This window comes from Lonchura striata, chromosome 26, assembly GCF_046129695.1.
Source record: "Lonchura striata isolate bLonStr1 chromosome 26, bLonStr1.mat, whole genome shotgun sequence".
NCBI lineage: Eukaryota > Metazoa > Chordata > Aves > Passeriformes > Estrildidae > Lonchura > Lonchura striata.
Genome location: NC_134628.1, coordinates 4,337,886 through 4,626,243, shown reverse-complemented (window position 1 = coordinate 4,626,243; position 288,358 = coordinate 4,337,886). Strand labels below are relative to the sequence as shown.

At 48.2% G+C, this 288,358-nt stretch overlaps 1 protein-coding gene across 3 annotated transcripts; it reads left to right on the top strand.

Moving 5' to 3' along the window:
• Nucleotides 1-75,908: 75,908 nt before the first annotated feature.
• GRIK3 (glutamate ionotropic receptor kainate type subunit 3) lies at nt 75,909-197,601 on the top strand. 3 transcript variants are annotated; one of them, XM_021554851.3, is made up of 16 exons: nt 75,909-76,146; nt 146,917-147,093; nt 147,905-148,162; nt 149,440-149,621; nt 153,813-153,866; nt 158,041-158,214; nt 159,958-160,101; nt 162,037-162,144; nt 165,765-165,878; nt 169,852-170,055; nt 179,550-179,773; nt 185,561-185,679; nt 187,894-188,111; nt 195,288-195,510; nt 195,716-195,966; nt 197,313-197,601. In XM_021554851.3, the coding sequence occupies exons 1-16, from the start codon at nt 76,032-76,034 to the stop codon at nt 197,505-197,507; spliced, it is 2,760 nt and encodes a 919-aa protein (XP_021410526.1). In that variant the 5' UTR covers nt 75,909-76,031; the 3' UTR covers nt 197,508-197,601. The 3 variants fall into 3 exon arrangements, with proteins under 3 accessions (XP_021410526.1, XP_021410528.1, XP_021410527.1); XM_021554853.3 differs by lacking the exons at nt 195,288-195,510; nt 195,716-195,966; nt 197,313-197,601 and adding an exon at nt 195,005-195,214 and having other exon boundaries at nt 75,911-76,146; XM_021554852.2 differs by lacking the exons at nt 75,909-76,146; nt 146,917-147,093 and having other exon boundaries at nt 148,022-148,162; nt 159,962-160,101.
• The last annotated feature ends 90,757 nt before the right edge of the window (nt 197,602-288,358 follow it).

Here is a 288,358-nt window from a genome sequence, read left to right as displayed (position 1 = left end):
GGGGGTAATTGTTATGCACACACTGTCAGATGTTAATGCAATTCTGTGATTGACAGGTAATCAGCGCATCAGCTGTACAAAAAGAGTGAATAAGTCTGTAATTTTATTTCCCCTGATTCCACCGTGTGGGATGGCAGGAAAAAAATCTAAATTAGTAATCAGGGAAGGCAACCCTGCTGCAGCGTGGGCTGCTGCAGCCCGGGGATGGCTGGGGCCGGGACTGCGAGGGCTGCCCTGGCTCCGAGGGGCTCAGCTGCGAGCACCTGCGGTGCCGAGCCTCTGCGGCTGCTCCCACGGGCTCCTGTGCACTCGGCTCCGGCCTGCGTTAGGAATTGTGTGACCAGCAGGAGTTGGAGGTTATTCCTCCCCTATACTCGGTGCTGGTGAGGCCACATCTTGAGTGCTGTGTCCAGTTCTGGGCCCCTCAGTCAGGAAGGACATTGAGATGCTTGAGCGCCTCCAGAGGAGGGCAACTGATGTTTCTCCCCACTCAGTCCCTAAATTATCAGGCTAGCCCAGAGATCCGAGGCTTTGAGGGGAGGAATATCAGGAGATGGCAAAGATTTCCAAAAGAGGCTCCTACCCAGATATACATTGGTGCAGCTCTCTTTATTCTGTGATGTCCAAGGGAAGAGCGGGGCAAAGAGGACAAACAGGAAATGTCAGGGGTTTATCCAGGCTCTGGACAGGGAGGGCTCCCTGCCTCTCCACCAACCCTGCAGGACAGGAAGGAGGGGTCCAGGGTTCTCTGCTCAGAGCCACAGGGGTCCCTGGGATGGGGAAAAGGCATGTCCTGAGTGCAATGTAACAGGCAACGAGGCTGGTGAGGGGCTTGGCACACAAGCCCTACAAGGAAAGTTTGAGGGAGTTGGGGCTGTTCAGCCTGGAGAAGAGGAGGCTCAGAGGTGACCTCATTGCTCTCTACAGCTCCTGAAGGGAGGTTGCACAGGTGGGGTCGATCTCTTCCACTGGGCAGCAACTGGCAGAACAAGAGGACACAGCCTCAGCTAAGTCAGGGAAGGTTTAGGTTGGATATTAGGAAAAAAATTTTCACTGAAAGAATAATAAAATAGTGGAATTGTCTTCCTAGGGAGGTGGTGGAATCACCATCTCTGGATATGTTTAAAAAAGACTGGACTTGGCACTTGGTCCTATGGTCTGGTTGTGGTGTTAGGGCATAAATTGGACTTGATGATCTTAGAGGTCTCTTCCAACCTCATTATTCTGGGATTCTGGGGTTCTGTGATTCTGGGATTCTGTGGTTCTGTGATTCTGTAATTCTGGGATTCTGTGATTCTGGGATTCTGGGATTCTGGGATTCTTTGATTCTGTGATTCTGGGATTCTGTGACCAGCTCCCGGAGCAGTGTTTGCACGGAGCGGGAAGGCGCTTCCTACAGAGGGAGGCAGAAATTCCTCAGAACCCTCAGCGCTCGGTAGCCCCGTGTTCCTCCGAGGAACCCGGGAGCCTTGCAGGGTCCCTGCGCTTTGCTGGGGGCGAATCTCACGAGGCTGCGGCTCTGGGGCAAAGCTCGCCCTGCCTGCAGAGAGAGCGGGGCAGAGGAAATAATTGCTGTCCATGTGCTCCCCTGGGCTCCAGGGGAGGGGAGGGCAGGCAGCAGCTCCGGAATTGTCGCTCTGCAGCTTCCGTGGGGCTGGCAGAGCTGAGTGACACGGGAGAAGGAGCCCAGGGCTGCTGACAGCGGTGCCCGATCCATTTACGGCTCGTCAGATGCTGACGAGCCCCAGACAGGCAGGAGGGAGCAACGCCAAGAAATCCCTCCAGAACACTTTCAGAAGCCTTCTTACATTCCTTCTTTCCTTTCCTTAGCAAGACCCCGGTGTAATTTGTTGCTCGTTTCGTATCCCAGGATCTCAGCGCACAGCAGCTCCGAGCACACACGTGTGCACGCAGGGATTCGCTCTCGCTGAGCCCTGGGAGTGCCCGCACACACACCCCGGTGTGCCCCCGGTGTGCCCCGGTGTGCCCAGGTGTGCCCCAGTGTGTTCCGGTGTGCCAGCGCCCGACACAGCTGGGGGAGAGAAAAGCCGTGTAAGAAAACCACTCCCAAAGGAGCTGGCGTTGGTCCCCGGTGGGTGGCACAAATCCTGTGCCCCTGCAGTGGGTGCTGCTGGTACCCCCTGCCCTGGGCTGGCACTCAGCACCCCCGCAGCTCCCGGGGGAAAAGGAGAAGGGATCGCTGGGCATGGCTGTGGCAGACAGCAGGAAAAGGGAGAGGCAGCGGGACTCGAGCAGCATCCGCGGAGCGCCGGCATTCATGTAAAAAAGGGTCAAATCCCTCGTATGAAGAGCTGGGAGTGAATAGCTACATTTACCATTAGTAAGATTTATCTGAAATGCTTAAAATCCCTTTTGGAAGGATTTTAGTCTTTAGGAGGCTGGTTCTCTCCCCCAGAGCGTGCATAAACCAGGCTATTCAAGGGAAAAAAAATAAAAAAATCCGTGCTGATTGGGATGCGGAGCGCTGCCCTGCACTTCAATGGGATTGAGCAGGGGATGAGCCAGCGAGGAGCTCTGCCCATCACAGAGATGATACGGGAGACTCAAGGAGCTTAGCGGTTCTTAGGGAAAGAAACAGGGTGTGAGAGGAGAAGATTAGAGCAGGACCTCTCTGTAGTCAATAAACCCCAAGGAAAAGCAGAGACAGAGCTGGCAGAGCTCCCCGTGTACTGTGGAACATATAAAGCACCATCTCCAGCTAAAAGGATGTTTGACATCGGAGAAAATTAGGCAGATTTTTTTTTTTTTATCCAGCGTAAGTCACATGCAAAATAAATTGCAAAGGGCGGCAGCAGGAGCAGCTGGTAAAGACAGATTAAAAATCAGATTCAGACAAGCATCTCCAGGCAAAAAAGATATTTAGGATTAGGCTGCTAATTTGTAAGCACAGATGGGGACGGGGCTGCGCTGTCAGGCAGTGCATAGAAGCTGGAGGAGGAGCACAGGCACCGCGTACGGAGCCAGGAGCGGGGGATTGCTCCGGGAGGAGAATGCCCGCAGCCAGGAGGAAAATTCCCATGCCCGAGGGAAGGAAAATTCCCATGCCCGAGGGAAGGAAAATTCCCGTGCCCGAGGGAAGGAAAATTCCCGTGCCCGGGGGAAGGACAATTCCCACCCCCGGGGGAAGAAAAATTCCCATGTCCGGGGGAAGGACAATTCCCACCCCCGGGGGAAGAAAATATCCCATGTCCGGGGGAAGGACAATTCCCACCCCCGGGGGAAGAAAATATCCCATGTCCGGGGGAAGGACAATTCCCACCCCTGGGGGAAGGACAATTCCCACCCCCGGGAGAAGAAAAATTCCCATGCCCGGGGGATGGACAATTCCCACCCCCGGGGGAAGGAAAATTCCCGTGCCCGGGAGAAGAAAAATTCCCATGCCCGGGAGAAGAAAAATTCCCATGCCCGGGAGAAGGAAAATTCCCATGCCCGGGAGAAGGACAATTCCCACGCCCGGGAGAAGGAAAATTCCCACCCCCGGGAGAAGGACAATTCTCACCCCCGGGAGAAGGACAATTCCCACCCCCGGGAGAAGGACAATTCTCACCCCCGGGAGAAGGACAATTCCCACCCCCGGGAGAAGGACAATTCTCACCCCCGGGGGAAGGACAATTCCCACCCCCGGGAGAAGGACAAGTCCCATGCCCGGGGGAAGGACAATTCCCACCCCCGGGGGAAGGACAATTCTCACCCCCGGGGGAAGGACAATTCCCACCCCCGCGGGAAGGGGGTTCTATTGGGAGGAGCCGAGGCGCTGCACTGAGCAGGGTGCCCGTGCCAGCAGAACTGTAGGTGGCAATCGCAGCTTGCGATGGGGGGAGGCGACAGCTCCGTCCGCAGCTCTGCCCGAGGACTGCGAGCTGGGGAAGGGGCTGCACAGCCGGGGAGCCCCCGGAGCCCCCGTTCCCTTGCCCACTCCTGATACCCTGGCATGCAAGCTGGAGAGGGTCTCCTATCGTTACACGCTCGCTGCGCTCAGACAGCCGAGGTTTCTGAGCAGGGCATGATTTCTGGACAGCAGAGCCTTTCCGTCCGGCTGCTGGGCCCTTGCAGATTCCATTTTCCGGCGGCAGCCGGGTCCCGGACAGGAGATTCCCCCTGCGTGCCGTGCACACACGAGTCACACACACCGGGGACACCGGAGAGGTGACAGATGGCTCAGCAGCTCTCTGTCACCAGCGCTGCTGGAAGCATCTCTCGCTGCCACCTCCCAGCAGCTGCTGGGGACAGCCAGGACACCTCTGGGTGGGGCAGTCCCTAACACGGGGTCCAGCACAGCCTTGGTGCCACCAGCTCTGCCCCTGCCCTGCTCGCTCGTGTCCGTGGCTTCTCCTGTGGCCGTGCCCTGATGTCCCAGGGTGCCCTCACCGTGACAGCCTTGGTGGTGCTGAGAGCCAGCAGGCTGGTGACAGGTTTTTAGTGACACCTTCCTCTGAGCCTGCGTGCCCCAGGACTGCCACGGCTCTGTGCCCCCAGCACCATCCCCTTCCCCTCCCGGCAGCCACGAACTTGGCTGGGCCAGGAGAGCCGCTGGTGCTGATTCAGTCTGCTCTGCTGTCAGAGTCCAGCACATCCCTCTGGCTGCCCTGGCTGCCTCCAAACCCTGGCAGGGGCTCAGAGACCCGGGCATGAAGTCAGAAACAGCTGTGGCTTTGATTTTAGCCCGTGAAAAAAGCTGCCAACTTTGTATGAAGAATTACAAGCCACAGGGGTTTGAGTAGTGTGATATTTGAACTAACACAGGGTGGAAAAGTAGAATTTTGAGATTTTTAGAGTATAATTCAAGGGGGTACAAGATGGAGGAATTGGGACATGTCCTGGACATCTTCTTTGTCTTGTCCTCCATGTCTTGGTGTGGTGGTGGCACTTTGGTGTTGGTTTAAGGTAGAGATTCACAGTCTAACATGGGTGATGAGAATTGGTAAAGAAATTGTAAACATAGACATGTGTATATACACCACATTGAGTATAAAATGTGGGAACTGCCCAGGACTCGAGGGCAGATGGCCATGGTGGACTTGCTAGGCAGAGCTCTGCAGGTCAGAGAAAGAATGTTTGGATAAGAAGAAATAAACAACCTTGAAAGCACAATCAGAGCATTCCAGCCTCCTTCTTTGGCTGCGTTTGGGCTAGGGGAGCAAAGACTCTTTATGATCTCTCCTGGGGTCACCCTGACCTAGGAACCCCGAGAGGAACCCACACTCTCACACCTCTGTGCTTTCTCTCCAGCACACACGTGGCATCGTGCTGGTCTGCTCTGGCACAGTGTGCTGCTCTTGATGGGCACTGTGGGGAACCCTCAGTGTTTGACACCTTTCCCTCCCCTTCAATCTCCTCTTCCTGCCCCTCACCGCCCAGTTCATCAGCTGCATCTTTAATTTAACGAAGAAAACCCCAGATGTTTGTGAGCATGGCTTACACTGAATCATCCACAGTGCCCCGGGCAGTGATAAAGCAGCCCCAGGAGCTATAAATCACTCCTGTTTGTCAGGCTACCCAAGCATGAAATAGCTTCTCAGCTGCTCCAAGGGCTGCCAGCCTCAGCTGGGGCATGTGGCTCAGCCCACACCTGGGCAGGCTGGGTTAGCCTCAGGTGAGCAGCCACTGGTCCCATTCCCGTGCCTGCCAGAGCAATCCGGAGTTCAGGGTGGCTCCAAGTGGTGGAAATTCCCTCCTCCAACCCGAGCTTCCAAAGAAAGGCTCAGCAGTTTCTGTTGTTTGGTCTCAAGGCAGTTTATTGCAAGTTATCTAAAAGATTTTCTTCTGGGGCTGCTGTGGTTTGCTCACAGCTCAGGCAGAGGCACACACACACCCTGACATCCTCTCTGAACCCGACTGCTTCTTCTCTCCTGCCCAGGGCTGCTGCTCTCTTTTATATGGTACATTACGTGTTACATGGTTACAGTTTTTCCCCAGTTTCAATTACCTATATTAAATGGTGCTTTTCTATCTTTTATATGGTACATTACGTGTTACATGGTTACAGTTTTTCCACAATGCCTATTACCTATATTAAATGGTGCTTTTTTACTCTAAACCAACCTGTGAGTGCCAACATCACCAAGAACATGGAGGTGAGGGAGAAGAAAGAGGGAGGACAGGACAGGCCCAAATCCCAAATCCATCTTAAACCCTCTGACCCCATGTAAAAAACCAAAACCCCCCTGTACAGCACTCAAAAATTCTTCCCTCTACTTTGTGACTACTTCTACTATAATATCTAAACTTTTGTGACTCCTTGTTCTCCCTGCAAGGTTGGTAAATCATTCCATGGCTCAAACCCAAAATCACAGCTGTTTCCAGCTGCCTGCCAGGGTCTCAAATGCTTCTGACCTGGGCCTGGAACCTCCAAAAATGTCTGAGGGACATTTTGAGTTCTGACAGGTGCCTAATGGGAGAAAGGATTTCCTGCAAAATTATTTGGAGTGGGTGGCCAAAGACTGAATTTTTCATCCCCCTTCCCTTATCCTGAAGGACACCTGACAACAATCCCGAGCGAAAAGCAAACACTCAAGCCTGGCTCTCTGATATGAGGAAGCTGCAAAGGAAAATATCAGCATTTTCCAGGGGAAAATGTGAGCAGCAGGCACTCAGGTGATCAGGAGAGAAGAGACAGGAGTGCTGGAAGGAGCAGAGTGACCCCAAACTGCAGAGGCCTTTGGGCACTAAAAACCTGTCCTGGGGCTCTTCATTCCCTGGAGAGCACCTGAGGAGCTGAAATCCCAGGGATTTCCTTGCAGGTCGTGACATCTCCTGTCAGGGCTGCAGCACCCTTTGGGCTGTGTGACACCCACACCCCTCCTGGGGCTGTGTGACACTCTCACCCATCCCTGGGGTCAGTGTGACACTCTCACCCATCCCTGGGGTCAGTGTGACACCCACACCCCTCCTGGGGCTGTGTGTGCCGGGGGCAGCCTGGCCTTGCTGGGTTCCACGAGGTCCCAGCGCCATCCCGATGCTCTCTGTGCCCTGCAGTGCCCCATGTCCTCTCCCTGCCTGCCCCCAGCCCTCTCCGAGCTGACTGCCTGGGCTAAAGCTTTCCCTGCGGCTGCTGCTCTCTGCTTTCCATCCCACAGCAGGAATTTTGAGCAGGAATTTTGCCTCCTTTGCCTCCCCCACACCTCTCCTCTCCTCCCGCCCGGGAGCGAGGGGCTGGCGTGGCTGATGCTGGGCACAGCTCTGAGCATCCTTCAATAAAAAAACAGGAAAAGAAGCAGGTCTGAAGGCACTCTCTCTCCTCTCCAATTCCCCACCTGTGAAACATAAATTTTAAGGAATTTAGGGATTTTAGAGGAGCTAAGATTTTAGTTAGAGATAAACCTTACTAGAGTTAATTAAAATAAATGAGTAGGCCTCAATGAAGTTGAGTTAGTAGTTAACTAATAATTAATTGCTTGTCAGCACAATGTTTAGTTAGCTGGGTTTATAATGAAGAATACACAAACTGACAAAGAGCTTTTAGGAACATAAGACAATTGTGGGGCTCCTCTGTTCTGAAACCAACTGAAGACAAGGAATGGGAGTTCTACCAAGAGTTCATTTGTCAGATTGGCATTGAAAAGGTAGAAGGGTCAGAACAAGGAAGATTTTGTTTATTTCCTCATTTTGGGACCCCTCCCCATGAAAAGGACACCGACCCATTCCAAAGGACAAACTACCCATGCTGAATGGCTTTTGGAGTGATTAGCATACAAAGCAAGGAATGGGATGTACCAAAATTATGAATATGGATTTGTATTTTGGGTATTCAATACTTGGATGGATAAAAGGGCTCTGTAATCACCTGGAAGCTGTGGTGTGGATTTGGGAGCTATTCCCATACACAATAAACACACACTTTCTAACTTTAAACTGTTAGAGAGATTTTGTCCGTCACAGTTGGATATCGGTACTAGATCAATATCCGTATTTTTTTTAATAAATCACCTGACCTCTCCCTTCCTGGGGCAGCAAGGACCCACCAGCATTGAAACCATCCTCTTCTCCCCATGGTTTCTGTGGGTCAGTGCTGGAGCAGGCACCAGTGTGGCTCCCATTGGGAATTCTGAGTCAGAACCTACAGAACAAGGAGCTGCAGAAAACAGAAATTCCTGGAAGCTGCCCCTTTCTTCAAAATATTTAGAATTTTTTTGTCAAAAAAAGGCTGACAACACTCAAACTGACTCTTTTGGACTGGCTTCTCATGCTCTGCAGTTTTCAGCCAACATTTTTCAGTGGGTTTTGGCAGAAAATCCTTGGGTTTTGACAGTTGTTCTTTTCTCAATGACAAGCTGACATCTTCCACTACATTTTTTTTTTTTTAAGAATATCTGAGTTTTGGTGGTTGGAATTTGACTCGAGAAAAAAAAAAAAAGAAACTGATTTTCACAAACTGCCCAGTAATAAAAGTGAAATTATCAGTGGTCAGGATGATTTGATGCATTGGGAGCTGCTGGGAGAGCTCGGGCAGGGGAAGGGGAGTGGGGGACAGAGTGTGACCTTCCCATTCTTCACAGCCTGCAGCACCAGATTTACTCGTGGCATTTCAAACACTTGTGTCACCATTGCTTTCTGCCTCCAGGGCTGCAAATTCACTGACTCCTGCCAAGGCCTGGAAAGAAGTGAGCAGCTCACTTGATGTTCCCCCCCTCGCACAGCCCCTGAATATCAGCTGGCCCAGAGGTCCGAGGCTGTGAGGGGAGGAATATCAGGAGATGGCAAAGATTTCCAAAAGAGGCTCTTACCCCAGATATGTTGGTTCAGCTCTCTTTATTGTGGTGTCCAAGGGGAGAGCGGGGCACAAGAGCACAAACAGGAAATGTCAGGGGTCTGTAGAGACTTTGGGCAGGGTGGGCTTCCCTGGCTCTCCCCGGGGCAGGAAGGAGGGTCCAGGGATATCTGATCAGTCACACGGTCCCGGGGAAGGGGGCACAGAGTGCCCATGAGCACGATATCACACTCAGAGCTCAGTTTCTGCCCCAGCTTTGGCGTCTCCTCTGGTCCAGACTAAGCATCACTGAGCTTCTCACGCTGGCCATAAATCAATAAGATTTATGAAGACATCTCCACCTGATAAAAACAGACTTGTTCCCCCAGAGAACCCCTGGAAAAAGCCCTAAATGCTCTTCTCTGGACATCACATCCAGTTTGTCCCTGTCACCTGCCAGGACCTCACCCTCCCTGAGCTCCAGCTCCTGCCTGGCCTCCCATCCTCAGCAGAGGGAGGAAGATGAGCCCAGCTGGGAGGGACTTGACTGTCACCCTGAGAATCATCAGCATTAATGTGGCCCTGACATGGCTTTTTACAATTTACTGCGTGTGATGGACTCAGGGAGCGCCGCAGTTTTAATTACAGCGAGACGCCAGGCGAGATTGGTTATGCAAGTCAATAAATCACTTGGCTGCACTGATTAAACAGGAGTAATATTTTGAATAAGTGACTGTCTCAGGAACGATCATTACAGTATTACATTATCATTCTCCCCTGCATGTATATTACAAACAAAATTAAATGGAGATGTCAAGTTGCACAGAGACTAGACACTAATTAAGGAAAATGCTGTGAGGCCTTTTCCCCCTTTCTCCAAAGGTGAGACTCTGGAGCAATGACCACTATGAGCACCTGCACTCAGTGGCTTTGTCCACCTGTTCTCTGGGTTTAGCACTCACCTGCTGATGAGGCCAGTGGCTCCTGGGCAGCACCTGCAAAACAAGTGGACAGAGGGAGGGAGGATTAGAGGAAATGTTCCCATCAGACAGAAAGGAGAGATGTCCTTACAGCAGATGAATGTTTTGCCAGGGAAGGGCTGCGATCTCCATGGCTGGGAGAGGAGCCCAACCCAACCCAGCCCAACCCAACCCCACTTGGCTTCAGTCCACCAGGCAAGGGCCACATCCTCACAGACACACTGTGTGTGATGGCCCACGCTCTAAACGAGGTGAGAGCCACGATCCAGTGATCCTCCCCAGTCCTAAGCTCTGAAATGATGAATTGCATCAGACATTCCAGGTGAACATTATTTATTTGATCTGATTTTTACAGAGAATTAATTTTTCTGAAAGTACCTACTGGTACCTTGAAGAAACATTGGCATGTTCATTAGATTTATAGCTTCTTCCTGGGTGATGACTAATGCATGAAGAGTCTGAGCCTGGTCCCTGCGAGGCAGGCAGAGTCTCGTGGGAGGGATACACCAAGTGAGAGAAAAGCCTGTGTTAGACTGACTTCTCAAAATAACCATCATGGTGTGTCTTAGCTGGTTGCCAGAAGACAGACAAGAGAATATCATCAAGGTGAAATACTTTCTGATGAGCATCTTTCAGGCTGCAGAGCCTCAGCCAGGTGCAGGAAAGCTTCCAGCTGACCCGAGGTTAAATCTCACATCAGACAGCCAGTCTGGTTCCAGAGCTCATCAGCTCCTGCTCCTCCAGAGAGCTGGAACAAGCTGTGGGGCTGGCCTGACTCCTGCAGCCTGGCAGCTCTGACCTGCCCCCTTGGCTGCCCTCCGTGCCCCCAGGGCTGGCAGTGCCGTGCCCTCCTGGACCCTGGTGTCCTGGCAGGGCTGAGCCACCCGTGGCGGCTCCTCCAGACTCACGTCCCGTCACCACCTACACGAAATTGATTTTTTTAGCACCAAGCAGATGGGTGTTAAAAGTCAGGAGTGCAATTTAGGGGGTTTGCAGAAGCCTGGAATGGTTCCTTTATCTATTTTTTATTGCTCCAGCTTTTCCAGTCCCAGCTGACACATGCAGTAGTCAGGGCTGTTATCAGTTACTGCTGCCTGCTCCTGGCTGCTGCTGATTCCCATACTCCAAACCTTCATGGGGGATCCAGGAACGTGAGTGGGTCTGCTCTGCCTTGCCTCAGCTCTGTTATCCTCAGTGTCACCAACATCCACAGCCACAAATTTCCCAGCATCTCCCTCAGCAACGCAGGGATCTCCCTCCTGTCCCCATCTCTTCTGGCAGAGCCAGACCCCAGACCCTGCACATCCCTCATGCCCATGCTGCAAGAATGGGCTTTGGTTTGCATTGAGGGAGCCCTGGCCCAGCTGGAGCAGACCCCTTCTGCTTGGCATCAAATGGCATTATCAATGAAAAGAGAATTTTGACTAATAATTTGCTCAGAAATTGCTCTCTGGAATGACTGATGCCCCATGGACTACAAGCAACAGAGTCGAGCTGCTCCCATAGAGTAGGGCAGCAGTGTTAAACTGCAGGTGAAAAACACTTCTCCTGCATCACAGTGATTTAAATATGGTGAATTTTTAAGGTAATTCCAGTGTCATTCATGCTGACTTCAGACCATGTCTCATTTTCCTTGCAGCAGTATTCAGACAGATCTCCAGTGTGCTACACACTGAGATTTTAACATTCATTTCCATCTATTTATCTTTCTTTTCTTTTGCCATGTGGGGCTTAGAAAGGGTCAGGAATGTCTGTTCTGTGTCACAGGCTGCATTGCACACCACCACAGCTGCTCCATCAGTGCAAACACTTGGATTCCAGCCCTGGGAAATGTGTATACATGGGTCAGGCTGCTGCAGCATCCAGACTCTTGCACCATAATCTGCCCCCAAATTCAGTCCCTGCCTGTGTGGTACTGCCACAGGGTCACCCCAGTGAGGGACATTCTCAGTGAGGAGCCTGACATGCTCTGCTGATGTGGGGGAACAGGTTAAACCTCTGGTGTTGGTCAGATCCATCGGGGAGCTGGAGGACAAGGGGGGCAAGGGGAGGGTTAAACCAGCCTGACAGCCAGCCCTGGCTCTGCAGAGGCATTTCTTCCTGGGAGAGCCTCATTTAAGCTTAGCTCATGCAGGATGCAGCAGCTTTAAAAACCTAAGTGGGACATTAAATAATTCACAGAGCACCCAGCAGTGCAGTGAGACCCCTTGGGAGGACATAGGAAACGAGGCCGTTCATAAAAGCACTTCCAGCCCTCACCAGCCAGGCAGGGATCCAGGCACAGCCAAGGGAATGCAGGGACAGTGTCCCCACATCTCTGGAGCTGGACACAGCACTGAACCTGATGCCTCAGGATTTCAGCTTTTCTATTTTCCATCTATTTGTAATCCTGCAGTTCTTTAGTGCAGAACTCCAAACTCCATGTGCAGTGTGAGCTGCTGCTTTCCCATTTGGGGCAGACACAACAATTCCTCTCCAGGCCTGGCAATCAAGGACACCTCACTGCCTCAGGCCAGAGAGATGGAAACAAAAGTGAGTTGGGGGAGCAAACTTGGGGTAAATGACTTCATTAGCTGAAGCTGTAATTGGAAGATGAACCCACAATATGCAAATGGCCCAAACTTATAAAAGTGTGAAAACCTGTGACCATGGGGGGCTTCATCTACTCTAAATGTACCTAGAGGCCCTTCAATAAATAGAACTGCTTTTTATTCACAGAATCACAGAATAACGAGGTTGGAAGAGACCTCTAAGACCATCAAGTCCAATCTATGCCCTAACACCACAACCAGACTATAGCACCAAGTGCCAAGTCCAGTCTTTTTTTAAACACATCCAGAGATGGTGATTTTACCACCTCCCTAGGAAGGCAATTCCAGTCTGGTCTGTTTTTAGGTAGCCCAAAAAGGCATCAAACCTGCTAAAGATTTGCCCTGCCCAGTGCCCTTGGGGCAGAGACCACCCCAGGAATTTCTGCCTCCATTCCTTTCGTCCTGCCCCATCTCTGGCCCTTGTCCTCACCTTAATTGGCTTTTGGGGCTTATTCCTGATTATGGGAGGGAGATCAGGCCTGTGTACCCCCCTTCCTCCTTCCCCTCCTTTCTCTCCATCTCCAGCCTCAGCTCTGCAAGGGTTAAAACACAGATATTGCCTTTCTGCTCAGTGAACCAAGTGATAGGATTGCAGTTAATGGTAATTTGAACATGTTTGGTCAACTAGAAATACATAACTAGATTGAAACATGAAAATGCCCTACAAATTTATACAACTGATGCATTTGAATGCACTCAGCTGTTAACTTCATTGCAAGAAGGATGGGAGAAATAATTTGCAACAGCCTACACATTTTTTATTGAACCTTTGCAAATAGGAATAACATATCAAACATATCTCTGTGTCTGCCTCACACCTACAGGCAGCAGCAGTGCTCAGGTATGAGTCAGCCGCAGCGTTGGGGATCTGATGGCAGAGGTTTTCAGATACAAAAGATTTCTCTCTCATCTGACCTTGTTCCTTTGATAGCCAGAGCTCTCCCAGCAGTTGTGGGCACACAGACAGTGTCTGCTTCCCCTCCCTCCCACCTAAGCCCTGCACCTCACTCCTGAGTTTAACTTTGAGCTGCACAATGACCACCAGGCCTCCCTGCTCAGCCATTCTGTCGCTTACAGAAGGCTCCACCAGTGTCACGACCACCTGAAGAACAAAGGCTCCCAAACCTCCTCCCCACTTGTACCTGCCAGCAATCCCAGCTGGATACACTCCTTTTTTTTTTCTAAGAAATGCATCAAAGAAATGTAAGCCATGGATGCCTATTCCCCAGCCTCCAAGGAAGGAGGTGGGAGTAGCTCTAGCTGGGATCCCACATGGAAATTCATCCCTGTGCACAGCTAGAGGCACTGGCTGGAATGTTTATGCCAGGAGCTGCTCCTGGTACGGTTTTTCAGACCTCCCATCCCATCAGGTGTCTCTTGTTCCCTGCTGGGTCTTTTCCCTGCCTGTTGTCACTGGGAGGGAGATGGAGCTCTTGGATGGTCCATCAGAACAGCCCTCACCAGTGGGCCAAAAAAGGAAAGAGAGAGGATGGAGCTGGGGCATGTGGTGGGGCTGGGGCTCAGCAACCCCCTTGCTTGAGAGGCTGCAAGTCAATGAGCTGACAGTAAATCCCTCAGCTTTCTGTATTTCAACTTCACCATTTTTCTCCTCTCATCTTGTTAGAGGGTGTAATTTATGTTGTGTGTGTCCATTAACCAGCCATTATATCTTAAATGAAAGAAGAGATGAAACATATTCTCTATTTAAAGCTTCCAAAATAGGCCTGATTAATATGTCCAATTGATTGTTCAGCTGTTATACTTGCTAATCTGCAAAAACTAATTAGACAAGTGGGAAACCAAAATACTGGGTAGTTTCCATTGTGTGCTAATGAATGTTCTTCGGTTTAGCAAATGTTTTGTTTCTACCATGGCAAAAGGATAACACTGGAGAAGGATCTGGCTGCCATAGTGGGAAAGCTGCACCACCAGTCAGATCCATAATTGATACATCTGAGTAGACTGACCTACAAAAAATTAGATATTGCCTCTCTAGGAAGGCTGTGTTTGGGGCCAGACTGCAAACAAGATTTCTGGGTTAAATCTATTAAAAAAACATGGCACTAATCAGATTGCCAGGCTCAGAGCCCTTCTTGCCCTCTCACATCCTCACCCCAGCTAACAAGCCCTTCTTGCCCCAAAGATTCCTTTCTGAAAGAGTCCTAGAGGGACTTCAGGTATTCTGGAAAGATCCTCTCCTTTCCTCTAGAATTCTCTCAAAGATTGCTGCTTTCAATTCCCTGTTTGCAATTTGCTGCTGAAGAAGTGAATTTGCTCTTGGTGTTGCAATTTGGAGAGTCTGCACATCACATCTTTAATTGTTCCAATTACTAACGAGGCTGCTGGGAGCCATGTGAGCTCAGGCCTTTGCTACTTTAAAATGGGCACCTAAAAACAGGAACACTAAAAATGGATAATTCAGGTCAGAATGAGAAGCAGAGAAAGCCGTGCAGGATGTGGGGAGGAATTTGTCTGCAGCTCAGCAGCCAGGAGAAGCCAAGAGCTCATCTCCAAGTTTCAGTAAGCCGAGGAGAGGTAGTTGAGATGCAAATGTATGCACTTTGTAAATAACCCTTTTACTGCAGGTTAAAAGCCAGTTTCTGGAATTACATACGGAGGAGAGACAATTAGAGCAACTCCCAGTCTGTGACTCGCCTCAGATCAGCACGTGTGGCTCAGCTCGGCAGAGTAAAGAGCCCTGATCAGCTTGATCCTCTCCTGTTTGATCTGGAACTTACACAATGAATATCTAATGCCTGTCTGCTCAGTATCCAGCACTCCTTAAACTGAATAACTGATTCCATTAAGAGGGCATTAGCTCTGTATGCTCATAATTAATCTCCTCGAGAGAACTAATAGTTCAAAAGACTCGCATGGAGCAAGGACATTTTACATTGCACAGCTCGTTTTTCCCTAATTGATTAATTTAAAGCGATCTCTAGAGCCACGTTCTGTGGCACAGAACCTCTTCACTCCACACATGGGGAAAAATAAATAGTACACCACATTCCTTAGATCCTGGCAAAGCAGAGCAGGAGCACAGCTGTGTGGAATCAAGGAGAGATGTTCAGGAGCCTGAGCCTGCAGTGCTCAGGAACAGCTGGGAGCAGCAGCCCCTCCCAAAGCTCTGCTCCATCCCCTGGTGCTCTCCTGCAGAATTTCAAAACCAAGAGAGCGCTGCCGACCTCTGCCCTTTGCCAGGCACCTTCTGGAGAGGAAGGAATCAGCTTCAGGCACAAGGAGAAGGCAAAGATGACAGCTCTCGCCTGTGTCAGCTCTGCAGCACCTGTTGCAATGTTTTCTCCTTCATATCCGTGATGTTCTCAATGAACATCTTGTTCTTCCCAGGCCAGGGAAGGCCCTGGCACACCTGACAGCCTGCAGGTCCCTGGGATCCCGTCTCCCTGGGGCTGGGTATTGCCAGGGACACTGCAGGGATGCTGGATGCTGCTGGGATACTGCAGGGATTCAGGCTGCCCAGGGAGGTGCTGTGTTGTATTGCACTAAATTATTTATTTAGTTGTTGTTGTTTTGCACTGGGTGTTTGGTATCTCTTCCCACTAAACCTCAGGTGTGGTGGTCTCTCCCCAGTCTGCCCCTCCCCTCTCCTCACCTGGATGTGGCCTCTCAGCTCTGCCCCCACCCTTTTTCCTGGGCTCAAACCCCCCTGGACGACACCTTTGGGCTCTTTTCTCTTCTGGACACCACCAGACACCTTGGCCTCTGTTCCCCCCTGAGGCATTGCCTAGATCCAAGGTGGCTCCTGAATAAACAGGATTTAGACCCGAGGAGAAGAGCGCCTTTCGTCTGTGACTTTGGTCCTGTGTAAGATCGTCCCCACGTTCAGGGGTTGGATTTTACAGCTGGCGCCCAATGTGGGGCTTGAACCACGACACTGAGGTTGTCTCATGCTCGCTGCCCTCACGTTCTGCTCTGTTTGGTGCCAGGGAACCCAGCACTGCCTCAGTTTGGTCAATGCCAGCTGCGTGAGGAGCGGAGCCCATCAGTCACTGGCTCCTCCAGAGCATCCCAGCACTGCGGATGCCAGCAGAGGGTGACAACCCCAGACAGCAGCTGCTGTCCCACGCTGTCCCTGAGCATTTGGCAGGAACCTCTTCCTGTGGGCAGACCACTCCTCTGCCCCCACAGGCTGTGCAGGGCTGGCAGAGCTGCTGCTGTGCCAAGGCACATGGGATTTGTGTCCACACCACGGGGGCTGGGGGCAGGGGAGGGAAGCAGGGAGAAGAGGCTGCATGCCAGTGCCCCAGGATTTGGCATACAACTTAATTTCAACTTCCCAGCTCAAATGTCTGTGTTTATCCCTGGCAGTAAGCACTACTTGTAGTTTCCATACAATGCAGCTCATAATTTTTTCACACCTCTCAGCACAGGTGACAGCTTGCATCACAGCCCAATTCATTCTCACACTGAGCACTAAGTTGCAGTTTTTAATGCATCACAAACAGCACATCAAAACAACCCCACAGACAGATCGTTCCCAATCCCAAATCACCCTCTCTGTGCCCAGTGAGGCCACAACCAGCCCAGCACTGTGAGGCTTCACTCAGTGATTTCCTCTTGGACCAGGCTCCTTTTTAATGAGTCCTGGGAGGCAAAGCAGACCCCAAGGGGCTGTTCCTTCACAGGAGGGGATGATTTCCTTCATCACTCTAACAGGCTGGAGGGCACTGATGTCACCTGGAGGTGCCAGAGGAAAAATCATCCATGGGACAAGGCAGTGGGGAGGGAATTCCTCCCAACAGGCCCCTGCTCTGGGATAAAATCTCATTCACTGAACACTGTCCTGCTGCACCCGTCACAAACACAAACCTCTAGGGAGCTGATTACATCAATTACTTCTCAGAACACGGTTTTGATCCCAATATGCTTCACTGGATCAGTAAATAGAAAGTGTGCTCAGAGAAAAATGGCCTTTTAGAACTGGCAAAACACTGTGGCTGCTGCTGAGAAAATGCCAAGTGCGTGTGGTGCAGCAGACACGACACAACTAACCACAAGGACCGTCAGCTAAACTGAAAAACAGAGGGTTTGCTGCTGGAACCAAATATTCCTGCCATGGCTGACCCCAGGAGGGCTCACAACACTGAGTGTTGCCATCATACCCAAGTTATTTGATTAACTTCTTATAATCTGAATGAAGCAATGAGTTGTTTTTCTAAATAGTGAAGCCACAGAAAAGATAAAAAACAACAAACCCAGGCCTTGAAACAAGTCTTTGCTGCTCAGGAGATGCTGACAAAATGTTGTAGCAGGATCTGCTGGATCCTGAGGGGATCAGACACTGCAAAACAGTCCCAAAACAGGCTGGCTAAAAGCACCAACTGCACTGGCTCTTGGATCAAGTGTGAATTGTGATGGACTGGCCTTCACAAGACCCTGTGGACTTGCAGGGTGGCAAAACTCCTGCTGCACCTGCCCAACCTCCACAGCACCTGCCACAATTCCTGCCACCTCTACCAAGGTTTTACATACAGGTTTACCAAGGTTTTACACACAGGGCATTTGAAGAAATGTTTGAGCATAGTGGAAAAGAGGGATTTGCCTTGGGAGCCACGGTGGCTTCTTGGCTGCAGCGCTGGTGCTCTTTATGCCTTGTTGGCTGCTGCATTTTTGGCAGAGCTCCATGTGCTGGTCTCAGACCTGGGGTTTAGCTCCAAGCTGAAGCTGTTTTCACTCTGTGCCCTGCAATCTCCACTGGGGCTGTTCCCACCCCAGGGCAGGACTGGCATTGATATTGCCATCATCCCTGTAGGAAAATCTCCATCGCACCTGAAATGGTCCCACAGGGACAGGAGCCCCCTGGCACCAACCTCACAGAGAGGCAAAGGTACAGGAAAACACCTTTCTCATAAATAAGAAGTGTTTCAGTTGAAACCAAATCATTCATCCTGCTCAGAACCAGGTACCAGCTGACCACCCCAAATTCCCAGTAGTACCCAAAAAAAGGACAGTCTTCAGTAGCTGCTGCAAATGCTACATAATGATTTCCTGTTATTTAATTCTCTGAGAGGTTTGATAGCTTTCCATAAGTCAAGGTTTATTTGCCTTCCCTTGAATGTCACGCATAATTCTTGTGGAAATGTTTATTTGCCTAATGCAACTTTTAGTGTCCAGGTTATTTATTCCTTCCATTTGTCAGCTAAAAGAAAGCCCCCCTTAGCCTCCAGCCTGATTACTTACAGTAATGTGGTGGCTCAGGCTCTTTCATCTTCTCACTGTGACTGAAATGCATTTACAGCTGAATGGATTATCACCAAAAAAAATCTAATTTTAAGAAGTATACTACATTTTAATACACTTTGCATTGCACATAAGTAATCTGGCAGCTAAAAGCTAATCAGAAACTTCTATTTTGTTAACTGCGAGGATTAACCAATAAAGGAGGTGTGTATGGGGAGTTTCAGAATGAGGAAACTACGGGGTTCTCATCTCTGTTATTTATGTGACAAGTCCCACGAGGCCTCGCTCATCACACCTCACTGTGGATGTGCAGGTGCACCAACCCAAGTTCACCCAGAGCTGAAAGCTGCTCCACAGCCCAACGTCTTTCCCACCATCCCAGTATCCCAGCATCCCAAAATCCCAACATCTCAAAATCCCAATATCCCAGTATCCCAATATCCTAACATTCCAAAATCCCAACATCTCAACATCCCAATATCCCAGCATCCCAATATCCTAACATTCCAAAATCCCAATATCTCAATATCCCAACATCCGAGCATCCCAACATCCCAACTTCCCAACATTCCAACACCCCAACATCCCAGTATCCCAGCATCCCAACATCCCAATATCCCAACATTCCAACATCCCAACATCCCAAAATCCCAATATCCTACCATTCCAACATTCCAACATCTCATCTTTCCCAACATCTTTCCCCAAATCCCAACATTCCAATATCCTAACGTTCCAACATCCCAATATCCCAATATCCCAACATCCCAATATCCCAACATTCCAACATCCCAATATCCCAACATTGCAACATCCCAAAATCCCAACATCCCAATATCATAATATTCCAACATTCCAACATCTCAACATCTTTCCCAAAATCCCAACATTCCAACATCCTAAAATCCCAATATTCCAATGTCCTGACATCCCAGTATCCCAACATCCCAACATTCCAACATTCCAACAGCCCAAAGTCCCAGCATCCTGACCCAGCTGCCATTCCCAGGGTTGCTCCTGCCACTTCCTGGAGCTTTCCACCAAATGTGCAAAGGTCCTTTCCAGGTGGGAGCAGCTTGTCCCTCTCTCCTCCTCCCCACAGCCCCAGACTGGCGGCTCCATCCCACCCCGTGTTCTGCAGGGTTTCCCCATTCACAGAATCCCAGAACCTCTGAGGCTGGAAAAGATCTCCAAGACCATCGAGTCCAAGCTTTGACCAAACACCACCTTGTCACCCAGCCCAGAGCACCGAGTGCCATGTCCAGCTGTTCCTTGGACACCTCCAAGGATACAGACCCCAAACCTCCCTGAGCAGCTCCTTCCAGTGCCTGATCAACATTTCCATGAAAAAATTCCTCCTAATGTCCAACCTGGAGCAGCTTGAGGCTGTTTCCTCACATCCTCTTGCTGGTTCCCTGGGAGGACAGTGACCCCCACCTGGCTACAACCTCTTTTCTAGATCTGGAGGGTTAAAGCCCCTCACCAGAGATGCCCTTGGGGCCCCACGGGCACTCCCTGTCCCACAGGAACACACAGCCCACCCTGCCCAGGAACCCACTCACACATCGGCCTCCAGAACACAGAGCTGGTAAGAAAAAAATGAAAAATAATCCTGCTAGAAGAAATTACTGTATGTCAAAAATAATACTTTGCCCCCGGACTTTCTGCTCCCACTGAAAATGAATCATCTTTTGGCATTAAGCAGCCACAGCTTTGTTATTAACAATCAATACCATTACAATACACCTAAAACTTGACTAAATGCAATTATGGCACATCAAAGAATGTTACAGCTTAAGGGGCTTCAAAGACTTCTCAGCAAGGATCCTGAATTCCTGGCCTTGGCTGCCTGCACCCAGATGAAGGGAGAAGGCACCTTCATCAGTGGTGATGCTCCCTGACAGCATCCAGGGACACCAAGGGGATGGGTGGGGTCACAGGAGCCAAAGAACCATCCCATGGTGTTTCATGGCCTGGGGAAATTAATTTAGAGTCCAACACCGTGAAATTAACTCAGTGCAAGACAACAATTAGCACAACAAAACCTCCTGGGACTCATTAAAAAGGAGCCTGGTCCAAGAGGAAATCACTGAGTGAAGCCTCACAGTGCTGGGCTGGTTGTGGCCTCACTGGGCACAGAGAGGGTGATTTGGGATTGGGAACGATCTGTCTGTGGGGTTGTTTTGATGTGCTGTTTGTGATGCATTAAAAACTGCAACTTAGTGCTCAGTGTGAGAATGAATTGGACTGTGATGCAAGCTGTCACCTGTGCTGAGCGGTGTGAAAAAATTATGAGCTGCATTGTATGGAAACTACAAGTAGTTCTTACTGCCTGGGATAAACACAGACATTTGAGCTGGGAAGTTGAAATTAAGTTGTATACCAAACACAGATTTATTTGGTGGGTTTGCAGGAATTGGCAGCTTGTACAGTTTCACCCATGGAAATCAAGGCTCCTGCCCATCATTCATAAAAATAATCACATCTATTACCTGCCTTGCCTGAAGCTCCAGGTATTTGTACATCCAACCCCATCTGCCCCTTCCTGAGCTGGATTTAAAAGCCCAGAGGGCAGGGCCAGCACAGTGGCTCCAGTGGCCACTGTGCCCTTCATTCATGAGCCCTCGGGGCTGCTGCCTCGAGGTGATGCCCCTGGAACATTTTCAGGCTGGCAGATGCATCCTCCTGGGCACCCTCAGCATCCTGAGCACCCTCAGCATCCTGCTCTGCCTCAGTCCCTTCCTCTGGGCTCCTTCCTCTTCCTCCTCCTCCTGCTGCCCCATCACCTGCAGCCACAAACAGAGCAGCTCATGTCCTGATTGCTGTCTGTCTCTTAATGCAACAGCGCAGAGGGAGAGATGTTTCCTATTTTTAGCCTTCTGTGGAGTGTTTTCTTCTGGATGAGCTGTCACAACACCGACTGCTGCCTGTGCCAGGCCTGCTCACACCAGGGACACCTGGGCACACACTGAGGGACACGAGGGCTTCAGCTGGGCCAGCAAAGCCTCTGGCAGTGAAGGGCCAGCTCACACCAGCTGCAGCGTCTGTCTGTGGTGCCATTCCCACTGTGGGAAGAGCTATTTCTGCAGGGAAAGGAAAGAAAGAAGCAACATCTGAAACCTCTGAAGGCTGGCTGGTCTTTCTGCAGAAGCCTGCAATTCTTCCTTCCAGCTGCCTGCTTTTCCCCAGCAAGAACAGGAGCATTTTTCACCTGAACATTGATTTTGCCACATCCAGGCTCAGCCTCAGGCTGACTCTGAGAGTCTGTCACCCTCACCTGTGCCTGCAGCACCAGGACACCTGTGTGCTGCCCCTGGGTGCTGCTGCACTTGTACATCCTGGTGCTCTGCATGGGGTGACCAAACTGGTACCACACCCCAGCGTGGCACTGTCCCTGTCACCCCGGGTGGGTACAGAACAACCCACAGCAGCCTGGGGAAATGCAGAGGGGCCCGTGGGCACCTCCCCTCTCCTCTGCACCCCAGGTGGGCTCCTCAAGGCTCTGTTCTGGCCATGCTGTGTTACCCACTCGCTCTGGGGTGCTCAGCAGGGGCCTTGGGTGATGGCCATTGCAGCTTCTGGGAGCCCTGGGGGCTGCCTGGGCTTATGGAGCTGATCCCTTGGAACCTGGCAAAAAATTCAGATTTTTCCAGTCAGCTTCAGACCTGAGAGCAATTATCTGGTGTGACTCAGCAGCACTGGCAGGGCTCTCCTTCCCTCCCTCCCTTCCCAAAGACTGTTATTATGACCAGTGAGATGGACCTGCCACTTCTGACTGATTTTTAATTGCTCTTGCAGCTGCAGGAGGAAGGTCACAGAAACAAGGGTTTCCAGGATCTGTTCTTTCTATGAATGCATTACAGTAGGTAGAGTCAGGAAAATTCATCCACAAACACCAGAGGTTTGTGTCCAAAAAGGAGACAGAGGAGTCCTGGAACTTCATTCCAATAAAGGGAGAGGCCATGGGGCATTCCCCTGGGGTCTCTCAAATTTTTTGGAGGACACAGCCTCCTTTTTATCCCAGTTTCCCAGCCACATTTCCCCTCTTTTTCTGCATTGCCTGAGGTACAGACTTCCTGAAACGCCTGATACCAAAGATTTCCTTCTAATGTACAGCTCTCCCTTTCAATTTTTAATTCCTATGGAATTTAGAGTTTCCCCCATTTTTTCTTTCATCTTTCAATATCCAGTTTAATTTATCAGCAAACCTGAAGTTTATTTGTAAAAGCAAATATCCTTTTCCATTCACCAATCAGTGGAATCCTCCCCATTGTTTCTTTTATCTCTCAGTGCTGGTTTTATCTACCAGCAGACCCACAGCTGGTTTGGGAAGACAAATCCCTCATTCCTCTCAGCAGGAGGAATTTCAGAAAATCCCACTCAGGTCCCTGCACCAGCCGTGGCCCCCAGAGCTGCCCATGCCCGAGGGGAACCTGCTGGTAACTCACTTGACATTTGCATTCCCTGAAATTCTGGGAGTGAATCCAGCAAGAATGGCACCCGGGAGCTTCTGGGGCAGAGCAGCATGAACATCTCTGCAGTTTCTCACTGAAAGCACAGGGAGGAGAACCCACTTGTCGAAATCTCATTAATTTGATTGAAAATATTCCATTGCAGCTGGTCGGTCATAAAGGAATGCGTAGAATAGTTTTGAAAATCAGAGTTGCTTTTTCCATGCCACAAACATGCAGGGAACACAACGTGAACGTCCTGGGCTTACTGTAATAGGGAAATTGCTGAAATCAATCAACCAGTGGGAAACACTAGATCCAGGAGGGATCTGCAGGTTGTCTAATGGAAAGCATTAGTATTTTAAAAATAACTGGTAAAAAATGCACCGACTTCAGCATTAAAATTGCTTCTATTAACACACATCATGCTGGTGCGTTTTAACGTGGATTTTTTGCCTTGTGAAACCCTCTTGAGCCCAGAGCTTGCAGTGCTGGGGGATTTGTTGTGCACTGGGATCAGGGAAGAGCCAGGGAGGGAAGTTTTTGGCATCCAGACACTTTGAAAACTGTTGCCTTTTTGGGGCTTACCTAAAAGCAGAGGTCAGACAGAATTAAAAGAATAAAAGAGGATGTATTTATGTACCCTTCAAGTACATTAAGGGCAGATGAAGCCTCCCCAAGGGGCTACACCCAAAATAGAAGATAGTTGCAAGTTTTTCAGACAGATACAAATTTGATTAATTTACATATTAGGGGTTAAACCTCCAGTTACAGCTTCAGGTAATGAAGTCACATAGCCCCAGTTTGCTCCCCCCAGTTCATTTTTGTTTATAATTTCTGGGGCCTGAGGCTGTAGGGTGTCCTTGGATCTCAGACCTGGAGGAATTGTTTTGTCTGACCAACATGTGAAGACAGCAGCTAACACTCTACATGGAGTTTAGAGTCACACTCTAATGCAGTAGAGGATTTGAAAAATAGAAAAGCTAAAATCCTAAGGCATCAAAACCACAAGACAGAGCAGGGTTCTGGGAGCCAGCTGCCCAAAGAAGAACCTGGCCAGAAACTGTCCCCTGCTGTCCCCAGGTCACCCAGGTGGGACAGCAGCAGTGGCTGGGGGGACGAGCCAGCTCACCCCCGCCTCAGCTATTTTAAAGCATGGACCTGCAAACGAAGGGAAGGAGGATTTGCAGAGGGGCTAGTGTGTAATTAAACTTTAAACATTCAAAACTAAAATTATATCTTCCTCTATTGAAAACAGGCATTTAAGAGCTCCCAGTCCTGGAAGCATTGCAAGGGTAATGGCAGCCACTCATTAGAGCAGACAAAGGAAGCGCGGGCTCTAATTTGTCTTTAGTCAACTGTCTTGGGCTTGAAGGCCGTGGGGCTGGGGAGGAATGCTTCTGAAGTAATGAAAAAATTAAGGGGCTTCTAAAATTAAGCTAAATTATTTTACTTCTGATGCAGGAGGTTGATCTAAATATAAGCAAAAAGAAAGAAAACTCTCTGCTACTTATATAAAGCTTTAGAAAAAAAAAACATAAGAACTGGTCTTTGCACTATTTTCTGATTTTCATTAAATAATTCTATCAAATTACTAAATTAATCATTATTCATTTTCTTTCTTGTTTTTTATTAATTTGTCAGAGGTATTTTGTTTCAAACCTGTATTCCTGACCATTCACTTCTTACCTAAACAACCCAGTGAAATGCCATTGCTTGGCAGTACCTTTTAATAACTCACCCTTCCTAAGAACATTCAGGTTGTGGTTTTCCATTGATTCTAAAGGTAAGACAGAAGCCCACATCCTCATCCCATCCCATCCCATCCCATCCCATCCCATCCCATCCCATCCCAACCCATCCCATCCCATCCCATCCCATCCCATCCCATCCCAGTTACCATATCAAAGCATTCACTTTTTAACACTTAATGCTGAGCCTCAAGAGAGGCCACTGAAACCTAAGGATCACTTCAAAGGATTTTGGATTATTAACACCCAACACGTTCAGAGTCTGAGAAATGCTTTGTGGGAGGAGACCCCATCAGGTGCTCCAAGAGCATCTCACTGCCCAGAGGGAGAGCAGATCTTTTCAACACCTCCCCTGCTTGCTCCAGCACTGAGTGGCAGTGCTCTTCTCCTCCCAAGCCTTCTCCTCCCTGAGCATCCCCCTCCCCGAGCATCCTCCTCGAGCTGCGGGACCCCTGTCTGTCACAGAATTTACTCTGCACCCGCTGGGGAATGAAGCAATCTACAGGGCTGGAGTGGCCTTTATGGATTTTTCCCTTTCCTTTGGCGAAGATTACCAGGAGCTGCACACAAAAGCCTTAACAACGCCTATTGTTGGGGAGAAAAACATCCCCCATCCGGCTCCCCTCGGCTTCATCCCAGCCCTTTGAAACCGTGATTGTGCTCCCGTACAAAGGGAGAACATGATGATGTGAGACTCCAGGGAGGAATCGAGGTGAGCCTTGCATTAGGATGGAAATAAAGGATTATTTGCCTGACAAAGCAGCAAGCTGCTCTCGCTCTGCGGGCACTTTCCAGGGTGCAAATATCCCGGTCCAGAAGCAATTTCTCCTCCAGCCAGTTCCCTTTCACTTGAGGTAGGATTCGGGCCAGGACAAAGAGAGCCTATACAGGAATGTGTCTAAAATCACCAAACCTTGGCTTCTGGGGCTCTGGGAAACACCTTTGCTGGAATTTCTCTCAGTGGCTCGGAAGGATTTCCCTCTTTCAAATGCATCGATATCAGCTGCTTCATTCAGTACAGCCTCTACACCCATCTCTCATTCTTTATTTAGTGACTTACTTCTTCTCTACCCGCGGTAATAGCACGTTGCATTCCCATTAATGCCGAGTTAATTCCTCACTATTGGTATCCAGACATTTAATGATTGGTTACTTGCTTTAAAATAATTATTTTTATTGTCAATCACGCAAATGGATAACGAGAGAGTCAATGAAATTATTTCTGTAGTTCACAGGCTGCCTGTGAGATGATCACCCCTCCAGATCATCACCCCCCTGTGAACTCAGCTGTGCCGAGCTGGGCAGAACCCACACCTGCCTCCTCTGCCTCAAAAAGTTTGTGGTTTCTTTAAAAAATATCCGTGGTCTTGGTAAATGACCAGACAACATTTATTGTGTTTTTTTGTGCACAACAAAAATGTGCCCACAAAAGCATGATAGTTGAGTAATGCAATTTTGACTCTTCACAATTAAAAGGCAAATATTATGTGTATATGCTAATAGAAGTTTTATAGATTTATAGTTAAGTTTTAGCCTCCTTGTGTTGTTAGCAGGGGTGCCCTGGGTTTGGACATTTGGAAGGGTTGGCTCATTACTATGGCAGTACCTGACCTCAAATCAAGATTTTAAAAAGTGATCTCCACTGGACAGCGAAGGAGGAGTCGATGGACAGAACTTTGGGAGGGTCCAAAGGGTTAAAAGGTGAAACCTCCCACTTTGGTGGGAAAATCCTCTGCTCCTGACACTGTAATATTTTGTCTATTCAGTCTCCTGTTGTATTTTTGATAAGGTTTTAATGAACCTTTTAAATTTTTCTGGAAATGAGTAGCATTTCTCACAAAAGCAAAGCAGCTGCAGGTCCCTGCGTTCCCAAATAACCACTCCAGTCCCTCTGGGTGCTGGGCCTCCGAGGCCAAAGTTTTCTGCAGTCAGAACACGGCAAGAACAAAGCAGCTGAGGCTGGAGCTTAATGAACACCCGGGCTCTGCGTTAGGATCACTGACGGAGTGCTCAGCTCAACCTGCGCTCTGGGAAATTAGCCACAGATTTCATTTTCTCAGGGAATGTCAATTCAAATCGTGTGCCTGTTTCTGAGAAACAGTTTCATCTCCCACAATGCCACTTAGAAGAAGCAAGAGAACATTATTCCTTGAAAGCAGATGACAGGTCTCTCTGTGTGGCTCATGTTAACAGCACGGGAGAGAAAATGCCCGGGGGATCCATCCCAGCCCTGTGGGGAGCTGCTAAACACCTGCTGCCTCGGATCTGCATGTCCTATCCTGCCTCCCTTGCACCCCTCAGCATGGCCAGGCATCCCTCTGTGCCCTTCAGCCTCTGTGCCCCTCACCCTCTGTGCCCTTCACCCCACCATGATCATCATTCCTCTGTGCCCTTCACCCTCTGTGCCCTTCATCCCTCTGTACCCTTCATCCCTCCATGCTCTTCATCCCTCTGTGTCCTTCATTCCTCCATGCTCTTCATCCCTCTGTACCCTTCATCCCTGTGTCCTTCACCCCAGCATGCTCTTCATCCCTCTATGCCCTTCATCCTTGTGCCCTTCACCTCACCATGCCCTTCATCCCTCTGTGTCCTTCACCTCACCATGCCCTTCATCCCTCCATGCTCTTCATCCCTCTGTGCCCTTCATCCCTGTGTCCTTCACCCCTCCATGCCCTTCACCCCTCTGTGCCCTTCACCCCACCATGATCTTCATCCCTCTGTGCCCTTCACCTGACCATGCCCTTCATCCCTCCATACTCTTCATCCCTCCATGCCCTTCATCCCTCTGTGCCCTTCACCCCTCTGTGCCCTTCACCCTGAAAGCAATGAGGGATTTGTCTTTACAAACCGTGGGTAGATAAAACCAGTGCTGAGAGATAAAAGAAACAACGGGAAGGATTCCACTTGTTGGTGAATGGAATGAGAGAGGTTTGTCTTTACAAACTGTGGGTCTGCTGATAAATAAAACTGGATAGTGAGAGATGAAGGAAACAATGGGAAGAACCATAAATTCCATAGGAATTCCACTGATAGGCACAAGGAAAAGAAAAAGGGGGGTATACATTACAAGGGGGTCTGTATTAGGGGTTTTGGGAAGTTTGTACCTCTGAAGTACCTCAGGCAGTCAGGAAAGAGAGGGAAATGTGGCTGAGAAATTGGGATAAAAAGGAGGCTTCATCCTCTAACAACTTGAGAGACTCGATGGGAAATGCCCCATGGCCTCTCCCTTTATTGGAATAAAGTTCCAGGACTCCTCTGTCTCCTTTTTGGACACAACCCTCAGGTGTTTGTGGGTGAATTTTCCTGACAACCCCTCTGTGCCCTGCAGCACGGTCCTGCACATCCCCAGTTCCTCACTGCTAAACTCTTCCAACCTGTTCAACCCCAACACCCTTCAACCCCCCTCTTTAACAAGAGATTTCTCTGCAGGAAGCCTGACGGCCCCTTCATCCCAGCCCAAAAGGGTGAAGAATCACTGACCCTGAGAGAAAAATGCTTGAAATCATTAGTGACTGCTCTGGTGGCAGACGATTACATGCAAATTTCTGCTCGGTGATTAATTTAATCTCGGTAAATGCTTCCACTGTTCACTTTGGGGGAGCTGGTTCTTTTCTGAGTTACATTCTTGAAAAGCAAATTTTTGGCTCAAAATAGAAGTTTAATTTAATTACAAGATTAAACTCTCTTGTACTGGAAGATGCAGGGCTTCCTTTAAAGTGTCAGGAGAGCAGCCATGGCAGAGAAGCAGCCCCGTGGCTCCTGGGCTGCCAGTCCCAGAAACTAGCCCAGAATGGCAGGTACCAAATAAAATGAAAACCCTGCAGTCTGCTCCTGCTCTTTACTCATCAGCTTAATGTGACTGAACAAAGGAGTAAATTACCCATTCCTTCATAGAAATCTCTGTGGAGGAAAACTTTAATTTGCTGGATAAATTACACCTTACATAGTGCTGATCTTTTAAATACTGGTTTGGATGTTCCTGTGGTATTTCTGGGTGGAGAGCACACCTCAAGACAGGCAGAAACAAGGTGAGGACACCAGAATCAGCAGGTCGTGGGGCCCAGCCTTTGCCTGTGGCTCCTGTCACTCCTGTCCTCTGTGGCTGGTTAGAGATTTGATTTTCTTTAAGGCACCCAGGCTCCTCCTTTTCACATGAACCAGTCAGATAATGTGATGGATTTCACTGCTCCACAGGCTGAGAAAGCTGAGCTCCTTCCCAAAATGCCTCAGAGCTACATAAAACCATCATCAGAAAAGGTAAAAAAAAAGTCACAAACAATTATTTATTGACTTATAGTTTAAGAAAATGTTGTTTCCTCTCACTACCAGAATAGTATGAGATCCAGGCTCTAATGCTATTGCTCCCACTCTTCAATCAATAACTTCCACAATAACTCAGCCTCACTCACCCCAGCCCACATTTCCAGCCTCATTTCTCAGTGCTTTTGACGAGCCCTGGAGAATAAAAGGATGTGGAATTACACCGACCATATTCCACACAAGTGATGTGAAAAATGCCTCAGCCCCTGGCACCCAGCTGCTCCCGCGGTCGATAAATTCAGCAGTGGTTTCTGCTTCTTGCCAGGGCCACAGCACACCTGAGAGCACCAGGGCAGGTGTGTGCTGGGGGGTGATGGCCAGGGGTGCCAGGAGAGCCTGCGTGGTTGGCTGGTGATCACAGAATCACAGAATAATGAGGTTGGAAGAGACCTCCAAGTTCATCAAGTCCAACCCGTGCCCTAACACGTCAACTAGACTATAGCACCAAGTGCCAAGTCCAGTCTTTTTTTAAACATATCCAGAGATGGTGATTCCACCACCTCCCTAGGAAGACACTTCCAGTATTTTATTATTCTTTCAGTGAAAATTTTTTTCCTAATATCCAACCTAAACCTTCCCTGACTTAGCTGAGGCTGTGTCCTCTTGTTCTGCCAGTTGCTGCCTGGTGGAAGAGATCGACCCCACCTGTGCAACCTGGTGATGAGGGTCATCATCTCTGAATGCCAACTGTGCTCCTGATCTCCTTCTCTGTTTTGTTTTCAAGCTCTTCACATTAAGCAGGTCCTTGGCTCATGGTGACATTTACAGTTCCACAGTGTCCCATCCCATCCCAGCTTCATTTAATTTGGTGTTCTGAGGTGATCAGTGCTGGAATTCACTAACTCCTCTGATAACAAGAGGCTGGCAGGGAGAAAATCCCCTCCTGCCTCACTGCTCATTTTTGGAGTTCTGTCACCAGGGGAAATGTGAAAGCCTGTGATTAATAAGTTATTCCAATAATTTAGACTTCCCAAAACATTTAACTCTGATTCTGGAAGGTCTCAACCATCTCTCAGGCTCAGGGTCAGGCCTCATTGTACCCTCTGATCAAAGTCCATCATGACCTGAGCATCACCGCCCTGAATATGGCTTAACAAAAGCTACATCCTCTCCTCTGTGAATGTCATTAATAATTACAGAAAAAATGCACCTCAGCTTGGGATAAAATAAATATGTGAATAAAAGACAGATCTAATAAACCTGGACAGAATTTATGATTTTTTCAGCCATCGCTTTGCCAGAGATAATGTTGCACAGTAAAGCTGATTTGCTGGATGAGAACCATATAATTTATCCTGTCAGGGAACATAAGAAATCTTGTCTATGAAGGGGATGACTGATGGGCTCATGGAAACTGGCAGGGAAGCAAATAAAATAATTTTGTCTGTTAAAAATATCTAATTATCATGTCCTTGTTTATGACAACGCACGCGGGTGAGGACTGTGTCAATACCTATAACAGAGATTTCTGCTTTATGCTGAAACTTTCTTTTCATTTCAAAGTTTGAGACTTTCTAAAGCTAATAATTACAGCTGTTAGCTCTTTGTGCTGATGTAAGAGCTTATCCCCAAGGAAAAACTCTGGTACCTGAGCTGACACCAGAGCTTCCCTCTGCCAGGTCTGCTGGGAATTTTCTGTGTGAAAAAAAAGCACAAGTTCAGGTCAGCTGAAACCAATCAAACCCCACTAAACAACCTGGGGCTATGCTGGGTGCTTCGGTGATTCTGAATTGTATTGCCATCCCACATCAAAAGGCTTGGCCATTTTGGCTGCTTGTTTTGGCACATCTGTCTGCTTGTTCTGCTCCCCTGGAGGGAGCCACAGCACTGCCAGGAGTCCAAACTCCCTCGGGAAGGTGAGGATGTGACCTCTCCCAAGGACACAGTGTCCCTGAGCTCCAGGGTGTCTGTTCTCCCTGCTCACACAGTCCCCAGGCTGGTGCCAGAAGAGCTGTGAGCAAGAGGGGGAGGAGAAGGCAGCTGAAACAGAGAAGTGGGGAAATGATGACCTGATGAGAAGAGCTGTAAAAACCAGTTTTTTGGAATTCTGTGAAGAGAAATAAAAAATTTAAAAGCCACCGCAGCTGAGAGCTGGAAAGGTCAGTGGTTTGCCTTTCCCTGTGCTGGAAGCTCTGCTAATCCCTGTTTAACAGGGTTCACTGGTGAGGAATGCTTTCAGTGGCAGGGCTGGCTCCTCACTGGGAAGGGCAAACCTGGGTTAATAACACCTTATTCTGCAAAAAATTCCACCTCACTGGAGCATGTGTGGAAGGGGCTTCGGTTTGCATGAGGATTGGTACCAGTGCTGCAAAGCAGGGCACCTAACCAGCCACAAACCCAGGTGTTTGTACCCAAACTCTCCCCAGCTGCATGCTAACAGCAGTGTCTCACCAGACTGATTATCCTGCAATAATCTGAGGGAAAGGGCTGAGAAAAAAAAGGTCATAAAGCCTGCCTGAAGCTGGAGCCTGGTGTGGGGGCTAATTGGTATAATAATGTCTGATCAACTGGGACAGCTCAGCAGGAGCCACCTCTGTGCTCCAGGGGGAGAATCCAGAGGATTCTCCTGCCTGGAGAAGGGGACGCTGGATGGGTCTCCAGTCTCTCTGAGGCCAGAGCCTCTGGCTGGCTGTCCTGGTTTGAAAAGCAAAACCAGTGAGAGGCTCTAAGTCAGAAATACAATTTATTAGCAAAAAGGGGACAAAGAACCAAATACATACAATAGCATAAAAGAAGAGCCACTGACAGAGTCAGAGATACAGCCTGACACTCGCTGGCTGGGGCAGTGGTGGCAGATATGGTTCTGTCCCAGCAGTGCTCCTGCAGACTGATGTGGTTTCCCTCTGGAGGTCCAGTGCAGAGAAGGTCTCAGCTGTTCCTCTTGGAAAATGGGATTTACTTGTTGTTTGTACAACCCCGTTATATCCTTGGTGGCATCGTTTGGCTCCTCCCTCTGGGCGGAACATCTCACAATAGAACTGCGATTTTATCAGCCATGTGGCTGAAAGAACAGCTCCTCCTGAAGGGGCTTATCTCTGAGTCACGAGATAAGGGAAAAAAAAAGGGATTGCAGCTCGAGGTGGTAATGGAATACACCCCAATATTATAACCTAGGACACTGGCCCAGCCTGGGGCTGCAGTGGGACACCCTGGGCAGCTCTTTACAGCCCCACTGCACTGTGCTGCTGGTGCTGGAGCAGGGTGGGACCACCCTGGGGCAAGCCAGGTCAGTCCAGGCAGGGCTGGGGGACAGATGTGATGCCTTGGAGTGGCTCCCTAGAACAGAGGTTAGACAGAGTTAAGAGAATAGAGTGGGTATTAATCAAAGACCTTCCATAGGTACACCTTGGGCAACCAAAGCCTCCCAGAGGCTGTGTGCAAGATGGACAATGGTCATGAGTTTTTCAGACAATTATAAATTTGTCTATTTACACATCAGGGGTTCACCTTTCAATTACAGCATCATGTTATAAAGTCAATTACCCCCAGTTTGTTCCTCTCCCCCAGTTCCCTTTTATTAGATTATTTGAAAAACATAAAAGCTAAAATCTTAAGCATCACAGCCCTGGCCTGGGACCATGGGCACACACGGGCAGTGAGAGGGAGCCCACACTGGCACCCACCCTGAGTTGGTGCTCTGCTGGGCAGGGCAGGGCTGGTGGCTGCCCCCAGAGCCCTCACTGCCAGCCCTGTCAGGAGCTGTGGCACTATTTTTGGAAGGTGCAGTTATTTTGGCACCTATTTTCTCTCTGTATTCCCTCTCTTACTTTCACATCCAAGCAGAGGAGGACACGGAGGAGCTGTGCTGCCCTCACCCAGATGTCCTGATGCAGGGTGAAACCCTGCAGGTGCTGAGAGGTAAAATGCCAGAAGAGAAACAGAAAATAATAAACAGGTACAACGCTGCAATAAATAAAGGGGATTAAATCCAAGCAAAATCAGGTGGCATTTATGTCGAGCATCTTTGCAGATTACTCATGTGGAAAATGTGTCCACATCAGCATAGACTGCAGTTTGGCTCCAAGACTGGATAATACTCAGGCAAACAACTCTCATAATTCTGTGTAATGTGCTCCAGAGTGAATCCTGTTGGCTTCCAGAGACACTTCTGCACACAGCTGCATGCAAGGACACAGAAATAACTGTGTCCCCCCAGGTGGAGTCTGGGGTGGGCAGGAACAGAGCAGGCACAGCACAGGCATGGACATGGCCCAGAGTCACCTCCCCAGCCCCAGGAGGGAAGGTGATCTCACCCCAGGTTATTTTGTTCTGGAGAACACTCATTAGGGTTCAGTTTGTGCTAATTAGTGGAGCATCACTTTCTGGATTGTTAATGACACCTCCCATGGCATCAGCACCCATCCAGTGAGAGCTGCCCACTAAAGTCCTGGGCTCAGAGCCAACCTGCTGAGCTCCAGGTCAGGGTATGGAGAGCAGGGTGTGTGCCCAGGACAACAGACTTTCATCATATGATTGCAGAGTTTAACAAGGTCAGAGCTTCATCCATGTCCTCTGATGCTTCTCCCTCTCTCAGCCCCTAAATTATCAGGCTAGCCCAGAGACACGAGGCCTTGAGGGGAGGAACATCAGGAGATGGGCAAAGATTCAAAAGAGGCTCTCACCCCGATGTGGCTGTCCAGCTCTTTATTCCATGAGGTCCAGGGGGACAGAGAGGGGGAAAGAGAGAACAGGAAGGGTCATGGCCTTTTCTAGGCTCTGGACAGGGAGGGCTTCTTGCCTCTCTGCCAACCCCATCAGGGCAGGAAGGAGGGGACCAGGCTAATCTGATCAGAGCCACAGGGCTCTGGGGAATGGGGTAAAGCACAGCCCAAGCACACTGTAACAGTCCTCAAGGACCACCAAGATGCTGAAAATCTGGACACTGTGAGCAGAAACATCCTCAGATCATCCCTGTCTGGCTTGCAGCAAGACAGTCCAGGCTATTCTTCTTGGGAATCTCTTTGGAAAGCGTACTTTGTGGTGATAAGGGCTAAAACTGCTTTATTTCCTCCTCTCCCTGCTGGTTTTGGCTCACGCCCTGTGTGGTTCTTTGTGTCATTTTTATAGTGACTTCTAACAGCCTTAGTGGAGGGAGTGTGATTTACTGCGAGAGACAGGCTGGCTTTTGTCAGAGCTGAAGTGGAAATGTTCCCATTGTTGAGACTCGATGGCACTTAGCTAAATAAAATCATGTGGGAAATGAGGAAAACACTGATATTCTCTTTGTATTAAACAATTATTTCCCCCTCAGAACACGGCTGCTACTCAGCATTTCCATCCTCCTGCTGTGTGAGGACTTCAAAGGCTGCTGTGTGTTCAGAGCCTCTGCTGAGGACACGCCACCGGTGCTGAAGCACAGACACACCCTGGCTGGACATCCCTGGGTGCTTCCAGACAAATTCTGGTGGCCTGCAGTGGGGGTCCCACCCTGCCTGCCCCCCAGGAGCTCAGCACTGCAGCAGGACCACGGCCAGGCTCCAGCCTGGCCCTTTGCCCCCACAGTGTCAGAGCAGGAGGAGCTCTGTGGGTGATCCTGTTGATGCCCTAAGATTTCAGCTTTTCTGTTTTCGATCAATTCCTAATCCTGCAGTTCTTTAGTGCACAGCTCCAAACTCCATGTGCAGTGTGAGCTGCTGCTTTCCCATTTGGGGCAGACACAATAATTCCTCTCCAGGCCTGGCAATCAAGGACACCTCACTGCCCCAGGCCAGAGAGATGGGAACAAAAGTGAGTTGGGGGGAGAAAACTTGGGGTAAATGACTTCATTAGCTGAAGCTGTAATTGGCAGATGAACCCCCAGTATGCAAATGGCCCATACTTATGAAAGTGTGAAAACCCCTGACCCATTGTCCATTTTGGGTGCAGCCCCTTGGGGGGCTTTGTCTGCCCTAAATGTATCTGGAGGCATTTCAATAAGCATGACCCCCCTTTTTTTTATATCTTTAAATTTCGTCTGTTTTTTTTCTCTTTTAATTTTGCCTCTGTTTTCAGACAGCCCCAAAAAGGCATCAGTGTCCTCCTTTCTGCACAGCCTAGGATGCTCCAGCTGAGCCAGGCACTTACCCAGGACCCACCAGCCCATCCCCTCTGGAACATGGCCCTGGCTGGAATCAGGGACAAGAAGAAAGAAAATCCAATTAAAAGACCCACTTGCAGATGGGCACTGACTCAGAGTTTCATAAATAAAACTCCATTTCCTCCTCCTGACCTGGCCACAGGCCCCAGCTTAGCCATGACCCCCCGAGGCAGAGGCAAAGGCGCTTCTTCCTTTTACCTGTGCTGGGCTGTCAATCTGCCCCTGATTAAAGCTGGAGCTGGATGTCAAAGGTGGCAGCTCCCTGCTACTAAATTCCACGCCTCGGAGCACACGTTCCCCACTCTGGTGCTCCGTGGTCGTTAAGGTTCATTTTCAAAGTGGCTGCAGCCCCTGCTCTCAGCGAGTGCAAATGCCAAACTTCGCAAGAGATGAGAGGAAGATGGGGAAGATACCACCATCATACCCTCTTTAAAAATTGATAAAAATAAGATTAACAGATGCCTCTGGCTGTGAGGCTCCATCGCTGGAGCATCCTGCCCGCGCTCAGCACATCTCCATGGCAACTCGCATATGTGGCCTGAATAGAAGCGCCAGGAAATTCGGGGTTCTCCTGGACTTTCAGCGTGGTTGGATTGGCTCAGACCTTGCCCCCACAGCTGAGGTGGTAGGGAAGGTGGGCAGGGGAGCAGTGTGGGGCCCGTGGGTTTTGAACGCCACTATTTCTGCTGGAATTACCCAAGTGAATCAGGTTTGCAGGCTGGGAAGCAGGGAGGTGTGTCAGGGAGAAAACACTTTGTGGGTGGGATGGGGCAGGGATAAGCAGCATCGTGTCAAATCCCAGACAGAGATCCAGTTCAGGGCTGGATAAATGGGAAGATGAAGGAGCCAGGGAGTCCCATCCCTCCAGGTTCCACGGCAGTGCCAGGGCTTTGCAGGGGTGTGGGTGCACTAAGGGCCCTCCTCTCTCCCACCTTCATCCCCCAACACACCCCACCACAGCCTGGCTGAGTGCTCCTCTCCACCTGCACGTAGCACAGCATGGACCCAGCTGGGTGGAAATATTCCATTTGATGCTCCACATCCCCTTTTCAACGTTTCATCTCCCTCCCTCCTGCTGCTCCCTGCAACTGGAGCAGTCCCCCACCCTTTCCAGCCCTCAGCCAGCCCCTTCCCTTGGCCTTGGCCCTGCACAGCCCTTGCTTTGAGGTGACTTTACCCCACAGCAGCAGCAGCACACGTGGTGTGCTCCCTGCCGTGAGCCCTCTGTCCCCAGCTCTGCCCACAGCTGGGATTGCTTTCCACCTCCTTTTCCTGGGCTGTAACTCTGCACCTATGGCACAAGTGCAACAGCTCCTCTTTGGAGAGACACTGAGGGTCCAGATACTGCAGCAGGAATGCTGGATCAGAGGAGCCATTTAACCCTCATGAAATTTCAGGTGCAAGACCAAAAAAACCCTAAGCTTCTAAAATTACCCTCCCAGCTCAAACCAAGAATATTTACTTCATCCCAGCTTTGGCCAGCACTATTTCCATGTGCTGGAAACACATTAACACTCATGTCCATCCAAACTGCCCTTTTCTCTGGTGGCTTTACCTTCCTCCTGAGGATGAATCTAGCTCAGCACGTGCTGTGGAGCTCAGACCCCTCCTTTCACCCCTGAGAGCTCAGACACTGACAGAGACCCAAGCTGAGCAAGTCAAGGTAATTCTGTTACAGAGAACAGCATTGATTTGTTGTCACAAAACATTTGTTACCTGAACAGCATTTCCAGCTGAAAGGGGAGGAGGGAAAAACCCTGCTGAAGTTTAAAGTTTTTGCAAATTAGCCAAACTTTGGTTTACAGCTGAGAACACGCTCTCCAGCAGGGAGAGACAAGAGAGAATCTGCTGATGTCAGTGCATATTCCCCATGTAATGATGCATCTTTTGGTGAGGATGAGCAGAGCAAACGCAGCGTGCTCACACCAGGTGGTGTTTTCTCTTCCCTCTTTGCACAGCCCATCACCAGTGGCTGCCTGTCCATCCAGGCTCTGCTGATGATGGCACTGGCCATCCCAGCAGCACTGGGAAGGATCCCCTGGATGCCTTCTCCCCTTCCCAACGGTGTCCACAGGGACTGACAGCAGAGAAAACTGCTTCTTGGAGAAGAGGAGGCTCAGAGGTGACCTCATTGCTCTCTACAGCTCCTGAAGGGAGGTTGCACAGGTGGGGTTGATCTCTCCCACCGGGCAGCACTGACAGAACAAGAGGACACAGCCTCAGCTACGTCAGGGAAGGTACAGGTTGGATATTAGGAAAAAACTTTTCACTGGAAGAATAAAAAAATACTGGAATTGTCTTCCTAGGGTGGTGGTGGAATCACCATCTCTGGATATGTTTAAAAAAAGACTGGACTTGGCACTTGGTGCTATAGTCTAGTTGAGGTGTTATGGCATAGGTTGGACTTGATGATATTGGAGGTCTCTTCCAACCTCATTATTCTGTGATTCTGGTATTCTGTGATTCTGTGATTCTGGGATTCTGGCATTCTGTGATTCTGGGATTCTGTGATTCTTTCAACCCAAGGAGGCTGTCCCAGGGGCTGGGGAGGGATGCAGACCCACTGCAGGGCATACACTTTGAGACCTCCTTGGGAGAGAGGGAAGTGCTTCCCCCCTCCCAGCCCTGTGGTCCCCTATGCTCTGCAGAGAAGTTACTTTTGCTTTTAAGTTACATTTATTTGAATGGAAAATCCTCAGCTTAAATTGCAGCAGGTTTTGTGATATTTAATATCCAAAGCTGGGAAAGGTCATGTCTGTCTGAAAATAAAATGAGGTTTAATCTGGAGATTGTGTGTGGCAGGTTTTTTATGAAAATTTGGTTTAGAAATAGATCTTAAATCCATAAGGTCACTGAGAGGAAAGTTTTTCTTTCTCCAAGACTAATCACTCCCATATCTCAGAGGAGCAAAGGATAATTCAAAGAGGAAAACAAAATCCTGTGACTTCGCTTCTCTTTATTTCTGCACCTGCACCCAGAACGCTTCCTTCTACCTCCATTCGTCATACTCCTCCTCTTCTGTTTATTTGAATATCTGTGTTTAGGGTGTGCCAAACAAGATACTTGGGTTGCATTCCTCCTGACTATTTGTCAGCTCTTTCACATTGAGTTCACGACAGCACATACCACAAAGCAACCTTAAGAGGACCCAAAGAGATTTTTTCCAGAACCCCAAATGCTAAACTACAGTAAAGAAGGCAATCCTGACGGGGAAGAAATGAAGATGTCTGCTCTAGATCAGAAGGCTGAAGGATAGCTTTATTAAAACTATGCTATATTACATTAATATACTATGGATGGTGGGACCACAACTGTGGCCAGTGTCCATCAGGCCTCAGCAGCCCCAAAATACAGGGGCTGTCCCCAGGCCACCCCTGGAGTTCATCTCCCTGGGCTCTGCTGAGCCTTCGGTTGTTCCAACTTCTCTGTGCTCGTGCCCATCAAAGCATATGGGAAGGAAGCCCTGCTCTGCCCAAATTCCTGTTTGAGCAGCAGCTCCTGGGGCTGCAGCCTCTCCTTTCCAGCAGAGCATCCCTGAGGTGCCCCATCCCTTCAGCTGCAAGAGGCAGGCTGTCCCAGATTGAGAAGCAAGATATATTCCATTTCCCATCTCTATGTCGGTTGTTTTCTGTTAATCGGGCAGTTTTTCCTTATCTCCTCCACAACCAATCCTCCCTCAGGGGAGACACCTGCTGATAATGGGCTACTGAATGTCACTGGTGACTGATAAGAGCTGTAATATCCCACTGGGAGATGCTCTGCCCAGCGGGAGGAGCCAAGCATTCCTACCTGGATATAATCTGGGTTTTGGGACACCAGACTCAGCCTCTCCACTGGTTCCCAAGAGGAACAGCGGGGTTTTCCCCTGGACCTTCAGAGGAAAACTCCACCCTTCTACAGGATCACAGCTCTGACAGAACCACAGAACCTGCCACTCCAGCAGGACTGCAGCCATTCCCAATCTGGACTGCCACCAATACCCTGACCAAAAAAGGGAGTCAGGTTGTATTCTGATTCTGTCAGTGTTTTTTCTTTTGTATTATTGCATGTATTTTATTTTCTTTTTTCACTTTTCCTAATAAATTGTATTTCTGACTTGGAGTCTCTCACTGGTTTTGCTTTCAAACCAGAACACAGGCACACATCTGCTCCCAAAGCTGAGCAGTTTACCAAACCTTTTGCTGGTGTTCCTGTCATTCTGTTTGATCTCGTTAAGAATCAAAGAAGGCAATTACATCCTTAATCTTGTTCTATAAAACTGTAGCTACAGATAAAAACCACCACAAGTAACACATACCAGAGCACGAACACAAACAAGAGAGTAAAAATGACAACTGATCTTTGATGCTTGACTTAAGGCTCCTAGAAAGGAGCTTCAGAACTTCCCAGAACTAAGACAGCTTGAGTGCAAGCTGCAAACTCACGGGCTTTTTTCTGGCACTTGTGTACCAAGAACAGAAAGTATCAGCAAGGCCTGAAGATAAGGTTTCCTTCAAATTATGGATACACTTACTAAGACAAGTAGAGATCTGTGAGATTTCAGGACCCAAAGGGAAAGGAAAACAGAAGAAAAGCAAAAGCTAAGAAAGGAATTCCAGCTTCATAAGTACAGGGAAGAGATGAACCTCAAGGAGTTACTTCATTAGGTTTGCTGAAAAAACATTGTTCTCACCTTGGGAGGAATCCAGCACACTGGAAGCTCTGTCTGGGATTTTAAAATCTCACTTTAGTATTACAAGGCCTATTCCAACCCACAGCAGAATTGTTTGGCACGTGTGTTGTTCTTTGGGGCTTGTGTGCAGTCGCTCCTGCCACAGCCTCAGTGGGAAGGCAGGTGAGCAGCCCCGATGATATTTACTTTTCACTAAGCACCTGAATCCTTGCAAAAATATCTGCTCTAAAACGAGAATTACTGCAAAATAGGAGTTGATGTTCCAGGTGATTCCAGAGTCCTGGAGCTCTGGTGGGAAGGGCAGCACTGCATGGGGAAACACCAAACCAACCTTGTGCACCCCCTGGGTGGCCTCAGCTGCCACGTCCCTGTCCCTGTCCCTGTCCCTGTCCCTTGTCCCTTGTCCATGTCCCTGTTCCTGTCCCTGTCCTGTCCCTGTCCCTTGTCCCTTGTCCCTTGTCCATATCCCTGTCCCTGTCCCTGTCCCTGTCCCCTGTCCCTGTCCCCGTCCCTGTCCTGTCCCTGCTGGGTTGCAGAGCAGGCAGAAAGCCACAGTCTGTTACAGGTGGGAAGGTGGGGATAGGTGTCCCCTTGAAAACAACAAATGCAGATAGCTTAAAGTGCATCCCTACTCCCAAGGGATCATGCATAATTCAGTGATAACGGAGGCTACACAGACACTAAAAACCAAATGTGCTCAGCCCTCAGATCACAGAAATCACCGAGGGGCTGCTGCCTTCCAAGGGAGCCTTTGCCATGGGGAGCTGAGGCCATCAGCACGTGGAGCAGGTCCAGGGAAAGCCTTGGAAAGCTGAGAGGCTTCAGAACCTCCTCCATCAGCTCCCTGGGGCTGTCAGGACTCAGGGCTGGCAGAATCACATCCAGCTCAGCTACTGCCACGCCATCCCCAGCTCTGGAGCACCCATCCAAGCACGCTCTTGACCCATGCAGCCCATTGCCACCCCCAGGGCACCTCTCCTCCTGGCACTGCTGGATCCTGGGGCAGAAGAAGGACAGGGGGAGGACCCTGTCACAGGGCTGAGCCCAGCAGGCCAGGGAAGCATTAAAATCGGCATTTGGAGAGGAAATGTGACACCTGGTTATTACACGACGTAATGGAATCAGCCAAGTGGTAAATGTAGCTTTTAAATAGGTTTTGTGCTCCCCATTAGCTGGTGTGATACTGATTAGTTCTGACGGGGAAAGGGCCCGGCTGCAGTTTTTCCAGGGAGACTGCTCCTGTGCCTGGGGTTGGGGAAGCTGTGGGACCACCAAGGAGGTGAGCAGGACTCACCTCCAGCATCCATGTGGGAGAAATGATACCCACTCTGAAAAATGTAAAAGGTTTATTAAAACCTTATCAAAAATACAGCAGGATACGGAATAGAGAAAATATTACAGTGCCAGGAATAGAGGATATTCCTACCCTGTGCTCATCCACACAATGGAGGTTTCACCTTTTAACCCTTTGGCCCCTCCCAAATTTCTGTCCATCGAATCCTCCTTCTCTGTCCAGGGGTGGAGATCACTTTTTAAAATCTTGATTCGAGGTCAGGTGCTGCCATAGTAAGGAGCCCACCCTCCCAAATGTCCCAAACTCAGAGCACCCCCTGATAAAACACAAGAGGGGTAAAACATAACTATAAATCTATAAAACTTCTCCTAACATATATCTGTTTTATTACGATACAAAATAACTCACGCACTCCCTCAAGGTGCAAAAGAAGGAAAAAGAGGAAGATTTATTTCTGACCTCGCAATATATAGAATTCCAAAAGTGACAGTGGGTTGGAGGATGGAATTGACACCTCTCCGGCCACACTGGTCAAACCAACAGCCCATCAATTCTTTCTTCTCACAAAGAAGAATCTACAACAATCATTATTTACATTAACAGTGCGTGAGAACTCCAGTAGAAATATAGACACATCAGAAGGCATGGAAAACTTTTAAAAGAGCTTTAAAACTTTGAAAAGAACAGGGCAACATATATTCACGGTATTTGCCTTTTAATGGTGATAGTCAACCATGGCATCACTCATCTATCACACCTGGAAGCCCAGCAGCTGACCATGGGGCTGGCTCCAGCACCCCACATTTAGCCAGAGGTTGTGGTGCCCTCAGGACAGCAGGCACTAAGAGGCAGCAGCAATAAATAACAGCCAGAACCCAGGGGAAACTTCTGGGCTTGTGTCATTTCAGTTAAGGGAAGGCACCTGCCAGTGCCAGGGAACAGGAAACACCCAGCACCAGCTCTGGAGGCTCCAGCCACCCACTACAAGTGATTAGTCTCAAATCAGGAGTCTGTTTCATTTAAAGAGCTAAATATTATTTCTTAGTGTTTACAAAACACAAACAGGTGGGAAGGAACACAAACACATGGCAGCGAGGGCTGGGCAGCCTGAGAGAGCCTGTCTGTCCCCACAGCCCTCCTGGGCAGTCCTGCTCCTCTCCCATCCTGGCAATCATGCCTCAGGATTTCAGCTTTTCTATTTTCCATCCATTTAATCCTGCAGTTCTTTAGTGCACAACTCCAAACTCCATGTGCAGTGTGAGCTGCTGCTTTCCCATTTTGGGCACACACAACAATTCCTCCCCAGGCCTGGCAATCAAGGACACCTCACTGCCTCAGGCCAGAGAGATGGAAACAAAAGTGAGTTGGGGGAGAAAACTTGGGGTAAATGACTTCATTAGCTGAAGCTGTAATTGGCAGATGAACCCCCAATATGCAAATGGACCAAACTTATAAAAGTGTGAAAACCTGTGACCCATTGTTCATTTTGGGTGTAGCCCATGGGGGGCTTTGTCTGCCCTAAATGTACCTGAAGGCCCTTCAATAAATATAATTGCTTTTTATTCCCTTAATTTTGTCTGGCCTCTGTTTTTAGGTAGCCCCAGAAGGCATCAAGCAGGGCCTCACCCCTCACCACATCTCCTGGGCTCCAGCCCAGCAATCCCCATGGATGCACAGCCCGGTGGGAAGGGAGGGGTGGGCTCAGCCCCCCGACAGCCACCTCTGCTCTGCTCCCAGTGACTCCCTGCCACGCTCCCAGCAGCCCCCAGGACACAGACTGGAGACAAACCCATCTGCTGGGCACCCTGGGTCCATGTATTCTCCTTAAAGGAAAATGGAAATGCAAACGATACATTCCGGAAGCACCATCTCTATCACTGCTTTCTCCTTAAAGATCTGGGGTTGGGAGGGATTTCCCCTCTGTGTGTTTCACACTGACCTGGGGCATCCGCCTCTCCTCCTCAGGGAGGGAGCAGCCAGTCCCAAACTCAGAAGTCTGAGATTTTGGGAGAGAAAAAGGACACAGAGTATTGGAATCTGTGGTATTGATGATTCTGAGATTGTAGAAAGTCTCTGTCTGTCAGCCCTGCTGCCAAAGCAGAAGCCAGAATTGGTCTGTGCTGGTTCCAGGTTGTTTATTCTGTTTATCTCTCACATGTTCTGCTGCCCTGCCCAGCTCTGTCCTGCAGGGCAGCGTGTGGGGCTCTGCCCTCAGTGGGATGTGACAAACATTAAATACCAGAAACTCCCTGGGGTGCATTTACAAGAACGTGCCAATATCTGTCACCTACGTTGGACAGTGTGTCCCCAGCCTGAACCAACAGAAAAATGCCAACACCACAGTGAGACATGGAGGGCATGAAGAAGGAGAAAAAGGACAAGGCACACCCAATTTCCTCCATCTTGTCCCCTTTGGACCCCTCATCTAGAATCCTAAAATTTTACTTTTGCACCCGTGCCACACTTAATTATTGCTCATATCAAACACTCAGAGCTTGTAATTCATCCTGTAGGATCAAAAACTCTTTTCCATGGACAGAGATCACAGCCAGTGTCTCTGGGGGCTCTGTCCAGGGGGGTTCCTGACCCCTGCCAGGGTCCCAGACCTGCCAGGGCAGCCAGAGGGAAGCCCTGGGTTCCCACAATGGAGTTCTGCCATTGATTCCTCTATCAGCACACGTGTGAGCCCTGTCACAGGTTTACCTGCTGCTGTTACTCTGCATTTTTTTTCTTTCAGCTAAACAGGGTTTGTGAAAGGTTTTATCTCCATTCACAGTTTCTAATAAAGCCAGAGCTCAGATTTCCTCATTGCTTTACTTCGTCCTCCAAGCTTGCCAGCATTCCTCCCATTTTCAGAGTGATCCAACAACTGCTTTTATTCTCTTCACTTGCAGTCGGCGCCCTCATGTTTTCCCTGGATAAAGCTTATTAAAAATGCATAAAGAATAGAGGCTTATGGAGAAAAAAGGCAAAGAAAAATAATCTAGTTAATTGGAATTTGGAAACTGTTGTACTATCACGGGTTTAAAATCCAAACCAGATTTCCACTCCCAAGCTGGTTCCATTTGCTTTGGCCCAAACCTTGTTTTTAAAAAAAAGTGTTTAATGAAAGTGTTAAAGGAAACATCAAGTTTGAGTTCCTTAAAATTCTGCAGTAAAGATGTTCGAAATGAAAAAGCCATTTTGATTCAACTTGTCTGACTTCCAGGCTCAATATTCTCAGGATAAATCTTTACTTTCCATTTCCAGTGCAGGGGAAATGTTTGTTTCTTCCCTGGAAAGGAAAATCCTCAAATGACAACAACGGCAAGCTTTTTATTTCCTTTACTCTGTAAACAGTTTTTGCTTCCCAGTAAGATTACACAAAACCCAGTATTTTAATTGTGCTATAAGATGGTTCAAAATAACAATAAAAATTCATGGATTTATTTCTTTTTTAAATGAGAGCATTATTCAGAGTGAGTAAAAGCCCCCTTTGCCTAGCAGGGGGCTGAGCACAGAAATTGCTTTTTTAGGAGAGTAACTCCTGCTCTTTATGCAAACACTGATGTATGGCTGAGGCACTGGGTATTTCCATTGTCTGGTTTTGAACTTACAAGCCTAAAATCTTCCTGGTCAGTCCAGCACAAGGCATTGCCCGAAGGTGGGAACAGGATTCTTAACTGGTTACTAAACCTGCAGCTCAGAGAAGCAATTCCAGCAATGGCCAGAGAGAGCCCAGCCCTCAGTGCCAGCTGTGCCCACACCAGCCCTCAGTGCCAGCTGTGCCCACACCAGACCTCAGTGCCAGATGTGCCCACACCCCTCAATGCCAGCTGTACACACACCTCTCAGTGCCAGATGTGCACACACCAGCCCCTCAGTGCCAGATGTGCCCACACCTCTCAGTGCCAGATGTGCACACACCAGCCCCTCAGTGCCAGATGTGCACACACACAGACACACATGCTGCCAGATGTGCCCACACACTCCATGCCAGATGTGCCCACACACACCCTGTGCCAGATGTGCCCACACACAGACATACACCCTGTTCCAGATGTGCACCCACACACACACCATGCCAGATTTGCACACACACACCCCCATTCCAGATGTGCACACACAAACACACACCCCATGCCAGATGTGCACACCCCAGGTGCCCCAGCAGAGCCCCAGGCTCCCTGGAAGCCTCTGGCTGCACTGAATTGATTTGCAGTTTGGGCTCTGGCACAGAACAGAAGGAAACCTCAAACAGCCCCTGGGTTTCAGTGCCACTGTCCCCACAAACCACCTCTAGCAGTGCTCTGCAAGAATAACCCCCAGATTTTACAGATGTGCTGCACTTTTTAACCCTTGCTTGCACAGAGCAGAAAACAACACATGGTATTTATTCCAAATTTTTTTTTTTCCAAACTTATTTCTTTCCAAATTCATTCTCCTGAGCATCAGGACTCACAGTGCTGACAGAGGACCCTCTTCACTTCTACTTTAAATGTCACTTAGCTGTTGTGTTGGAGTTTCAAGGGTTCCCTCTAATTTTTCATATTTGTGCACAATAATTGTTATTCCTACTGCACTTAGCAACACCCTTTGAGAATGAAGAAGCACAAGGCACTGTGTACTTCCTAGAATAAGTTTTTACACAGGAATATTTGAGGTCTCCTGAAGTGCCAGTTGTTGCTATAGGACACGTGAAAGCACGATGCCAGCCGCTGCTATTGCAAAGGTGAAAAAAAGGAAATTTATTTTCTGACTCCAGCATTTATACTTTTCCAAAGGTGACAGTAGATTGGAGGGTGAATGTGCCACCTCTCCAATGACATTGGACAAACTACCAGTATATTAAGTTTCTCTGCTTCTATGGAGGAATGCAAAACAATAGATTGTTTACAGAAAGGTGTGTGAGAAAGTTCTCTACAAGAATGTAAACTCAGAAGGCTTTAGAAAATCTTAAAAATTAGGGTAACAGCCAGTTGCTAAAACCCAGCCTAAATGTGTCAACACAGCAAACTCTGAGCAGAGCTTAAAGCCAGAAATGCAACACTGCTGCAAGGAACACCGGGTTTAGCTGAACAGCTCTGGTCCTTCTAGCTGCTTCTAGGAACATGAATTTCAAAGTGATTATTCCAGCAGCTTGTAGCACTGCACAAAAGAAATCAGAAGGACTATTCCAGGCGGTGTGGCAGCCAGGAAACAACAGCATCCTGGGGAACAAACCCAAATCCTCCTTCGCAGGTGCGAGCAGAACTGCCTGAAGGGTTTCACACAATCAATACAATTTCTCTGCAGATGGATCCAAGCTGGAGCCTTCTTTCCCTCACTCGGAATTCAGGTGATATTTCGTGTTGAGGGTCTCACCAGGGCCTTGTTATTGGGGATTCCAGCTGCTGCCCAGCTCCTGCTGCCCCCATCCTCCCCTGCTGCCATCCTCCTGCTCTCACTCTGCCTTGGTGAGGTTTTCAAACTGGCTCTTTAAAGTGTCCCTTAAAAATCAAACACTGCCAGGGTGGTGACACTGGAAACAGAGGTGTATTTGTGATTTGTTGGAATCCAAAATGCAGGGAACTCTCAGAACTTTGGGCCTGTAAGCCAAATCTTAAGAATTAAACCCAGGGCTTGATCTGAGACCTTGGAAAAGGCTTCCAAACTGAGGTGCTAGAAATGAGAATTTGGATTTGTAGTTTAAAGCAGAGACATGTTAAGTTAAGAAGAAGAAGGTTTAGAGTTTTGGAGTTTGGGATATAGAAAAAATAAAAGTAGTTACAGAGGTAAACAAGAAAATTAGAATGGAGTACTGTAGGTTTGTATGTCATGATTAGCTAAGAAAGCTTACACTGTAACATGGGTCCATAAGACAGAATATTTAAGGATTGGGTGAAAAACATAAATATCCTTGTTGGCAGTATCTTATTAGTCAATAAATCCTTAAAAGGTCTTGTAACTAAGGGGTTGTGACCTTCTGAACCATGCATCCCACAGGCTGGGCTGTGGGATGGTTCTGCTCTTCTGGAGGGATCTGCTCCTCCAGTGTGCTGCCCCTGGCTCCTCTCCCTCTTCCCAGGACAAAAAAGGCAATTTGGGGTCAAACAGCTCCGCTTTTGAACAAAGCCTGTGGCTCCATCCAGCTGCCAAACCCAGGCTCCCTCCAGATGAAAAACACCAGCCAAGTCTCCACTCTGACAAAATCCTCTTCTCCCAGTCTGTGCTAACCACAAACTGCCCGATTTTCTTTAACGTGGCAGCAGACCCCCCTGACATGGCACATTTGGCTGAGTCTTCATGCTCTGAAAATCTGGAATCAGAAAGTTCTGGTTCCCACAGGTAGCTATTATCCTGGTTCTGGAAATTTCTAGAATAGAAAGAATATTTGCTTTCTGCAGCCCTCTGTTCAGTGCACAGCAAAGGATATGTCTGTGTGCATCAAAATTAATTTATTTTTCTTTTGCTGTGTTTGTAGCTCTGTTTACACCTTAGAAATCTTTTCTATATCAACATTTTTGGACAGTTTTTATACCTGCTAGAGAGCACAGAACCTCCTAAAGCACATCACACCTAATTTATTTCCACTTAGCTCTAGTCATTGCAACAAATGCAATTCATTGCACTTTCTGCATCACGTTTTCCCTCTGTACATCACATATAATGAATATCACCACAATAAAATTCATAGTTTGTGACACTCCTGATTAATACCAGCTTTTCACGAAGAAGAAAGATTACTGCAGCCATTATGAATTTATACAGATCTTGCTTTTTCTATTAGAAGACACGCAGTGATGCAGGCTGAAAGGGAAAATCCTTTCCTGCCTGCTGATGGATCAAAGACAGAACATGATGCCACATTTGCCCTTACCCACACAGCTGGACGAGTGGCCATGGGTATTTTCAGCAGATTAACACAATTTAAATGCCATGATCTCAACAAAGAAGGAAAGGAAGAGCAGTGCAGTGTTTCTGTTGGGATTTTTAAGGACTTGCACATCTCCCTGAATTCCCCCCAGAACATTACTATGATTAACAGGCCACTGGCTTGCTAGGGGTTTAGTGGTTTATTTTTTTCTTTAATTAGCCAACCACTCCTAATGAATCAGTCATTCTTTGTCTCCAGCACCTGATCTCCTGAATGCAGAGCAGGAATGCTGAGCAGGCGCCAGGCTGCTGCCTGGCTCCATTTGGGAGGTGCTGGTGCACCTGGAGAAGTTCAGTGATGCTGGAAGAGCCCAGGGAACCCCCTGTGGCTTCCCGCAGTGACACGCTCACTCTGGGCTGCAAATTGCTTTGGGTTCCTCCCTCCCTGGCCTGCAGCACTGCTCAAATTACAAGGAAAATGACCAAGATTGAAGCCTGGTTTCTAAAGTGCTTTTGCTTTGTGTTTGCAGCCCCTGCTGCAGCTGCTGTGTCCATGGGGGTCTGGAGCCCTGAACATCCCTGTTCTGCCTTCCCAACCCCAGAGCTCGGCACAGCTGCTCCTCCCTGAAGCCTGGTGGGAGAAAAGGGATAATTTCTGCCTCCCACACAGCAGGCAGCCTGCATCTAGTATCAGTGTGGCAAACTGTCCTGATCCCTTTAGTGCATTCACGATTTACTTGGCCCTCTCAGAACCAAGATGCAGCTCTTGATTTAAATTTTTGCTGTCAGATCTGATTAAAAATTAAGTGGAACACCGTTGTAGGGAAACTAAATTAACATTCTTTTTGAGTAGCACCATGTAATTTAATGCAACAACTCATACAATTGAGTCATGCAACTACTAATATATGTCTAGAGGATCCAAAGGTTGGGAGCAGGCAGGGACACGGTGCTGGTTTTGCTCTCTGAAGGAGCTCAGGCAGAGGTACAAACACAAGCAAAGGAGCATTTCACTACTCTAAACAGAGGAAAATAAACAGAATATTGAGATTCCACAGGGTGGAGTTTCAAGAAGGGAGGTCTAACTGAGCACTCCCTCCTTGCAACACAGATGGAAATTTCCATCCTTACTTTCTGTTTAGGATTTTTGGAGAATGCTCTCAGAATCTGTGCTGGAAAGGAGCTCTGGACTTCACTGTTTGTTTCCAGCTCAGCCCTGTGATGCCAGCCAGCCCCAAACCCTGCCAGAGTCAGGAGCACCTGCTGCACACACCTCATTTAACAACCCATTGCCGAGGTCCTGCTGGAATCTCAGCTCCCATAGGCAAGAAACAGCCAAGAGGAGCCAAGATCCAAGTGAAGAGAGGGGAGGAGCAGCCCATTTTCTGCCCAGGGCCATCAGCTGCAGGGGCTGCACTCACCCACCCATGGGCAGGTCCCCACTCTGCAGCCAGAGCCCTGCCAGGGGAGTGGGCACCTGTTGGAATCTGAGATATTGATGATCCCAAGATTGTAGAAAGTCTCTGTCTTTCTGCCCCGCTGCCAAAGCAGAAGCAATAATTGGTCTGTGCTGTTTCAAGGTTGTTTATTCTGTTGATCTCTCACATGTTCTGCTGCCCTGCCCAGCTCTGTCCTGCAGGGCAGCGTGTGGGGCTCTGCCCTCAGTGGGATGTGACAAACATTAAATACCAGAAACTCCCTGGGCTGCATTTACAAGAACGTGCCAATATCTGTCACCTATGTTGGACAGTGTGTCCCCAGCCTGAACCAACAGAAAAATGCCAACACCACAGTGACACATGGAGGGCATGAAGAAGGAGAAAAAGGACAAGGCACACCCAATTTCCTCCATCTTGTCCCCTTTGGACCCCTCATCTAGAATCCTAAAATTTTACTTTTGCACCCGTGCCACACTTAATTATTGCTCATATCAAACACTCAGAGCTGGTAATTCATCCTGAAAGATTGAAAACTCTTTTCCATTTGCAGAGATCACAGCCAGTGTCTCTGGGGGCTCTGTCCAGGGGGGTTCCTGACCCCTGCCAGGGTCCCAGACCTGCCAGGGCAGCCAGAGGGAAGCCCTGGGTTCCCACAGACACCGATCCCACAGCTGTTAGAGGTTACACAGACAGTGCCCAGAGCCACACAGGGCAGTGATGGAGCCAGAGGACGAGCTCCATACCCTTTTTCCCAACATTATAAACATAAAATCACTGCAGCTTCACAGAAAGACATAGTTACAGACATCCACTGAGGAACACATCCTCTCTCCAGAGCTCAGCAGCTCGGGACAGTTTTCATTTCTTTGCAGCTTTCACACTGAATAGAGACAGCTCTGACATTGGGATTTCAATTCAAGGGCCATTTAGGATTGAAAAATAGAGACAGGTTTATATACAAAATGGGAGCATTTCACAAAAACTCTGTCTCCTGCTCACTCTCTGAGAATTATTGTCCCTTATTATCCAGCAACAAAGGGAGGATTCGCTGCCTTGCCAAGGTGAGCACAATCAGTCCTCCTGTCATTCTGCAAAATGGAAAAGGAAAATAACATTGACCTGAAACCTGAGCTGCGGGGCTGAGGGTGCCACGAAACTCTGGAACCTTTTTGTGTGCTGCTCCCTGTCCCTGCTTGGGCAGAGCTGTGCAGGGACAGGGAATGCACAGGGCAGCTCCTGGCCCAGCACTGAGCTCAGGGTGTGAGGCTCCCACGGGCAGGACAGGATGAGTCCCTCTGTGACAGGGACTCTGCTCAACGTGGCAGCAATTTTTGTGCCATTAGCAGCGTTCTGGGAATGTCATTCAAACTGCCCATCATTCCTGCAGGTATTTTTGGCTCTGAGAGTGCTGAGGTTCATTGTATAACCCACTCATCCCCTCAGCTCCACGGCTATTTATACCCACGTCCTCACAGGCAGGGACAGGGCTCAGCAGCTGCTGGTCAGCAGGATGCCCCTTCTTGCTGCCTTCTGCTCACCTTCACAGACTTGCTATAAAGCAGCTTAACATCAGAAATTCAGAGCCAAGGTCTGGGCCAGGCAGCCTTGCTTTGATCCAGCTGGATGGTGCAGGAATGGATTTGGGAGTGATTCATCTCCCTGTCCTGTTCCCCCTGGCAGGAGCTCTCAGTCCAGCCTGTCTCCTTGCCCTTTCCAGATGCAGAAGGGAAGGAGATGCTTCCCTCTGGGAAGTTTCAGGTCATTCCCTGCTGCCCCATCCATTTCTGCCCCCCAGAAGGAGCCAGGTCCTGCCCCTGCAGCCTCATGGGGCTGTGACAGCGAGTGCAAAATGCTCCTGGGCATGGACACACTTTATGGGATGTGAATACAAGAGTTACACCTGTCCTGGGCAGGGAAGCATCTTTTGGGATGTGAACACAAGAGTTACACCTGCAGAGCTGGAAACTCTGCTCTCAGCAATGGGGAGTGTCACTGATGCCCCAGGGGTTTAGCCTTTATAGTTTTCAAATCCTCTACTGCATTAGTGCATAAATCTAAATTTCATATAAAGTGTTAGTTACTGTCTTCACCTCGTGTCAGACAATACAAACCTCCTGGGCCTGAGATCCAAGGACATCCTACAGCCTCAGGCCCCAAAAGTATAAACAAAAGTGAATTGTGGGGAGAAGAGCAAACTGAGGAATTCAGTTTACTTCATTACCAGAAGCTGTAATTGGAGGATTAACCCCTGATATGTAAATAGACCAAATTTATAATTGTCTGAAAAACCTGTGACCATCGTCCATTTTGGGTGTAGCCTCTGGGAGGTTTTGACTGCTCAAGCTGTATCTATTGAAGGCCTTTAATAAATACCCACTTTATTTTCCTACCTCTGTCTAATCTCTGCTCTAGGGAGCCACTCCAAGGCACCAGCAGCAGTTTCTCTGCAGCCAGGGAGCTGAAGGAGGCTCACTCTGGTGGGACTGAGGGCTGAGCACAGCTCCTCTCCCTCCCTGAGCACCCTGACAGCCTGGGCACAGAGCCCCAGCGAGGAAACCACGCCAGGCAGTGCCTGGGAGCAGCTGTTTAGTGCTCAAATACCTGTCTCACACATTAGAGATGGTGATTTGTGTGCAGGTGAGTTTTGACGGGTGTCAGCAGCATCTTCCTGCCTCCACGGAAGATGAGCTGCGAGATCCTGTGCACTAAGGCACCAAGCAGTGATGAAGCAGATTTGGAATCACGACCTAAAGCCTCAGCACAACATCCTGCACTGTCTCAGGACCGCTCGACAGGAGAACAGGCACAGAGATGCAAAAACTGCCAATTCCTCCCCGTGCAGCAGCCACACAGGGCTTTGGGGTCTATTTGCATTCAACTGGGTCTAACAAACATACCTGGAGCTCTCTGGCAAAGCCTGCTGTGGGCCAGCCCTGCTCCCAGAGCAGCTCCCAGAGGTGCCATGGCCAGAGGAGCAGCTCAGGGAGTGCACCCAGCAGCCCTGGGAGGAGCAGACACTCGATTCCTGCTGTACCAGCAGGAGCAGGCAGCCAGCAGAGCTACAAGACTCTCTAAGTGCCTTATTAGGCTTTATTAATTCTTCTCTAGAAAGTGCTGCCAAGATAGGTGTTGGGCAATTATCTGCAGACAGAGCTGCCACCAGGAATCAGCATCTGCAGAGAGCCCCATGGAAGGAGCCCTGGTGCCTCTGGAAGCGTTCAGTCGGGAGGATTTACAGTGAGGGAAGGGAAACTGGTGAGGATTGCAGCACAAAGCAGCCAGGGCTCAGTGCTCCCAGCAACCTGATGGGTTTGGAGCAGGGGGATTACATGACCCCCATTCCACCAACAGCCCCCAGCCCCAGAGACTGTGCCCCTGTGTGCTGGAGCTGAGCACAAATTGGGAATTTTTATGCTAAGCCTGTAAAAACAAAGAAATTCTGTCTCTTCATACTCTACAACTGAGGTTTCTTTGGGCATTTCTGCCAAACGAGGCTGAGGTGGGGCACAGACCTGCTAGCTGGTCACATGCTAAAGAAAACACCTCGCTCTGAATGCCTTCTACCTGTCAGCTCCAATTCTGACCCAGCTTCTCCCCTAATCCACAGGCTGCAAGGTTTTAGGATGAGAGGTGGCAGATTCTGTCTCCAGAAGCCTGGAGGATAATTTGGCTGGACTGGCCCCTCAAGACCTGTCTCTGTCTGGACCCAAAAAGCAGCAGCTAAGCAGGACTCCAGCTTTTCAATGCTGCAGCCACAGCCAGCAGCTCCCTGCCAGCCTTTCCAATCCTGGGAATTGCCTCCAATGGCTCACACAGCTGGGAGAACAGGGATGCTCAGGGACCACGAGCTGGAGAACCTTGTGCCAGGGGCAGCAGCAGCCTCACCTTACCCAGAGAATTCCCATTGTGTGAACCTGAGGAGCAGAACAGCTCATCCCACTGTCACAGGCATTGTTCATACATTGCTTAGCAGAGATGGGGAATCCAGAGCTTCCCTCTGGCTGCCCTGGCAGGTCTGGGACCCCCCTGGACAGAGCCCCCACAGACACTGGCTGTGATCTCTGTCCATGGAAAAGAGTTTTCGATCCTACAGGATGAATTACAAGCTCTGAGTGTTTGATATGAGCAATAATTAAGTGTGGCACGGGTGCAAAAGTAAAATTTTAGGATTCTAGATGAGGGGTCCAAAGGGGACAAGATGGAGGAAATTGGGTGTGCCTTGTCCTTTTTCTCCTTCTTCATGCCCTCCATGTCTCACTGTGGTGTTGGCATTTTTCTGTTGGTTCAGGCTGGGGACACACTGTCCAACGTAGGTGACAGATATTGGCACGTTCTTGTAAATCCAGCCCAGGGAGTTTCTGGTATTTAATGTTTGTCACATCCCACTGAGGGCAGAGCCCCACACGCTGCCCTGCAGGACAGAGCTGGGCAGGGCAGCAGAACATGTGAGAGATCAACAGAATAAACAACCTGGAAACCAGCACAGACCAATTCTGGCTTCTGCTTTGGCAGTGGGGCTGAGAGACAGAGACTTTCTACAATCTTGGGATCATCAATACCACAGATTCTGACACAGAGATATTCAAATTCTTCATCCCTAAAATTAATGCCTGGCTCTTTGAATCCTGCTCAAGGTGTCTTATCCTCTCTCCCTTCCCTCCCTGTGGTTCTCAGCTCCAGAATTCACACACGCTGCACAGTTTTGCCTTAGGTCTTTAACAAGAGGAGTTTTGCCACTGCTTATTATCACTGAAATTATGTGTCACCTTGGGTTTTCCTCGCTCACTTTAGCGCATTCCGCTGCTGTCTCCTCCATCTATAAAAGGAAACTTTATGGCTCTTTGCTCTCTGCTTCTTAAAAATTGCATGCAAAAAAGAAAAATCTCTCTCTCTCTCTCTCTTTTTTTTTTTTTTGTTAATATGCAGAAATAGTTTGTGTTGCACATTCACTGCACAGTGACCTTCTGGCAGAACTGCACAACTGTTCGTGGCTGATGTGAGCAAGGTTTTACAGTGGCAAGGTAAATATTGGGGAAAATGTAGATTCTGCATTGCCTTCTCTCACCTCTGGGGTTTTGCTCCACTGCCTGGTAAACAAAGGCTTTGCTGACCTGTAACACTCTCCATCCTGACCTCCTTTCAATGCCTGGACCCCAAATTAAAGACATGTTTGTCTGCAGCTGGTGTGGGAGAGGGATCCCAGAGGTACCTGCTGAGCTCTATAAGGATACAGGAATGTTGCCAGATGAGGAAATTTAAGCCCAAATTCCTTAACAGTTTTTCAGTGAAGAGTCTCATCCCACAAGATTGTTGAGTTAACCTGTCTGACATTCCTCTTCTCTGCTGGGGCAAGAAAAGCCACTAAATAACACTAAATAACTCTTCCTTAAACCCAAGGGACACTCCAGGAAGAAAACCAAGCATAAATCCCAAAACAATGAGGAAATGCAGAGAATCCCAGTCTCCATAACTCAATACAAAATTAATTTTTTTATTCTACTTGTTGGCTGCTCTGTGAAACCCCGAGTGACACAGCCTTGAATGATGTACATAGACTCCTGCAGAATTTCCATGTCTCTCATCATTAGTGCCATTTTCACAACTTTAACAAAAAAAAAATTAAAAATTGAGGTAAACTGAGTCCTGTCACTCCTGCTTGCAACAACAGCAGAAATGGATGTATGGAGAAAAATAAAAGTATGTATGTGCAGAATGACACTTCCTACTCTCTGTACTTTCAGCTCTGGTGGAGTGTCTGGAATTTATCTGCCACCCAAGAACATCCCCCATGCCTTCCCTTCCCATTGATGGCCCCCCACAGCATCCAGTACCAAAGTCCTCCCTGCTCTGAAAACAAGCATTTCCCCCCATTTTACAGCTCCACGTGGGAAAACACCAAATGCAAATCCTCTGCACAGAATATTGCTGCTCCCACTCTCCTTCCCAGGGGCAACTTTCGGGTCTGTGTGACCTCAGGGGCTACCCCAGCCCTTACAGGCTCTCCAAAATCCACCCTCAGATTCTCAGGCTGGTTCCAGGCAGGATCCCTTTAAACTATCCTCCTGTGGATCCTTTCATCCTCAGAGAACACAGTTGCCTTCCCCTGAAGTAACTGGGATACTTTTGAAGTTGTTTTGCCAGCATCCAGATCGAGCTGGGCTCCGTTTTAATGACATCGCCACGCTCCTCTTACACAGCTACAAAGATTGTTTTGATTCTTCAAGAATATTTGACTTGCTAGTCAAAATAAAGTACTAGAAATTGAATAAAAACTACCCTTGAATACAGAAATTGCTTATTAACATGAGCTTGTTCTGTAGGATAGGATCTGGCCTGACTTCCCAATTAGCTCCGACACTGGAGTCTGCTGTTGGAGCCAACTGTGCGAGACACGGCGCTATTAATTAACTGCTGCAGTTTTCTTCAGCTTTTGTCAGCTCCTAAATTGATTTTTCCCTAAGTGACAGGGTGCCTGTCTAGGGCAAGGGCACAAGGAGCTCTTCCTCATTCCAGAACACATCCCCAGGGAGCAGAGTTATCACAGAGCAGGGCTGGGAACCCCCTGCCCAAGGACCGTCCTCCAGCTCAGGGCTCCTGGCACTTAGCTGAGTACAAAGCCCACAGAGCTGGTATCAGGATGAGACATTTTCCAAATAAAAAGAGGCACAGGGGTGCAGCACCTTGATCCTACAGGCTTGCAGCTGTTTCAACAGACACCCAAAAATCGGAAAACAGAGAACACCCCATCCCTACTGCAGCTCCACACTGCCAAGCCAGCCTGTCTCATGCTATTTTTTATTATTACTATTATTGCTGAGATGCAGATGAATTAGTTCTCTCGGGGCTTTGCACAATTTTTTATTTTGCTAAGCTGCATTTTCTTTTCCAGAAGCCTTATTTTGATGTAAATCTTGTAAACAGGGGACTGGTTCGTTCAAATGCTGAGCACAAAAGCTCTTCCAAAGGAGTAGATCAAAAGTCTGCAGTTGCCTTAATGAAAGACAGACTGACAATTAGGCTGGGCAGAACTGCATGGATGGGGGGGAAAGACAGATTTGAGGGTTTAGTAATTGTCTGAGAGCACATGGAAGGAGAGGTGCAGAACAGTGAGAAGGGGTGTGGAGGATGAACCTTTTTTCGTTTTTACTGCTCTGAATGCCCTCGATGTAAAATGTCCATTGTTAAAGCTCATACAAAACAGCTGTGCACATGCTAAGTACCGAGGCAGATAGAAAATTGAACAAAACTGGAAATATTGAACCATTTAGAAAAAATGGTTCAATATTTAAAGTGTTTTCTTTCAATCAGGTGTACCCATTGTGCTTTCTTTTCAAGCTGTTGCCATTCCTGAAATGACTACCAGGGGATAATTGTGGTACTTTTCACAAATGAAGCAGAGACAAGGCAAGAAAAGCAGCAGAGCTGTCAATATCATGGCCAGAACACAGAGCTATTGTCATGCCCTGACACCAAAGGCATCGATCCTCCCTCTGCTGCCACTAACGATGGAAAGAATGGAAGGATGAGGAGGGCTCACTCTGGGAAAGGCTGGGCTGAGGTGCAGGAGAGTGCTCTTGGCTGGGGTTTGATTGGCCCTGAAAGTTCTTTTTGCCTTGTTTCGAAGAATTCTGCCATACAAACGGGATAACAACAAAATGGGTGGATAAAATCTGAGTGCAGGTGAAGCCCAGTTCATCATCACTAGAGCCCATCCTGGAGAAATCTGGGAATTAATTAGTGCTCTCCCAAAGTTCCACAGTTCCTGTGGCCTGGAGGAGGGTTCTGATGGAGGAGGAACAGACTCAGCAGCACCACGAGTGTGCTCCAGGAGCTCCTGAAACAAGAAAGATTGCCATGATACTAGAACCAGAAGTAGATTAAGTGCAGGAAAAGAGGCTCCAGATCACGTCAGTTTTCCAGACGTGTTCGCTCCCTTTTGAGCCTGAGTAATTTGCGAAGAATTAAAGGCCTGACGAAACAAAATGGACTTTTAAAGATGCCTGGCACACTGCAAAGGAGCTTTGCTGGTGTTTGCATGGAAGGCTCATTTGCACTCAGTGAGAGTAAATAAAAAGTTTTGGATTAAAACAGGCAGGGAGGATGAAGCTGGATGGACCTTGGCCGGCAGGGATGTGACCACACACCCCACTTGCCACAGATATGGCTGGCGCCTGTTGATGTTTTAGGATTTTAGCTTTTATATATTTCAAATCTTGTATTGCATTAGTGCATAACTCTAAACTCCATGTAAAGTGTTAATTATTGCCTTCACATTTTGGCCAGACAGAACAATCCTCTAGGCCTGAGATCCAAGGACACCCCACAACCTCAGGCCCCAAAAATATGAAGAAAAGTGAATTGGGGAGAGGGGCGAGGGGGGCTGGGGATATTTGACTTCATTACCTGCTGCTGTAATTGGAGGATTTTAATTGTAATTGGAGGATTAACCCCTGATATGCAACCAAACTTATTTCTGTCTGAAAAACTCATGACCTATCATTCATTTCGGGTGCAGCCTCTGGGAGGCTTCAGCTGCCCAGGGTGACCTATTGAAGGCCTTTAATAAATACGCATTTTATTCTAACTCTGTCTAACCTCTGTTCTAGAGATCCACTCCAGGGCATCATCACTGTGACTGGATGATCCCAAATTTCCTCCCTTCCAACCCAAACCTCTCCCAAGGCACCTTCCCAACCCCCAGAGCTCACACAGGCGCAACCACGAGCAGCACAGGCAGGGAAAAAACAAACAACAAAACCCCCAAAAGTTTTCTCTGAAAGCATGGCCCAGAACACCCTGCATGTTCAGCTCTGCAAGCTCATCTCTGGATAAATCAAACAGTTAATGTGGAAGGGAACAAAGATCCTGCGCTGACTTTTATCTAATCTTAGCCGGACACAGCAGATTATGCAGAACACTGCAGAAAGCAGCATAAGCATTTCCTTCAGTACTTGAAATTATTCACATTATCTTAAAAATAAATCATGCCTATTGTCCCTTTGAAGTTCTGTCACTATTTTTAATCGTGGAGCTGGGGCTTGGCTTTTGAGGTGAATTTGTCAGTAATTTATGCTGATAGATTTCTGCGCTGATGCTGTGTGCATCTCTGGATCTGTGGAGATGCCAGAGCCACGATAACCACGGGAGCATCAGCACATCTGCACCAGCCTGGGATTGTGACATTCACATTCTCTGGGCAGAGAGACATCATTCTGGCTCTCAGCATTTCTTGGGGAAGCACAGAGAGAAGAGGAGAAAACAATCTTTATCTCTGCTCCTTTGTTCTCCCCATGTGCAATGTGGTGTGGAGATTTTTTACCTGAAGTGATTAATTAATTAAATTCTAGTAAAAGTTATTTAGGTTCAATGACCAATCAGATCCTACTATGTCTTGGACTCTCAGGAGAGAGTAATGAATTTATTAATTACCCACATAAGTAAGTAAGAAATACATATATAAAACAGTATAATATCTCTTTAAATAGTATATTAATGTAATATAATGTAGTTTTAATAAAATTATCCTTCCATCTTCTAATCTAGAACCAAACATCGTCATTTCTTCCCCTTTCCAGAATCACCACATTATTGCATTATGGGATGGTGAGCAGAGCCTTGCTGCTGCCATGGTCTGAGTCCTGCCCCCACACAAGCTGCTCACACACGCCCTTCCTAGAGCCAAAAACCTTGCACAAATATACAAAAATCCAAGACTTGCAGTTTTCCTGATATGTCTTTTCTTCCTGGGCTCCTGATAAGAGTCTTACATCTTTAATTTTTTGGTTTTTAGCATCTGTAAATGCAACAGCTTTCATTGTCCCTTGAATGTCACTGGCAGCAAACACGGATTTTCCACCTCTCATAACACCCTGGCACGAGGCCGTGGCACATTCAGGGATGGTTTCATCAGAGGCATAACACACTAATCTGCTCAACTCCAATTATTTAGCCACATGATCTGTGTAAATCTGACCAGCTTGCAGCAGCTTCAGGCCTTGATGTGCTTGTGAGTAATTTTGATCCTGCGATTATTTTGGCACTTTTAAATCTTTACCATTAACAGGAGGGTGTGGCTAACAGAGCAGTGCTCCTGGAGAAGCTGATGCTCCAAGGGCTGAGCTGAAGCACATCTGGTATTGCAGAAAATCAGAACACACTGATGTTGTTCTAGAGCTGGAATTTGACACCCCAGCCAGACCCTGCCAAGGACTGGCTGTGGACATGGCAGCAGGTAATGAGCATCCTAGCCCAAAAAAAGTCTCTGATAGCCAGCACAGTGGCAGATGCAAGTGGCTCCCCTCAAGCAGGGCCAGGAGAGGAAAATAATATCTGTTTTCACATCATATTGCCATTGGCAGCAGGGAAGTATTTTAAAGGAAAAACATAAACACTTCCAGCGTGACTCTCAGCTAACTGGTTGCTTTGGTTTGGTTTACTGTCACTATTGGACATGAAGTAAGTATACAAATGCTTGGTAAGTTCAAAGGCCAAAAATGAGAGTGTTTTATTTGAGCATCTGATATTTATAGAATTCCAGAGATGACTGTGGATTGGAGGATGGAATTACCACATCTCCAGCCACACTGGTTAAACCAACAGCCCATCAATTCTCTCCTCCCACAAAGAAGAATTCAAAACAATCATTATTTACATGACCAGTGTAAGAGAACTCCAGTAGAAATATGTAAACATTATCAGAAGGCTGAAGAAGTTTTATGAGAACTTTAAGACTTTCAAAAGAACTGTAAAGGAAAACCTAACACTTTTAAAAAGCAGGGCAACAGTTTACCTCAAACACCAGTGCTGTGCATGGCAATCCAGCCTCACTGAGCCTTTGCAGGAAGCTCAAAAAGGGAAAATGCTCAGCCACAGGTACCTGGCCAGACCCCACCCAGCCTCCCCCTCCTCAGAGCCAGCACAAAACACCCTCAGTGAACCAACTGAATGCAGAATTATGTGGAATAGATCCCCTCGGAATACCTCACCTGTGAAGGGTGATTACATCTCATTTTCATGTAAGGAGGACCTTAAATAACATTAGGCCTTACAGGCTTTGCCTGTGCCTCTGAGGAGGAAGGATGGATGTGCAACCTTCATGGGTGAGGGGCTGTGTATTTATTGCTGTTGCAGTGAGGGAATGGAAGCACGAATAGATCTGTTTGGAGGAAAGCAGGGCAGCTGAATCCCACTCGTGGATGCAGTGACATAATTGTTTGGTACTGGGGAGGGAACGCCTCTGCCTCTGAAACCAACACCTAAGAAACCCGGGTCCTGTCACAGAAAGTGCATTTGCACCTCAAAGCCTAACAATCATTTAGGAACTAGACATCTGAACCCTCTGTTTGCAAATACAGGCCCAATATTTCATAAATAAATGGTTTAATGGCAGCGCCTTTACAGCAGAGGAAGGGCAGTGAGGAGGAACTGGTGATAATCCAAATATTTGGCAGAGAAGCAGAAATGAATTGCAGAGCTGGCAGCAGCACATCCTGCCTACCTGCCAGGAATCAGTAGTCTCTGGCCTGTAAGCTTTCTGTTGGACCCTGATTTAATTTTTTACCCTTCTCTACAAGATCAGTGAAACATCCAGTTTCAATGCACTTTGTGTCCTATAGCACCAATTTTCCCCAAGTTCTAGTTCAGGTCCTGTTCCTTCAAATATCTCCTACAGCAAGAGAAATGTGAAAGAGAGAGCAAAAGCATTCATAAATCCTACACTAATAACCAATACCAAATTCTACTAGAATTTGCTCAAAAGGAAAGAGAATCAATTGCAGTCTGTTCTCAGTTCTTTAAGGCAGCCTGATATTGTTTCTAACGAAACAAAAATCAATATGAAATTCTTCTTATGGTTCATTTTTTAGAGCTCAATACCAGCTGGGTAATTTGGCTGACAATTATGAATGATCTGTTGTGTCACCAGCCCGGGCTCTGCGGCCCAGCCTGCAATCATGTGTTATTGCTTGCAGGTACATCTCTCACTTTTTTGGTTTGCTCTCCACTTTTCTACAATGATCATTCAGAAATAAAGGGAATTTGCTAATCAATCCCATTGACTTGAAAGCAACAGTTATTAATGCCTTCAGTTTGTTGCTGGCTTCTAAACTTTTCGAATCCATTAGCTACGAGCCCCCATTGATTACAAACACACCCCCACACAGCATTGGCTTTCCAAGAAAAAAAAGCAGAGTTTTTTGAGTCCCTTTCCACTGGAGGCACAGCACGGTGGGAAACCAGCACGAGATGAGCAGGTAATTTCACCACAATGACTTCCTTTGTGAGTAAAAGTGACAAAGCTATTTTTGAAGTGCCTCATTAAAGATGACTTCATTTCATTTCCAAATAATGCATTGTTCTCCTTCCCCCCCTGCCTGCGCTTCCGCAGCTCCACGCGCTCGGATCCACACGGCTCCACAGCTCCTTTCTCCTCGAGGTTCCCAGAGCCACCAGAGGTTCTGCTGCCCCTTGTCCTGGCAGAGCTGCTGAGCTTCCAGTGCTGGCCAAGCCCTGAGCAAGCCAGGTTTGATCAGGCTCTGCCTTGGGCTCCATCCCAGCTGCCTTTGGCTGTGCTCCAGCTGCCCCTGACACCACCAAGGAGGGGCTGCACGAGGCAGCACCCACAGGGCTCAGAGCACCCACCACCCTGATGGCAACCTGGGGTTCAAAAACCCCCTTTTCCCCTTCCTGGGGAGCCCAGAGTCCCCAGAGCCATCCCAGCCCCAGTGGGAGCTGTGTGGCCTCTCCCACCCTGGCATTGCTGCATCCTCCGCTGAGGCTCGTTCTGAAAAATGCATCGTTGCCATTCTCACTCTCAGACACAGACACAGCTTTGCTCAGAAAAAAATAAATTTGTTTTCCCCAGCAGGAACATCCTCCAGCCCCCAATCCACCTCAGCCAGCGCTTAGGACCAACAGGAAGTTTGGAATGCATTAATTTTGGAACAACACACAATCAAAGGCTACGTGTCACCACTGAGATGCTTGGTCAGCACAGTCCTGGCTCTGTCCCTGGTCAGACACATGAGGAGGGAGGGAGAGGAAACATCCTCCTTCTTCAGGGTGGAACATGTCCTGAAGAAGGTTTGATGCCTGCCACTCTTAAAAGATGATTTTCCTGTGAATTTGCCCCATTTACGCAACCCTGATTTTGTTTTCCTCCTAACAGGAAAATTACATTTAAGTGGCCATGTCTGAATTTCGAGAGACACTGTCAGTCAGCACAGAGCTATGGGATAGACTCACCAGCCTCTGCTCTGAAGTAGGTCACAGCAACTGTCACAGAATCCCTTCAAACCCATTTAAAATCCAATAAGCCTAAGGAAAAAGACCCGTGGAAATGTATCTAATTTGCAAATCACATTGGCTGGGTTCAATTCTGCAAATCATTTAAACATGTTCTTAACTCGACACTAATGAATCAGCTTAGAGAAGTCAAAGATACTTGGAGATCAGATCTGAAGTGCTCAGCATTTTGCACCATCACATCCCATGAGAGACTGCTCCTCCAACAGATATTGGTGGCAGTCACACCAGTCACACCAGTCACAGCAGTTACAGCAGTCACACCAGTTACAGTCACACCAGCACAGTTACACCAGTCACACAAGTTACACCAGTCACACCAGTCACACCAGTTACAGTCACACCAGTCACACCAGTCACACCAGCACAGTTACACCGTGCAGGGCAGCCCCACACTCTCCCAGCTGTTTCGACCTGGAGCCATCTCAAGGTTTACCAGGAGATAATTAAAAAATCAAAATGCAAATTTCCCAATGGGTAACTTTGCCATTTTTCAAGTGCAGTTTATAAGATGCTGAAAGGGGTCATTGTGTTTCATTTTGTGAGGAAGGAAAAAACCAAAATCACTTTATGATTCTCTGGCATTCAGATGCCCTAAATATATCCAGCCCTGCCAGGGAAAACTCATGCTTGGAGCAAGTCTAACATTAGCTGCTTCTCCTTTCAACTGAAAATATTCTTAAAAACATCTGATCAATCCTAAGAGGATCATTCATTCTGCCCCAAAGGCTGCACTGAAGCAAGCCTGAGAGGGGATGGAATGGGATCAGCACTGAGGGAAGGTGAACCTGCATCCAGATCCCACAGCACCATTCCCAAAGGCAGGAGAATGCACCCCTTCTGTTCCCTCTGATTTGCAGCACAGCACCCCGAGGGATGTGCCTCCCATGGGCTGGGTTTCCTCGGGGTGTACAAAAAGAGATCAGGATTTGGAGAGCAAGAGGTGGTGGCTTGGACAAGATAAAAGGGAAGCGCTGATGGGACTTTGCTTAAGTGCTTTGTAATTTCCAATAATTGCCAAAAAGTGAGAGGCGGGGCCTTGGCCTCTGTGCTTTGCCAGGTGGAAAAAATAAATTCTTGATGTGAATAAGGGAGGATGAGCAGAGCCCTGGAGGCTGCCTGCAGGAACCTGTGCACTGAGAGGAACCTCAGCGAGGAACAACATGAACAAGGAGATTACTGCAAGTTACAGGAAGCATGAAGGATTCCTCACTGAGGCAGGACATGGAAAACGATGGCCCTAAGGAGAAGAAGAGTGGGATGCTGGGGGAGAAAGCTCCTGCACCAGTGTGGGAATCCAGGGCTTCCCTCTGGCTGCCCTGGGACCCTGGCAGGGGTCAGGAACCCCCCTGGACAGAGCCCCCACAGACACTGGCTGTGATCTCTGTCCATGGAAAAGAGTTTTCAATCTTACAGGATCAATTACAAGCTCTGAGTGTTTGATATGAGCAATAATTAAGTGTGGCACGGGTGCAAAAGTAAAATTTCAGGATTGTAGATGAGGGGTCCGAAGGGGACAAGATGGAGGAAATTGGGTGTGCCTTGTCCTTTTTCTCCTTCTTCATGCCCTCCATGTCTCACTGTGGTGTTGGCATTTTTCTGTGGGTTCAGGCTGGGGACACACTGTCCAACGTGGGTGACAGATATTGGCACGTTCTTGTAAATCCAGCCCAGGGAGTTTCTGGTATTTAATGTTTGTCACATCCCACTGAGGGCAGAGCCCCACACGCTGCCCTGCAGGACAGAGCTGGGCAGGGCAGCAGAACATGTGAGAGATCAACAGAATAAACAACCTGGAAACCAGCACAGACCAATTATGGCTTCTGCTTTGGCAGCAGGGCTGACAGACAGAGACTTTCTACAATCTCAGAATCATCAATACCTCAGATTCCAACACACCAGAACCCAACCAATCCATTTTTTGTCACCCTGGCACCCAGAGAAGACCCCCAGCAGTCAGTCCTGCCCTGAGCTTGCTCTGCCAGCAGAGAGGATGAACTGTTCAGAAAAATAACTCAGCCCTTCTTGGGAGAGGGAAACAAGCATCAGTGTTTTTCCTTAAAAATGGCTTGTGATCTGGAGCATGTGATGTGTGCATGCAATGGTGGACTGGAAAGGGAATGAGAGAGGAAATTCCCTGAAGCCATTTCTGCTTATCCTCCTTCTTGCTTTTGGAGCATCCTCAGGGATTGCCCTTCTCACAGAGGAGTAGCTTTGGAGGAGAAAGAGGGTGACACAGTCTCAAGGAGCTTATTTACAAGTGCTCTTTTCTAAAGATCAATGTGTTGAGCTTGGTGAAGAATGATTTCAATTTTGCCTTGAAAACTTGGATCAAACGCTGCTGACGATGCAAGCTTCCCTGCCATCCAGAGATTAAACTTGTTCTGCTGTTTTTAATGGGGGCCTGAGTGCTTTGCTTGCCAGCGGCTCTCAGCACCGTGCTCCCTCTTGGAGCAGATTCTGAGAGCACCCTGCAGAAATAATCCAGTTGTGGCTGCACGCTGCTCAGGAGGCGCCTGATGCGTCAGCACCGAGTTGGACCCAGGAGCTCTCCACAGGACACAACTGCAAAGCCTTCAGAAAACTGGGAAAACTCTGTGCAAATAGAAGACAAAAAATACAGCGGTCGAGCTAATTTGATTTAATTCTAGATCACTACGGGCTCTTCTTATGACCTTGAGCAACAGACAGTGGTTGAGAGCGTGATGGCAGAGTGAGGACACCAGTGTCCTGTGCAGTGCCTGAGCTTACAAGAGGTCTATATTCAAACATCCAAAGCAATTTATAGACAGAGGTACCCTTGGCACACAGCATCTCCTGGGAGCTGACTGTCTGGCTGAGGCTGATCACCCTTGACTTCACCTCGAGCTGCTCACTCCCTGAGCCAGCAATCAATCCTGCAGGCTGCTGGCCCCCGAGGCTGGCTTGTTAGAAGTGTGCACTCAGGAAAAGCAAGAGGCTGCTGCTGTTGGGGTGACCTGCCCTACCTTGTGGCACTGCACCTGCCCTGTAACATGTTCTTCCTAACATGTGCTTCCCTGTTTGGCATCACACCGGGCTTTTAGCAGGGAACAGGAATGTGCCTTCACCCCTGCTGCAAAGCCCAGCACTAAAAGGCTGTCTGGGCCTTAGACAAGTCCTCAATCTCCACTGACAAACCTGAGTGTTACAAATAAAATACATCTCACTGGCTCACTCCCTCACGGTGGCTCTGAGCCCTGGGCAGCGCTGGCCTGTGATGGTGTGCTGGAGCTCACCCTAGGTCAGGGGTGGAAAAATCCCTCCTCCAACCCATCTTCCAATTACAGCTTCAGCTAATGAAGTAATTTACCCCAAGTTTGCTGCCCACAAACTCGCTTTTGTTTCCATTTCTCAGGCCCTGAGGCAGTGAGGTGTCCTTCATTGCCAGGCCTGGAGAGGAATTGTTGTGTCTGCCCCAAATGGGAAAGCAGCAGCTCACACTGCACATGGAGTTTGGAGTTGTGCACTAAAGAACTGCAGGGTTACAAATAGATGAAAAACAGAAAAACTAAAATCCTGAGGCACCGTGGGGAGCTGTGGGGACACCCCAGCCAAGGCTCCTGCTCCTTCCCAAGCCCCTCTCCACCACCCTCAGCCATCGGGTGTGCTGCTCTCTCTTTTCCTGCTCTTCATTTAGCCTCTGAAGTGTAAAGCCTTATTAAACCCATCCTCAGTCACTTCAGAGTGGCAGACGAGGCTGCCACGCTCCACCAGCCGCTGATTTATTAGTCCGTTCTGCAAGACTTTAATCTACTCGGAGGGCTTTTCCTTCTCTTCTCCCGATTCATAAATGGGTGTCTTTATCCTTAATCTCTAGTCAAACTACTCCGTACTTGACCTTTAAACTGCTACATGAGGGGGTGTAATTGCCTCTCTCCAGACCACATCTGCCCGCTGGAAGTGGCTGAGCTGCAGGAGGGCAGAGCTGGGATGTTTTGCTCACCCCCACTTTCACCGGCTCACTGAAATATTATATGAGGATTGTGATGACTTTCCTGGAAAGAGATATATTTGCTTGCAGTCCATGCACAAAGGCACCTGACTCTCCTGGTGGGATGTAGAAATAAAGTGCTAATGGATCAATTAATGTGATTTTTCCCTTCATTTATTAAAAAACAGCCACTCAGCCCAGTCCAACATCAGCCTCCCCCCATCCTGGACAGAGTGAGAATCACACCCCCAGCTGAGTCTGTTAAATGCTTTGAGGATAAAAAAAATAAATTAAAATAGTGCAGAAAACATATAATTTTGGCAAGGCCTTACTCTCCCTTCCCCCAGGGAATGTTTATAAACTAAAAATAGTTATGCAAAATTATGCTTTTTTTTTTTTTTTTTTTTTTTTTTGCTTTTATACTGTAAAAAGCCAACACAAAGTGCCTTTCTGTGTACAAATACTTAAAATATCAGATGCTTACTGGACAAAGTTCTGGCTTTTCCTTTACATTTGAAAAAAGCAAACGCCTCTCATGGAAAAATTATGGAAATAAACTAGGAAGAGAAGCTCATTATTTTTCCAAGGGATTTTCACACCAAGTTTCAATATGCAAGTCACGCTGTCACCATGGAGGACTGTGCACAGATACAATCTAGTGAAGATTTTGTGTACACTGTGTAAAATAAAGCCACTTCAGCTTCATTTTACTTGTGCTAAGAGTTCTTAAATGTATTATTCTTCTGCCTCATCACCAAACAGAAACAACACACAGAACCAGCAGCAAAATTAAATTAAGGGATTTTGCTCCAATTTACAGCCACGAGAAGAAAATGTCCTGTATGAGGCACCTCCAGAACTTCTGCTGGGGGATTTTGAGCCCTGCATCTGCTGCACTGCCATAAGGAACTGTCTGGAAATGGTTTCCAAAAAAAGCCACCCACAGCTTGGCCTGAGGTACATCATCTTCCAGCCTCTCCTCTGGGGATGTCAGCAGCTGCCCAAGGTGCTCAGTGGCACCAGCAGAGCAGGAGGGAAAAGTGTCTCCCATCAGCAGCAGCCACCCCCAGCATCGCTGGCATGATCTGGGAGAAGCAGCAAAAAACAGAGTGCAGCACATTTTAAAAAACCAGTTTGTTTTCCATCTCTTGAAATTAGTTTTCGCTGTTTTCTTACCACCATTAAAATGCCAAATAAACATCGGATTGGAAAAAAAATTAAAAAGCAGCATTTCTTTCTTCCTATGAATAGTAATACACACTGGAAGCCTCCCACACTCCCCGTTCAGTCTACAAATCCCCACGTGCTGCACAATCTCCTTCCCATGGGAAAGAACATGAACCTTCTCATTGCTTGCTAAGCTGAGAAGTGCCAAAATTAACCTGGTGCCCAGACACCAGCAACTGGGAATAAAAGGGATTTAAGTGATACAATGGTCTGGTTTAGGTGGAGTCTGAAATCCCTGCTCCAGAGGCTCCTACATCCCCTGGTCTGAGCTGGGAGTGAGGAGCTGATGGAGAGGTTCTCCCTCCATACAGGCCCCATGGTTTGTGGGCACGAACAAGCCTTGAAAAACCCAAGAGGGAGGTTTTTGAGGGTGGTTTTCTGCACTGCCCCCAGCCCTGCTGCCCATCAGAGCTGCGGGCACTGGGATTGGCACTGCAGGAGGCAGGGACACTGAATTGATGTTTCATTATCCAGGCAGGACAGGGGTGTCAGAACACAAAAGGTCCCTCAGACATTTTTGGATGTTCCGGGTCCAGGTCAGAAGCATTTGAGACCCTGGCAGGCAGCTGGAAACAGCTGTGATTTTGGGTTTGAACCATGGAATGATTTACCAACCTTGCAGGAAGAACAAGAAGTCACAAAAGTTTAGATATTATAGTAGAAGTAGTCACAAAGTACATGGGAAGAATTTTTTGAGTGCTGTACAGGGGGGTTTTGGCTTTTTACATGGGGTCAGAGGTTTTAAGATGGATTTGGGATTTGGGCCTGTCCTGTCCTCCCTCTTTCTTCTCCCTCACCTCCATGTTCTTGGTGATGTTGGCACTCACAGGTTGGTTTAGAGTAGAAAAGCACCATTTAATATAGGTAATAGGCATTGGGGAAAAACTGTAACCATGTCACACGTAATGTACCATATAAAAGATAGAAAAGCACCATTTAATATAGGTAATAGGCATTGGGGAAAACTGTAACCATGTCACACGTAATGTACCATATAAAAGATAGAAAAGCACCATTTAATATAGGTAATAGGCATTGGGAAAAACTGTAACCATGTCACACGTAATGTACCATATAAAAGACAGCAGCAGCCCTGGGTGGGAGAGAAGAAGCAGTCGGGGTCAGAGAGGATGTCAGGGTGTGTGTGTGCCTCTGCCTGAGCTGTGAGCAAACCACAGCAGCCCCAGAAGAAAATCTTTGAGATAACTTGCAATAAACTGCCTTGAGACCCAACAACAGAGACTGCTGAGCCTTTCTTGGGAAGCTCGGGTTGGAGGAGACTTTTCCACCACACGGAGACACCCTGACCTAGGGTGAGCTCAGGCACAGGGGGAAAATTGTGCTCTGCAAATCTTACAGAGACTGGGGTTTGAGGCTGAAATTGTGGGAGATACTTGGGGGCTGCCAGAGTTTGGCCGAGCAGGTGCCAGGTGAACACAAGGATCATCCCAACCCCTCGAGGGCAGGACATGGCATCCCCTTGCCCTCTCCCACCCCTGCCCAAATGTGGGATCCCTCCATAGCTCAGGGTCAGCTCATTTTCCTCCAGCAGGCACATAATTTTTGCCTCCACACTCCTCATTTAACATTCCACAGCATCTCCTGCGGCCAACACCCCCTGCCATGGGAGAACTGCTCTCTCCAGACCCCCCTCCCTTCCCAAGGCAGGGATCCCCTTGTCCCAGATTTTTTTCCCAGTAGGTACAGCCAGATCCACCCACAGCTTCTCACCCAACATTTAAACTTCCTCTGAACGTGCTGAAACAACCAAGAAATTTGCTGTGAATTGGAAACGGGCCGGAATTTGCAGGAATTGGGCAAAACAACTGGCTGCAGCTGGCCAAATTAATTCCCAGCGTAATTCCACTGAAGTGGAATTTAACAGGCATTTGAAATAACGTGATCTTTTTTTTGCCCTTTGCATGTGTGGAAGGAAAAAAAAAAAAAAGGTATTAACAACTCATTCCCAATCTTTGCATGGGTAATTAGCCATGTGGGGGGCACAGAGCCCTGTGCACTGCCAGGCTGGCTGGTGCCCAACCTTCTGCTCTGCCAGTTGGTACCTTTGTTCAGGAGAAAAAGGAGCTGTCCTGGCTGGGTGGGCACAATGGGCCATGCACTGGGGCTGACAGGTCACAAATAAGTCATGTGAGGCTTGAGCAGAACGCCACGGAGCATACCAAGTTTCTTTGTAAACTGGTTCCATGCAAAGATAATAGCGAGCAGAGGCTAATGCTGCAGTCTCTAATTTTCTTGTCTGACTAAGCAGGCATAATTTACACCCATCAGTTGCAAATGGCTTCTCCCACCAATCCTAAAGATAGAGGACTTTTTCTTTTTTTTTTTTTTTAAAGGGGAAAAATAAAAGAAAAAAAGATGATTTCCTACCTCTGCAGGAAAAGGATGAAAAACACATGCAAAGGCTGTCTGACACAAATGTATTTTCACTCAGTTAGTTCAAAGACATCATCTCGCAGCTCGGAAACAGGAGACCTTGATGGAACCAACTGGGCAAAACAGTTTCTTCTGTCAGATATGAACACAGGGGGTGATAAAGACAATAATTTGAACTGGTCTTACTTAGTCATTTGCTCCCTGTTGCCCTTTTCAGCCTGTATGACACGCTGCAATTGTACAAATTCAGCTGCTGCTGCATGAGGCTGACAATCAGCCGTGATGCACGTGGCTCCATTCCACAAACCCCGGGGGATCTGTCACCTCTCAGGTGCCAGGACAGCTCTGTCCCTGCTCACAGCCATCACATCACATCCGAAATGCCAGGCAGGCTCTGCATCCTCCCCTGCCCACCTTCCTGGGGACACTGGGAGGTGTCTGGTCCAGGCTCCCAGAGCAGCAGCCCATCTCCAGGCTCAGCCCAGGATGCCCTCAAAGGCAGGGGCTGACCAGAGGGGCTCTGCCAGGGGTGCCCGGTGAGGGTTTGGCTGCACAGGGTCCGTGCCAGAGCTGGCACAGCTGGAGCTGCCCCAGCGCCAGAGCCAGGGTGGCTGAACCATCTCCTAAACTCCACCCAAGGGTCCCACACCCCCCTCCAAGGTCTGGCATCCCTGGGGCAGGGCTGGGTGCTGCTGCTGGTGCAGAGCTGGGTCTGTGCCAGGTGGGTGACGCTCCCAGCCTGCAGGGCACCCTCAGACAGAGCAAACTGCAGCATAACTGATTAAAAATAAGAGCAAGATTCACACCCTCTGTTCTCGCCTCACTCAAAGAGGCTCCATCAGCCTCAGTTACACCATCCCAAGGCAGGAAAGTGTGGGAAACCTCCCTGGCCATTGTTTGAAGGGTCACTGTGCACTCCCAGCACGGCCCTTGTCTCACCCCCACTTCTGCTCGGCTGCAAAGGGGCAGCGGAAGAAATGGGTGCTGCAAACACCACCGCGGGAAGGAAGAGCCAATTCGCATCTCCTGCCAGGCTGGGGACACTGGGGACAATCTCGTCCCTGCAGGGAGCCGGCGGGTGGGGATTGCAGGGCGGGGGTGATGCCAGCACTTCAGAGAGCCCCGGGAGCGCCTTTTGATGTGCTCGGGCACACGGGGCTCTGATGGGAGCTCCCCGCAGCCACCCAGCCAAGGGTGGCAGTGCAGCCTGCTCCCGGCCCCTTCCCACCCTCCCAGCTCCTGTGGGGCGCCGCTGCTCTGGGTTTGTCAGGAGCTTCGCCTTCTCCCGACTTCCACAATAATGCATTCCGCAGAACTGGATGCATTTCAAACCAGCTATTACACCGCGCTATGTTCCAACACAAATATATGCGGTGTAGCGAAGCAACAATTCTTCCGCTGCAGAAACCCCACATTTCCTACCCCGGACGGAGCAGCCACGCCTTCACCGCGGGAATTCATTAGAGAATAAATCTCATAAAAACCTAAATGGGAAACCTCCTCACGTTGGTATCGGCTGGCCAGCACCACAACACACGAGTTCGCAGCGTTTCCCTCTGCCCTGGCCCCACCTGCCTCCATCCCAAGCGCACAAACACAATGCCTCTCCCTTCCAGATGGAATGCCGAGTGGGAAGTGGGAATTTTCCCTTTTCCCTCCGCCCCAAAACAAGCAAAATGTAGCAGAAATTGCAGTGGGTTTGCGGGGCCCAATGCGGATAGCTGGTGTTTGCTTTTGCAGGAGCTGCTGGAGCGTGGGTGGCAGCATCACCTCATCCCGGCTGCTGGCACGGAGTTAAAGAAGAGACACCCAGCAGACCCAAACTCCTCGGGCAAAGCTTCTCCTGCAGCCCTGCTGTGCCCAGCCCCAGCGCTCCTCAGTGCCATCGCAGCTCCCGGATGGTTACAGCCAAAGGAATCCTCCTTCCAGCATCTCAACTTGCCATTTAAAGCGGGAAATCTGCTGTGGCACAGCTGCAGGAGCCAGAATTAACCAGCGTGCCGGAGTGCGGGATGAGAGCGGGGAGGAAGGAAAGGAGGGATCCTTGGTAATGGATCTGTGAACCGCAGGCTTCAATTCGATGTAGCAGCCCATCAATCGAGCTGCGGGTGTCACAGCGAAGGGCCGGAGCCGGGACGGTTTCAGTAGAGGGCACTCAAGTCCCAGAAATCTGCATTTTTCCCAGGTATATTCCCTCTGATGTTTTAGGAGCCGACTTCGGCACATGAATCTCGGTAATGCGAGCACTGAGCCTCGTAACTCAGATTGATTGTGGTTCTATTAGACTTGATGCATATAAATCTAAACAAAACACATGTGGATGGAGCTAATTCCAACGAACCAGTTTAGATACCATTACAGAAATAAAGAGAAGCCTCTTTTTCTTCATTAGTATTGAAAAATGCTGTAGCTATAGAAATGCTTATGTCTCTTTCTGCCAGGTTCATCGTTCTGCTGCTGCTCTAAAGCATTAGTCTGATTTGAAAATGTCTTTCGTCAATCAGCATTTTCCTCTAAATATTAATAATATGAACACTATTTTCTACTTTTGCAAGTGGTTTCCTTTCGTATTTAAAAATAAGAAGTCTTAAATCAGTGTCTTGAGAACACCCATAAACCTACAGCTTTATTTGTAGGTGAGAGGACTGAAATTTTTATGTCTATAAAACCCCCATAAGATGTACACAATTTTGAATCTGACCTGTGTAATAGCTGGAGTTCTAAATACCCCACATATCATAGTAAAAACAGCAGCACGAAAAAATAACATCCAAATATCTTCTCAACAAACTCAAAATAACGAATCGACTTCTCCTCACTGGTACACTATGTTCACAGGTTATAAATACACCAGAGTTTGCATTAATTGATACACTCTTAAATGATGAATTAATACATTAAAGCTATTTTCACAGCACTTATGAACTGGGCAAATATCTTGTATTTTTAGCATCACCGTAACAAGTTGTCCAGAGCTAAAGTCCTTCTGCTACCTTTGATTATCCTCAAGCGCAGCCAAAGATTCCTGAAGAAATCCCTGACTCAGCTGGGTGTAAATCCTGCTCCCCAGGCCCAGCATCCCCCTGGGCAGCACTCACCTGTGCAGCAGCACCGAGCCAGAGCTCTGGGCCCTTGAGGAGCTCTATCACCCTTCCAGGTTCCTCCTTCTTCTGTCCATCTATCCTGGCTCTGCTGTGATTGTCCATCACGACCTGGCTCCGGCTCCAGTGGCAGTCTGGCCTGGCAGCTGAAGGTCGTTTTCACAGCTCTGGGCCCAGGCAGCCCCTCCATGGGCATCAGGTGAAATTGAGTCTTTGTATGGGGCAAAAAAAACCCCACAAGCAGCAATGGTGCAACACCAAATGTTTTCCAAAATGCCCTCTTTGTAATGCTGGGATCCCCAGGGTGCTGCCCAGAGAGAGGAGCATTGCCAAGTCACAGAGAGGATGGGCTGGGGCAGTGTGGGAGTACGAAGGGAGGGAGACTCAGCCATGGTGGGCTGCTCTGCTGAATGCCTCGGGTGGCTTTGGGAAGGACAAGCCAGGGAAGCAGCCCTGGAGTGCTCCTCTGCCTGTGCCCAAGCTCGACTGCTGTGGTAATTTCTGGCCCAGAGCTGCTCCTCTCCTGCCCTCTCTGACCTACACGCAGGACATGAGGACTGTCCGTGACCTCCACACACCCATCTGCCACTAATCAAATCATTTAATTCAAAATAAACTGTTTGTGCTGGCTCTGCAGTAGGATCCAGAGGTTGAAGCTGAGATTGGAGCCTTATCAGTGCCTGGTACTGACAGAAAAGCAGGAAGCAGCATCCCAAACTAACAGAATATTTTCTCTCAGCTACAGTTTAGTTTAAACACTCCACAAAAACCAAACCTCTTCTCCATGTGCTGGAGTCTGCAAAGAGCAAAGAACAGCCACAGCCGAAACAGCCTTTTTTACCTGCTCCCTCCCAACAGCTTTGTGGGGCTTTTTTATCTGCAGGTGCAAAGTGTCACCAGGTTGTGACATTTAATTTTATAACAAGTTCACAGAAACAGCTGTCCTTCGCTTAAGCAGTATTTAAAGACTTTTTCTTCCATGCCCTTTTGCTAAATCTTATCCACGTTGGTGTCAGGAGGGATAAAAATATCCTTAACACGAGCCACTCTTTTCTGTAACCATCTTTGGCACAGGCAGGAAGGTTCTGGCTGGGAGCTGGAGCCTCGGCCCTGCCCACAGTCAACACCAACAACCCCCTCCTCTGTGGCCGAGCTGTTTGCAGCGCCTGGAGGAGGCTGAGCAGCCCCTCTGCCTCGCCGCTGAGGTACAGTGAGATGTCCCCTCCACCCGACACTGAGAGCCCGGCCACGCTCGGCCGCACCTTCCCCATCGCCCCAGCGAGGCACCGCTCACAGCACGGCCCGGGGGGCACCGCAGCATCGCTGGGAGGGGCTGTCCTGCCCTGGGCGTGCAGCCAGAGACTCTTCCAGCTTTTCCTTACGATTCCGGCTGTCACACTGCCTGGCCAATCCCCCAGTGCTGCTGCTGTAGCATCAGCCAGAGCCCGGACAGCGCTGCAGTGGGCACGCAGGGAACCCCCCGCGTGTCCACGTCCCCGCAGCGGTCCCGCACTGACTGCTGCTGGCGGAGGCGACACGCAGCAACTTCTCTTTGAGTTGTAGATCAATAACGAGTCGCAGTGTTCCTCCTCAGGGCACAGAGCCCGGCTCCCGGAGGCTGCTCCGGGATGGGGCTCTGGAGCAGAGTGCAGGACGGCGATCAGCGTTTCAGCATGCCGAGCTTGCTGCCGGGGAAAGCGGCGGGCAAGGAAAATTGAAAAGATGAACCGATACAGAGTAATAGTATGTTTGTAAGAAAATTAAAGATTTGCTCTTCAGCTGTTCCAGGCTGGAGTTAGCAGACAGCTGGCAAATGGGAACGATTGGAAATGATAGAATAGATCAAATTATTTAAATGAGAAAGAAAGAAATTCACCCTAGCCTGGCCCAGCACGTTGACAGAGCAGCTCCCGGTCGGCGGCACGGGCAGCCCTTTGTCTCTGTCGCCGAGGTCATTAAACTCCCGGCTGCGGAGCGCGGCCCGCCGCGGTACCGGCGCTGCAGCGGCCCCGGCCCGGCCCCGCCCGCCCCCGGGACGCCGGCCCCATCCCCGAACCCCCTGCCCGGCCTCTCCCGGCGCCCGCCGGCGGGGACACCGGCACCCCCGGGGTCATTCGGGACCCCCGAGCTTGGGGGACACCGAGCACCCCGCGATCTGTCTGTCGGGGGCAGAGGGAGCAGGAACACGCAGCGCTGCCGAGACCCCCGGGACCCCCGCGCTATCGCCCCTCGCCCCGCGGTGCCCGCCGAGGGTCCCCGGGCATCCCGCCCCGCGGCCGCCGGCGCTGCCCTCGCCCCGGGGGAGCGGGCGGGTGCCGGGTGTCGGCGGCGTGTCAGCGTGCCGGGGTGTGTGCCGGGGGTGTGCCGGGCGTGTGGCAGGGGGTGTGAGCGTGTCGGTGTGTGCACGCTCCACTCCGGGGCTTTGCGCGAGCCGCGCATCAGCGGTAGGAGGGGACAGAGCCGCTCCTGGGGCGCACCGGCAGCCCCGGCTCCGCAGGTGCCGCCCGACCGGCACCGGCACCGCACGGCTCGGCCCGGCTCGGCTCGGCACGGCGCGGAAGGGAGCGGCCGGAGCTGTGGCCGCCGCGGGACGGGCCGGCGCGGCCGCTCTAAGATGTGCCATGAGCCGCCCGGCCCCGGCGCCGAGCGGCCGCTCCGCCTGAGCCCCGGGCAGCAGCCGCCCGCGTCCCCGCTGCCCCTGGGGCCGTAGGGCCGCGCCGGCCCGCGCCCTCCCCAACGATGCCCCATCTCTGGCCGGCGCTCCGCCGCGTCCTCTGGGAATACTGGGCAGCGCTCCTGGTCGGCGGCTTCTGGGGACAGAGCTCGCACGGGATGCCGCATGTCATCCGGATCGGTAAGGGCCGGCGCCGGCGGCGGGAGAACTTCGCGGCCGGGGCGGAGAACGCGCTGCCGGGGCCGCGGGAGGGATGCGGCACCCGGGACTGCGGGATGCGCTGTCCGATGCCCGGGCGGAGGTTTCCCCGGCGAAGGATGCCCTGGCCGGGGCTGGGACGCGCTGCCTGGTGCCGGGGCGGCGCGGCGAGGCAGGAGCCGTGTCCCGGAACGGAGCGGGCAGCGCTCGCGGTGCGAGCAGCCGCCCCGGGTGAGGGGGGTGCTGGACACCTTGCGAAGAGCAGAGGAGAGTGCTGTCCCTCTGGAGAGTGGGGTGCTGATTCCCCGGGGAAGGGGAACGCTTTGATCCCGGAGAGGACGAATGCTTTGCCTCTGGAGAGGGAGGATGCTGAGTCCCCAAAGACGGGGGATGCCGAGCACCCAGAAAGGGGGGATGCTGATTTTCTGGAGAAGGAGGATTTTTGCTCACAGAGATGGGGGATGCCGAGTCCCCGGAGAGGGGGGATGCGGAGCTTGTGGCGAGGAGGGCTGCGGTACCCGGTGCAGGAGGGCTGTTGAGCCTGCGGCAATAGGGGGCTGTGCAGAGGTGCTTTGACCCAGGGCTGGATGCTCCCAGCACAAGGGACAGACAGCCCCGGGGGCCCCGCGACACCGAGTCCCGCTGCCTGGAGGATGCCGCTGGGCTGGCTCCGCTGCAGCTGCTGCTGAGGACCAGGCGTGTTTCATTAAATTGCTGAGGTTCTGGGGAAAATTAATTTTTAATAATGTTACATAAAGTAATTGCACAGATAACATCCTGGGAATGAGTCTGCGATCTTTCTTTTTCTAATTAAACGAGATACTTGTTTTAATCATGTCATGTAAAGAACGGCGCTCATTTCTGTTACATCCCATGCACTTTGCCATTGGTACACGTTCCCACGGATTTGCTGTCTGCCCACTAAAAATTACAAGGACAGGTTTACCTCCCTTTTGAAGGTTCAAATTTTAATCCAGATAAATCAGTGAAAACGGAATAGATTTGTGAATAATTTTGACTGGAAAAACAAATGGGTCTTACTTATGCCAGTGCAACTGCACAGCAGCAATGTGAAAGCCAGAAAGAAAAATGCTGGTCCTGAGGGACAAGTGCTTTTTAAAGTGAAGCACTGTCACCTCCAGAATGGCTTGAAGTGGCTGCGTGGCCCAGATCATCTCACGGACAAGGACTTGCTTCCTGCAGGGTGAGCATCTGGTCTCCCCGAGACTTCTGTGAATGGGGCGCTCCAGGCAGATGTTACCCCGTGCACATTGTAGTGCCAGAAATATCGGTGGAAAAGGTTAATGGCTCTGCCTCCGGGCCTGGGGCCCTGGCGGCTGCTGAACTTTTACCGGGGCCAAGCTGTTTAGTATGCTCAGCCTCCGCCTGGAACAGCTGGAAATGTTTTGTGCCACACAAACCCGCTCCCAGGAAGGCTCCGTTTCGCTGCTGCCGGGGCGCGCTGGGATGCAGGAGCGGGGAGGAGGCGTCCTGCTCTGAGTCCCCCCTCCGTGTGTCACCAGCCTGTCCCCACCGAGAGCACCGTGGCAGAGTTTCCCTCCCCGGCAGGCTCAGATGGCCTTTGGGACCGTGAGCCGTGTGCTGGGGGGGCTGTGGCAGCTGGGCTGCCCGGCTGGCAGCTCCTCCTGCTTTCGGCTTGGCAGCAGCGGGGCTGATTCTTGGTGGGCAGAGCCGGCTGCTGCCAGGCTGGCGCTCCGAGGAGGCGGCCAGGGGCAGCTGCAGCTGAGGGGGAACGGGCTGAGGCCGCTGGGGATGGCGGTGCTGAGACTCCAGGGATATTCAGGCTCAGGAGTATCCCCGAGGGCTCCGGGGAGATGTTTAGTCTCGACTCTCAGTGCCTCGGTTGTCCTGGATGGACATTTAGAAAATTGATTTTCTAGGCTCAAAGCAATTGCACAAGAAGGACAGAGGAGATTTCAATGCAGAGGCTGCTGCCAGCTCTCCACGAAAGCTCTTGGGTCTGCTGCAGCTCTGCTCCCCTTCAGCGGGCAGGCAGGGAGGGATGGAGGCAAGGGAGGGAGGGATGGAGGCAAAGGAGAGAGAGAGGGAGGCGGGCAGGGAGAGATGGAGGCAAGGGAGGGAGGGATGGAGGCAGGCAGGGAGACATGGAGGCAGGCAGGGAGAGATGGAGGCAGGCAGGGAGAGATGGAGGCCAAGGAGAGAGAGAGGGAAGCAAAGGAGGAAGAGATGGAGGCGGGCAGGGAGAGATGGAGGCAAGGGAGGGAGAGATGGAGGCAGGGAGGGAGGGATGGAGGCAGAGGAGGGAGGGATGGAGGCAAAGGAGGGAGGGATGGAGGCAGGCAGGGAGGGATGGAGGCAGGGAGGGAGGGATGGAGGCAAAGGAGGGAGGGATGGAGGCAAAGGAGGAAGAGATGGAGGCAGGGAGGAAGAGATGGAGGCAGGGAGGGATGGAGGCCCGCGGGCAGGAAGGCAGGAAGGGCTGCCCGCTGCAGCAGCACAGCTGTGCCACTGCCAGCACTGCCGTGCCTTCCACAGGAACGGTCTCGCCTTACCTGCTGAGAAACCCCACAAGAGCCAGCCCCTCATCGAGCCACGTCCTTGATCAGTAAAGTAAGAAACTTAAAAGATCAGGAAAAGGCTTTAATCGGGGCTGCAGGGAGATGTGTGTTTACCTTCTCTCTCAGCTAAAACTGGCATCATTTTATGACCTCTTTTTCAGCCCACTGGAAAACTGCAGCTTCTTACCCTCCATTAATTTGTGCAAAGCTGCCCTGGCTTTCAAGTAATTATTTTAATTATTAGGTTATGCCAAGAAGTGCAGAACACTTAAGTAACTATTGGTTTAGCACTGAAAATCAAACCCGAGAGAAAGCAGGTAACTTCTCAAAGCTCTCTTTTTTTTCCCTGTGAAGCTGACTGTTAAAATAAATACAGGGAGAGATATCTAAGAAAGGGAAGAAAAAGCCAAAAGCACTCTTTCTTTCACCAGCAAAATATAAATATTTAATCTCCACATCTAAACATAATCTATACATGCACCAGTACAAAGAAAATCTGTGCCTTGTTACAGGATGGGGCTTTTTTTGAAGCATGAGTTTGTATCCGAAGCTTATTCAACAGCTGCTCGCTTATTACGCAATCTGTTAAATATTTGAAAACGCCGTATCAGAAAACACCACCCGAGTATCCGAATGCTCAGTTCAGCTCCGAGCTGCTCGGGAAGGGAGGCAGAGCAGGGTGCCCGTGCTTACCCCGGCGCTTCTCCCGCTGCTGCCCGCCCTCGCCGCGGGCACATCGCGCCTGGCACCGAGAGCTGCTGGGCATCCGCAATAGCGTGCCCCTCGCAGCTCGGAGGAGCGGCAGCTCGGTGGTCGTGGTGCCGTGGAGAGCCCATTTGTCCGACCTTTCGCTCGGATTAAAAAGCAGCAGTGGCACCCTTCAACGCCCAGGCAGAGCCTGATGCCATTTTGTAGAGCTGATGGCACCGTCCCTAACAAAGCAGGGCGGGATGCCTGGCATGGAGCAGGGCTGGCGGCTCCAGCAGACACGTTTTCTTGCTGAAGCATCATCAGGAATTCCTCCGAGTGACGATGTGTTAGCGAGCTGCATGTGAGGATCGGATGCCAATGGGTTGAGCTCAGTAAATTGTGAAGAACAGACCCCCGGCACCGGGCAGGCAGCAGGAGCTGGATTTGGGGGTTCCTGAGCGGGTTTGCACTCAGGTGCTGCTCAGAAGGTGACACCACGCTGCCCTGCTGCCATCACTGCCCTTGGCCACCCCACTCCTGTGCCCCCCGTGTGGGTCCCAGCCCGCCCTGCCCCGGCTCACCCCAACCCCAGCTCTGTGCCCCTCTGCAGGACGAGGTGCCAGGCCAGGGAATGAATTCATTGTCCTTGCTGCATTTTAAAAAGCATCACCTCCACCTCTGGGTCCTCACTTTGTGCCAGGTTTTTTACTAAGGTTCTCTTCCTGCTGATCTTTGTGGCAATAATCCCAGCATGTCTGACAGTCCCACTCCCGTATCTCTGAAGTCGCTGGGAGCAGGATCAGTCTCCAGCAAAGCTTTTAAACAAACAACCCTGCGTGAGGAATTTATCGGATTTTATTTCTTGTAGTGTCTTTCTAAGCTGTGTTTGCATAGAGAAGGGGTCAGAGCATTGATTGTTTGTATGATTTGCAAGTAACACGGAAAATACAATCAAATTGGAGTCCGTGTGAGAAAAATATCATTGATTATTGTACACAAATACATAGAAAACAAATTCTGTGGATAATTATCCTGCTCTGTGTGATTGGCTTTTCTGAGGCATATTATGCCTGTCAGGAATTTTATTTTGAAACCACCTTCCCACACTCTGCAAATGAAGTTGTATTTTTAAAAATAAAGCAGAAACAGGCTTTTCCAGGCTGAAAAGGCAGCACCCAAGGGCTGGGAGCTGCACATCCATGGGGGACATGAATGCTGGAGTGGGAGCCCTCAGAAAAACAGCTCCAGGGTTTTTCTGCTCAGCTCGAGCCTGGTGACCAGAGTGGCCAAGTGTTCTTTGGGGAGCCTGGCAGGGGATGGCACCAGGGTGGTTTTAAATCCCTTATTGCCTTTGTAGTTTCTCCTTCATTCCCTTGGGCATTTCTGTGACCGTGCACCCACTGCTCAAGCATTTCATGGTTGATAAAGTTATTTCAGGTCATGAGACGCTTTGTGTGTCAGATAACACATTCTGGTAATTTCAGCAGGGTAGGAGGGCGGCAGTGTAAATTGTTTGGTGGTAAATGAATTCTGAATACATTTGAATAACAATGTTAACTCTTTATCGCAGAATAGTCTAATTATTTGATCTTGGCATTCTCTCGAGGACTTCATACAGGAAATTAAGATCAAACCACATAGCAGAAAAGAATAGACTCTCATTTATCACGAGGCAGGAGAGACACCAAAGCATCCAGCTCCTTGCTGGGCTGCAGCCTCGGGGCACTTGGACACCCTCGGGCTGGAGGCAGCAGGGTGTGGGCACAGCTTGAAGGAGCCTTGGTGGGCTGGGTGTGCAGGGAGAGAGGTGGCTGCACATCTCCTGACACCGGGACACCGGGAGACATCCTGGGACACACCCTGGGACACACAGACACACTGGGACACCCTGACACACCCTGAGGCATCGTGAGATCTACCAGGACACACAGACACACACTGGGACACCCTGACACACAGTGGGACACCGTGAGACCCTGGGACACCGGGACACTCACCAGGACACCCTGACACACCCTGGGACATCGTGACACACACCAGGACACAGTGGCACACTGGGACACCATGAGACACAGCAGGACACACAGACACACACTGGGACACACTGACACACACTGGGACACACTGACACTCACCAGAACACAGTGACACACACTGGAATGCCCTGACACACATTGGGAAACACTGGGAGACGCTGGGACACAGTGACACTCACCAGGACACAGTGACACACTCTGGAACACCCTGACACGTACCAGGACACACTGACACACCCTGGAACACAGTGACACTCACCAGGACATAGTGACACACACTGGGACACAGTAACAAACCTCGGGACACACTGACACACAATGGGACACAGACACACCCTGGGACACAGTGACACTCACCAGGACACACTGACACACACGGGGACACAGTAACAAACCTCGGGACACACTGACACACCCTGGGACACAGTGACACTCACCAGGACACACTGACACACACAGGGACACAGTAACAAACCCCGGGACATAGTGACACACCCCGGGACACCCTGACACACCCCGGGACACCCTGACACACGTGTCCATGGCACGGCACCTCCTCTCGTGCTGCAGTGGTTTCCTCACCAGCAGCAGGTACAAATCCGCCCCTGTGACCCTAATCTCTGCATCTCGGGTGTTTTTATTCACGAAACCAAGCGAGGCTGATGCCCTGCGGAGGTTCCCGTGTCGCCTGCCCGGCACGGAGCGACACTAAACTCAGAGCGGGCTCCCTTTTTCCCGGAGTAACGAAGCGCTCCCTGGGTACAGAGCAGCACTTCCAGGCAATTAGCGCTCCTGAGGCAAACCGAGCTGCCCCGGCTGTCGCGATATCCGCGATATCCGCATCGGCAGAGGGCAGTGCCCCGCCGCGGCTCCCGCACGCTCCCGGGGCCGGCGGAGCCGCGGGGCTGCGGCCGCCCGCGGGGCAGCACCGTGTGAAACCCGGCCGGGGGGCTGGAGCCAGCGCTGAGCCTCCTCACCCGCTGTAAAATTGGTGCTTCTCCTAGCCCGGTGTAACTGCTGCTCCTCCTAACCCGGTGTAACTGATGCTTCTAACCCGGTGTAACTGCTGCTCCTCCTAACCCTGTGTAACGTGCTGCTTCTAACCCGGTGTAACTGCTGCTTCTAACCCGGTGTAACTGCTGCTTCTTCTAACCCGGTGTAACTGCTGCTCCTCCTAACCCGGTGTAACTGCTGCTTCTAGCCCGGTGTAACTGCTGCTTCTCCTAACCCGGTGTAACGTGCTTCTCCTAACCCGGTGTAACTGCTCCTCCTAACCCGGTGTAACTGCTGCTTCTCCTAACCCGGTGTAACTGCTGCTTCTAACCCGGTGTAACTGCTGCTCCTCCTAACCCGGTGTAACTGCTGCTTCTCCTAACCCGGTGTAACTGCTGCTTCTAACCCGGTGTAACTGCTGCTCCTCCTAACCCGGTGTAACTGCTGCTTCTAACCCGGTGTAACTGCTGCTCCTCCTAACCCGGTGTAACTGCTGCTTCTCCTAACCCGGTGTAATTGCTGCTTCTCCATCTCCTTCCCCTCCCCTGGGCTGCGGCTTCCCCGCCGTGCTGCCGGGCGGCTTTTCCCCGGGCACAGCGGAGGATGGGAGGCTCTGGGAAAGGCAGAGAGCGAGGTGGAAGCGCCAGAGCCGTGGGCGAGGGGGGATAGAGAGGAACCGAGGGCTGAGCGAGAGGGTGGGAGCTGCTCCGCGAACAGGAGTTCTGTTCCCTTCAGAGAATCCATCTCGGTTTGCCAGTCATGGAATTGTCGCAGTACGGGCCGGTGCAGACGGGATTTAAATGGGATGGGGATTCACGCACCGATCCATCGATTCGTGTTACCGACAGTGGAAACGGGGATGATGCGCTGCTATTTAGCGCTCGTAATAAAGACTGAAATAGATGCAGGTCCTTAGCACAAGCAAGAGCTCTTAAAGCAGGTGGAGGGCTCAGCTCATTGCTTTGTCATTGCTCCTGCACCAGCTTTTCTTTGTGGTTGCATTTGTTAACCCCTTCTGCCTCCTCTCACCCCACTCTTTGCTGTGCTGCCCCCGGGGAACCCACAGCTTCACTGCTCAGGTTTGCACTGTGACACTCTCACCTGGGACCTTGTGCTTTAAATCTGCAGCGAGACCCTGAGCACGAATACACAAACACGGATGTGACTGCTCTGTTATTTCTGGCAGGGAAGATCATCAGGAAAACGTGTTTCAGCTGCAAACGGCTGAGAGCGTGGGGTACCCCTGCGTCAGAGGCAACCCCAGAGCTGCTCTGAGCTTCCCCCACACTGCTCAGCTCTGCAGCACTGGCAGGCAAAGAGGGAAGCAGACACCAGCCTTGGGCACCACACAGTATCTGTATTATTGAATACTTTAGTCCAGGAACCTTGTTAAACTTCAGCTTTATTTTTGCTGTGCCCCCGCACTCCCCTGTGTGGGGTCAGATTCAGAGAATAAAAATCCGAGGTGGGAAGTAGTAAGGGAACAACTGGCACATTCTGTATCAGCTCCTTGTGCCTGGGACATTCAGCACAGCAGTGTGACCTGGAAAGCAGCAGGAAGGACTGGGCTCCCAAAGGCAGGGACCGTGTGGGTAGGCTTGGAGAAGTTTTTAAGCAGACAGATAAACCAAAGGCACAAAACAAAGACTTAAAATTACGTAAGTGTTCAGATAAATTCTTGAATTTGGGCCTTGCACTTTGCTCATTGCTCTGGAAACTGAGCACTGGGGATCCCCTCTAAGGGCTACCCAGCTCCCCCAGGAATGGAGCACTCAGTGTTACACAGGAGACAGAGTCCAATTTATCCTTGGCACCTGCAAGCAGCAGCTTCAGGAGCACCAGCTGGTGGAAATGGTGGTTCCTACCTCAGTTAGGACTGGGATGGGGCCTCTGACTGCCCTGGCAGAGGCCACTCATTAGTTGGCAATGACATCTGATGGCTACGGCATGTCCTTTGTTCCCAGTGGGGACTTGGGGGTGAGCAGACCAGATCTCTGAACTCACCAGCTCCCAGGTGAGTAGGAACCGACGTCATTCCTAAAATAACAGAGCTGGTACTGCAGAACCCAAACTCGATTAGAGCCCTGGATTGTACGGGGAGAGAACCAGCGTCGCCGTGGGCGGCTTCCCCCCACTCTAATGAATAGATGGCTGTCAGCTCACACATTTCTCCCAGGATAAAGCAGTAAATAAAATCTGGTAGAACCCACAAATTTAGCTGAGTTGTGGCTGGCTATGGGGATTGAAGTGTTAGATTTGTTGGTTAGTTTTGCAGTGAATTCAAAGCACTATGGGGGAGGTCACCACAGTGATTTTAAATTCCACCCCCTGTGAGACACCGTGCCTGCCTGGGTGCATGGGCTGAGGGGGCTTTTTCCTGGCTGCAGCAGGAGTTTTGTGCTGGGAACAGGGTGGATTTTGTTCTGAATGGCACCTGCTCAGCAGAGGAGACAATGCTGGATGTCACAGAATCTCAGAATGCTTTGGATTGGAAGGGACATCAAAGCTCAGCTCATTCCACCCTCCCTGCCACAGGCAAGGACACCTTCCACTGTCCCAGGTTGCTCCAAGCCCTGTCCAACCTGGCCTTGGACACTTCCAGGGATGGGTCTGATGTACCCCTGGGCTGTGTCAGATCACCCTGCCCGCTGCTGGCACAGAGACCAGCCCCTCAGCCATGCCAGGGAGGTTCCCTCCCTACAGAGCCTTGGGGCACACACCAGTCCTTTAGCACGGCAGAACTCCAAGATGATATTCTTTTATCAGATGTGCAGCAAAAGGTACATCATGATTAACCTCAAAAGCTTAAGTTTTTCTTTGCCTGCGTGAGACAGATTTATAATATTTCCCCTTTCTTTTTTTAACACTGGATTCTTAGTGCAGACAGTGATTTATTGAACAATCAATTTCCTTATCTACGTAACACATTTGGGTGATCCATCAATGCCAGATAATCAATCCAGCTCGGGATTTTAAGTGTATATATGTATACTTGTATATATATATTTTCCTCCTGTGCTGTTGTCAGGCCGAGTAATGTCTCCCTTTCTTTGCTCCTTTCCCAGTGACTTCTGTTTATGGTGTGTAAAAGAAACCCCCCAACGTTATATTACACCTTGTAAGTTTTACGGTACTTGAGAGGTTTATGTGCTATGAATGTAAAGGGCAATGCAATAACGCAAAGGGCAGTGAGACATTTTTAAGCGCAGAAGGATATACACAGAGCTGAGGAGATAAATCTGGGTGGATAATCGTCCCACTGTGTCTCTCCTATTTATGAGAGGAAAAGACATTCACTGCAAATCATGCTTCAGGTCACTCGTGCCCTGGTCTCTGCTCTGCACTGCATTATTGGCTGCTTTAACTGCTCTTCATCTGCTTTGGGATCTCTGCCCTGGCATGGAGCTGTGTCCAGGCCCAGCAGAGGGGATTCAGCCCAGGTGGGATGTGATTCCCCGTGGCTGGGGCTGTGCAGCTCAAGGAGTGGGGTCCGTGCAATTGGATGTGTCTGTGTCGCTATGGGACACGAAATACACGAAATTCTGAGTACACGAAATTCTGAGTGCACAGAAGCTTGGTGAGTTCAAGAGAGAAAAAGAGCCAATTTTATTTCTGACCTCGCAATATCAAGAATTCCAAAAGTGACAGTGGATTGGAGGATGAAACTGCCACCTCTACAACCACACTGGTCAAACCAACAGCCCATCAATTCTCTCCTCCCACAAAGAAGAATACAAAACAATCATTGTTTATACGAACAGTGCGACAACTCCAGTAGAAATATGCAAACATTATCAGAAGGCCAAAGAAGTTTTATGAGAACTTTAAGACTCTCAGAAGAGCTATAAAAGAAAACGTAATGCTTTAAAAATCAGGGCAACACAGAACTTGTGGCCCGAGCTGGAGGTGGCTCCTGCAGGGGAGGCCCTGCTGCTGATCCCCGTGGCAGGGATGAAGCCAGAGCTGCTGGGATGAGCAGCTGCTTCTGAAGAGCACCTTGAGCCGTGCCACCCAGCCCGGGAGCTCTGGAACCCAGAAGCAGAATGTGTCCATGGTCCAGCCTCTGTCCCAGAGAGGAGGAGAAGATTGAAGCATCCCATATGGAGTGGGAGTGATCCTCAGGGCCTGAGAACCTGTAGGGTCATGGCCTGGCTGATCCAGACCCACATGGACCAGACCCAAATGGACCCAAACCCAAATGAACCAGCCCCAAATGGACCAGACCCAAATGGACCCAAACCCAAATGGACCAGACCCAAATGGACCCAAACCCAAATGAACCAGCCCCAAATGGACCAGACCCAAATGGACCCAGCCCAAATGGATGAGACCCACATGGAGCAGCCCCACACAGACCCAGCCCCATAAAGCCCCAGCCCCACACAGAACCAGCCCCAAATGGACCCAGCCCCAAATGGACCAGCCCCAAATGGACCCAGCCCTACATGGAAGGCTAATGACATTTTATGAGAATTTTAGAACTTTCAAAAGAACTATAAAAGAAAACTTAACACCTTTAAAAATCAGGACAACATGTCTGTCCTCTGTGAGTTGGGAAAGGGCTGAGCTGGGGAATGAACCGTAGGAGGAAGCAAGAGGAGTCACAGCTGCCAAGTCTGGAGCTTATGGGTGGTTTAGCTGGGAAAGTGGAGCCTGGGCTCAGCCTCCCACAGTCTGGGTGTTCGCTGCTGGGGTTTGGGCTGGGCAGGAAACTGTTCTGAGAATAAGTCTGGGAACTTCAGCAGTGTTCCTACAGGAGAGGAACTTCTCAGGGGCATTCAGATTTCTGAAACAATCCAGCCACGAATTCCTCTCAAATGTGAGTATTCAGAATTCAGCATTTGCAATTAGCAGTAGAATTGGAGACAAAGTGCCATTACTTTCAGAGGTCAAGATAAGTTGTATACAAAGGTCACTTTCCATGTGCTTCATTCAAAATCCAGTTTGTTTTTCGGGCTTACAATGGCAGAAACGTTGATGATTTTGCTATTGCCACATGTTAGGTACTTTCTGTGCAGGAAAAGATTTTTGCCTTAATTACTTTCAGTTTTAAGTGTCTGGCACAGAGATGGCATTTTCTTGATTTGAACCATCTCATCCAAAATTAAGAACTTAACTGAGGCTGAAAACCTCATGGTGTGGCAGAGCCCCATGCAGTTCCCAGGAGCAGGAGCTGGCGGCTGCTGTCCTGCTGTCCTGCTTCCCATGGTGACAGCAGCTCTCCAGAATGTCCCTGGGATGGGAGGAGAGGAGAAGAAGCTGCAGGAGAATCCTCTGAATCCATGTCCCTCCCATCCAAACAGTTCTGCAGAGCCCAGCACCTCCTGCAGCTCCAGGTGCCATTTGTTTCAGCAGTAATGCCATTACCGTTTTAAGCTGAACCAGGGACCTGTAAAAAGGGTGTTCTTGGTTTAAATCTCTGGTCTATAAAATCTTAAGGACCTGCTCTTTCTTTATAGGGAAAGAAAACCATTTTCTCCCTCATTTTATGCACTTTTCTTCTTGCAGATTTTTATTTCTGCAAAAGCAGGTTTTGTCATCTTTGCTTAGACAAAATTCAAAGCGAGACCCTGGATGTTTTGCTTCAGGGTGGCATCTCAGCTTGGCTCATAATATCTGAATGGAAATAGGATCTGCAGTTTTCTTTCCTATTTATCTACATCCCAGCAAAAAGGTTGTCCAGAATGGGTGTTGCAAAATCCTACATGAAGCCAATAATATTCTTTAAAATGTAGGGCTTGTCCTTGCACAGTTTACCAAATTTCCTTTAGGTTAAAGTTACAAATGAAGTGTTGAATACAAGAAATGCTCAATCCTTTGAGCAGTTACCTTCTACCCTGTGGTATAGTCCAATAGCCAGAACACAGAAGTGTCCCATCTATTTATGAAGGATCAGTAAATAAAATAGTTTAGAACCATCTTAACTTCATTTTCTTAGACATTAATGCAGTGGCTTCTATTTGCTTTTCTTTTCTGCTGTGGTATATTCCAATAGCCAGAACTGACTTTGGATGTGTGCCCATCTATTTATAAAGGACCAGTAAATAAAATAGTTTATAACCATCTTAAATTGATTTTCTTAGACATTAATGCAGTGGCTTCTATTTGGTTTTCTTTTCTGCAGTGTAACTTAATCTATGAAACCTGGCAATTTCAGTTGCTGGATTCATTTCCTCCAGCTGAAAGGAGAGCAATGGCACACAGCACCCAAAATCCAGCCTGAGCTGCAGATCCCCCTCTTTACAGTTTGTATTTGCATTTACTTTAGCATTTTGCAGAGGTAATTCTCACCTAATTGACTGTCACTCCCTTTCCTCCTCTCTCTTACTCCAAAAATCTCACACACACTCTTGGTGCCCCTGGCACAGCCACTCCCTCTGTGATTTTCATCTCAGCTGCTGAACTCCCCTCCTCATCCCCAGGCCTCAAAAGTGCAGGGAAGAGATGAACACAGCTGAAATCCTGAACGAGCTGTACTTCCTGGTATTTTAAGAAAATGCTGAATTTTAAGAAAATTCCGAGTTTCCTCAGCAGCTGGATGGGATTTTCACTTCTCCCCAGTGCTTGGGAACAGAACCCTCAGAATGTTCTTCCTAAAGATCCTGGGAGGTGCCAGCAGCCTGGGTGACAGCACTGGTGACACCGAGCACCACGCTGGTCCCACCACCACACGCACATGAGTTAAAGGGAAGTTTTCCCCCAGCCTGGTGACCATGGGTATTTAGTGCTGGCCAGGCACTGGTCTCTATATTCTGTGTTATTAAGGTTATTCTATGTGGTTACACGACTCTCTGTGCTTTGTGAGTGTTTGTGGGGAAACCAATTTCCATATGAATTATGGAAGTTGATACCAACAGGGCTGTAATTCGTAAATTGTTCTGACAGCAACATTTTGTAACAGAACACAGAGAAACCAGGGTAATAAAACTTGCCATTAAGGGAGTGGACTTGTGAGTCCTAGAAAGAAATCTTGTCCAAGGATTATTTATGATCATTGCACACCAAAATGTGTTTTTGCATTTTTATTGCTGGCAAATTACTTGTAAACCCACCAGGGAGCTAATGATTTTTCCTCTGAGGCCATGCAACTTCGTTTTGGTTTATATATATCCATTTCTGCCACCAGTTAAGTTGTCGCTTTTGATTTAGATTAACCAGAATTATTTCAAAATAGCCTGGGTGCTAAAGGGTTAACTGTTCTTTGACTCCAGCTGACAAAATCTACAGGACAGTGATTCCAAAGGTGGTGCCTGGGCAGGTTTTCCCTGGATCACTGTGATGGTGCTAACCACCTCTAATGGGGAGCACGGATTATTTATGTTCTTCTGCAGCTTCTCATTAATTTTTCAGAGCACTTGCTTGAAGAGTTCCGACTCCTTGGTTCCTTCATTAGCGTGACCTGTTCGACAGCGTGCAGCAGTGGAGGTGACACTTCTGAAAGGAGCATTTCTGCTTGGCAGGGGGAGAGCAGGAGCAGGGAGCTCTGGACAAGGAGCTGGGAGCAGGGGCGAGGTTTTAGCGAGGTTTTCTCCTCCCCAGCAGGGCTGGCTGCTGCAGGGGCTCAATGGCCCGAGCCTGCCCGGTGGCTCCCTGCCAGAGTAATCCCTAATTCGGGGTGGCTCCGTGTGGTGGAAAAGTCTCCTCCAACCCGAGCTTCCAAAGAAAGGCTCAGCAGTCTCTGTTGTTTGGTCTCAAGGCAGTTTATTGCAAGTTATCTAAAAGATTTTCTTCTGGGGCTGCTGTGGTTTGCTCACAGCTCAGGCAGAGGCACACACACACCCTGACATCCTCTCTGACCCCGACTGCTTCTTCTCTCCCCACCCAGGGCTGTTGCTCTCTTTTATATGGTACATTACGTGTTACATGTTCACAGTTTTTCCCCAATGCCTATTACCTATATTAAATGGTGCTTTTCTATCTTTTATATGGTACATTACATGTTACATGTTCACAGTTTTTCCCCAATGCCTATTACCTATATTAAATGGTGATTTTCTATCTTTTATATGGTACATTACGTGTTACATGTTTACAGTTTTTCCCAATGCCTATTACCTATATTAAATGGTGCTTTTCTACTCTAAACCAACCTGTGAGTGCCAACATCACCAACAACATGGAGGTGAGGAAGGAGAAAGAGGGAGGACAGGGCAGGCCCAAATCCCAAATCCATCTTAAACCCTCTGACCCCATGTACAAAACTAAAACCCCCCTGTACAGCACTCAAAAATTCTTCCCTCTACTTTGTGACTACTTCTACTGTAATATCTAAACTTTTGTGATTCCTTGTTCTTCCTGCAAGGTTGGTAAATCATTCCATAGCTCAAATCCAAAATCACAGCTGTTTCCAGCTGCCTGCCAGGGTCTCAAATGCTTCTGACCTGGACCCGGAACATCCAAAAATATCTGAGGGATATTCTGAGTTCCGACAGCTCCCATCACCCAGGGCTGGTTGCCCATGCTGAGCCACCCTGGAGCCCTCCAGGGCACTGCAGCTGTCCCAGCCCAGCACACGGTGCCTTTTCCAGCATCACTGAGGGGTCCCTGTGCAGTGCAGCCATCGCTGCTCCTGCTCCCCCCCTGGCAGCCAGGCTGAGTCCAGCTGTGCCCCTCATTGTGTCCTGTCCCCCAAATGTCCCTCGTTGTGTCCTGCCCCCTCTGTGCCACTTCACAGGCCAGCAGCTTTTACCCACTCATCCCTAGGGATGCTCCAGTCACTCCCAGCAGGAACACCCTGGCTGCAGGGAGCAGCAGGGAGCTCAAGATCAGCCTTTCAAAGGTTAAGGGAGCACTAAATTACTCCTTGCCATGGCTCCCAGGCAGATGACACCTCTTTTTTTGTGATGTGAAACCTTGGACAGACTTTCCTGGTGCAGCAGAGGCAAAAGCTGCCTCCAGTGATCACTCAGTGGTGCCCACCCGCTGTTGTCAGCCCAGCTGGCATCCCCTGGGCACAAGTAGCAAATGGATGGAGATGTTTGTTAGATTTTGGGGGTCATGGGACATTTGTACATTCATTACCAAAATCAGTAATGACTAATTGCATTTTTGATCGTAACAGAGCGTTTTGTTAGAACCACATTTCCTTTATGGATTTTCAAAGCCTTATTTTTAGAGAAATTGGTTTTGATCTGCTGTTGGCTGCTGTTCTCCTCTATTACAGACTCCCTGCATGGCTTTGAACAAATGGCTTTGCTCTTCTCTGCCTTAATTCTGTACTTGTAAAATAGGGCTGAGCACACTACGGGCTCCTCTGGGCTGGGGGAGTGGGAAGGATTTAAACCTGCAGATGTCAGTAGCCGAGTTTGCCACACCCAGCAGGATCTTTGAGGCAGAACAAACAGATATGAGCAGGCACAACCCTATTACCAGTGAAATACTGAGATTATAACCCGGGACTCTCTGAGTGGAGCAATTCTAGGAAAAAAAAAAAAAAGAGACCATCCTAAATACACTTAACTGCTTATTTAATGTAGATTTTAAAAGTTATTTATCGAAATTTAGCAACTGTTTACTCAATCCGGTACTGGAAAGCCTTTAAAACATACTCTTAATAATCCATTTGTATTTAACTAATGTACAATAGCGTGTGCTATTACATTGCAATTACATCCTATTTGAGACACTTAATTAAAAGGGAGGCTGTAATGAGCTCCCAATTGTTTGGCTCCTCAGCCAGACCCACACGATGGAGGATTCTGCCTGTCAGCCAAGCATATCCTGGAATGGCACAGTGGCATCATGGAGCTGCTCCATGTGGGGCTGGGGCTGTGTGGGGCTGGTCCTTGTAGGGCTGGGTCCATTTGGGGCTGGTTCTTGTAGGGCTGGATCCATTTGGGGCTGGTCCATGTGGAGCTGGGGCTGTGTGGGGCTGGGTCCGTGTGGGGCTGGTTCATTTGGGGCTGGTTAATTTGGAGTTGGTTCTATGTGGGGCTGGGTCCATTTGGGACTGGTCCATGTGGGGCTGGTTCATTTGGGGCTGGATCTGTGTGGGGCTGGGTCCATTTAGGGCTGGTCTATTTGAGGCTGGTCCATATGGGGCTGGTTCATTTGGGGCTGGGTCTGTGTGGGGCTGGGTCCATTTGGGGCCAGTTCTGTATGCAGCTGCTTTGGGACTGGTCCATTTGGGCCTGGGGCTGTATGGAGCTGGTCCATGTGGTGCTGGGTCCATTTGGGGCTGGTCCATTTGGGTTTGGGTCCATTTGGGGCTGGTCCATTTGGGTTTGGGTCCATTTGGGGCTGGTCCATTTGGGTTTGGGTCCATTTGGGGCTGGTCCATTTGTGGCTGGTCCATTTGGGGCTGGATCAGCCAGGCCATGACCCCACAGGCTCTCAGGCCCTGAGGATCGCTCCCACTCCATATGGGATGGCTTCAATCTTCTCCTCCTCTCTGGGACAGAGGCTGGACCATGGACACGTTCTGCTTCTGGGTTCCAGAGCTCCCGGGCTGGGTGGCACAGCTCAAGGTGCTCTTCAGAAGCAGCTGCTCATCCCAGCAGCTCTGGCTTCATCCCTGCCACGGGGATCAGCAGCAGGGCCTCCCCTGCAGGAGCCACCTCCAGCTCGGGCCACAAGTTCTGTGTTGCCCCAATCTTTAAAAGTGTTAAATTTTCTTTTATAGCTCTTTTGAAAGTTTTAAAGTTCTCATAAAATTTCTTCAGCCTTCTGATCTTTTTACATATTTCTACTGGAGTTCTCACACACTGTTCATGTAAATAATAATTGTTTTACATTCTTCTTTGTGGGAGGAGAGAATTGATGGGCTGTTGTTTTGACCAGTGTGGTTGGAGAGGTGGCAATTTCACCCTCCAATCCACTGGCACTTTTGGAACTCTATATATTGTGAGGTTAGAAATAAAACTGGCTCTTTTTCTCTCTTGAGCTCACCAAGCTTCTGTGCACTCATTTTGTGTCCAATGCAACAGTTCTGATGTGGAAGGGCAGCCCTGGAAGCTGCACCAAGGCCAGAATGCTGCGTGATGTTCATGAGGAGCTTGGGAACCCTGCTCTGCCTCTCCCTGCTGGGTGCCTGAGCAGCTCATGGTGTGCCCTACTCTGCCCTGGCCTCTGCCACGGCTGGGAGCCATAAATCTGGCACACAGTGCCATGCTGGTGTGGTTACCCTGCCCCGTGCCAGGCTGCCACAGGCAGGCTCCGTGCAAGAGCTCTCAGACATCTCTCTGCAGCCATCCCACCAAGTGGCTGCTCTGCTTCTCTCAAATAAAAAATAATAATCCAAGCCTGTTGGAAATCAGAACTGACAACAGCTTTGTGCTCGCTCCATGGCAGGATATGAAGTTAATTTGTATAAGTGATTCTTTTGCTTTTAATTTATCAGCCTGAGATTCAAAACTGAGCAATGCAGGGACCCCACGAGGCGTGCCTGAATCTTTCAGGAGTGGAGCTTGTTGATTCAAGTGCTTAAATGTAGCTCTTAATTGTGTGGCTGATCCTACAGTGCAGTGCAAGGAAGGCAGGATGAGACCCTCCTGCTCCCTGGCTCTCACTGTGGTGGCTGTGCAGCTCCCCAGAGTGAACCAAACCCTTCTCCTACTGATAGAACTGATAGAACAAGTACAGAGGGATCCGTGTGCAGCAGCTCTTTGGGTTTTGCAGGGGATTTCAAGGCCAGCCCAGGTTTATGAGCTGCCCATGAACACAGTGCACAGTGTCTCATAAAAATCCCGTTTCCCCCTCTTGTTGGATTAAGTTATTTTTTGATTTAGAGATGGGGTAAATGAGAGGTGTTTTTCACCTCTCTACATTCTCTACAAATCCATTTCCAACACCCTCTCAGCTCTGCAGTTGTATTTTGTTTGCAGTCTAAATCTAATAAGAGGATCAGCGGAGGTTTTGGCAGGGAATGGTCCCAGTCCTGGGAGTGGTGGCTGATGCAGCCACATGTCAGAAATCAGGACAGCAGCCCTTCCCTCCCAGGCATGGGCCAGAGAAGGCTGTTCCCTGGCATTTTGGTTAGGAAAGGAAGGATGCTTCAAAGTGAAAGGGAAACAGAAACCTCCAGGTGTTTTTTGTTGTTCCAACTGCTCTAAAATGATGTTTAGATTTCACGTATCAGTAATTACATACACTTGGGTGGTATTTAATGCCAGCCACTGACGGATGCTCTATAATCCTATAGAGAGAGAACACGTTTGTTTTCTGAGGCTAACTGCACACAATCTGTTATTGTGTGATGTTGAATACTTTGAGGGTTGGTGCCTTTCAGTGTGAAGCATAAAAGCCAGGCCTCCCCGACAATAACCTCCATTAATCAGGCTTCCCCAGTCCACAAGCCTTGGAGACTGCCACGTCTTCTTTGTACGCCAAAGCTTGCCAGGATTCCAGAGTGAAAAACCTCCCACCGATCTCCCGCTCTTTCATTTCTTCTTTTTTTTTTTGGTTTAAACAGGAAAATAGCCTCCCAGTACGGCTCCCACTGCTTTAGCTGCATCTCCACACGTTTCTTTAAACTAACCGACAGCTTATGGTGGGGAGGAGAAGCAGCTGCAACTTGCTGGGAGAGGGGGACTTCACTTCCAGAGGATTCAGCTCCTTTTGTTTTCTACAAGAGCTGTTGAGTGCTCAGAGCTTTAAAAAATATGGGCACTCATTCAGGCTCCTGAAACGTGGATTCAGGGGAGAGGTGTTTGCAGGCTCTCCAGGGAGCTGGAAGCAGGAATGAAAATCCCCAGAGCCCCACTGGCTGCTGTGCTTGGCGACCCTTCCACAAACTCCCATAGGAAATGAAATTTTGGTGCTTCACTTCAAGTTTTTGTCACTGTTGGAGTCCTCAACTGTACTGTTTGATATGTCCCACACATATCCTCATAACCCCTAACTTCTCTGAGTGGATGGGAATGACAGAAGGAGAGGACACAGCCTTAAACTGCACCAAGGGAAGTTTAGATTAGACATTGGGAAAAAATTCTTCACTGAAAGAGCGATTGGGAAATGGAACTGTCTGCCCAGGGAGGTGGTGGAATCACCATGCCCGGACTGGAGGTGGCACTCAGCGCTGGGGTTTGGCTGATGAGGAGGTGCCAGCCATGGGCTGGGCTAGGTGACATTAAAGGTCTTTTCCAACCTAGTTCGTTCTGTCATTCTGTGATTATTCTGGGATTATTCTGGGATTATTCTGTGATTATTCTGTGATTATTCTGTGATTATTCTGTGATTATTCTGGGATTATTCTGGGATTATTCTGGGATTATTCTGGGATTATTCTGGGATTCTCTGATGCAGGACCACTCCAAAGTGAGCCTGCTTTTATTGAGGTGCTGAAGTTTTTGAGGGCTTTCAGGGTGGAACCACTGCAGGGCAGGGCTGTGCACTGCAGGGAACAGGAACTCTGGACAAGAGGAGCATGGCCACAGGGCTGGGGAAGGACGTGTCCATCACCTGGCTGAGAAAGGGGGTGTGAGGAGAGCAGAGGGTGCTCCAAACACCATCCTTTTCCTCTGGGCAGCTCCAGTGGTGTCGTGCAGGGTCCCAGCTTGGCCAGCCCAGCACAGCCGAGCCCCTGTGGTCAGCCAGCAGCCAGATTCCCCCAGGGCAGGAGGCCACAGGTTTGTGGTGCTCCTTGGAGAGAAGAACCCCCCACAATGGTTTAAAGGATGTTGGAAAAAGCCAGGACATGCAAGAAAAGTCAACCAAACCTGGGCTGCAGCTGGACACTCCAGTGCTGAGCAGTGTGTAGCCTTGACCTCATCCAAGCTGTATTTTCCTCCTGAAGTCAGTCCCTGTCTGTCCTTGAGGGGCAGTTTCTCAATGCAGAAAAGACTCTTCTGAGCTGCCAGCCAAAATAAACCTAATTGTTGCATTGTGTCTGAGCAACTCTGAAAGTTGCCAGTAACAGCTATCTCAGACCATCACAATCAACATAATTTTGGTCTTAATTGCTAAGCATTGCTGTAGAAAGACTGGTTGTCTTTCTGCTCCAAGTCCTCACAGTCACTCTCCCAGGTTTCAAGACACAGTGAAAGTTTTTGGGTTGGTTTTTCTTTTTTTTTTTTTTTCACACTACGTTTCAAATGCTTCATTGTCAAACTGGTTAAAAGCCCTTATTTATAAAACGTGTGCGTCTCTTTCAGCTTAACTGAAAAGGCATTAAAATAACTGCAGCTGTGGAAAGAATAATTACAGCGAGATTTTGTCAAGGACTCTCTTGTCTGATGTTGCCATCTGTGACATGGTGAATGCAAAGATCATTTGAAACATAGGCAGTTAATGTAGAGAATAATTTCAGAGCTTTCGATATTTATGGTAAATTATTTAAGTTTATTGTTTGGTTTTATGGCCTCATTATTCTGTGCCGTAAGGATCTCTGCTTTTTGTGTTGTTCTGCACTTCGATTTCCACTTTGTGAAGAAAAGAACCCTGCAGTAAAAGTAACACTTCACACATTTCAGAAATGTTTCAAGGAGACATCATACTAATCAGATTATTTTCATGCACCTCAATATCATCCTTGATGCCTTTTAAAAAAAAATCTGCAGAGAAAGATCTTCTTCTTGACCAGGTGTTAATAGTCAGTCCTTCAGGCATGGGCAGCGACAGGGGCTGGTAAACATCACAGCATTGCATTAATTTTCTCTTGTCTCTCTGAATATTGTTTCTGAGACTCCCTCTGAGAGGACATTGCTGCATTATTTCCTTCAACAACCCCTGACCAGCCAAATTAGGAACAGACTGTCGCACTGGAAATGAGTAATTGGCTGCCAGAGCCACAGAAAAGGGGACTTGGCTTCCCCAGACTGGCTGCTCTGCTCACGGGGCTCGTGCTGGAGCCAAGTTTTTCTGCTAATTAATCAAATGAGGGCACGGCCAGGCTGTGGGGCAGCTCCTGCCTGGGCACTGCCAGGCTCCCCTCGCTCCTCCTGCCCCAGCTGGGTGTGTCCCATGGCACCTGCACGTCCTGCCCCACAGCAGGTGGGGAAAGGGGAAAGCACCAAAAGCACCCCATCCTGCCCACAGCAGGGTGAGGAAAAGGGGAAAGCACCCCATCCTGCCCACAGCAGGGTGGGAAAAGGGAAAAGCACCCCATCCTGCCCACAGCAGGGTGGGAAAAGAGAAAAGCACCCCATCCTGCCCACAGCAGGGTGGGAAAAGGGAAAAGCACCGAAAGCACCCCATCCTGCCCACAGCAGGGTGGGGAGAGCATCCCTGTGGGTGCACCCCTCACCACTGATGGGCTGAGGGTTGAGGCCTTTCTGGGACTACCTAAGAACAGAGGCCAGGCAAAATTCAGGCAATAAAAAGCAGTGATATTTATTGAAGGGTCTTCAGGTACATTTAGGGCAGACCTCTCAAAAACGGATGATGGGTCACAGATTTTCACACTTTTGTAAGTCTGGGCCATTTACATACTAGGGGTGCATCTTCCAATTACAGCTTCAGCTAATGAAGTCATTTACCCCAAGTTTGCTCCCCCAACTCACTTTTGTTCCCATCTCTCTGGCCTGGGGCAGTGAGGTGTCCTTGATTGCCAGGCCTGGAGAGGAATTGTTGTGTGTGCCCCAAATGGGAAAGCAGCAGCTCACACTGCACATGGAGTTTGGAGTTGTGCACTAAAGAACTGCAGGATTACAAATAGATGGAAGATAGAAAAGCTGAAATCCTAAGGTGTGGGAATCTAGGGCTTCCCTCTGGCTGTCCTGGCAGGTCTGGAACCCTGGCAAGGGGTCAGGAACTCCCCTGGACAGAGCCCTAAAGGTGTAAAACTTATTATTCAACATAACAGGGCAGACCATTGGGGATAAAGGCATCATGCAGTTGTCAGCATTCAGGAACACATAGAATCACTGAATGTGATTCTGTGCAGGTGCTTTTATTAAAGAGCTCTGGGAATCAGGGGCACAGACCCAAATCTGACTCCCACATGGCTTTTGAGCTGAACGTATTTTATATTCTATCGTTATATAACTTACATATTAATTATTAAACTTAGATTGTTCTATTGTATACATTGACATGAGTTTCTCGTGATCTTTCTTAGGCCCCTGACCACAGTTTCTCATGATTATTCTTACGATTAAACAGTAATTATATTTACTTACTAAACAATCATCACATCTAACAATTATATCATTTATCATGTACTATCTACACAGGTGCAGTTCTAGCAAGGTACAAAGTCTTCTTGTACTTAGGGTATTTATTTTCTTTTCAGGGCCTACTGAGCTTCATTTTCCTTTTAACCCTAAATCCCCATGATTTTAAACCCTTTTACTATCACAGTCAGCCTAGGACACAGTGGAACTGGGATTGTGTTTCTGACAGCTGAGTGCTGCAGCTCTGCTGTGTGGTGGCAGTCCTGGGCAGCTGCTTTGGAGGATGTGGAGCAGACCTTGGGAGGGATCAGGAGCCACCTGTGTGCCCCTGCAGAAGAGCCTGTTCCCACCAGGCAGCCTTCTGCACCAGCTGTGCCTGCCCTCTGCAGCTGCTCAACATCTGCAGCTCTGGCTGCCTCTGGCCATGCTGAGGAGGCAGTGACAGCACACCCTGAGCAGTCAGAACTGCTCCACCTCTGTGGGAATCCAGAGCTTCCCTCTGGCTGCCCTGGCAGGTCTGGGACCCTGGCAGGGGTCAGGAACCCCCCTGGACAGAGCCCCCAGAGACACTGGCTGTGATCTCTGTCCATGGAAAAGAGTTTTCAATCTTACAGGATGGATTACAAGCTCTGAGTGTTTGATATAAGTCATAATTAAGTGTGGCACGGGTGCAAAAGTAAAATTTTAGGGTTCTAGATTAGGGGTTCAAAGGGGACAAGATGGAGGAAATTGGGTGTGCCTTGTCCTTTTTCTCCTTCTTCATGCCCTCCATGTCTCACTGTGGTGTTGGCATTTTTCTGTTGGTTCAGGCTGGGGACACACTGTCCAACGTGGGTGACAGATATTGGCACGTTCTTGTAAATGCAGCCCAGGGAGTTTGTGGTATTTAATGTTTGTCACATCCCACTGAGGGCAGAGCCCCACACGCTGCCCTGCAGGACAGAGCTGGGCAGGGCAGCAGAACATGTGAGAGATCAACAGAATAAACAACCTTGGAACCAGCACAGACCAATTCTGGCTTCTGCTTTGGCTGTAGGGCTGACAGAGACTTTCTACAATCTCAGAATCATCAATACCACAGATTCCAACACATCTCCTCCATGGGCAGCAGCTGCTCCAGCCAGAGCTCTGCCCTGGTTTGTCTCCATATTTTTGACAATTCTGGAAACCATCTGAGGGGGCTGAAATGCTGCAGGAGGTGGGAGGGGAAGGTCAGGTGTCGCCCTGATTCTTAAGATTTTTTAAAGCCTTCTAAATTTACATTCTGTTAGAAAACTTTCTCACACAATTTTCTATAGATGACATATTGTTTTGCATTCCTCCATAGGGGTAGAAAAACTTGATATACTAATAGTTTGTCCAGTATCTTTAGAGAAATAGCGCATTCACTCTCCAATCCACTATCACCTTTAAAAAAATATAAAAGTTAAAGTCAAAAAAGAAACCTTCTTCTTAACCTTACAAATAGCAGTAACTCACATTGTGCTTTCACGTGTCCTGTAACAACATTCAGGAGCCCACGGTGTGCAGATGTGCAGCAGCCTGGGCTTGGTGCAGCCAGCAGGGCACAGGTGGCAAATCCAGTGTGCCACAGCCCAAATGTTGTTGAAATAAAGATTTTTAGAGTTCACTGAAACATTTATATTTTAGCTTATAAAGTTGTGTTAAATTTTAACCTTTTAAGTAAAAAAATCATTACGCTAAGTCAAAAGTGAAAAGAAATGTAAATTTCTGAAGCTTCTTACATAAATAAACAGTACCCAAAAATGCAAAAAAATGCAAATAAGAATGTTCATATGTCTCCCCACTATCAAAAATACACAAATAAACACCAAAAAACCAAAAGCACATACACAAAAAAAAAGTTAAAAAGTTTTTTCATGTCTGAAAAAAACTCACAACCTTCAACCCAAAAACCACCAAAGACCCCCACAAGAATACTACAACAAAACTACACATGCTCAGAAAAGCAAAAACCTAATTAACATAAAAAGCGAGAACAAAGCCAAAAATTAAATGTGCATAAAAAAAATATACAATGTAGTAAATACAAAACACCTTCATAAATAAAAATATAACTCAAATCAAAGCTCAAAACACAAATCTTAGAAAAACATCTCACTTGTGACCAGCGCTAAAAATACATACCCACTTCATAACTACCCCAAGTTGAAAAGTCAATTTATTTATTCCACATACCACTTCACTGTGGGCTTACCACAAGGGGAAATGAATTTGGAACAAATGTGAATGTGAGGGATTAGCAGAGAAGAAACCAGGCAACTTTTCTTTTCCCATCTCTAATCCAGCCCTGGGGCAATTCCCTGTTTGCCCTCAGCCATCCAGGGGCACAGGAATCCCTCGGGAGGTTTTCCTGAGCTTCACTTCCCACCTCAGGCTGTGCAGGAGGCTTTGCCACATTTAGCTCAATCTTTCACATTTCTATACCTAAAATTAGACACCGTGCTCCATCCCTGCACTCCTGGAGTTCCCAGCTCTAGGGAGGTCCATGTGCAAACGTCTGCAAGCACATGGAGAAATATTTAAAGAACAACATTTGCAGACCCCTGGAAGCCAGACACTGCCAGGTGTTCCTTTGTTTGGAGGAAAAGTAAGTTTGTGTACGCGGGTGGTTTATGCTAGTTAGTAAATTTTGGTAGTTTGTCTATCCCTGGTAACTCGCTTTGCAAAACAATGCAGCTCATTTTGTGTGAAAAACGCCAATCACTTGGTTTTTAAAATTTTAAAAGTTTAATAATAATAAAATGGTTATAAAAATAGTAATACAATTAGAGTAATAAAGTTTAGAGTTAGGACAATTACAAGACAATAAAAAGCAAAGAATTATGGATGTCCGGATGCTCTCGGACACTCAGTCACGAAAACATCCCTTGTGAACAAAGGAATCACCCTTAAACCAATACACTTGTTGCATATTCATACATCCTTTATGGTTATGCAAACATTCTATTTAAAACAAGAAACTCTGTCTGTTGTATGTCAACTGTTTCCTTTAATCCTCCTGGCATCTTTGAGTCTGAGCAAGGCCTGAAGAAATTAGTTTCTTCTGATAAGAAGCCATAAATTTCTCTCCTTTGGAAGATTTAGGTGTTCCTCAAAGCGAGTATCTCATCCCTAAAAAAAAAAACTTTCCCCACATACATAGTCTCTATTTTAACATGATGTTGTAACCTAAAACTACATTTAACATGCTACTTAACAGAATTAATACAGCACAACTTTCTAACATTACACCTATAATATTAATTGTAACATTTGCAAAAAGCCAATCATAAATATGCATTTTTCACATTTTGGAAACAAATGAAGCAATTTTGATTCAGAACTCTGCAGCTGATGAAACACAGGCAGGACAAAGCAGTTCCCCACTAGGGACTTTCCCTTCCCTCTGAGCAGTGATGGTGTCTAAGCAGTAATGTGTCAGAGAGTGAGAGCCCCCTGGCCAGCTCAGCCCCAGCTGGAGCAGAAACCTGGTCCTGCAGGGCTCTCACCAGGCTGGGAGGATGCCAAAAAACACCAGTGGGAGCCAAAAAACCACCAGTGGGGACAGGAAAACACTGGAGCTCCAAAACAGCCTCAGGTACTGACTGCAGGAGCATCATCTTTGGGATTCCTGGTTCCTCAAAGACTGACTGCTTTAGTGGTGGGAATGTAAAGGCCTCAGAAATCTCTCCATGCGGTGACATGCTCATTCAATTTGGATTTCTCTTGCTCTGCACTGTTCAGGACATGTGAGGTGAAAGCCTTCTCCCTTTGCAAGTAGTTCTTTGGACACAGAACCAGGAGTCAGCCATGGTCCCTCACCCTGAAAGGCTCTTTCCTGCAGCCTCCTGGTTTGTGCATGTAAGAAAAGAAAACCCCTGAGCAGCGTTTGCTTTGGCCCCGAGAAGGTGCAGCAGGACAGACAAGGGTCAATGCAGGCATCAAGTGAAGCACATGGGCACAAGGAGCAAGGCTCTGTCCAGCTCCTGCACGTGGGAGACAAGGTCAGAACCTTTCCTACACCCTCATTTTGCACCCTGAGCTGAGCTTTGTTCCCAGCCACCATCTCACCCTTGAGGCAGCACTGGCTGGCTTTGACACGATGCTGTGGAAAGCTCTGAGAGGCAAAGCTGTGGGTCTCAGATTCAGTCACAGAGAGAAACGGGAGTTTCTAGCAAGGCAGAAGTCTGGGAAAGAGCTGGGAAAGAATGTAAATAATTCTTTGTCTCTCTTGTTCTTCACATTGTTTATAGCTAAGTTCTGTCACTGTGCATCAAGCACTCTGCACCAATGCTCTGTGTTGTTTTCACTTCAGAACCAATGGAGTTGGTCCTCATGAAGCTCTGTATAAAAGAGCAGGGTATTTTGAATAAACCGGAGTTTTACTCTCACAGCCTTCTGGTCAGAATCTTCTCACTCCTGTCCTGCCTTGACAGCAACACAAAGCGTCCCTCCAGCACCCCAGAGCCCTGCCCCACGGGTGTCTGCCAGCAGCATCCACTCCCTTTGTCCATAAGTTTCTTTCCCCTGTGCATAAAGGCACAGATGGCCAAGCCCTGGAGACAGGCACCCGAGGTTGGTGAGGGCACTTGTGTGCTGGGTGTGAATGCACACTTGTCTGAGCAGAGCCCAAGCCTGCAACCACTGCTTCCACTGCAGCAGGGCTACCCAAAGTGCCAGACCTGCTGCTGACCCACAGGGAGCTTTTCAGCTCAGTAAAGCTGCAACAGGCTCTACCCAAATGCCAGACCTGGTGCCAACCCACAGGGAGCTTTTCAGCTGCAGCAGGAGCTACCCAAAGTGCCAGACCTGGTCTTGACCCACAAGGAGGTTTTCAGCTGCAACAGGATCTATCCAAAGTGCCAGACCTGGTGCCAGGCTGGTGCTGACCCACAGGGAGTTTTTCAGCTCAGTAAAGCCGCAGCAGGAGCTATCCAATGTGCCAGGGCTGGTCTTGACCCACAAGGAGCTTTTCAGCTGCAGCAGGCTTTACCTGCTGCTGACCCACAGGGAGTTTTTCACCTCAGTCCAGCTGCAGCAGGCTCTACCCAAAGTGCCAGACCTGATGCCAACCCACAGGGAATTTTTTATCTGCAGCAGGCTCTACCCAAAGTGCCAGACCTGGTGCCAGACCTGCTGCTGACCCGCAGGGAGTTTTTCAGCTCAGTGCAGCTGCAGTGGAAGGTGTTTGCAGAAATCTCTGTGTATGTAGCCAAGACTTATCTCACTCCCCGAGGTCCTTGGAGCTGGGGGACAGGTATGAGGAAAAAGCTCCTGCTCTGCCATTCCTGTCTGTGCCCACACCGGGTCTGCTGACAATAACACTGAAGGAAGTTAAAGTTTTCAGGTATTTCTGTTCTCTCTGAGTGTGAGGCTGTGATTTGACACAATGGGAGCTGGGAGGGCAGTGGGATCTGACAGCTCTGGAACTGAAATATCAACTGGCCAAAGTGAAGCTCTGCACCACATCCATCTGCAACTGGACAGTGGAACAGGGAGGTGCAGGAGGACACTTGTGCCCTGTTGGAAAGGATGGATAAATATAATTGCCTGGCAAAAGATTTATGATAGTACAGCCAGGATGAAAACAATCCCCCCTACTGGCTGGACAATGCCCTTACCTACAGATAGGTCCAAAAGTCAAATAGACCGTTCCATCTCAACCCCCAAAATGTTTGGGTCATCTCACACCTGTAACCCTCCCCTGAAGCATCAGGTGTCTGTGACCCCATTGGCCCAAGTCTTGCTCCAGCCCACCTCGAAGCCCCCTGATAAGGGGTCTCTGAGGGGCCAGACTCCCTCTTGGATCTCCCCCCCTCTTAGAACTTCCACCCTCTCCTGGAGCATCCTCTCTACCCCTTGTCTCTCCCCTCCCCATCCCCTCAGGCCCTGCCACGTGCTGTGTCTGGCAGCTCCAAGCAAGACCTTTCACCATCCCTAATAAACCTGATATTCTAAGAGCAGCTTCAAAGATCTCTCGTCTCCATCCATCAAAGCCATCCTGGAGCCCAGCACTCCCCACAGTGCCCCTCGTGGGCTCCTGCTCTGCCCAAGGACATTTACAGCACAGGGATGAGCAGGGCAGCACTGCCAAAACCAGGCATGGGCATGGGTCTGTGCCACCTCTGCCTCCCTGCCCCAACTGTGGGCAGAATTCCCAACACTACACCACAGCCAGGGAATCCATGCCAGAAGAAACTGGGGCTGCTGGCCCAGTTACCACCAAAAACAGGCAGGAGAAACCCTGCACTTGCTTGTAAGCAAAGAGTCCTCGTGCTCTTTGGTTTCTTTTCCTCTGGCTCTCATACTTGTTAAATCAAATTAACATTCATAATGCAGAAGCCATTGGAATATGCCTTCCAGACTCACAGACATTCCTGTTATGGTCAGGATTAATCACAAGGGATAATTAGAGTATTAAATGAAATAATTATAACATTATGACTCTAATAACCAAATTCATGGATATTAGCTTCCGAGAAAAGACAAATAGAGGAACCAGAGAAGTTTTGATGGATGCCTCTAGCTGCATTTTTTTACTTTGCATTTTTGCTTTAAAACTCCCAAACATCTTCCACACTAAGACAACTTCCCATAATCTGAAAGGGCGAGCTGGGGGGTGTCAAGAGGGGCTCCTGCAGAATGCCCACAATGTCTGCAGCTGCAAAAAGCTGAGCAGGACTGGGGAGTGTGGAGTACCTGACTGCCCCTGCACCAAAAACCCCAGGGCTGAGCATCCTGCAGGGGAGACAGCTGCTGGAATGGTGGAGCTGCTACCTACAGAGTGATTTGCTTGTGTGTCAGTGCCAGTTCTCCTGCTCTGCTCTCTGGGTCCATCACCTCCTGCCAGCTAGGAAATGCCTGGCAGGTCTGGCTGCAGCCAGGTCTGAGCCCAGCCAGCTCAGCTCTGTGGGACACCAGGCTCTGGCAGCAGCTCCTATGAGAAAATGGAGATTTTCTCTGCCTCAAGGATGTGATTATTGTATCTGACAGAGCCCTGAGTGCAGCCAGGCTTAGCTTGTCCTACAGGACAGCTGCTGTTCTCCAGGGATCCAAACCCTGGTGGCCAGGGCTCCTCGGAGCCCAGGAGGTTTCTGGGGCACTAATGTATGCTCAGTCTCTCTCCTGCATTCTGTGTCGTGCTACAGAGGAATAAATGAATTCATTAAAGAATTATGCAATTGCAAATGTTTAAAAATACCAAGTACGTACATTTCTGGGAGCCTACACAGCCCTGTGAGGGGCTGGATGGGGATTGGCACATGTTCTCAGGGAAGGGAATGGAAAGTGCTGCTGGGAATGCAAGCTCGGCTGCTCAGTGCTCTGCTCACACTCAGCACAGGCAGGGCACTAAAAATGCAATGAAATCTAAAATGCACACACTAAGCAATTTTCTTTTACCAACCTACATTTTTAATTCTAAGCAATAAATTGGGATTTTTATCATATGATCCCTGGGTGATTTAGAGTACAGCCAGATTTATATTTATATTGAATATTTCCTCTCTCAGGCAGCAAAAGAGAGAGTTCCTTTTGGTACCTGGAAGCAGTTCCCACGATGTGAGGAAAGAATCATCTCAGTGTGAACTACTAATATGCCATATCCCATATATAACCTGCTATCTGCACTCGCAGTCTGAATGTTCTAGTTGAAGTTCTAGTGTCACTCAGCTCCAAAAAGAGACAAGACTTGGGGAGCAGTTACCCATCCGAACATGCTGCACATGCCTGGGCTGCCATGGGCCACACACCCCATGTCCCTGCACACCCCTGCAACACAAATTTCTTTCCAGAATTTCTTCGTAATATTAAATGATAAGATTTTTTTTTTTTTTTTTTTTTTTGGTGGAGTTCTGACAAAGCAGTCAAAATCCAGTTGCAAATGCTCTGCTGTTTATTGATAGCTCCATAATACAGGCGAGGTAGGATGCCAGACAGCTGCATTTCCTGGCATTTAAAAAGAATTCACTGTAATGTATTGTAATGCATTAGCATAATAATTGGTAAGCATTCGCAGATGAATAGTTTACTGACTGATAGATTTTGTACAGAAACTCTGAAGGTTACATGGAGGGTGAAAACATTTCACTGTGTCAATGAACATACTTAATTTTTCTGGAAGTGCTATTTAAATTGTGCGGCGCTGGGACATTAGCATAACAAAGACACATAACAGAGTTTGTGCCGTAGCAGGGAACGCTGCCCTGCCGGGCTCCTCCAGGTGACCCGTGAGAGATGGGGCTCGGAGTGCTCCCAAACCGGCCACCGGAACGGGCAGAGGTGCCTGGAGCTGCGGCTCCTCTCCCCCTGCTCCTCCGCCTCCCTTCCCTGTCCCCTGTCCCTGCCCTTGTCCCTCCTTCCCTGCCCTTGTCCCTCCTTCCCTGCCCTGCTGCCTCCTGTCCCTTCCCTGTCCCCTGTCCCTGCCCTTGTCCCTCCTTCCCTGCCCTGCTGTCTCCTGTCCCTTCCCTGTCCCCTGTCCCTGCCCTCCTCCCTCGGGTCTCTGCTCTTCTTCCTGTCCCTGCCCTTCTCCCTCCTCTTCTAGCCCTTCTTCCTCCTATTCTTCCTCCCTTCCCAGCCCTTCTCCCTCCTGTCCCTGCTCTTCTTCCTCCTGTCCCTTCCCTTGTCCCTCCCTATCTGCCTTTTTCCCTCCTGCCCCTGCCTTCCTCCCTCTTCTCCCAGCCCTTCTCCCTCATTCCCTGCCCTTCTGCTTTCCTTCCCTGTCCCTTGTCCCTGCCCTTGTCCCTCCTTCCCAGCCCTTCTCCCTCCTGTCCCTGCCCTTTTCCCTCCCATCCCTGCCCTCCTCCCTCGGGTCCCTGCTCTTCCTCCTGTCTCTGCCTTTCTCCCTCTGGTCCCAGCCCTTCTTCCTCCTCTTCTTGCCCTTCTCCCTCCTGTCCTTTCTCCCTTCCCAGCCCTTCTGCCTCCTGTCCCTGCCCTTCTCTCTCCTGTTTTTCCCTTCTCTCTCCTGTTTTTGCCCTTGTCCCTCCTGTCCCAGCCCTTCTCCCTCCCGTCCCTGGCACAGGCAGCTCTCCCTGCCTGCCCTGCTCTCCCTGGTGACAGGGTTTGGATCCTCTGGTTCACTCCAAGTCTGCTGAGCAGCGGCTGAGGGAGCTGGAGGTGCTCAGCCTGGAGAAAAGGAGGTTCAGGAGGAACCTTCTGGCTCTCTAAAAGTCCCTGGCAGGAGGGTGGACACAGGTGGGATCAGCTTCTTCTCCCAGGGGACAAGGGACAGGACAAGTGGAAATGGCCTCAAGCTGCTCCAGGGGAGAGTCAGGTTGGGCATCAGGAAGAATTTCTCCATGGAAAGGGTGATCAGGGGTTGGAAGGGACTGCCCAGGGAGGTGGTGGAGTCCCCATCCCTGGAGATGTCCAAGGAATTCCTGGAGGTGGCACTCACGGCTGGGTGACAAGGTGGGGATTGGGCACAGCTTGGACTTGATGCTCTTGGAGAGCTTTTCCAACCTCAGTGATTCTGGGATTCTGCACTGGTACGTGTCAGCAGGCTGGGCAGTGTTCTGTGCTTGTAGAAAACCCATGGTCCTGACCCTGCGGGTCACTGCCAGAATCTGAGGTATTGATGATCCTGAGATTGTAGAAAATCTCTGTCTTTCTGCCCCGCTGCCAAAGCAGAAGCCATAATTGGTCTGTGCTGGTTTCCAGGTTGTTTATTCTGTTTATCTCTCACATGTTCTGCTGCCCTGCCCAGCTCTGTCCTGCAGGGCAGCGTGTGGGGCTCTGCCCTCAGTGGGATGTGACAAACATTCAATACCAGAAACTCCCTGGGCTGGATTCACAAGAACGTGCCAATATCTGTCACCTACGTTGGACAGTGTGTCCCCAGCCTGAACCAACAGAAAAATGCCAACACCACAGTGAGACATGGAGGGCATGAAGAAGGAGAAAAAGGACAAGGCACACCCAATTTCCTCCATCTTGTCCCCTTTGGACCCCTCATCTAGAATCCTGAAATTTTACTTTTGCACCCGTGCCACGCTTAATTATTACTTGTATCAAACACTCAGAGCTTGTAATTCATCCTGTCAGATTGAAAACTCTTTTCCATGGGCAGAGATCACAGCCAGTGTCTCTGGGGGCTCTGTCCAGGGGGGTTCCTGACCCCTGCCAGGGTCCCAGACCTGCCAGGGCAGCCAGAGGGAAGCTCTGGACTCCCACAGGTGACCACAGCTCCTGTCCCGTGTCCCCAGAGCCACCAACACTTTGTCCTCCAGGGCTGGGCTGCAGAGCCCTAGAGCAGGGCAGCTGCAGGACCAAGCTGAGCAGGGCAAGTGGGCAGCACCAGCAGGGTTTGGGCTCAGGGGAAGAGGAAAGATGCAGAGAAGAAGCATTTAAATATCCATGAAGTGCCAGGTGTGTGTGTGTCTGTGTGTGTTGGGCTGCTCCTCTCAGGGCACAGGCACAGGGACCTGCTAATGGGCAAAACTCATCTTGCACTGGGACATCTTGAAAGGCATGCACTAACTCCCAAGTTTTCTCTGGGTCTTCTGAGGTCTTGGGCATGAACAGACATCACCTGGGTCCCCTGGAGAAATGCATGTTTCTGAATAATTCACAGCCTTTGGCTGCTGCCTCAGTCTCCTCCCTGTTGTACCACAGACTGTCACAGTGACAACTCTGCAATTGCCTCAGAGAAAACCAAAAAGCCACTTGGAAGGGACAGAGCTGAGGTTTTTTTGGACATAAAGTTTATGGAAAGCATTTAAAATCAGATTTTCACTAGCCATTATATATGTTAATCCCACTGTCATCTAGAATAAATTGGGGAGAACAGATGTGAGGAGGAACGAGTTATTCCAGCATAGGAAAAGACAAAGATCTCATCTCCACTGGCACCAGGTGGTGGGAGATCAGACACACAGGCAGACCTTGCCTGCTGGGGGACCCCAAACTGTTTTATCACACAGTTCATGTTCATCTCCAGAGCAGGGATATGGGATTTTCTTCAAAGGAGCTTTTTGTCCAGGTGATAAACCCAAAAAATCTTTTTCATCATAGCCACTGACCTGTAGTTTCTACCAGAAACAAACAGATTTTAAGTGTTTTAGGATTTCATCTCAAAGCCTCGTGGGCAGGTACAGTTGCACAGGTACTTCATGAACTGTGGTAGAGTTCAGTTAATTTCTTCCAGAAATGATGGAAGGATGAATCAAACCTTATTTATAGGGATCTTTTATCTTAACATTTGTGGCTTTCATTTTCTCTCCCCGGGAAGTTCCTGTGGCATAAGGGGGGAAGCTGCAAACAGGATTTGTACTTAACTTCAACATTTGTCATCAACAAGATGCCCTTCTGTAGGTTTTTAAAACCACCATAAAACATGAAGCACATGGGATATAAATAATGGATTAAGAAAATCTTGCTAGAGGTAAGAATATATAATTGCTGGAAGAGGTTCCTTATTTAAGAAAAGGAATATTTAGGATTTTGGGGAAAGAAAGCCCCTGATGAGGAGTCCGCAGACAGACAGACAGCTGCATCCCAACCAGACCCTTCCATGTCTTCTTGAAAAAAGCACATTAAACAATTAAACAACTCTTCCTCCTGGTATTTTAACTGTGAATCTTCTTCTTGATGAGCTGTACACAAACATGACCCGTTTGACTCCCTGAGTCTAACTGGAAATGAGGAAATGGAAATGTAGTTTATAGTAACAGATTTCTCCTGACTTTACAGCTGCAATGTGTTTCATTAACACTTCTGCAGCAATTTGCACTATTAGGGACACATTTGCTTCCAGTAAGATGAGAGAAAATGTCCCACAGTGGAGTGTAAGGATGGTGTCACCAGCCACGGCCTCCCATGGGAGACAGATACGTCATCACTGGCTCCCTCTGATGCCTCAGGATTTCAGCTTTTCTATTTTCCATTATTTGTAATCCTGCAGTTCTTTAGTGCAGAACTCCAAACTCCATGTGCAGTGTGAGCTGCTGCTTCCCCATTTTGGGCAGACACAACAATTCCTCCCCAGGCCTGGCAATCAAGGACACCTCACTGCCTCAGGCCAGAGAGATGGAAACAAAAGTGAGTTGGGGGAGCAAACTTGGGGTAAATGACTTCATTAGCTGAAGCTGTAATTGGCAGATGAACCCCCAATATGCAAATGGACTAAACTTATAAAAGTGTGAAAACCCCTGACCCATCATCCATTTTGGGTGTAGCCCATGGGGGCTTTGTCTGCCCAAAATGTACCTGAAGGTCCTTCAATAAATATCACTGCTTTTTATTGCCTGACTTTTGTCTGGCCTCTGTTTTTAGGTAGTCCCAATAATCACCAAACAGAGCAAGAGCCCCACAAAACAGGTTTGACACATCCAGGCCTGGTCTGGGATGGAGGTGCCAGTGGCTCCCACAGGCACACGCCCCAGCATTGTTTCTAGAGGCATGTCAATAATCACTCTGAGGGGAAATAAAATCTTTCTCATTCTTTCTTCCACATTTCCTGTATCTGTAGTGTAACACTGTCATTCTTTCTTGTGTCTTAATAATTTCACTACATTCTTGATGGGAGGGAAGAAGAGAAAACAACTTCCCCAGAACATCCCAGAGGAGCATTGCTCTGAATCACATCTCTCACAGGAAACGCTGTTGTGCTCTACCAAGGCAGCACCAGAGGAACTTCAGGCTCCTTGTGCTCAGTAAAGATTTCCCAAGAGTTCAAAAACCAGTAGAAATAGGGCCAGGAGCTTTTGGGCTGTTTGGGTTTTTTAGGCTTTTGGCCTTCCTGCCTCAGCCCCGGCCCTGGCTGCAGCATTAAGAGATGAAATATAAATAATTATACTTAATGCTGCACATCACATTTTAAAAGAAAAGGCATAATATTGTGAGATGATCTGTAGCAGAAACAATCCCTTGTTCCTGGATATAGCTTCCAGTGAAGGCATGAAATTTGCTCACCAGGAAGGGAAATGATGCAGCTCTCCCATTCTGGTTTCCTGAGGCTCTGGGGGGAACCAGGGCAGGAGGTCTTGCAGTTTGCTTGAGAACAGCTATAAAATGGCATTTTTTATCTGAGAACAGACTTTAGAAAAGGGCTTGATGGCAAATGGAAAAGGAATAAAAGCATGTGGCCAAAGGGACTGTGCTGGGTAGGAGTTCAGGATGTGTTAAGGGGCTGCAACTTCAGAGGCAAAAACACATCCTGACACCAAAACACTCATTAAATTTTACTTCTGGCTCTTTAAAGGAAATCTATTATTTATATATGTTCAGATATATTTAATAATTAGCTGAAGAGAAAGCTAGCAGCAGATGGAGACATTCCTGGGGACAATTTGAGTGCTGAATGTTTCATGATGTACAAATGTAACTCGCAGCCCTTTGCTTCAGACAGAAGGGGGTTTGCAGGAAATGTGGGAGGTGGCAATATTTTTTTTTTTAATACTGTTTGTTTAGCAAATAAATTGTACTTTATTAAAAACACAAATTTTTTAAGTCGTCCTGAGGAGTGTGTTAAAATCCATGTTAGCATCTTCATGTTTTACACCAGATGAAAGCAGATCATTCCCATGAATGAAAATGCTGCTAATCCCTGGATAATGCAGATAAAATCCTGAGTGCAGCTGTGAGTGGGTTTGCCTATGACAGCAGCACTTCCTCCTCGCAGGAAATCCCTGCAATTTCAGGAGAGTTGGCACTTCTGCTAATTTTAAACACAAAGCTCATAATATTTTGTATTCAAATGAAGACCCCTGGTGAGGTGGTCCTTGCTCCAGGCTGGACTCATCATTCCTGCACTGAAAATATGATTCCAATATATTTTTTTTTTTAATTAGGGGAGGGTGGACCTTGCACAATTAAGTCTCAGTAAAGATGTATGAATGGCCCCCAAACCTAGAAAAAACACACTATTTTCAGTCCATTGCTTCAGAGTTACTGGGGAATGATGTGAAGAGGAAGCTCAGCCTCCTGCAAAATCCCCCCTGTATTTTTTTATGCAAATACATGCTTTCTCCCTCAAAATGTAACAGACTTTCCTCCCTCCCCTGCAGCATTAAAAATCCCCTCAAATCTGAATTTTTGAAGTTTGAATTCTGTCAGTGTTTTAAACATACTTTGCCAAACCCCCTGATGGTCTGTAACTGCAGAGGGCACAAACATTCCAGGACCTCTGAGCCCTCCCAGATGTGCCACAGCTGGAAGAGGAGAGGAGAGGAGAGGAGAGGAGAGGAGAGGAGAGGAGAGGAGAGGAGAGGAGAGGAGAGGAGAGGAGAGGAGAGGAGAGGAGAGGAGAGGAGAGGAGAGGAGAGGAGAGGAGAGGAGAGGAGAGGAGAGGAGAGGAGAGGAGAGGAGAGGAGAGGAGAGGAGAGGAGAGGAGAGGAGAGGAGAGGAGAGGAGAGGAGAGGAGAGGAGAGGAGAGGAGAGGAGAGGAGAGGAGAGGAGAGGAGAGGAGAGGAGAGGAGAGGAGAGGAGAGGAGAGGAGAGGAGAGGAGAATTAAACCCTGATATGTAAATGGGCCAAAATTTTATCTGTATGAAAAACTCATGACCATTGTCCATTTTGGGTGTAGCTCCTTGGGGAGGCTTTGTCTGTCCTAAATGTACCTGAAGGCCCATATATAAATATATAAAAATATAAAAATAAATATATAAATATATTTATATATTTATATATAAATATATAAATATATAAATATATAAATATATAAATATATATAGACATAAAATATAATTATCTATACTAATATAAAAATATCTAAATATATACTTCTATATCAGAATATCAATATATCATTATATGCACATATAAAATATATTAAAATATAAATAAATATATATTAATTTATATATTATAGATAATATTTATTTATATTTATATTTATCTTTATATTTATATTTTAGATTTATGTTTATGTTTATGTTTATGTTTATGCTTATGTTTATATGTCTATTTATTTATGATATATTTTATAGTATAGATATCATTTTTATATAATTTATATATAAAAATTATATATAAAAATATATTTAGGTATATATAAATTATGTATAAATTATATAAAAATAATATATATAATATATATAATTCTATATATCAATTTTAAATAAATAAATAAATAAATAAATAGATAAATAAATAAATTAATAAAATTAATTTAGAAATATATCCTCTTTTACCCCTTTAACTTTGTCTGGCCTCTGTCTCAAGGTAAAGGCCCAAAAAGGCATCAGCACCATCCTTTCCCCAGCTCGTGGCAGCGCTGGCTGGCCTGCCCAGGGCACAGCCTGGCACGTGCCACGCTGGCTGGGGATGAGTTAGTGCCCTCAGCACTGAGAACACCCTCGAATGTGGGCACTGGGAACTTGTGTGGATGCTGGATGCTCTGCACAGCACACTTGGCTGCCCCCATATATACTGGGTAATAAATGCCCCCTTGGTAGGAGGAGATGGTATTTCATTGCAAAAGTAAAAAATAATAACGAGGGAAAGTGCTATCTCAGCTTGCTGCATAAACAGCTCAAATAAGCAATATGCAGGCATATCATTTGGAAGCCAGATTAATAATTTCTGTTCTGAGTGGTGGTAGCTGGCCTGATTTATTGTGGTGATGGTGTTACGGCCTCAGACTTTATTGTCCTTTAAATTATACTGCAGTCTATACAGGAGGCAGACAGGGATCTAAATCAAGTGTTATTGCCTGTAAATTTGGAAACAAATAGTAGTTTTCCCCCCTTTAAATCACTGAGTTTGTGTGTTTTATAAGGTGAACGTTACGACTTTTTATGGGACCGAAGTTTTTGTTTCCCCACCTCCTCTCTCCCAGAGCACGGAGCCCATCCTGGCCCTGGGGGATTCACTGCAGCTCTGCCTCCTCTCCATTCCTGTCAGAATCCAGGGCTTCCCTCTGGCTGCCCTGGCAGGTCTGGGACCCTGGCAGGGGTCAGGAACCCCCCTGGACAGAGCCCCCACAGACACTGGCTGTGATCTCCGTCCATGGAAAAGAGTTTTCAATCTTACAGGATGAATTACCAGCTCTGAGTGTTTGATATAAGTAATAATTAAGCGTGGCACGGGTGCAAAAATAAAATTTTAGGATTCTAGATGAGGGGTCCAGAGGGGACAAGATGGAGGAAATTGGGTGTGCCTTGTCCTTTTTCTCCTTCTTCATGCCCTCCATGTCTCACTGTGGTGTTGGCATTTTTCTGTTGGTTCAGGCTGGGGACACACTGTCCAACGTAGGTGACAGATATTGGCACGTTCTTGTAAATCCAGCCCAGGGAGTTTCTGGTATTTAATGTTTGTCACATCCCACTGAGGGCAGAGCCCCACACGCTGCCCTGCAGGACAGAGCTGGGCAGGGCAGCAGAACATGTGAGAGATCAACAGAATAAACAACCTGGAAACCAGCACAGACCAATTATGGCTTCTGCTTTGGCAGCGGGGCAGAAAGACAGAGACTTTCTACAATCTGGGATCATCAATACCTCAGATTCCAACAGGCAGGGGCATCTCTGAGGTGGCTCTGCCTTTCCCTGTGCCTCTGCTCTGTGTCCCCAGGGAGCAAACAGACAGGGACACAGTGAATGCACTGAGCAGCACCACAGGCACGGCAGGAACAGTCTGATCTGATGTTTCTCCTCTCTCTCAGCCCCAAATTATCAGGCTAGCCCAGAGATTTGAGGCCTTGAGGGGAGGAACATCAGGAGATGGGCAAAGATTTCTAAAAGAGGCTCTTACCCCAATGTGGCTGTCCAGCTCTTTATCCCATGAGGTCCGTGGGAAAGAGAGGGGGAAAGAGCGAGCAGGAAATGTCGGGGGTTTATCCAGGCTTGGGACAGGGAGGGCTTCTCTGGGTCTCTGCCAACCCCGTTGGGGCATGAAGGAGGAGACCAGGCTTATCTGATCAGAGTCACAGGGGTCCCTGAAATGGGGGAAAACATGGCCTGAGTGCACTGTAACAGGATCCAACATCCAGGTGTGAGGTGACAGAGCCACGAGCAGCACCCGTGAGTGAATTCTGGTCCTGTGGATGCCAGCCTGGTCAGGGAGAGAGAAACAGCAATCAGTTCTCACAGGGGCTTGTAGAGTTTTTAGGGAATTGTAGGAATGTTATAAGAATTGTTGTAGGAATTGTTTATACCTGTTTAAACAATCTGCAGGTGGTGTTTTTCCACCTTGTTTTTCTGTTCTTCTCAAGGATGGTGTGTGAGAAATGTTTTTATTAACTAGCCAATCCAGCAGAATGGATCACATCAGGCTATAGAACCCAGAGAATCCTTTGTGTTAAAGCTTCTTTTTCTCCTCTTGCAATTTGGTCTCTCATCTTCTTGTGTCATTCTTGGCACAAGGGTGACACAGTCCAAAAGCTCAGGGGGGCTCAGCTTCACCCCCCTGCTTCCCAGTCCCCTCCTGACTGGGCTGCCCCATCCCCAGGCACCTGGAGCCCATCGTGCCACCCACCCACGGTGGCTGTGCTTTCTGCAAAATCAGTGTTAATATTTGTGCACGTGGGTGCTGCCAGCTGCCAGCAGGACAGCCACAGTGAGCACCCAGCTGGCCAGCCCACCATAGCCATGGGCTTTGGGCTGGATGAAAAGCCCGTCCTTGAGCAGAAAGCCCAAAGGTGCAGATCTCAGCCCCTCTCAGAACCGTGCAGGGAAATGTGTCAGAATCTGAGGTATTGATGATCCCGAGATTGTAGAAAGTCTCTGTCTGTCAGCCCCACTGCCAAAGCAGAAGCCAGAATTGGTCTGTGCTGGTTTCCAGGTTGTTTATTCTGTTGATCTCTCACATGTTCTGCTGCCCTGCCCAGCTCTGTCCTGCAGGGCAGCGTGTGGGGCTCTGCCCTCAGTGGGATGTGACAAACATTAAATACCAGAAACTCCCTGGGCTGCATTTACAAGAACGTGCCAATATCTGTCACCTACGTTGGACAGTGTGTCCCCAGCCTGAGCCAACAGAAAAATGCCAACACCACAGTGAGACATGGAGGGCATGAAGAAGGAGAAAAAGGACAAGGCACACCCAATTTCCTCCATCTTGTGCCCTCTGGACCCCTCATCTAGAATCCTAAAATTTTACTTTTGCACCCATGCCACACTTAATTATGACTTATATCAATCACTCAGAGCTTGTAATTCATCCTGTAAGATTGCAAACTCTTTTCCATGGACAGAGATCACAGCCAGTGTCTCTGGGGGCTCTGTCCAGGGGGGTTCCTGACCCCTGCCAGGGTCCCAGACCTGCCAGGGCAGCCAGAGGGAAGCCCTGGATTCCCACACCTACCTGGACAGGGACAGAGCAGTGAGAGACTGACAGAAAAAGGATCCTGTCCTAGAGGGGCTCTACAAACCCAGACAAAAGGCAGCTGTGGCTGTGAAGAGCTTCTGGGGCTGTAAATAGCTGAGAGAGAGAAAGCAGAGACAGGCAAGGAGAGGGAGGGTGGGAGCCTTGTGATGCAGATGGAGGAAGAGTGGCTGGAGTGTGGTTACCAAGGGACAGCATATGGCACATCACAAATCCCTCCTTCTTCAGCCTTCCCAAAGCACAGCACTGCAGCTCTCAGTTCGGCACAGGGGGAGCTGGGCAGGTCCCTCCTCACTCTCACAGCGACTGAGCACTCTGTCCTGCGTGCCAGGAGCCTTGGACAGCTGCAGGAACAGGGACACTCCCTGACCCCAGCCTGTGGCTGGAGCCATGGGCAGAGCATTCAGAGCATTTTCACACATCAGTTCGGGCTCTGATGCTGCTTGCAGACCTGGTGAGGATGTATTGACCTGGCCTCCTCTCAGGCAAGAATAAAAATGGGTTAGGCAAAATGTTTCTGTATTTGTAGGCTTGGAACAAATCACTTTTATGTTACCAGAGCAGCTGTAGCCATTAGGGAATCCTGGTGGTCTGAAAGAGCTGCTAAAGGAAACTTCCCAAGCTCCTGTGACACCTCGGAGAGATGCTGGGTGTGACTATGGGCTGGCCTGAGTGTTGTGGCCATCCTGGAGGTCACTGCCAGGCACTGGCACTGCTGGGGCAGGAGACAAGAGGGGAATCCTCCCTTTCCCAGTGCTCTGGTTTCATTTAAAAACAGATTTGTACTAATGCCTGTCCTGCTCATCATAGCACAAGCCATGTAAATAAACACGAGAAAAGACTTTACTGTCACATCTGCATATTTTAGTTGGGCAAAGGCCTGAGTTACATAGGGATTGAAATTACTTTAAACTACAAAATCCTGCTCGGTGATGCTTCTGATCTCTTCAGAGCTCAGTGCCCTCATGGAGGAGAAACTGTACCTTAACAAGTTAAGTTCCTGAGACTTCTCCTGGCATTCAGTGCTGCTGCCATGCTCTCAGGCTATTCAGCAGCTTCTCACCCGTGTGTGCTTTAGCTGAGAGGCAGCACCGGAGAGCTGAGCATCCCCTGAGCTGAGCCAGCACAGGCAGCTGGCCACAGTTCTCTGTGTTCTGAAGTGGAAATCTGTACTCAAGAGCTGCAAAAAAGGTGTGAGATGCCACCTTTCCAAGGTGTCAGTGTCCTAAAAACAATGCTGAGAGGCTGCAGCCCTGGATGTGGCAGCCTGTGCCTCACCTCCCCTCATCTGCCTCTTTGTTCAGGCTCTCAGAACGATGACACAGACGCTGTCGAGGCTGAACTTGAGATGACAGCCAAGTTTGGAGCCCCTGCTTTTTGAGTGGGCTCATAAATTCAGCATCACATGGTTTACTTTTTCCTTTTGAGCTCTATAAAAAGCAGAGTGCATCGTGCCCCAGCAGGGCTTTGGCACCGGAATGATGCCATTGTGAGAGCAATCTCCCCTGGCTCCTGTTTTTAAACACCCTCCTGGAGTCCCTCTGCCCACGTTCTGGTAAAAGCACTCCACAGCTTAACAGGTTTGACATTTTCATTTCTGTTTTCCTTGAAGTCCTTAACATCATCTGATTGAGCACTACAGCCTGTTTGCATCCTGTTGCCTGTGAATATCTCTCACAAGCCCTCACACTGGAAGCACGAGGCGTGGGGCTGTGACAGAGATGTCCTGATGAGGTGAAAGATGGCAGATGAGCTGCTGCAGCCCCTCTCCGAGCTGTGCTCTCCTCACAGACCATTCTCTCCATCATCTGCTCTCTGCCTAATGGCTCCTGGCAGGTAGCACAAGAGCCTGTTTTTATTTCATGAGCGCTCCGAGGCTGCTGCCAGGGCTCCTGGGCTCTGCTCTGCCAGGAACACAACTTTGCACTTTTCTTCCATCAGCTGCTGCTGCTGCAAGGGCATTAGAGACCCTGTGCTGCTCTGTGTTACCCCTCAGCATCTCCTTCGTGGGTACAAGCAGTCGTGGAGGGAAATGCAGCCTAGGAGTTGTCAGGAGATGGAGCCCATGGCAGGCAGCCTCTCTGCTGGGAGCTCCTGACTAAAGAGCTGCTGTTCTGTTATTAATACCTCACACATCTACATATTCAGGCATTAGCAAGCTGCTCCTCACAGCTCTTCCCAGGTTTGTCCCACAGCTCTGGAACATGCTGTTCCACAAGAGTCTGTGGATGTACCAGACCCAGCTGTGGGGTGACGGGAGCTCAGTGCCTCGTGCCACTGGAGGTGGCAGCCACAGCACTGCTCCTGCAGCTCCCCACACCAATATCTGCCCACGGGGACAAAACAGCACCCAGGTGCCTTCAGAGCTGCACCTCATCTCCCCCACAAATCCTGCTCTGCTCGCCCTCCACCCTCGGCTTCAGCAAATCCATCCCAGACAAAGCCCAGGCTGCAGAGTGCCTGGTAAGCCAGAAGCTTTTCCAAGCCCCATTATGTGTTCAAAGGTGCTGGACATCAGAAGGACTGCATGTCCCTTTCATTGCATAGCAACGAATCCTGCCAAAATGATGATGATGATGACGATTGCCACAATTGCAGAGCTCTGGGTGTTCCCCCTGGAGCAGCAGCACAGCAGAGGAGCAAGCAGACCACACTGTGGCACCAGGGACAGGTCAGCGCTCCCTTCATGGGATGTCAGGTCTGTGTGCCAGCACATCTGAGGGATCCATTCACCTTTGATCCCTGTTTTAGCATCTCATCATGTGAGCAGACATTCAGATCTGGGTGTTCTGCCAGCCTGCGCCCTGGTGGCACGCTGTGCCCTCAGCACAGGGGTTGGTACATGGGCAGCCCCAGCAGGGATGGCACCTCAACAGCTGCACTCCCTTTTCCTTCCTTTTACTTGAGGGTCCAAAGCATGGCAGGGTTCAAAGGACCCCCAGTGTCACAGCAGCACACTATCATCTCTGGCAGCATGATTATAGCCAGGACTGAAAATTGCACAAAATACCTCCCCAATGATGAAGATTGCAGGGAGGCTGGAAAATTACCTTTTTCATTATGTCTTAAAAACACTGCAATCTCAGCCCTGTGTCTGAGATTCCAGGAACTGGTGTGTTGTTCAGAACAGCACTGCTGGAGTGGGCTTGCAGAGAGCAAAGCAAATGGAGCCTTCTCTCAGCCAGGTACATCAGGACCCCTGTGACCGCTGGTTTTAAATCCCAATACTCTGAATTTTCCATGGTTGTTGAAAGCTTTCTGCAGCTCCCACTAAACGGCAAGAAATGCTGGAGGAGGTTTAAAAGAGGAGAAATTGGAGCCCAGCAGATGCTTTTGCAGGCTCTCAGAGGTGTTCCACTGCCCTGAGCTAACCCAGGACAGGGCTGGAGAGGGACCAGGAGAAAGGACTGTGCTGGAGAAAGCACAGGGAAGAGTCTCACAGCTGGGTCTGTCCCCTGCAGGCTGCAGAGCACTGGGAACCTGCAGAGTGGTGGGATCCTGCAGCAGTTCCTGCAGCAGTGCAGAGGAAAGGAACCATGGAATTCCCATTAGCAACACCATCCTGTGCCAAGTGGCAGGAGGACACACACAGGGGCTGCCAGCCCATGGCTGCTCCGTGCACTGCCCCTGCTCCCCTGAGCCAGGGTCTGGAGCAGCTCTGCCAGCTGCCTCCTCCCCATCCACAGGTTGACACTTCAGGATTTGAGCTTTTCTATTTTCCATCTATTTGTAATCCTGCTGTTCTTTAGTGCAGAACTCCAAACTCCATGTGCAGTGTGAGCTGCTGCTTTCCCATTTGGGGCAGACACAACAATTCCTCTCCAGGCCTGGCAATCAAGGACACCTCACTGCCTCAGGCCAGAGAGATGGAAACAAAAGTGAGGTGGGGGCAGCAAACCTGGGGTAAATGACTTCATTAGCTAAAGCTGTAATTGGCAGATGAACCCCCAATATGCAAATGGCCCAAACATATCAAAGTGTGAAAATCTGTGACCTGTGGTCCAAGTGTAGCCCCTGGGAGGCTTTGTCTGCCCAAAATGTACCTGAAGGACCTTCAATAAATATAACTGCTTTTTATTATTTTAATTTTGTCTAGTGTCTGTTTTTAGGTAGCCCCAAAAAAAGCATCAAGGGCTGCCTGCTCCATGGGCACAGGGCAAATGTGTTCTGTGGGCTCCACCCAGGCACAGGCAGAACACGGAGGTGGCTGATCAGACACCCTGAGCATGGACAGGGCTCAATCCCTGCCTGCTTAAGGGAAAAACCCACTCAAAACTGTCTGGATAAGATGCTTCAGAGCCACAGGGACAACCACTTCTTTGTGCCAGCCAAGGAGCATCTCTCTACTGCCCCGAGCTGCGTTTGGACTCTGGGGTGAGGGATGAGATTTTGCCCTCAGGGAATTGGAAACCCTCTTCCTTGCAGTGCAGCACCCAGATTCTCTCATTTAAACATCACAGGGGCTCCAGGTGCTGCGGGGCAGCTCATCAAGCTGGGGAATCTTTCTAAGTAACTCCCAGGTCCTGCACAGCTGCTCACACAGCACTGGCACCACAGCCCTGGCCAGCAGCTCCCAGCCTCAGGAATGTACCAGAACATGGAGATAAATTTTATTCATCAAATCAGAGAGGAAGAGAGTTTTGGCTAGGAGCCCACCCTGGCTCATGGCTGAATGGGAGCCAGCAATGAAATTAAAAGGCAGAAACAAACCACAAAAAGCATTGTCGAGGAAAAGGAAAAGTAGCAAACTGGTAACAATAAAGATAAATGAGAAATAAAAAATTGATAAGAAAATCTAAAGGCATCCTGATAGGATATCCATGGTCAGCAAGGCAGAGGAGAATATGTGAAACCCCATAAAAATCTATTGAACTGATAGGACATTATTAGGGGAATATGATGTAATTGTTGTTACCAGTGCAGAGACAACCAGAAGAATATTCAGGCAGATTTCCTGATCTTTACATGGAAAGAAAAGTGGCATCTAGTGCCACTGAGGGAAGCTGAAGTGCATTTCTCCCCGTGGGTATTGCAGAGATAGCCCAGACTGTGGTTTTAAGGAGAAACTAAAAACCCAACAGCTGCCCTGAGGCCTGGGAGATGGCCTGGAGCAGCTCTGGGTGCAAGGACTGATTCCAAAAAAATGTGTGAAATCCAGGGAACTCGAGGAGTTGGGAGAGAGGGGTGTGAGGGAGGGGAGAGCAGGAGGAACCCGTGAATGTAGGCTTGGCAGAGCCGACAGGAAAGCCAATTACCAAAGCATTTAGCAGTAGCCTAATGCTGCTGCACACATTTCCATGGAAAACTGTTGTCAAATAAATCTGACTCCACTCTCTGATGACGTTTGGGATACGGGTGATGCAGCCTCTCCTATCCAGTGCTGGAGTTCAGCATTAGAATGAGCCTGGCACAGGTGAGTGGCATAAATGAGTGTGAGGAGATGTTTGGGTGTGGGAGTTCAGAACATCCCTCTGGCTGCCCTGGCAGGTCTGGGACCCTGGCAGGGGTCAGGAACCCCCCTGGACAGAGCCCCCAGAGACACTGGCTGTGATCTCTGCCCATGGAAAAGAGTTTTCAATCTTACAGGATGAATTACCAGCTCTGAGTGTTTGATATAAGTAATAATTAAGTGTGGCACGGGTGCAAAAGTAAAATTTTAGGATTCTAGATTAGGGGTCCAGAGGGGACAAGATGGAGGAAATTGGGTGTGCCTTGTCCTTTTTCTCCTTCTTCATGCCCTCCATGTTTCACTGTGGTGTTGGCATTTTTCTGTTGGTTCAGGCTGGGGACACACTGTCCAACGCAGGTGACAGATATTGGCACGTTCTTGTAAATCCAGCCCAGGGAGTTTCTGGTATTTAATGTTTGTAACATCCCACTGAGGGCAGAGCCCCACACGCTGCCCTGCAGGACAGAGCTGGGCAGGGCAGCAGAACATGTGAGAGATCAACAGAATAAACAACCTGGAAACCAGCACAGACCAATTCTGGCTTCTGCTTTGGCAGCGGGGCAGAAAGACAGAGACTTTCTACAACCTCGGGATCATCAATACCTCAGATTCTGACATTTGGGAGGATGGGGAAAGGCACAGAGATTGGTGAGGTGCCTCTGGAGGGGCCTGCGTGGACAAACCAGGGGTCTGAAGGGGCACATTGGCATTTCTTGTTTTCCTGTCTAATCTTAGGGGTGAAAAAATAAAAATCACTGTACTAGAAATGACATCACCCCAGAGCAGTCCAGGTGGAGAGCTCACACAATTCTGGGAGCAAGGGGTGATGTCTCTGGTTTTTAGAGCGGGAAGAAAGTGCCAGCACCACCCATGGCTTTGAACACCAGAACAAGAAATTGTGTTCTGGCAGAAAAGGCATCCAAGATCTATTTCTTCTTCACTTTATGTGTTTTAATCATTCTTCCCCCCACCCCAACCATTCCCATTGCTGGGAAGTGCTGGAGCTCACTTCTCAGTTATGGGTGGCTCTGTGTGGTGGAAAAGTTTCTCTTCTAACTTGTGCTTTTAAAGAAAGACTCAGTAGTGTTCTGTTGTCTGGTTTTAAGTCAGTTTATTGCATGTTATCTAAAAGATTTTCTTCTTGAGCTGCTGTGGTTTGCTCAGCAGCTCAGGCAGAGTCACACACACACTTCGACATCTCTGACTCTCATCTTCTCTCTCCCCACCTAGGGCTGGTGCTATCTTTCATATGATATATTATGTGTTAAATATTTACAGGTTTTTTTTAATGCTTATTACTTATATTAAATGATGCTCTTTTACTTTAAACTAATCTGTGAGTGCCAACATTGCTAAGAACATGGAGGTAAGGAAGAAGAAAGAAGGACAACAGGGCAGGCTTAAATTTTTCTATCTTAAAACTTTTGACTCCTATGTATAAGACGTAAAACTCTTCTGTACAGCACTCTAAAATTTTTCTTTCTACTTTGTGACTATTTCTACTATAATATCTAAATTTTTGTGACTTTTTGTTCTTCTTGTAAGGTTGGTAAATCGTTCTATAGTTTAAATTTAAAATTACAGCTGTTTTCAGCTGCTTGTTAGGGTCTTAAATGCTTTTGACTTGGACCTGGAATATCTAAAAATGTCTGAGGGACATTTTGAGTTCCGACAGGGAAGCAACACATCCTGTGTGTCCCTGCACCAAGAACTGCAAACAATGAGCCGTCTTTGGAGGACTGTGAACAAAACACAGCACATTTGTGAGGCACTTGCTGGTGCTGCTATAAAAAGCACTTCCCATGAAGTGTGCTAGTGTGGCACAGCTGCTCGGGTCACCACTGGTGCTCCAGACACACTTCCTCTGCCTGAATCAATTTTTGGTGTCATTTTTAGCATGCGGTGAATCTTATTTCTTGCAACAGTATAACAGTAGGGCACTAAATAATCGCATTAGGGGAGGTGAGAACAGATGCATCTTGTATTTGAAAACATTATTTCCAATTGAATCAGCCCGGCGAATTCATGCTCAGATATTCTGTGCTGTAGGGACACTTAATAATAAAAGTTCCTTTCAGTTGCTTTTCCAAGGCACAAATCTAATACATGACTGTCAAACTCCGGTCACTATTGAATTTACACTGGCTTTTTTCCTGGCTATCAAAAGCAACAAAGAGGCTCGACTTGAGTAAATCATGGCTGTTCAGAGGAGCTGGGGTTCCCCTCTCAGCCAACACAGCCGTGCACATCATTTAGAAGGTTTGTAGGAGTCAAACTCTTTCAGGCCAAGGGCAAGAACCCAGCAGATGGTTGCTGCCAGATCTCCCAAGGGATGATGTCCTGGTTGGAGGCAGAATGACCCAAGGGGTGGCTCTGGGCTGGGCACCACCGAGCAGGACCTGGCACTGCTCACCCTGAGCTGCTGCTGGCTGGGACCAGCCTCAGCCCCTGCAGAGAGGGCAAAGTGGCTTTTCCTTCTGTCAGAACGAAGCAAACACCATCCCCCTGGCTGAAGGCACAAGTCTCAGACTAACAGGCATAAAAAGCCTTTTTTTAGCCGAGTTTTGAAGACTCGTGGCATTTGAAGTCGGCGTCTCCGATTAGTCCCGTGGCAGCTGAGCACCTGTGATTACGTGCTTTCATTAGATTTTTGTGTTAATTGAAAATGCTTTTGAAAGCCACGGAGTGCTGTTGTGCTGCAGCCCCAGTAACCTCAGCGAGGTCTGGAAAAAAGGAGCTCTTTCCTTTGAAGCACCCAGGGAAGAGAAGTCTGGCGCCAAGATGCTCAGAAAATTTCTTTTATTATTATTTTCGAAGCAGAACAAACAGATTTGGCACCAGCAGCAGAGGCCTGGCCTAGGTCAGTGTTTCTTGCCTGGCTTTTTCCATTCCCACAGTATCCTGCACTGCCAAATGCTGAGGGGCTCCAGGTACCCAGAGAGGCACTCAGCTCAGGACAAGTTCTCACTGGAGCTGAAAGACTTTAGAAAGGAGATTTCCTCCCTCATTTTCCCTGGCTGGAGAACTGAAGTGAGTCAAGCTTGCTGAGAGTGATTCAAGCCTGGATTTTACCCTTTCAAACACCTGCATTTCTTTCTTATTTAGCTTGATCCATCCAAAAAGAACTCCACAAAGACATGGGGTTTCATGCAGAAATGAAGTAAAAGCTATCATACAATTTTTGCTCTGATGGGAGGCAAATACAGAGTAATTTGGGCTGAATTTTCCTTTAAGTTTCTTCGGAAATGAAACCTGAAATGGCAAGGAGCATGAGGGAAATTGCTCCTCTGTCCCTGGGAGCTGAAATTGCTGAGTACTGCAGAGCTTCACCAAATCCCCTTATTCAGGACACACTCCTGCAGCACTGGTAGACGGGACAGGGCTGGGGTTTGAGAATGTCACAAGCAGCACCGTGAGCAGGCAGGGGCTCTTTTCTATCCACCATGTGCCTAACAACCCTGGCAGGCACAACATTTTCAAATATTCTCAAGGTAAATCTCTATTTTTTTTTTTATTTAATCTACTTGCTATGAATATGCTGTGCAGATAGATAAGGGATAATGTGCTCAACACAAGGTAATAATTCTTCATCATGTGAGCTCCTATACTCACAGAGAGAGTGCAGCTGAGCAAATTAAGTCTAGGCAGGCCCCAGAAATACCTATTTGGTCATCCAGCAGAGCAGAGAACGTGCACTGGGCAACTTCGGAAGAGTTCAGCCTTCTGTATGTCATGAGGTGACAGGATCAGGGGTTGGTGACCAGTCCTTCAGCACATTTCCACACTGTCCAGCACAAAACTGACTCTGAGGCAGCACAACAAAGTTTCTCCTTCCTTAAGATGAGCCTGTGGTAGATACCCACACACTTTCTCCAGGTCAAGGCTGTGGTGGGATCCACATCTCTGATAGGGTTCGGTGTGGGAGTCCAGAACATCCCTCTGGCTGCCCTGGCAGGTCTGGGACCCTGGCAGGGGTCAGGAACCCCCCTGGACAGAGCCCCCACAGACACTGGCTGTGATCTCTGTCCATGGAAAAGAGTTTTCAATCTTACAGGATCAATTACAAGCTCTGAGTGTTTGATAGAAGTCATAATTAAGTGTGGCACGGGTGCAAAAGTAAAATTTTAGGATTCTAGATGAGGGGTCCAAAGGGGACAAGATGGAGGAAATTGGGTGTGCCTTGTCCTTTTTCTCCTTCTTCATGCCCTCCATGTTTCACTGTGGTGTTGGCATTGTTGGTTCAGGCTGGGGACACACTGTCCAACAGAGGTGACAGATATTGGCACGTTCTTGTAAATGCAGCCCAGGGAGTTTCTGGTATTTAATGTTTGTCACATCCCACTGAGGGCAGAGCCCCACACGCTGCCCTGCAGGACAGAGCTGGGCAGGGCAGCAGAACATGTGAGAGATCAACAGAATAAACAACCTGGAAACCAGCACAGACCAATTCTGGCTTCTGCTTTGGCAGCGGGGCTGACAGACAGAGACTTTCTACAATCTCAGGATCATCAATAACTCAGATTCCAACAGCTGGGAAGGAAAGCTCCTCTGGCCTTTGGTCACTGCTGACTGCACTGTCCTGGGGCACAAGGGCACTCAAACTCACCCCACACAGCATACATCTGCAGGGCATTTTAAAGAACTCACTTTAAAAATTAAGACACAAAAGTGCCTGCAAATCTAAAATACCCCGCACCACAAACGTGTCGGTGGAGTTTGAGAACAGACTCGACAGATAATGGAGCATCTGTTTGCGAAAAGCAGACAAAGGGAATAATCAGGCCTGCGCTTATTTTTATATCATAATTCACTGCTGGAGTGTGAGTGTCTGTGGCTGGACTCCTGATAAGCAGCAGCCAGGCAGGACGTGGTGACCAGCTGGTGCTGCTGGCACGGCTGCCTGCACTGCAGCAGGGCTGGAGCCCGGCAGGATGGAGCGGGACAGGAGAGGAAACCACAGCAATGCTGTGGGAGAGGAGGGAAGGTATTGTAAATGCAGGTGAACTTGGTGGGAAGAAATGATGTCTGACTCCAGTTCAGAGGGCTGAATTATTTCTTTATTATAACTACACTATAATACATTAATATACTATTTAAAGGAGATACTAAAACTACAAACCTACTTTTTCTAACTACCATATCTAACTCACTCACAACTCATGACCCTCTCCAGAGCCCAGCCCCAGGTGGGTTGGATTGGCCACCAGGCTCACACAATCCTCACCAGAATCCAACCAAGCAATCACCCCAGGGAAACAATTCTCCAAACGCATTCCACATGGGAAAAACAAGGAGCAGAAATAGAAATTGTTTTTTCTTTCTTTCCTCTGTGCTCCTCTAGGAAAAATCCTGAGAGAGCGAAGAATGTGCCTGCCACAGGAAGGGGCAGACACTGAGCCACAGCCCTGGAGCACAGCTGGTGTCACTGTGCACTCCATGGGTGGTGGTGGACCCCACACTGGTGCACCACGATGCCATGACAATTTTTTTTGCCTTTTCTTTTATATACCTTAGATGAATTCTCAGTAACATGGCCTTAACATGCATATTTGTTATTCCTTAAACCTAATCACTTAAGATAGTCCTAATATTCTCTTAGGCCAGGAGACCATACATCCTAAAGACCTCAGAAAGCCCTATGCTATCTTGAAAAACCAAGGTTCCCTCTAAAATACATCACATAAACCAGGATTAGGCCCATGCAGGGAGAAATACTTGGAAATAAGAGGGTGTCACACTATTCATTTAAGCCTCTCATTGGGGGATCTTCGTTAGATAAGCTAATTTGCAATGTCTATACAATTACATACTCAATCTATCTTGTATGTGCATTTCAGCACACTCCGCCTTGGCAAAGGGCTGCACCATAAAGACCCTTATTAAATACCAGGATAAAGACCCTTGATCCCTTAACTGTGTCTGGCTCCTAATTTTAGGACCAAGGAAAAGGAACCACCCACACTGCTGTACCCCACACTGGGGCTGCTGTGCCCTGCCCCGAGCCATGCCAAGGCTCACGGCCCCTCCACACTGAGGGCACACAGGAAACCAAAGAGCCAGAAAAGCAAAGTACTGCCAGAGAGAAGAAAAACAACCCAAATGTAAGTGACAAGTGTTGTTTGAATAGGAAACAGTGTCTTGCTGAACTCTGCACATAAAATGAGTGGAGAGAGTGGAAAACGTCTGAAGCAATTTGCAGGAGTTTATTGAATCCCCACAGGGAGCTCCAGATGGTTTGTGTGGCCAGTGTGGCTTTTGTTGCTCATGCAAAAGCTGCCCTGAGTTTTTGGGAGCGTTTGTGATGGCAATAGTGGTTGTTTTCCTCTCTCCCTCCCTGCATTGACAGGGGATTCTCTCCCCACAGAGGCCCCTCTGTCCTCCCCACTGTCACCACTAGCACTGGACAGGAGGGATGTGTTGTCCCTGTGCAGTACATTGGTGTTCCTCCCCCTTTTCCATATTATTTGGGAGTCAGAGACTCGTCCTCAGACTTCACTTCTGTTTTTTATGATGCTTAAAGATGGTTTTGTGGGCTCTATAATGAGACAATCTGTTGTCATCAGGCTGTTCCAATGGGTTTGTAGGCAGGATAATGCTCTGGCACAGCATTTCCAGAGGGATGACATCCATAGGGCTGCTTCTGACTCCTCTTACAGCTTCCTGTGACAACACCAGGTACAAGTCTCCACGCTGTCCCCCAGGAGTTTAAAGGCATCAGGTTTCAACCTAAAGATTCCCACACAGTCCTGTCAGGTACAGGACAGCCATCCTGATCTGGTTTGAAAGCAAAACCAGGGAGAGAATCCAAGTCAGAAATACAGTTTCTTAGGAAAAGGGAAGAGAAACAAAATGCATGCAATAATACAAAAGGAAAACCACAGAGTCAGAACACAACCTGACTCCCTGTTGGTCAGGGTGTTGTTGGCAGTCCAAATTGGAGTGGCTGCATTCCTGCTGGAGTGGCAGGTGTGGTTCTGTCAGAGCTGTGATCCTGTAGAAGGGTGGAGTTTTCCTCTGAAGGTCCAGGGGAAAACCCCGGCTGTTCCTCTTGGGAACCAGTGGAGAGGCTGAGTCTGGTGTCCCAAAAACCCAGATTATATCCAGGTAGGAATGCTTGGCTCCTCCCTCTGGGCAGAGCATCTCCCAGTGGGATGTTACAGCTCTTATCAGTCACCAGTGACATTCAGTAGCCCGATATCAGCAGATGTCTCCCCTGAGGGAGGATTGGTTGTGGAGGAGATAAGGAAAAACTGCCCAATTAACAGAAGACAAGCGACATAGAGATGGGAAATGGATACATCTTGCCTTTCAATCTGGGACACATCCCCTGCAAACCCTTCCCTGGGCTCCACTTCTCTCCACCTCAGAGCCAGACTTTCAGCTGGTGGAGAGCAAAAACGTCCAGGACCAGAGGAGACAGCAGCTCTGGGGCAGCCTGTGACTGTGCAAAGCACATCCAAGGCAGAGAGAAGTCCTGAATCAATTATACATCCAAGCTATTCTTTCCTTCCAGCTTCTGATCAGCCCCCGCCATATGCTGTGCTCTCACTGCATTCTACCTAAAGTAGGAAGAAAAGTATTTGAGGTTTGGGGTTTTTTCACTCGTGCATTTTTAATTGGACTATAAATTCCACTTTGTTGTGTTCTAGAATGTTATTTTTATTTTCCAATAGAAATGTCTCTTCTTTGATGAGGGCAGAGATTTATTACCCAATTTCCAGCTTTATGTCTCCCTTTTGGACTGTTGTTTTAGCTGTTTCCTGGTTATACAGACAATCCCTTTTCCCCATCTTTTTATAGTTGAATTTCCTCAAGTCCTTGTTTCTGCACTACTCATTAATACCCACTTCTTTTACTCAATCTCTTCAGGATTCATCCTGGATCCATGCACAGACTTACATTTCCATTTTATATCTTCTTGAGGATGTCTCTGAGCTTTCTATAATTAGACACGATACTGTCATTGTGCAGGGTGATGTTACAGTGATTTTATGGCCGAGTTTATGGTCTGTCCCCCTGCCCAAACCCTGCACAGAATCATTGAAAGGCCATTGCATGTGTTTATTTTTATACACCCATGGAGAACACCACATCACAACCTCCAGTCCAACCTCTGGCTGTTGGTAGGTGAGGCCACAGCCTCTTGCCCAGAACCCTGTCAGGAGGCTGAAGCAGTAACTGCTGTCTTAACTGAGTTTGTGCAATGGAAGGAAAACAGAGCCAAACTTAATTTAAGCACAAGTACCCTGTAGCCTGCTAATTAAACCAACTCCCTGATGCTCTGCCCTAAAATACCTCCTCATTAATAGGCATAGGCAGCAGGGCAGCAGGGCCACAAGTAGGACACAGCTGTGCCCTGGCAAAGGGCTCTCCTGGCTTGGACACTGCCAGCCCAGTGTGGGGCAGACCTTGAGTTACACCTGCAGAGCTGAACTGCCCTGGGCACGGCCCTGCCTGGCCCCCGAGAGCCACAGCACACCCCAGCCAGGCTGTTCCAATGGGTTTGTAGGCAGGATAATGCTCTGGCACAGCATTTCCAGAGGGATGAGACCCACAGGGCTGCTCCTGACTCCTCTTACAGCTGCCTGTGACAACACCAGCCTCCACCCTGTCCCCCAGGAGTTTAAAGGCATCAGGTTTAAACCTATAGGATGTTGGGTGTTGGCCACGCTACAGCCAAAATGCATCCCAGGGCTGCTCTGGTGTGGTTAGGGGACTCCAAGGGACAATTCAGGTTTTAATTCCAAGTCCTGAGCTGCCCACAGGGCTCAGTTTCTGACCTTTCTGCACACAATTGCCATGTTTATCTAAGCAAAGCCTTTTTTGCTTCTAAACTAAAAAACCAACCCACATCTTTCACTATTATTTCAGTCTATTTATACAAAGTGTAGCTCTGTGCAGACTTGAAAGGTCACAGGAAAACCCAGGGAGTGAATTGGCCCCATCAGTTCTAATACTGCTTTGACATTGGGAAGATTCCTTGTGTTAATCCAGGAAAAGGCACAGTTATTACTATCTGATTCCACTTTAAAAATGAAAATTTGCAGGAAGATTCAGAAGAGAGAAAAGTCTCCCCCCTTCCTCTGGAAAAGTGTTTCCAGTGGTGGGGGGTGAGCAGCAGGAGGAGGAGAAAAGTTCAGAAAGGCATTTGTGTTTATCCCTTTAGCTCCACAGACAACCCCCATGTTCCTCTGTGACCTTTCACTTGCACTGGTCCTGCAGAGCTAGACCTTTGTGTATCTTTGTTTCAGCATTTCAAAGCAGGGATTATTTGAAGTACACCCAAGGAAAAAAATAAGCTTCTAATATTCATGCAATATACCCTGTAAAAATATATTTCAAAATACCCTTGAGCAAGATGAACAATCCCTGTTTGGATGAGTTCTGGGAGAGAAAGCTAAAAATAACATTATTAATAGGAAAATCTGTGAAGAACGAAGCAACACCTCAGCACACACATGGCTGCACTGATGACCATGGCCCTTCCTCAGCTCATGGCCCATCACTGTGACTGCCCCCACCCTGAGCAGAGCCACCAGCCCATGGGGACATCTCTTGGTGTCCCCAGCAGAGCCATGAGTGGGACAGGAGAGCCACAACATCCTCAGCAGCCAAAGCCACATGTGTGACACAGGAGTTGTGGCACCCTTGGCAGCCAAAGCCACCTGTCCCCAAAGCCCCACGTTGCCAGGATGAGCTGTGAGTGCTGCCAGGGTGAGCTGTGAGTGCTGCCAGCCATCCCTCACTGCAGGACAAGGGAATGAGGGTGGGTTCTCTCTGACCAACTCCAATATTCACCCTTCCAGTGGATTCTATTGACCAGCTGCAGCTGCCAAAGAGATTAACCTGGCTGCCCCTGGGATTTGTGTCTGGGTTACTCTGCTGGAGGAAATGAAGAGTTGGGGGTTTCCTTAGGTGAGGGGAGAAGGGAAAGATGAAACTCATGTCTGAAACCCATTCAGTTGTTTTAGCTGCACGTTAATGAATGAAGTTCAGAGCAGGTCTTGTGAGCAAAGGAAGCCCAGTTGGAATAAACACTTGCACATGCTAATCTAGTCAGGGTTTCTGTCTGCATCTCCAAGGGGACTGCAGGATCATTACTGCATTAAGCCTCAGCTAAACAAAGCAGGAGGAACTGAAGTTGAAGCTGTAGGATTTTTGGTTTCATCAAGCCTGACATCTCTGAGATAACACAAAATTTTCATCTCCATTTGAAAAGCATTAATAAAAATTTGTTAGTTCAGCATGAATGCTTTGGGAAGAACCTCCTAAATCCACAAAACTGAACAAAGAGCTCGAATGCACTGAAATGAACTCCTGTTTATTGGGATAGAAGCATTTTATTACTGAAGATGGGAAAAGATCACACCTGGAGGTCCAGCCAGCACTGGCTCCCTCATACCTGCCAGGAGAGAGAGGATCCACACTGAGCCAGGGTCACTGCTGATCTTGAGCAGAGAATCATCTTGCTGGTCCTTAATCCTACTGCCTGCAAGCTCCAAAAGTCACATCCCTCCTCCCCTTGCCTTCTACCTGGTGTCTGTTTCTTCTCTTTGCAATAAAGCTGGAAGATTCTCTTTCTACTACAAAGCCGAGCCAAGCACTAAGCTGGGTTATCCCCACTCATTGTCTGCTGAGACGTGACTGAGGTCAGGCCTTGAAGCATTTCCATATGCTTAAGAAGTGGAATAATTCACACCACGTTTCTCGTATTTTCCTGAGAGGGACCTGAGCAAAGCCTGGAGATGCACAGAGCTCCCTGCTCCGGGCGAGGCAAGGTCACCTCCACCTGGGGCACCCCTGGTGCTGCTGCTCCCCTGCCCCAAAGGGTACAAGGACAGACCCCCTCTCACTTCATGGTTAGTTGCAGATCTTTTCTGCAGTGTTGCTACATTTCAGCAGCAAGGACCACCACAGGAGCTGGAGCACCACCAGTGATTCCCAGTGCTGCCCCATATATCCTCATTATTACTGGTGCCTTTTTCAGGCTTACCTAGAAACAGAGGTCAGACAAAGTTCAAAAAATAAAAGCAGATATATTTAATGAAGGGCCTTCAGGTACACTAAGGACAGACAAATCCCCCTCCAGGGGCTACACCCAGGATGGACAATGGTCACGAGTTTTTCAGACAGATACAAGTTTGGTCCATTTGCATATCAGGGGTTAATTCTCCAATTACAGCTACAGATAATGAGGCCAGATACCCCCAGTTTGCTCCCCCCACAATTTACTTTTTGGGAGCTGAAGCAGAGGGTATCCCAGGATCTCAGGCCCAGGAGAAATAGTTTTGTCTGACAAACATGTAAAGACAGCAGATAACATTCTATATGGAGTTTAGAGTTACACACTAATGCAGCAGAGGATTTGAAAAATATAAAAATCTAAAATCCTAAGGCATCCTTACAGCCCCAAGATGTTACCAGTGGATTTTAGCTAAGGGAATCCCACAAAGCAGGGGAACTGCACACATTCACCCTAACAGAGTAGCTGGGGTCAATAGCAGCTGCAGGAGAGCACAGATCAGGGCAAGAGGATGCAACCTGAAAGCCCAGTGCCCCCTGTCCACCCCCCTTGCTGGGATTTTACTGGGACTCGTGCTTGCAGCAGCTTAATCCTGAATATTGCAGAGGACAAGTGGCAGTGACCCGACACTTCATCTAATCAGATTCACGTGCTGCTGCCCAGCGCAGTCCCACTTACTGCTGGGCCAGAAGATGCTAGAAGCATCTTTTCCAAATAGCCTTTAAATATATTACACGCCTCAAGAAGAAAGTGCTGCAGCAGGGGGTGTCTGCAGCATCCTCTCTGCATTTGCTTTCACATGGACAGCTCTACTTATTAATCTTGGTTTTTGTCACTTAACTCTGAAAGTGAATCTATCACTCAAGTTTTGCAGCAGTTACCTGGAGTAAAGGAGAGGAAATTCAGGGATGCTGTCCCCAGTTCCAATCCATGGTCCAGGCACAGAGCAGTGACCCCCTCAGGGCTGTTCCGGGCTGCTCATCCCACACACGGGAGGAAGAGGAGGAGGATTGTTTTGCCCAACTTCATGTGGTTTCCCCCCAGACAATCTGCTTACTGTACAGCCCTTGTGAGCGGAAGATGCCAGCTCGTGTTCACTGATTTATAAATAGGGTGGGAAATAGGAACCCTTCACTCCTCAGTTTTCCTGTCAGAAATCTCTTCCTTCAATATGCTTTTTAATTAAAGTCAAATTCAGCTCAACTGCATGCTCAGCTCTTTTTGCAGCTCCCACTCACCAGTATCCCTTTTTCTCAAGCTTCTTCAAACCACTTTTCCATTGAATTCATGCTACTCCCAGTTTACAGCTCCCAGTTTACACCATTACAAAGGAGATACTGACACACCTAAAATGTAAGAAATTGCAGAAAAAAAATCTATTCCAGAAAAAAAAAAGAAGATTCACTTCAATCAGTAGATCCATTAACCCTTCTAGAGACCTGCCTGCTCCCTGGAGCAGTATGCTCATTGGTGCTAACGAGGCATGAGTTATTGCTCATGTTTATGATAGGTTGATGTATCCCATTAATTAGCTCTGCATGAATCAATGGAAGCCACTGAACACATAATCCTTGGTAATTCATAACACTGGAGCAGAGGAAACACTGTCCTCAGCATTAAATAAACAGTCATGATGATGATGAATCTCAGAATTCCACAAAACATCAGAGCTCTGGGGTTGGTGTGAGCAGTTCCAGGGTCAGGTCAGTGCTGAGCTGCCAGTGGCACAGTGACATCCTCTGTCACGAGTGACAAAGGGCTTTGTGAAGCACTGCACAGTGACTAACACTCAGTTTTAACCAGATTTGGATCTCTTAATAAAGCCTTCCTCTTCTACCTCCTCTAGAATCGGAATGCTTTCCCAATTCCCCCTGTTCTGGTCTACCAACTAATAATTTACCCATTTTAATTTGTGATTCATTGTGTTTAGTCATAATAATGAATATTCAGCTTCATTAGCAGATGCTTGGTTCAGTTCCTACTGAGACACTCAGCTCTGCCAGCGTGGCAGCTGGACCATTGGCAGCGGATCCCTCTGGGAGTGAGATCACTGGCAGGGGATTTTTTGGCAGTGGGGTCACTGATAGTGGATCCCTCTGGGAGTGGGGTCACTGGCAGGGGATCTTTTTGGCAGTGGGTACCTCTGGAAGTGGGGTCACCAGCAGTGGATCCCTCTGGCAGTGGGATCACCAGCAGTGGATCCTTTTGGCAGTGGGTCACTGGCAGTAAATTCCTCTGGGAGTGGGGTCATGGATAGTGGATTCCTCTGGCACTGGGACCATTGGCAGTGGATACTTTTGGCAGTGGGATCATTGGCATGGGATCCCTGTGTCAGCAGGATCTCACTTTGAGCAATGGCCCCCAGTTCTGTAGGGACACAGTTCCCATGGCACTGATGTGGCGCCTGTGGCACTGACACTGTGCCTGTGAGCACTGATGTGGTGCTTGTGGCACTGACACTGCTCATGGCACTGATGCTGTGCCTGTGGCACTGATCCTGTGCCTGTGGCACTGACACTGTGTCCGTGGCACTGACACTGTGTCTGTGGCACTGGTGCTGTGTCCGTGGCACTGACACTGTGCCCATGGCACTGACGCTGTGTCCGTGGCACTGACACTGTGTCTGTGGCACTGGTGCTGTGTCCGTGGCACTGACACTGTGCCCATGGCACTGACGCTGTGCCCATGGCACTGACACTGTGTCTGTGGCACTGACGCTGTGTCCGTGGCACTGACACTGTGTCCGTGGCACTGACACTGTGCCCATGGCACTGACGCTGTGCCTGTGAGCACTGATGTGGTGCTTGTGGCACTGACACTGCTCATGGCACTGATCCTGTGCCTGTGGCACTGACACTGTGTCCGTGGCACTGACACTGTGTCCATGGCACTGACACTGTGTCTGTGTCACTGATGCTGTGTCCATGGCACTGACACTGTGTCCGTGGCACTGACACTGTGCCCACGGCACTGACACTGTGTCTGTGGCACTGACACTGTGCCCATGGCACTGACGCTGTGTCCGTGGCACTGACAGTGCTGCTGTCACTTGGTGCCCGTCTCCTGTCTGGGCAGGGTGCCCACAGCAGGTCCTGCCCTCCCCAGGGCTCCGCAGGGGCAGCTGGAGCCCCGGCTGGTGTTTGGGTGCAGTTCCCTCCCATGGCACGATCCAAAGCCCTTTTCCCAGGAGAAAAGCTCAGCACAGACAGGACCAGAAGCCCATTCTGCTGTGAGCACCCAGCTCTGCAAGGGCATGTGCCAAGCCCTGCCCCTGGGCAGAGAGGCAGGAGCAGGATAAACCTGTGGCAGCAGCTCTGTGGGCACAGAGAGAGGCACAGACTTCCCAGGCATTGTCCTGGGGAAGGCTGTGAGAAGACCAGAGGAAAGAATGAGAAAAAATTCTTATCTCCACTTGTTGCATCAGCTGTTGTGCACATGTGGAATGTGCCGTGGGGATTTGGGTACCAAAGGGTGATTTCTTAATTGGACACTGGATGGAGTTGGGATGGATTCACCAATTAGGTCAAAGCTGGATCAGACTGGCTGGAAAGGTTACTGAGCTTCTTAATGAGTATAGGATAATACATCTTATTTTTATTATAGCTTTTTTATATATAAAAATTAAAATATATTATATTTTTATAGATATATTGCTTCATTATATCCTCTATACTATAGTTGATATAATAAAGCAATTGATCAGCCTTCTGCAATCATGGAGTCAATGCTGATTATTCCCCAGCTGGGGGCCTGTGGTGACATAAACCCACGGCCAGGGCAGGCTGGGAGCAGGCAGGGCACCCACCACGATGCCAGGGACCCCTGGGCACCCTCCCCAAGCCCAGGACAGCGACGTGCTCAGGCCACAGAACAGCACAGCCCCACGGGCAGCTGCTCCTCTGTGAGACAGAACAGGTCTTTAAAAGCTGGTTTTGATCATTTGGGGAATGTGGAATTCCTCTGGAGCCGTGCTGCCGGGCAGGTCCAGCACGTCCCTTCGCATCCCCTGTTCTGTGTGTGGCTGTTTGTAAACCAACAGAACAGATGACAGGAAAATAATGAAAGCATTTTTCAGAGCAGAGCCTTTTGTCACTCCCTTTTTTATTTTTTTTTCTTTCATTCCCTGGAATAAAGTGCTGCTTTTAAGCCAGCCAGTCTTTCAGCTGTAATTACCCTGGGCATTCAGAATTGAAAATTAAGAAATGGGGGGAAGTGTTAAAACAAAGGGAGGTAAAATAACCATTCATAAAATATATTAAAAATTGTAGGTTTCAAAAATGCCCTCCCCAGGCAGACCTTTCCCACCATAAAAGATTTCAGTCAAGACAGATTGGGGAGGAATTTGAAAAAAATTGTAAGCTTTTATTCTCACAGGTCCCAGTGTGGGCCCCTGAGCTGCCCCCACCTCCCATGCCCAGCAAGTGCCACATCCTGGCAAAGCCTGGTTTTTCCCTCTGCTTAACAACACTAAAACATTAAAATAGGAATAGGAAAAGGCAACATTGGTCTCTGAATCTCCCAATTACACCTTTGGCTGCCCCAAGCACCAGCAGCAGGGGCAGGTCAGTCCTGCAGAGCTCCACACTCCCTCTGCATCCCACACTTCCTGGAGACCTGTTGAAATCTATTACAGACCTTTGATCTCTTCCTACAAAAAGGATTTTCTGAGGAGAGGAGAGGGGATTAAGCAGAAACAATTTTCCCAGGGCACTCTATGGGGTTTTTTTCCCCTTTCTCTGCTTTCTTTTAAATAGAAGATGCCAACAGCAAAGATCCTCACAAGGTTTTGGGACTGTCAGCTCCTGAATGGAATCCATTCCATCAGTCAAATTTAGCATCTATCAGGAGCAAACACTCAGCATGTGGCAAAAAAATCTTGTAAAATGGAACTGTTAAATATTTAGGGCAGATGACAAACAATGTGTCATAATATTTGCAGAACTGCATTTGCCATTCAATGCCTTGTCTCAGTCAAGGCCCCAATTTTTGGAAGCCTCAATGCAAGAGTGAGAAACAAGTTGACTGTTGCTGTTTGGCTACACTGTGAATGGAAAACAGGATTTAATGTAGATTTCTTAAGTCTAATATATGCTACATACCAGGTGGATATTAACATTTATTAGCTGTGTGTTAGCAATGAATATTGGAGAAGAGTTTAATTAACATGCAATAATTGGCATTTTAATTTAGCTTGGCAGGTCTGCATGTGGCCAATGGGGTCTCCCAGTGCAGAACTCAAAATTTGCAAAATCCAGTTTACCTGGAATGACAATTTTTTCCCCTAAAAGAAGCGGGTTTGGTTTCCTGTATTCAGTTTACAGTGAATTTTCACGAATTCACTGAACATTCTCCTGCCCAGTGGAAGCCCTGCTCCCCAAATTGGGAGAGTGTGTCCAGGGGGACACGGGGCCAACCCTCAACTCTCCAGCACACAGTAAAGAGAAATCCAGAGTATTTTATCACCCTGCAGGCTTTGTTGGAAGCCTGCTCAGCCCTGGCATGACGTGGGATTTATGTTTCAGTGTGGCCTCACTCCCTGCTCTGTACCTCACCCCGATGGACACCCCAGACCCCTCCACAGGGCAATAAAACCCCACAGAAAATTCACTTCCAGCCATGCCACCCCAACCCTGTATTACACATCTACAATAATCTGAAGCTTTCAACCCCCTTTTCCCCCCCCATATATTACAGCACAACACGTGCTCTCAGCTCAAAGCACTGCCATAAAAGTGACATTTCAGTGTGCCTGATTTATCCAGCCCATTGGTGATTCCCAGGACACATCTGCTGAGTTTAGGCTGTTTCAGTGAGGTTTTGGGGAGGGGGGCAGGGATGGGCATGGGAGGACTGGTGGCACAGTCCAGTCCAGCTGCCCCTCCCAGGCAGTGGGGTGGCAGAGAGCGGAGGCTGGAATTGACACCATGGTTTAATTCTGGGCAGCTCACACACCAATCTGAACTGGTAAATAATCCCAGATACCTGGTGAGGTGTCCCACAGTGGGAAAGAGACAAGCACAAGTAGCTCAAAGCTGCCAGATCTTCCTTTTGCAGAGAAATAATGACTTAGAGCCCATGGGAGCCTTTCCCAGCCAGTGTCGAGGGCAATGGTGGGACTGGGTGTCACTGGGAGATCAGCCCCTAGGGGAGTTCTCAGGCTGCAACTCCACTTTGGGAGATTTGCATTTCCTGTGAGTTGAATATTGGGTAAATTAAAAGTTTCGTGGCATTTTCCTTGCCTTTATCTTGATGGGAATCTGTTCCTCTGAGATTACGATGCTGCTTTCTTTCTTTTTTTTTTTTTTTCCTCAATTAATTGAGCCTGCTTAAAAAAAAAATAATTTAAAAAGCCCATTTCATTTTAATCATGTGTTATGCAAATTAGAAATTTAAATATCATTAAGGAATCTGTTGCTAACTTAATTTATTTCTGCTGTAGCACCACTGACGGCTTTTGATCTCAGATTAGCGCTTTGATCCGCTCCCTTGGTCGGGGTTACGCTCCGCCGCTGCGGTAAACGCTCCTCCTCAGATGTCAAACGTGCAACACCAGAACAGCTTGTTCAAAGCATGGCAGAGGAAACGCTGCCAATTAGGCCAAACGAGGAGGGTTTGCAATGAGGAGAAGTTTGTTTCCAGGAGCCACAGCCTGTTCTGGTTTTTCTGTTGTGTCCTGGCCGTGCCCCAGCCCGTGGGGACCAGCAGCGCCCAGCCGAGGATGCAACAGGTCATCCCTAGGAGCAGTGACAAACCTTTCCAGACCTTCCCTATCTACTGTTCATTAAAAACACAACCTGCCATGTTCCATTAATTCCTCATTTAGTGTGAGTAAAGTGCTGATACATACGTTTTAGCTCCAGCGGTTTTAATCAGTTAATTTAACCAGAAGCATTAATAATGTATTGCTTTGCCACTTGACTGCTCATCTGTTAAGCAGCTTATACATAGAAGAATGTCACCCCCTGTGACATGAAGTGCCTAATTCAGAGCAAATGAAATAGGATTTTGCATATTCAATACAAAAATGAGAAAAGAAGGAGACACCATCTCCTGGGAATGGATCAACCTGCTGTGATGGGATTTCTGTCCTGGCAGGCGGGAAATCCCTCCTTGTGGGACACACTCACATTTTGCATATCTGATTTTCTGGCTGAATTCATTTTCCTGGCATTACTCAGCAAGTACCTGGCTCTGCCTCCTGCTGTGGAGTCAGAGGCACTGGGAATGCATCTCTGTCCATCAGCTCCTCCCAGGGACACCCCCAGAGTGACCAGAGTGGAGGGCTGTGGCAGGGAGGTGACAGCAGGACTGCTGCCTCTCATGTTTGGCTGCATGATGCAGGGTCACAGCAGCTGATATAAAAACATTCCTGGTCACATTTAAGGGTGTTTGGGGACAGCAAGCTCCTGGCCACTGTGGGGATCGGCCATCCCGTTGTGCCTGTCTCTCCTCTGAGCTCACGGGGGATTTAAGCTCCATGTCCTGCCTCTTCCCGAGGATATCTGGCAGCAAATCCAGTCAGGTGTGCCAGGGAGCTCAGGAACACCCAGACCCAAGCTCAGCCTCTACTTGGCTCCATTTCTCCATAGGGTATCGTGGACACAGGGAAAACTCCTGGGTGGGCAGGTACATCACGGGCTTCATCAGCCCCATGAAACTGGGGTCCTCAGCAAAAGCAGCTGGAAATGCCTTGGACCTGAGAGCTGGGGAAGCTGCCAGGGTGGGAGCAGCTCAGGGACAGGCTGGTGCCTTTTTAATTTACACAAGAGAGACGCACGGCGAAGGCAGGCAGCGCGCGAGCGTAAGCGACCCAGACACACCGGCTCTGAGGTCAATCCTCTCCCCGTGTTCCAGGCACATCCTGCTCCTGGGTTTTTAGCAATCAGCATCCAGAGCGAGGAGCTCCCGTGGGTAGGGCCAGCTCAGCCCCAAGCCGCCAAGCCCTGCGCAGGGGCTCTCTGGCGTGATGCGTGCTGATGAAGCCTGAAATTGCTTTGGATCCGTGGCTGTGCTGCATCACATTAAGCAGTGCCACGCTGAAGTGACAGGGCCAGTGCATGATCAGCAGCAGTTGAAGGGGACAGGGACTCGGATCCTGCCGCTCTGTCAAAACCCAGAACCCACTGACAGAGCACGGGAATTATTTTCAGCTCCTTCCCAGAAGGTTTGTTTCAATCCATTTGCAAGTTGTGCTCGCTGCCTTGGCGTGGAGCAGCTCCGTGGTCCTGCTGCAGGGCACAGCCCGGGATGCTGCCCCTGACACATGGGCTGGGGCAGGGATCCACTGCACCTCTCTGGCTGCAAGGGCTTCCCAGGAGTCGTAAGGGTTCTGGAAGGGTGGGAGCCCTGATGCTGTTGAGGCAGGGTAGGAATGAGATTACTCCACTCAGAAGGCAAGAGTAAAACTGATTTATTTCAAAATACATCACTCTTTATACAGAGCTTCGTGCAGACCAACTCTATTAGTCCTGAAGTGAAAACAACTCACCCCACTGGTGCACAGTGCATGATGCACAGTGGTAGAACTTAACTATAAACAATGTGAACAACAAGAGAGACAAAAACCCTTATTTACATTTTTTCCAACAGATTCCCAGGCTTCTGCCTGGTTAGAAACTCTCAGTTTCTCTCTTTGACTGAATCTGAGATCGACAAGGCCCCAGTGCTCCTGGCACTGCTTTCCTCACTCATCAGTTTATAGGGTGGGGTTGTTTCTGTTTAGGGACCAGCTGGAATCAACACCAGACCTGGGGGCTCTGCTCTGTGCCAGGCTGAGCACAGGACCAGCTCCTTGGAGCTCACTATGGAGCATTTCACTGTAGCAGCTCCTTGGGGGAAGGTGTAAGGAGAGATTTCATGTGAATAAATCTGTCATTGCTTTCCTTTTTTTATTTTGCTGATATTTATTGCCTTCTGGATTTCCCTGCTCTCTTTGCATCCTTGTTATTGCACCTGAGACTGCCACAGTCCCCCAGGATGGGCAGGCTCTGGGAGCTGAAGTCCCATTCCCAGCCACAGCCTCGTGCTCCAGGGAACTTTCTTTCACTTCCCAGCAGTGTTATCTCATTTCTCTGTATAATGCTGCTGTATAAACAGCAGCTCTCCGGGGACCTGGGCCGTGACAGTGAGATTCTCCCCCCTGGATTTGTCAGCCAAGCAGCAGTGTCAGGTTCTCCAAGCCTTTCCTGGGAGGCAGCTCTGTGAGGAAGACTCTCTATAGATTCTCCATTCTCTGCCTCGGGGACCTGGAGCAGCATCCTGCAGGAAAAGGCACTAAATTCTGTGTACCTGTCCTCATCGGCCCATTTGCTAATACTAGTCCCAAACCAGAGTGATTTGTCCTCAGCAGAGGGCAAATCCCATGCCTCAGAAGGCAACAGCAAATCATTTTATAACCTCAGAGAAGAAAAAAAAAACACAAAAAAAACACAGCTCTGGGCATGGAAGGGATGTGAGAGGGAACAGGAGCTCCTGTGTCCCTGAGGAGCTCCTCTGGCTCCATCCTCGCTAAGAGCTGCCTCAAACCAGGTATTTCTTCCCGGATGTCACATGGAAAGAGGCTGTCAGAGCTGTCTAAATGTGTGAACAACACTGTCAGCGGGGGAGAGAAAAGTGTTATCAGAAATAGTTTGTTCTTCAAAGCTAAATAACTCCGTCATTTATAAGGAGTAGAAGATAAGTGATCGCACCACACGCTGAGGGCTGCTGGAATTTTCTTTCTGAGAATGAAAGCTGTTTGTTTTGGTAAAGAGCAAAAGAGGGGAGAAATAAAATCCTAAAATACTTTGACTTTCTTTACTTAGCTCTTGTCAAAGATAAAAATAACTGTGCTGGCACTGAGCCCATGCAGCCATGTCCCGGGATCACTGGAGCAGTGGAAGAGGCTTCCCAGCACATTGTCCAGGCATATTGACCATTTCCAAGGTTTTCCAGCACCATCCCTGGGGACTGAAGAATGCAGTGCAGTTTTGCTGGATGCAGACAGACCTGGGCCTGCTCTGAGTGCCATCAATGGGATTTTAGGTGTTCTGTGGGATCCAGGTTTTACCCTGAAGAAAGGCTCAAGTTCTGCTGCTCCAACTGAGAGCTTCTGTGGTTTTCAGCCAAACTTCCCCTTCTGCCTGCCCAGCCCCACTACTGCTCCTCTGGTCTAGACCCAAAGGGAGTGTCAGGCATTTGCTCTGGGACCTCATTTCAGATTTTGAAAACTCCTCACCTTAGCAGCGATGGCGAGGTCATCAAATAAAATAACATAAAACAGTCAGACATGAAGCTGATTGTAATTAGTGTGTTTTCCCATACGCTGGCTGACATTCTCCAGAGAGCAATTAGTCTGCTTTAAGAGTAAAAGACAACTGAATAATTATTTAACCTGCCTGGGATTGATTTTAAAATCCAAGAAGTCAGATATAATAATGGATGACTTAATCAAAAAATATGTAAAATAAGTGATAAGGGTTGGAAGTCTTTGTCAACAGCTTGTGTGAGGCATCTCCTACAAAGCTGACTCCCCGTCCCAGATCCCACTGCACCAAAGGCCCCCCAAACATGGCATAAAAAGAAGGTTTCTGGGGAAAAATACCTATGCAAGCAAAGTCAACCTGAATTGATAAACTCCAGTGTTTGTTGGAGAGTACCTGGTGCTGCAGTGGGGAGTCCTCGGGCTCTATTGACTGGTCAAGGAACAGAACACATAAATCAGGCAGCAAATCCTCTCACAAACCTCAGGAGGATGTCACAAAGCATGACAGAACTTGTCACTGCCATCTTTTACCTCTCTGCCAAGCCATGGGAGGGGAAGGAAGAAGGAATGAGAAGCTGAGACCTGCACAGACAGGAGAGTGGGAAAGGCCACGAGCACCACAGAGCATCCAGTGATCTCCAAGACGTGGCAACTAGCTTCCAAAATAGGGCAGAGGTTTATTGAGGGGCAGCAACACTAATGGAGCTTCAGTTCTACTCTCTCAGGTGGGATTTGTCGATATGTGGTGTATAAAAGTGGAGACTTTTGTTGGGAGCTTTTCACACCCACTGACTCTCATCTCTGCGAGTGAAGCCGGGTGAGGTTTCTGCCCAAGGCCCATGTGGGATCATTGGCAGTGCAGCTGTCCAGCCCTCAGCAGCAGATTGCCCAGCCCTGCTCCTTCATCTCTCCTGCTGAGGCTTGCAGGGGACCCCTGGGGACCCCCAGCCCGGGGGGGCTGATGTCACATCCCTCGTGCTCTCAACACGAGCTGAGCATCTCCATTTTGCTCAAATGGAAGAGCTGCAACAATTATTTTCATAATTAGCTGGCTTTGCAAATTAATGCCAGTTATGCTGTGTAATCATGATGAAGATTATGCATTAATCAGCTGTTTCAAGCCAGTTATTAGGCTCTTTAAATAATGATGGGAATGAACGTCTCTGAAGGAGCGGCGCGCAGCCAAGAGGGATGTGTGAATCCAGCGGGGTGTGCCCTGCACAGATCTGACATCAGGTACTCCCAGTCTCCCCAGTTTCTGAGCAAACACCATGCTGGGGCATGCTGTGGCTGCCCTCTGCACCTCAGGGAGGTTCCCAGTGTCCCAGAGTATTCCTGGTGTGTTCCCAGCAATGGGAATACACAGAAACACATCCCTGCTGCCCGCCAGCTCTCTCACAGCCTGGCCCTGAGCTCAAGGTACTGGGTGACTGCACAGAAAATTCTTTCCTGACAAAAAGCCTATTATATCCAGCTGGATGTCTGGGACAGGAATTTATTTAGGATCAAACCCCAGTAATCCACATTCCCAGCCCTTCGGTATTCTCTCATAATAAGACATGCTCCAACGCAACTTTGAAAGTGCTGGGCTGGGACAAAGCCTAATGCCAGCTAGTGGATAATCAATGTAACATTTACCAGTTATCACTTCAGGACGATGCTAGAAAATAAAAAATCCCTGGCTAAACAGTCTGGACAGTGAAGCTTTGAACAGAGAGATGGGGTGAATGTCACACTCACTTTAGTTTTGTTTATTGTGTGTGATTTAATATTGCAGATGAACTTTCTTCTGCCCTAAGAAACTTAAATTGAGCTGCCAGCATATGCAAATTTTGATGTGGATGAATAATTTTCTCTCCACCAGTCAAAACCCAAATGTTTTGGCATAATCCAGTGAGAATGAGGCACGTGGACAATTCTGCTACACTCCTGCCTACGCTGCTCAGCATTCTGGATTGAAAACCTGCCCATGAGTGACTGGCTGAAAATCACGTGAGACTGAAAAGACACTCCAGAATGAGCATTCAGCCTCTTTTTTCTTTATTCTTCTGCCTATTACCAAAATTAGCACTCAGTTCAGTGGGTTTTTTTTGAGCAGAGACATGCAGGAAACAGCTCAAACCTTTTTCACGTCTATGAATGTAAATTCATTCCCACACTCCTTCACAACTGGGGACATGGATGCACAAAACTGCAGAGGAGGAGGAGGAAAGGGACTTGTCACGATAAAGGCGAGTAGAAAGTCAGAGGCTTTTTGGAAGTCCTTCTGCTTCCTTGCTGAGAACATCTCCTGTGCTTCACCCAGTCCGTGGCCACATTCCCCAGAGGACACCCAGAGCATGGCCACCAGCGAAGCTGTCAGCTTGGCTCTGGCCAGACTGGAACTCCTGGCTGACACCAAACTGCCACAAAACTATAGAAAATGTGCTCTGGCTGCTGGAGGAAGATTCATGGCATTGCCTGAAAGCCAGCAGGGCTGAGCAGACATCTGTTGTCTACAAGAAAACATTTGAGGAGTATCTTAAATTGAAGAGGAAGGTTTTTCCTTCTGCTAATGAACCCTGAGACCATCTGTTACCAATTGTACTTGCTTGTTTCGCTCATCCATTAATTATTTTGGTTTACTTTTGAATAAGATGGAGCAAGGTCTGTGTCTTTCTGTGGCTCTGTGAGGGGCTCAGGGTGGCTCCTGCATGTTGAAGACAAGGACACATCATTACATAAGCCATGCCTGCACCAAGTCACTCCAATTAGAGTGGCTGTCAGTGGGAACTGAGGACAAGACTCACGCACAGAGCCAAGAAACCCAGCGATGCTGTGACATGAGCTTGTTGCCCTTGGGGAGGTGTAATGGCATTAACAACTTTTGAACATAGGAAAGCTGCATCTGAGATGTGCATTACTGAGCAGAGGAGCTGGAGGGTAGGCAAATCCAGAAGTGTCTGCTGGTCTGAATTGAAAACTTGGATAACTAAACATGAGGAACAATAAAAAAAAGGAGAAGGGGACTGAAAATGGCACTGAAAATAGTCAGCAGCAGCACTGCCCTGCCTGTCTCTCATGCAAAGACAGGATGGGTGATGAGGCAGGAGGATTTCGAGAGGAGGGCAGTGCCAGTTTTGTACCCAGTAACTCCTCCAGAGCACAGACCATGGGCAATAAGCCTGTCCACTTCCCATGGTCTGGTCCTAAAGTTTTATGGGAAGCCACTTATCTGACTCATAAAAATATTCCAAGACTTTAAACCACCTGTTACTGCCCCACAGAGCTGCCACCCTGAACATTCTTATAGACCACAATATAAGAAAAACCCAAGTTTTCACGTCTTCATTTCAGTGCAGGACAGGTCCTCAAGCAAACCCAGCTCCACCTGCAAACATTCCAAGAGTTTTCTCATCCTTGCTGCTTAAATTTGGGAAACAAGCTGTGGCTCAAAGGTGGATTTTTTTTTTTTTTTTGTCTTGCAGGAGGAATCTTTGAGTACGCAGATGGCCCCAACACGCAGGTGATGAGTGCCGAGGAACAAGCCTTCCGATTCTCCGCCAACATCATTAACAGGAACAGAACTCTGCTGCCCAACACAACCCTCACCTATGACATCCAGAGGATACACTTCCACGACAGCTTTGAAGCAACTAAGAAAGGTAAGAGCAGAGCAAACTTCTGAGCAGCTTTGTGGCCATTTATTCAGCATAAGAAAGATCTGATTTCCAGACCAGCAGCTTGTTCCGTCCTGCTCTCACCAGTGATCTGGATGAGAGCTCCTGCTGGAGCTGACCTTCTAGAGGCATTTTAACAACTACCTTTTTTCCCTCTGAAACCTCAGAAAACTCCTTTCAGGGTTTGCTCTAATCCTGAGCAAAGGTCTGGAGGCCGTGCCTGTGTTTGTGTCGCTGCATCCCTGGCAGTGTTCACATCCATCGTGTGGATGTTCTGTTCTCTTAATAACAGTCACTTTTGATTACTGGATAACAGCAGCACACTTGAATTGCTGAAGGGGAGGGACTGCACAGCAAAGGCTGCGAGCTGGTGACCTGAGGGCTCGTGCTGTTTGATTCTGGCTGGGGAGAAAGGAAACCTGCTGCCTGAGCTGGCAGCTATCGGAGGGACATCAGCAGGAGGGAGCTATCTGCTCCAGCCAGCCCAGTGACCCCCTGTCCCTTTTCAGATGGTTTTGTAGAGGACGCTCCCTCAGAGGAGCTTGGAACTCCTCTGTGCCTCTACTCAGTCCCTTTTCAGATGGTTTTGTGAAGGATGCTCCCTCAGAGGACCTTGGCAATACTCTGTGCCTCTACCCACTGGTCTATACCCACCTGGCATAAATCCTCCTCTCTCACTGTGCCCAATCACTGCTGAAATTACCCAATATCAGTGCCCACAAGTGTCTGGTTGTCCCATGGTTGTCCCATGCTTATCCCCCCAGGCTTTGCTAACATTTCTCCCTTCCCCCTCCAGCCTGTGACCAGCTGGCTCTGGGGGTCGTTGCAATATTTGGACCTTCCCAAGGCTCCTGCACCAACGCTGTCCAGTCTATCTGCAACGCCCTGGAAGTCCCCCACATACAGCTGCGATGGAAGCATCACCCTTTGGATAACAAGGACACTTTCTATGTCAACCTGTATCCTGACTATGCTTCCCTGAGCCACGCCATCCTGGACCTGGTGCAGTACCTGAAATGGAGGTCAGCCACCGTGGTGTACGACGACAGCACAGGTGGGTGAAGGAGGGGCTCAGAGGAGGAATCCTGGAGATTTTCTGTCCTGGGTGTCTTTGGGAGCTTTTCCAATGAACCCTCTAGAGAACCAAATGATGCCCCGTGCAGTGATGGGTTCCCAGACCGTGCTGTGGGAGGTCCTGGGAGCTTTCTAAGCATTTCATTCACAAAGCTCTCAGCAAGTGGGGCCATGAGCTGGCACTGGGTCATGGGGGGGTTCATTGACATGGGGTGACCATCTCAGCCTGGTTCTTTTGGCACTGTGGTGCCCCTCTGCAACAGAAAAACCCCTGTACAGCTGCCATGAAGGGAGCAGTTCCCAGCTGAAACCAAAAGCAGTTCTCATAAGTTTTTTTGTTTTCTAGATACTTCTGTAACACAGAGCTGGCAAAGTTCTTCATGTAAGAAAAGCTGTTGATGGTTAAACAAAGCAAAGCACTGCACAGCTCTAGATATAGACCCCCTCCAAAAAACAAAAGCCACATTGGATAGCCTGTCCAACCTAATTTCACTAAACCAAATGGTTTCTTTAGGGGAGGGCTGATGAGAACACAGTTTGACATTCCTGTTTTGCAAATGTGGGTCACAGTATGTTCCCTTCGTGGCATATTCTAATGTGTTTCTTCTGTGCAGAGAGACACGCTTCTCTCTTCCCCCTTGCAATAGGCATCTGCTGAAATTCTCCTCGCAACATCAGATTCCAACAATTCCTGCTCAGCTGCATCCACCATGGCTCTTTGCCTTGTGCAGGAAACAGAAATGGATTCTGAGGGTAGTAGGAAGTTACGAGTTGTGATTAAGTGACCGTTACGATCTACGCGACTCATAAATCCAAGTGTATATTCATTTTTCCTTTGGCTGCTGTGCACAGTAAATATGCAGATTTTAATTTGTTGTGCAGCTGATTATCACATCCTGTCCTTTCTCAAGGGCACATCTGCTTAAGAAAATTTTTTTGTGATCCCAGAGGTGTCTGAGGTTAGGACCAACCTGCTGTTCTCCCAGTGCAGGGAGCCCATCCAGCTCTGCTGGCTGCAGTGGTGGCAGGGAACAACCAGGAAAAGCCATTCTGTCCAAGAACAGCTCCTCCAGTTAATGGTTGAGGTGTGGCTTTGATCCCTTTGGCAGTGGCCATTTGAAGGAGGGATGGATGGAGGGAAGGAGGGAGGGAGGTCCTGGTTTCATTCTGCAGAGAGCAGGGGAGGCACTGAGCCGCCGTGCCCATGGGGAGGGCAGCCCTGTAACGCTGTGGGTTTGTCTCTGTGTGACTTTGAAGGCCTGATACGGCTGCAGGAGCTCATCATGGCCCCGTCCCGCTACAACATCCGCCTGAAGATCCGCCAGCTCCCGCTGGACACCGACGACGCCCGGCCGCTGCTCAAGGAGATGAAGCGGGGCCGGGAATTCCGCATCATCTTCGACTGCAGCCACCTGATGGCAGCTCAGATCCTCAAGCAGGTGAGCAGGGGCCAGCAGGAAAGCAAAGTGGCTGCCAGGCAGCCCACGGGTGGGTGGCTGTGATGAAGAGTGGCCCTGCCCTGAGGTGCAGCTTTTCTTTGGGTCGCAATCCACAACCACACTAAAAGGTACAGCTTGTCCATCTTTCAAGGACGCTGCTGGATTTCTACAGAAAATGGCATTTTCACTGAAAAGCTGGAAGTACCAAAAAGTGGCTGCGGGTGAGAACAAACAAACGTTACAGAAGGAGAAGGGAATGCTGGTGAATGCAGCGCCAAGCCCAGGCTGGTGCTGGATAATTCTGTGGCTCTGCAGCTGCCCAGCCCCAGCCTTCTTCCCTCTTCTCACTTTTCCCTTCATTCAAGCTGCCTCTCCCAGCCAGGAGGGACTGTATCCTCTGTCCCTTCCCCAGCAGTGTCTGCAATTCTTGGACTTTAAGCCAGATGTCAGTGATTTTCCATTCATTTGGTCTCCCTCCTTTCTTCCTCCACTGGAATTCTTACTGCTCACCCCAGCTCCTCATTCCCGAGTGCCTTTGGGTTTCAGGCTCAATATGAGGCAGAGGAAAAGGCTCTCACAGACATGCTAAAAACCAGCTGGTGGAAGTGTTGCTCCTATCAGCCCAGCACAACACCACCACACAGATTAAATAAATCCCTGAAGGGATGAGGAAGCAAGCACAAGGCAAGAGCCTTCTCCTGCAGTCTGCCTGATGCAAAATGAAGGGAAGTACTCAGAGAACCTGGAAAGCCTGGGAGGGATTATTATGGGAAGCAATAGAAGGTGCTCATTGTCTCCTGCCAGTTATTTTCCTGTGCTGGTTGTGTTTGGTGCTGCTCACTTATTATGCAGTTTATTATAGTTTATTGTGCCATCTGCTCAGCTCATCACCGCTGGTGCAGAGTGAGGAAGATGGAGGAGAGGGGGGACTAGGGGAGACAAGTCTCTAAGTCCTTCTGGCTGGGTCTGTGTGTGTGTGTCAGAGTTTTGTCAGGACCTGAAGCCATGGATTTCAGCTTAGCAGTAAAAGACGGGGTATTTTTACTCAGGGAAATCCTGATGTATTTTCAGAGTCTGGGAAGCTGCACAAACCCAAACCACAGCCTGACTGCTCTCTGCATGCCTGGCCACTCTGGTGTGTAACATCAGGCAAGTTCAGAGCAGTGCACCACGACCTGCAGGTCACCCACATCTGCTGAAGACTAGGAGGTCCAGAAACCTCATATTTACCTCACTCTTCTACCTGTAGCAAGAAATGCATGCCTAGAGGTGCCACTTTCATTTGTGAAACAGCTCTTTTCCACTGAAAGTACAAGCTAGGCAAAGCCATCTCCTGGAGGAGGGGAGTCTGCTTCCTTCGCAGCAGCAGAAAAACAATGCACAGAACAAATAAAGGGCTGCAAAAAAAAACCCCAAAACCCCAGGGAGGAAGGCCCAGCATTTTGTTTATTCCAGAATCAGTAATATTCATATTTTATTGCTATTATGTGCCTTTTGTAACATTTTGGCCGCTACAGCAGTCAGCTCTGCAGACATGCAGATAGACTGAGTCCTTGGAGTCTCTTGGCCCTGCTGTCACCCCCATGGATGGCAACAAGGTTCTCACAAGACTTATGCTAAAATTTCCACTGCTTGACATTGAATTTCACTGCACATCCTCAGAAAACACAGGAGGTTTGAGCACCTAGAGCCTGTGCTGGCTGAGCAGCTCTGACTGAGCAGTGCCAGCGTGCCAGTCGGGATCTTGCTCCCCAGAGATTCAAGGTCTCATGCTCCCACAGCACAGCACTGATCATGTGGGCAGTTTTTTTAAGATGGAGTAGTAAAAAAAGCCAAGGATTAGTAATCCATGAGTAACACCACATGAGCCAGAACAACTGTACAGATGACTGTCACCTACTGCTTCCCCCTGGGTCCCTTGGAGTGACCAGACATCAAACCATCCATTATTTTGCCCTCTTGGAAAACAAATCATTGTAGAAACCTATCAGAGAGTGATTCCTGCTTGTGAGGCTTTCCCATTCTAACCCAGATTCTCCGGCCTTCCTCAGTTTTGGTCCCTTGTTGTCACTCCAGGTGTCCCCAGGCTGTCCCGAGCAGTCGCTGTGCTCCGCAGGGCACAGCTGTGCCTGTCAGCTCTGACAGAGCTCCTGCTCTCATCCCAGCCACTGCCTGTGGCTTATCCACCAGGATGATCATTTATTCATTTCCCCACAAACCCAGATGTATCCTGCCCCAGGCTGCCAGTGCTGGGAAGCTGGAGCTTCCTGCTGACAGCAGGTCTGGGCTCCTCAGCTATGCCCAGAATGATCCAGCTGTAGAACATAAACTGGGATCTCATTATTTGTCCAGATTGGCACCCATCACTAGCTGATGCTTCCCATATTGAGGTGCCATTGTCTCCTTCAGCTCTTTGAACCAGGGTGTGCAGGAGGGAGAGAGCTACACTGCAGCCCCTGGACCCACTGACCCTGCAGGGACTGGGGGACAGGATGGTGAATGGCAGCAGGGACAGCCCCAGACTTTCTAAAAGCTACTTCCAGAGCAGGAAACCTGGGGTGAAATCACACTTTAGAGTCACAATATCTAGGCTTGCAATCCAGATCCTTTCATTTTCCCTTGTTTTTTTGACATCTCACTTCTTTTCAGACTGTCACGTCCTCCCTCAGAGGTAAATTCTGCCCTAGTAATTTTAGCAAAAAACTAAGGAAAGCAAACATTTCCTGGGGGGACTCGAAGTCACTTTCCCATCAGTGGGGATTTTAAAGTGCTCTTGCATGTGTTTTCTCCAGAAAACATGCTCACACAGTCAGCATCCCAGCCAAACCCACAGGAATCTTCCTGCCACCAGCCACCAGCTTCAAGGTGACCTTTCTCATAGACTGCAATGTGCTCCCCCCATGTTGTGAAGGGTCTGGACATGGTCATCCAGCCAAGGCCCCTTCAGCGCGTACTTGTCCTCTGAAAGAGCTTCCAGGACAGCCTGTTCTCTCCAGTGGTCAGTTATGCAAATCCCAGCAATCTGCAGGAGCCATCCTGCATGTAGGGGCTGGCAGGGAATCTCAAGCTGTGCTGGCCAAGAACCCTCAGGACCCTGATCCCAAAAAGCTGAGGGACAGGGGATGTTCCCATTCCCCATCCTTGTGCCTGCACCTTCACTGACCCACTTCTAAACCAGGATCTGACTGTTGTGCTCAGGAAGGAGGGACTGAGGCAGGAGCTCCATCTACTCGCTGCACAGATGGAATTGAAGGGGGGATGCAGAGCCCCAGAATTAAAATCAAAACTCTTTCAGCTGGTGTGGCAGGCACATTTTTCTCTCTTTCAAGATTTTTCATAGAGGAGCACAGAGGAAAGAAAGAAAAAACAATTTCTATTTCTGCTCCTTGTTTTTCCCATGTGGAATGTGTTTGGAGAATTGTTTATCTGGGGTGATTGTTTGGTTGGATTCTGGTGAGGATTGTTTGAGCCTGGTGGCCAATCCAACCCACTGGGGTTGGACTCTTAGCAGAGAGTCAGGAGTTGTGAGTTGGTTAGATATGGTAGCTAGAAAAAGTAGGTTTGTAGTTTTAGTATCTCCTTTAAATAGTATATTAATGTATTGTAGTATAGGTATAATAAAGAAATAATTCAACCTTCTGAACTGGAGTCAGACATCAGCATTTCTTCCTACCAGGTTCACCTGCATTTACAACGAGCTGGCTTCTTAGCCACTGCACAGATGTGTGACTATAAGAACTATAAGAACAGGTTATTTATGGTCAATCTGCACAGGTTTCTGTGAGGTTGCTCATGGTTTGGTATTGGAGAAGGAAAGGTGACCCCCTTACCCACAGCTGTGCCAAGGGAACCTGTGGCCCTGGAGGATCCTGCACCCATGAGCAAAGTGCCACAGTGCCCTGGCACACCCAGGGACACCCAGTGTCACCCAGAAATGCCACCAGCCCTCGTGGGAGCTGGACATTGAGGTTTGCCTTGGTTTCAGAAGGGTTTAAGGACCACAGCTCTGCTCAGCTCAGCACATGAGACTCTTGCCGATGAGCCTGGCTTAACTGCTCCATCCTGAATCCAAACTTGGCGTTTCTGGGTCTCTCCTGCCACATTTACCTACAAGCTCTGAGTTTTATGTTGCATGGCTGGTGTTATGTCCTTGTATCCCTTTACTAACCCTTTTTCCCTACTCTCCTTAAGGCTATGGCAATGGGGATGATGACAGAATATTACCACTTCATCTTCACCACTCTGGTAAAGTATCTGGCTGTGCACACACTGATGGGGGGTGGGATGTGAGGGAGGGTGGGAGGGATGGGTATCTGGTCCTGGTGTGCACTGCACTGCTGTGGGGTGGGAAATGTAAGGGAAGGGGAGAGCTGGGACCCTGCCAGGAGGAGAGGGCAGGGCTGGGCTTGGCTGCAGGTCAGGTCAGACCCCAGTGACCTGGCTCTAACTCCTCTTCTCTGCAGCACTGCCTGGGAGTTGTCAGCTCCTCCTTCCCCTGCCCTTGGACAGTCCCTCTTTTGGAGTGCACAGATGTGGCTTCTGGTTTTATTTCCCCTCCCAGTCATTTTGATTTCAGGGTAGCTCCCCATGCAGTGGCAATGAGCACAGGGAGAGTGCAAGGCTGCAGGATTTGGTGGGACCCTGGTTCAGCAGGAGCTGGGGATGAGCACCCAGGAGCCCTCTGGAGCCAGAAGCAGCCCTGCTGTAGTCCAAGCTTCAGCCCTGCAGGTTTATTTTGCAGGAGGGGAGCTCAGCCTGACATTAACTCCCCTCTGTTAAACACGGGCCAGTCCTCTCTGACTCTGGGAGGCATTTGGCTTTCCTGGCAGGGTCACTTTTGTCGGCATTTAAGATGCTATTGTCTAGTCTACTGTTGAATTTTGTACTGTGATTTTGAAAATCCAATTTATCTTTTTGCCTTTAGGAAAGAAACAGACTAAACTAACCCTTAAAAACTACAAAATTTATTTTTTCAAATGCAAAAGACATTTTAATTACCCCTGCTGCCATTATCTATTCCAGGCAGCTTTAAGCATTTCCCAGATAACCTCCTATTAATCAGCCCCAGCTGAGCCTGGAGTACATTTCATGTGTAGGTACAGCCTGGAGGTGGGAAAAGAGGAATTATAATAAATTAATAGATAAGCAATCACAATTAATGCCACTTTCCTGAAATAACAGTTATATCATGGGAAAGATATTTTAATCTGTCATTCCTTAAGGCAATGTTTTCCTAGCTTGCAATGCCTGTGCTTCAGCTTCCCCAGTACGAGACCCATGGGGTGCTAATGAATTAGTCTATTATGTTATACTGAATGTTTCTAAAAGGTCCCCAGTCAATACTGAGCACAGTGTATCAACACTTGGCATGAAATGCTTCAACATTTTGCTAGGCAGCACGACTACAGTTCACTGACTTCAGCATGAAGAGCCCCATCAGCCTTTTCCACCACAGGAGGAGGAGCAGGAGGAGGATCTCTGATGAGCACTGGTCTCTGTCACATCCAAATGTAAAATCCACAGATTTTACATCAAAAGCCCTGCAGGGAACACCCCAGGTCTCCACCCTTGTGGGGTGTCTCAGCAGTTTGTAAAATGGGGCTTTGCAGCCACAGATCCCAGGGCAGAGCTGTGGGGACACCTGGGTTGTCCTTCCTGGACCACCTTTACAGCTTCCCACTGAAGATTTGGGATCACTGAGGATCAGCCCTCAGCACTGCTGCCACCACTCAGCAGCCAAACTGGGCAAACTGGGGAAGGGGGAGAGCATCACAGGAACACTGAGAGCAAAATTAAGGGTGGAGGGGAGAATTAATCTGCAGCACAGAAAATAACGAGTGAAAGGGAATGTAGATGAGGTGGAAAATAGAACCAGATGTTTCAATTTGTGGCTGTGCAGGAGCAGAAAATCCAGAAGAAACTGATCTGATGATTCCCATCCACACCTCCCCACGTCCTGACACTCAGCTGGTATTCTGAATTATCCTCTGATTCCAGGAGGTGATAAATCAGGCTGCAGCTGAGATTTAAAGTGGAACCAAAGGGGGACCTGATGGGAGGTTGGTTTCTATAGGAACTCGGTGAAAGGAAGGGTCGGTGGGGAGCAACAGAGCAGGGACAGCACCCAAAATACCAGTGGGATCTGAGAGGTGGCCAGGGCTGGTGGTTTGACAGATGGGCAACAGAGACCATGGGGTCTGGAGCTCAGGGATCTGATTTGTCACACCCGGTCGCATTCTGAGGGGGAAATTATTAGCTTTTGCAACCAAAAATTATTTCCTCACAACAATTTCTGGAATGCAAACTGAAGTGTCTGATTAAAAATGAATCTTGAAAAAACAGACCCATTCCAGCAGGTCAGGCACAGAACTGCTGTGCCCCCTCTCAGCCAGACATGAGCACCTGTCTGAGGTCAAACCACTGCATTTGCCCTTAGCTCCCTTAAGTCATTTAAAAGTCAACATTGTGGCCTGTTCTTCACAGTGCCCTTTAACAGAACGTGCAGGTTTGCACTTGCAATTTTTCAGGGTTAAAAAACAGCCCAAAAACCCAACTGCCATTGTAGGGTGATTAATGATTTGGTCCCTGCTGCACCTGCAGGTTTGAGCACTGCATCCATCAGCCGTGAGGCCTGGGGCTGCAGAGGTCAGGGCCAGGCTTACAGAAAAGATGAAACCCCCGAAGCTTATTAAAGCAAAACAGCCATAAGAACCCTCACTCCCCCATGCAGAATGGTGTCTCAGTTGCTGGCAAGTGCTGCTGCTGCTCTGCTTTGCTTAGGGCAGCACATGTGGGACTTTGCCCTGCGGGCAGATGGGTGCTGCAGCTCGGTGGCCCCACAGCGTAGCTGTGTCCCACCAGCACAGCTCCAGCACACAGCTCAGAACAGCCCCAGCAAAGCCCCATCACACAGCTCTGAACAGCTCCATCATACAGTTCAGAACAGCCCCAGCACACAGAATAGCCCCAGCACAGTCCCATCACACAGCTCAGAACAGCCCCATCACACAGCTCAGGATAGCCCCAGCACACACAATAGCCCCAGCACAGCCCAGAACAGGCCCAGCAAAGCCCCATCACACAGCTCTGAACAGCTCCATCATACAGTTCAGAACAGCCCCAGCACACAGAATAGCCCCAGCACAGCCCCATCACACAGCTCAGGATAGCCCCAGCACAAACAATAGCCCCAACACAGCCCAGAACAGTCCCAGCACACAGAATAGCCCCAGCACACAGAATAACCCCAGCACAGCCCAGAACAGTCCCAGCACACAGCCCAGAACAGCCCCAGCACACAGAATAGCCCAGGCACAGCCCAGAACAGTCCCAGCACACAGCCCAGAACAGCCCCAGCACAGCCACAGCACCTCCTCCTGTATTGAAGCTGTTTTTGGGGAGCCCTTGTGAGAGCAGTGAATATCACATATTCACCCCCACGCTCCATTGCAGACATGTGGCATTGCCTTTCTGCCTCCCCACATTTAAACTGCCATGAAACCCTTGCAGAAATTGTTCAGGATAAACGCTGATGAAATATGTCCTGTCCAACAAATGGCTCACCCCTGACTGCCATCTCACCACACTCCCTCACCCCCCCGCGGGTGAGCTGCTTGGCTTTGGGGAGCAGACCAGCTGCCACATGATCCTGATGTGCTGTCTAACCCCAAACTCGTTCCTGAGCAATGAAGCTGGCATTCAGACACGTGGAGAGCCAAGAGCTGCCCACAGCAGTGCTCTCCCAGTGCCCCCCAGTAGCCCCAGTGCCCCTCGCTGCCTGCCAAGCGATGCTCGCAGGCTGGCAGCCAGCAGAGCTGAGCACTGCCTGGCCCTGCTTTCACATCGTATAAAGGGCACCCTCATTCATCTGCAGACAGTGTAGGCTGGTTGGAATGTCAAGAAATGCGTCTTAGTTCCTCTTTGATAGTCTGCAAATGGGTGTTTTGCATTCAGAGTGACTCCGTCACTCACAGCACCCTGTGGGCCTCAGCACTGCCAGCAAATCCTCCATGGAAAGGCCCATGGGAGCTCCAGACACAGAAACTCTGCCTTGTTCCCCCGCCCTGGATCTCAAGTCTCTTTTTTCAGGGTCACAGGCAGTGCTTCTGTTTTTCTCCCCACAATCCACTCTCTTTCATGCTCAGACCAAGTTCTTTGGCTCTTTGGTAGGAGTTCCCTTCTGCTGCGTGTGGGGGAACCTGCACATACGGCACCCAGATTCCACCAACACCTCCAGCCTCTGCAGGCAGCTCCTGACGGCAGCAGGCAGCACAATCCTCTGAATTCCCGAGGGATCTGTGCTCCCTCCCACCTTCTGTGGGCTCTGCTGTCTCGCTCCAAACACAGACGCGAGCCGACGCAGAAAACTCAAACAAAACAAAGCTAAGCAAAATGTTTAAACCGGTTTCTCTCTTTTAAGGATCTTTATGCATTAGACCTAGAACCATATCGCTACTCTGGGGTGAACCTGACCGGCTTCCGGATCCTCAACGTGGAGAACCCACACGTGTCCTCCATCATCGAGAAGTGGTCCATGGAGAGGCTGCAGTCGGCGCCCAAGGCAGAGCTGGGGCTTCTGGATGGTGTGATGATGGTACGGGCAGTTCAAAGAGGGCACAGGGGTCTGGGAAGCAGGGCAGGGTGGCAAGGAAGGCAGGAACAGTCATTAAGGCCTAAATGTTACTTTTATTAGTTTTTGTGCAAGTAACTACCCATCCCAGGTATCAGCCCTGAGGTGCTTTCTTGCATTCTTTAACAACTGTCCCTCAAAATCTGGGGTGAAGCCCACACCCCACTGCTGTGGTAAGGCTCCTGCTCAGGCCCAGCTGCCAACAGATGGCCACCAGACAAGGCAGGTAGCCAGGACCTGTCCCAAAGGGCTCCAGCTGTCCCCAAGAGCAGAGGGACAGGATCCCAGGGCTGGGAGCACAGCACACAGCCAGGCTGGACCAGGCTCTTTGCTGAGATTGAGGCACGGGGAAAGCACCAAAGCCAGAGATGGACTTAGCTGCAGTTTGATGACTCCTTTTAGGGTCTGATGGCAGCTCTGCTCTGCTGAGTTACTGCTCGGAAGGTACAGCACCTGCTCGCCCATCTGTCTTCCCTGCCAGGCTGTCTCCGACCCCAAACTGCTGACTGGCTCCCTCCTTCCCTCTCCCTTTAGATCTGCCAGAACCAAAGTGGCAAAACCTCCCCGACTTTCACCTTGAAATGGCTCCTCAGATCCCTCCTGTTGTGTTTGTTGTTAGGGGAGGGGCTCCCCCTCTCCTGCCTCTCCCCAGGCTGCCCTCTGTGCCTGCAGCAGAGCTCAGTCCCAGCGCTGCCTCTCCTCCCAGCCCCTCTTTGCTCTCTCAGAGGGATCCAGCCTTTGGTTCCTGTTTGCCAGCTGTCTATCCACTGGGGCCCTGGACTCAGCTGGGCATTACAGTCTATAATTCACCATGAAATTGCATGGACATATCCTTGCCCCCCTTTCCTCCAACCCCAAACTCACCAACCTGTCCCTGCTGTGGTCCATACCCGCCCACGGATGCAGGTGGGGCTCCTGCTCTTCATGCTTGGTTGCTGAGGGAAGGGAAGGTCACAGGGATGGCTGCCAAGGCTGGGGGATTTTCTCCATGGCTACGTCCTGTGAGATGTTTGCTCAGTTATTTGCTGTGTTATTTTGTTTTATTGTGGTTTATTACGCTGCTGCTACACTCACATCTGTTTCGTGGCTCCATGAAGCCAGCCAATAATGTATTTTCACCAGGAGGTCTTACCACATCAGAGTGAAAAATAAATCCAATTCTCTTGATCAGTGTTTGGATGTAAGATGGGGCATCTCAAATTGAATCTAAAATCATCGCATTATACGGGAGGAAAAAATTTCTCCTAGTTCAGATCACTGAAATACTAGAATATGTTACAAAGCCATGAGGTCCTGATTTTGGTGACAGCTTATGTCATTTTTAGAAAACTGTGTGCCCACAAAACATCTCTGTTTCTTAATTTCCCATGTATAAAATAGTGTGGAGAATATGTTCCTTTTTTTTTACACTCAGACAAAACAGACTCAATAAGAAAACTCTGTTACTACCTTCCACATTTAGAAGTCCTTGCCTCCCTCTTTGACACCACAGCAGGAAATGTGCAAGAACAGTCGCTCACAGACAAACGACACTTCCAGAACCGCCGATTTTAGACAAAACCCCGAGCTTTCAGTCTAAACAACCAAGGAACCATCAGGGAACGCAGACAGAGGAAAAACCCTGGGGCTGGCGGGGGTAACTCCGAGCGGGTCCCACCTTTTCCTGCGAGTCCCCAGGGCCACCAACGCTGTCCCCGTTCCCTTTAGACAGACGCTGCCCTGCTGTACGACGCGGTGCACGTGGTGTCCGTGTGCTACCAGCGCGCGCCGCAGATGACCGTCAACTCCCTGCAGTGCCACCGCCACAAGGCCTGGCGGTTCGGAGGCCGCTTCATGAACTTCATAAAAGAGGTAAAAACGTGGTTTTGTTGGAATATGAACAATCCTCGGGAGGAGCAGGTTCCCCGGGGTAGGTGGTGGAGGTTTGGCAGGTGCGGGGATAGAAAACTCCCTGTCCCGGGAGCTGTGCAGCCCCTCGGTGCTCCCACTGATGTCTCAGGATTTCAGCTTTTCTATTTTTCATGTATTTGTAATCCTGCAGTTCTTCAGTGCACAACTCCAAACTCCATGTGCAGTGTGAGCTGCTGCTTTCCCATTTGGGGCAGACACAACAATTCCTCTCCAGGCCTGGCAATCAAGGACACCTCACTGCCTCAGGCCAGAGAGATGGAAACAAGAGTTGGGGAGGAGCAAACTTGGGGTAAAATTACTTCATTACCTGACACTATAATTGGAAGATTAACCCTCAATATGCAAATGAACCAAACTTATAAAAGTGTGAAAACCCATCGTTATCCATTTTTTGGGTGTAGCCCCTTGGGGGGGGTGGGGGGGGCTTCATCTGCCCAAAATTTACCTGAAGGTCCTTAAACAAATATAAGCCTTTTTATTCTCTTAATTTTGTCTGGCCTGTGTTTTTAGGTAGCCCAAAAAGACATCATCAATGCAGCCCTGCAGGAGCTGCAGGGCTCAGCACGCAGCTGTGTTTGCTCCAGCTGGGCACGTCAAATATTCCGTGTTTTCCCCGGCTCTCAGGGGGCTCCAGGGCTTCATGTCCCACAGGCAAACCACCTGCACACCCAAATGAGCAAACATGAGCCTCCCCCGGACTCCAGGGTGGCAAGGCTGGGAGCAGGCTGTCACTGCTCCTCAGGAATTAATGAGGGAGAGCCAGAGGAGCGTATTTACCGGGAGAAATGCCAGTTATTCCCCCTGAGAACACATTATGCCACCTTGATCACACTGGAATATTTCAAGCTCCCCCACCCCTAAAGGAAACACGTTTCCCAGTGAGCAGCCTGCATGGAGCTGCTCAGGGGAGAGACCCTGGGGCTCAGCTCCCCATTGCTGGGATGTGATTGCTGAGCAGCAGCCTGGCATTCCTGTGGGAGCATCCTCCTCAGGGCAATGCTGCAGCACCTCCAGCACTGTCCCCAGGCACTGGACACCTTGCTGTCCCCCAGCTCCTGCTCTGCTGGCACAGAGCACCTGGCACTGGGGGTTCTATCATGTTCTAAATCAGAGAGATTCATTCTAGGGGTGCTGCAAAGTGAACAGTGGGAAAGAAATCAAATTACGGGAGATTTTTGTGGAATTGAATTGAGGCATCTTTACCCCAAGCTCCTGCTCCTTGTCAGACCAGGCTGTTCAGGACCTCAGTCAGCCAAGCACTGAAAAATCTCTGGGAATGGGACATCCCCAGACCCAGTGAGCACCTGCCCTGTCCTTATGCTGCCAAAAACTGAAGCGGGGCACCAGCAGCACGTGGCCCCGCTCCTGTGCCTGTTTCCAACCTCAGATCTTGCTTGCATGAGCACGTTCTTAGCCTCTTCTTCTTCACTTTCCCTCTGGAAGGACAGAGGGAATCATTCCCAACATTTAAGCTTCCACACACCATGGAAGCACCAGCAAGCTGGTGCACACAAAGGGATTTCTCCTGGCTGGAGCAGTCCCAGAGCCAGCCTGCAGCTGATTCCTACAAGGATGAACACAGCTCACAAGGATGCCGTGATAAATGCACGTCGTTTTCTACTGAGTCATCACCTCCTGCAACAGCTGGTGAGCACAAAAGGTGCGAACAGAAATTGTAGCAAGGACTGCAAGAAGAGTTAAGGAAATCTCCGGCTCCGTCTGCAGTCTGAGCAGCAACGGAGGGATTATTAATTAATCAGGCTCTTTAGGGAGAAAGAACCAGCATAAGGACTAATTAAAAGAACATACAGTGGAGGGCAAAAGATTATTTATGATACCGAGTAACAGCCCTGCTACTTTTTCTCCCTTTCACAGGCCCAATGGGAAGGATTAACGGGACGCATTGTCTTTAATAAAACCAGTGGTTTACGGACAGATTTTGATTTGGATATCATCAGTCTCAAAGAAGACGGCCTTGAAAAGGTAGGCAGGGTTTGTTTTATCTGCATGTGGCTGAGGATATCGCTGGTGCTCAGCAACAGAGAAATGGTTGGTGCTGTATTGATTCCAGGTTTCTGGGGTTTATATAAAAGGATATTCACTTTGTGGGATTTCTCAGATCCTTTTCCATGCTCAGCCATGACTCACTCGCCCTGAAGCCAGTGCGTGGGATTACAGATTGCAGAAGTGCTTGTGGCACTTTCCTGGGATAGTGGAGGCAAAAGAAACTTTCTGAGCATCCATTAACCCCTCCCTGCCCTAAGCAGACAGGAATGACACCTGTCCCACTCTCTTTTGCTGGCCTGGCTCACAAACCCTCAGCTCTTCTCTGAGGAGACCACAGCCCTGGAGATCATCATCTGGAGTCATTTCCCACAGTGAAATTGCCCAAGGCTGGGAGCAGCCCCAGCTTATTACAGCCTGGAATTCACAGGACGATGCACTGGGTATTTTGTTTATTATCTAAGGGGCAATAAGGTAAAAGGAGAAGTGTGGTCTTGCCTGCCTAGCTGGGGGCATCATGAGGGTCAAGAGCATGAAGGCTGCAGCCTTGGATCTTCCAAATTAGTGCAGATCTCCTCTGGGCACAGTAAAACCATGCTGATGTGCAAATCTGGTCCCAGGTGTGCCTGGGGACTTAATTTCCTTCTCTTCAATTACTTAAAAAAAAACCAAACTTAAAATAAAAAGGCAACATGCACAGCCTTAAAGCCCTTAGAATGCAGGTTTCAAGGTGAGATCAGCTGATGACAAACAGAGCAGCGAGTGGCTGGAGCACAGGGAGCTGTGATTTCCAAGAAATTCCATGATTCTGACTACTCCGTGAGCAGCTCTGTGTCCCTGTTCTGCTACAGGTGTCTATCACCTGTACAGGAGGAATTTGGCAGGGCAGCAAGGCCCTTTCTAGAGCAGAGTCTGCTTTCCGACAGCTACCAGGTGCCCGTGGCAGTTGGGCACGGTGCTGGCTCTGTCCCTTTGGGCAGGGGGACAGGTTCTGAGCATGGTGACAGGTTCTGAGCACGCTGGCTCTGTCCCTCTGGGCAGGGGGACAGGTTCTGAGCCCACAGGACACCTGGCTGGCAGCAGGGAGGGATTTCAATTACCCGTGCATGGCCAAGAGCACAGGGGTCTTGTCCAGGGAATTAATGACTCAGCACAGGGAGGCAGCCCCAGGGCTGCAGGTGGGTCAATCCTCAGTTTGGAGGGGATGGAGGAGGCTCCCCTGCCACATCCCCCTTCTCACTCTCTGGTTTTCCTGGGATTTAAAGTGAATGGCAGCCACACTTCCCCACCACAGCAGCAGCTCGGTGCCTCAGGTAACACAGCTCAAGGTCACCACAGCTTTCTCCTGCTGGGGAGATTTTGGGGTCAAATATGGAATAAAGAAAATATTTCAAATCAACCCAGTGACCTTCAGTCTCGCTGGTAGAGAAAGGAGGCAGGACAGAGCTGGGGAAGGTACCAACACCTCACAAGAACTGAGCAGCAGCTGACCTTTGGCGCCTTATTTTTGTACAAAATATTTTGTTTATAGAGCCTAACCCCAAAATAACAACACCTCTTTTTGAAGCCCAGCAGCAGCGACGCACTGCTGGAGAGCTGTGTTGGGCAGATCATAGAAAACATGCCAGCCTTTTGTGCCACGTGAATCCAAATGTTTTAGCACAGCCACAGAATCACCTGTCAAAGCAACACCCCTCAGGTGTGCTGAGCAGAGCTGGCACCAGCTGGAGTTATTGCAGTTCTCTGTCACATCAAACCCACTGGAAGCTGCCAAACCTCGACGTGTCCCCTGCACACCCCATCAACTTTTGTCTCCAGTAATTCACAGATTTCACAGTTCCCACCATTATTTTTCTGAGAGCTTCGTGTCAGCTCCAGAGGGGTTTTAAAGTATCGATGTCAAATCTCTGTTGAAGCCAGAATTCTGTCAATAGTTAATCTGAACTAACAAAGCACCAAACTACAAACAAATCCCAGCCGGATTGTGCTTTATGTATCACAGCTTATATTTGTTGAGCTTTAGGATTGAATCCCTGATCCTCATACCTCCTGGATGTTCCAGGGATTACAGGAGTATTACCAAATCCTAATTACATATAGTTTTGACTATCTGACTCACACAGTTCTCTTAAAGGACTTTTCCCTTTTTCTTCCTTTTTTAATATTTTAAACTGATTAATTCAGTCTTAAGTGCCGTGCATTTAATTTCCTTAAAGAAAATATAGCAAGGCAGAAGTGATTGGGGCTGCAGTGCAGCAAACTGGAGCCTCTCAGACTTGCTTTCTTCCCATACACAATAATAATAATTTTTGACATTGCAGCTGTTGTGTGATCCAAGGCAGAGATGGGGGATCGCTTCAGTTATACCTGAAATATTTAAAACCTTTCACAAAGTTCATGGAAACTCTTCTAGAATTTATGACAATTTTTTTTGCCAGGCAGCACTGCTCATTACAAAGTCTCTTTTTGGGGATGCAGTAAAACCAAGTTCTCCCCTTGGACTGCTGAAGAGGCTGAAGAATCTTAAAAACAGCAATAAATAAAAGATGGGAAGCTGCTGCCTCCCCGGTGGATTGAGCTGGCTGCCTTTGGCTTCCCTCCGAGTCCCACCTTGCAGTTTGACCCTACAGATGGATCGTTCTGTTCCCATTTCCAGGTGGGGTTTGTTTTCTCTCACTGCCAGGCTGGCTCCGTGGCCACCCTGCTCCATTTGCTGGCAGCACTCCCACATCCCTCCAGTTTTCCTGACATTTTATCTCGTTGTCACAGTCCTTTAGCCACTCCTGCCTTCAAAGTTTGTCCCAAAGCCTCCCCTGCACCGTGGAGATCAGGTTAACAGGCTTAGCCTCGCCCAGATGACTTCCTTAAAAGGGACATGTTTTGCCATTTGTGGATCAATAGGTTTCATTGAAGCCTAATAATTTATTAAATTTGACAGCTTGAGGAAACAGAGCACCTGAAGTAGAGCTGGTGTGCCTGTGCCACCCTCTCCTCCAGGTTTGCAGCCAGGACTGAGACCCCCCCCCATTGCAGGGATTTCCCAAAGGGGGCCCGGGGCCCTGCCAAAGATGTGTTAGAAACCTCCAGCTGATTTGCCACGGCACAGAGAGCAGGAATGGTCCCTGGCAGGGATCTGCAGAGCTGGTCGAGCCACTTTTAATCCTCCCCACCAAAGCAAATTGGTGGGGAAATGGAAAAGAAAGCAAATGGACTCAGATTTGTGGTTATTTTTCTTTAGCTGTGCTTTATCCTTGCCCAGATTTGACTCTTTAGTGTGGTTTGATTGTTGCTCTATGCGGTGCCTTTGCAAATTGTTCATTCATTCAGCCCCTAAATTCCAGTCCCCACAGTCTTCATCCACTGCAGCAGCACAGGGACCGTGGAACACGTGCCACATGTGCCACTGCACTAACCTGCAGCTGGAGGGTTAATTCATGGTAATTCCAGTTTTGCTGCTGTCTGCTGCAGACAAAAGAAGAAAGTTCCCTTTTCCAGGCCCGTAGGATGCTGTGAGGAATGCAAGGTAGGGATTAAGGAATGCAGGTAAGGATTGAGGCATTGGACGTGGGGGTTCACTGTGCTGCTTTGCTTCCTTTCAGGTTGGAGCATGGAGCCCTTCTGATGGTTTGAACATCACGGAAATCTCCAAAGGACGAGGGCCCAACGTCACGGACTCGCTGAGCAACAGATCTCTGATTGTCACCACGGTGCTGGTAGGGGACTGCCAGCCTGCCACTGTCCTTCCCCACCAGCCCCAGGGCTATCCCAGGGATATCCAGTGTCTCTGAAAGCTCACAGCACCCCAGTGCAGCTCTGCTGGAAGAGGTCCTGATCGTGGGCAGGGCTCACGGGGCACCCGTGCCCCTGCACAGAGTGACCTGAAACACCCCCAATCCACCACGCCTGAGCAGGCTGCCAGTCCCCATGTGGTGGCCAGCAAGGCTGGCACAGGCCAGTGGGAACCACAGATGCTGGTCCTGGCCAAATTCCTCCTCTTCAGCTGCCCAGCCCTGCTCCTGTCCCTGCAGGTGCTTCTCCTGCCCAGGAAGCTCCTGCTCATCCTGCCTGAGCTCTTCTGCTTCCTCTGCCCAGCCAGGTCCCTGTCCCTTGTCCCTGTGCTGCAGAGTCCCACTGTGCCAAGGCCCCATCCCCTGCTGATGCCAGCATGCTGGAGGGATGGGCAGAGAACTCACCCTGTTCTCTGCATGCCAAAGGGCACAGGGGACTGGCATGTGCTGAGCTCCAGGACAGCTCTGTGACACCCTGCTGAGCCCCAGGACAGCCCTGTGACACCCTCTGAGCCCCAGGACAGCCCTGTGACACTGTGCTGAGCCCCAGGACAGCTCTGTGACACCCTGCTGAGCCCTAGAACCGCTCTGTGACACCGTGCTGAGCCCCAGGACAGCCCGGTGACATTGTGCTGAGCTCCAGGACAGCCCTGTGACACCCTGCTGAGCCCCAGGACAGCCCTGTGACACCCTGCTGAGCCACAGGACAGCCCTGTGACACTGTGCTGAGCCCCAGGACAGCTCTGTGACACCCTCTGAGCCCCAGGACAGCCCTGTGACACTGTGCTGAGCCCCAGGACAGCTCTGTGACACCCTCTGAGCCCCAGGACAGCCCTGTGACACTGTGCTGAGCCCCAGGACAGCCCAGTGACACTGTGCTGAGCCCCAGGACAGCCCTGTGACACTGTGCTGAGCCCCAGGACAGCCCTGTGACACCCTCTGAGCCCCAGGACAGCCCTGTGACACTGTGCTGAGCCCCAGGACAGCCCTGTGACACCCTGCTGAGCCACAGGACAGCCCTGTGACACTGTGCTGAGCCCCAGGACAGCCCTGTGACACTGTGCTGAGCTCCAGGATAGCTCTGTGACACCCTCTGAGCCCCAGGACAGCTCTGTGACACTGTGCTGAGCCCCAGGATAGCCCTGTGACACCCTGCTGACCCCCAGGACAGCCCTGTGACACTGTGCTGAGGTCCAGGACAGCCCTGTGACACCCTGCTGAGCCACAGGACAGCCCTGTGACACTGTGCTGAGCCCCAGGACAGCCCAGTGACACTGTGCTGAGCCCCAGGACAGCCCTGTGACACTGTGCTGAGCCCCAGGACAGCCCTGTGACACCCTCTGAGCCCCAGGACAGCCCTGTGACACTGTGCTGAGCCCCAGGACAGCCCTGTGACACCCTCTGAGCCCCAGGACAGCCCTGTGACACCCTCTGAGCCCCAGGACAGCTCTGTGACACTGTGCTGAGCTCCAGGACAGCCCTGTGACAATGTGCTGAGCCCCAGGACAGCTCTGTGACACCCTGCTGAGCCCCAGGACAGCCCTGTGACAATGTGCTGAGCCCCAGGACAGCCCTGTGACACTGTGCTGAGGCCCAGGACAGCTCTGTGACACTGTGCTGAGCTCCAGGACAGCCCCAACAAGGGCTTAGCAAGGTGGAAGCAGAACATAAGCCAAAGACAGATGTTGCAGTAGCTCTCCTTGCAAATCAGCCACTCCTAACAAACTTCCCCTCCACCACATGGCATTTTTCCCATTAAACACTGCCATGGCTGTGGAATTGTCTGGGTCCAGGCTGTGGTTCCCACCATCCCTCCAAGGCCAGGGCATCATGAAAACAATGGAGCCAGGAGGGGACTGTCAGCCTTCTGCCTTTGACTGGCTTTTTTGAGGCAGCATTTCCATCTCCAGCTCTGTGAGCACGTACAAATTACATAAGGCACGGGGTGATATCAGTTCCCATTAATTGTGCCACTCCATGGGCCTGCACACGTGCCAAGGGGCTCCCACCTTGGAACCAGAACTGTCCTGGATCCCTGTGCCCAGGGGAGGAGGGAATGTGCTCAGACCTGAGTTCTGCAGTAATTCCACTGCGTATGCTGGAGTCTGAAGCATGAAATACAACCCTAGATGTTATTTGCATTTGCAACACCCCTTTGTAGTTCTGCACTGCTGTAAATGATGAGAGAAGAGACATAGGAGGAGCCTTTAAAAGAAAAAGCATGAAAGGCTATTTTTTCCCCTTTTGCTCATATTGCAGGGACTTGTTGGAAGAGAAATATTACCCCAGCAGCCAGTGCCGCTCTCCCCAAGCAATATGGGAACTGTGAAGTTATGAAATTGAGGGCACCTTCACTGAGAAATCGATTAGCAAACTGAGAGAGCTTGTGAATTGGATGTCTGGCTATTTTCAGTAATAAATTGTGAAATAGTCCGTGAATAAGTGGTTCACAGAGTTCAGAATTACCCCCTAGGAAATGTTTGAGACCTGGAGATACATTACCGAAGCGAGTGGCGTCCTAATGTTCAGTGCTTCGGCTGTTAAATATGTATGTAATCCCTACAGCGCTTCCCAAAATTAATAGTGCTTTATGGCTGCTCTGGAGCCGGCGTATTTATATCGAGATCCATAGATTCAGCTGATTCACAAACAAAGCACTAATTCCAGAGCAGAAAGCCGAGGAGGCGGCGGGGGAGCCGGGATGGAGCCGAGCTGCTCGTGCCAAGCTGAGCTCCATGGGCGTGATGCGATCAGCTGGGCTTTGGGGCTCTGCAAATGGGGCTTGGTGTGCTGCCACGTCCCCTCCTGACCCCGCTGCTGGGCCCACGGAGCACCCCTGCCCCTCTGTGGGAGCACAGAGCCCCAGGGCAGAGCTGGGGGATGGCAGGTGGGCAGTGACAAGCACCAGCAGCCCCACCTGAGCCCCCTCCTCAGAGCACCCCACCAAAGCAGGCAGGGATTCAATGCCCTGCCCTCCCACCTCTTCAAACCCCCTGTGCCTGGACAAAATCACAGAGGGCCAGCACAAAGCCTCTGTGATTTTGCCTCCCTCACCTTCCCTCTCTGGCCACCCCACAGCAAGGACAGGAGCCCTGCAGACACCCCGAATTTGAGCCAGGGACTCGCTGGAGGTACCTCACCTCCTCTTGCCTTCCAGCTCTTGCCTGCTGCCCACCACATTTTCCATTTCCATCTGTCCTCCACACGTTTTTCCCTCAGGCTCCCCAATGTTCTTCATCCTCAGTGGCTGCCCAAGCCTGAGAGGCACCAAAGGATGCTGAAATTCGCTGTGTGACTTCACCTGCTGCTAGGGAGGGATCCACAGGTCACTGCTGTAGCTCCTGTGCCCTGTGCTGGAGCTCAGCTCTGCTGTGGGTCACACACCCCCAACTCTCCCAGGCAGCACACAGCACCAAGTTTCCCTGGGCTGTAGCAGGGCAGTGTCCATCAGGTAGTGCCAGCACAGAGGAGCACCAGGGAGCTCAGTTTTGGGGAGGTTTTGGGGTGGCCTCACCTCCCTCACTCTGAATCTCACCCACCAGCCCCCCGCTCGCTGTGGTGAATGGCAGGGACCGTGTGCAGGGCGCGGAGCTGAGTTCGTCCTCCCCCTCTTTTACTGTTTCTAACACTTCATTTTCAGAGCATGAAATGGTTCTTTTTCTCCCTGAAATCCTACCAAATGGAAAACAGTTGGCTGCTCAGAAGAGACAAAATTAAATTTTGTGGGGTAAACAAGGTTGCTAATTAGCTGATGCGCTGTGCAAAGTTAATTTATTCCCAACATGTCACAGTGCCAGCCCTGCCTGGAGAGCCGGTGCCTGGCGGCTGGGGCTGACCTGCAGAGGTGGCCTTGCCTCCAGCTGACCCTGAACTGGGATTTTTTGCTTTCCCTGAGCAGGAGGAGCCCTTTGTCATGTTCCGTAAATCCGACACGGCCCTGTTTGGGAATGACCGCTTCGAGGGCTACTGCATCGACCTCCTGAAGGAGCTGGCCATCATCCTGGGCTTCTCCTACGAGATCCGCCTGGTGGAGGACGGCAAATACGGGGCCCAGGATGAGAAGGGGCAGTGGAATGGCATGATCAAGGAGCTCATCGACCACGTGAGTGAGCCTGTGGGCTGGCTGTGCCAGGCTGCCCAGGCTATCCCTGGAGATGTCCCTGGGTGGGACATCTGTCTCTCTGGGGTGGGGCAGGTGCCATTTCTCACTGGTCCAGAATAGCCACAGTGAGCTCCTGACCCCACCTGGCTCTTTGTCACACGGGTTGCCAGAATATCCCTGTTCCTCAGCCTTCCAAATATTAATTTAATTCCTGAAAAGGGTTCTCCCAGCAGAGAGATGGGCTCTGTGGCTCCAGGCACAGCCTGTCCCACAGTGGGTGTGTGGAGGGCAGAGGTTTCCCCTGGGCCCAGGGCACGTGGGCTGTCCTGGGCTGGCACCATGAGCTGCTCTCACCCCCGAGGACAAACACAGGCAAGGGCACAGTGATGGAATTTGTGGTATTTAAATGATTCTGAGATTGTAGAAAGTCTCTGTCAGTCCCGCTGCCAAAGCAGAAGCCATAATTGGTCTGTGCTGGTTTCCAGGTTGTTTATTCTGTTTATCTCTCACATGTTCTGCTGCCCTGCCCAGCTCTGTCCTGCAGGGCAGCGTGTGGGGCTCTGCCCTCAGTGGGATGTGACAAACATTAAATACCAGAAACTCCCTGGGCTGGATTTACAAGAACGTGCCAATATCTGTCACCTACGTTGGACAGTGTGTCCCCAGCCTGAACCAACAGAAAAATGCCAACACCACAGTGAGACATGGAGGGCATGAAGAAGGAGAAAAAGGACAAGGCACACCCAATTTCCTCCATCTTGTCCCCTTTGGACGCCTCATCTAGAATCCTAAAATTTTACTTTTGCGCCCGTGCCACACTTAATTATGACTCATATCAAACACTCAGAGCTGGTAATTGATCCTGTAAGATTGAAAACTCTTTTGCATGGCCAGAGATCACAGCCAGTGTCTCTGGGGGCTCTGTCCAGGAGGGTTTCTGACCCCTGCCAGGGTCCCAGACCTGCCAGGGCAGCCAGAGGGATGCTCTGAATTCCCACAGCACAGCACCAATGCAGCCTGGGGACCCCAGGCCTGTCCCAGATACAGCCCAGCCCTGAGGAGATACCCAGGCTGCAGGAGCAGGTGTGCACTGGACAGTTTCATTTTTTATTTTCTATAAGAGCAACTTATTCTCTAAAATCTCCTGGGACACGGAGCTCCCTGTGCCACACAGCAGCTGTGTTTCTCCTTCCGTGGCCACTTCCAGAAGCCCATTAAGCCCCAGGGAACCTCTGGCAGCAGCAGCTTTGCTCCCACAGCCGCCAAAGCGTCACCGCGTCTGGAACCGCCACTCGCGGCCAGGGGTTGCTCACTTTCCTAATTAGATATCTTGCCTCCAGCACATCCTGCGATCCCAAGGGCCCAGTTATGGAGGTGAGAAAAGCTGGTGTTTTTATGAATATCTGATTCCCAGAGAAGGCCTCTGGAAGGAAAGCTAAGGACAAAAAGAAGCCCTGCTCTCTGCAGCACGGGCAGCAGCGCAGGCAGTGCAGAGAGCTCTCCTCCTGAGTGTTCTGCTCAAGTGGGGCAGCACTTGACCACCTCCAGGTCCTGGCTACATTCTGAATCCACAGCCTAAGCAGCAGAGACACAAAAATAATCCCCTGTAGAGCTGTGATGCTCTTACCATTCATGGGAGAAGAATGAGTTTGCTGGGTGAGTCACTGGGATGTGTGGAGAGTCAAGCACTGGCTGGGACTGATGAGTGGCTCAGGAGCTGTGCTGGGCTTCCAGATCTGCCTTCTCTGCCCTAAATGACATTGGACAAGTTGCTTCTGTGCACTGCTTCCTCCTTCTGTAAAATGCAGATTATATGATTATGTTCCTGTATAGGGACAAAGTGACACTTAATCAGTTCGTGCTCAGTCTACTGCTTATTGTCCTGCAGCCCTCGGCTGGCCTGGTCCAGGGAGCAGGAGCAGCAAGGGCAGGCAAGGACAGCCCTGGGGAGCAGGACTCCATCTCATGGGGGAGCTCTGCAAACCTGCCTTGGTGCTTTTCCTTCTGGAAAACTCCGTGCAGCTCAAACACAGATTTTAGAGCCTCTTACACAACAGCCCTGCCAAGGTAGATGAGCAGCAGTGTCCCAGTGGAAGCTCTGCTGCTCCGAGTGATGTGTGTGACACAGATCAGAGCTGACACCGAGTGGCAGCTGTGCCCCAGGCAGTGCCCGCCGGGACACGGCTCCTCTGCCCAGCCTCTCTGCTGGGAGCAGCTTCTGGAGCTCATTGCCTGCAGGGAGTGGCTTCTGGAGCTCTCCCACTGCTGGGAACAGCTTCTGGAGCTCATTCCCTGCTGGGAGCAGCCTCTGGAACTCATTCCCTGCTGGGAGCAGCCTCTGGAACTCATTCCCTGCTGGGAGCAGCCTCTGGAGCTCATTCCCTGCTGGGAATGGTCTCTGGAACCCTCCCACTGCTGGGAATGGGCTCTGGAGCTCATTCCCTGATGGGAGCAGCCTCTGGAACCCTCCCACTGCTGGGAATGGGCTCTGGAGCTCTCTCACTGCTGGGATCAGCCTCTGGAGCTCTCTCACTGCTGGGATCAGCCTCTGGAGCTCTCTCACTGCTGGGATCAGCCTCTGGAGCTCTCTCACTGCTGGGATCAGCCTCTGGAGCTCTCTCACTGCTGGGATTGGGCTATGGAGCTCTTTCACTGCTGGGATCAGCCTCTGGAGCTCTCTCACTGCTGGGAATGGGCTCTGGAGCTCATTCCCTGCTGGGAGCAGCCTCTGGAGCTCTTCCACTGCACTGCAGGGCTCACAAGGAGCAAATTCTTCCCAAGGGAATAGAAGCCAGACAGTCATTCTGCCCAAACCATGTCACTTCCAGTGTCCTGCAAGACGCCACAAGGCTCTCAGGAGGTTTCAGGCATTCCCAAAGCTGTGGTCAGCTAACTGAGATAGATAAGAAGGAGTTTTGAGGAGCCATCTCATTAAATAACACAAAATTCATGGTCAAACCTGCATTGTAGCACTTCTTGGGTAACTACCTAAAAAGCAAATCAACACACAGCAGCAGGGAAGGGCCAAACCTCCTCTTCCTGCAAGTAGTGTTCCTAACACTGAGATGCAGCTCTGTGCTCTGTCCTGCATGGCTGAGCATGTGCCTGCAGGGACACTGCCCAGGCTCCTCATGAAGCCATTAGTTCCTTTATCTGCATGCCATTGCTTTTTATAGCAGCGTTTATGTAAAGCCTTCCAAAGTGAAATTGCAGCCAGATGGGCCCTTCCTCAGCAGCATCTTCCCCTGGCGTGGGGAAAGGCACAACCCATGGACACTGCAACAGGCCACATCGAGCTAATTTCACACCCAGGAGGAGAACTGTTAGAGACAGCATTCAAACCAAGTTGTAGTGATGAAAACAGGGCTGCCCAGAGTTTGATATCTGAGCTGGCTTTCCTCTGTGTTTCCAGCATCTCTCCTTCTCATAAACAAATTGGAATCGTTCAGCTGGGAGCATAAAGCAGGCAGGATTTTGTGAGGGCCAAATACCCAGATCAGGATTAATTCAGTGCACAAAGCCATTGCATTGCTGAAAACACACTCAGCCCCCTTGGACAGCTGTGACACAGGTGGGCTGAGCTGGTGTGAGCTCCCTCAATGACCTGTGCAGAGCAGGGGGTGCTCCAGGGGTGAGGTGAGAGGCTAAAATGGTGATTATTGTTGCTCAGAGGACCTGGGAGCTGTGGAAGCAGCAGATTCTGCGTACCAGGAATCAGCCAACTCAGCCTGAGCTGAGCTGAAATTCAGAGAGGAGGAGATGGGCAGAGCAAGGGACACCTGTCCCCTGGGGTGGCCTTCAGTGGGCTGGAGATGCCCCTCAGAGGAGCTGGGTGGGGGTAGGTGCATGACAGCAGCATCTGGGGGACAAGTGATTTATTAAAAAAATATGGATATTGATCTAGTACTGATATCCAACTGTGACGGACAAAAACTCTCTAATAGTTTAAAGTTAGAAAAAGTGTGTTTATTGTGTGTGGGATCGCTCCCAAATCCACACCACACCTTCCAGGTGATTACAGAGTCTTTTTATCCATACAAGTTTTGAATACCCAAAATACAGATACATATTCATCATTTTGGTACATCCCATTCCACACTTCGTATGCTGATCATTTCAAAGGCCATTCAGCACATGTGGTTTGTTCCTTGAAATGGGTCAGTGTCCCTTTCATGGGGAGGGGTCCCAAAATGAGGAAGTCAATGAAGTCTTCCTCCTTCAGACCCTTCTACCTTTTCAATGCCAATCTGACAAATGAACTCTTGGTAGAACTCCCATTCCTTGTCTTCAGTTGGTTTCAGAACAGAGGAGGCCCACAATTGTCTCATGTTCTAAAAGCTCTTTGTCAGTTTGTGTATTCTTCATTATAAACCCAGCTAACTAAACATTGTGCTGACAAGCAATTAATTATTAGTTAACTACTAACTCCTAACTTTATCAAGGCCTACTCATTTATTTTAATTAATTCTAGTAAGGCTTATCTCTAACTAAATTCTTAGCTCCTCTAAAATCTCTAAATTCCTTAAAATCTACGTTTCACAAAGGTGCTGCCACCAAGGGGGTAAATCCCCAAAAGCTGGCACCCCAAAGGTAAATCACGTGCTGGGACAGGTGTTTACACAGTGAGCACTGATGCAGTCACAAATCCTCCCCCTCTGCTCTCTCTGATCCAGACGTGCCTGGCCACAGGCAGGGATGCCTCGGGCTATGATCCTTTGTAAAATCCCTGTGTTTCTATCTGGCCTTAAGCATAAACAGGAAAAGCAACAGCAATCAGAGCAGCCACAGCACGACCCTGTGTCCGACAGGTCCCCAGCAGCAGATCCAGAGACAACAGCCTCATGCAGCTGAATGCAACAGCCCTGCCCCGCTGCCTTTCATCTGCTGCTCATCCTCAGCACAAAAAGTCCCCGTTTTGAGGAGTTCAGTTCATTCCCTGGAGAAGTAACCTCAGTCTACTGCTTATTGTCACCCCTCTGGCCATTCCCGCAGAGGAGCCTTGATCAGAAGGGCCACGAGAGCTGAACTCAGGTATTCAGGGAGGTCTGGGGAGCCCAGGTGATGCACAGAAGCTCCTGAGCCCTTTATTCACAACAAACAGGGAACCTGACAACTGCCAAACCTCCTCCTTTCAGCAACAGCGAACTGCTATTGATGTTTATTCATAGAAATTATTACTGATACAGGCAAAGCTCCACTGCACACCGTGGCCCATCCGTTCTGATTTATAAATTCCAGTTGTCTGGCAAAGAAATGCCTGCAAATCTTCCCTATTGTCTGTGGGCATAATCCCATAAAACCAGCAGAATGAGTTGTTCTGGACATTTTGCAGAAACTTGTTCACAAATAAAACTTGTCTTCTGCTGCGACAGCGCACATCACATTGCCATTCCATCTGAAACTTCAGGTGGGAATAAAAGAGATGTGGTAAATCCTGGGGTTTCTAATGGAAATCCCTGCCAATAGTAACTGTAGAGGACTCGTAATATCCATCTTTAGGGACGATTCCTGACAGCTGATTTAACAATTCCACAATAAGTGGGCATTTTCTGACAGTAAATTTTGGCAGAAATACATATTGCACCACACTGCCAGCTCCCCGTTAATGCTCCTGCACTGATGGATGTTTTATCTCACGTATCATGAACTGGGGCCAGGGATAGAGGAAAACAATTTAATGGGATGAAGTGTTCTCCACCTTTTTTTAGACAGTGCAGGACCTGAGTGTTGGGGACAGGGTGGAAATAAACCAGAAGAGCTTTTCCTTTTGTGCTCAGGTCACTGGTGGGTGGATTCATGACTGGGTCATACTCAGGGATCCAGGTGAAGGATGTGTGTATTGGGAGCCCCGGGTTCTCTGTGTGCTCAGCAGGTGTCCCTGTCCCCTGTGGCTGGTTCACCTGCCAGGAATCATAGGGTAGGGCTTGTTTCTCACCAGAATCCTCCAGCAGTGCCACTCTCACCAGAATCCCCCAACCTTCACATCCCTCAGGTGCAATTAATGACGGTTCCAACTCTGGAGATCTTTCTTAAAGTGAAGATTAGAAAAACCCCAACAGGACCTCGTGGCCCTCATTCCTCCCCTTCAGCTCACAGCTAGGCTTTTCCTGGCAACATCTGTTCTTAATTCACCCTGCTATTTAATAAATCCATTGACAAAAATGATGTCTAAATTAGGGTTGAGGTTGCAGGAGCAGCTCAGGCTCAGACAGTTTGCACTGACCCCACTCTCCTTGAGCATCCCTGCCCCAAGCCAATGCTTCCCTGGCCCTGGGCAGGCACTGGGCTCTCCCAGAGCACTCCCACAGCTCTCACAGAGAGACAGAGGGATGACAGTGCCAGAGCTGGGTAACAATTAAATCAGTAAAACACACACACTATTTCTGTCTCTCAGGCAACACACACATGATTAGTTTATGTAAATACTTAACGCAGACTGGCAAAATAAGCACAGAGGCAGCTTATTTTCCTGAATAAATATTTATCTTGGTGCTTATGCTGTTGGTGGGCTCCTCCATGACCAGCCACTGTCTGCAGGTTGGCTCTGGCTGAGGTTGGGCACTGCAGGATTCCCACAGTGACCAGAGCTGTACAGGAGCTGTCCTGACCCACAGGCCACATCTCCCTGATAACTGAGAACTTGGAGATAAGACTTGGCATGTTCTGATGAAAGCCGAATATCTCTGCAGCAAACACAATCATCCCTGTGCTGAACGCCCCGTGAACTCACAGCTGTTCCAGCCAAGTGAAATGCTGGAACTGGGTGAATGAGGAGATCCAAACCCTTGGAGGTGTGTTGGAGAAGTGTCTGTGTTTGATGTGTAGCTGCTTTGGCAGAATTCATCTTTTTGGCCTCAATTCAGCAGAACACTTAAGAACAGGCACAAGACTTGGAAGACGTGTGAGCTCCAGTAAAACAGAGGTGCAGGCTTAAGTGGTTTTTCTGGACAAGGGTCTTAAAGCCACTGGCACTTGCTCTAATTCCCCATCTTTAATAAAACCCACCTGACTGCAGCAGCTCAAGAGCCAGGGCTGAGTAAAGGAAGCAGCCAGTCTGGTAATTGACTGCCCAGTTTGGAATGTCAGAGCACGACAAATCAAAGCTTCACCCTTGGTGGGTTTGATTTAGATCCTCTCTGTCAGCAAACCCTTAATTAGAGGCCACCTTCAGAAAAATCTGCATCGATAAAAAGGATATGGAAGTGCAGCCCTGTGCTGCCTCTAATTGCTCAGGACACACCCCAGCCCAGGCTCCAGAATCCATGCTCTGTCCTGCCTGAATGTGACATTCCCTGCAAGGACACAGGGCTGGGAGCACATCACAGGAGCTGCTGGAGCCACACAATAAAATTTTATTTCTGTGTTAAAAGCAGCTGGATCTCTGGGCATCCATGCAGATTTCTCTCTTTTCATTTTCTGTGGCAAAGCACAAACTCCAGGCTGTTCTTTAGCTCACTGTATCATTCTGACAAATTTGGCCAAGGATCCCTCAGCCTGGCCATTGCCAGCAAGCTCTGGCCATAGAACATTTGCTCCCTCCTTCAGAAAAACCCATAGCCAAATCCTTCAACATCTTCCTTGCCTTTCCCTGGTGAGTCAGGACACCCACACAGAAGTGATGGAGGAGGGAAAACGCTGCATTTCTTTTGCCATTTCTGCCTTGTGACTGTGCGGAGCCCTAAGCCAAAATTTCCAGGTGTGCTGTAAGGTGGTGGGAGCAGCCAAGCTCCAAACCTGCCAGGATGGTCCCCAGGATGCAGAACATCCCCAGCTCAGGCTGGGCAGCCACCAGTGCCACTTCCAACCCTTTCAGCTTCTGTCCATGTCACCACAACCACAGCTGGCACAATGGGCTCACTGGGAAAATATTGTTCCCATTTTCCAAAGGTTTTGACAAGTGCCAGTGACTGAAATGAGCTCTTCCTGAACCAGGATGATATAAAAATGTATTTCCATTTGAAAAGTGAGAAGAAAAGGAAACCAACCAGGGTTGGCAGCTGGAGAGCCATGTTAGAACAAAAACACATCATTTTTACCCTTGTTACATAATTCCTGAAGGCCTCTGTTCAGGAGTTTTAAGGCTGCACTCGTTGGAGAGGGGTCCCTTACAAACACACACACACACACACACACACACACACGTAAATGCTCAGAAGCTCATGGAGAGACTCTTCCTATTGTAAAAGACCCAGATTCCTCTATTTATAAATATTTCACTGACTTTCATCACAGATTGGCAAGGTCAAATGAAATTTTTAGTACAACCTTTACCCCCAGCACAGGCCAGGGATCTGCTCTGGTTCCTACAGTGAACCCCCAGCTCCTGCTGAAGCAAAGTATGTTCCAGCCAGTGTTGATTTAAAGTCCATGAATAATGACAAATCTACTGTATCTCTAGGTAATTATCACTCGTGGGTAATTTAGAATTTTAATTTTCAGAACCAGATGTTAAATAAATCTCGTCCAGGCTCCTGGCATGGGGGGTGGTTCTGCTCAACTTCAGAGCTGTAATTTATGTCTATGTTTCTTTGGAAGTTCACAGTCTCAAAGAATGATTTGCAAAGCTCAGGCAAGGAGGGTGATATTGAGGAAAGCTTGGATGTGTTTACTTGTGGCTTTTAAGAACCTGGCTGTGAGAGGAACGAATGCAGCACTTAACCAACAGAGAGTGAACGTGGTTGCTCGCTGAATTAACACACAAATTAGTAAATAACAGAAATAATAGAAACAAACACAGTTCGTAGAAGCTGTCGGGATAAAGAACATGCTCAGCTGAAATTCTTCACGGGGCTCAGAGCACTCCAGCAGGATGGGCTGAGGAGTCCATCATTAAATAGTGTTTCTTCAGAGGGTCTCACTTCCACACCTCCCTCCTGAGCAGGCACGGAGCGCTCCTGCCCGAGACTGAGCCTCTCAAGTTGTGTCATGGAATGACTGAGGGGAAAGAAATTGAACCTTCCACCTCACGCTGCCACAGCATGGCTCCCTGCAGCTCCATCCACACCCTCCTCTCCTCCTGCATCAGCGTGAAAGGCAGGACAACAACAAATGAAAGGAAGGACAACAACAGCAAGAACAACAAACCACTGCTGCCAACAGCAGGGTCTGCACACAGCCTACTCGCTCTAATAGAGTCTTGTGGTGAGGAGCAAGCAAGACAAGGGTCACTGGCACTCTAGAACTCTGTAAAATCTGATTTTTCTGACCATTTCAGAAGAGCTCATGGCATCGAGGCAGAAGCTGCAGAGGCTGTAACACCTCCATTTGGTTATGCTGTATTTTACAGTGAGCATTATACCCCCAACATCTGTATTTCACAGCAATTGTGTACCACGCGTGCAGCAGCAGGGGGGAACTCCAGGGCTGCTCTTTGGGGGTTTTTGGCCTATTTCTGCTGTGTGAGAGCTGTGGTGTCTCCAAGGGGATGGAAACACCTCGGTTTGTAACTCCTCCTTTCTCCCTGCCTGTGTCCCCTCCCTCTGTGCTCTTTGCAGAAAGCTGACCTGGCCGTGGCTCCTCTGACCATCACTCACGTCAGGGAGAAAGCCATCGACTTCTCCAAGCCCTTCATGACCCTGGGGGTCAGCATCCTCTACAGGAAGCCCAATGGGACCAACCCCAGCGTGTTCTCCTTCCTCAACCCTCTCTCTCCTGACATCTGGATGTACATCCTGCTCGCCTACCTGGGGGTCAGCTGCGTGCTCTTTGTCATAGCCAGGTAAGGGGTCCCTGCTGGCAGCTGCAGCATCAAACCCTTGTCACCCCTGAGATCCCCTCTGCTCCATCACCATGGGCCGGCGGCTCGCTTTCACACACTCACAGCATGAAAGAATTTTAAGGTTTCCGAAGTTTTGCAGCCTTTCCATCTCGTCTGCACCTCCTGCTGTATGAAGAGAAGTGTCTCTGCATCATTGTCCATTCATCCTTACTGCTCCTTCCCAGCCTCTGCTGGGACCTGAGCTCCCATCTCCCCGTCCATTTCCCACTTCTGTCCCTGATCCTCCACCAGTAAAGCTCACACAAACACAAACCCTTCCCTATAGCAAAAGAGTGGAGAAGCCGTTGCTACGGATCAGACAATGTGTCTGTTTACAAAATTAATATGCATCTAATTAGCATGTTTAAATCCTCTATGTTTAAAGGCAGAATTTGCATACATTTGCATGACTTGTTAATTCCGCAGGGCCTTTGATGAGATACAGTCCAGGGTTGCTCTCAATCCATGATCCCACCTTTTCAAATCAAAACAAAGCAGCTTCCCTCTCCTGCAGGCAGGTGCCCTCCATGACCACACACAGCCCTCGATGGAATATTTTGCATAAACACCATGTCCAGGAAAGATTCCTCAGCCCACTCTGCAGTTTGATGCTAATTTCTCACAGTTGAATTTATACCACTGGGGATTTCAGAACCCTCCCTGTTTTGGTTTAGGGGTCCATGCAGACATTCTAACCCAAGGTCTGCTGTGCTACACCTTCCTGGGAGCATCCATCAGAAACCTTCCTCCCTCATCCATTGACCTGAGACAAAGGAAAGACCAGATACAGAGCTGGAGCAAGCAGACTCCATTAACCCTGATGGTACAACAAATCTGCAATTTTCAGCATCCCTCAGTCCAGGGGGGCATTTAGAGCAGATTTCCTGCATTTACTCTGTCATATCCTAATTACACAGAACAGCAGAGTGAGCTGGGCATGAGTGCTGTGAGCACCTGCAGTGTTCACAATAGGAGCTTGGTTTTTTCCTGTTCCTAATGGCCACATCCAGCCCAGATTGTCCAGACCCCACTTTCACAGCGTGTTAAACATGCATGCTGAGGCAGGTACACCCTCTGACCCCTCCTCTGCACAGGGGCAGAGCTGGACATTTGTTTTTCTCTCAGAGGACGTGAAGGACCCTCCCTGACCCAGATTTCAGCTGCAATTGCCCTCCTGCCTTGTCTTTGCTGTGCCTCCTCACCCAAGTGTGTCGGGGATAACCAGGTGCTCTCAGCAGCACAAGACTCTCCCCTTGGCTTCCCCAAGGTAACCAGGAGAAGGAAAATCCCGTGGTGGCTGATGGAAAGCCCTTGGCTGTGTGTCCCTGCCATCCAGGTGGGCACAGCTGGGTGGGCTCTGCTCCTACAGAGCCCTTGGCTTGGATGGCACCAGGCACCAGCCTGCTCGTGGGCCCTGCAGTCACAACTCAAACACAATTTTACATTTAGCAGCTTATTTTTCCCAGCTCATAATGATCAGATCCGACCCAAATTGTCCAGATCCTGCTTTCAAAGCATGTTAAATGTGCAAATTGTATCTGCACGTGAAACGCTGCAGAAGGGCTGAAGGAAATGCTGGGACAGGCCCTGATGTGAAAGTCCCTCAGTCACTGCTTTGCACAAACAGGGATTACCCAGCCTTGGTTTTTGGCTAATGTTGAGGGATGAAAACCTGAAGAACTGTGGCTTTGTCTTGGGTTTTATTCTGAAATGACCCTCAGCATCTCACTCCATCACATCAATTATGATGTGATAGAACAATTTTTCCCTATCAGGCTATTTTTTGGACTAAATTCAACACATAAAATATTGCAATTTCAGTTTCTTTTTCACGTTTTGCTCCTGACATTTCTTCTGTCATCCTATTCCTTCAAACACCAAGTACTCGGAGTAATTAAAATTCTGCAGGAATGGTCTTTTAACACATAGAGATGGAAGGCAAAAGATTTCACAGGGAAAGTATTTATTGCATTCAGAAGTAATGGAAACAATATCTGCTTTTGACCCCAGCAAGGCCTCTGAAATCCAATTCTCAGAAGAAAACCACAATCAAAATAGAAAAACCTTAATTCAGAGACATGACTCTTCTGAACTAGGCACCAGAGCCCTCTGCTCATGCCCATAACCATAGGTCAATGCCACTTAAAACAGACTCAGGAAGTATTTAGAGGCAGGCAAAGGATGGATTTGGTCCATCTGTCATTTTAATCAGCCTTTCTTCGCTATCGATGGAGCCCCTGCTCCCAGCCAGCCCCCAGAGAGCCATCAACACTGGCTGTCCCCACAGCTCCATGGGATGCTGTGTCTGGGGGCTCTGCTGCCAGGCTGGCACCTTTTCTCAGGCTCACACAGCCTCCAAATTACACCAAACCCCTCTGGCTGCGTGGCAGGGTGGGTGGGTTTAATCTCCATCCTAATTGCAGCGAGGTCTGGGACATCCATTGAAAATTTCTCTGGAGATGCAATTTAGACTCAAAAGTATTTTGTGTTGGATCTTTTAAACTTCTTCAGAATGCTTCGATTTCCCACCCAAAAAGCCAAAAGACACAGAATGATCCTAGTTTTTGATGAAATATTCTCAGAGCCCACAGTGCATGGAGGATGAGGGGACCCAGCCACAGAGAATCCTGAGTTCCCCCATTGATTTGAGCTCTGGCTCGATGGGGTCAACGAGCTCCTCTCCCTCCTTCCTTCATTACCTCTTGCTTCCACCAATGGTTTCTCTGCTCAAGCACTGGAGGCTGTTGCTGCTTTGCAGATTTCTGAATATTTCTCTGTCATTTGAGCTGCACCAGTAGGTTTTTGCTCAGACCTTGAAGTTCTCTAGCATGTCATCTTGCCAGGCTCATTGATCTTACCCATTCCCTTTCTTTTTCATAGTCTTCCATTGTCAGCCCAAGGAAGTTTTAATCTAATTCCTGAACTCTGACTTTAGCCGCAAGAAAGGACCAAGACACCGTCCTTCATCCACCTGTGGTGGGAATCTATAGCAAGTTCCAAGGAATAAGCAGCACATAAAGCCAGGTTCAGCCTTGTGCTTGTTTCCTTCCTGATTTCCTCTGATTTAGAGAGCAGAGGAGGGTGAGCAGCAAGGACAGCCCAACCATCCCCTGGATGAACAAGCAGCAATGTCAGGGTGCAGCCTGAGCAGGACCTGTGGTTCCACACCCCAAACCCTGCCCAGGGAACAGTCCCAGCTATGGGAAGGTGAGATAAACCAGGGAGGAGCAGAGAGATCATTGGACTGTACCTTGAAGGTGGGAAACAGAAGCAAAAAGTGGCACAGCTGTACCCAGGGAAATCTTTTCTGAACCCACAAGAGCCGTGGGCTGTGCCTTGTCCATCTCAGGGATGGTTTTCCCCCAGACCCCTCCTGTGCTCGGCGCTGCTCCGGTCGTGTGCCAGGACCACAGTCTGCACTAACACGTGCCCAGGGCAGATCCCAGTGCCAGGAGGCTCCTGGCAGAGAGCTGGGACCCTTCTCCAAACAAACCCAACTGTCTGAGCGAGGCCGCCCCTGGAATGGAGCCATGAACCCTCTCCTTGGGTGGTGGCGCATCTGGTGGGGAATTACAGAGGGAAACATCTCCTGACAGAGGCTGTGGGCTGGGCTTTGAGAAGGGGCTGTTGTGAATCTCCAGGGATTCCAGAAGGAAGCGGAGATGATAATTAATGCCTGGTTCAAAAGCAATTATACCAATTATGTTTTTAATTTAATCTCTACAAAATTTGGGACTCTCAGAAAATGTAAATAAACAGCTCTAAAAATATTAACATCTCTCCTGTTTAGCATCCTCCCCAGATCCTGGCTAAATGAGCTCATTCCCAGCAGTGCTTGCCTGCCAATCTTGGGCAGAATCTGCAGAGATATTCCCAGGAAATTCCCTCAATCTTTCTCAGGAATTGCAGGGCTATCCATGGAAATTCATCCCCACAGGGAATAAGTTTCTGCCACTATCCACCACAGGGCAAAGTGGCATCCACAATCCACAGCAAACTGCCACCACATTCCAGCCAGTGCCCTGACTGGGCCAAACTCCTGCTTGTCAGGATGGTGGAAGCTCTACTTCTCAGTGACCTAAATTCCTGATTCCCATGTGCATTGGTGGGAGAATCTCCTGAAATACCAGTTTGTCCTTGCTGTTGCTGCAGAATGACCAAGGCTTCTCCTTAGTCAATCAAAAATGCCATTCCTTCTCATGTTTTTGAACTGTTACATACAAGAGGTTACATGTCTGGACCCTATCCCATCCCATCCCATCCCATCCCATCCTATCCCATCCCATCCCATCCCATCCCATCCCATCCCATCCCATCCCATCCCATCCCATCCCATCCCATCCCATCCCATCCCATCCCATCCCATCCCATCCCACCATCACGTGCTCCAGGTGCTGTTGTAGGACACAGTAGTGATAAGATGATCCAAAGTGACCAAAGGCTCTGGGGAAGCCACCTGAGACACCTCAGGAGGACTTGGCTTCCCAGGTGTCTGCTCTCCAGAATGCAGGACACAGATGTATAGCTGTGTGGGTGACTTGGGCTGAATTTGCCTTTTTCTCTATAAAGCTGTGCACCAGAGGCTCAGCAGCCCCTGCACAGCAGCACCACAGGCATTGAGACTCCTTTTTTCCAGTTCCTTTAGAGTCTTGTCCTGCCACATCCTAACTAACTGATGCCTTAAGATTTTGGCCTTTATATTTTTCAAATCCTGGGCTGCATTAGTGCATAACTCCATATAAAGTGTTAGTTAACTGTCTTCACATTTTGGTCAAACAAAACAATCATTCTAGACCTTAGATCCAAGAACACCCTACAGCCTCAGGTCCTGAAAAGTACAAACAAAAGTGAAACAGGGGGATCAAATGGAATATTTGACTTCATTACCTGAAGCTGTAATTGGAGGATTAACTCCTGACATGTAAATGGACCAAACTTAGATCTGTCAGAAAAATTCGTGATCCTGCTTGGGTGTAGTCTCTGGGAGGCTTTGACTGCCCAGGGTGCATCTATTGAAGGCCTTTAATAAATACTTTAATAAATATTCTTATTCTCTTAATCTTGACTAACCTCTGTTCTAGGGCACTCCAAGGCACCCTGACAAGCTCTGTGTGAAAAATGCATATTTTATGATTGGCTTTTCGCAAATGTTACAATGAATATTATATGTGTAATGTTAGAAAGTTATGCTGTATTAATTCTCTTAAGTAGTGTGTTAAATATAGTTTTAGGTTAGAACATAATGTTAAAATAGAAACTCTGCCATGTAGGATTTGTTGCAAGCTCAAGCAATAAGATGAGATAATCAAGGAAGTCTTCACACAGAGATGTCAGTGAAGGGGGCCATAAAATGTTACAGCCTCCTTATCAGAAAAGACAAACATTCTTCCACCTTCTCTCCGTCTTTTCACTAGGATTAAGGAGAAGAAGTTGACAAAAACCAGAAAAGTTCTTAATTTGCAAGGAATTTATGCATCATGTATGAGATATATGAATATGCAACAGGCTATTGCTTTTAAGGTTATTCCTTTGTTCACAAGGGATGTTTGTCATGACTGAGTGTCCGAGAGCATCCAGATGTCCGTAATCCTTTGCTTTTTATTGCCTTGTAATTGTCCTAACTCTAAATTTTATTACTCTAATTGTGTTACTATTTTTATAACCATTTTTCTTAATATCAAACTTTTAAAAATGTTTAAAAACCAAGTGACTGGCTTTTCCACACTCTGGTTTCCCTGTGTGCTGCAGGTTCAGCCCATACGAGTGGTACGACGCCCACCCCTGCAACCCGGGCTCGGACATCGTGGAGAACAACTTCACCCTCCTGAACAGCTTCTGGTTCGGGATGGGAGCGCTGATGCAGCAAGGTAGGGGCAGCAATTTTGCAATTTTTAAATTGAAAATTTGTTTTGGATGCAACCTCCCAGCACCTCCTGGCCCCTGCAGCTCCAAGGAGGAGCACTGCCTTTATTTCCCTCAGCTGCTTCATTCCCCCACATCCCACAGACTCTGCAAATTCCTATTTCTGTTAATTCGAACCCTTTGTTCAGTTGGCTCTCTCTCTGTTCTAAATCAACTTTTCCAGCACACAGGGTGCCTTGCCCTGTGCTCCATCCCCACTTTTCCCCTCCCCTGGCCGTTCTGAGCAGTGTGAGATGTCCTGAAGCTCCTCCAGCCTGGGCAAAGGTGAGGAGCTGCCCTGGGAGCCTGTGCCCAGCAGCCCCTCGGGAGAGCTATCAGTGGCACTGGTGTGAGCCACCACGGTCACAGGGACCTCCAAAATGGGATAGGGATAGGATTACATCCCTGTGTGTGAATGGAATAGAGAGATGCAGTGAATAGAATCAATCTGTTCAGAAGGCAGCGGGGGGAGGGAGCTTGGGAGCAGCTCTGAATAAGGAACAAAATTCAGCTGCGATCTAATTGCAGAAAATCCAGGAATAGAAATAAGTGGAAAATGTCAAACATTTGTCACACTTTAATTTACCGTGTATCAGTGGTTATATCCAGAGAGCAAAAGAAGCACAGCCTTGGCTCAGTAGCAGGCACGGAGCTCCTGCTCTGAGCTCCACTGCTGCCTGTAATAGAGATTCCTCCTGGATCTCAGCTGCCCTCATGGACAGTGACAGTTCCCAGCAAGAGGGTTTAGCAGGATGAATCATCCCTCTTATCAGATGCTGATAAATGAAAAGAGCTATATTCTTTTTAACTCAATTCTGCATCTGAGAAGAAAAATATTTCAAAGCCAGACTGATGTCACAGCATCCAATGCATCAAAGGGCCGGAGATGGGAGAGGGAAGAAGCAGAATCTTGAGGAGAACCAAAGCACCCTCAATATCTGGGACTCCTCCTCTTCCTGGTGTCTCCTTGCTGCACTCTGAAGGGAGGAAAACTACACCCCATGCTCTGCTTTGATGCCACACTGCCTAAAATTGCTTTGCAAAGCCCAATTTTTGTTGCACTTTCCAGGCTGATAAATCCTCTGAGCACAGCTGTTTCAAACCCAAAGCTCTTGCCTGGCTTTAAAAGGTGTTTTGGGTGATTACAAAAATAGCACAACCCATTTAGCCCTTCGTGTCTGCTCAATAAAAGTCATTCCAGACCCACTACACCTTTTATGCTGTAACGTCTCCTGCTTCCCCACTTCTGACTGGCATTCAAAGCCCTGGACCCTGATAGTTCCTTTCTCTTGGTGTTTGATTTTTTTAAAAACCTTGTGTATTTGAACACACTCCCCAGAGTGAGTCTTTTGAAAATAATCTGTATAAAAGCAAAGCCCTTTTTAAATGGCAGAACAAAACACTCATAAAAGTTCATAAATAGCTTGCTATTTAAATCTCATAAAAGCAGCCCAGTTAATTACTTCAGTTTGGATGTTTCCTGTAAATTGGGCACTGTACCCAAGGTCAGTAATCAAGGAAGAGGGTTTTTCTGCAAATGCTACAAAAACCCTACTGATGTCCTCGAACTCAAGATGTCTGGATAATTTGCCTCAAAACCAGTTGGCTTTAATTGCATAGCTGTAACAGTTTTGACAGTGAAACTTGATCACATATACATATATATACATATATATATATATATATATATATCTGTATGTATATAAAATGTACATATGTATAGTGAAAATGCGACAAACCCTGGATGCGGGAAGAAATGATGATGTCTGCTCCAGATCAGAAGGTTGAAGGATAGCTTTATTAAAATATATTTATTAATATACATTTAAAGAGAGACTACCCTATTCTACATACTTACTTCTTACTTACCCATCTTATTGACTCAAACTCATGACTCTGCCGAGAGTCCAACCCAGCTGGATCCATTGGTCACTGACCCCAAACAACTTCACCAGAATCCAACCCAACCATCACTGCAGGTGAACAATCTCCACACCACATTGCACATGGGGAGAACAAAGGAGCAGAGATAAAGATTGTTTCCTCTTCTCCTCCCTGTGCTTCTCCTGGGAGACAGAATTCTGTCTGTCTGTCCAGAGAATGTGCCTGTCACACGTATGGATACATAAAATGGGTTCTTTCCTCTCTTGCCTCTCCCCTCCTTCCCCTGTCCCACCCAGGCTCGGAGCTGATGCCCAAAGCCCTGTCGACACGGATCATTGGTGGCATATGGTGGTTCTTCACCCTCATTATCATCTCATCCTACACGGCCAACCTGGCGGCCTTCCTGACGGTGGAGAGGATGGAATCCCCCATCGACTCGGCAGATGACTTGGCAAAGCAGACAAAAATAGAGTATGGAGCAGTGAAGGATGGAGCTACCATGACCTTCTTCAAGGTGAGACCAGGCAGAGGCTTTCTACCTTCCAGGCAGAGATTCCAACGGGAGCCAGGACAAAGATCCAAAGACAAAAATCCTCCCAAGCCGCCCCTGCTGCTCCTTCTTTCAGCTTCTTTCAGTCTCACATCTTGCCCAGACTGAGACTGTCACTCACCTGAGTCCCACCAAGGTTAAATCCCCCTCCCTGTAGTTAACTGAAGTCACAGATACAAAATTAAACTGATTTTACATTTTTGCAGGCTCTACCCAATATTGGCTCAGACACCCAAAAACGTAGCATGTGCCCAAGTGCAGCTCGTATTAAAGCCCTGCAGAAAAACCTTTCTTTCCCTAAAGCCCCTTCCCAGTTTCCACATCTGACCCATCCTGCTTCTTCCTTGCCTCTGCCAGCACAGCCCCATGGAGCCCCCAGGCTGATCCTGCCAGCCTTCAGGGACAGAGGAGAGCCCAAATGAAGCCCACAGCTGGACAGATGCTGCAAAGTGCCCTCCCTGACCTGTATTTTTTACAGCTAAAATATCTTTCTTGTCCTTCAGGTATTCATATCAATGTAATCCAGTTTTATTAACCTCTGAGATTCAGGGCAAGGTAATACTACCAGTGCATCACAATCCAATTGCATTAATTTCATCTATTTAAAGCATAATTAAATTCAGAAGTCAGTCAGATTCCACCATAGCCTCAAAAATAGAAAGAAACTGAGAGATGTAAAATGACCTTTAAAACCACTGCTGGCCTGTAAAAACCCAGTCTGAAAAGAAAGAGAATAAAGGGATAGAAATGAGGGGTGATTAAGGAATTATCACCCTGGCAAGGAAAGAGGCCCAAAGGAAGATCCCAGGCTTTGGCTCAGGAGTGGGAGCTGGCTCCCCCACACCTCCGCCTCCTTCCCCCTCCACCACCCTAATGCAGAAGAAAATACATGTGACTAGCACAGTTCAGGCTTTACCAAGCACTTTGTGCCTGGTGCTGCAAGAATTGAGCAGGCACGGGGTGATGGCAGCTTGATGAGGCCTCTGTGGTTTAATTGGCAAGACTCATTAAAGGAAAACAATATGCTGGATCTGAATAATAGAGGGAGCATTGTTCCCATGCCACTTCTCCTGGCTCTGATCTGGCTGAGAATCACAGAATCACAGATTCACAGAATAATGAGGTCGGAAGAGACCTCCAAGATCATCAAGTCCAACCCATGCCCTAACACCACAACTAGACTATAGCACCAAGTGCCAAGTCCAGTCTTTTTTTAAACATATCCAGAGATGGTGATTCCACCACCTCCCCAGGAAGACAATTCCGGTATTTTATTATTCTTTCAGTGAAATTTTTTTTCCTAATATCCAACCTAAACCTTCCCTGACGTAGCTTGAGACTGTTTCCTCTGGTTTTGCCAGTTGCTGCCTGGTGGGAGAGATCAACAAGATCTCTTGAGAGAAGCCACTCTCCTCCCTGGATCTGTGTCCTGACTCTGACAGGCAGCAGCAGAGGTTCATAAAGAGACACAGAGGGGGTGGTTTGATCTCTAACAATTTTAGGAATGCCCAGTTTGCCTCCTGCCATGGAGCTGGTCCGTGCAGTTCTGTCCATGGCACAGGCAGATGTGTAGTTTTGTCTTCCAAAGCCATATAACCCTGGAAGAGGCAGTAGGGAAAGGCAGACTGGAACTGTGTGCTTTAACTGCGCTTTCCAGTACGAGTTTTATATGGGAATAAAAGGAAACTGTCTCTTTTAACAATCATCAGGACACAGCATATTTATTGCTTCATATCATTATCCATCAGAATCATACTTCAGGCTTCTAACGGCCTTGGCATGGTTTATTGATGCAGCGTATTTTCCTTTTCCTTTTTATTATCGCTGTTGTATGGAGATGAATTCTCAGGGATGTCCCTCCTGACAAGCATTTCCATTACTGGAGCAGTGGGAGCTCCCACGTGGGATGCTCTGCTCACTTGTCCTCCCTGTGCAGAGGGACATGGGAGAGAAGGGGTTTCTCCCTTTTCCAACAAGGTCTTTGTTCTCAGCTGGGTAATTCCTGTGGTGGTGTTGGTTCAGCTGCTCTGTCAGTGCCCTGTGTCACAGCACGGAGCTCCAGGTGTCAGCTGAGGATCCACCCTCCCTCAGATGGGTGGCACTGCAAGAACAGCACCTGGCTTCCCTCCCTCCCTCTGCCCTCTCCAGCAGAGACAGCCTCCACCATCCAGGGCTCCTGAAGCACTCCTGCACATCCAGAGCACTCCAGCAGCTCTGAACACACTGTCACTGCTGGGACAAAAAGCTGATGGCAGCACACCAATGAGGATCTCACCTGCTCAGTGGATTACCTATATATTTAGTATATTTAGCTATATTTGGCCCAGATTTCTGCCTGGCTCTTTGTGTGGCTGCTCCCCAAATTCCTTCCCCTCACAGCAGGGTCTCGCTCCTTCATTTCTCCCTGTTAAATCAGCTGCAAGCTGCACACACCACCCTGAGCACCCCTGGGCCCTGCAGCCCCTCTGTCAGAGCCCATCCTGGTCCACGCTGGATCCCGGGGGAGAGCACCACCCTGATCTTGGTGCACAACGGGAGGAAGAGGAAGGTGGACACCTTGCATGCTGTTCCATGAGATGGTTCCCAAAGCACTGACCTGTGCTCAGGCTTGTGCAGAGCTCACCAGGGACACTGCAGAAGGTCCCAATGGAACCAAGACACCTCTGGGACAGCCTCACAGCGAGGGATGCTGCTCCCACAGAATTTGGCCCCATGCAGCCAAGCAAGCCAAGAGAGGGAAGAAGAAAGAGCTTTACCCAACCATATTGGCACATTTTGACTTCATTAAAAGAAGTTTTGAGAAGCTGTTTACTCCCTGGCAATGCAGATTGAGTTACAGGAATAAACATGGATCAATTAATTGAGGAACAGCATCTAGAGTTCATTATAACTCATAAATCCTTCCCATCCTTCAGAGGATGCTGCCTCTCTGAATGGAAGGCCAGGTCTCATGTGCAGTTTGGAGTCTGGCTGTGAGTGTGTGTGTATGTGTGTACACAGATACCCACACAGAAATGTTAAATCCTCAAGACTAAGTATCTTCAGCTGGTGGAAATCAATTTATTTTTTCATACAGGCTGGAATTGAAAATCTTAAGCCTGAAAGTTCCTTTCTTGCCAATTTGGCTGATAAAAAAGCGTATATGTCTTGGCAAGATGCCTCGTAGGGGCTTCTCTAAACGATTCCATTAATTGATTTGGGTGACTGGCCCTGCAGAACTGCTTATTAAAGGTGGCTTCTGAGCTGTGACTCTGAAGAATGAACTCGGAGGCGTTCTCGGCGCCGCTGCGATCGCTGCCTTCGGAGGGGCTGGCACTCTGCTTTCACACACACATCTCATTTAGCACTAACACGGGCTGATTAAGATGCAGAGCACAGCAGATCAGATTCTGGTGTTATTTATCCTGAATAAATCAAGGAGAAGCTCCACTCGTGTGAGCAGGAGTGAGACTCGACCCCGCCGTGGGAGCCACGGCTGCAGCACCAGCCCTTGGTAATTAGCAATATCTCCATCATTCCCAACATCTCGGGGCTCCTGACACAGGAACTTCTCTGCCAGGAAGAAGCCAGTGTCAGATCATTTATCTTAATGCTTCAGAGCACCCAAGCAGCTCCTCCTCATCTGCCTTTGGCAGCAAAGTCGTCACTGAAGGGGACTCCAGAGGATGTGGGGGCACAGAAGGGTCCCTCTACCCACAGCCAACTGAGCTGTGCTTCTTTTAAGAAGCCCATAAAAGTAAATGGTGAATCTCTTGAGAAGAAATTAGCACCCAGCCACAGCACAGCAGCTACCAGATCAGTCCACTAAGTAAGCCCAGTTTTTAAAGTGAAACTCTGGTAAAATCAGGGGTCCAGAAAAATAATATGTACACACAAATAAAGAAAGCATTAAAAACATGATCAAAATAAATGCAATTTAAGGCATTCTTTATTACTAAATTACTACCAAGATGGTTTTGCTTATTTCTTTAGTGCAGTCCTGGCTGACAACACCCAAATTCCCATTAATAAGCAATGCTTTTGCAGTTTGGCCACAGTATTTGAGAGGAGGAAGGGGAGAAATGAACTTTTCCTTCAACTACAAAACATATTCTGTGGCTCAATTGGGTGTGAGCTGGAGCAGGGGCACTCCTGCCCTCGCTGCTCCTGCAATTTGGGATTGATGCCCAACATCTCTCTCATGGCTGCTTCTGGGTCTGTACTAAACCATCAGCCTGTGAGGGCTGTGCTGGAAATTACAGCTGGGGAATTTTCCTTTGGAAAATAGTTTTCTCATCAGCTTTTAGAGCTGACCAGACCAGGGCTGGGTGTGAGCTGCCCTGGCTGCACCAGTGCCCTGCCCTTCCTCCCGGAGGGATCCCCCAGCTCCCCTTCCCTGCTGGGTCTCAGCCCTGAGCTGGATTTCTGAGGTCTCAGCCCTGAGCTGGATCTCTGAGGTCTGAGCCCTGAGCTGGATCTCTGTCCCAGCTCTCTTTAGGCACAGGTGGACAGTGACAGCAGCCCCATCCTCCTGGCCAGCCCTTTCCCAGCTGTGCCCCAGCTGGAGGAGTGCTCAACCCCTGGCAGGGCAGGAGCAGTGTCAAAGCAGCACATCCAGAACTGACAAATCTGGGCTCTTCCTGGCATCCCAAACACAATTAAGTCCTTTCAAGCTGGGCAGGAGGAGTGATTTAAGAGAAGAAGAGAAAAGTGGTTTTTCTTTTCCAAGGAGCCCCGTCTCGTGTAATTTCAGTTGCCTGAAGAGGTCCAGTGCCTCATGCAAGTCCCATTTGCTTCACTAAATGCAGCCTATTGATTTTTTGCCAGTTTATTTTGCTCTGTGCTCTAAACTGGGAGAACACTGATGTTAAAAGCTCTGTGTCAACACTCAAGGAGCATTAAATGCAGAAAGAGGAGAGAGGGAGAGCCAAAGGAACCCAGAGGCCTCTGATGTGAACTATATAAATGTTAAACAAGTCCTTATCAGCCAGCTGAGCGCACGATTCATTTCAATTACCCATTGTAATGTACAGATATTTAATAATCCTTTTGGAGGCTACATTTCTTGCTGCTCTTTGAGGTTTGATAGATGCCACAAATCTACCTTACAGGCACTGGTCCAGATTTTCAAGTGAGGGAGATTATCCTGCCTCTTGAATGAAGTTTGCTCCAGCACATCCACTGCTGAGCATTCATCAAGTGGATTATAACGAGCACGAGCATTAATGGAGAAGAAATGAATCCCCGGGTATTTCAGAAGGGAGAAAGGGCCCACAGGGTTAAAGGCAGAGGAACAGCCTTTGTTTGAACAGCACTGCACTACCCAGCTTTGGGGGGATGAGCTTTTGTTTAACTTTTGCTAAACACGCTGGAATAAAGGAGGTGGATGGGCAAAGCATTTGGAATACGAAGAATTACAAGGGACTTTCAGCTAGCTCACCATTATTTATTATGGTTTTATCAGAAGAACCTAAGCTGGCACGTTGTGGGTGATACTGAAAAAATGATGGGGAGCTGTGGCAGCAGCAGTTGGGCTGGGCTTGGGCTCCATCTCCTGCTTTCTCATGGAAGGACAGAGACCTGTGGAGAGATAAACGAGGGCTGAAATCACAGCTCTGCGGCAGCGGCTCCTCGTGCAGCAGCTGCTGAGAGGCCACCCTTGTTCCTGACACAGCACAGGGACTTATCTGCTCTCTGACTTATCAGCCAGCTCCAGGCTCGCTGAGGAGCACACTGGAGGAAGAGGTTTGGCTGGCTAAGCTGCTTCTTATGAAATAAGAAGGCAAAAACAGATGTAGGAAAAACAAGAAATGGGGCAGGAAAGAAGATCGGTGCATAAAGGAGCTGGCAGCAGTGGGAACACCAGCCTCAATATCCAGGTGTTGTGCCAGGGTGGGTCTGAGGGAGAAGCACTGACCCACGGGAGCACTGGGACCAGCAATGGGGCAAGAAGACACTGCTCTGCTTGTCTGGGAAATCTTCCTAAATTAAAGCCAGTTCTGACCAGCAGTCTGGTCTAGTGGAAGGGTCCCTGCCCATGGTGGGGCAGGGGGCACAGCATGAGCTTCAAGGTCTTTCCCAACCCAAACCATTCTGGGATTTTGAGATTCTGTGACTTTCGTTATGACTGACAGAGACGACTCAGAAGGTGCTCGTAGATAAATGGTACTTTTCAAATGTTATGGCAAGACGTAAAATAACCATATTTCTTCTCACTCAACACATTTTCTAGAAGAAAAAAAAAAACATTCACATGAATAGCAAGCTAGAAAACATATTCCTTCCTTTGCAACAGAATGTCTGCTGATAGTGAGAGAATATCCATGTTTATTTTTAGCCGTAAGACAATCTTCTTGAATATCTCTGTGCTTCTGTTTACGTGGGTACGTTAAATCTGTTTGGCAGTTGCACATATCTCAGAGGAGACTCGTTTCCTTGCCATGCTTGAGGAAAGACAAAAATATCATAGAGTGTGTGTAGAGAAAACCATGTCCTCCAAAACTCTCTGTTCTTTCAGCATGCAGAAACATTACAAGGTAAACAAATCCTGGTTGGGAAGTGAACACATTTGAGCAGATCTTAAAATGGTCTGGGAGTCGAGGGGGCCTGCAGGGCTTTGGGCAGGTTCATTCTACCTCAGGACCTGAAGCACATGGACAGAGGGGTGTTTGCTGCAACCCTTGTCTCTCTTTAAGGCAACATAAATACAAACAATCTTGAGCAGTGAAGGCATTTAAGACAAAGTCTAATTCATGGTTGCTTCATTGTGTGATCTGTTCTCAACTATTATTATTATTGTCATTTACTGAAAAGATAGCAGCTTTCAGCAAATAGAGAATTAATTTTATTTTGGGGCTGAAGGGGTGTCATTTTTCCAGAAATCCAAAATCTCCACGTTTGAAAAAATGTGGGCTTTCATGAGCAGCAAACCCACAGCACTGGTTAAGAACAACGAGGAGGGGATCCAGTGAATGCTGGCAACATAAATCCAAACAATCTTGAGCAGTGAAGGCATTTAAGACAAAGTCTAATTCATGGTTGCTTCATTGTGTGATCTGTTCTCAACTATTATTATTATTGTCATTTACTGAAAATATAGCAGCTTTCAGCAAATAGAGAATTCATCTTCTTTTGGGGCTGGGGTGGGTATCATTCTTCCAGAAATCCAAAATCTCCACGTTTGAAAAAATGTGGGCTTTCATGAGCAGCAAACCCACGGCACTGGTTAAGAACAACGAGGAGGGGATCCAGCGAACGCTGACGGCCGATTACGCACTGCTGATGGAGTCCACCACCATCGAGTACATCACCCAGAGGAACTGCAACCTCACCCAGATCGGGGGGCTCATCGACACCAAAGGCTACGGCATCGGGACACCCATGGGTAAGTGACAGTCCTGGGGGGCTGCTCACCACAAAAACAAAGAGGTGATTAAGATAATCCACTCCCAGCAGCGAATTTCCAAATACCAAACTGTCTGCCTGTTGAAGAGAGGTCTGAACCGTGCTGCTTACCATAGACACCTTCCCTGCTTGGTGGGATTTTTCCCCCACTTTCCCTCTGTGTGTAACAGTGTCCCCACCCCCAGGGTCACCGTACAGGGACAAGATCACCATCGCCATCCTGCAGCTCCAGGAGGAGGACAAGCTCCACGTCATGAAGGAGAAGTGGTGGCGGGGGAACGGCTGCCCTGAGGATGAGAACAAGGAGGCCAGTGCTCTGGGCATCCAGAACATCGGGGGGATCTTCATTGTCCTGGCAGCAGGCCTGGTGCTGTCCGTCTTCGTGGCCATGGTGGAGTTCATCTACAAGCTGCGCAAAACGGCGGAGCGCGAGCAGGTACTGACTGACTCCCTCTGATTCTCTGCCTGCCCTTAGCCCAGCCCTGGAGGGCTTTGCACGCTGACCCCAGAGACAAGCAGGGAGGGGGCAGAGGGATCCAGCTGGCACCCCTAAAGTGCCATCCCCAGGGGCTCACTGGTGTCCCTCTGACAGCCTCCACTCGGGGGAAAGTCACGTCTGATCAGAGTTGTCTGCAGCAGCCACAGCAGGGTACATTGGTAGGGTAGTTTAGAACAAGCTGACAAATAAATCATTAACGTATAGACAAAACTCCCTAGGAGGGGCCTTTCTCAGCTGTTACATCCTGTTGAAATCACCTTGCACGTTCCAGGTATGACCATCCATGCCTTCTCCCCAGCCCCATTCAAAGAGGAACAAGTCAGGGCTCATCAGGAAGCCTCACACTGTCTTATCAACTCTGCCACACTCACAGACGCAGCCCATCAGTGGCTGATCAGTGTTCAGGAAACAACAGAACTGCTTTTATGTCCTTCCTCTGCCGTGGGTGTCCTGGTGCAGTAAGTGGAACGTGCACTTTTGTGCATGACCAGAAATCAAAGCGAGCTGCCCTCATGAAGGACTAGACAGAGAAAGGAAAGCTGCCCAGCAGCGGGAGGGTCAGACTTGTCTGAGCCCCTGGCAGGAATCACACAGCACCAGACCTCCGGCAGCTGCCTCCAGCTCTGCCTTTGTGCAGGAGTGAGCGTGTCACAGGCACAGTCCTTGCTGAGGGAGAGGGGTCAGCCAGGTGCCCACACAGCCCCAGAGAGCACAGCAAATGCCTGAACAGCCCTAAACCTTGTCCTCACCCTCCACTGAGCCCTGCCAGCCCCTGCTCCACCCAGGGTAGCAGAACACTGCAGCAGTAATGGAGTGTTTTGTCCCCTGATGCCTTGGAGTGGCTCCCTAGAACACAGGCTAGGCAAGATCAGGAGAATAAAAGTGGGGATTTATAGAAGGCCTTCAACAGATACACCTTGGGCACTCAGAAGCCTCCAAGGGGCTACACACACAAGATGGACAGTGGCCATGAGTTTTTCAGGCAAATATAAGCTTGGTCCATTTACATATCAGGGGTTAATCCCCCAATTACAGCTTCAGGTAATGAAGTCATTTACTAAAGTTTGCTCCCTCCCAACTCACTTTTGTTTATATTTTTTGGGACCTCAGACAGTGAGGTGCCCTTGATTCCCAAGTCTAGAGAGGAATTGTTTTAACTGAATAAAACAGGAGAACAGTGGCTGACAGGCTATGGAGCTTAACACACTAACAAACTGCAGGATTACAGATAAATGAGAAATATAAGAGCTGAAATGCTAAGGCCTCATCCCCGCTGTCCCCAGCGCTCCTTCTGCAGCGCCATGGCCGACGAGATCCGGCTGTCGCTCACCTGCCAGCGCCGGGTCAAGCACAAGCCCCAGCCCCCCGTGATGGTGAAGACGGACGCCGTGATCAACATGCACACCTTCAACGACCGACGGCTGCCCGGCAAGGACAACATGACCTGCAACACCGGATTGGCACCTGTGTTTCCCTAGGGAATGGCAGTGGGGGGGTGGGAGGGAAGGAATTGCGGCAGACACGGCTGGATGCACCTTTAACTAGGGAAGGATGGATTAAAAAATGAGAAAAAAAAAAAAAAAGAAAAGAAAAAACCCACCTGGTTTGTTCATTTCAAGAACAAGGCCTTTGCAACCCAGCTGCATCCATCACCGCAGAGGAGCCAGAACTTCCAAGCACGGACAGTAACGCGGGTCTTGGGGCTTTTTGCGTTTGTTTTGTTACTTTTCATTCCTTTTTTTTTTTAATGCTTCGATCCTCCAGGCCTCGTGGAGTCCAACCACCACCCAGGAGTCTGATGTTTACACGCTGCAAACACGCGGAGGTGAAGCAGAACCGAGCCAACCCCGAGCGGGTGAGGAGGAGCCCCGAGCGTGGCTCCATCAGCACGGCAATAAACAGGAACACTCGGTCAGGTGTGAGCACCTGCTCCACACCGACACACGCAGCACATTTTGGATACACTGTCCAGGAAAGGGAGAGGCACCTGGGGAGCACCAGGGTGGTCGAGGCTGTGCCTGCCCTGGCGCAGCTGGCGGTGGCCCTCAGCTCGCGGCTGTGCTGGCCGCAGCCACCCGGAGCGGGACAGCCACGTGGGAGCGTGGTGGCAGAAGGTGACACTCGTTCCTCAGCAGATCCAGGGCAGCCAGCTGGCAAGGGGAAGGTGAGCCTGAAATGTGCCCAAGCTCTAGGCCAGGGAGGGCACAGCGTGGCACTCACAGGACCTTCTGCACCTCCGTGTGACAGCACCCACAGTCCCCGTGCCAGCCCAGCCCAGGGTGACACCGTGATCTCCTGACACCGTGATCTCCAGGTCCTCAGCTCTCTCTGCTCTTCCTGCACAGCTCACTCTCTCCTGCAGAGAAGCATGGAAGCAACCACGTCCACAGGCTCCAGCAGCGGGAGGAGCAGAGCTGCTTCCAGGAGCCAAAAGTACCAATTTCCATGAAATTCAGCAGTGCTGAACTGCAGCTCCCCACTGGGAGGGGACTGTGGGCCTGGTTTAGGACTAAGTGCTCTCCATGGCATCAAGGACCTGAAAGATGAATCTCAGCCAGGGCTGACCTGGGAGAAGCAGAGCCAAGCCTGGGATCCCTCCTGCTCTGACCACGAACTGCCACCCCTCAGGCAGCCTCTCCATGGGATTTAAGCAAACACACACTAAAATGTTTCTAGGAAATCTTCCATGAATTGTCTTCTTATTTTCAGGTTGCTTAACCCAGAAGGTTGGTCCTGCAGATGAATTTAGGCAGAATTACCAAAGACCCCTCTGCTGGCCTAAGGTAACACTCAAGTTACTTCCCTCAGCTCCATCCCTGCCAGGGGACCCACAGGCAACCAGTGGGCTTCATTCACAAAATTAAACAAATGGAAATTTCTCTGCCCACCGTAACCCAGAATGTCACACATGTGATGCAAAGGTGCTCAGAAGCTCTGGTTTTAACCACTGGTGGTGCAGGAAACAGCAACACCCTTCCCCTGCAGGGGTAAGAGGGACAGTGACCCTGCAGGACCTCACCTGTGTGGAGGGCAGGTGGGGCAGGGATGGAGCAGCCACTGCTGCACCCAGCTCTGGGCCATGGGTGCTGCGGGTGCTGAGGCCACCACAGCCCTCCCGAGCTGCACAGCCACTCTGGAAAGTTTATCCTGGCCCAAAGGAGCAAACCTGACTGCAGCTGATTTGGGATTTTTACCCCGTGCTCAGTCAGGAGGGTTGCCTCGAGCTGAGCAGAATTAGCAGATTAGCTCAAGGGGGAAGAGCTGCTCCCCCACCCCATCATGGAACACAGTTTGTACTTATTTCGCTTTTTCCGTGATGTAAAGAAACGACAGAGTGACCCCAAGCAAAACCAGGTGATTTGTCATATTTTGATTCAAGTAAAGATATGCAAAGAATTTACATTCATTTTCACCTTTTCACAAAAACTGTGAAAAATTAGGGATGAAAGTTGCCAATGCAATGGGCATCAGATTCTTAATAATTTGCTGCACAAATACCTTGAGCAGAGGACAAACTGAAGTGTGGGGCAGCTTCCCAAAGCTAATGACATGCTTTCTGTATTCCTTTGCAAATCCTTAGGCTTGTCAGAGTAGTGGATTTTATGTTTTCCTTGCGGATTTCTAAGCTCTAAAAAAAAAAAGCAGAGATGCAAACAAAGCCTGAAACTGGCTTTAAATGTCCAGAGAGTAAAATACCACAGAAATCAGCATTCATTTTGCTTCTTGGCAGATTTTTTAAAAAATAAATAAATATTGCTAATACCACAAACCCCATTTATTTATTGACACCAGCCTGATTTGATTTTACTCACAAATGTGACAGGCGAGCATCTGGAATTACTGGTGTACTGCCAGCCAGATCAAACCCTGCAGATGAACCTTTTCCTTCCATCCCTACACCCCTAAACCAGCCACGAACTGCAGCCAAATTCCTGCATCGACATGATGGCTTGGTGTTGAAGTTCTGATCACTGGAAGTCTTGATATCCAACAAGGGAATGTTCTGCAGCGCCCAAAAAATGCAGAGGAGGTGCTGGGACCCCAGCCTGGTGCAGACCCTTCCCCCTGGCCCCGTTCACTGTGACCTGAGGGGACGTGCAGGATTTCAGCCCCAGCCTTCCTGCAGGATCAGGGGCAGCTCAGCCAGGAGAGCTCCGAGCCTCTCCCGTGTGCTCCTGGTGCCCAAAGCCATGTGTGCTCATGCCAGAGGAGGAGCAGCCAGCCCAGGGCCTCACAGCCACGTTTGGGAGGCTTGGGAAGGGACAGAGTTGATGACAAAGCCTCAAAGCCTTCTGTGAGTACATCCATGACCTGGCTGGGATAGTGACAACTCACATCTGAAATCATCCGACTTCCAACGCTGTTCCTTTCTTCACTTGGGCAGAGGGACTGGAAACTGAGGAGGAAATACAGAAAAAGCAGGTTTGGGTTATTAAACTGTATTAAAACTGTTGTCACCTCGGCTCACCATCCCCTTATCACTTGCTTTTTCCCTCCAACTCTCCCGTGAGACAGAGCAGGGACAGCCAGCTGCTTCCCTGGGGTGGATTTTCCATTTGGAGTCAACCAACAGCACGTGTCAGGTGTGATGTGGAGGGGACAGACCCACAGAGAGATGGAATATGCAAAGGGGAGCCAGCTCCAGCTCTGGGCACCCACTGCTCCACCCCGGCGCTGGCAGCAGGACTCGGCTGGGTGCCAGCCCTGAGGCTCTCCAGGGAGGTCACAGCAAAGGGACATGGTGGGTGCTGGTGGCTTCACCCAGTGTTCACCCAGCACCCAGTGACCGTGGGGTACCACAGTCCCCAGAGTGCTCGGGGCTGGCAGGGCACGGGTTATTCCCAGGCATTGGCATCATGAGCCCTCTGCTCTGTACCTTACTTTGACATGTTTCTCAAAAAAAAAAAAAAAAAAGAAAAAATAAATAAAAGAAAAAAGGAAAAAAAGAAAAATAGAAAAAAAAACAGAAAAGAGTGGGAAAAAGGAAAAAATAGTCTCCGTGACATTCAGGGGATTTTCCTTTGTGGACATGCAGAATTTCTATGAATATAGTTTTTTGTAAACATTTTGTAACAATTTTGGTTTCATAGTAACTGTGTTACTTGCTGATCATTCTAGGCTGATGTAAATACAATTTCCAAAAAATAAAAAAAAAAAAAGAAAAAATTCTGATTATTTTCCTTTTTAAGACACTGTGATATATCAAAGTGCACAGTTTGCTGTATGAAGTAATATGGTTTTAAATTTTAAATAAATAATTTCTAGAAAATAATTATGTTTATGCCTGTTTATACCAAACATCTCCCTTCCTTCTTGCTCAGATTCTGCCCCAAACTCCTACTGTTTAACAACATCCCAACTTTATTAGCCATAAAGCCAGTGATGGTAAAACCAGTTCCCAGCTGAACCCAAATACGTGGGAAATGCTGCTGGTGCTGCTCACCAAGGGGGCTGTGGCACATTTGGGGCAGTGGTGACGATCTCAGGAGAGGAAGGAAAGATCCCAATTTTGGCCAAAGGGAGGGAAGAGACAATGAGGCTCAGACAGGGTAGTTCTCCCTGTCCTCACAGCTTGATATCAGACAGGTAATTAAGCCTGGATATTCCATGAAGAGCCATCAAATGCAGGCAAACCCCATGGGAAGAAATGACGATGTCTGACTCAACTCAGAAGGTTGAATTATTTCTTTATTATAACTATGCTAAAATACATCAATAGATTAAATAAAAGGAGGATACTAAAACTACATACTACTTTCTCTGACTCTAACACAACTTGTGACCCTCTCTGAGAGTCCAGCCCCAGGTGGGTTGGATTGGATTGGGTTGGATTGGATTGGGTTGGATTTGCCACCAGGCTTAAACAATCCTCACCAGAATCCAACCAAGCACTCACCCCAGGTAAACAATTCTCCAAAAACATTCCACATGGGAAAAACAAGGAGCAGAAATAGAAATTGTTTTCTCTTTCATTTCTCTCTGTGCACCTCTATGAAAATCCTGAGAGGGAGAGAAATGTGCTTGCCACAGTTTACCTGGAGGCTGCCTCAGTTTTTCATCACAGAGAGGTGCCGGAGCCCCAACAAGGCCACGAGGTTCATAAAGGCTCTGTTTGCCTCTTCCCTTCCATGTAAGTCAAAAATCTTATTAGCCCGATGAAAGCTGGGAGCACCCTAAAGGCCAGTGTTTCTTTTATTAGCCTAAATCTTTATGGCTCTGCTTTGTTATGTGGAGGCAGGGAGGAAACCTCTGCGGTTTCTGGGATGGGAGCAGCCAGAGCAGTTGGGGCTGTGCCCTTCCTGCAGAGATAAAAAACCCCAAAAGGGGAGGCACAGCCCTGGGAGCAGCTCTGGGCTTCAATGGCACAGCCCACCCTGTACAATGAGAAATAAAGACAATCCTTTCCCATTTTAAGTATTTTTAAGGGTCACCCTCAAAAATCTTTCACATCTGTATTCACTTGAGCCCCTAGAAAAGCAAAGCTTTGATGCTGGTGCTGAGGGGGATCAGCAGAGCCAAGCCCAGCCTCACTTTTATGCTCTGAACCCTGATCAATATGCAAAGAACATAGCAAAAAAAAATAAAATAAAATAAAATAAAAAGAGGGAGAAAAAAAGGTAAAAGCAACGGATGCCTTTGCAAAGCTGCTTCTGCATCACTTAGCATGAGAGACCTTCTCAGGGAACAAAATCCCTCCCCACGTGGGCGCTCCCAGCTGCGAGGACAGCAGGGCAGGACGGGGCAGCATCGGCTGACCCCCATGACAAACCCCCGGCTGCGCCAGGAATACCAGGAATTGTCAACATAAATCGTTATCAGCATTAACGCCAGGCAGCAATTAACCTTGTCAGTCAGCAGCTCACCCTTTACCGACTGTGACCCACCGCCTGGAAGCTGCCAATCACCTCGGAATGAATAATGAATGAGACAACAGATTTCACTCATAAAACAGCAGTTCCCTTCCCTTTAAGCACCAATTAATCCCTCTGGGCAAAATATGGAGAAAATCAGGAAATGGTGAGAGGTGTCTGCCCACCCTCCCATCTCCAGTCCCAGCCATGCGCCTTCAGACATTTTAGATTTTCAGATCTGCAGAGAATAATTTTTAACCTGGATTTCTTCCAGCAAAATCCCATTTCAAAGCAGTAATTGTACATCTGCGAGCAGGTGTTTTGCTGACCCTGGATGTCAGTGCTCTGATACATCCCCGTGCCCTCTCACAAGCAGCTGACATGGCCACCACGACCCCTCTGTGCACTCTTGCTCTCTGTGAGCACCAAGTCCTTCCTTCTCCCCAAATCAAGCCACTGACAAAATCTCTGCCACTCGGGGAGGACTCAGGCAAGTTTGGACCTGAATGTTTTCACAGGTAAAATACACTTTTATTTCCTTAATGGAAATCTGGGGATGGAACAGAGGGAATGATGGCAGAAGGAAATCCATTGTCTCCTCTAGTGCCTGCCAGAGTGGGTTGGGCAGGACAGCCCCTGCATGGTATAAAAGCTGTGTTTGTATCACTATTGCAAAGCCCAAACAACCATAGAAATGGGGAGCAGCACCTACGTGTAATAACTTTCTATAATAACACTCTTGTCTGTCCAGCATCAGGATCTTCCTGAGATTTTCACACGTGGCATTATCTCATCCCAGCCCAGCTTACTGAGCATGACAGGTTGATCCCAGCTCGTGCCACCTCCATATCTGGCTCCACAGATGAGAAATTAGAGTGGCCTGTAGCACAGCCAGGAGTTGAGGAGCCTCCTCCAGAACCCCTCCTTCATTCCCCCATTCCAGAGTGGGAGCAGGGTCAGCTGGGCCCTGCAGAACTGGGGTGATGCCAGTGAGAAGTGGAGCCAGCAGAAAAAGAAACCTGCCCTGAGCCTCCAGGCACACAGCCTGGATCCAAACTGGATCGTGACATTTGGAAGAACTTGGTGACATTTCCCGTCAAGAATTTCTGTGCAACTTCAGCATCTGATATTTTCCACCAGAAACTGAACCATGGGGCTGGAGCTGTGCACTGGTTTTAGGTTTTTAGCTAGAAAAAAACAGAGCCTTTGGTTTAGACAAAGCAGAAAACACCATAAGACTGAAAGACTTTATCCCACACAGCGGGGCAAGGAAAGGAAGGAGAGCAGGACCTGGTCCATCAGGAGAGATCCCCATCAGCTCAGGACTGTGCTGGGAGCACCCCAGGGATGCAGCTGCACTGGGTGACAGGGACAGGCTCCCTGTGGGCTCTGCACGCCCCAGGGGCTCCTCTGCCAGAGCTGGACAGCACCAGCAGCTCCACACAGCTCCCTGGCTTTCCTTGGGAACCCCAGACACCAAAAGCATTAAAAACACCAAAAGTGTGTCATCCTGCCCCAAACCAAGAACAGCCTTACAGTGCTCGTGGGGAGGTGGGGCAGGGCAGAGCTGCAGGGATGGGTCGGGAGCAGAGCAGGAGCAGCTCAGCCTCAGGGACATCTCAGAGCTGAGAGCTCTGAGCAATCTGAGGGGCAGACAAGGTGCTGACACCTTTTATTTTAAGTAGTATCGATGGTGCTACTTAGCACACTCTGAAAGCATCAGCTTAGTAAACAAGAGCTCTTTTGGCAGCGCTGAGGTGACATATGGGCTCTGGATATAATGTGCCTTGAAATGGTTGTCGTAAATTAGCAAAGCGACGGTGACACAGGTAACACCTCGGAGCCTGCACGGGCTGAGGAAAGGAGCGGGTCTGTAAAGATTTCTTTTCATGGGCTTGAAAGGGAGGCAGGAGGAACCAGAGCGCAATCCCCGGGAGAAGAGAAAAGGGCACCATTAGAGGAGGGAAAGGGGCACGCAGCAGAGCACAGGGATGGAGAATCACTGCAGAAAACACAAAAACGTGCTGCAGAAAGATTTCAAGCACAGACCATTCCAGTCTCTCAGGCTTTTTACCCTTCAGCACTAGTTGTCTTATTTTCATCCTCCCCTGCTGCCCAGAATCTCGCTCCCTGTTCTCCATGCATGCTGTGTGCTCACATAATGGCTTTTTTTCCATTAATGTGTTTATCTTGCTCCCTGTGCTTTGTTGGATGCACCATTTGCTACTTCTTTATAGCAAAGTGTCTGCAGCACCTCGGGAGCCAGTTTTGCTGGGGGAAGTTGAGGCTGGTACTGACACCGTGCCACTGAAGGGTCATGAACCATGGAAATTGGCATCATTTTTACAGTTCCCATAGGACAGCACGAGGAAATGTCGTTCCCTGCACTCCAGGACCTACAGCTCAAACCATCCCACCCTGGGGAGGGTAGCACTCACCTGTCCCCTCTCAGGAGCTGAAACAGGCAAGCCCTGAGCCAGGAAAAAGCCAAATGCTTTCATTTGCACAAAGGGGAAAATTTTTCACTTGGAGATGTCGTGGAAAGGGAATGAGATTTATTCCAAGTATTTCAGGAATATTGCTCTCCCTTTCTGTGGTCTTGCTAAAGCAACTCAGAAGAGACATAATTGAAGTGTTTAAGAAGCATCTGTCATTATTAAAACAAAGTTGCTTTGCAATTTTACTATTTCACTGCAGTTTCATTATCTCATGCAAATGAGCTGCTCTTCCCCTCTGTGGCGGGGCTGGAGGGAGAGGAGCCCCAGTGAGGGAATTTATTGCCAGTTCTCACTCTTGAGATTATCAATTGCAAATGAAGGAGCATAAATACATCTTCTTTAGCTGCTTATGCCACATTAAGGAATGTGCTCCAAACTAATGGCTTTGCCACTCTTGTCTCCTCAGACAGGAGCAGAGCACGGGGACAAACATGACACGCATGACACACATGACACACATGACACACATGACACGCATGACACGCATGACACGCATGACACGCATGACACGCATGACACGCATGACACGCATGACACACACTCCTTTGGCTCACAGCAGCGTTAGAGGGGATGGAGGAGCCAGAGGCTGCTCAGCTGGCTGTTCCTACAACACTAATCCCAATCCATCCTGCAGATCGTGCAGCTACCATAGGTAATACAAGTGGGACAGTTTGTCTTTTAGCAGGAATTCTGGTCCCCTGATCATCAGCAACATAACCACCCCTCCAACTCTGCTCACACTTCAGGCTATGGCTGTCCATACGCATGTCTAATTTCCAGTTTCCCTTGCTGAACCAGAGCTTCCATGACACAGAACTCTACTCCCAAACCTCCCTGAAGCTGTCCCTGGATAGGGAGAGACTCCCAAGCCCATGGAGCCAGCCTGTGGGGAGCTCCTGGGGCAGAAAAGGCCCTGCTCCCCTCCTGGCTGGGTCCCTGTGTGTGGGGGGCTGGCAGAGTCCAGCAGCTCTGGCCAGGACTCCTCAGATCCCCAAGCTCCAGGGATCATCACCCAGCCAGCTGCTGGGCTCAGCAGCCCTGGGGAAGCTGGAACAAAGAGGTTTGGCTGCTGCAGGCTTTGCCCCACACAAGAGAACCATCACCCACTGCATGGATCCTTCACCAGTGTCTTGGTTTGAAAAGACAGGAGTCTGTGAAGGAAGGCCTCCTGTCAGATGCAAAAGGTAAACCCCCTCCCTCCGAATTACCACAATTTCAAAATTAAAAGGCTCTCAGGCAAAGATATGGGAATGGGAATAACAGTTCTTTACTAGGAAAAAAAAACTAAATTAAAAAAATGTAACTAGTACAAACAAAACAACTGATAGAGTCAGAACCCTGACACCCTGGGGAGTCAGGGTGTTGGTGACAGTCCAGTGAAATGGTGGCTGCTCCTCCTGGAGGGGCAGATGGAATGCTGCTGGAGCGGGGATCTGGAGAAGGGTGGAGTTTTCCCTGAAGGTCTGGGGATGGAGTAGCTGGGCCTGGTCTTCCTCTGGGGATCCAGCAGAGAAGAAGCTGATCCTCTGGGAATCCAGCGAAGGGGCTGCCAGTGTCCCAAAAATGCTGATTTTATGCAGGCAAGAATGCTTGGCTCCTCCCTCTGGGTGGAGCATCTCACCATGGGCTGATGGAACTTTCCCAGCCATGCAGTGAACCATTAATGGCCCATTAACAGAAGATCTCTCCCCAGAGGGAGACATTGTTCTTGGGGGAGATAAGAAAACTGCCCAACCTCCAACAGATGGCAAATGGAATACATGCTGATCTTACAAGCCAGGACAACGCCAGGACAACCAGGTTCAGCACACTTAGCCACCACCTACACTCACATCTACAAACCCTATGTGTCACTCTCCAGCCTCCTCCAGGAGAACCAGGTGAGGAAGAGCCTCTGAGGTGTTTCACGAGCCATTAAAGGTGTTCCTGCTGCTGTCACCACAGCTCTGGCAGGGCCTGACTGCAGCAATCCCCCCGGAACACCAGCAAAGAGACAATTACTGAGTGGCCCGGCACAGATGTGCAGCAGAACCCTGTCACCAGTGCCACCAGTGTGGGTTTGGCCAGGCTGCCACCATCCAGGGTCCTCAGGTGTCAGAACTCAAAATGTCCCTCAGACATTTTTGGAGGTCCCAGGCCCAGGTCAGAAGCATTTGAGACCCTGGCAGGCAGCTGCAAACAGCTGTGATTTTGAGTTTGAGCTATGGAATGATTTACCAACCTTGCAGGAAGAACAAGAAGTCACAAAAGTTTAGATATTAGAGTAGAAGTAGTCACAAAGTAGAGGGAAGAATTTTTAAGTGCTGTACAGGGGGGTTTTGGTTTTTTACATGGGGTCAGAGGTTTTAAGATGGATTTGGGATTTGGGCCTGCCCTGTCCTCCCTATTTCTTCTTCCTTACCTCCATGTTCTTGGTGATGTTGGCACTCACAGATTGGTTTAGAGTAGAAAAGCACCATTTAATATAGGTAATAGGCATTGGGAAAAACTGTAACCATGTCACACGTAATGTACCATATAAAAGATAGAAAAGCACCATTTAATATAGGTAATAGGCATTGGGTAAAACTGTAACCATGTAACACGTAATGTACCATATAAAAGATAGAAAAGCACCATTTAATATAGGTAATAGGCATTGGGTAAAACTGTAACCATGTAACACGTAATGTACCATATAAAAGACAGCAGCAGCCCTGGCAGGGAGAGAAGAAGCAGTCGGGGTCAGAGAGGATGTCAGGGTGTGTGTGTGCCTCTGCCTGAGCTGTGAGCAAACCACAGCAGCCTCAAAAGAAAATCTTTTAGATAACTTGCAATAAACTGCCTTGAGACTGAGCAACAGAGACTGCTGAGCCTTTCTTTGGAAGCACGGGCTGGAGGAGACTTTTCCACCACACGGAGCCCCCCTGACCTAGGGTGAGCTCAGGCACTGAGGGGGTGCCAGGCTGTTCTTGTCCCCAGCATGGCTGGGGGGTCCCCCCACCTGCACAGGTCTCCAGCAATGCTGCAACTGCATTTTCTCCTGAGCATTTCCATCAGTGTGGCTGGTCCCGTGCAGTGCAAGGCTGGCAGCCTGCACTCAGCCATCCATCAGGAGTGGGTAATTGATGCTATCAAGGGCCAGATTATCCCAATCCACACAGCTCTGGCACATCGGCATTCACTGCTCCCCTGCCAGAGGGGGAGAAAACATTATTATCTAGACAAACCCCTAATTCCAACAAATTCGATTACCCAGGCAAATGGTAATAAGACAAACAAAACCGTCTGAGATTCTGAGGGCTGAATCACTAGTTTGTGGGCTCAGTTATTTATTTCCAGCAGGATTTACTGCACATGGTGGTCTGGGTAAGGGGCAGTTTGGACAAAGCTGACTTTGGCACCTGCTCACCCAAACATAAGCCCTAATTATCCTAAAGCCTGTGCTCCAAATGCTCCTCGGAGGACCTGTCCCTTCCAGACTGGCTACATGAGGCTGTTCCTCTCACTCTCATCTCCTCCAGTTCAGCTGTGGAGACTGGGCTGCTCTGCAGGTCCAAGTGCACCAGCTGGGACCTAAAGAACTATTAAAATGATCATGAATGTTAAATACAAGATTTGGAAACCTTTTGGGTTTATTCTCACTCCTTTGAGGCTTTTTCTCCCAGGAGATGCTGATCACTAGAAAGGCCCTGCAAACAAATGCAATCCTGAATGTTTTACACCACAGCGTGATTGAGGTGGATGCTGCAGAACAGCCTCAAAATATAAAGCTGGAATTTTTATTCCCCTGAAAGTCGAGGTCTGATGAGACAGTCTGGAGCAGCTCACCGATGGACACAGGCCAGGTGACTTCTGTAGACAAGGACAAGAACTGAAATTTCAATTTTCACACCCAAGCAAGCAGTCAGGGCACTCCTATGAATTGAGCTCCCGAGCAAGGATGATGGATGAAGTAAACAACAGAGCTGTGTGGAAAGGGCAATGTTCCTGCTTGGGGAGGAATCACTTTCATTACAAACACTCCAAAGAAAATTTAAAAACAATCTCCAATTGTTTAGATTTTCTCCAAATGTAGTAGTGAGAGAAGTGCCACTTTCCCTGGCAGGGCTGTGGGGTCCCACAGCTCAGTCTCTCAATGCAATCTCCTACCCCAAAAAGACACAGATCCCACAGGAAACCGTGGAGCAGCATTCCTGCCAGCCAGCCAGGGCTCAGCACACTGCCTCTGCCCTCTGGCTTTCCCTGCACTCGCCAGTTCCATCTCCCCAGGCTCCCTGTGTGAGCTCCTGCAGTCCCAGCTATCAATCCCAGCCCTCCCAGCCTCTAAGCTGGATCATCTGGAAATGCCCAGTTTATGTTCCACATCAGGATATGCACAAAGTCCCTCCTGGGCCAGTGGCAGTGCTCTAATGATCCCATCAATAAACCAGAGCAGCTGCTCTGAAAGAATTCAGCTGTTCCAAGATAGAAAAGTTCATTAAGTTTATTGCATGAAATGCTGGACAGGGTTTAGACAGAGGATCACTGCCAGATTGTATAAACTCCCAAAGACATGCCAAATGAAGGAAGTGAAGCAGGACAGGGAGTTTAAAACCATCATTATCCCCACAGGGAAGGGAACATCCATTTACCTCCAGTTGCTACCAAGAAGCAACAAGTTTGATGAGATTTGTGGGGCCAGTGCTGCTATTCTTTGGCTGGGTTAGGAGAATGGAGCTTTGAGAGGAGAAGGGCTGGAGTAAAGACTTCTTAAAAGGTCACCTGTGTGAGCAAAGGGAGCCCAGAGAGCAGCCCCACAGGGACCATGGATCTGAAAGTGTTCCGGGAGAAATTTGGAACCTGGAGTTAATTTGGCATATGACATAAAAATACACGAAGTAAAGCAGGACTAGAAAACCAACATACAGTTACCTCGTACCACGGGGATATCAATTAATTACTGACTGCTTTGGTAACTGGGAAGTTTGAAATGTGGTGATTTAACAAGCCACACAAAAGTCTTAAATGCTCTCAAGGCGTCAATGAGGGAAAGTTCTACTTCATCTGCTCATAAACATGAGAAACCATACAGAGGATTAATTAGCAGCAATTAGGAATTAATGAGTTCCTCTGCTAATGCTTCAGGAAAGGAACACGTGCATTTAAAGGATCTCAGCCCATAGCTGGGACGGAGTGGAACAGCCCAAACCACTGTCCCAGGAATAATTCCCATGATCTGCATCAGTGCCTCAATCCTTCAGCAGAGCAGTGAAGCAGGAGACACGCTGAGAGATGCTCCATTAAATAAAAAACAAGTGGAAAACCCAGTGGGAAAAGTTGATACACATTCCAAGGTTGGAGACAGAGCCCAGCACGGAGCTGATCCAACAGTGGGGAGTACCCAGACACCCCAAAATGGATCTGGCCTGGAGCAGGAGCCCAGCATTGCTGGACAGTGTCTGTCACACCTCCAGCCTCCCCAGCCTCACTGAGGCATGGGTGGCAATTCCTAGAGGCCACTTGCTCCCTGAAAACTGCATCCCAGGGAATAGGGAGCAGGGAGGCAAGAGAGCACTTGGGGCAAGGAAGAGGAGGAGGAGGGTGAAAAGGAGGAGAGTGTAGAAGAGATTGTTCTAGCCACTGAGGCACATCATCCCTCTGCAGGAGCAGAGAAGCAGGAGGGGCTGCAGGGATCCAAGCAGCTGCAGGGAGCCACCTGAGCACACAACTCAGCTGCCCCAGCAGCTGCTCAATGATGGCATAAAGGCAGGAAAAAAGGAAAAAAAAAAAAAACTTAACTTAAAACACCTCAAAGAAGTCCTATTTTCAGGAAAAGCTGAGCACTCACCCTTGGAGCTGCCTGCCTGGCGATGCTGGTGGCTGGGCACTCAGAGCACCGCGTGTTTCAGCTCCAGAACTGTGGGTCTCAGATTCAGTCAAAGAAAGAAACTGAGAGTTTCTAGCCAGGCAAAAGCCTGGGAAAGAGCTGGAGAAGAACGTAAATAATTCTTTATCTCTCTTGTTTTTCACATTGTTTACAGTTAATTTCTATCACTGTGCATCAAGCACTCTGCACCAATGCTGTGCGTTGTTTTCACTTCAGAACAAATGGAGTTGGTCCTCACGAAGCTCTGTATAAAAGAGCAGTGCATTTTGAATAAATTGGAGTTTTACTCTCAGCAGCCTTCTGAGTCAAGTCTATTCATTCCTGTCCTGCCTCGACAGTGACACAGAACAGCCCTTCCTGTGCTGGGAACCCTGCACTGGCAGCTCCAGCACCACTGCAGGAAGGAGCCAGGCATTTTCAGCAACTACTTTTTATAACTAGCAAGATTCATCCATGGGGTAAAGATTCCCATCAAAAGTAATAAATAAAAATCAAGCCTACATCTTATCAAAAAATCCTTTTCTTTCCGCTCTGGGCCTGTAAATTCCCACAAAGCCAAGAAAAGAGAGAGCAATTTTTAAATGCTGCTCTGGCAATAAAATCCTGATCTCTCGCAAATGGAATTCGGAACACACAACATGGGGCTATACATTATCCTGCCCAAAAACTCCCTCAGGGGAAATGAGGTTATCAAAATTTGGAGAACCTAATGCAAACGCTGATCCTTCTCCAGTGCAAATGAACACCACGGCAGGTATTGGAATGGTATTTTCCTCTGCTGAAAGGAGGTTGGTTGGAATTTGAACTTGCTGAAATAGCCCCATCGCCTCTGATTTTTCATTCCTGCTGCAGGTGCTCCCCAGCACTCAGCATTTATTTATGGAAAGGTTCTTTCCATGCCGTGCTGCCCTTCCAATTACAATACAGATTACTGCAGAGTTCACAGGCAGGGTTCACAGAAACACTCGAGCTAAATTTGAAAATAATTCATAATACTGCAGGGGATTGGGAAGGATAATCTGAAACCTTGCAAATGAAATTCCCTCTCAAGGAGGATGCGATTTCAGGAGCATGGCTGGGAGGGCAAGTGGCAGCGTGGGGATGCCCTGGGCCCACATCCATGGAGGATGAGCTGGCACTGCATGGGCAGGATGCTCTCAAGAGCCAGTCCAGGAAACCCTGCAAAGTGACTTGAGAAGGCTCACCTAGAACAGAGACCAGCCAGAGCTAAAGAATAAAGCAGGGATTTATTAAAAGGCCTCAATGGATCCACCTTGGGCAGCACAAGAGCCCAGCCAGGGCTGCACCAAAGATGAACCAAAATGGTCACAAAAATGGACACCTGGTCACAGGGTCTCTCACTTTTACCAGTTCTGCTCTTTTGGAGTTAATTGTCACATAATTGTCACATTACAGCTCCAGCCCATGCAGTTCCATCCTGCTTGTCTTGGTCTCTCCAGCCCACGTTGTTTGTGCTCTTGGGGCTGAGATTTGGATCATTTGTCCCTGGTCCCCAGCTGGAGAAGGAATTTTTTGTCTCCCTGCTCTGTGCAGAGAGCTCATCATACCCTAATATGAAGCTCAGAACTCCACACTAAAGCAGCACACAATGTGAAAAACATAAAAGCTAAAACCTGAGGCATCATGACAACATAAAAAATTTTAGAATTAGAATAGAGAACTATACTTCTTCTGCAGGTTTTTATCTAGTTTCCCACTGGCCTTGGTCTGACCAGAGTCTCTCCAGAGGACACCCAAGCCCTGCCATGTACCATCACTCCTGCCTCTGCCCACAGGGCTGACCCTCCTCATTTCCACGTCTCCAGTGGCTGCCAGGACCACATCAGGACTGTCCTTACCCAGCTGTATTCTCAGTTAGGGTCTGTTTTGCTTCTCCCTGCTCAGATGTCTGCTGGAAATGCCATGTCTCTCTCCAGGGTGCCACAGCAGACTGACACGGCCCTGGAGTGTTTATTTTCATCAGCCCAGACACAATTTCACCACATCCAGCAGGAGGAAACAGCAAAACAAAAGGAATGAGCAGAACCTGAGCTGTAACTCAAGAAGGAGATTTCACCTCACTACCCAGCCGGGTGCACCCAGGGTTTCACTGTCAGGGGCTGCTGGATTTGTGCTAAATCACTCAGAACCTCCCTGAGCTCTGCCTTGTGCAAAGGGGAAAGACCCAGCAATCAATCAGAGGTGCTTATTCTCAGATAATTGTCATTGAGATCATCAGTTATAAGACAATCAAATGATTTTTCTTTTTCCACTAAAAAACGCTGAGGAGAAAATTGGAGAATGCTGGAAACACTAGAAAAATGAGAAAGAATAGAAAAGTACTTATCAAAGGAAATTATTCAAGTCTGGTGTTCTGCAGCAAAAGGAGACCCAAGAATTGTCTGATATAACATTTGTGGACCAAAACATTATCAGGATGTTTCCCAGGCTCAAAGACTGATTTCAGCATTAAGCCTATCTGGATTTAATCAGAGAAAACTGAGAACCCCCCATAAACAGATTCCTATAAGCAAAGGGTTCAGTAACTCCTCCACCCCCAGGAATGACTCATTTTGTCGATTGACTTGTCAACAGTTTGTAACTCAAACAAAAAACTGGTGAGTATTTCCCTTCCCCAGAACCTCGTGAAAGAGATTTTATAGACATACTAAATATCTGCTTTAAATTATTATGAAGTGCAGTAAAGCACCATAAAACCATCAGTCACCAGCGGGAAATGAACTAAATTAAAGCTGGTCATGATTTACAGTCCAAGTTCCTGTCCAGCTGTTTAGGGTTTGTTGTATCCCAAAATAAAGTGTGGAGGAAAGCCAAATTTTAGGTGGAAGAGAAGGAATACCAGTAGCACCAACTGAGCAACAGAAATAGCACAAGGGAGTCTCCATGATAGTACCAGGGTAAAAAAATGCAGATCAGGGAGGGTTTTGTAGATCCTGATTAAAAGTCAGTCCATTCCTAAACCTTTCTTGAATTTATTTTAGCCAGGAAACATACATAGATTTTTTTTTCAGGAGCCCCACATAAACACTCATGAAAATCTGTGTTTCAGAGGAAATTAATAGCAAATTACATTTGTCAGGTTTTATTTCTTCTTGTTCACAATTAGCAAAGCCTCATGTTAGCCCTAAAATGTGGAATGATTTCTTCTGGGATCTCGTGAGGCATGTGAAACTTTTGGAATATCAATCCAATTCCTGCCTTCCTGAGACTTTAAATTAATCACACTGATTACAGCTTTATTTACTCACCATGGCCTGCTTAGTCCCTCCTTTGTTGCTGTAAAAAGCTTGTTACTCTCTTTAATTGAGCTGCTTTAGTAAACCACAAGCATTCACACTAATTATTTTCCTTGATGAGAGTGGAGTTCCTAATTACTAAAGCTCCCCGAAATCTGTCATCTGACAAGGAACATTACAGTGGCACGTGGGACAGTTCTGGGGTAGGAGACACAGAGCAGATGGTGGAAAAGGGAACAAGGAGCCAGCCCAGAGCTACACGGAACCAGGAACAAGAATTCCACCAAACCCTCCATTTTCAGAACACACAAATGTGAATGTTAACGTATTCATAGTCTTCAAATGAAAGATTAATTTGATAAAGTGTTTCATGTACATCAAAATTATTTAATCGCTCACATTGCTTTGTTGAAGACATTTGCCTTTTAAATTTAAATTTACAGTAAAAACTTTTTCAATTAGCATTTTTTATTTCAATGAGCTACTTTTGAGCTTATTTATCCCAATCCAATTCTAATGTGGCATTAAAAGAAAAATCAGAAACATTTGTTTTAACTATCAGAAGGTAAAGTGCCATTTGGCCAAAAAGTCTGGGTTGTCATTTGGGCTAGAAATAAGTGGTTTGGGTGGAACATTCCAAGTGGATACATGTCATTGTCGAGTCAGGACGGGAATGAGAAGACTCTGACCAGAAGGCTGCTGAGAGTAAAACTCTGATTTATTCAAATTACACTGCTCTTTTATACAGAGCTTCATGAGGACCAACTCCATTAGTTCCAAAGTGAAAACAACCCAAAGCATTGGTGCAAAGTGCTTGATGCACAGTGATAGAACTTAACTATAAACAATGTGAATAACAAGAGAGAAAAAGAATTATTTACATTCTTTCCCAGCTCTTTCCCAGGCTTTTGCCTGGCTAGAAACTCTCAGTTTCTTTCTTTGACTGAATCTGAGACCCACAGATACACACAGTTTTTTGGTTCAACCAATAAAATAGAAACACTTATTTGCATGAAAATAATTGTATTAAAAACAGATTTAACAGGAATCTGTTTCTTGTTGGACATCCCACAGCCCAAGAAGGAATAGTGGGGCAGACAGGACAGGAAGGAAGAAGCCTGAGCATGGAACCCTCATCAGTCTGGAGGCACAAAAAGATTCCTTGGTCATTTGCAAATCAAACTGGTGGCAACAGGGAGCAGAGGGAAGGTGCAAATCAAACTAAACCCAGGGAGCAGAGGGAAGGTGCAAATCAAACTAAACCCAGGGAGCAGAGGGAAGTGCACTGGGGCCTGGCAGTGACACAGGCAGGGCAAGCTCTGGGAGCTCCTGGATTTCTCCCCCAGGTACAGACTCAGCCCAGCCTTGTTTAACTCGGGAGAACAGGCGAGTTCCCAGTTTGCAGCGGCTCGGAGGCACTGTCGGGAGCTGTAAGTACCTTGTACTTGCTTGTTCACATTATCGGTGTGTTTATTCTTCTTCCTGGCAGTTACACGGGGTTTGGGTCAGTCTGAGTGCTGTAAGTGTTTGGTGAATGGGATAAAACAGCCTCTGTCGCTAGTCACATGCATAAAATACCAGCATCTCATCTTTAGCTGAACTCATTAGCCAGGTCTCTCGCAGAATGGATCTGCTAACCAGATTAGATGCCATTTGAAATCTCTGGAGAGCACTCCTAAACACATTACGGAATTTGCATAACAACAGCCAGTTTAAGTAGCACACAGAAGGAACAGATGACGATCCACAAAACAAATCTGCATGTCTGAAAACTCCCTGCTCGCTGGCATTCATCCCGCACAGCATCACCCTCGGTGCGTGCTCCTCCTGCACGGCGCCATCCCACATCCCAGCGAGCCAACAGCATCCTCTGACTTCTTCTCAGTGGTGCAACAATAATCTTAAATAATGTCTCTTCCAGATTAATCAGCAGGGCTGGGAGCCCACACCTCCTCTGCACCACCCAGGCTGACACCACGAACATGTGCAGGGTTTGGTGGTGGACAAGGAGGTGGGACGCACTGCCCTGTGTTGATGGAGAGGGCAGGGGTGCAGGCAGCAGCAGAACAGCACAGCTGGTGGGTGACTCTGGAGAGCTTCTGGAGGATCCTAGTGTTATGTATAATTATAATTTGCGACAATAAAGTATTGTTCTATTAAATCAAGGGAAATATAATTTGGTGTGTATAATATTTTGTTATTACAAAATACACACACCAGCATTGTGAACTACCACCCCACATATTCGGTTACCCCAGAGCCGGGTTTTCTTGGACAATGCCTCATTTACAATCTAATACATATGGCTAGCCTGGAAATGGGCTGTCCCAAAAGGTGATACTGGAACACCTGGGAGATGATCAGTCCCAAAGGACCTGGGAGCTGATCAATACCAAAGGACCTGGGAGCTGATCAGTCCCAAAGGACCTGGGAGCTCATCAGTCCCAAAGGATCAGGGAGCTGATAAATCCCAAAGGATCAGGGAGCTGATCATCCTGGTAACGACCCAATATTGGGATTGCTGGAGTCCTCTGGGCTGATACCTCTGAATGCTGTGGTTCCTGTAACCATCAGGAAAAATCGTCCACACCTGGACCTGGGTTGTTCAACCCCAACTCAGTGAAAAGAACTTCATGAATATGTGGGACTCTGAATAGAAAGAAAAGGCAGACAACTGAAATCCTGGCCTCAGGCAGAAAATTTCCTATAAGAACTGCAGGGTCCAGGAGGGTGGTGTGTGTGTCCAGGGGAACCTCTGCCAGAGGCTCCTTCCTGTCATGTACCCAGTGCTGAACCCGGGCTCAGCACTGTCCTTTTCGTTGTGGCTGTCTCAGAGAGAATTCAATCCTAAATAATTTTTTTATTATTTTATTTTTTTAATATAGCCAGACTAATTTTCATTTATAACACTAGGACAGCTGACATGGTCAGGCTGTAAGAGACTGGAGACTCAGGAGGAACTCATCATGCCCTGAGATGTGTCAGGTCCATTCTGCATCTTCTCTCAGTGTTTTTAAGACACTTATGGAAGGTTCATTTTGGTGGTCCAGAGAACGCTGTGATTCCCTGAAGTCACTTAAATAAGTTTATGTTGGTTCTGGAGGCACACCCTGAGTGCTGTGCCGTGGACAAGGGCGAGGTGCAGAAGGTCCCAGCACAGAGCCAAAGGTGAGCAGCAGAGCTGGGCACAGGCACAGCTGGAAAATGCACGGGGAAACAAGGCTCAGGCATGAGACAGTGCCAAGGGGCCCAGAGCAGCAGCTCAGGTGTGCCAGGCTGAGAATGAGAAGAATGAGAATGAGCTGGGGAAAGCTCCCCACCATGATTTTATCTGACTGTCACTCGGTTCCATAAACACTACAATTATCTCCTCATCCTAAGGTACAGCCTTCTTTTCAAGGGTAACCCCACTAGAAAATACAGTTTCTAGTGACAAATGACCATTTGCATGCAATTAACATCTGCCCCTTTCCAGATGTGGCTGGAAAATTATACACACAGCTCAGGGACACAGCTGGGTGCCATCTCCAGCCTCACATCCTCCAGGACTAAGGAGAGCTGTGCAGAGTGAGGCTTTGATAGCTCAGCACAGCCCACAAAGAGGCTCAGGTCGTGCCTACAGCCAGGAACATTTAAATGAGACACGTCCCGTGTCAGCCTAAGTGGAGAGTTGCTATTTTGGGTAGACCCAGAGGAGTCCCTGGTGTATTGAGAGCTTTAAGAGGACTGTGGTGATGGGCAGTTCTAACGAAGCCTCAGCTGCAGAGCTCTTTACACAGATGTTTCACCAGCACAGAGAGCTGCAGGCTCCACATCAGGACCTTCTGATGGATCCAGGCCCAATTATCTGCCAAATGTTCTTCAGCTTTCCTCCGACCAGCGCTAATGGACCCACTTACAGCTACACATAAAAATTGGCCAGCATTAAATTGGAAAAAATACTCCTTGATGCATTTATGGGTGGGGGCAGGGCTTGGGCTGGAACAGCAGAGGGACAAAAGGAGCAGCAGGACTCGGATTGGCAGAGCATAAAGGAATGAAATGTGAGAACACTGCAAAAGCCACACTTGAAGTGACTATCAAATCGTGTTTACCAGGAAAACTGTGCGAGGGCTCCAGAACGCCCTTCCCCAACAAGCACCCACGCAGCGCTGCAGGCGAACAAAGCAGAGACAGAAAACAGATGGAGAAATCAGCAATGAAAGGGAACGTTTCCATCTCCCCTCCCAGCCGGAATAAGCACGTACAGGGACACGGTTCTTTGTGCCAAGCAGCCCAACCCGCAGCTAATGCCTGCTAGTGCTCTCTGTGGTTATTCTAACGCTGCCTCGGGCTAGAACAGCCAGCAGAGTTGTTGCATGACGTGGGATGCATTCACAGCCCTCTGCGGGAAGGCTCCTGCTGGCAGCTTGGATCTCACTGCTCACAGGTATCTGCTGGCTGGAAAACACCACATCCACCCACACGTCACGGTCCAGAGTGCAGGCCGCTGGCTGAATCTTTGTTTTTCTTTCTCTAAATTTTGCTTGGGATCTTCTTCGTGAATGTTTTGTTCAGTTCTGATTTGGCTGGTTCATTGTTCCAGCACTGTCTCATGCCTGAGCCTTGTTTCCCCGTGCATTTTCCAGCTGTGCCTGTGCCCAGCTCTGCTGCTCACCCTCGGCTCTGTGCTGGGTGCCATGAGATCCATCATGTCTCTGGCTGGGTGAACACAACCTCCTGGCCCTTGGTTTCAAGCCCAGGAGTCATCCTCTGCTCTGGGTGGGAGTAGGATCTCACTCATTGAGCCCCTCATCACAACTCTGGAGCCCAAACCCCCAGGGGCAGGGGGAGCAGAGGAACCCAATGAGCCACCTCCTCAAAAAGCCAATTCACCACCACTGTCCCATTCATGGGAATCCCAGAATCCCAGAATCCCAGAGGTCAGAAAACACCTCCAGGATCATCAAACCTGTGTCCCATGCCCACCTTGTCACTCACACCACAGCACTGAGTGCCATGTCCAGCCACCTCCAGGTTTGGGGTCTCCAAAGCTGGCTAGGGACCTTGTGCACCTCACCCTTGTCCATGGTACAGTGCTCAGGGTGCGCCTCCAGAACCAACATAAGCTTATTTAAGTGACTGTCAGGGAATCACAGCGTTCTCTGGAGGTTCCACCTCTCTTTCTCCCCTCACCTGGCCATGGGGGCTCTGCCATTCCCTTTCTGGTGCTGCACTCCTTTGCATCCAACCCTTTGCTCTTGTACGGCGTTCTGAAGTTTCAGATTTCCCTGTTTTCTTCCTCATTTACATGACTGGAACACTTCCACGACAGTATGTCAAACTCTACAAAATCATCAGGATTTTGTGCACGTTGTTCCTCTAGTGCCGGGCCCAAAGGGGCTGGGCCTGTACCAGCCCCTGCAGGAGCTGTAATGGTGAGGAAAGAGGCTGCTAAAGAGAAAGTGCTTGTTCTGACAGTGCTTTAGACAACTGCCTCCTGCCAAATAATCCCACGTTGTTTTCCTCAAGTGCTTTTAAAACTGAAATAGCATTGAGTTAGAAAGCTCACAAATGGTATTTGAGACGTAAAGGGATGGAAATTAGCAGCTGATATGAATTTCCTGTGAGCAGTTCACAGAATCAGGTTTGACAGAACTTCTAATTCATAAGTGTGTTCATGAACATTTCAGCTGCCAGGTCATGTCACAGCAGAGAAATAGGAATGCAGCAGGGTTTGAAAGGAGCCAGCTTCTGTTCAGGAGTCAGGGCAAGTGCAATAAGCAGCCAGAGCTGAGTGAATAATGAATCATTTACTCGGGAACTGTCAGTTCGCTTTCTTCTCCAAATTGTCCTGGCTTCCTCCAGTTTATTCCTTACCAGAATAATGTGTGTGATGAAGTATCAGCTGTAATTCACTGGAGAGCTGTCCCCTGACATCACAAATGGCTGCAGTTGGGTCCAGAGGCCATGAGATCCATCATGTCTCTGGATGAGTGAACACAACCTCCTGGCCCTTGGTTTCAAGCCCAGGAGTCGTCCTCTGCTCTGGGTGGGAGTAGGATCTCAGTAAGTCCCTCATCACAACTCTGGAGCCCAAACCCCAGGGGCAGGGGGAGCAGAGGAACCCAATGAGCCACCTCCTCAAAAAGCCAATTCACCACCACTGTCCCATTCATGGGAATCCCAGAATCCCAGAATCCCAGAGGTCAGAAAACGCCTCCAGGATCATCAAACCTGTGTCCCATGCCCACCTTGTCACTCACACCACAGCACTGAGTGCCATGTCCAGTCATTCCTTGGACACCTCCAGTGTTGGGGAAGATGAAACAAGAAAGCCTTATAAATATGATTGCCTGGCAAAAGATTTAGGAAATACAGAGAGATTGAGATGGTAACAAGTTGTGACATACCAAAGCTTAGTTACTGCACAAGTAGAAAACAAGAGAACAGCCAGGATGAAGACAATCCCCCCTTCTGGTTGAACAATGCCCTTACCTACAGATAGATCCAAAGGTCAAATGGAATGTTCTATCTCACCCCCCAAAATGTTTGGGTCATCCCACACCTGTAACCCTCCCCTGAAGCATCAGGAGTCTGTGACCCCATTGGCCCAAGTCTTGTTCCAGCCCACCTTGAACCCCCTGACAAGGAGTCCCTGAGGAGCCAGACACTCTCTTGGAACCTCCACCCTCTTGGAACTGCCCCTCTCCTGGAACATCCTCTTGGGATCCTCTCTTATCTCCCTCTGCCCCTTGCCTCTCCCTGCCCCCATGCCCTGGGGCCTGCCACGGGTCACATCTGGTGACTCCAAGCAGGGCCTTTCACCCTCTCTAACAAACCAGATATTCTAAGAGCAGCCTTCAGAGATCTCTGGTCTCCATCCACCCAAACCATCCTGGAGCCCAGCGTCCCTGCACTCCAGATTTGGGGACTCCAAAGCTCCCTGGGCAGCTCCTTCCAATGCCTGACCTCCCTTTCTGTGAGGAAATGCTGGTGCTCCCAGTGGAAGTGCCCCACCACATCCAGCCTTGGTCCAGCTCTCGACCCCAGCTCGGAGCCCAGGGGAGCTGACCTGCCATTAACAGAAAAACTTTCTCCCACCACTGCTGCTGTGCCTGAGGTGCTCACTGATCTGATCACTTTATTAGCATCTCCAGGTGCCCTACGAGTGCCATGTAGAATTCCACCCCATGTATTTATAGCTGGCTAATCACAGCTTAATTACCAAGGCTCAGCAGGCTCCTGTAGGAACACGGAGGCTGAGGCAGTTCCACCAGGAAACTTTTTATGAGATAAGCAGAAGCATCAAATTATTCAAGATGTGTGAGAAAAACCTATTTAGTGTTAATTGGGACAATTACCTTTTTCCCTCATTTGCATGTATCATGAATATTAAAACCATGATAAAAAGAAACCCCTGTCACTGGCTAACTGCTGCCCCAAGACATGGGCTGTGGGGAGGGAGGGGACAGTGCCAGGCTGAAGGGAGGGCAGAGGGGCAGCCTCAGGGCATCACTGCAGGGCAGGTGAAAGGAAAAGCTCATGAGAACAAAAATCTAGGGAGAAACAGCAGCACTCACAACACACTGGGGATGTTGACAGAACCAGAAGGTCTCTACTGGAGCAACTGGTCTCGTGGAAGGGGGTTAGACCAAGATGGACTTTAAGGTCCCTTCCAACCCAAACCATTCTATGATTTTTTACCGTGCATCTTCTGTGCCAGAGGGAGCTCCATGAGCCCCAGCAGCTCACCCAGAAAGGGACAGATGCTTTGAGAAGCTGCTGCTCCTTGAGCTGCAGCCCTGCCTGGTGACTGCCCCGTGCACCAGTGACAGGTGAAATTCAGCCCCCTGCTCCCTGCACAGCCCCAGTGACCCGTTCTGGGTTAGCAGCCTTGTCTGTGGGATGCAGAGGAGCAGGAGCCACTCCCAGCCCTCACCTGCGAGCAGAGTTGGGCTGTTTCCCCATCACTCCTGTCCTAGGTTATAATATTGGGGTGTATTCCATTACCACCTCGAGCTGCAATTCCTTTTTTTAGCCCTTATCTCATAACTCAGAGATAAGCCCCTCCAGGAGGAGCTGTTCTTTCAGCCACATGGCTGATAAAATCACAGTGTTCGATTGTGAGATGCTCCGCCCAGAGGGAGGAGCCAAACGCTGCCACCAAGGATATAACGGGGTTGTACAAACAGCGAGTAAATCCCATTTTCCAAGAGGAACAGCTGAGACCTTCTCTGCACTGGACCTCCAGAGGGAAACCACATCAGTCTGCAGGAGCACTGCTGGGACAGAACCATATCTGCCACCACCGCCCCAGCCAGTGAGTGTCAGGCTGTATCTCTGACTCTGTCAGTGCTTCTTCTTCTGTTCTATTATATATATTTAGTTCTTTATTCCCTTTTCCTAATAAATTGTATTTCTGACTTAGAGCCTCTCACCTGTTTTGCTTTTCGAACCAGGACAACTCCTCAGGCAGGAACCCCCTCCCCACAGAAGCAGGCAGCTCCTGCACTTGCAAGAACTTGGCTGACATTCGGCAGATATTAAGTTCTGTTAAGCCAAACATCAAGCTGTATTGACCCAGAGTTAAATATTGACAGAGGTGATGCCTGCATGATCCCACTGGCTGCGGCAGGACTTCAGGGAAAACTCTTTATCAGCTTCTGTGAGCCCTCAGATGCTGGAGTTTGCACATGTGATTGGACTGAGCAATGCCTGCCTGACCTTCAAGGAGCGGTGCAGAGCTGGATTTCCTAATTCCTTCTGACTTTCAAGCAAAGAACCCTGCAATATTATTTTCTTCTCACTGATAGTGATTACTGTTGCTGCTGGAAACACAGCTGGGTTACTCCAGTAACCCCAGGCCTTTCCAGAAAGGGGGGGGGGGGGGGGGGAAATAGCAGTGTTTTCCAAATTACCTGAATACTTTCTAGAAAGAACTTCACCTGCAGATAATTGCATTCAATGACATGGAAATAAACAATAAATAGGACAGGTATTTAAACAGTTTAAAAAGTCTCATTTATAAGCCTCAGTTACGCTTCCAAAAACAGCTCTTACAAAAAGAGAAGGGGAGAGGACACATGTGAAACACTGCCATAGGTTTTCCAGAAAAGTTATGGATGTCACACCCCTTGGGCATCCCTGCTCCCCATCCCTGTTCCAGGCCAGGTTGGATGGGCTTGGAACAGCCCAGTCTAGTGGAAAGTGTCCTGCATGTGACACCTGTGATTCTTCTAAATTCACTCCCATGTGTCAGAATCTGAGGTATTGATGATCCCAAGATTGTAAAAGTCTCTGTCTCTCAGGCCCGCTGCCAAAGCAGAAGCCAGAATTGGTCTGTGCTGGTTTCCAGGTTGTTTATTCTGTTTATCTCTCACATGTTCTGCTGCCCTGCCCAGCTCTGTCCTGCAGGGCAGCGTGTGGGGCTCTGCCCTCAGTGGGATGTGACAAACATTCAATACCAGAAACTCCCTGGGCTGGATTTACAAGAATGTGCCAATATCTGTCACCTACGTTGGACAGTGTGTCCCCAGCCTGAACCAACAGAAAAATGCCAGCACCACAGTGAGACATGGAGGGCATGAAGAAGGAGAAAAAGGACAAGGCACACCCAATTTCCTCCATCTTGTCCCCTTTGGACCCCTCATCTAGAATCCTAAAATTTTACTTTTGCACCCGTGCCACACTGAATTATTACTGATATCAAATACTCAGAGCTGGTAATTGATCCTGTAAGATTGAAAACTCTTTTCCATGGACAGAGATCACAGCCAGTGTCTCTGGGGGCTCTGTCCAGGGGGTTCCTGAGCCCTGCCAGCGTCCCAGACCTGCCAGGGCAGCCAGAGGGAAGCTCTGGGTTCTGACAGCCATGAACCCATGAACTAAGAGGTCACAGAATCACAGAGTGGCTTGGGTAGGAAGACACCCTGGAGCCTGTCTTGTTCCATCTTGTCCCACCCTTGCCATGGCAGGGACACCTCCCACTGTCCCAGGCTGCTCCAAGTCTCATCCAGCCTGGCCTTGGGCACTGCCAGGTATCCAGGGGCTGCCACAGCTTCTCTGGGCACCCTGTGCCAGGGCCTGCCCACCCTCCCAGGGAACAATTCCTTCCCAATGTCCCATCTAACCCTGCTCTCTGGCAGTGAGAAGCCATTCCTCCTGTTCTGCCACAGCCTCTGTCAGCTCCCACAGGGCCAGGTGTGGTTCGTGGAGCTCTGGGCTGCAGACCAGCCCACCCCACTGCCCCCCACACCCTGCCATAACTCACTGCTACTAAAGAATCATAACAGAGCTATTTACAGCGGCCATTAAATAAGACAATATTTCAGCATTGATTTTGTGTCCTTCTCACTAGTGCACACAGCTTTTGATAACTCAAACCTTATGGATTTTTCTATAAACAAAAAATTATCCCCTGCAGCAGGCAGGAGCGTTGGCTGGTTACAGCAGGGACAGGCCCTGGCCCCAGGGCTCAATGGGGCAGCACAGACACAACTCCTGCACTTGTGGCTTCCCTGTCTGGCCATTATCAAGAAGCCAGAAAAGGAAGCTTGAGAATCAGCAATGATGAACTGCAACCTCTGTGGGAACCCAGAGCTTCCCTCTGGCTGCCCTGGCAGGTCTGGGACCCTGGTAGGGGTCAGGAACCCCCCTGGACAGAGCCCCCACAGACACTGGCTGTGATCTCTGGCCATGGAAAAGAGTTTTCAATCTTACAGGATCAATTACAAGCTCTGAGTGTTTGATAGAAGTCATAATTAAGTGTGGCACGGGTGCAAAAGTAAAATTTTAGGATTCTAGATGAGGGGTCCAAAGGGGACAAGATGGAGGAAATTGGGTGTGCCTTGTCCTTTTTCTCCTTCTTCATGCCCTCCATGTCTCACTGTGGTGTTGGCATTTTTCTGTTGGTTCAGGCTGGGGACACACTGTCCAACGGAGGTGACAGATATTGGCACGTTCTTGTAAATGCAGCCCAGGGAGTTTCTGGTATTTAATGTTTGTCACATCCCACTGAGGGCAGAGTCCCACACGCTGCCCTGCAGGACAGAGCTGGGCAGGGCAGCAGAACATGTTAGAGATAAACAGAATAAACAACCTGGAAACCAGCACAGACCAATTATGGCTTCTGCTTTGGCAGTGGGGCAGAAAGACAGAGACTTTCTACAATCTCGGGATTACCAATACCTCAGATTCCAACAACCTCTGCCTACCTTTCAGCTTCCCATGAAACACTCTTTGTTTACTTTATTTATTTCTATTCTTTTTTTTTTTTTTACAAGAGAATGCAATGACAGGACAAGGGGGCATGGCTTTACACTGGCAGGGGGCAGGGTTAGATGGGATATTAGGAAGAAATTCTTCCCTGTGAGGGTGGGGAGGCTCTGGCACAGGTTACCCAGAGAAGCTGTGGCTGCCTCATTCCTGGAAATGTTCCAGGCCAGGTTCACAGAGCTTGGAGCAACCTGGGCTAGTGGAAGGTGTCCCTGCCATGAGCAAAATGAGCTCTAATGTCCTTCCAACCCAAGCTGTTCCACAGTTCTGTGGTTCTGTGAAGTTCTAACTCTACACAGGAGACAGCAGCTCCGTGTCCAAGGGCCCAGGCATTCCAAGGGGCTCTGTTTGGGCAGGAGGAGCCCGTGGATGAAGAGGAAAGAAAAATTTCCTTTAATGGGAAATGTTCTACCTCCCTCCATCCCTCCCCTGCTGTGAGCCACGATGTGCCAACACCTATTTCCACAGTGTGCAAGGGTTGCAGGAGCCTTGTTCTGACTTCCTACACAAGACACCCCTGGAGTCCCCACAAATACACAGCCAGAGCACGAAAAAGGGGTTGCAAAATCAAAAACTCAAGTACAGCCAAGGTGGCGGGAGGGTTGTGCTTTGTAGGGGCTCAGCTTTGCCACGGCTCCATGTGGTGACAGACCAAAAGAATGGTGGCATCTGAAGGTACCCTCCATCCCTCTGCACCACCCCACAACTCCTCAGCTTTTTGCTGCATTACACCCAGAACACACATGAGAAAATGCCCTTTTCTGTGCCCAGCTGGAGTCTGCCTGTTTTAATCACCTGAGCTCCTGAGCAGCATCATTCACTCCAGAGGGGGCAGAAAGCAGCTCCCAGTCCATGGGCACTGGTGCAGGAAATTAAGATTAATTCAGTGGCTGCACACAGGGAGTGGGAAGAAAATTATACAGCTTGGTCTCATCTCATGTGTCTGTGGAATATTAAATAAATAAAGAAATCTGAACACACACACCCTCCAGCCAGAAATGTTAGAGAAACCCTCGATGCACAGAGAGAGGGGAAGATTGGCAGGAGGGGCAGCAATTTCGTTATGCTGGCAGTTATCCTTCCCTGCCTCCCCAAAGGCAGCATTTCCTAACCTCATGGGACCTTTTATGTCTCACTCACAGTAAATCAGAGGCTCTAAGGGGTGACTGAAGCGTGTCCAGCCCTGCAGGACCCTCAGCATCCAAGGATGTCCCCCCAGCATGGGCCTGGCAGCAGAGCTGAGACACCAACAATGCACGTACAGACTGAGCTCTGGCCTCTTAATGTTCCTGTCTGGGTGTTTGCAAACTGGTTTGGGTTTTTGGCTGGCTGGCTTGGATCACAAATCCCTGACTGTGACAGGAATGATTGCTGAAAGAACAGTGAGATAAAATTAATAAAACAATAGTAAATTATAAAGCAGCCTTGCTGGGTGATTTTATAAAGACAAAGGGGTCAGGGAATTGATTGTGCTGGTCACAGTAAATATTTTTCTGGGTGATTATATTTGTGTACTGAATTTATTCCAAAACAAAAATGATGGGTGTTTTTAGCACAGAAACCAGCTCATGAATCAGTCACTGAACAAACAAACATTTAAACCCACTCAGACTTCCCGTCCCTTAACAAGGCCAAGTACAGGCAATAAAGGCTTCTACAGCCCCCTAAATTCAGTGTCAGTTTGTCTGGTTCTTTGTCATTTTGTGTTAGTCCAATGCCATCAGAAGGAGCTCCAGGAGAAGCAGGACTCAGCTGCAGCAGTTCCTATTTCAGACAGCTGGGAAGGAAGGTTTCACACCAGCTCACTCCAGGAAACCTCTCCAGAGAAGCAAAAGTCACCCCCAATTTCAGCTGCATTCTTGATCCAAATAATACAAATTTCCTTTTCAACATGGAGAGGAATCTGGGAAGCTGCTCAGAGATCTGCAAGAACCTGTGCAGCACTTGGATTAGTAGTTCATGCCTTTGTGAAAGGATTAGCAGGATTGCACTGAGCTGAGTGTTAAGATGAAAATAAATTTGCATTTCTAATGCAAAGTGCATGATGCACACCCTGCAGCTTCCCAGCTCCTTCCATCAGATCTGTGCTTCAAGCACTGCAGAACATCAGGGATTACCTCCATCAGGGTCTTGTTCCAACAATACAGAGCTCTCAAAATTATAGATTTCAATCTTCACAGCACTGTGGGCTTCAGGAGACAAAGGGATCTGTGGGAATCCAGAGCTTCCCTCTGGCTGCCCTGGCAGGTCTGGGACCCTGGCAGGGGTCAGGAACCCCCCTGGACAGAGCCCCCAGAGACACTGGCTGTGATCTCTGGCCATGGAAAAGAGTTTTCAATCTTACAGGATCAATTACAAGCTCTGAGTGTTTGATATAAGGAATAATTCAGTGTGGCACGGGTGCAAAAGTAAAATTTTAGGATTCTAGATGAGGGCTCCAAAGGGGACAAGATGGAGGAAATTGGGTGTGCCTTGTCCTTTTTCTCCTTCTTCATGCCCTCCATGTCTCACTGTGGTGTTGGCATTTTTCTGTTGGTTCAGGCTGGGGACACACTGTCCAACATAGGTGACAGATATTGGCACGTTCTTGTAAATCCAGCCCAGGGAGTTTCTGGTATTTAATGTTTGTCACATCCCACTGAGGGCAGAGCCCCACACGCTGCCCTGCAGGACAGAGCTGGGCAGGGCAGCAGAACATGTGAGAGATCAACAGAATAAACAACCTTGGAACAGCACAGACCAATTATGGCTTCTGCTTTGGCAGCGGGGCAGAAAGACAGAGACTTTCTACAATCTTGGGATCATCAATACCTCAGATTCCAACAGGATCCAGCCCAGACAGCATCAGCTGGAAAAGCTTTTCTCTGCTCTCTCTTTGTGGAGCCCAGTCCTAGCCTGCTGTGACCATACACAGTGAAAACCTCCCAAAACTCACCCTAACCAAAGCCCTTTGCAGCAACAGTGGCACACGAGACACGATGCTGTTCCTCCTGCTCGCACCCATATGCAAACCCAGCAAAGTGGATAAATAAATAGCTGGTGTCACACGATTTATCTCCATTTGTCAGGAGTGACAGGATAACTCACTCGTGACTCCCCTGCTCCATCCTCTCCTCATTCACCAAGATTGATGCTCCTACAGATATTGCCCATCATGGGTTTTTATAGCCTGCAGGATGCAGGAGTTCTGTGTTTCTGAGGCTGTGGCAGCTGCTGGGGACTCAGGGCAGCCACAGAAGCAGCACCCACAAAGTCCCCTGCACCTCTCAGGCTTGCTTTATTTCCCCTCTGCATTACAGTGATTTTGTCCAACAGATCAGCACGTGTTCTCCATCCTGCTGCCCAGTCAACCTGATCAGGGATAGAACTGTCAGGATGCTGAGGGCAAGACAGAACTCCCAGGGATGGCAAAAGTAGGGCAGAAGTGGCAGGGATTGCTGAGGGCAGCGCAGGCAGGTTCCACACAGAGGTCCCTGCCTCCTGTCCCAGCCAGGGGCACAAACTCTGTCCCAGACCCCATTTAACACACACGACTTCACTGGATCAAGGCCAGAAGAACCAGCATTCCCAACGTGTTCCCAACACGTTCCAAATGTGTTCCCAACATGTTCCTCAGCTGCCCTGGCTCTGCAGCCTGCAGGGTCTCACCCTGTGCCTGCTTGGTCCAGTGGGTTTGGAAATTACTCACAAAAGCTCCTCATTTCAAACACAGCCAGAGGTAAGGAAGCACATTTATGGCCTGACCATATCCCTGAGGTTGTTGGAATCTGAGGTATTGATGATCCCAAGATTGTAGAAAGTCTCTGTCTTTCTGCCCCACTGCCAAAGCAGAAGCCAGAATTGGTCTGTGCTGTTCCAAGGTTGTTTATTCTGTTTATCTCTCACATGTTCTGCTGCCCTGCCCAGCTCTGTCCTGCAGGGCAGCGTGTGGGGCTCTGCCCTCAGTGGGATGTTACAAACATTAAATACCAGAAACTCCCTGGGCTGGATTTACAAGAACGTGCCAATATCTGTCACCTCCGTTGGACAGTGTGTCCCCAGCCTGAACCAACAGAAAAATGCCAACACCACAGTGAGACATGGAGGGCATGAAGAAGGAGAAAAAGGACAAGGCACACCCAATTTCCTCCATCTTGTCCCCTTTGGAGCCCTCATCTAGAATCCTAAAATTTTACTTTTGCACCCGTGCCACACTGAATTATTCCTTATATCAAACACTCAGAGCTTGTAATTGATCCTGTAAGATTGAAAACTCTTTTCCATGGCCAGAGATCACAGCCAGTGTCTCTGGGGGCTCTGTCCAGGGGGGTTCCTGACCCCTGCCAGGGTCCCAGACCTGCCAAGGCAGCCAGAAGGAAGCCCACAGGGCTTTCTGTGCCCAGAGCTGTGATTGTCAGGAATGGAATTAACAACCAGCCTGACCTAACACACAGCTGTGAATAGCACAGGGTGGCACAAGGGGCACAGCAGCTTCCCAGCCCCACAGGGGCTCCAAGGGCTCTGAATTTCCAACCAGGCACCCCTGATTTCCCCAGGGCTCAGTGCCAGCTGGGAACACGGAGTTCCAGCACTGTTACCTGGCAAAAACATTTGAAACTCCCTGGAGAACAGAATGATCTTAAGGCTGGCATAAAGGATAATGACAAGATTACAACTCACATAGTGAAAATAGTAATGAATTAAGGTGATGGTATTTCCCAATCTTATTTCCAGCCTGAATAAATTGAATTGGTGCCAATTTCTTTTCCTGCTGTTGGGCTGGTAGATGGGATTCTGCTAGGGATGCAGAGTGCTGCCTGCAGCTCTGAAAGGGGACAAGGTGGCAATATTTATATTTATATCTAAGTTGGATACAGGATCCTTGGAAATATAAATAAACCAAGAGTTCAAATGTCAGTGTTGTAAATACCACCAGGAAACTCACCTATATATTGATTTATTCATTATATTAAAAAAAAAACTAAAAACCAGAACTTTCTTTTTCTCCTCTGTAAATTTGCTCTGAGCTTCAAAACATGGCATCATCTCTTATTGTGTTGTTTTTTTTTAAGGAGATACATATATTTAATGCCACATAAATAGGGATTGGCACAACTATCTGGCTCTTGCCAGGACTGGTTGATGAGCTGCTCCCACTTCTGAATCTGGAATTTTACCCAGTCTTTGTTTCACCTTTACACTACTTTTTAATATTTTAGATTCAGATTTTCTCTAATGCTAGATATGTACATGCAGCACCCCTGCTCTTTTTTGGAGATGATGGATTAGGGTGACAGTGATGGGCACAAAGTCAGGACAATCCCCTCCACGGGAACACCAGGATTGGGAAAATTCACATCTCCAACAAGATTGCTGGAACCTAGGTAACAAAGATCCCAGCTGCAAATGTTGGGTGTTAATTTGGCAGTGAGGACTGATGGAATTAACCCAGGCTGAAGAAGTGCTGTGAGCAGCTGGAGCTGCCACCCTGAGCTGGCTCACCCAGGCCTGGCTTCACATTTACCAGCAGCAAAATATCCTACAGCTCGTTTCATTAAAGACACTGAGGACTAATTCAGAATCAATCCTAAACCCATGCAACTGAACAATTGATAATTATTGATTTTCATTACTGCAAACTTGGGGACACCCATTTTCACCTCAAAAAATTAAATCCCAGTGTTGCCTTTTTTGGGCTTACCTAAAACAGAGGGCAGACAAAATTAAAAGAATAAAAAACAGTTATATTTATTGAAGGGCCTCCAGGTACATTTAGGGAAGACAAATCCCCCCTAGGGGCTGCACCCAAAATGGATGATGGGTCAGGGGTTTTCACGCTTTTATAATTTTTTTTTAAGGAGATAAATATATTTAATGCCACATAAATAGGGATTGGCACTATCTGGCCCGGTGCATGAGCTGCTCCTACTTCTGAATCTGGAACTTTACTCAGACTCTGTTTCACCTTTACATTACTTTTCAGTATTTGCATATTGTGGGTTCATCTTCCAATTACAGCTTCAGCTAATGAAGTCATTTACCCCAAGTTTGCTCCCCCAAACTCACTTTTGTTTCCATCTCTCTGGCCTGAGGCAGTGAGGTGTCCTTGATTGCCAGGCCTGGAGAGGAATTGTTGTGTCTGCCCAAAATGGGAAAGCAGCAGCTCACACTGCACATGGAGTTTGGAGTTCTACACTAAATAATTGCAGGATTACAAGTTTATGAAAAATAGAAAATCTGAAATCCTGAGGCATCACCAGGACACGGGATCATGTGTGGTTAAATTTCAGCGTGAACCCTCAGGAACTGTGGGCATGCTGAGCTATCAGATCTCTCTCAGTGCCACTGACAGCTGTCTCAAATTCTGCATTTTCCCCAGTCCTGGGCAAGGGATTCAACCCAAGCCTCCACACCCGTGATTTCGAGGAGGATCTGCTGCTCCCCCGAGCCCCCACACAGCTCCCCTCACACGGTCTGAGCTGTGATTCTTTTGCAAATGGCATAATTCACTGAACAATGGTATAATAACATTGTTCTTTATTGCCAACAGCCACCCACAAATGGAAAAGACCTTGAGCTGTGAGAGGTGGGAGGCAGCGAGAGCTCCCACCTAAAGAAAATAAGGCATTTAGCTTATAAATATAAAATGATCAAATAAAGCAATTAGTGCAGAATTGCACATATAGAGAGTGATTCACCTCTAATTGGGTTGTTCTCAAAGCAAATTAACTTTGAAATGAGGAATGTTAAAAAGATTTTTTAAAAAATACGGAATCCTAATTACTGCAGGGGAAAGAGCTGGGGGAAATTGAACCCCAGAGCAGCAGGAAAGAACAAGGAAATGGTGCCACAAGGGCCACACCTGCACTGCTGTGTGGTTAAATACGAGGTGATCAGGGAGGAAAAGCTGAGGGATTGTTCATCCTGGAGAGGAGAAGCTTTGGAGTGACCTGATGGTGGCTTCATGGCTGAAGGGAGCCCCAGGAAAGATGGAGAGAATGTTTGCAAGGTCTGGAGTGCCAGGACAAGGGGCACACACACTGCCAGAGGGCAGCTGAGATGGGATCCTGGGCTGAAATTATTCCCGGGAAGGCTTAAATGGGATATCGGGGTGAAATTATTCCCTGGGAGGTTTAGATGGGATCCTGGGCTGAAATTATTCCCTGGAAGGCTTAGATGGGATATTGGGGTGAAATTATTCCCTGGGAGGGTGGGCAGGCCCTGGCACAGGGTGCCCAGAGCAGCTGTGGCTGCCCCTGGATCCTTGGCAGTGCCCAAGGCCAGGTTGGACAGGGCTTGGATCACCTGGGACAGTGGAAGTGTCCCTGCCATGGCAGGGGTGGCACTGGATGATTTTTAAGGTGCCTTTCAACTCAGTTCTGTGAAGGACTCAAAAGCAGCAACTCCTTCCTCCATGTGCCTCACTCCCAGCCCTGGTCTAAAGCAATTCCTGGAGCACAGTTTTCAGTTTTAAGTGTGCCCTGTGGGGTCCCTGTGATGTGCCAACCCCAGCAGTGCCCCCATGGCATCCCCTGGCCCCGGGTGACCCAGGACAGCCCCTCAGTGGGCACCAGGAGGGGAACACAGCTGAGATACACCTCAGAGCAGGGCTGGGACCCCAAATCCCAGCTCAACACCACAGAGCAGGGCTGGGGCCCCAAATCCCAGCTGAACACCACAGAGCAGGGCTGGGACCCCAAATCCCAGCTGAACACCACAGAGCAGGGCTGGGGCCCCAAATCCCAGCTCAGCACCACAGAGCAGGGCTGGGACCCCAAATCCCAGCTGAACACCACAGAGCAGGGCTGGGGCCCCAAATCCCAGCTCAGCACCACAGAGCAGGGCTGGGACCCCAAATCCCAGCTGAACACCACAGAGCAGGGCTGGGGCCCCAAATCCCAGCTCACCCCCAGCCCCACATCCAGCCACATTCCCCAGCACCAGTGCCAGGTATTGGATGTGATCCAATCCACACCTGCAGCAATTCTGCTCCTTGACTGCTCCCATTGCAGTTTGTACCTCTGCTGCTGCTGAAATTACGTTGCCTACGGCCCTCTATTGATGGACTGGTGAGGTAATTAAAAAGGAGGCTTTTCAGAAAAATCCTGTCTAAACATTGGGAGAAAAAATCCATATGAATACTCTTTCAGCTCGGAGAAGGACAGAGGAGAACATCCTCACAGTTACAATGATGTTCTAAAAAAAATCTATTAAACCGGGTAGTGCCACATATCTGATGTATTATGAATGTATTAATATGGAATTGTTTTTTTATAAATATTAATAAGAGCTAGCATCTAAAGAAGGAGTCTGGGACTTACATTCTTAATTAATCCAAAATGTACATCACCTCTAAAAATACATATGTATTTCTTTATGTTAGACCAATGCCTAGGAGCAGACAGTTGTAAAAACACTCACCAGAAATGAAGAAACAGCGACTCCCCCCTAATTCCTTCAGGCCCTGTCTTAGTTTTTGCCATGGTCCAAAGGAGCATCAGTGCTCCAAGGAGAGAGACAGACTCTGGGGGAAAATGATTCTCAGGTGAGAAAAGGACAATTACTCTGCTTTTGTTTTCATCATTGTCCCAATTCCTGTTCCATTCCTTCTACTGAAGCTTTCTTCAGGTAGCTCATTACCTAATGACGCTTGGGGAAGTTTCAAATCTCTCTTTTCAAATATTTTCCAGACATAAAACATTTTTCTGCCAGTTGAATGCTGGCCAGTGTCTAGAATTTGTGCTCCTTTCTCAAGGATGCTTTTAAATACCTCGTGAGGATGAGTTGCTCTGGATAATGCAGAAGCCCAGGCACAATGGCAAAAATTCCACCTTTAGTCACCAGCTGCAATTTAGAATTCTGCAGCTCAGAAGAGCTGTTCCCATTAAATCGGGGCACAGCTTCACATGGATGTTTTATACTCTCTTTAAAATGGGATGATGTGGGCTTAACTCGGCTCAGTTGGGACCAAAAAATAAAAAGGCACTTGGTGTGTGACCAAAAGTGGAGCATCCTGCCTTCAGTGCACACTGTTTTGGAGCAGCTCACCCTGACAAAGGGCTCTGGGCATTCTAGGACCTTCCCTTAGACTCTGTACTAACCAGCAAATACACCAATTAAAAATAATACTATCGAAATAATTCTGTTCTGCAGAGACTTTACGGGCATGAAACAGGTTATTTTTTCCACTAACACAAAATTGTAGCAGATGAAAGAAGACAGGAGGGCTAAATATTATAGATTAGAGGTTTATCAGCATTTATTAAACTCTCTGAGCCTTGGCTGCATGCAGCTCAGCTGCTCAAAACCTCAGCCTCTGACCACACTGACCCACAAGGAATTTCCCTCTCATTAACATAAATCCAGTGTGGACACCTGAGAAGAAATAATAACTTCTTTGTGTCATTATTAAAGGGATTACAGAGACACTATTATTGCACAGTGTTTTACTGCTAAATGATTTTAAGAGTGGCCTTATAGATCTTTCTCCATTCATCAATAAGATAAAATAGTAATTACAGCAGGAAGGGGTTCGAATGAATGTGGAGCTGCTCTTGGAGGAAAAGCAAGGTGTTAAATTATGGGCTGTTCATGGAGAGCAAATATGCTGGGAAAGCCTAATCTGAATTATGTCACTTTACTCACACTTTATACAGCCGTGGAGTTACATAAAGGATACTCCAACAGCAGCTGCTTTCTCAAAGGTTTGGTACCTCATGCTTTTCATACCCACACGTAGATTTTTATATTATTTCTGTGAACAGACAGCACACAAAGGACTTGAATTTATCAATTTCCCGTAGCATACATGCAAGCATTGCACAGCTTTATCCCTGCACCACCCCAACCACCACCATCATTCAACAGCTCCTGGTTCATGGGAATCCTGAGCAGCAACACAAAGGAGTCACATCTAATCAAGATTTAAATGTTAAAAGTTATTAAACCGCTCTATAAGTGAATTTAATACAAACTGAACACAGCAGAATGAAACCTTTTATTTTTTTCTTTTTTTTTTTTTTAAATTTGGCCAGCTACTAAATTTCTAGATACGTTTTGTTTCAGGCAAATGCAGGATTTGGTGTTTAAAAATTAAATTCTCCCTCTGCGTGAGTCGGTGCCTCGTTAACGGGTGACCTACTTCGCCGGCAGCCCCGCATTGTTTCGCTCTCCGCTCCCCATTGATCACATTTTTGCTGCAAGCACAATCTTCAAGACCTTCCTCCTGGGTTCACATTTAACTCATCTCCTGCATTTTTCACGGGTTATTCTAAAAGGCACTTTCACGCTCTCACCCCACACAGAAACCGATGCCTTTTAGATGCCAATTGAAACGTTCTCCCCGTGCTGTCCCTGTCCTATTATGCCTAATCCAGTCCCTTGTTAGAAGTGCATTCAAAGGCATTTATGAGGCAGGAATACATAAAGATCAGTTCATCAAACCGGATGCTTGGAATTTACAGACACTTAAACATTGTACTTTCTATCAAAACCTGTCACATAATTAAACATGCACATCTGAGGGGGAACGAGCTCCATGGCAGCGTTTTAATTCATTATCTCCACAGATCCTGGCACTTCCTGAGCATTTGAAGGTGCATTTGCCTTCATATCAGATTGCCCATATCAAACAAGGCAACGAGGAGAGCTGGAGGAACTGGGGAAAAATCCTCTTAACAAGCTTTCCTCCCAGCCAGGCAGAGCATCAGCACCAGGGAATAATCCTGGATGGGAATATTCCCCCCTGGATAGGGAACCTGGACTCAGTATGGGGTGGGGGATGTTCATACTAAAACATTAATTAAAAATAAAAAACTGACAAAAAAACAACTAAATTCGTTTTAATTCCTGTTTGGCTTCTTTACGAAAAGTTCAATGATGAGATTATTCCAAAAGCAAATAAACACAACCCAGGAACCACCAAATCTCCATTCTTCCAGGAACTGCTCCATCCCTAGGAGGGTTCAAGGCCAGGTTGGAGGGGGCTGTCAGCAACCTGTTCTAGTGGAAGTTGTCCCTGCCCACATCAGGGGGGTGGAATGACATGATCTTTAATTTCCTTCCAACCCAGGCCATTCCACAAGTCAGTGATTCCACTGCATGTCCAGCTTTTCACTCTTTCAGGAGGTGAGGAACAGGGTAGGACTCCACATCCCCACTGAGACTGCCCAGGATTGAGCTGGGAGATAAAACCTGTTGGGTGTTTGCAATTCCTACTGTAACTTCAAAGAGATCACTCCAGTGACCCTGCAGTGTAGAGGGACGTGTTGCTTTCTGTTTTACTCCATCATCAGTCCTTTAGTAAAGTCTATTGACAAATGAGAATTGGAACATTTCTCTGAGATTCCTCTGAAAACCGTTTCTGGTGATCTTTCTGAGTCACAATTAGGGTGAAGGCTGGCACTGCAGCCATCACGGGGCCATTCCATCTGCTAAATGCCACTTTCTTAAATTTCTCTAATGACCTTTTTATGTCTTTCTACCTTTCTCTCCTTGGTATTTCAACAAGATGCCCAGAGTCTCTTAGGAGAAAAGAGAACTGAATACTTATTTTGTAGCACTTCAGAGAAGTGGTCTCCAGAACCCCTCACCTCTACACCTCTGGAGACAGAGCTAAATGCCACCAAGGAATCTCTCATCTCTTGAGGCAAATTAAGCAGAGGTTGCACATTTGACAGCTGCCGTTCAAACTTCCAAGGGATCTTTTCTCCCCAACTTCATCTGACAGTTTCTGCTCTGCTGAGCTCCCCACAGGTCAATGCCACCCACTGCTGTGGCACCAACAGGCTTGGAAAGGTCCCAAATCCTAAAGGAATGTCACAGTCAGAGGCAGGACTGAGGGAAGGACACCCTGCACCTGCTGCTGCCCAGTTCATCAGCTCACAGGTGCTGATTCTTGTATAAAATTCCATTTCCATTACCACACAATAAGTTTCGCTTCTCTTATATTTTCATTTCCAAAAAAATAACTTTAAAAAAGACACTGTAAAACCCATCCTTTTAATTGCTATTTATAGTTTCCTAACTTTGCAGGCGTTAAGACTGTTGTTTAACTCTTACTGAGCTCTTTTTCCTTCTTTTGTAGCACTGAGTGATTAATGTAGAACAACAAACACCCTCTCCCCCACTGAATGTGCCCTGTTCACTCTGAGCTGTGCCTGCTCTTACCAAAGGAAGTCACTTCGCAATTAAAACCCTTGAAATTCAGGAAGCTCAGCCCCGAGGGGTGACACAGTGGGCTTTTTCCTGCTTGACTTTTGTACCAGACAGCACCAAGAACATGCAGCTCCTCCAGGAAAACCAAGGAGGCAGCTTCAGCTCCTGCCCACATTTACTCTGGAACAGAAGTTACACTTAGCACCTGATTGGCATAATTGATAGAACCTTGCTCTCCTGCCTACTGTCATTAGGAATTATCCGTGTCCTGAATAAATTGATTGAATTTGCCATGCTCTGTCCCACTCCTGCAGTGCATCTTCATCTTTTTTTGCATTCATTTCCAAAAATTAATTTAAAGAAAAATAATGAAACAGAGCTCATACCACATTCCTCAGTTCCTTTCTGTATGTCCTTACAGGTCTGTGGAAATAATACCAGCAGAGGTTTTTAACCAGCTGGTTGGAAGCACCTCTGAAAAGTTAATGCCCACTGAAGATGTTAAGTGATGTGACTGAGGCTGGAAGCTGCAGGAGAATTTTCTCTGGGCTCTGTGCTCGTCCTTGAAAACAACTTCTGTTAGGGACGTTCTGTGCCTGCTAGTATACAAACCAAATTCATATATTTGCAAATGATGCAAAGGTTTCTTCTGGTGATTACTCCATCCTAGGAGTGCCCTTGGCAATCTCCCCTTGCAGAATATATAGCTCAGCCTGCAAGTGCCAGGGTGACAAAGCTGGAGCTCACACTAATGTGGCAGATCAATCACTTGACTGAAAGATACACAGACACGGAAAAGGTGGTTTATATCTGTCATATTCAAGGGTAAACTTGCAGCACTTGAGAAGACTGCTCAGATAACTCTGCACAGCAGACAGTGTTGCTGGCCTCGCTGTCTAATCAAAAGAAAAATATGTTGTCTTTTTAACAATACCAACAGTTTTGAGACTCCTCAGAGCAGTTAACCCACGGGCAGTGATCAAAGGCATTTGAGAACTCACTCAGATGATTGAAACCCCACGATGTAAATTTTAGTCATTGAAAAGTCAAGCTGAGCCATCAAACAAAAAATAGTGTCTCTATCCTGACATATCAGGGAATAGACATTGTACTTTCCAGGTGATAAACTACAGGAGAACACAAGCTTCCAAGCAGGAGAAACCTTCAGGCTTTATCCTACAGCCTGCATACATCAATGGGAAAGTTCAGACAAACTTTATTTTAGGGTGTTCGGAGTTGAAGGTCAAGTTACATGTCAGCAGGATGAAAAATTCTTATTTCTCCTGGAAAGTTCCCAAATAACATCTTGTGAGTGATGCTGCAATTGTCTACCCTGAAATAAAGACACAACACAGGGTGTGAAATGGGTGACATGAGCACCCCTCTACCAGCAAGGACTGAGAACCTGTTGAACAGAAACCAAAGGAAATGGTTCCAATCAGCATCTGTCTTTCAAACAAAAGATGTTTTGAATGGTACCATTAGCAGAAATTCTCTTTGTAGGAATATTTCTTTTTTTTTTTTTTTCTTTCAAACTTTAGGCCATTTGCAGTGTCAGCAGCAGAGACAAGGGAGCCAGGGTTGCAGGGCTCTCTGTACTATTTTTTTTTCTGCTAAGGGAAAAAAGGAACAAGGTAACACTGCCTCACAGGAGTCTGTTTTCATTCTCCCTTCCTGCAGTAACCCCTTCATTTCCTGTCCTGTTTCTTCCACATCTGGCAGAGTGCAGATGTCAAAATCTCATTTCAGCCAATTCCTTGAGAAGAGTCAGGAGAGAGAGGAGAGAGAGCAGCTGTACTACAGGGTGGGAGCCTAAATTTAGCTTGTGCTCTGAGCTTGCAGGAAACACCAGAGAACCTCCAGGGGACAGCAGGGATGGGGGACAAGGTAAGGAGGGATGTGGGATGGAGTAAGGAGGAATGTGGGTGGCTCCTACTCCTCTGTCCTTTAACCTCTTTTTGACCACTCTGCAGTTTAGAGAAGCATTAGAGAAACAAAATACTGAGAGTATTGGGTCCTTTCTTGGTTTGTGAATATCACCAAAAAAGACTTAAATTCCACTGCAGTTTGCCACCTTTGCTATTCATTATTTAATAAAGTTTTTTGCTTTATTAAGAAGGACCAGCTGATACCCCAGTGGTGGAACATGACCTACTGGACATGGGATTGGTGCTACTTGAGTGAATTTGCCTTAAAACTATTCCCATTTAAAGCTATGTCTCTTAAGAACCTCATGTTGAAATTCTGGCATCAGTGTAAAAACCATTAAATTACATCAAACCCTCCTCACACCTCAGGGAAATCCCAGAGTTTTGGGGGGTCTGCAGGATGTGGAGTGCCAGGTTAGATCTTCCAGTTCTGACCAGTGGGAAAGTCTTCAAACTGGGAAGGCACAGCGGGCAATGACTGCTGTGGGTAAGAAGAAGAATGAAAATCTTACAGGATCAAGAACTTTCCACAGAGAAATTAATTAAAACACCCACATTAACTGATCAGGTTTCCCACATGCACATGCTGTAACACAAAAAATAACTTTGAGAGCGAATAGTCAAATAAAAACCTTAAAAACCTCTTCCAGTATCTGTATTTTTCTTTGTTATAGTGACCTCCAGAGGTACCAGGTAACAACTGAATTTCCCAAGTCGGAAACGAGAGTTCACTCCCCCAATTTCATCACTGCAGCTCTGGTCTGTAGCAGATAATGGGTTTTATATGGGAAGTGCAAGATGGAAATTCCTTTGGGGAGCAGGCAGAGAAAACCATCTGCCTGCAATTCGTGCAATTTGTGCTGGATTTAATCAATACCTGAGGTTTTCTCCCCGAGGGCTCACAGAGCATTGCTCATCCCACCCACGGCCAGTGACCCCACTCCCCACGCTGGATCAGTGCCTTGTGAGCCATTTTCTCTGCTCCTCACATAAATCTGACTAATCCCATCATCCCACTTCTATCATTCCATTTTGGAAGACTTTTCCATGGCTTCAGGTCAAATGTAGCATTCTCTTGAGGGTCTGTGCTGAAAAAGTCTAAAATTTCAGCCAAAAAACAGAGAAAGTCTAAAATTTTCAGCCAAAAAATAAAGTCTAAAATTCTCAGGGTTCCTGTCACTATAGAACATGTGAAAGCACAACGTGAGCCACTGCTATTGCAAAGGTGAAAAAGAAGTTTATTTTCTGACTCTGGCATTTATACTTTCAATTACAAGCTCAGAGTGTTTGATATAAGTCATAATTAAGTGTGGCAGGGGTGCAAAAGTAAACTTTTAGGATTCTAGATGAGGGCTCCAAAGGGGACAAGATGGAGGAAATTGGGTGTGCCTTGTCCTTTTTCTCCTTCTTCATGCCCTCCATGTGTCACTGTGGTGTTGGCATTTTTCTGTTGGTTCAGGCTGGGGACACACTGTCCAACGTAGGTGACAGATATTGGCACGTTCTTGTAAATGCAGCCCAGGGAGTTTCTGGTATTTAATGTTTGTCACATCCCACTGAGGGCAGAGCCCCACACTCTGCCCTGCAGGACAGAGCTGGGCAGGGCAGCAGAACATGTGAGAGATCAACAGAATAAACAACCTGGAAACCAGCACAGACCAATTCTGGCTTCTGCTTTGGCAGCGGGGCAGAAAGATGGAGACTTTCTACAATCTCGGGATCATCAATACCTCAGATTCCAACATTTCTGAATGGCATTAACAGCCTCCGTGGGCAGGAGAATATGGCAGGCTGCATTTGGGTCCACTTACTAACACAGTTTTAGTTCCCAATCTAATTCCCCATCCAGGATGGTGTTTATGCAACAACTCATTAAATCCTCCATAACTGCATTACTTTATTCCAGTTTAAATTGCAGACATAGCCTGGTTTTATGCAAACAAATACTTTCCGAGTTACTTCGAGCTCCCAAGTACACTAATTAAATCTGTCACATGCACAGTGGAACTTTAAATTATATTTGCTTGATCCTTGAGCAGCAAATGGTGCCTTGAACTGAGTATACAATGAATGAAATCACATTCCTTGGTCTGTTCAGGGGAAAGGAAGTGGGAATTCTGAATCATCTTCAATTCTCTGTTGTTTTTTTTAATCAAAGACAACATGCTGGATGAGCACTACCCATGCTGAGTGTTTGGAGAGAATGTTCTACTTCATGTGGGCATTCCAGAGGATGTTGGGAACAGGGTGAGGCTGGAAAGGACAGAAATTGTGCAGGACATGCTTTGTCTTCTCCTGCTCAACGTGGGCAGAGGGCTCAGCAGGAGCTCCTTCAGCAATCCCACCAATTCTATTTCCAAGATGCCACTTCTCCAAAATCCATGCAGACCTGTTCCACATGCTTCAGCTGACTGAAAACTACATCGTGGTGGATTTTGTCTCAGAGGATACAAAATCAGGGAATCACAGAACCATTTAGGTTGGAAAAGACTTCCAAGATCACAAAGTCCAAATTTTGTTGGACTTTTTTTGACATGGACAGAAACAAGAGAGGTGGAACAGAGGCAGAGAGGGGTTATGCAGCCCCTGAGCTCACCCCACCAGGCTGTGGCACCTACCCCTGCAGCACCAGCACCTGGGACACTCCCAGATCCTCCTCTGGGATTGACCCCACTCCTTGCCAGCCTGGCTGGGCATGGGGAACTCAGGGGACAGGGAGTTCCTTGGTTGTAGGGTTAATTCTCTCTGTGAGTGTACCCTCAGGGGAGGAGCTCACCAGGGAACCCACCAGGTACCTGTACTGACTCCAAACCCTGCAGCCACAGGAAGAACCATCCCACAGTCTGGCCCAGCAGCCTTTCCTCTGTGTGTAGAAGCTCTCACTCACTCTAAACACTTTATTAGTGTTTGGGGAATAGCAGAGCATTGGAGTTAAAGTGGTGGCTGAGTGGGAAAACACTGCACATTCCTTAGCTTTAATAGTAAGAGCGCTGGGAACGGTCTTTAGCTCTATTACAGCAACATGCATTGTGTTTACCAGGGGCACGGTGTGTTCCTGATTACCCCGTGTTTCTGGGAGGCCAGCATGCATAATTCATGGGGGAGACTGACTCAGGACAGAAATATCACTTCGGTTTATCACTGAGCTGAAAAAGACTTTTCCCTCCTGGTGCTTGTGCTACTCTTTAAACCAAACCCCTCACACGCTTCACTGTGTGCTCCCTGCAAAGCACTTGGCACGGCTTGCTCAAAATAAATAATAAATATCAGTACTCATGTTGGACAGGACCTCCCTCCCTCCTCTTTTGTTTTCCCCACCGTGTGTTATCTCCTCCTGGCAGGGAGCAGCCGAGGCCATGCTCAGACTTTCACCCTTCTTCCTCCTTCCCAGCCTGAGCACAAGGTCCAGCCCACCCTGGAGATGGGCGAGCAGGAGAGATGGGAAACAGCGACACTAAGCTGGCTTCAAGGTCCTCGAAGAGGCTGCAACAGGCACAACCAGGCCTTCATTTCTAATTTTTGGGTATTTCCTCCCTCAGAACCCCATTTCTGCACTCGGTGGAAGCTCAGCAAGGCAGAGCTGGGTCAGGTTGAACTTCTTGGCTCTTCCTGCAGCAGCAGGGTCCCAGGGATGCCTTGAGAAAGCTGAGCTAGAATAGAGACCAGCCAGAGCTAAAGAATAAAGCAGGGACTTATTAAAAGGCCTCAATGGATCCACCTTGGGCAGCACAAGAGCCCAGCCAGGGCTGCATCCAAGATGAACCAAAATGGTAGCACAAAATGGACAACCAGTCACAGTGTCTCTCACTTTTACCAGTTCTGCTCCATTTGCATATTGGAGTTAGTCGTCCAATTACAACTTTAGGTAATGAAGTCTCATCCTTCTTGTTTTTCTCTCTTCAGCCCACGTTGTTTCTGCTCCTGGGCCTGAGATTTGGATCATTTGTTCTTGGTCCCCAGCTGGAGAAGGAATAGTTTTGTCTCCCTGCTCTGAGCAGAGAGCTCACCATACCCTGATACGAAGCTCAGAAGTGCACACTAAAGCAGCACAGCATCTGAAAAACATAAAAGCTAAAACTTAAGGTATCACCCACAGCTCCTGATTCTTCTCCAGGTGAGCAGGAGGAAAACCTGTCTCCTTGCTGAGGAGCCCATCAATCCCTGCCAGGACTGGTTTCCTTTAATGCATTTCCAAAGGAGCTGAAGGATCACAGAATCCCAGAATGGTTCGGGTTGAAAGGACCTTAAAGCCCATCCCATTCCACCCCTGCCATGGGCAGGGACACCTTCCACCGTGCCAGGCCCCGCCCAACATTTCCAGGGATCCAGGGGCTTCTCTGGAACCTGTGCCAGGGCCTCCCTGCAGGGACGCTGGGCTCCAGGATGGTTTGGGTGGATGGAGACCAGAGATCTCTGAAGGCTGCTCTTGAAATATCTGGTTTGTTAGAGAGGGTGAAATGCCCTGCTTGGAGTCACCAGAGGTGACCCGTGGCAGGCCCCAGGGCATGGGGGCAGGGAGAGGCAAGGGGCAGAGGGAGATAAGAGAGGATCCCAAGAGGATGTTCCAGGAGAGGGGCAGTTCCAAGAGGGTGGAGGTTCCAAGAGAGCATCTGGCTCCTCAGGGCCTCCTTGTCAGGGGCTTCAAGGTGGGCTGGAACAAGACTTGGGCCAATGGGGTCAAAGACTCCTGATGCTTCAGGGGAGGGTTACAGGTGTGGGATGACCCAAACATTTTGGGGAGTGAGATAGAACATTCCATTTAACCTTTGGACCTATCTGTAGGTAAGGGCATTGTCCAACCAGAAGGGGGGATTGTCTTCATCCTGGCTGTACTCTTGTTTTCTACTTGTTCAGTAACTAAGCTTTGGTATCTCAAAACTTATTACCATTTCAATCTCTGTATTTCCTAAATCTTTTGCCAGGCAATCATATTTATAAGGCTTTCTTGTTTCATCTTCCCCAACACCTCCCCACCCTCCAGGGGAGGATTTCTCACACAGCCCAGCTCCCACACAGCCCTGGGCTCTCCAGACCCCATTCCTGCTGGAGAGGGCACAGCCAGAGCTGCCTCAGCACACAGCAATCCCAAGGAACTGGTGATGCTCAAACACAGCTTTTCCCTCTAGGCCTTAGAACTCCGCAATCCCGTATCCAAATAATCCTTTCAGCTCATAACATATTTTTAGACATCCCATTAATATTTAACGAGACAGCCCACAGCAAGTTAGATAGCACAGCAATTAATTTTTAAATGCTGACATTTATTACAGCATGTAAGCGCTACCTAACTTGCTGTGGGCTATCTGGATAAATGTCAGTTAAATATCTAATAATTCCTTACAATTTAATATGAACATTAAAAAAAAAAAAGCCCTGTAATTATCCATTATTTTTAAAGTTTGATTGAGATTTTAATTTGGGCATTTACGTTTCTCTCTCACCCATCCCTGCTTCAGCCTCTGAGGCGAACTCATTTTTGGTAATTAATTTATACATTGATTAATTTAGTTTCATCTAATGTTTAAATCCATGCTTGGAAGGGCCGAGATACTGAGAAAAAAAAAAAAAACTGATTAATGTTGCAATAGGCTAGGGGACACCCAGCAACCTGAGAGATGGACCTGGCATTCCCAAAGGGAAGGACCAATTAAGAATATGCAGGAATTAACTCTGGGAACCACCAAGCAGGGCCAGGCTGAGCCTGCCCCACATCCCACCAGCTGCCATTCCAGGTAAATTCCTCACACCTGGGTCACAAGAGGGGTGTGCAGAATTCATTAACAGCTTTGGCAACCAAAGGAATTCTTCAATTGGAATTCACACAAAAGACTTTTGCTTTGACAGAATAAAAATTTTGTGAAAAACACCGATCACTTGGTTTTTAAAATTTTAAAAGTTTAATAATAATAAAATGGTTATAAAAATAATAATACAATTAGAGTAATAAAGTTTAGAGTTAGGACAATTACAAGAAAATAAAAACCAAAGAATTCTGGATGTCCGGATGCTCTCGGACATTGAGTCACGAAAAGCATCCCTTGTGAACAAAGGAATCACCCTTAAACCAATACACTTGTTCCATATTCATACATCATTCATGGTTATGCAAACATTCTATTTAAAACAAGAAACTCTGTCTGTTGTATGTCAACTGTTTCCTTTAATCCCCTGGCATCTCTGAGTGTGAGCAAGGCCTGAAGAAATTAGTTTCTTCTGATAAGAAGCCATAAATTTCTCTCCTTTGGAAGATTTAGGTGTTCCTCAAAGTGAGTGTCTCATCCCTAAAAAAAACTTCCCCACATACATAGTCTCTATTTTAACATTATGTTGGAACCTAAAACTACATTTAGCACACTATGTAAGAGAATTAATGCAGCACAACTTTCTAACATTACACATATAATATTCATTGTAATATTTGCAAAAAGCCAATCATAAAATATGCATTCTTCACAATTTATTTGAAACAGAAGGAAGAAAAACTTCAAATTTGAAACTCTGAAAACCTCCCTTTACAGCAGTTCAAGGCAGCCTCTTCCCAACCCTGTACAAAGGGATTTCCCTGTCACGATATGGGAGCAGAAAAGGTCATTTCTGCCCAAAAACTGCAGCTCAGAAGCAGCATCTCTTCCTCCCTGAGTGGTTCTCTGATTCCATGAGCAGCAGATGCAGCTCCTTGCCCCATCCCGCTGCTCCCAAAGCCTGATCCTGCACAGCCCCTTGTCCCACCACAGCCCGGGGTGCAAGGAGCCACTGAGGCTCCGTGGGAAACACACTGCTCTAGAAACAGCTCTGCTTGTACCTCATACATTTTCCTGTCATTTTTATTCCCTGGGTATTTTATTACTGAGGGATATTTGCATGAAAATAGAATCTTTGTTTCATAAGAATTCATCTGCTCCTGTAATGCGGTCCTGGAGGAACTGACAATGAATGAACAAGCTGCATTTCTCATGTTCTCACATACACACAAAAAATTGCCAATTATTTAAATTATTGTATCTTTTCGAGGCTTAATTTTCCTCCATGAATTTCCTGTTCAATCAATGCCACAGTAATCCTGAGCTCTGAGTGGGAGGAAGGTGCCAGGCAGTGTCTGCATGGACCTGACAGGAGATTTTCCAGGGGGCTCTGGGGTTGGAAAATCTCTGTTTCCATCCTGCACAGCAGCTGTGACAGGACAGGGGTGACAGGAACAGCAGGAGCTTCAGGATGGGACATAAAGAAGAGAAATTCAAGGGGTTGAGTTTTCTCTCTGTATCAAAACCTCTGGAAATATCCTTCCCCCCTCCCAAGAGAGGTCTGTGCCCTCAGGGCAATGGGTGTAAATGAGCAAATTCCAGTTTTTCATAAAAATAGATTACTTTGGGGAGGCTGCCCGTAACAACACACTTCTAACATACTTCAGTTCGCAAGGTTTTAATCAAAATTTTCTTTGAGATGCTTCCCAAAACCTTCACAGAAATATTGTGTTTTCCAAAGGCTGCAGGAGGAACACCTGTAATTGGAAAAAAAAAAAAAAAAGCAATACCAGCTTAGGAAATTAACCTGGTAAAATTCCCAATTAAGATTTGTTTTAAAAACCAAACAAAACTTCACAGAGAAGAAACCAATCCTCATAGAAAAGGAGAAGGTTCAGATTCATTAAAAATTTATCAGAAGTGGTTTCCATGTCACCTTGGTTTGCCATGCCTTCCCTTCTCGAGGACAGGTGAGGGAGGCTTTAAGCACCATGAGGCTTTCCAGCCTCAGAACCATTCCCATCAATTGTTCTTCCAGGAACCAGAGTAAATAAGATGAAAACCTCAGCCTGTGATCCTTCTGAACAGGCATTCTGTTCCCTTACCCTTATTTAATTGGAACAAATGTACCCATTTAGACCTACACATCTTCCAAATTTCCAGTGTCTCCTGCAATTCACACCAATCTTTTATCACCTGATAAACAATCGAGTTCTTGACCTGCCTAATTCTGCCTCACTTGCTCCCAGGCTCTCCAGCTCCTGAGCCATCCAGCTTGTGCACGAGTTCATCAGCTCCATCCATTTCAGCTCTTCGACCTAATGGACCAAAAAACGTGCAGGAATGCTCCCTCCCAGGGCAGGCTGTGAGGAGGGAACCTGCAGAATTCCCTTCTGCAGACACAGCTCAACAGGCACACGGGGCAGTGACAGAGCCCAGCTCACCTCCCTGGGTGAGGCTGCTAATTCTGGGCTTTTCTGTTCAGATTTCCCCTTCTCCTTGTGTTGGCTGCTGGGAGGGTTTCAGTTCTCCTCATTTGAAAGAAAAACCAAGTACATGGAAACAGGAACAAACAGAATTAATCCAAAAACACAGATTAAAACCAGCTTCGCAATTGTGGTGTAATGGAGGTGCTTGGGGGCAGAAATAAAGGAGATATTAAGTATACAATGCTGGAGTATAAAATTTCAGTAGCTAAATATCAGCTCCTGTTCTCATTCCTTCCAGTTGCCCGAAATATGTCTGTGCCCTGTTTCACTTCCACATGCAGAATTATGCATCTCCAGGAAGAATTTCTTCATGGAAAGGGTGGTGAGACAGTGGAATGGGATGCTCAGGGTGGAGTCCCCACCCCTGGAGGTGTCCAAGGAAGGACTGAACTTGGCCCTCAGTGCTCTGGGCTGGGGACAAGGTGGGAATTGGCCACAGGTTGGACTCAATGACCTTGGAGGCCTTTTCCAACCTCAACGATTCTGTGATTTTTCTGCATTAAAAAAAAATACCATGAAAGAAAGCACAGCCAGTGGCATGGACAGAGAATTTGGCTGTTGGTTACCAACAGGGCAGAGCCAAAATCAGCAGCACCCCATTGGAGCTGGGGGCTGGAGAAGCTCCTGCTACAATGGACACTGCTGAGGAGCTGAAATGCAGCAGTGGCAGTGGCAGGGTTCATCTGATTTTCTTCATGATGATGCCTTTTTTGGGCTACCTAAAACAGAGGCTTGACAAAATTAAAAGAATAAAAACCAGTTCTATTTATTGAAGGGCCTCCAGGTATATTTTGGGCAGACAAAGCCCCCCAGGGGCTCCAACCAAAAAACAGATGATGGGTCATGTTTTCATATTTTTATAAGTTGCATATAGGGGGTGCATCTTCCAATTACAGCTTCAGCTAATGAAGTCATTTACCCCAAGTTTGCTCCCCCAACTCACTTTTGTTTCCATCTCTCTGGCCTGGAGCAGTGAGGTGTCCTTGACTGCCAGGCCTGGAGAGGAATTGTTGTGTCTGCCCCAAATGGGAAAGCAGCAGCTCACACTGCACATGGAGTTTGGAGATATATACTGAAGAACTGCAGGATTACAAGTTTATGAAAAATAGAAAAGCTGAAATCCTGAGGCATCAGCCCAAATTCCACCCTGTACCCCATGGCTGGGCTGCCTCCCTCTGATTTCCCTGATTTCCCACCAGCCTCCCCCTGCTTGCAGGGCCGTGATAAACCAGCAGCAGGCTTAACCTTTTCCAAAGGGCATCCCCCTCATCATGCACCATTTCCAGCACTTCACAGAGCACGTCCCAGAGGACTGGGAGACGAGGCTGTGTGAGCAATAACCTTTGAAAGCCTCTGAGTCTGTCGGGCCCACAAATTACTAAATTAATGGTCGGCCTTACCTTTGGAAAAGGCAAACAGAGGGAACAAGGAATGTGAGCAGTCAGCTTGAAGGGAATGAGAGCCATTTCATGCATCTCTCCTGTCACTGGACTGTTTAATTTCAGCAAAGGATTCACTGAACTCTGATGAAGAGCAGCAGCTGCCCTGGGATTCGTAAAATGGATCTGACACAGGAAAGCATGTTTCCTGCTGTAATCCAGATTAATCACCCTGTCCAGGCCTCAGGTCCCCTCTGCCACTTGCTGACAAAGACTCCAGAGCTCTGCAGCTGCTGCTGCCTCCTCCTGGGAGAGCCTCCCTCTTACTCCAGAGGGTACCAGTAACAATGGAGAGATGTTGGTACGCACTGAAAGCCTTAATAATGAAACTCCAGCCTAACAGAAACTGCTGCACGTGCTGCCACATCCTGCACGTGCTCACCCACTGCCTTTGGGAAACACAGAACATGTGGAACATGAAGAGGAAACTGCCTGGAGTGTCTGTATCTTACTTGCTTCAAGGTCCTCAAAGAGGGTGCAACAGGCACAACGAGGCCTTAACTTCTAATTTTTTGGTATTTCCACCCTCAGAATCCCATTCCTGCACTCAGTGGAACCACAGCAAGGCAGAGCTGGGTCAGGTGTGAACTGATCCTTAGAGCAGGCAGAGCATGACCAGGAAAAACCTCATCCCACCTCAGCCACCCAGAGAGGAAAACTTCTGGTTAGGTATCAAGCAATCCCAGGGAACAGTAACTCCCAGCCAGAAATGCTTCAGCAGAGCATGGGCTGCAGGTATGAGAGGAAATGGCCCCAAGCTGTGCCAGGAGAGGTTTAGATGAGATATTGGAAAACATTTTTTCACAGAAAGGGTCGTAAAACATTGGCACAGGCTGCCCAGGGCGGTGGTAGAATCTCCATCCCTGGAAGTGCTCAAAAAACGTGTGGATGTGGCACTTGAGGTGGCTTGTGGTGAATATGGGTTGATAGTTGGATTTGATGTCTTGATGCTATGATTCCACCTCTGGATGTTCACTGACAGACCCCTCTGCTGCCAGCCCAGCTTTGGGAAGAGCTTAAAAAACTTCATGGTGGCACAGGGTAAGAGAATAAGCACAGATCAAGGTATTTCTCATTGTTTTCAAGTTGTTCTGTTATTTTCAGTGATTCTGAAGGCTGCCCACATCACCTGGCTCAAAGGAAACCTGTCCCTCTCCACTGCCTGCGATTCATCAGCACATCTCTCTGAAGGAAACACAGCACCATGGGAATGGATAAATACATGAAGATCTGAAAAATGTATGTTGTAATTCACCAACAGACTCAAATCATCGCCGGGAGCCTCTTGGTTCTGACAGCGGCTCCCTAAGGCTGTTCAATCGTACACTGTGAGCTACAACCCTAAAATCCCGAGCCTGAGTCTCTGTGGGGCACAGAAAGGGGCCAGAGCTGCAATTTAAACACTGCACATGCACCCTGCGGCTCGAGGATGGATTCTGAAGGTGAGGACAGGACGGGAGCTGTGGCACTGATGGCAGAGCTGCGTGGGAGGCACTGTCACATCACCTGGCACGGCAGTGACGGGTACAACCAGCTCCTCCAGGGCTCCTCAGAGCAGCTGCTGGCAACCCAGCCACATGAAATATTCACCAGCTGTTAGAGCCTTACAGTCAAAGAGCAGCCAGTGGAAAGCCAATATAAGCAGCAAAAAAGAGGAAAAGTATCTTTAAAGAATATATTTATAGGAAGTGTTTTGGGACTTGGGAAGTTTCTGGGTTTTTCTGGGTACATACTGTCAGAATCTGGGGTATTAGTGATCCCGAGATTGTAGAAAGTCTCTGTCTCTCAGCCCCGCTGCCAAAGCAGAAGCCATAATTGGTCTGTGCTGGTTTCCAGGTTGTTTATTCTGTTGATCTCTCACATGTTCTGCTGCCCTGCCCAGCTCTGTCCTGCAGGGCAGCGTGTGGGGCTCTGCCCTCAGTGGGATGTGACAAACATTAAATACCAGAAACTCCCTGGGCTGGATTTACAAGAACGTGCCAATATCTGTCACCTACGTTGGACAGTGTGTCCCCAGCCTGAACCAACAGAAAAATGCCAACACCACAGTGAGACATGGAGGGCATGAAGAAGGAGAAAAAGGACAAGGCACACCCAATTTCCTCCATCTTGTCCCCTTTGGACCCCTCATCTAGAATCCTAAAATTTTACTTTTGCACCCCTGCCACACTTAATTATTACTGATATCAAACACTCAGAGCTGGTAGTTCATCCTGAAAGATTGAAAACTCTTTTGCATGGACAGAGATCACAGCCAGTGTCTCTGGGGGCTCTGTCCAGGAGGGTTCCTGACCCCTGCCAGGGTGCCAGACCTGCCAGGGCAGCCAGAGGGAAGCTCTGGGTTCCCACACATACAAACACGAATACTTGTGAGCAGCTCACGTGAGACCCTTGGCCATCCCAGATTCCCAGAATGATGGAGCTGGTGCCATATGTGGGGTATTTTTTCCCAGATGCACTTTATTCCACCCTTGTCCTCAGTCTGGGCAACAACTGAGTGCCAAGGCTCTTCTCAACCAGACACAGGCAACTCTTTGGTTTCAAACTAAACTTTCTCTGCCCAGATCCAATGCCAGCCCTTCCCTGCACCTGATTAATTGTGCTGATCACTTCACCTGGTGCTAATCAGAGCAGTGAAATGTTCCTCATTGTTAAACAGAGTGATTAATTACCAGGACTGCCAGGGAAGTCTGCCACCAGCAGCATAAATTCACAGAGCGTGTTTGGAAGCGTTTGCCAGTGGCAGAGCCTGAGGAGTAAAATATTGCCTCGTTATTTGTCTTCCCCCATCACATGGCAAGAACAGCAGCCACTGGAGAGGGAGCTCAGGCCTTTGTTGATTTAAATTATTGTGAAAGCAGCAGTAGAAAACGAGGATTTATTTTTATAGATTTGATTCAATGAGAACATGCCAAAAGCTGTCCCGAGGGCACCGTGAGCTGTGGTGACTCCTCAGGCCCAGCACTGTGTGATGGGCCCTTCCAGCACACTCAGGCTCCAGCACTCCCACTCAGAGCACCCAAATGTGCAAAAAAATTTGAAACTCAAGTAAGGTTCAAAGTCCAACTCAGACAGCAGCTACAACACAGTCCCCAGTGAGGAAAACCACTGTGAAAGCTGATGTTTAAGCCTTTTTTTTTACTCTGGTTTGGGAATCAAGTGAAGAAATTACTGAGGAAATTATTTTTCCAAATCTGTACCTAACAGAAACATTCCCTTAAATTTGAATTTTGTTGTTTCATTTAAAGTGGCAGATTTGCCTTTGCTCATCCTTGATTACTTTTTGCATATATATGCACACAACAGGGTAAAATCCTCATTCCGAGAGCAGACACCCTAAGAGGAGGAGGAGGAGGAGGAGGTGTCTGCTGGCAGCTGTTGAAGCATCTGGTCCTTTTTAACCAACAGGTTCCTTCTCATTCCAGGAGATGGTGGAGGCAACAACACATGTCTCTGGCTGCTGCCTCTGAACTTCTGCATAAAACCATCAAAGCAGTTTTCTCATCCACATCTGGAACAGGTGTGTGAAACCTTCCAGCCATGCTCCCATCCTGACTCGACCCACAGCATCCCCAGAGGTGACTTTGTCCTTCACAATCCCTCAGGCCTGAGCACAGACTGACAGACAGAGAATCCCAGAATGGGTTGGAAAGGACATTAAAGCCCACCCATTCCACCCCCTGCCATGGGCAGGGACATCTTCCACTATCCCAGGTTGCTCCAAGTCCTGTCCAGCCTGGCTTTGGACACTTACAGGGATCCAGAGGCAGCCAAAGTTTCTCTGGGAAACCTGTGCCAGGACCTCTCCACCCTCACAGGGAAGAACTTCTTCCTAATATTAAATCTGAATATTCAGTCTGAAATTCCTTCCTTTCACTAGAACCCAAAAACCTGCCACCAGCAGTGTCCACCATGGCAGCCCTTGGGCACAGCAGTGCAGCTGAGCCCCCACAGCACCAGGGAATCACTAGATGGTATTTCCACAAGGACACTAAAAACCAGTGTCAGGAAAGACTAGCCCTGCCTGTAGGAACAGGCTCACAGTTCCTTAAGAAAAGCTCAATTCCAGCATGCTCCCTGGGGGAACAGTGTCCAGCAAACTCGTTTCTGAGCCCGAGTGTGCTCTGAGCAAACAGGCTCTGCCTCGTGCCCAGCTGCCTCTGCCTGCCGAGATGATGCACTGCTGCTTGCACACTTGAGGGAACACTGCTCATCCATCACCTGCCTGTCCCCTCCAGAGCTGTGGATGGCTAAAAAAAAAAAAAGCCAGCAGGCTCTGAGAGCCTTCTTGGGGGAATGACAGGTCCCACAGGCTGGGAAAAAACAGCCAAAGTTGTTTTGCTGCCTGTGTCAGGAAAATTATGGAAGGCGCTGCAGTCTGAGCAGCTGGAGCCCAGCAGAGCTGCCAAGCATCCAGCTAGGCAGCAGTAACGGGTTTATTAAAACCCAGGCGGAAAAGCTGAAGTCCAGAGACCCAGTAAAGATCTTCAGAAACTTCCTGGGACACTGCCAGGAAGGCATCTTCGGGAGCAGCTGGAAAGAGAAGCTGACATGGTGTGAGCTGAGCCCTTTGGGAAGCTCTGCGTGCCCAAGGAGGCCGTGCCCGCTGGGCAGAGCTGGTGTGGCTGCTGGACAATCCCTCTGAGCCAGATCAGCCTGGAGCAGCCCAGCATCCAGCCCTGCATCTGAAAGGGCTGGAATTCACTGTGAAAAGCTTTAGGAAGGAGCTGTCTTGCAGACAACTGGTTTGAGGATTTCAAGAATTCACAGATTAAATGGTTGTGGCTACGAGTGAACGCAAAATATTGCTTTGTTCTGCAGTTAGATGGGAATTTGCTTGTACACCAGTGCCAGGAGACTGTGGTAATTAAGTGGTTGTTTGGGCTGGAGCTCACCCAAGCTATGAGCAGGGTTTTTGGAGAGAACCTGCCTATTTTCCCAAAGCACCATCAGGATGTGAATAGGCCTTGATTACAGCCTGAGTCATAGAGGAAACCCCAGATCCTTCACAGGCTCCAGAGCTGCCCCACTGGGCTGGGTCCAAGAGGCAGCAGGAACAGATGATGGCCTTGGTCACATCCCCACATCACAGGGGGATCTGGATTATTTAAATGCAGGATGGCAGGACTCCTACTCGTGCCAGAGTGAGAGCCATTTAAATGTTGCCATGCTTCAACAGTACAATGCTAAGTTGAAGCCATCTAAGTATTTTCCAGAACATTCATTTTTATCTCATCTCAGAAAGCTGAGGAGCAGGGACATGCTACAGGAGCCAGCACAGCAGGAGGGACATCCCTAACTTTTAATGGGAAAGCACATCCCTTCCTGCCAGCTCTGACTGTTCTTCAAAGGCTGAGTTCACCATTTGCACAACACAATTCATGGCTGGACTCAGTGATCCTCAAGGTCTTTGGTTCCACGAGGACTTCAGGCTGGGCACTTAGAGTGGGGCCATGCCCTGAGCAAGTGTCACAGTAAAAAGGAGGGTGGCTTCATTTTGCAGCAGTTAATTCAGGTTTGTCCAAATCAGGCTTGTCAAACCTCCTGGGGTCAGAAAAATCAGGATGTGTTTTCTGCATCTCTAATCATCAGGATGCTGCTCTGGTTGAGCCATGTGTGTTTCAGCAGACTGGGACACCCCTGGTTCATCCCAGGATCCACCAAGTCCCATGTAAGAAGGATCAAAGCTTTCAGAGGTGGTCAGTCCCTCCCGTGGGATATGACACAGATGGAACAAGTTTTAAATGACATTTGCATCTTTCTTTCTTTTGCTTGTGACAGCAAAAGGACTTCCTGCTGTCAAAAAGAATTTCAAGTCATTTAAATCCACAGAAGAATTGAGGATTAAAAGGTAGAAGTTGTCAGCATGTGTTTTAAGCTCATCCTGCCTCCCTCCTCCAGAACCTCCCGTGCAGTGCCTGAAATGCCTCCAGTGATTATGTTTGTAAGCACGGAAGACACAGCAAAAAAAAATTGATTACACAGTGATAATAGGAATATGCTAGATGTTTAGGTGTCAAATGAAACATAATTCTGAAGAATATTTTTGCCTTTAGAATAATACATCATCTTCCCAAACCGCCACAAGCTCCCCTGTTATTAATACTCTCCTGAACAACTACAATTGAAATGATAATGCGTTTCTAAATTAATATTGCATCTTCCCATTTCAGTATCTGATGAGCTGTATCAAAACTTCATTAAATCACTCCCTGTTTTGCCAGCTCCAGCTCATACTCGGGCCTGTGAAGCACATCTGCCTCCACACCAGCCCGTGCTCCGAGGCACGCGCCGCCAACGCCAACGTGTGATCAACTGCACTAATGGGACAAATAACAGAGCTAATGAGGTGGCTTCCAGGACATGACAAAAACATTTTAGGCTGCTAAATAAATATCAGCTGCAAAATTAGGAGGTGTATCAACAAATGATTTCATGATTAGCTAAGAGTTCTTTTCGGGAAGGTCCATGGTGTTCCCCCAACAATTTCACGTTAGGAGTAATGAAATTGTTCTTGGAGCTTTGGCATTAAGGGGATAATCTTCCCTTTATTTTAGGGGTACAGAACATTTAAAAACATTTCCAATATTCCAATGAACTTATTTTTATGCTGACTCCCACTATCCCAGTCACACCACCCTGCCCTATCATGGAGACAGCCATTCCCATATCCCACCCAGCCATCCTGCTCAAGGCTGCTGCCACCCCAAGCCTCCTGTCACCTCTCCCTGGGGGAAATGCCAGCCCTTACACCCCAAAAACAGCACCAGGACAGCCTCCCCCACAGCAGCGAGTTCTGCAGCCTCTCAGAATCAGCCAGGTTGGAAAAGACCTCCAAGATCATTGAGTCCAACCTGTGACTGAATCCCACCTCATCAACCAGAAGGAGCTCCCTCAGGCCTGCCCCGGTGGCTCAGGTTTGAGTGGCAAATGAGAACTCAGCTGTGGGATCAAGTGAACATCCTTCAACAGGCAAACCATTAGGTCAGGGTTAATTAATTAGAGAGCAATTTCAATAGTTGTAATAAACCCCAGCAGTGCCTCAGCCAAGCTCTGCTCTCCCCTTGTTTTGGTTTGTTGTTAGAAGTGGCTGCAGTTAATCTCTGTGTGCCAAGCCAGGACTATACCTGGAGTTTAAATTAAACCAGCGCCTGCCAAGAGATGCAGCTAATTCATTTATATTCTCATTTCAAGGAAGACATTTCATTTCAAGTTTGAAACGTAATTACTTAGTCAGAGCCCAGGAGACCTCACCACTTTCAAGTGACGTGATTGTGATTTCCAACCTCCAGTCCAGGATTCTTGTCACCAAGATAACCACGAGGTATCAGGGATGTAACCAAACTAGTCACTAATCTGAACATTTCTACTCTAACACTTCAAGGAAAGGATTGCAGGGTACTCAAACATGACCACCACAAATCCTTACCTTCTTTTTGCACATCTGGATATTTGGAAACTTTTCTTCATCCAAAGGGCTGTCCAGCCCTGGCACAGCTGCCCAGAGCAGTGATGGAGTCCCCATCCCTGGGGGGAATTAAAATCCATGTGGATGTGGTGTTGCAATTGGACACAAAGAGAGTACACAAACATTTGGTAAGTTCACAAGAGAAAAAAGAGAAAGTTTATTCAAACATCTGGTATTTATAGAATTCCAGAAGTGACCATGGATTGGAAGATGGAATTACTACCTCTCTAACCACACTGGTCAAACCAACAGTCCATCATTTCCCTCCTCCCAAAAAAGAAGAATGCAAAACAATCATTATTTACATGAACAGTGTGTGAGAACTCCAGTAAAAACATGTAAACAGATCAGAAGGCTGAAGAAGTTTTATGAGAACTTTAAAACTTTCACAAGAACTATAAAAGAAAACATAACACTTTTAAAAATCAGGGCAACAATGTGGCATTTGGGAACATGGGTCAATTGTGGCCTTGGCAGTGCTGGGGGAACAGTTGGACTCAATGGCCTTAGAGGGTTTTTCCAACCCTGTGATTCTGTAAGATTTTACATACCCTTTCAGAAAGAACTCTCAAGGCTAATTTTTCTTTTAGAGACTCTTCCCCCATGTCAGTGTTTCCCCTCTGCCCCAGGGGGGCATGCAGGGGAACGTGCAGCCTGGTTGATCCAGGCTCAAGGTCCCAGCAGCTCCAAGCAGAAAAAGCCATAAATCAATTTGTGGTAAGGACTAAAAATTGATTTTTCTAAAGTTGCTGTGTAGTGCAAGTTGAAGTGATGGGACTGAGACTCTGCAAAAAATAGATCATCTGGTAATTTGCATTAATGAGGCTTAACATTAAGTGTTTGTCAGAGAGTGATTAAGAAACTGCACCAGTCTCCCCGTCCCCACCTCCAGCAGCAGCACAGACGTGTTATTGGGGTGCTCAAAGGCAGCAGAGCACCCACACAGCAGCCACCCAGTAATTCCAGGCTGGAGCAATTGTGCCTTTCAAAATCCCACCCAAAGAGCCCCAGCCATCAGTTTTCCATCCAAAATCCCTGCTAAGCAGACACGACCTTCCATTTCCCATTCAAAATCTCTGGTCCCAAAGAGCCGTGGCCCAGTGCTTCCCCATGCAACAGTGCAAAGCTAAAGCCATTCCCTTCAATAAACGTGCTGTGGCAACTTCCATAGGTTTGCTGGAGAATGCTGTGCTCAATGTTTTCCTTTTGACAGTTTTCTTATTGCTCAGCTTCTCAGGGCTGGCAACAAACACTGCTTTTTGTTTTCTGGGCTGGAATTGTGCTGCTAAAACCCGAAACACCAGAATTTGCCTTCAAAAGAAATGAGACATTTCACTTGCCCCTTATTAAGCTGTTGAACTGTGATTTTCCCTTTTTTAAATTGAAAGGACAAAAAGAAGAATTATTAAAATACATGAAAGCATCGAGCGAAATGCACAATGAGGAAATCTTCAGCAACGTGTGGCTGCAGCAATGTTACATAAAGAGGTTTAATGGGCTCTGTGGGAACAACATCAGAACGTCAGCAATTCCACTGTAGTGTATTTCAGCTCAGTTCCTCATTAAATGGGTTGCTCTGGGACTTTAACTTATTTTGGAAGTTATTATGACTTGTAGCCCGACGTTCTCTGGGTTTTTTCCTCTCCATTTCATGCACAGTCCGTGACTGCAGGGTCAGGGATTGTGGTGGGTGATGAGACCTATCAGTGCAGATGTCAGACAGTGTCAGAGCATCACTCCAAGAAGTTCTAGGATGGTTGGGTTTTTAAGCATTTTTAAGTGTTGTTCACATTTTGGCTGAAGCACCCCAGAGAGCTCCAGCATTTTTTACACTGAGCAATCTAATGTTCAGCAACTGATACCAGTTCAGAACCACTGGATGCTCTGGAGAGTGGAGATAAACAACTTGGAAAACAACTGGAAAGATATTAAGCAGAACTGGATTTTTTTTTTTTTTTACATTAATTTTTAAATGCCACTAAAATTAAAAGGGAAAACGCAGTACTATCAAAATATACACATTTCTGAAGTGAGAAATCTTGTTATAAAAATGCTAAAATTACACATTAAAAATAATTTGTATCATTTTTAACAAAATTAAAATAAAAACAAAGCAAAAGAGTTCAACCTTTAGGCAGTCCACACTTTTAAGATCAACTTTTAGCCACATTCAACTTGGTTTTGCTTTTGCCTGGAAAGTTAGCCTGATATTAACTGAAGAAAAAGTGTATTGCTGAGCTCTGAACAGAGATTACAAGATCCATTTTCCTCTTCTCTCCTATGAATAACAGTGATTTTACTGCTTTGGAGCACATAACATCTGCTGAGATGACAAAGTTTTCACTTGGATAAAAATCTAAATTTAATCCTCGCCCTGAGCATTTCCCTTCAGCTCCGTGGGTCACGTGTGGGGGAAGCAGAACCAGCAGAGCTCCTGGCAGCAGCAGTGCCCAGCCTGTCCTGGTGTGACAGGCACATTCTCTGGACAGACAGACAGAATTCTGTCCCTCAGGAGAAGCACAGAGAGGAGAAGAGGAAACAATCTTTATCTCTGCTCCTTTGTTCTCCCCATGTGCAATGTGGTGTGGAGATTGTTCACCTGCAGGGATGGCTGGGGTGGATTCTGGTGAAGTTGTTTGGGGTCAGTGACCAATGGATCCAGCTGGGTTGGACTCTCAGCAGAGTCACGAGTTTGAGTTAGATAAGAAGTATGTAGAATAGCATAGTATCTCTTTAAAAACTATATTAATGTAATATAGAATAGTTTTAATAAAGCTATCCTTCAGCCTTCTGATTTGGAGCAGACATCATCATTTCTTCCCTGAATCCACATTCACTGCATTTTACCATATCCTGGAGCACTGTTCCACAGTTCTTTGCTCACACAAACCAACTGCAATTGAGCAAAGAATTCTGAGCACAAATATTAACCATTCCAGGGCTGTCAGGAGCACAACCAAGGACAAGGGACAGAGGAACACGAAGCCAGAAAATTCATAACCCCCCTGAGGTTCAGCTGTCAGCAGCCCCACCGAGGCTGGGGTTTGAGGACAAGTGGGTGGCAGTTTTTTCCCCAAGATATTATAGTTTTTACACATCCAGAATAATCCTCCCCAGCTGCACAGAGCCTGCTCAGGGGGCTAGCCTGCATTTGCATGGAAATGTGTCTGAGTTGAGCTGCTGCTGTGCTCTGCACAGCCCAGCCCTGCCCAGCTCTGCTCCTGCTTGTCCCAGGGCTGCTCCTCAGGGACCCCCTCACCTGGTTTAGAGGCAGGGGAGGAGCAGGGGACCCTGCAGCAGGGTCTGCCTGCCCTCCTTATCCATCTTGTGGCACCCCTGAGCACCCAAAAGATTCGTGGTGAAGTTCCATGCAGGGGCACGCCTGTGACATCAGAGCTGGGGTGTGGGCAGGAATTCCAAATTCAGTTCATGAGCAGTAGAACTACAGGAATTTTAAAAGATCACAAGAATGGCAATACTCACATAGAGCAAAATATTCTGAAAACAGGGGCAGAGCTCAAGGGGCTCAGCCTGGAGAAAAGGAGGCTCAGGGGAGACCTTCTGGCTCTGCACAACTGACAGGAGGGGACAGCCAGGAGGATGAGCTCTGATGGCAGGGAAAAAGGGACAGGATATGAGCTAATGGCCTCAAGCTGCACCGTTGGAAGTTCAGGTTGGATATCTGGGAAAATTTCTTCACCTAAAGGATTGTTAAACCCTGGTACAGATTGCCCAGGGCAGGGGTGGAGTCCCCACCCCTGGAAGGATTTAAAATGTGTGGTTGTGGCAACAGGGGACGTGTGTTAGTGGTGGCCTTGGCAGTGCAGGGGAAATGGTTGGACTCAATCTTGGATGGCTTTTCCAACCAAACAACCTTCTAGCAGATCTGCATGGCAGAGAGGAGCAGCCTGAGCCAGAGCTGCTCCTCTGAGCTTTCCTGGGCAGCCAGCTGGAAGGTGCTGCTCTAGCAGCCAACAAGCAGTGGCCCAGAAGACAGCAATCCCAGTTTTTCCCTGGAATCACAGCTCCAGCAGGGTCACACCCTGAGCTGCAGCACTCCCACCCAGGAGCACTGGCCAGCATTGCTGCAGCGGGGCCTGTGGAGCTGCACAGCCAGGCTTTGCTCAGTGATTCATTATTCCAAAGTGCTGAATAATTCAGCGCACAGGATTAACGGCATATGCCACTGAAACGTTCCATATGGAGCACGGCTCCCTCGGGAGCTGCTCTCTCCAAAGGCAGCAGCACTCCCCATGCACTCAGCCTGAGCTCCTGTCACAGCCCAGACACCCTGGGCTCTCTGGGCTCCTTTGCCACCCCAGGGTGTGTTGGATTCCAAAATGCAGGGAACTCTCAGAACTTTGGGCCTGTAAACCAAAGTTTAGGATTAAACCCAGGATTTAATCTGAGACCTTGGAAAAGGCTTCCAAACTTAGTGCTAGAAGCGAGAATGTGGATTTATAGTTTAAAGCAGAGACATGTTAAGCTTAGTAAAGTTTAGAGTTTCAGAGTTTAAGATATAGAAAAAACAGAAGTACTTACAGAGGTAAACAAGGAGTTTAGAATGCAGCACTGTAAGTTTCTGTGTCATAACATGTTTGGCTAAGAAATCTTACGCTGTAGCATGGATCCATAAGACAGAATATTTCAGGATTGGGTCAAAAGCATAAATATCACAGAATCATAAGGCTGAAGAGACCTTCAAGGCCATCAAGTCCAACCCAGCCTCAACACCTCAACTCAACCCTGGCACCCAGTGCCACATCCAGGCTTTGTTAAACACATCCAGGGATGGTGACTCCAGCACCTCCCTGGGCAGCCATTCCAGAACTCTATCACTCTTTCTGTGAGAAATCCTTGTTATCCTTGTTAGCAGTGTTTTATTGGTCAATAACTCTTTAAAAGGTCATTTAACTGAGGGTCTTGTGACATTCTGAACCATGCAGTAACAATGTGAGCCAAACTCACCCATCATCAAAAACAATTCAGAGGTCCCTCTCTAATTCCTTCCACAATTCCCCACAAGTGAATTATCTCAGCATGGAGCAACAGGGCAGGCTCTAGAAACATGGGAATGCAAAGGGATGGAGGGAAAGAAGTCTCTCCCACCCTTCCTGCCCAAAACACCAGTGGGACACGTGCAGCCAGAAAAGCTCCAGCCTCAGCAGCCTGGAACTCTGGCCAGAGCAGCACCCACAGCCTTGCACAAGACACACTCAGACAAATTCATCTCCTCATGACTTAAGTTTCCTGCAGCCTTTTTGTGGAGGCGATTTTATTCTCTTCACTCCCTTCTGCAGACAGATTCCTGCCCACCAGCCAGAAAAGTTGTATGAGCAGAGGCAGCTCTGGCCACGCTGTTCTCACAGCTGTCCAAAGGCAGCCACACATCAGTGACACACTCACAAACCACAGCCCAAAAACGTCTGCGTGGGCAGCTCCTGTGAGAATCTGAGCATTGCATCAGCCCTTCCCTGTCCTGGAGGATTTTTTGCCATCAGTGGAGAGGAAAAGGCTGGCTCCTGGAACACACAGCCCGTGCTCCTAGGCACGCTGAGCACCAGGGCTGCAGTGACCTATCAACTCAGACAGAACCAGTCCTGGCATCCTCCCATATTTCAATCAATAACAAAACAGAAGGTGATACCCAATCCAGAAGATAAAAATCTCACTAAATTAAATTAACTTGTACAGTGTAATCAACATTCATTAAGCCAATTTAGTCAAGCAATGACCTCAGCAGCTTTCACTTAATCATATCCTTAAATGTCAAATCCACATGCAGATCTTGTAGAAGTCCTTTGCAATTACATCTTATTAAAGACTTGGAATAAATGAATGTAGCTGGAGTGGTCTGTGTGCAGTGAGCACAAACACTCACAGCTGTGGGGGGCAGTGCCACACCCCCACCTGCACAGTGTGATTACAGGTACCCTTGTACCCAGACACACAACAAGGCTCAATTCTCCTCCCTCTGGAATAATACAGAAGTGCTTGCAAGGATTCTTCATGATCTGCTGCCTGGTGTCCTCCATAACTTTTCCATGGTCACACGCCTTGTCACTGTGGTCAATATTGCACCGTCCTGTTTCCTTCTGCATTTACTGCCACCCCACCTGTGAATCTCACTCAGAGAGCTGTGAAAACCCCTCATGGAAGTAGAATTTCTATCTAACTTATTGTCTGTGTGAGAATCATGCTTTTCAGCTGCATGAAGCCCAGTGCAGCTGGGGATTCCTGCAGGGTTCCCTCTGCACGGAGCAATTCCACACCAAAGCTCTGCCACTGCCTCAGGACAGCCACCCTCCTGCAAGGCAGCACAGAGAGCACAAAACAGCCACTTTATTCTTCCTGACCCTTTATTTTGGGTGGTTGCAGGGCCAAACAGGCTGGCAGGTAAACACTGGAGCTCTCTTGAAGGTGTCACACCAGAGAGCAGCAGCACCAGAGCTGAGATGGGCTTGGCCTGAGCCCGGCTGTTGGACACTGAACCCCCCTGACCCCCATCTGTACCACACCTGGAGAAACCTGGCAAAGGCACAAGGGCCCAGGAAGGCTAGAGAGAGAGAGAAAATTTGAAAGAAGAAAACCAAAATGGTGGCAATCCAGAAAGCCCCGTGGTTTTTAGGAAGATGAGCAGAAATTCACTGATGTCACTAGCCCTTTGCACTCTCTTATGCCCCATTGTGCCAGTCCTGGTGCCAAGTCCATCAGGCTGTGAGGCCTCAGGATTTCAGCTTTTCTGTTTTTCATCTATTTGTAATCCTGCAGTTCTTTAGTGCACAACTCCAAACTCCATGTGCAGTGTGAGCTGCTGCTTTCCCATTTGGGGCAGACACAACAATTCCTCTCCAGGCCTGGCAATCAAGGACACCTCACTGCCTCAGGCCAGAGAGATGGAAACAAAAGTGAGTTTGGGGGGAGCAAACTTGGGGTAAATGACTAATTGGAAGATGAACCCCCAGTATGCAAATGGACCAAACTTATAAACACGTGAAACCCATGACCCATCATCCATTTTGGGTGCCACCCCTTGCCAGCTTTGTCTGCCCAAAATGCACCTGAAACCCCTTCAATAAATAGAAGTGGGTTTTATACCCTTAATTTTGTCTGGCCTCTGTTTTTAGGTCACCAGAACGGCATCAGCTGTCCCCAGCGGAGCAGCAGGACAGGGCTGGCACTGGAGACACATCCACCCTTGGGCTGGCACTGCACCAGGACACCCAGGGGCAGCATCAGGGCAATGTCACACCTCCTCCTTGCACCACAGCTGACAGTCCTGGCACACCTGGCACCTTTCCTGCCTCCTGGGAAGCAGGGGCAGGGCTGTGGAAGCAGCAGGGATCCAGAATGAATTGCTCTACCAGTGCCAAGCAGCCTCAGCAGATGTTCCTGGTGTCAGCAGCATGCTCCAGACCCCCATTTTTATTCCTGGAATGAACCCTGGGAACACATCCTTGCAGTTTCACCTTCTTACAACCTCACACATCTTCAAGAATAAATTCCCTGGCCTTGCCACTGCAGAAAAGTATCAGTAATGCTACAGCTAATTTTATTTGTGGAGCACTCCCTCAAACACAGTGAGCAGATGAAAAAGCCAAACGAGGATAGTGGGTCAGCAGGTGAGCTATGCTCTGTACCAGAAATCTCTGCGCTTAATTTATCAGATTTCTCATAAAAATCTCCCTCACCTGGAGAGTAAATCTGCTTTAATGTATCACACCTATTGCTAACTCACAGAACTGAAAATCTCATTTCATGGGCCCCAGGTTTACCCGATTACAATTCCACTGTGGAGAGTTTCTTAAAGCAATACAAGCTGATAATGAAATACTTGCTGGTAGAGCAGCATTCCTGTACCTGCCCCTGGCTGTGGGAAGGGGATAACCCCCATGGGGCTGCCTGCCTGGGAAGGGGCACACGGGCAGGCACAGCCACCCTCCTGCAGCTCAGGCTGGGGAGATTTCCACTGGCGTGCTTATCTAAAGGGAAAAGCATTTCCTTCAACGATAGCTCTGAATTTATGATCAAGTCGAGATGTCAAGATTGCTGAGACACCCTTTTAAGGCAGCTGTAAATTGTTTAGACAATAAGAAATGACAGCTTCTGCTCGAGCTTGCAGGGGGAATCCAGGCTGGAGTGCAGATTTATGACTTTGCAGGTAGGAGACCACTGAATGCATATTCTTCACGGGGAAGTGAGCATCTCCAAGCCACACATTTGGTTGTTCTTTGTACTCATACTTCAATTTGCTTAAAAGCAGGAATTTAGGTCTCTTCTATAGCAGGAATTTCAGTCTCTTCTGCAGCAGGAATTTAGGTCTTTTCTGTATTGTTCTTGCTTCAGGGCTGCTCAGAGGCACTGATGGCCAAGTTACTGCTGGAGAAGGAGCCAGCACATCCATGGAATTCACAGCCCCTCCCTCATGCTCACCTCTCTGCCTGCTCCCAGTACTCTCCTTCACTGCATGAGGCTTGTGCAGCACGAGGCACCTCTGGGCATTGGCACAAAGGCAGAAATTCTGCCCAGAATAGCTCTGGATGAGAGCCCTGATCCCCACTGTGGGGCCAAGTGGGGACTCAGGTGTATTTTACAATGTGTGGGTGTTGTCTAGTGCAGGGAAGCTTTACCCACTTGGAAATACAGGATCTGACCTTTCACAGGTAAATGCACCCAAAGTGAGCTGGGAGAAGTGGAGCAAACACAACCACAGAAGAGTTGGGTTTGGAAGGAACCCCTGGAGATGATCCAATCCAATCCCCGGCCAAGACACAACCACAGGAACGCAGAGCAGGTGTCCAGGTGGGGTTGGAATGTCTCTGGAAAGGGACACTCCATGTCTTCCCTGGACACACGTTCCAGTGCTCAGCCACACTCCATGCAAAGCTTTTCCTCGTGTTGAGATGAAATTCTGGGTTTTTGTTTGTGGCCATTTCTCCTCATCCTGTCACTAGCACCACTGAAAAGAGTCTGGCACCATCCTCTTGGCATCCCATGGAGATATTTGTATGGATTGATGGGATTCCCCCTCTCCAGCATCAGCTCAGCATTTCTGCAAACACAACCCTGAGTGCACTTTCTGAAATCCAACTGGGCTGTCTGAAAACCTCCCTGTGGAATGTTGCTCACAGCCCTATTTTTCAATTTCTACTCACACAAAAAACCTGAAGCCTCTGGCTTGCCTGTACCCAAACTCACTTTATTTAGAGCCAGGCAACCAAAACATAATCAAATTTATCAACCAGATCTCATCATGTGGAAAGCAGAGTGATAAAGCCTCAATTGCAATTGACTGAATTTTGAATTAAGCAATCAACTGATTAATTACTTGACTTTTGTCTAATAAAGCAAAATGTAAATGATGCTGGCACAAGAGTTACATTCCATCACTGTAGCTCCTGCTTTCCTTTGTTGCATGATATGGGAATTCACTGGAATTACAGATGACTGAAGAGATGTGTGAGTCTGTCAGAAAATGCCCAGTTATTCCAGGCTGCCATTAGTTTTTCTTGCCATGCAACGTGTTGCAAAAGAGGGACGAGATGTTTATGTACACAGGCAAGTATTCTGCATCCCTATGCAATAAATAGCAAGTGCCAGGTTATTCTGTCAGTTCTGGCATCCTCTATCAACACTTAAGTAGATACAATCCATTGTACCTTTCAGATTGATTTCACACTGATGAATGTGAGATTGTCAGGTTGATCAGTCCTCCCAAATACATTAATCCACTCTGAGGTCATCCTGAGCTCATTTAAAATATTCTTTCTCTGTCCTGTGATACTTCTGATAAATGGCCAGTGGAAGACAGAGTCTCCTCTGCAGGATGTCAGGGCCAAACGTGAAGGCTGTCAAAAAATCAGCATTAAAACCTGCTCAATGTGCTGTTTTCCAAAAATCCTTTAAATGGCACAGCGTGTTTGCTGACATTAATCACGGGTGACATTCTAGGGAGGGCTGAGTGTGCATGTCAAGAGAAACTTCTCCAGATCCCAAAGACATGAATCACCTGGAAAGCAACTGTGTTTTTATCTCCAGCTGCTAAAACCCATCACTTCTGTGCCTTTTACTGCCTCCCAGCCCTTCAATCCTTCAGTTCCCCGCAGTGACCTGGGAGGGTGAGCACCAGCAGCACATTTCCAAGGATCCAGGAATTCCCACTGCCAGGAAATGCCCCAGGCTGCAGCCAGAGGGGAAACACAGCCCAACAACCCCATAAGAAAAAGGAGTTGTAATTTTAGGAATCAGAAAAATAAATGGCTGCAGGCCTCTATAATCTCCACATCAGCACAACAAGATGCTTAGTCAATAAAATAGTTCAGCTAAGTGATCTCAGCATGTAATTCCATACAGATTTTTTTTCAGGGGGAAATGCTATCATTTTCCATTTCAGTTTAATGAATCATGTGAATTATAGTAACATTACAAATGGTTCTCTCTGTAGCCTATTAGTTTGTTTCTGTATGGTTCTAATGGAAGACATGCTTCATTTCCATCCTAGCTTGCCCTCAAGCCATTACGAATAAATTGTATTATCATAAGCAGTTACCTTTTAAAATGATCTTATCAAAAGAAAGTCTTTTACATTGTTGAGGAGTCTTTATCACCATTTTGGGCAAAGTGCTGCAGGCACTTCACTCTTTTTATAAATATAAATAATTGTAGCAAAAAGACCAAGGGGCTGGAAGTGCCTGGGCACCCTCCAGGCACAGGGATGAACATCTCCAGAGCACTGCTGCTCCCATCAGCAGCAAATTGAATCCTGCACAGGTTCACAGAGTTTAAGGCCATGAGACAGTTCAGTTATTTACTCTGAACTCCTGCACACCCCAGGCTGCTGCGGCTCACCCACCTGCCCTCCCAGTGAAACCAGTGAAACCAGTCAGCAGTGCCCCAGTGGGGCTCCCTGGGGACCATCTGCCTGGGCTCAGACACACCAGGAGAAGTGGGACTGACCCTTGCAGATGGTGCTCACCCAAGTGAGGGATCACACTCGTGGTTTTCCAGACTTCTTTCTTGACGCAGCCCTGAAGCATCACAAGTTTTTCTATTTTTACTGACTCCTGTCACAATTTCACAGGAGGACAGACATTTTCACTATAAATAACTACACAGCTATACATATCCATGTAGGAAAAAGTAACTACCCTCACAGGGAAGAATTTCAAGTAGATCCCTGCTCAATTTTCTTAAAGAACCCCCAAAGTCAGGCACCCTGTGCTCCCCTGCCATGACAAGCCCATGGTTCACTTGGTTCATAATGGAAAGCTTTTGCAGAAGATTAATTAAACCTCCATTCTTTGCTATTTAATACCATTTCTTCTAGCCCAGTCTAGAAAACACAAGAGAATTCCCTCCCTCTATAGTTTGAGGAGATTTTTAGGGGTTTTTTTGTATATTTGAAGGACATTCCAGTCAATCTTTTCTAGACTGAGCAACAGCAATATTCTTGACATTTCTATATAAACCAGCATTATGTCCTTCAGTAGGAAGGGGGTCAGAGGGCATCAGATACCTTAGTAACTTTTAATGTAAGCTACATCTAAAAGGGGAAAGTAAAATCCCTGAGTTTTCTGAAGCCTACCAGGACACTTGGCTGGAGAATGCCAGAAAAACACCAGAATCTTGGTGGTTTTCAATGCAGCATCTTTGATTTCAATGACCCACATCAAACACAGCTCCAAATCAGCAAATAATGGTCTGGGCAAGAATGTCAACAACAGAAGAATCACTTCTAGGTAAAAATGAGTGCTTTGATGGAGTGTTCCACTTGAGAACACTTCATTTTGCCCTCTGCTCTCCAGGTCACTAACTGCAGGAAGCCTCCATCTATTCAGCATCCTGTACCAAAAGTTTGTAATATGAATAAATGATACATATTCATAGTCCAGCTGCTACTTGGATGGTCAGAGCCTAACTGGATGAGCAGCACTGACAAAACCACCAGGTAGCTCAGTCACCGTGCTTCTCAGTAATAAAAATGCAAATAAAATGGGAAGTAAAGATTCTTGCTACTACCATGAAAAATTAAAGTGCTGTCAATTTAATGCAGTTTTGCTTTTCCAGTAAAATAGCATCTGTTCTCCCACACTGAACAGTAATAACACCCTGCAAGGCACAAGGTCTAAAGCTTCTAATGACACGTTATAAGCCCACTTTTGCTGTGCCCACCTTGGGAACGCCATTCTTTTATAAAAAGGGAAAGAAAAGAAAAGAAATGAGTCTGGGAAAGAAATACATTAATTACAGAGCTCTCTCTCATAAGCTCTGACACTGGATAGGGATGACAGAATTTACACTGCTATTTCTTTCCAAGGTGCAGAAAATCACACAATCATTAAGGCTGGAAAAGCCCTCCAAGAGCATCGAGTCCAAGCTGCGCCTGACCTCAAGTGCCACATCCAGATGTTCTTTGGGCACCTCCAGAGATAGGGACTCCAAACCACCAATCTCTGGCCACTCTTTCCATGGGGAAATTCCTGCTGATGTCCAGCCTGAGCCTGCCCTGGCACAGCTCGAAGCCTTCCTCTTCTCCTGTCCCTGTTCCCTGGTGATGCCTTTCTGGGGCTACTTAAAAACAGAGGCCAGACAAAATTAAAATAATAAAAAGCAGTTATATTTATTGAAGGGCCTCCAGGTACATTTTGGGCAGACAAAGCCCCCCAGGGGCTGCACCCAAAATGGATGCTGGGTCACAGGTTTTCACACTTTTATAAGTTTGGGCTATTTGCATACTGGGGGTTCATCTGCCAATTACAGCTTCAGCTAATGAAGTCATTTACCCCAAGTTTGCTCCCCCAACTCATTTTTGTTCCCATCTCTCTGGCCTGGGGCAGTGAGGTGTCCTTGATTGCCAGGCCTGGAGAGGAATTGTTGTGTCTGCCCCAAATGGGAAAGCAGCAGCTCACACTGCACGTGGAGTTTGGAGTTGTGCACTAAAGAACTGCAGAATTACAAATATATAAAATAGAAAAGCTGAAATCCTGAGGCATCAGCTGGAGCAGAGCCTGACCCCCCCAGCTGTCCCCTCCTGTCAGGAGCTGTGCAGGGCCAGAAGATCCCCCCTGAGCCTCCTTTTCTCCAGGCTGAGCCCCTGCCCAGCTCCCCCAGCCTCTCCCCATGGCACAGACTTTTGATATTGATGATGTATAAATGTGTCCCTGATCAGACACTGACTGTAATTATTTGCAGCTTAAAGGTTTAACAATTGTGTCAACCTGAAGTTGTCAGAGGGTGGGAGCAGACACTGGGATGCTGCAAATTAAACCATGCTGGCAACCACTTAAAAGTGCTCCTAATAGGTTTGGCTGTAGGAGCTTATTAACTGACAGGAGAAGTCCTGCCATGGGGAAAGGAGCTTCCTTTTATGAGCTACAGAAAATAAATTAGATTTTTCTTTCCTCTACCCTATGTAGGAAGAAAAAGCTCTTTGATATCCAGAAACATGAAACAATGAATTGTCATAACACCCAGACAATAATTTAATTTTGAAAATGGAACCGTTTCTGTTTTTTCAAGTTTTTGGCTCTCCCATCAGCAAGGTGAGGTCAAATATACATTTATATGTGTGTGTGCATATCTAGAGAGAGAGACAGAGAGATAATGACAGGACACAGGGAATGGCTTCACACTGCCAGAGGGGAACAAGTGGTTCCCTGTGAGGGTGGGGAGGCTCTGGCACAGGATGCCCAGAGGAGCTGTGGCTGCTCCATCCCTGGAAGTGTCCAAGGCCAGGTTGGACGGGGCTTGGAGCAACCTGGGGTAGTGGAAGGTGTCCCTGCCATGGCAGGGGGTGGCACTGGATGGGCTTAAATGTCCCTTCCAACCCAAACCATACTGGGATTCTGTATACACAAATATTTTGAGGGTTTTTTTTTTTTTTTTTTTGGGGGGGGGGGTTTGTTTGTTTGTATACTTGAGCTTGCTTTGTTTAGTTGTGGGTTGTTTTTAGGGGGGTTATTGTGGGTTTTTTGTTTAGGGGTGTTTTTTTGGGTTTTGGGTTGGTTTCTTGTGGGTTTTGTTTTTGGTTTTGTTTGGGGGTTCTTTATGGGGCTTTTTTGGTGGGGTTTTTTTTGTTTTGTTTTGTTTTGGGGTTTTTTGTTGTTTTTGTTTGTTTGTTTTTGGGGGGTTTTTTTGTGGTGCTGTTTGAGTTCTACTTCTTTTAAATAATAGTTGGAGAGAGACAAGACATTCACAGCCTGACTCTCCTACCCTACACTTCAAGGCCAAAGGTCCAGAATTCAGCCTTTGGGACTGCACCTGCAGCTCAGGAGAGCAGCTCGCCTTCCTTGGGCTCTTAAGAGCAAGAGTTTTCAGATTTGGGCTGTAATTTCTCCACAGATAAAAGCCAAGATGAACCACCAGCCTTGTCCTCTGCAGAGCACACCTGGTCAGGGAGGCAGCTCTGCCAAGGACTGACCTGTTCCCAGTCCTCACTCCCCCAGCCAAAAGCCACTCCAGGATGTGCAAAACAGACAACAAGATGCATTAAGTGATACTAAATAAACAAACAGAAACTCCAAGTTTGCATTCAGACCACAATCAAGAAAAAAATATTCCTTTGCTTATCTTTGCACACAGCTCCCATCCACTAATGCCGGAGGCACAAGTCTTTCCAGGACCAAACCATGATCAGTTCATAATTGCAAAAATCTCCCAAGCACCAGGCTTTTAATTGTTTCTCTAAGATTTGCCTAAGAGCTATTTTAATTCCAAGCAGCTGTCTCCAAGAACAACAAGAAAACAACTTAATATGTAGGGCTTGACTGGGATAGCTCATTATTGATTGAGTAGAGAAGAAATAATTAAGTTCCTGAAAAATACATTTTGAGATTACTTTGAGTGGAGTTCCAGCGACCAAATGAAGGGCTCAGGGGGGAGTCTGTGTATTTTGGCATGGCAAGAGAATTGCACAAGCCCTGCTGGAGCTGCAGGGAGCTGAGGTTGGTTCTGTGGTGGTCCGTGGCACCGGGTGGGGTCTGTGCAGACCATGGGACAGACTTGCTGCTCCTGTTTGTTATTTGCTGCTCCTGTTTGTTTTTTACACTTTTCAGCTGTGCCCAGCCCTCCACCGCCCTGGAGAGGAACCTTGCCCATGGGCACAGCCTGGGAGAAGCCAGCCTCAGTGCCCACCTGGCCTGTGGGGCTGGCCAGGTGTAGTCAGTGCCCCCCTGGACCAGCTCTGACTATCAGGGCTACACAGATATCTGCTGTTCTTAAAAAAAAACAAAACAAAACAAAACATTTCCCCCTCCTTCCTTGTAAGTTATGTAGAACCTCTCCTACTTAGAGGCACTTTTCATCAATTATCTCAACCCATCTGGCTTTGTCTCCAAGTGGCATTGATGATGAGCATCCTGTGCCCTAGAGATAAACACACCAGCCCCATTTCCCCCCTGTGCCTTCTCCATATTGGCTCCTAACGTGATCAGACTGGTGATGATCAGCCTGCTGGGAAATCAATGAGAGCACAGACACGTCACAGCCCCAAGATTAATGGAACTGACTTGGCACAGAAAACTTCCCTGCGTTCGCACAGCCAGCCCATGGTGCTTGTCAGTTCAAGTTTCCTTAACCACAGGCACAGATCCAGCGTCGTGGCCATCCTCAGAGCTGGAGCTCACCCACTCCCACAGCTCTGGCTGCAGAGCCACCACCAAAACAGCCCACGCCAAAATCCATCAGGAGAGGATGTAAAGACTGAAAAAAAGTACCTTCATCCCCAGTAGTCATGAGCAGAATGAAAACCAGCCTAACAAAAAGCCCCAAACCCTGTCTGCACAGATTGGTTCTGGCAGGTTAGCAGCTGCATTTTGTTAATGATAATCATTCTGGGGAAGGCCAATTAACTTTTCTATTAATCCATCAAATCAGCCCCTCCTCTTGCTTTGGTTTTACTTTCAATGTAGCTCAGAATCACTCCTTTCCAATGAATCACCTCTTCCACAGCCCTGGCACAGGGGTCTCCCCCTGCAGAAATCCCTCTGCAGTCTGCACTGGAAATGTGGGAATGGACTTCCCGGTGGTGCTGGTGAGTGAACCCAGGAGCAGGTGCTGCAGAGATCAAGAAAAGAAGCAGGAAGGCAGAGACAAGAGGGTACTACACATTTTACAACTTAAAGAATCTATAATATGCACCCAAGAGGTGGATAATTTAAAGTGCTTTGATGAGCTATTAGTAGTAAGTAATAGCTGCCATTAACTCCAGCAGAGCAAGGTCATGCAAGCTCCCAGAATCTGTTCTGCTCAGGATTTTCAGCTCAGCATTTTCTCTCCACATGCCATGAAGCAGTGCAGGCTGAGATTGCATTCCCATTTATGTACAGCCAAGTCAAACCCACCACACATCGATTCCCCAGAGCTGGATCCCTCACCCACAGCTCAGGAAAGGACCTCTGGAGACATTTCAGGACAAACAACCCTTTGCAGGCAGAGCTTCATTCTTAATGCTACCAATTACAAAGCACAGGAATTAAGTAATTTAATTTTCAACCTGGATCTATAGGGCTGAGGATGAAAGGCTACAAAGCTGTCCCATTGTTTGCAAACTAACAGCAGCTCTAAGAGCCAGCCTGGATCCTGGAACAGAGGGAGAGAGAGGGAAATGAAAGAGCATGTGTGTAAAATATAGATAAGAAAGCAAATCCCAGCTGTCGTCCCTATCAGCCCTTCCTATTTCTCTGGCAAGAACATGTAATTTTGTGCTGTAATAGCAAAGGTTGGAGTGACTGCTGTCACATTTGAATGATACTGCTATAGCTCCCCTCTTTATATGTATCTGAAATGGGAATCTTGGAATCTGGTCACTGGGTACTGGTGGTTTTTTCCAGCACTTGTCTCAGTCCCTCCTTTTCTATATAAAATGCCCCGTTCTGAAGCACAGATCAGAGATAAACAACAATATGTGCCTTGCATGTTCAGAGACTTTCTGAAACATCCTACCATTTCTCCTTTCATGGAGCTGTAATTTGTGCTCCCACAAACCTACAAAGAATCAAATCTACCCATGCCCAAAGCAAATCCCATTTGGAATGAATGTTTAATTCCTGCCTTGAGGACAGGACCAAAGAATAAGCTCCCTTAGAACAAAGGGAACAGCCCAATTTTAGAACATCAATGGAAGAAGCACAAATGACTTCAAGAAGCAGCTCCAGGTGTAAATGGGTGGGTGAGTGGGAGTAGGAACATTCAGGGAGGCACCAGATTCTGGGGACGCTGCCTAAAACACGAGCTGAGAGCCAGCACCTCACGTATGCAGCCTGTCACAGCTCCAGCCCACAAGTTTCCTCTCAAAACTTTGAGAAGAATCTGTTCGACACTTCCAGCCTCAAAACACACACTTCGTTCCCATTCAGCTCAAGAGTTTTACTTCTCTGATTAAAAGTGTTAGCACTATACATAGAATGTATTACACATGGTCAAATTCACACGAGCAAGAAACATGAGTTTCTAGATAATCAACAATTTTGCAATGGAACTGTAAGCAAGAGTTGAATTAATCTTATATTTAAAACCTTAAATCTTTACTTAATGTGTACCTAAGGACAGAGCTTAAGTTCTGCATATGCACACTTGTCAGTTTTTTGCTAAATTAATGTGGTAAATAGCTGTAGAAAAAAAGATTAGGTGAAATAAATTCAGAGAGTCATGAAATTAGAGGTGCTTGGTTTTTCCCTCCCCAGAATTATGGAATGAAACAATAGCTTCCCATTCCAAGCCCCTGGAGCAGCTTTTAGAATTCAGACCCACTTCTCTTTTTCTGCAGGGAGAAACATTAGAAGGGAGAAACATTACAGAGATTTTTTTTTTTTTTTTAATGCACTGATATTTCATTAAAAGTGGACCCAAGCCACGGGCCCTTCTCACCTGCCCTGGCAGCACTGCCTCCTCTCTGCACGCTCCATTTCCCACCTGAAAAACACCCCCAGCCCCCCTTCTCAAGCACTGCCACTTCTGACTGATAGCACAAAATTGAACTGCACTAAGCACACATCTGAAAATCTGATAAATATTGTTTGGAAATATAATTGAGGTTTAACTGGAGCATGAATTTTTCACTTTGAAGCAAAGATTTCTGCACTTATTTATGAGGAAGATTTAGTGTTGCAAATAGCGATGACAGCTGAGATAAATGTTAACCCGAGTTATGCTTTCCCTCATAACCTGCAGAGCTCTCTTGGCAGTGCTGCGTGTCAGCAGGACACACATCACCGGGCAGAGCTGCAGAAAGCCCCAGACACTCCCAGCCCTGCTCTTCCCTGGCTCAGCACCGGCTGCAAAAGAGATCAGAAGCATCCGACACATTTGGGGTGCAAAATCCGAGCTAAACATCGAGTCTGAGCCTTGGCTTACCCTTGGATCAGGTTTTGTGTCAACACGGCTCTTGGCACATCAGTTGATGGCTTGGTCATGAATATTTAAGAGCAAAGTGTTCCCCAAAGTTGTTTTACAACACCAGAACTCATCTCCCACAGCAGTTATTCTGCTTTCAGTCCCCGCAGTGTCTGTACCAATTTGTACCCAATCGTTTGGCCATTACCGAGGCACATGGAGAAAACAGGAAGGGTTTATCAGGTTTTAATCTAAAGCTCTGTGTTTTAATATCCTAGGAAATCTCTTACCCCAGTGCTGAGACCTGCAGGAGCTGTTGTTTGTCAGAGCACTCAGCCACATCCTGCACGTTGTGCAAACACCCGAAACAAACCTTACACCCCCAAAACCTTACAACACTGCTACGTTAAACAGAACACCTTCTGATAGAAGGTGCAAAAACTAATTCCATTTTAATATTACCAGAGTAGTTGATATTAAACTATATTCCTCCACTTTCATCTGTGTTTTCATAGGTTTATCTCTGAATTTGAATGCAGTAAGTGCTCAAACTGTCGGAACGTGCTGCTCTAATCAATGCTTCACTAACAAGGAGCCACTGGTATCAAACAATGTTATATTAAATCAAGGATGAACATTTAAAATTCCTGCATAGCACCAGGTCAGAGCCAGAGCTGGACTTGAATTTTAAAGCTCCATCCTCCCATTAACACTCGTTTTCAACTGTGCAAACAAGATAGTAACAACACTCCAAACGCAGCAAACGCTAAATTCAGATCCCGGCTCCGTGCCTCATAAATTTTCATCCTGGCATCACTTCTTGTTCTTTTTACAGCATTTTAAAAATGTAGGTTAGCCTTTGCATTTTAAGCAGCCGCGATTGTATCAAATGCCTGGATTTTACAGCAGCCAAGATGTTCCCAAGTTTGATGAACTGATCTCAAGTGAGATAAATTATGTCAGTTGTCGGCTTTGTCAGTAAATCACGAGTTGACATTTCCCTGATTTGTAAAGGTATAATGTAGCAGTGGAAAGAAGCGAGCTCTTGAAAACCTGCACGGAAGGTGAGATTAATAAGCAGTTCAAAGAAAATGTCCCAATGTAATGGGCTTGGAACATCCACACTCAATTCCAGTTCATTTCCTATTTCTCAGGTTTTCTCTTTTAGGAATTCAAAAAATGCTGTATAAAACATTTTATGGAATATTCCATCTATGTGCTTCTTTGCTTTACAATAATTGACAACATTTACATATATTTCCATGTTATATTATGCCATAAATTTGCATAGATTCAGGTAAAATTGTTCAGCTTTAGACCTGCTGCTTCAATGAATTTCAGGAGCTGAATCACAGCTCCAATCTGAATTACATTGCTCCCAGGATCCCCTCTCCTGTGCAGCTCTGGAGAATATATCCCTGGTTAATGACCCTGGTGGTGTCTGTGCTGTGGAGCTGCACTGCTGTCTGTCTGTCTGTCTGTCCCACACCAGGGCAGCTCCCAGGGGTGATGCTGCTAAGGTGAAACCACCCAGTGTGGCTCAGACCCATCTGCCTTTCTCCTCCCTCCGTGCTTGTTGATTTCTCGGGGTTCTGAAGGTCAGGGTGACCCCGAGATTATAAAGAATCTTTTCTCCCTAGCCCAAAGCAGCCAAAGAAGGAGCCTGGAATGCATCCAAATGCATTTTCAAGGTTGTTTATTTCTTTTTATCTATACCATTCTTTCTCTGACTTGCTGAGCTCTGGCTAGCAAGGAGGCCATGGCATTCTGTCTGCCCTCTCGGATGGTGTTTACCTTTTATATCAAAAGTTACATATAGTCTGTTTACAAATACTACCAATACCTATCACCTATGTTAGACTGTGAATCTCTACCTAAAGCCAATAGAAAAGTGTCACCATCACAGCAAGACATGGAGGACAAGGAATAGGAGAAGAAGGCCAGGACATGCCCAAATCCCTCCTTCTTTACCCCCTGAATTATATTCTAAAAACTCCAAATTTCTACTTTTCCACCCTATGTTTATTCAAATATCACACTACTCAAACCCTTGTGGCTTGTAATTCCTCATACAAAGTTGGCAGCTTTTTGCATGGGCTAAAATCAAAGCCACAGGTGGTTTTGACTTCTTGCCAAGGTCTCTGAGCCCCTGCCAGGGTCTGGAGACAGCCAGGGCAGCCAGAGGGATGTGCTGGACTCCGACACGTGCTCACCTGAAGGGAGCAGGGTTTGGATGACCCAGCGCTGCACAAGGTGGCAACACATTTCTCTTTCAGGCAGCACTGAAGAGAGGAATTCTACCAGTTTTTATACTGAAGCTAATTTAACCCGATTTAGCCCACTTTGTATGTTCACTCTGCTTTCTGGAGTTATTTTTATTGCACTGGAGCTGTGCTTGCAGGCACAGATGGTTCCCGAAATGAACAAAAGCAAACCCCACTCCAGCCGGCCTGGGAGCAGTTACATTAAAGTGTTACAATTTGGTTAAGAAGTAATTTGGGGCTGTGTTTTGATTTACACTAACTAAAACGTACTGGTTCACCACAGAGATGCCATGAATTTATATGTGGCATTTGGCACACTCACCAACCATCTGGCCCCCGTAAAGGGGCATCACAGCCTCAGGGGCAATGTCTGAGCTGGGCTTTGATCACCATCAGGATATTTTTTATAGGACCAGTCCATCAGCAAAAAACTCATTGAGCAGAGGTTTTTGCATTGGTGGATAAAGCATAAAGTAAAAAACACGGCTAGTAAAGCAACGGGAGGTTACACAAATTATTGCTAATATCCTCTTGAACGCAGCCAAGAGGCTGATGAACCATAACTTGCATGTTTTAGACAAGATAGTCTTTCCATATATGCACTTTTTGACCTCATTTAGGTGCTGCTTTCAAGGCAGAATTCTTCTGAAAGCAAAACTTCACAGTGGGGAGAAAGAGGATGGAAATAATTGCATGAATAGAAGAAGTCAAAGATTAAAAACAAGAATTTAAGGATGCTAAAGGCCAACCCCTCACAGTAATACTGCATATAAAAAGAAATTGAGAAATAGTGACAGGGTATCACAGCCCTGCAGGATTATCTGGTGGAAACAAAATGCATCTGAGCTTGCCAGCTGGTGCCAACAGCTCTTTACCTTCTTGTTCCCTCGTGTTATTGGTATTTGCATGACAATAGCACTGAGACCGCACAGCAGCCAGCAGGGCTCAGCATCCAGCCAGCAGCAGAGACAGGATTCCTGCCCTGAAAGCCTGGGAGTTCACACTCACAAAAAGAGGGAAGATAATTAACTGTTCTCTAGAGAAAGGCTGAAGTGTGTTTGGGGAGTGAGTCGAGCCCACAGCACCCGGCTCAGTGCTGGCACCACGTTTTCTCTCCAGGCTGGGTGTCCTCCCCAGGCTCCTGCAACTGGGAGTAAAGCTGGGCTTTACTGGAGCTGCAGCTGGGCTCTCTGCATCCCTGTGGAAGGCAGAGCTGGCCTCAAACCAGGCTCAGTGTCAGCGGTGTGGCTGCAAACTTTTGCTTCCATTTCAAGGACCCAAACTCCATTTCATCCCACAGCCTCGCTGGATGATGCTGTTGAGGCAGGATGGGAATGAACAGACTTTGTTCAGAAGGTTGTGAATAGAACTTTGATTTATTTTAAAGTACATTGTTCTTTTATACAGAGTTTCGTGTAGACCAACTCTATTGGTCCTGAAGTGAAAACAACCCAACCCATTGGTGTACAGCACATGACGCACAGTGGTAGAACTTAACTATAAACAATGTGAACAACAAGATAAAAAACTTATTTACATTCTTCTCAGCAGTTTCTCAGGCTTCTGCCTGGTTAGAAATTTTCTGTTTCTCTCTTTGACTGAATCTGAGACCAACAGCTGGATGCCACGGGCCAGGGCCAACAGCAGCAGGGCACTGTCCCCTCCAGCCCAGGGGCTGTCCCAAAGCTCACCTTGTTCCCAGGGAGCAGCCAGCACTCACCTGACACTTTTACCCTCCCCTCCCAGAACCAAGACCCCCCTGCAGAGCAGCAAAGCTGCCACCAAACCCCCCTCGCTTGGGGATGTGGCCAAGAGGAACCTTGAGAAGGCTGACCTAGAACAGAGACCACACAGAGCTAAAGAATAAAGCAGGGATTTATTAAAAGTCCTCAGTGGATCCACCTTGGGCAGCATAAGAGCCCAGCCAAGGCTGCACCCAAGATGAACCAAAATGGTCACAAAATGCACGACCGGTCACAGGGTCTCTCATTTTTATAAGCTCTGGTCCATTTGCATATTGGAATTAATTGTTCATTTATAGCTTTAGGTTATGAAGTTCCATCCTCCTTGTTTTTCTCTCTTCAATTCACCCTTTATTTATAATATTATTTATTATATCTTTATACTTTTTGGGCCTGGAGCTTGCAATGGCTGTCCTTGGTCATGCTGGGGAAGGTTTATTTTATCTACCCACCCTGTGAAGAGAATTTGCTAACACTTAATGTCAAGCTCAGAACTACACACTACAGCAGCACAGAATCTGAAAAATATGAAAACTAAAACTTAAGGCATCACCTTGGGCACCAGAGCAGTGAGAGGCTGGAGGGGTGGGTGACACCAGAGACTAAACAGTCCCAACATGTCAGCACCCAGGACAGAAGGACAAGCAGCTTCAATGAGCATCTTTTGGACACCTGTGCATCCCATTTCCTGGCCAGGAGGGCTGGGAACACAGAATGGGAATGAGGGAGTGGGGATCCCTTTTGGATCAGCTGCTTCCCAAAGAAACAGGGAATGTCACTGCTCATCTTTTGGTCTGGATTGGAGACCAAGCTGAACTCTGCTGGCTTAATTAGCTAACCATAAATAAACATCATTTACAAGACCTAAACATTTTAAAACACCCTGTTAAGCATCTGAAACATAAATGCTTTAATTATAGACTAGCTCAAGACTGAAGTAACACTGGGATAAATGTTATAGAGCAGCTGTCTATGAATATTTTACAATGAGATTGCTCTTCATTCTCCAGGTCCACAGGGACTATCGGGTTGGAAAGAACACATTCATTCTCTAAAATGCCTGTTTTCCTTTCCCTGGCAGTGCCACTACCCCCCAGTCACCCCCAGCTCTGCCAGTTTGCCAAAAGCTTTGTCCTCAGCTAAGTGCACACAGTGAGCCCAGACATTTGGGGGTTCTCTGCTGCTGTGCCAATTTTTGTTCTTCTGTGGCTCTACTTCACTGCCCAGCTCAATCACTTGAAGGACTGCCTTGACTGCAGCATGCTCTGGACCAGACCCCAAAATCCCCATGATCATCTTTAAAATCTATAGAGAAATTCTGGGTTTTGTTTTCTCTCTAAAACCCAGTTTCATTAACAGTTGTATAAAGGGATCAACATCCTTGAAAATAGGGCCACAAATGCCCAAGGGAGGCAAAATACAAAAGACAACCCACCAGTCACTGGTATAAATCATTCATCCATGTGCCCCAGCTCCAGCCCAGTATCACTCTGGTCACTAAATTTCACTCCAGCTGGGACCATTTCTGCTGAGCAAATACAGCCCCGAGGCAGGGGAGGATCAGCAGTTTCCTGGCTTTGTCCAGCTGATTCCAAGATTTGCAGCCTGGATTCCAATGAGCTGAGTGCTGGTGTAAGAGCAGCTCAGGAAAGCCCAGCCAGGAGCACTCCTGCAGCTCATGCTGTACCAAAGCAATATAAAAAATATATCTTACTCCAAAGAGATGCAACAGAACAGCCATTGGTGCTTTGTGCATCTCCTGAGCTCCAACCTGGTGCTGGATGTCAGGCTTTGATACCGAGAAAATGGCAAAAGAGATTTACATATTCCTTCTGCTGACATTCCTATTTCATCAAGAAAATTCAAAATGTCTCTTAATTCGAGTCAGTATAATTTACTCTAAAGATAAAAGCACTCAAAGGCTTTTGTTCTAAGTATTAATATGATGGTCACAGGTCTCTAATTTACTGTAAAATATGAGCAAACAGACAAACTGAATCAGCCCCCAGAGAGCAGAAGGCAGGCAGCCAACTCCAGCTTCAGACAAGGAGCGCTCCATCCCCGGGATCTGTTGAACACCTGCAATACATTGATTGCACTTAAGCAGCCACCATTAGAATGTTAATGCCATCCCTGCCTCCAAAACGCAGCATTTTTCACACACAAAGCACGAGCTCTTCAGTCTTCTGGGGTTGGGGTTTTTTGCTATATGAAGTAAATGGAGCAAGTGATTTTTTTTTTTTTTTTTTTTAAAAACTACAGGCTGGAAACTCCATTTCTGTTACACTGACAGCAATCTATTAGTTAAGGAAATCAAGTTTTTACTCACTACAGGAGGGGAGAGAGATACTTAAGCTTTTATGTCGGTTCATTCTCTATTAATGATAAACATTGGAAGCCTGGCTAGGATAGATCATCTTGCACTTATTGCTGTGAGTATATTAAGAATTAACGGCAGCAGAGCAGTAATTAAACACCAAATGCCTGTGCCCACTCTGCTGCCAGAGCATTTCACTGCACACCTGGGCTGGGCAGAGGGGGACTCAGTGCCCCCAGAAGATGCCAACAGACAGTCTGGGACCCCCTCAGCCTCCCCTAATCCTGGTGGGAAGATCACCAGCATCCCAGGGGATCAGCCTCCATGGAAAACAATCGTATTATTAAAATAAAAGTGTTCTAGTGCTGCTTCTAGTGCTGGAATTAAATTTTAACTTTTCCATTCTGCCATTATCATGTGTTTTTTCCTACTGGTTTATTTTACCAGTTGTTGCCTCCAATTCAGGCTCCAATACTGCAAACATTTATTTATGCTGCCACAATAAATGTTAAGTGTATTCAGTTTGCATCATGTTTTCCTTTTTCTTCCTTATTGAATGCTTCCAGAGTTATTTAATACAAGAGCCCTAAAGCATACCAGGCTTGTTACGCCTTTGGAAGACCTCAGGACATATTTGGTTTATTAACCATCTTAGATTAGAGCATTTAATTTATATTAGTGTAAATAAAATACACAGATTACCTTAATGAAAATCTAAAGTTTAATTTGATTTTGTGTAATGCATCATCTGAAAACACCTAAATTCAGCCTGGATTTTCTACTCAGGCTCAACCATGCCCATGAATTCCTTTATCATCAAAAATACTTAGAAAACCCCAAAGAGTTTTTTTCTAAATAAAATGCATATTTCCATTCTGTCTTTTAAGATTACTCTTCCTCCCCAAAGAGCTTTTCTAAGCAACTTTCCACAGCTTAAAGTTCTGTTCAGTTTAAATAAGTGCCCATACATTCTGATGATTATCTGAAGTTCCTCCAAAAATGCTGTGGGGGAAAAAAATAAATCAGATTGAGCCCAGTGTGCATTGTGTCTCTTAAAAGATCCAGCTCCAGGCCCTGGGAGAAAAGTTTAAAAAGAGATTTTCAAAACTCCAATTCTTTTGCCAAAATGCAGCCAACACACAAGGCTTTGATCCCTTTGAGTGCCCACCACCCACCTCTGGAGCTCCAGCCTGGCTGTTTACATCACGCCAACAACTCCAGAGTCCCGGCCAAAAATTCTACCCAGTCTGATGCCAAAGCCAGTTTAGAATATTATTATGTCACACGTTCAGTCGAGGAGGACTTAAATGCTTTTTTTTCTGCTTTGCTTACAGAAATCAGTCCTTTTCATAAGATTTTTGTTCGGGAGCCTCTCCAGCATTTGGACCCTGGGGCTGTTCCCAGGGAGGCGACAGCAGCACCTGGGGGAAGGTGCCACGTGCTGACACACACGGGGACAACCTGATAAAACAGAAGTGGGAAGTTCTGTGACAAAAGATAAGGCTGCTCCAGCAGCCAGGTAGCCCAGCCCCAGCACTGTGTGCCAGGTTTGCTCTGGTGGATGTGCCACAAACACTTCCCTGCTCCTGCCCTCCTGGGGAACACGGCCAGCTCAGCTCGGTGGCTGCAGAGCTTCTCCCCACGGCTGCTCACTCAGCAGTGAGCACTTGGATGCTTTCTTTGTTCCCTCTGTGTTGGAATCTGAGGTATTGATGATTCTGAGATTGTAGAAAGTCTCTGTCTGTCAGCCCCGCTGCCAAAGCAGAAGCCAGAATTGGTCTGTGCTGGTTTCCAGGTTGTTTATTCTGTTTATCTCTCACATGTTCTGCTGCCCTGCCCAGCTCTGTCCTGCAGGGCAGCGTGTGGGGCTCTGCCCTCAGTGGGATGTTACAAACATTAAATACCAGAAACTCCCTGGGCTGCATTTACAAGAACGTGCCAATATCTGTCACCTACGTTGGACAGTGTGTCCCCAGCCTGAACCAACAGAAAAATGCCAACACCACAGTGAGACATGGAGGGCACGAAGAAGGAGAAAAAGGACAAGGCACACCCAATTTCCTCCATCTTGTCCCCTTTGGACCCCTCATCTAGAATCCTAAAATTTTACTTTTGCACCCATGCCACACTTAATTATTACTTATATCAAACACTCAGAGCTTGTAATCCATCCTGTAAGATTGAAAACTCTTTTCCATGGACAGAGATCACAGCCAGTGTCTCTGGGGGCTCTGTCCAGGGGGGTTCCTGACCCCTGCCAGGGTCCCAGACCTGCCAGGGCAGTCAGAGGGAAGCCCTGGATTCCCACACCTCTTTATTTGAGCGAAGGCGATGTGGATTTTCTCTAAGCGAAGAGGACTCCAAGAATTCCATCTCTCCTGGGTGCAACCTGCAGGAGACACCTCAGTAACCATCCCTTTGAGGAGCAGCATCTGCCAAATTATGGTCATTTCAAGAACCAAATTGTCCTAAGAAAAGATAATCACGTTATTGATGCTCTTGCAGGACTCCAGCCTGCCTCTTTTACCTGTCTCTCATGAGATCTGGATACAGAGCATGTCTAAGGGTGAACAGAAGCAGAGGAATGTTCATCTGGTTCCCACTCTCAGGCAGGTATTCTTGAAACATCCAGCCTAATCTTCACATTATTTGCTTTATGAAACACCCTGAAAGAAATCAACTTTGCAAGGACTTCTATCAAATGTACATATTAGCAGTTTTCGTTGTGACCTATTTCTCAGGCATTCTCATGTCAGAGTATTTATAGCAGTTCTGCAGAAAGGACTGAAATTAGAAAAACTCCCTGAATAGAGCAGCAGGCACATTGTGGTTCGTTTTGTTATTTAAATGCATTCCTTTCACTCCAAACAGTAAAATTAAATAAGGAGGAGAAAGAAATATTCTAGCAGTCAGAACATTCCGAGGGACTTGCATTCCTATCAATGTCCACATCTCTATATTCATGCACAGAGGCAATGGCAATGCAGCAATTCTATCTGGCAAACCCAGTTAACTCTCATCCATAAAATGTGCCATTTAAATTCCAGGAGGGCTAATGAACAGCACAGGAGAAGAGACCACAAGAAAAAAAAAAAAAAAGAAAAACCACAATAAGCAATTGGAAACAGCCTTCAATGCCTACAATGTACTTCTCTTCCCAAACCTGCTCTGTGGGTTTTCATTTGCTGGAGGTGTGGACACCTGCCAGTTTGCTGGAGCAGGTAAGCCAATGGAACCCATCAGCCATCTGTTCTCATCCCACACACGGCCCAAAAAGCATCATAAATATGCAAAGAACCACAGACCCCCCGAGGGAGCAGCTGGATAACAATAGCTTTAATTTTTCATTTGTTTATTTGATTTGCTGTAATGAAGGAGCTACTGGAGCGACATCTGAAACAAGTGAAATGCAGCAAATGAAACTTTAGGGCAAAAATACATCTCTTAGAAGCAAATCTGCTTCTGTTTGATTTGCTGCTGGTTTGGGTTGTTTGAGTTCACACTCTTTGCTCAGTCATCAGCACCCTTGTGTCATGGACAGGGCTCTGGCTTTAACTCCTGGATTTGAGGAACTCAGTTAATCTGCAAGGAGACATTTCCATGGCTCTGTCACTCACCATCAAAACATCTGATTTAATGCTCAGAGCGAGCTGGAGGAGCCACTGCCCCAGCCCAACTGAGTGATGCATCACATTTTGCTATCAAAGATGTTGAAAGCTTTTTCGCCCAGATCTTCAATTTGGTGGCATCAAAAAGCATAATTACAGCTGGAGGGCAGGGATGGATGGATTGATTGATGCAAAATCACTCTAACAAAACCATCATAATTATTATAAATGACAGGAAGCCCGGGGTAGCCAGCACTGCCATGAGAAGAGAAACAACCACAGAAAAAGGCCTTCAGAACAACTTGAAAAACTCAATTTTTTCATAAAAACAAGGGACAGAAAAGAGCCCCCAGACCCCTCACCCACCTCCTGGAGCTCCTCACTGTTACAACCAACCAGCAAACATTTACTCAGATATTTGCTCAGAAACAACCCTCCAGGTGATTTTCTTGGACAACTGCTGCAGGACACTGAAGCTGATGGGACTATTTTAATGTTGCCTGGATTTTGCAGGAATAAAAATTTTGCAGCTTTTGGGGAAGCTGCCTTTGAGGAGCAGAGCAGTGACAGGATCCCCCTGCTGGGAGGGGACTCTGAGCAGTTCTCGGGGTCTGGGTGTTGAGGTGACCCCAAGATTGTAAAATCCTTGTTCTCCCAGCCCATGCAGCCAAAGGAGTCGGAGTGCACAGGATCAGCTTCTCAAGGTTGTTTATTTTTCCTTATCTATAACATTCTTTCTCTGACCTGCTGAGCTCTGTCTAGCAAGTCATCCATGGCATTCCATCCTGCCCTCTAGGGTGGTGTTTACATTTTATACTAAAAATTATGTGTACTATGTTTGCAATAACGTGCCAATATCTATAATTTATGTTGGACAGTGTGTCTCTACCTTAAACCAATAGCAAAGTGTCACCATCACAGCATGACACAAAGGACAAGAAGGAGAAGAAGGTCAGGACACACCCAAAACCCTCCATCTTATCCCCCTGAACCTAATTTTGAAGAGCTTTTAAATTCTACTTTTCCACCCTGTGTTAATCCAAATATCACACTACTCAAACCCTTGTGGCTTGTAATTCCTCATGCAAAGTTGGCAACTTTTTCCACTGGCTAAAATCAAAGCCACAGCTGTTTTTGACTTCATGCCAAGGTCTCTGAGCCCCTGCCAGGGTCTGGGCCAGCCAGGGCAGCCAGAGGGATGTGCTGGGTTCCCACAAGCAGTAAGACAAAAACTCCCTCTGAGCTCCACCTCCTCCCAGCACTCCCAACGCTTCCAACGGAGCTTTAATGCATCTTACTTCAAGCAGCAATTCTGAAGAGGAAATAGCAATCTTCATTAAGGATTAGGCAAACAATTAACTTATTATGTTCAATCTTTTTAATGTGTGTCTGGGTACACAGGAACAAAAACAAACACAGTTTAAGCACACTACAAGGGGAAAACCTATTTTTGTTTCCTCATTCCAAATGAGCTCCTCGTTTTGCCTTTGTCTCCAGCTTAAAACTCTGAAATCAACTCAGCTGAACCAGGCTGATTAATTGGGAAATTACAGAAGACACAAGACTTCCCAGTAAGTTTAAGGGGGCCAGGATTTAGCCCTGCATCACTGTCCTTTGGTCTACACATGCTCAGAGTACTCAGCACCCTCACCCTGAGGCCAGATGGGGCTGACCAGGCTGTAACAGCTCTTTTAATTGTGCTTAGGTCATTAATATGTTTATCTATTCATATATCTGGTTTCCAAGGTGCAGGTTCCACCCTGCAGTGCTGACTATGAGGCATCAACTTGAGCATAAAACACAGGAGCCACCTTCAATCACCCCCCTCCTCCTCATTCCTTGCTTCTCTGTGGAAAAAAATGCACTAAAGCAGCAGCAAATGCCTGATGTTTTCAACAAAACTTTGTCACATTCTAAGATTCTGCTCTAAGCTTTTTTGTCTGTTTTATTTTATGGCACTTTTAATGAGAGGTTTCAACAACCCCATCATTAAATGAAAAGGAAAGAAATAGGAAAAAGAAAAAGAATAATTAAATTTTTTAAGATTCTTTCTGAAGGAAAATGGCACTATATCATTTTAAATGTGTAAAATCCAGCTGACTCCAGCATTTCTGCTGATGACTTCAGCAACTCACAGAGCAATTTAAAGAAATTAAGGCAGCTGGGAAATACAGTCTATAGTAAAACTACATAGATTATCCTATTTCAGGGGAGAAACAACACAACAGATGTTTTTAACTTGTGAGGATCTTCCATAAGTCACACATTTGTATGGAGTTTGACACCAATCCCCACCTTTGTGGGTCCCACAGGATGGAGACACCAACACCTGGGACTCGCTCACCTGTGGAAACCAGGCACAAAGAGGGGGAAGGAGCCTCACTGCAGCAAATGCATCCAAGGAAGGTGCAGCTCGTACTGAGAAGTGCAGCTGCTGCAAACACCAAAGCCCCTAAGAGCTTTGTTCTCACCTTGCTGCCAGAACCACGGAACCACTCTCCTCCCCAGGTGCTGTTCCCGTGAGCCAGGACAGAGAGGACGCCCTCAGCCACTGGAAATGCACATTTATGAGGCCTGGGGGTTTTGCTGTCTGCCTGTCCCTCTCTGGAGAGCATGGGAAGCACCAACCCCACGTGAAGTCAAGCCATGGATCCGTGCCTCTGACTCCAAGGCACTCAATAGAGGACACAGCCTTAAGCTGCACCGAGGGAAGTTTAGGTGAGATGTTAGAAAGAAATTCTTCACTGAAAGAGTGACTGGGAAATGGAATGGTCTGCCCAGGGAACGGTGGAGTCACCATCCCTGGAGGTGTTTAAAAAGAGACTGAAGGTGGCACTCAGAGCCATGGTTTAGCTTTTAGCTGATGAGGGGATGTTAGGTCATGGGTTGGACTTGATGATCTCAAGGGTCTTTTCCAACCTAGTTCATTCTGTGATTCTGTGTAATAAGGGCTGCACCTGGGAGCCCAGAATGACCGGTTCACAGCTCCCAGGCTTATCCTGCCGCTGCCAGTCCTTTGTGGCTTTTTTAAAATCCCATTCTGAAGTTGTCCAAGTCTGGAGAGGAGCCCCAGGACCAAGAAAATTATGCAGCAGACCTGTTTTAGCAGCTAACAACACTGGGTGTGGCTGCCAAACAAAACTGGCATGCTGAACTAT

What these genes read in the sequence shown, in the direction of transcription:
- GRIK3 (XM_021554851.3), top strand. Translation starts at nt 76,032, where the DNA reads ATGCCCCATCTCTGGCCGGCGCTCCGCCGCGTCCTCTGGGAATACTGG. An exon ending in ACTTCATCTTCACCACTCTG is followed by an intron (nt 153,867 to 158,040) that starts GTAAAGTATCTG and finishes CTCTCTTTTAAG; the next exon opens with GATCTTTATGCATTAGACCT. An exon ending in TCAAGGAGCTCATCGACCAC is followed by an intron (nt 170,056 to 179,549) that starts GTGAGTGAGCCT and finishes TGCTCTTTGCAG; the next exon opens with AAAGCTGACCTGGCCGTGGC.